We start from the raw sequence: 268,331 nt of genomic DNA, 5'->3' as shown, positions 1-268,331 counted from the left end.
GCTAGAATTACAGGTGGTTGTGCTGGGAACTGAATTTAGGTTCTCTGCAAAAGCAGTTCTTGCTCTTAACCATTGAGCCATCTCTCCAACCCTCTCCCTTTTACCACATTTGTGTGTGTGTGTGTGTGCGCGCGCGCGCACAGCAGTCACAAGACAATTTGAGGAGTCAGTTCTCTCCTGGGTATGGACAGGTTTACAGTCTTGGTAGCAAGCACCTTTACCTGCTGAGCCATCTTCTGGCCCCTTAAGAACTAAACATGTAATGTTAAATTAATGGTCTAGGAGGAAGGACCCTTTCCACAGACAGGCCTGGGTCACGTGGCTGGAGCTGGGGCCTGGGAGGCAGTAGCTCAGCAGCCTTCACTCCTTGTGCTCTGCTGCTGTGGGACTGACCACGGGACTGTGCTTTTTATTGTTCGGTTTAGAATAGATGGGATTGCCTCTTTAGAAGAGTGCAGGAAAGGTTGCTAGCATAACAGGGGCTGACAGCGGTAAGGGCTTGCTGTGGTGTCCTCTTGAGGTTGGAGTGGCAGTAGTGGCTATATTTAATAAGATTAGGCTGCAGCTTGCATGTCCTAATCGGGGACTGTATGATCTGGACCCAGCCAGCACATGACATGAGAGCCTGGACTAGCCACGTTTCTGTCGTCCTGTCTAGCTGCTGCTGGAACAAGTTTGAGAAAGGTCTCCGTTTTTTGGCTTCCTGCTTTTTGAGAATTTGTTATTGAGTAACACCTGGGCTCATGGTTCTGCCCCTCTGAGCCAGATAGGTGTGTCTTCTTCCTCTAAAGTGGGGACACTATCTAGAATTAAAGAAAATAGGAAGTTCAAGGGCTTAGCCTAGCATGGTATGCTTTAGTAACTCAGTACATGGCTGCTATTACTATGATTATACTGAGTATATGTTTAAAGATCACAGCAAACATGGCTGCCAGTGGAGGAAGCAGCTGGAGCATCTGGCTGGTGCAGAGCCCAGGGCGGGGATTGGAAGTCTCCCCAGAGAAACAGCATTCTACTTTGGCTCTTTAGGGAGAAAATTCTCATCCCCATGTTGGGTATTAATGGAGTGTGGTGTGATTGTTTCAGGCCTTTCTTCCCAGTTACCTATCAGGGCATAAAGGTCTTTTTCATCCAAAGTGCCTGGGATTAGTTTCTGGCTCAGTTAATGCTTGTTGAATTCATTAGTGTAAGTCTTATCAAGTTCCCGTTGGTCTTCTGTCCATGGTTTTCCATGTCCATGGATTCATCCAACCACAGATGTGAAATATTTTATTTTTGTGTCAGTACTGACCATGTGTGGATTTCCTTTTCCTGTGGGGCTCCTAAGGGTGTAGTGTAACAACTGTTATGCACAGCATTTTGTTGCATTAGACAGTGTGAGGAATGTGGAAAAACTTGAAGAATGTGGAGGATTGCACAGCTCATGAGCAAACCCCTCACTGTTTTGTTTAAGAGACCTGAGCACCTGTCTGAAGGTTTGGGTGCTCACTGGGTGTTCCAGAACCCATCTGCCACTACCGGGGATGCCGTGTCTGAGCAACAGTGACATCTGGTGGCTAGAGTCGGTTCTGACCACATTTACAAGCTCCCTAATGGAGCACATCAGACATTGAGAGGCCCAGCTGCTCGCTGACCGCAGTGGTCATGGAAACCATGCCCCTGTGTGTAGATGAGGGACTGAAGCCCAGAGTCCCGGGATTCACAGTTCAGGTTCTGTACCTATGTAAATCTGCAGCCCACTCCCTCATAGCTGCAAGGCCAAAACAAAGCCAAAGGATCATGGAGTTCTCCATCCTGGATTTAGGAGAAAAGGAAGAGCCCCAGCGATAATAGAGTGCCATGAGGCCTGTGAACCTGGGTAAGTTCAGGAAGGACCAGCACTGCACGTATGCCTGAGTCCCAGGCTCCAGGAGTCTGCTTTCCCCTCAGCCACCTGCCTGGGGCAGAGACAAAAGAGGAACGTTATCGTAAGTGGGTCAAGCTGAGGCCATCGTCGCTCTCCAGTATTCTGGGCTGTTTCCGGTGTAACTGGATGACTAAAAGTTCATCTTCAGCAGAGGCTACTGTCTACCTTGCTGGCACCCGCTTCAGATTTACATTTCTGTCAGTAACTCCTCCAGCTTCCACCATCTCCCCACGCTCTGAAACTTAGCTGTGTCCTTCCTCCTGTTCTTTAGTGGGCCAGTCACCAAGCCCTGCCAGCTTGTCTCACATCTGTCCCTCCACTCCCTGTTGCCTCCACTTTTAACGTAGGCCGAGAATCTGTCACTGCCCCCTTGTGCTAGTGAAGATTTGTAACACGAATCTCAAAAGGCCTTATTAATAAAAACAAACCCGGAGCCGGGTATTGGGGTGAACGCTGAAAGATCAGAGAAACAGAACGAGCCATGTCCAACCTCACCTTGCCAATTCCTCAGCTGATCCTGTTTCCTCAGACTGGAAGCCTCTGAGTCCTCATCCAAATGGATCTCAGCTGAACTGCTGTTAAAATCCTAAAAGCTTAACCAGGCTCTAGTTCCTGGTCCTCATGCCTTATATACCCTTCTACTTCCTGCCATCACTTCCTGGGATTAAAGGCATGTTGTGGTAGTATTGTGTTCCCCAAAATATTGTGTACCCTAATAAACTTATCTGGGGTCAGAGAACAGAACAGCCACTAAATACTTAGGATAGGCAGTAGTAGCACACACCTTTAATCCTAGCATTCCAGAGGCAGAAATCCATGTGTTCAAGGATACAGCCAAGCATGGTGACTCACGCCTTTAATCCCAGAAAGGGAGCCTTTAATCCCAGGGAGTGATGGCAGATAGCAGAAAGGTATATAAGGCGTGAGGACCAGAAACTACAAGCATTTGGCTGGTTAAGCTTTTAGGCTTTTAGCAGCAGTTCAGCTGAGATCAATTTGGATATGAGGCCTCAGAGGCTTCCAGTCTGAGGAAATAGGATCAGCTGAGGAGTTGGCCAGGTGAGGTTAGCTGTGGCTTGTTCTGTCTCTCTGATCTTCCAGTGTTCACCCCAATACTTGGCTCCGGGTTTGATTTTATTAATAAGACAGCATGTGTCACCATGCCTGGCTGTTTCCAGTGTGGCTTTGAACTCACAGAGATCTAGATGGATCTCTGCCTCCTGAATGCTAGGATTAAAGGCATGTGCTACCACTGCCTAAACCTATGTTTAATATAGTGGCTGTTCTGTTCTCTGACCCCCAGGTAAGTTTATTGGGTTGCACAATATATCAACCACAAAGATTTGTTTGTCTCAGCTCTCTAAGGGGGAGGCTGAAGAGATCCACGCACAAACTGTGTTCACTGTGGAAATGCAAGTCAGATGTTAGTAAGTGTGTAAGGCACTGGAGGCCTAGGCAGCAGAACAAACAATTACCAAGATCAGGTTGTCTCCATGTGTGGCTGGGGATGTGGCTCAGTGGTAAAGCATTTGTACAGTATATTTGAAGCCCTGGATTCAATGTCCAGCACCAGAAAGAAAAAAGCTACATAAAAACATTAAACAACAATGAAAACCCATGACATGAGCTGAGAATAAAATAGAGAAGTTTGGGAGGAAAATCGCAGTGTATTCCCAGTCCAGTCCAGTCCATTGTGCTGATGGCTAGGTGAAGGGCCAGGGTAGATCTCATCCAGCTGGGACGTCACTTGGAACCGGAGGTCACTGGGTCTTGTCAGAACACTGAGGAAGTCAACATGTGATGACTGAGCTCTCCATATACACAAACACATTTTAGACGTCACTCCATTGGTGGAATCAGATCTTCCTGTAACCAAAATGATGTACCACTAGAACAAATGTTCCAGGGTCTAGAGGAAGCTGGGGCCAGCAAAACTCGGGTCCATCACAGGTTGAAGAGGCAGACCTTCCATCAAAAGGCTTGAGTCTGAAGAAATTGAACTTTTTAATCCTCTGGGGCTCCTGAGTAAGAAGCTGAATAATCAGTAAGGCTTTAAAATCTGGGCCAAAAATGCCTCAAGGCTGTTGTCTCTGCTCCGAATCTGTGCTCACAACACCTCTGTGGTGGCTCTTTGGGCCCGATTAGGGTCTGCTCCTGGGAAAAGAGCTCTGGATAGAGTTTCCAACACCCAAATGTAAGCTTTTGGCTCAGTGTCCTGTTTACATGCTGTGACTCAGACCCGAGAGATACTCAGGCCAGGTGGTAGATTGGATTTTGGACCTCCGAAGCTGAGGTGGAGCTGGATGGGTGGGTGCCTTGGCTTTTAAGCTTCAGTGAAACTCCCATTATGAAGTAGGACAACCAGGTATGCAGTAGTATAGACAGTGGGTACTTCCCACACTACAAAGCTCTTCACAGCCGGTGTGATTCCCATAGCAACGGTAATACCGCTGCTGAAGAAAATGGAGGAAACTAGAGAGATGGCTCAGTGGTTAAGAGCAATGGCTGCTTTTCCCCAGGACCCAGGTTCAATTCTAAGCACCTAGATGGCAGCTCACAACTATCTATAATTCCAGTTCCAAGGGATCCAATGACCTCTTCTTGTCTCCTCCAGCACCAGACAAACAGTCACATAAAATAATTTAAAAAATAAAATGAAGTTTGTGACTTGGCTTGTATCAGAGTCACTTTTCTGTTCATTTTAGCTTCTCATTAAGCAGAATGACTTTATGCTTATTATTTGTAGGAGGAATATCATTTCAGTGAGGGAAGCCTACACAATGACCTTGTTATCTTCAAAAAGATAAATACACGTGAGCTGGGACGTTGGCTCAGTTGGCAAAGCGCTTGTCTTGCAAACCTGAGGACCTCAGTTCAGTCCCTTGAACCCTTGTAGAAAAAGGCAAGTGTGGTGCTTATGCTTCTGATCCCAGTGCGAGGGAGGCAGGCAGGCAGACAGCCTAGCCGGATTGGTGATCCTGGGCCCATCGAGAGGCCTTTCTGTTGCTATGGAAAGTGCTCTGACAAGCCAGTTATGAGGAAGAGTTGATCTTAGCTCACAGTTCCAGGTTCAGTCCATCACTGCAGAGCACTCAAGAGCAATGAAACGAATGCATTCTTCCCTACTGCCCAGCTTACTGTTTCTATCCTTCTACAATTCAAAACCCTAACCCAGGTGTCACCCACAATTAAACAAGACAGTAGCCCACAGGCCATAAATTACACAATCTCACTGAAACTCTCTTCCCAGGTGAGACTAGACTGTAACAACTGACAAAACTATCACATCCTGTCTCAAACAGGATGAATGGCTTCTGAGGATCAACCCCAAGGTTGGTGTCTGGACTCCACAGGCATGCACACACATAAGTTTGCTATGAGATTGTTTCTCCCAGAAATGTCAGAAGCTACACCCATGAAGTCTCACCAACATGGCTGCCTAAGCATGAACTGATCAAAATGATTTCAACAAACATGGTAACATGGAGAGGGAGAGGTTCACAAGGCCTCAACCCTGGACAAAGAACTACAGGCAACTGAGGAGTGCTGAGGCCAGGAGAAGGAGTGCTCCTCAGAGAAGAGCACAAATTGTTTGTCCAGTATCAAGTGGTCAGTCCTGAAAACATACATACAAGTGGCATTATTCAGACTGAACAGGTGGCATCACACACACCAATTAAAAAGAGGCCATAAATTTGAAAGGAAGCAGAGAAGGATATATGGAAAGGTTTGGAGGAAGGAAAAGGAAGAGGGAAAAGATTTACATCTCTCAAAAAATATTTTAAAAGGAGAAATGTTAAGTCATGTCTCAGTTTCAGATTATGAAGAGTCAATGGGAATATCAAATGTTTAAGATGTTCTGTTTTCTTTTTCTTTTTTTTAAGTATTTTTTTAATTAAAGTTTTTTTATTATGTATACAGTGTTCTGCCTGCATGTATACCTGCAGGCCAGAAGAGGGCACCAGATCTCATTGTAGATGGTTGTGAGCTACCATGAGGTTGCTGGGAATTGAACTCAGGACCTCTGAAAGAACAGCCAGTGCTCTTAACCTCTGAGCCATCTCTCCAGCCCCTGTTTTCTTTCTTGTGTTTAATATGAGTATTTTATGTTTCTGGAAGTATGTTACAAATAGTTGTGATTAAAGCATGCTACATAATCAAGCTGATGAGATGGTTCAGCAGGCAGAGGCACCTGCTGCCAGCCCTGATGACCTGGGTTCCACCAACTCCTACAAATCGTCCTTGGACCTCCACGCACACGCATGGCATAGGTGCCCCCCAACAAATAAATAAAATGTAATTTTAAAAGTTAAAACAATCAAGCAGTATTCTACAAATACTGGTTAGCGAAACGGGATGTCGGGGCTGGGATAACAAAGTGAAGATGGATTCACATTCTCTTGTCTTCTTAAATGATAGAGCATCAAGTTTATAAACTACAGGAAATTTTCAGACTAAAGAAAAATAAATGTTCCTGGTCTTGTGAGAATGGGTTAATAGCATCCTTATTGAAAGCAATCCTTAGGAGCTGCAGAGATGACTCTGGTTAAGAGCACTTGCTGCTCTCACAGAGGATCTGCATTTGATTTCTAGCACCCATGTGGCGGCTCACAACTGTCTGTGGCTCAGGTTCCTGAGGATCTGATGCTCTCTCTGGCCTCCATAGGCACATGGCATACACAAGGGGCACACACAAACATGCAAGAAAATACTCATACATATAAAATGATTCGGTGAAAAACAATCCTTTAGCACAAAATGTTTTACACACGCACACACACACTGTGGTGCTGGGGATGGACCAGGGCCTCATACATGATAGGCAAGCATCTAGTACATCTACATCTCCAGCCCTTTCTCTCTTAGAACAGGTTTCCCTGTGTGTGTAGCTCAGGCTTGGAACTCATTACAGAGCCCAGACTGGACTTGAATTTGTGATCCTCCTACCTGTTCCTCCAAAGTGCTGGGTTTGCAGACAAATGCATCCATGCCCAGCTTGAAACTTTCTAATACATACCCTAGGAGGCCAGCTTGAAATTCTGTATCTTCTGATGCAGTGTATTCTCATCTTAATGGAAACCTGACTTGCTTCTGGGGACAGTGCTGTTCAGAACCCTTTAAGTGCATCTGGCTCCTATATCCCCATACCACAGTTTCCCTCATGATTATGAGGCGAATGAATGATACATGCATGCTTCGTAGACCCTGCTGCTTTGAGGTGCTGTCTACTGAACCCATTCTGCCTCTTGGCTGTCCTGCAGGTTTCCAGGTCTCAACCTCAGCTCAACACACAGGCAACTGAAGAGCAAACAAAAGTCCTCTTGGTGTGTGCTTTCTGGTCACCTCAGCACATCTGCACTAGGAAAATGACAGAGGCACCACGGCCAGGAAAAGTTGGTGTGTAGTGGGTGTGGTTCCCTTGGAAGTTTACATTTACCAAAATGTATGCTAAAGAAGTTTTGTGGAAGGCTGGAAATATGGCTTAGCAGCTAAGAAGAATTCCTGCTCTTCCAGGGGACCCAATGTCTTCTGGCCTCCATGGGCACATGCACACAGGTTGCAAATACACACACACACACACACACACACACACACACACACACACACACACTGACAACGCAGCTTTATGAATGAGATGCTGCACACCTGTGTACACTACTGCACTTCCAAGGGGTGGGCAGGGAGGTGCGGTGCTGTGAGGGCCAGTCCTGCACCTTCACGGGTAATGACGTGGACTCACTTTACATGGTTGGGAAACAAAAAGAAAAACAGCTTCAATACAGCTGACGGCTTTCATGTTGCAAAGGCTTGTGAGCATATCTGGAGGCCTCCCTTGGATTATCTTTCCTGTGTTTTTGCTTCCCTTCATGGCTCTGAAATATAGCAATGTCAAACTGGGAAGTGCACTGTCAAAAATAATTTTTTTATTTTGTTTTTTTCGAGACAGGGTTTCTCTGTGTAGCTTTGCATCTTTCCTGGAACTCACTCTGTAGACCAGGCTGGCCTCGAACTCACAGAGATCCTCTGCCTCCCGAGTGCTGGGATTAAAGGCGTGCGCCACCACCGCCCAGCTGTCAAAAATAATTTTTAAAAAGTGTTTTCTTAAAAAACAAAAGCAAGCCGGGCGGTGGTGGCGCACGCCTTTAATCCCAGCACTCGGGAGGCAAAGCCAGGCGGATCTCTGTGAGTTCGAGGCCAGCCTGGGCTACCAAGTGAGTTCCAGGAGAGGCGCAAAGCTACACAGAGAAACCCTGTCTCGAAAAAACAAACAAACAAACAAAAAACAAAAAAAAACACCAAAACCAAATTTCATTATTTTTAAAACTTCTAAAGATGCAAAATAAAATACAATAAAATGCACTAGAATTCTTCCATACAGATATAATCCCTTGTGTGTTGTTTCATGTATGAGTTTTCTTAGTGATGCGTGTGTGTGTGTGTGTGTGTGTGTGTGTGTGTGTGTGTTTGTGTGGGTGCATATGTGCATGGGAAAGACACAGTTTGTCCTCGGTGTTTATCCTCAACTGCTCTCCACCTTTAGTTAAGATAGGATTTCCAGTGAACTTGAAGCTTAGAGATTTGGCTAGACTGACTAGGGACATGTTGTTGTCATCCGTGATGTATCCCATAATCACTTATAATATTCCTTTAGTTTTGTCCTGTGCACCATTTGAAAAAAGGGATTTTTTAGATTATTAATGTTTGGCCTGCTGCAATCATCATCATAACACAACCTTCCCACCTTGTTTCATATTTTCCAAGGATACTATGGGTAACTATGTTACATTGCATGATAAATCATCCACTTTCCAAAACCCTTGCAAGCCAGTAGGATATGCATCCTTGTGTGGAACTTTTTAAGAGACACTGCACACCCGTGGTGGTGCAGCACTCAGTGGGGGCAGGAGGATCCAAAGTTCAACGTCATCCTAGGTTACAGAGTGAGTTTGAGGCCAGCCTGAGATGCATGAGACCTTGCCTTTAAAAATAAAAAATGAAATAAAATTAAAATAAATCCTTAAATAAAACACACTCCGGAAGAGTGAAGGCTTCAGGGGCGCGGTGCCCTCTTCCGTCCAGCTGGTGGGTGCGGTTTGGTAGGTCTACCCCACCCGCAGCACCGTCCACTCAGTCCTTTAGGGGCTCTCCCGGCCCCCGTAGACGCAGGCGACCTGATTGGTTTCCCTGGTGACGGTTGCCGGGGCAGCGCGTGCCGGCGTCGGGAAGGGCGGAGGAAGCGCCAGCCGGCGGCCCTGAGGACAGATCTTGAAGCAGGGCCGCGGTAAGTGTTGGGGGGGCTGCAGAGGCCAGGAGCTTGGCGGGGACCGAACCGGTGGCCGAGAGTGGGAACCGAACCGGGAGCCGAGAGTGGGGGACCGAATCAGGGGACGAGAGTGGAGAACCGAACCGGGGGCTGAGAGTGGGGAACCGAACCGGGGCTGAGAGTGGGGAACCGAACTGGGGGGCGGGACGAGAATGGGGAACCGAATGGGGGACGAGAGTGGGGACCGAACCTAAGTAAGATCCTGGCCGCAGACGCACCAAGTTGCGGACTCCATGTGGGAAGGGCTAGTGAGGCAGAGGACCGACCCTCGTCCTGTGTGGGAAAGACCAAGGCGCAGTTCTTCTGCAGCTACCACTCAGCATGTGGCCTCAGGCCTCACCCCACCCCACCCCTGCATAGGCGCTGCTGCCCTGCCTGGGCTCCAGAGGCCTCAGGCTATTACTGGGCATTTATTACTATGGGGGGGGGGCGGTAAGTGGGGGGTAGGGTTGAACACAAGAAGGAAAGTGGCGGGATGGTGGGAAGTGCTACTCAGGTCTGCAGTTTCTGGACCCTGCCCAGGCACTTAACAGAACGTCTTTTCCTAATCCCTTTGGTCTTTTGAGTAGCGAGGGATTCACTCTGTAGCCTCAGCTGGTCTAAAACTTACTAGAAACCCCATGTTAGCCCCAAATTGACAACCATACTCACGTATGAAGCCAGACTGGACTAAATACGAAGATCTTGTCTTAAAAAGGAAAACAGAATAAAGATTGTAAGGAATTATGGTTGTCTGTGGTTATCTAAGTATTTGTTACAATTACAAAGTATAATTATCTATAAAAGGCCAAATTCTTTTACTTTTTCTGGAAATATTAGTTAAGCACCTACCATGTCCCAAACACTGTTAGGTCCTGTAACATGACCATGAACAAGGTGGATGAAAATGGCGTGTCCTGGGGCTGGAGAGAAGGCTCAGAGGTTACGAACCCTGGGTGCTCTTCCAGAGGTCCTGAGTTCAATTCCCAGCAACCACATGGTGGCTCACAACCATCTGTAATGAGATATGGTGCCCTCTCCTGGTGTGCAGCCATACATGCAGGCAGAACGTTGTATACATAATAAATAAATAAATCCCGTGTCCTGCTAGCCATAGCAGCACATACCTGTAACTCTAGCATCTGAGAGGTTAACGCAGATGGTTTGCCATGAGTGCCATGAGTGCCATGAGTTTGAGGCAAGCCTGGTCTACACAGCAAGTGCCAGCACCAGCCACTGCAGGACCCCATCTCAAACAACTAAAAACAAATGTGCGTCCTCTGTAGTTTACATACTAGTGGGAGAAAACAGACAATTGGTGTGTAAAGTGTGCAACATGTCAGGTGACCTGGGAAGTGAGACCTGGCTTAGAAGCAGGATGGTAGTTCATACTCATTAACAACCTGACGAAATTCAGAACCATCTAGGAAATACGCCCTGAGTGTGTCTGTGAGGGGAGACCCACCATCCCATGGAGACCCCGACTGAATAAAAGGTAGCAGTTTGAAAGGGGAGTGCAGTAACCACTTTCCGCTCTCTGTCCTGATAGTCGCTGCCCTTCCCCGCCATGGTTGCCTGTGCCCTCAAAACTGTGAGCCGAACTAAATCATTCTTCCCTAAGTGGCTTCTGTCACAGATTAGACACAGCAATGAGAAAGGTGATTAATACACAGTTGGGAGGGGGCTGGAGAGATGGCTCAGAGGTTAAGAGCACTGGCTGCTCCTCCAGAGGTCCAGAGTTCAATTCCCAGCACCCACATGGTGGCTCACAACCATCTGTGATGAGATCTGGTGCCCTCTTCTGGCCTGCAGACATACGTGCAGATGTTGGGAAAGGGATGCAGGTCACTAGGGAGGCCACCCCAGAGGAGAGGCCCATTGGATCCAGAGATGCCCAGAAAGGAGCCAGAGAACACGTGGAGAAAAGAGTATAGAGGAAACAGCAAGTGGTCACTAACCCTAGTGACCACATGGGAGGGGAGGGGAGCAGAGCACACTGGGCCTGGCTTCATGCTGGAATGGACATGTTCCGCTGGACAGTAGAAGGCCACCCCGGCTAATGTGTTAAGAACAGACTGTGGGGCTGGAGAGATGGCTCAGCAGTTAAGAGCACTGACTGTTCTTCCAGAGGTCCTGAGTTCAATTCCCAGCAACCACATGGTGACTCACAACCACCTGTAATGAGATCTGGTGCCCTCTCTGGCCTGCAGGGACACATGCAGGCAGAGCACTGTATACATAATAAATAAATCTTTAAAAAAAAAAAAAAAAAAAGAACAGACTGTGGTAGAGGGGTGAGGTAAGAGCAGATAAAGGCCTGAGTTATGAAACTATGGTAGTAGCCCGTTAGCTGATGGTTGTTGGTCTAGGCCCTAGGCTCTAGGGGTTGAGGTAGAGAAAGTAGAAAGAGGTTTACCAGAGGAGACTCCGGAAGTCCCGACACAGAGATGTCTGTACACGCATGCTTGTGGGACCATCACCACCAGCTGAAAAATGGAAGCAGCTGAGAAATGGAAGCAGCATCAGTGTCCATCAACAGAAAAGGGATGAAGAAGATGTCCATAAGGCAACTTTATGAAACCGTGGCATTTGCAGGAAATTATTGTGTTAAACAAAATAAGCTAAGCTTAGGCAGATGAATATCGCATTTCCTGTCATATATGATTCCAGACTGTAATATCTATGTCTGGGGTGCTGCCGTGAAAGTAGAAATGATCATGAGCCTGGAAAGGGATCTAAAGGTACAGAGGAAAGAGGGTGATAGGAGATGTAGGGCACAGAAGGGACTGCTGGGGGAGGAAGGGGGGGCTCAGAGGATCAGCAGGAAGGAGGCAAGTAGCCCCAGTGAAGCCCATTGTGATCACGACTAGTTAAGATCCATTTTGGCTCACAGAGCTGAAGTACAAGGTTGAGGCGCCACATGATGGCCTTGTTGCCAGAGTCTAAAGTGATTGAAGACATGGCATGGTGAAAGACAGAGAGTATGTTTGCGTACACGCATGAGTGTGTGAATATGTGTGTGTGAGTCTGTGTGTACGTCTGTGCATGCATAGCAGTTTCTTAGAAAGGCAAACAAAATTTTATTACAGAACCAGCATTTCACTTCAGGTATATACCAAGAGAAATGAAAGCACGCCCACAGGATTGTCTCGGTGTGGACGTTCATAGCAGTTTGATTCTGGGATAAACTGGAAACTATTCAGACTTCCAAGTGGCAGGTAGAACTATAGGCCAGTGTGGCGTCTAGACATTAAAATGCTACACAGTAGCGAAAAGGAACGGCCTGAAACATGAAGCAGTGGGAGCGAATATCTGAAAGGTGGCACGGGGCAAAAAGAAAAAAGATCTAGTCACAAAATCCTAACCACCGTGTGACTCTGGCCCTGTGAAATTCTGCAAAAGGCAGAACAAGTCAGCAGAGCAGAGGGGTGGGGACTGCCAGGGTGTGTGAGAGCAAGGGGCACGCGGGAGCTCTGGGTGTGACGGAGATGCCTTTTGGGGTAGTCGTGGCCTAGCTGAGGGTCATATCTGTCGAAAAGCAGAATAGCAGCTATGGTGTGGGGGATTGATTGTGGTGGCGTAGGGATAAGTGGGAAACTGAGGGTGCCCTGGGCCCCTGCAGTAATTAACTGGCAATAGACAGCCAAGCAGGAGAAAAGGCCAGGTGAGTTATTTGACATGCCCGCGTGCGGCACGTGCTGCTGGCTCTGAGTAGCAGATGAGCATCCAGGGCAGAGGGAACCAGGGAATATAGACGTTTTGGGAGAGATGGATGGTCCCAGGAGATAGAAGTTGTCTCCTAGATTCTGTTTGGAATTGGGAGGAGGCTGATACAGACAACATCTTGGGACAAACTCCTACTTTGATATTGATAGTGAAATTTCAGAGAGGAAACAGAAAACAGGGGTGCCTTTGTTGGTGTGTTACACCCTAAGGTAGATAAGGTTTTGTGTCAGTTTGAGCCCTTCCCTTGCCTGTGGAAAGGGAAGAACAGACATGGAGCGAGGATGCATGCCAGGCAGACTGACTTTAAGGGGCTTGTCTTCTGAGCACCAGCAGTGGGTCACCTCAGCAGCACAAGTAGAGAGATTTGATGTATGTGCTTTAATGTATGTGAATTACACCTCAGACAAGTTGTTTGTGTATTTATTTATTTTGGCTTTTGACACACAGGGACCATATAGCCCAGGCTGGCCTTAAACTAATTCTCCTACTGAGATCCAAAGTCTGGGATTGTAGACATGTGCCTACATGGGATGGGATAGTAGATCTATCCCTCAACTTTGAAAGAAGAAATGATAGCTGGGGCCGATTTTCCAGAGATGGGGATCTAGCTGTTCTGAGGGTGGGCCCAGACACCTTCAGTTTTGGCAGCTCCTGTGAGATGCTAATGTGCATCCAGAGTTGAGAGGTGCTGACAGAAGGGCCAGGCAGTCTCTGCTCAGCCCTGGCTGTCGGTGATTGAGGTGAAGGATTCTGAGTGTCTTCTTGGACTCACTGATGGCTCTATGAGAACCTGGGCCTCAGATGGCACACATCGCCACAGGCTAGCTGTGCAGTCACCTTCCGGCTTTCTCTGTCTTCAGGGCAGGATGGCGGCTGAGGAAAGCTCAGCAGACACTCTGCGACTCCAGTTCAAGGCCATGCAGGAGCTGCAGCACAGAAGGTTACAGAAACAGATGGAGAAAAAGAAGGAGAAAGAGCTGAGCTGTAAAAGCAAAGTTGACCAGGAGGGGCTTGTGGAGATCCCAGACAGCCTCAGCCTCCTCGACACAGAGGAGCAGAACCTGAAAAATATCTTTGAGAAGAGGTAAGGACCTCCTCAGCAGCATGCAGGAAGGTGGAGAGGGAGGGGACGGAGGGGAGGGAGGGGAAGGTGGGGAGGGGGATGAAGTGGTTGCAGATTTAGACAGCTGTCTCAACTGGGCAAGCGGAGGGAGGGGAAGGTGGGGAGGGGGATGAAGTGGTTGCAGATTTAGACAGCTGTCTCAACTGGGCAAGCGTCTGTAAGCTCACAGTGGTTTGGCACAGAGAGCTGAGGCCTCTTGTAGCCGACAGGGCTCTGCTTTCTGGATGCGAGCTGCTGGGCCGTGTGTGTGAGCCAGATGGAGGACTGTAGACTCCTCAAGTGTGGTTTATTGGTCGGGAGTTTCTTTCGGAGTCACTTTGCTAAAATCCATGTTTCTAAGGAAAGGGATGGAATTAATAGTTTGTAGGTCATCCTGGTTCTGCCTTCCACCTCTGCCAGCACTCCCCCGACACACCCTGAGAGACAGCAGCATGTAAACACCACTGTTGTGAGGCTGTGCAGATTCCTTACCTTTTTTTTTTTTTTTAAATCACCAGTAGGAAGGTTGAAAGATGTCCAGAATCTTCTTAGTGCTCTGGACTTGACAGTACCGTGGGCACACACAGGTCCACGCAGGCTGATGTGGCACCCCCTGCTAGCCTTGTACCAAAGACCAAAGCCACTGATGAGTTGTCTCGCTTCTAGTTTTGCTCAGAATCTATTTTTGCTGGCTTCAAACTGTACACATACAAATGCACCCATACACGTGGACACACACGCTCACAAACACACACAATGAGGTATAACCCATATGAAGAAATAAGCAACGCTGTCCAAGCCTTCCTACATGGTGCATCCACACTTAATTCCTTTTCAGTCTTATTTTGTGCAGACAACTTTTTAGTGCCCCCTAGTGCCCAACTGTGGTACTACAAGCCTAGCAAGAAGCAGGACCCTGGGCCCTAGTTAGTGCCTATGAGGAGCAGTTGATCCACCTTTCCCATACAGGGTGCTGGAAGACGAAATCCAGCAGCTTCGTAGTGAACTCAGGGAGACAGTGGATGAGAACGGGCGGCTGTATAAACTGCTGAAGGAGAGGGACTTTGAGATCAAACACCTCAAGAAGAAGATAGAAGAGGACAGGTTTGCCTTCACAGGTAACTCCTCCACGGCTGTGCAGTCCAGGAGGGTGGGATCAGTTGTCTTGCAGGCTCCAGAGAGCAGTGCAAGGGTCAGGTGGTCACAGTGGTCTATGGAGTTGCTGGCAGGTCTGTTTCTCCTTGGTGCTTGGCTTGGACGTTACCAGCAACTGCTATATGCTGCAGAAGTCTGGGACCCAAACACCCTCAACAGGTGCATGCGCCCTTCAGCAGCTGCTCTGCTGATCCTAGCCCTGTAGGTCTGGGCTACACTTTGTTTCTGTTGGTGAAGATTTTGGCACCAGAGCTGTGAGGGACTGGTCCTGCAGGTCTTGGGGTAACCTTGGCCCTGTGAGTGTGTGCTAGGCACAGGCTCTGCAATGATGCCTCTGACCTTAGCCGTGTGAATTGTTGAGGACTCTGGTCCTGATGACACAGTGCTCCTGTAGACCACATCACACTTCCCAGATAGCTGTTAACAGAAAGCTAGTGCCATCTACCGTAGGGAGCAGCACAGCTGACCCTGCCCTTTCCAGAGTCCCTCCCTGTCTCCCTGAACAGTTCTGACAAAGGTCCCATCAGGAGGACCACAGCATCCTGAAGGCCATGGGTGGCTGGATGCACCTACTCCTTCCATTCTTTGGCTTTTCCTGTTCAGAACAGAAAATACAGAAGTCAAGGCTCTGGTTTGTGAGGACAGACACTCAACTTTGCTTCCTGTTGCTCAGGGGCTGGAAGGTGGGGGTGGGGGGGACTGTGGTTAAACCAGTGAGCTCCAGGCAGAGCAGGAGATCCATGTCCACCAACAGGGCCTGGGGTGGTCCCTCCTCCCCAGCCTGTCCTGTGGCTCCATCTCCACCATCTGCCAGTGCAGACTTGGCAGCTTCGACCGACTCTTCCTGAGACTGCTCAGCTCCACTCTCCATGCTGAGATCATCATTCAGCCCTTGCTTTGGAGAGAGAAGTCTGGCTGGTCCTTGTTTGTCTGTTTTGTTTTGTTTTTTTCCCTTCCCTCCCTTCCTCCCTTTTGTTTCTCCTGTCTCCCTCCCCTCATCTCCTCTCCCCTCTTTTCTTCCCATCACATCTCTGTGTCGTTCAGGCTGTCCTGGTGTAGCTAGAGTTTTCCTGCCTGGCCCACAGTCAGGACAAATCTCTCTCACCCGCCAGTCCCACAGCCACTCAGACCCAACCAAGTAAACACAGAGACTTATATTAGTTACAAACTGTATGGCCATGGCAGGCTTCTTGCTAACTGTTCTTATATCTTAAATTAATCCATTTCCATTAATCTATACCTTGCCACATGGCTCGTGGCTTACCGGGATCTTCCAATGCGGCTTGTCATGGTGGCGGCTGGCAGTGTCTCTCTCTCAGCCTTCCACTTCCCAGCTTTATTCTCCTCCTTGTCCCACCTATACTTCCTGCCTAGCCAATGGCCAATCAGTGATTTATTTACTGACCAATCAGCAACACACTTGACATACAGACCATCCCACAGCATCCTGGAACTTGGCCTTCCTCAGCCTCCTAAATGCTTGAATTAGTCGTGCACCACCAGGTATAGCCCCATTTCCTGTTTGCCTTAGAACTACACCAAGCACAGCATGCACTACAGTTAGAATTCCTTCATCCACTTGCCGAAGACTATAGAAACTAGTACCATCTAGGTCCCTTTGTGTCCTGCTTGAGTATTACAGCTTTGTGTTTTGTTTTGTTTTTCCAGACAAGGTCTCATGTAGCACAGGTATATATTCCCTATTTCTCTGTGTAGCTGAAGCAGGCCTTGAACTCTTGACCCTTTTGTTTCCACCTCCCAAGTGCAGGGCTCGCAGACATGAGCCGCCAGCCACTCCGATGTGTACCGTACCACCTGTATGGAAGAGCCCGTGGTCAGTGCTGAGACTTCCACTGTAGCCATCACATATTTTCAAGACTGTCTTCACTCAACCCCTGTGCGGCCATGTCTGTCCCCAGGGTTGCAGCTTCAGGGATGAGGCTATCCTGGAGGAAGGACTCGGGAAGGCAGGGAAAGGATTTTTGCCGTTCTCACGGGCTCTCTCCCTGCTCCTCTGGCTTCCTTGGACAGTTTTCTGGTAGCTAAAAGCAGATTTTTTTGTTGTTGTTTTTGAGTCCCATGAGGAAATTAGCTCCCAGGGAGACCATCCCTGGATCATTCCTGTTTCGTCTCTGGAAGTTATCAGTTGTTTCTCTCCAGAACCCTCCTCCATGGACTATTCCATGAGAAACATGGGTGTTCATACTATATCTTACCCCCAAACTTAGCTGAAATGGAGTTTCTTTTTTTTTTTTTTTTTTTTTTTTTTTTTGGTTTTTTCGAGACAGGGTTTCTCTGTGTAGCTTTGCGCCTTTCCTGGAACTCGCTTTGGAGACCAGGCTGGCCTCGAACTCACAGAGATCCGCCTGCCTCTGCCTCCCGAGTGCTGGGATTAAAGGCGTGCGCCACCACCGCCCGGCGAAATGGAGTTTCTTTACCTGCTGAAGGCCATGGCTTTCTAGACACCATGCTTGACTCTCTGAACAGCTGTGTAGATTTGAGGTGCAGGTTGTATTTTTAATGAACTTGCCATTTCTTTCATTTTAGGGGCAACTGGGATGGCTGGAGATCTAGTTGCTACCAAAATCGTTGAACTGTCCAAGAAGAACCGGGGGTTGATGGCTGAGTCCGAGAGCGCGAAGGCCAGAGTAAAGCAGCTGACTAAGCGCATCCAGGAGCTGGAGCGTGAAGTAAGGGCCTAGGCTGCTCTTCCTCGGGAGGGGGCTCTAGAGAGAGGCCACACTTGGAGGTCACAGGGCACAGGGTTTGCAGTGAGTTTCCCAGTTCCTGCCACATCCAGAGAGACGGGGTACGACAGGCAGCCAGGGGACACTGGCTGTTGAGAAGAAGCCTGGCATGGTCTGGCTAGAGAGATGGACACAGAGCTTCCCTGTGAGACCTGAAGCTGCTACCATGCCCCTAACTGTGCCTGTCCCCCATCCACCAACTGGCCACAGTGGTGGACCTGTTGCCAGGTTTCCTGAGAATTGAATGATGTGGCATTTCTAAACTGCTTAGAACGGAGCCTGGCATGTAGAAAGCGCTAGATAAACATGTGCTCAGTCAGCTCCCAGAAACCCCTGCGCATCTGTAGCTACAGCCAGGAGTAAGGACCCTGCTGTCCCTCCCCCAGCTAGCCACAAGCCCGCTGCTCCGGCAGGGCCTCAGCCAGTTGTTCTGGGTCCTCAGGAGTTGGGGGGGGGGGGGTCCTTGGGCTGAGCGAGCCTTTGCAGCCTTTCCTGAGTCTGAAATCTAGTCCCAGGCCCTGCATGACCCACCCTGGTCCTCACACTTGGCACTGAACAAGATTTTCTTCATCCTGGGATGTATTTCTAGAGAACTGGCTCAGAGAATGGTGCTAGAGAGGAAGCTGAGAGTTCCACATCTGGATCCTCAGGCAGCAGGAAGAGAGAGCAACACTGGGCCTGGCTTGAGCTTCTGAAACCTCAAAGCCACCCCCAGTGACACTCGGGGCCATTCCTGCCGATTGTGCCACTTCCTGTTAGTGTAGGGGGGCCATTTTCATTCAAACCGCCACAGAGAGTGTGGCTGTGCTGTGGTTATTATTAAGGTCTTAGTAGGTCCTTGGGCTGCTCTAGGGAGCAGGGCTGACCACCAGTCGGCCGCTCCCATCACATTCTTGCCACAGTGAGCCACAGTGAGCCAAGGGCCAGACACCAGGACGGTGGCCACACACCGCAGCAGCAGGTGCTTCAGCTGGCTGTGCAGCTGCTGAGCACAACCAACTATTAATACCAGGTCTGCTTTTCCAGCTGCAGATGGCACCAGCCAGGCCACCGGCCAAGGGGACCACTGACACAGAGGACAAGCCACTGAGGACCCAGACGGGAGACAGAGCCTTGGTACGAGTTCTCCTCTGTGCTGGGTCTGTAGGTAGCTGTCACCTGGGCCTCCCCTCCTGAGAGGTTCTTGGGTACCCTGCCATGGTCTCCTACCCATTGCTCAGCCAAGGGCTCTTCTCTACCACTGTGGCCACCTCAGAGCAGCCCAAGGAAACAGCTCTGTCTACGCCCTGTGGCCAGGATGCCTGGCAGAGGCAAGGGAAGGCCCATCTTGAGCTAGTTTCCATGGGGTTAGGAGAACTGGTAGAGCTGGGGCCTCCAAGACCTGCGGACACAAGACCAGGGGAGAAGGCTGATCTGCCTACTGCCTGCTCCCAGGCCGCCATCTCCTCCATCATGTCCTCACAGGGAGAGACCCACAAAGCCTTACCCAGCAGACAAGCTTGCTCCCAGCTCCTCAGAGAATCCTGTTTTTTTTCCCCTCTAATTTGTACGCATGTATATGTGTTTATGTGTGTAGGAATGCGTGGGCGTGTGTACATGTGCGTTTATACATGTGGAGGCCAGAGGACAACCTCAGGGGTCTTCCTCAGAAATGGCATTCACTCCTGTGAGACAGGGTCTCTCACCAGTTTTACGCGCTGGCTGGCTGAGCTGTGCAGCAGGATTGGAGGGTCCTCCTGTCTCTGCCTCCCAGCACTGGTGTTGCAATGCCAGCTTCCCACGTGGGGCTAGGGACTGACCTCAGGTCCTCACACTTGCAGTTTACCAGGTGAGCCCCGTTCTTTGTAAGGCACCGCAGCTTTGGGGCCTGTGCACACTGCAGCCTTGGGCCCCTGTGCACACTGCAGCCTTGGGCCCCTGTGCACACTGCAGCCTTGGGCCCCTGTGCACACTGCAGCCTTGGGGCCTGTGCACACTGAAGCCTTGGGCCTGTGCACACTGCAGCCTTGGGCCTGTGCACACTGAAGCCTTGGGCCTGTGCACACTGCAGCCTTGGGGCCTGTGCACACTGAAGCCTTGGGCCTGTGCACACTGCAGCCTTGGGCCCCAGTGCACACTGCAGCCTTGGCCCCTGTGCACACTGAAGCCTTGGGCCTGTGCACACTGAAGCCTTGGGCCTGTGCACACTGCAGCCTTGGGCCCCAGTGCACACTGCAGCCTTGGGGCCTGTGCACACTGCAGCCTTGGGCCCCTGTGCACACTGCAGCCTTGGGGCCTGTGCACACTGAAGCCTTGGGCCTGTGCACACTGCAGCCTTGACCCCTGTGCACACTGCAGCCTTGGGCCTGTGCACACTGAAGCCTTGGGCCTGTGCACACTGCAGCCTTGGGCCCCAGTGCACACTGCAGCCTTGGCCCCTGTGCACACTGCAGCCTTGGGCCTGTGCACACTGAAGCCTTGGGCCTGTGCACACTGCAGCCTTGGGCCCCAGTGCACACTGCAGCCTTGGCCCCTGTACACACTGAAGCCTTGAACCTGTGCACACTCCAGCATTGGGGCCCCTGTGCAGCTCTGCAGCCTTGGGGCCCTGTGCACACTGCAGCCTTGGGCCTGTGCACACTGAAGCCTTGGGGGCCCTTGTGCAGCTCTACAGATTTATAGATTCACTCCCCAGACCCATTTTTTAGCTAGTGAACATGCCAGAAAATGTAGCCCGCCCATGTGCCAGGTGGTGGCGGCGCACGCCTTTAATCCCAGCACTGAGGAGACAGAGGCAGGCAGATCTCAGTGAGTTCAAGGCTAACCTGATCTACAGAGTGAGCTCCAGGATAGCCAGAGCTACACAGAGTAACCCTGTCTCAAAAAAAAAAAAAAAAAAAAAAAAAAAAAGTAGGCCATGTGAATGTAGCTCCATGAAAAGGTAAGCTTGCCAAGGATGTAGAGACCAAGTCAGACTAAACTGCATCTGAGTCTCCAGAATGTCCCAGCAGCCATGCCAGGGGCTTCTCAGGAAGCCAGACCAGCCGTGGCAGAGGGGGCCAAGCCCCAGGACTCCTGGTTCAATGCTCCTTTTCCTGCCTCATGTCCCCTCTTGTCCATGCCTCAGGATCAGGCCACCACTTGCTGATCTTGAGAGAAATTCAGTCCTGGGTGTGCAGTGATGGACCCCATGGGGTGTAGGGATGAGTGTGTAAACCGGTGTCGTTGCTGGGGGGGCAACCACAGTGCTCTTTGTAGAGGGGGACAGTGTTCTTCACAACCCTTCCAGCCAAGGAACACGCCAAGCTGTCCTTGACTCATCCAGGTCATCGAGGTCCCTTGACTTGAGTTACCCTTGGTAACATTATTGTGTCCCTTGTTAGCCTGAGAGGATTATCTGCCTTGTCATACAGTGATTCAAACCTGGCCTCTGTCCACAGAGGGTCTAAAAGGAAAAGGAGCAGCCATGTAGAGAGGGTGTGATGGGCCTTCAGAAACAGGCCAGGCCTGAGCTGGCAACAGGAGGTTACCCTCCATCAGTGGGCTAGCGGGTGGTAAAGGTTCCATGCTCTGGCAAAGTGGGTGGTGAAGGCCTTCCAGGAGGAACAGTGCCTTTAAGGCATAGAGGCCAGGCACCAGAACATTCTGCACAGCTGGCTCACCTGGATGCCAATTGGATAGCATTTGGTTTGAGCCCAGAGCCCACACACAGGAAAACGACATGCACCAGCATAAAATGGGTTAGGGGGCACCCAGGGAGGGGCTCTTGAGTGGCCACTGGAGCAGGGGTCTCAGATGGATTCTGTAGCCAACCTCAGGAGCCTGAGTCTCTGATAGAAGAGTATGCTAGGCTACAGATCTCATCTTCTCCAGGCTAGGAACTCTCCCTGTTGTCTTCTGCTCAGAGACAGAACAAAACCATGTCTGGATCATTGGACCCCAAGGGACAGCAGCACTATAGAGGCCTGCTTCTCACTGCACATTCTGGCCCTAGACCCCTCTGAAATACATTCCAGAGTGCCTTCCACTCTGCAAGAAGTGTCAGAAGATTGTGCTGTGAGCAGTCAGCAATGCCTGTTCCCAGAGCACTGTGGCTGTTCCTTCCAAAGAAACAGCCTGCTCTGGGGGCCAGGCCAAAGCCCAAGGTGACTGGGAGGGAGAATGGGCCCAGCTCCCTGGATGCCATCTGGTTCTAGTCCTTTTGTCAGCTGCCCACCCAAGCCAAGAGGCCTTGGCACACCTCCCACATGCCTCCCACACACCTGAGGCTAGCATGAAGCACTTCTGTGTGGTGAGGAGCTGAGGCCTGGAGTGGGCATCACAGCCTGGCTCTAGCTCCAGATGTGTCCTATGTATTCTGCTCATGCTCTGAACAGCCTTCCAAGATGCTGCCAGATCTCAGAGGTACAGGGATGCTCATGCATTCCTGCAGTGCCCAAAACAGGACTGTCAAGGCCCTAAGGTTCATGGCATGAAGCCCTGAGTACCAGGAGGAGGTGTTGCTTCTCAGCTAGGACGAATTTAAAGATAAGGATTAACAGAGAGAAGAAAAAGGGAGTGGCAGCCAGCCACAAGGGCAGAAAATGTGTATTTTTTTCAAGGACCTGTTTGCACGTTGTGGAATTCTCCACTCTGCAAATATTGTTCACATTGGTTTCTCACTTTTATCCTGGCAGTGGCGATGAATGCAGTCAGGACTACTGGACCCCATGGCCACTGGTTTTCAGTAGGCTGTCGCAAGTTCCATGGAAATCCGTAGACTTGGTCTGCTTGGCCTCTCTTTCACGCTAACATTTACAGGAGTTTCCGTTGGTGCCTGCTAAAGAAAGCGGCCAGCTGTTGTAGCCACCGTGCTTCCCCCAAACCCAGGGCCCTGGTCCACCCGGCAGGAGCAGGGGTTTCAGCATGGCCTGATGGGTACTTAGTTTGCTAACCAGCCTCACTGTTGCCATGACAACAGCATAGCACCATTGACAGCAGGAGCTCAGATTGGGAGACATGGCCAGGACAGCAGGAGGACCAGGGTTCTAATCCCACCATGCTATCCCCATCCCTGTGCATACCAGGGCAGCTTTGCTTCTCTCTAGACTTGATTTTCATCACTAACAGAAGGAATTTGAATGGCTTGATCGTGGAGGTCCCATGTATATATCTACTGAGACAGAGATAGGCAGCATATATATATTTTTAAATTATATTTATTAATTTATTTATTTTTATGTGTGTTGGTGTTTATCCTGCATTTATATCTGTGTAAGGGTGTAGGATCCCCTGGAACTTGAGTTACAGACAGTTGTGAACTGCCATGTGGGTACTGGGCATTGAACCCTGGTCCTTTGGAAGAGCAGTCAGTGTTCTTAACCACTGAGCCATCTCTCCAGCACTGACAGGCGGTATTTTAATCATTTGTTTCCAACATTTTCCTCAACATCATATCATCATCGTTGTCGTCGTCGTCGTCGTCGTCGTCATCTTGGAGACAGGGTCTCACTGTGTAGCCCTGGCTGTCCTAGAACTTTTTATGTAGACCAGGCTGGCCTTGAACTCACAGAGATCCACCTGACTCTGCCTCTCAAGTGCTGGGATGAAAGGTGTGCACCACCACACCCAGTTCAGACATTATTTTTTGAAGAGAAAAGATAAAAGCAGACGTCCCTGAGTTCCAGCATATGTCTCTCAGGGTTGGTGTTTCAAGCTGTATTTCCATTAGAGCAAACACACTCTGCTGGCAGAGTCATGGCCTGTGCTGACAGCTCTAACTCCAGAAGAAGAGGCCTTGAGTTGGGGAGTCATAACGTGCCTGCCGAACTGGTGTGGCTTTCTGAAGATGGAAGGAGATGCTCTTAGCACGAGCCTGTCTCTGGGCATAGCAGAGAGTGGCCATAACACGGAGCAAAGAGCTCAGCCCTGAAGCTGAGCTCCAGGATTCAGTCCATGCTCCTGCCTGTACTAACCAGGTAGTTGAGGCCCCTAATGCTTACCTCCTACCTCAACTTTGCATCTCAAAGGGCTGGGGATTTCCTGAGGACTTGCCCAGTGCCTGGAACATACACAAACAGTAGCCCTGATTGTCATTAGTATGGAGGTGACAAGTAACTGCTTTCTCTCTGTCCTTCCCAACCAGCCGGAGACCCCAGAAGTGAAAGCTCTACAGGACAGGCTTGCAGCCACCAACCTGAAGATGAGTGACCTACGCAACCAGATCCAGTCTACAAAGCAGGAACTCCGTGTGGCCCAGAAGGTCTTCCAGAGTCAGGGTGTGGGACTTCTTATGTGGCCAGAAAAATCCTGATGGCCCATTCTTCCAAAGCCAGGGTGCTCACTCCTGCTTGTGCCCTGTCTGGGGACAGAGTGGCTGGCTACTTGGGGGCTTCCCACTACCCTGGGGGCTACCCCAGGACTGAGATTAGCTCTGCCCATGGGGTAGAGGCCTGGGAGCCTTCCCTGAACCTCCCCCCAACCCTGCCCTGTGCCCTGGTAGACCCTAGATTTCCACTCAGTATGCTGCCTTGCCTGTGACTCAAAAGGCTGCCTGGCCCTCCTGCCGCTCTCTGTGACCTGCAGTATAGAAAATGAACAGGGAATTTGTGCCCTAAAAGCTCTTTTCAAAGGAAAATGCTCAGGTGTAGCGTGTGGGCCCCAAGGGCCAGCTGGTCTGATCTGTTGATATTGACATAGTAAATTCTCTGGCATGTGTCCTCCTTGCTGGAACCACTCAGACTGGCCAAGAGTTCCAAAACAGTGTTCTGTTGTGGAGACAAGGGCCAGAGACGCAGCCTGCTGGATGGGGATCAGCTTGGTGACATACGGAGGGTATTAGTTCTACCTCAAAGCCTTGAGGTAGGCCTAGCGTCATACAACTTTGGTGGCCATGATGTCAGGTGTTCCTTAAGCACATCAGCCTCATTTGATTCTTCTGTGTTTCCAAGAGACACTTGACAGTGGCTGTCACAAAGGGCCAGGCCCTGTGGCAGTGCGTTTCCTGAGCCAACCAGAATTCTGTGATAACAGGCGACAGGTGCAAGGAAGCAGGCAATGATGGGCCCTGCGGACAGGACAGTGCTGGAGTGTCACAGAGAAAGGCAGAGCTGACCTGGGCCTTTGACAGCAGAGCTTTGAGGTGTGAAGAAGGCCATGCAGATGAAGCAGGCCTTCAGGAAGCCCACCCCACCTCTGAGTCCCATGCAGTGAGTGGCAAGAAGGGCCTGGGCAGCCCCTCCTGTCCACACTGAGCACCTTGCTTTGTTTCAGGTTCTGGCCAATGAAGTTGGGGACGATGTAAACATCCAGCAGCTCCTGGCCTCGCCAGGGACCTGGAGGGGGAGGGCTCAGCAAATTCTCGTTTTACAGAGTAAGGTGAGTGAATCACCAGATGTCTCCTGGCCCTGAACGGAAGGCCTAAAATGCCCCCCAAAACACCGCCCTGACCCTCATTAGAATCTGGAGCACACACCACCACCCCAGGCCTGTGGGTCCCAGAACATGCCCTTGCAGAGCCCAGGGCTCTGCCTTTTCCTCCCGAGCCCGATTTTCATTTGTTAGTGCATGCGTACCACTTACATAATCCTTTCCACATGCCTGGCCCTGGCACTAACCATCAGCCTTGAGTTTGATTTCCTTCTCTGCAGGCATGTTTTTCCCAAGTTCGTGTAAATTTGCGTGACTGCTGTAATGGTAGGCTTTTTCCAGTTTCATTCCAGAGGCTCACAGTCCTTTGAAAGTTTTTGGTAACCAATAAAACAGCCTGGTCTCCCTTTTGTTTCCTAAGTATTTTGGCACACACCAAAGGAAGTTAAAAGCAGCAGCTCCAGAGCTGACTGTCTTGAGTTCAGATGCCAGTACTCCCTCACCAACTGTGGACTGGCACACAAATGACTGCCTCTGCCTCAGTTTCCACATCTGTATAATGGGGATAACAGCAGCATCTGCTCCCCCAACCCTTGGGCTATTGGCAGAAATGACTGTCAGCACGTGGGGGGTGGAGGTCCTCAGCACAGTGCCATCTTGGAGGGAGCACTGGACAGTGGTTAGCTAAGGCTTACTACCCCCCCCCCTCATTTTGCCTTTAGACTGAGAAGCTCGTGGAAGGTGTGTGATTCCCTCAGTTCCTCGAGCATGCCGCCTGCATTCCCGGGCACCGGGCCCACACCCTCCCGGCTTTTTCCTTAGTATCTTTTGTGAAATCTGTGAAGCCAAAACTTTGGGGTCGTAGAGGCATGAGTTTGAATTTCCTCACCTTTAAGTACCCAGCACCTACCAGCTCAAAAAATCCACTACCACTATTATTAAGCTGAATGTTAAATGTTTTCACTGTCATTTTATACATTTTAATGTCCTTATCTACCTCCACACCACCTTGAACATGCATGACCTCATCTGATTCTTGGGGTAAGAAACACACACTAGAGAGAAGACTGCCTCTGGCCTGGTGCTGGGAAAGCTTAGATTCTCACCCTGTAAAATGTATCAGAGGCCTCAGGGTAAGACCTAAAACTCTGAAAATGCTCTAGGAAGAACAGACGAAGCCCAGGCCTGAGTGGGATGTGATAGCTGGAGACAGAGAGGCAAGAACTGATGGGGCAGTCTCTGCCAGTTGATGCTCTGAAGATTAATATTCAGAATATATAAAGAACTCAAAAACTTTAACAGAAGAACAAGTAACTCAGTTTTTAAAATGTAACATGATTTCCACATACACTCTGAAGAAATGCAAGTGGTTAGCAAGTGTGTGTGTGTGTGTGTGTGTGTGTGTGTGTGTGTGTGTTTGTGTGTGTGCACACGTACAGAAGCCAGAGTAGACATGAGGTGTTTCTCTCCACTGTACTGACAAGTGTCTCCTCCTAGACCCAGCGCTGAAGGACTCAGCTAGTCTGGCTAGCCGGCCTGTCCCAGGGCTCCCCTGTCTCTGTGTCTCAGGGCTGGGATTACAGGCAGGGACTCTCTCCACTGAGCCATCTCCCCAGCCCCCACCAATACATGTTTTAAATAGTCGACATCCTGAGCCTTAGGGAAATACAAGTCAAAACTGCATTAAGATTCCATCTCTTCTAGTTAGGAGCACAGTCATGAAGAAGACAACATCTGCTGGTGAGGCGTGGGAAAGAGGACATTAGACACACTGGGCACTGCACGTGGTGTAGCCACAAAACTGACGGTAGAGCCACGGTATGATCTGGCTCTTCCACTCCTGGATACATACTCAGAGGTCCCAGAGACACCTGCTTACTGTGTGGTCTCAGTCTGGGTACCCATCAGTACATAAAGTACAGGCTCGGTGCACGAAAGGAGGATGCAGCATGTATAAACTGGCATCTTAGCCAGAGATAAAAAACAAAAGTATGATATTTGCAGAAAAATGAATAGGATTTGAGGTCATTATGTTAAGTAAAACAAGCCACACTCAGAGAAACAAATATTTCATGTTTTCTCTCATAGAGCATTTTTTAAAAATGACCTGAAAGATGGACAATAAAGAGAAGAAAACCAGGGGAGGGAAGAGAGTGGATATGATTCAAACAAGGTCACAAATGTAAGGAAGTGTCACAGAGAAACCCACTGTTTCATACAATTACTATGAGTTTTGAGATTTATGTTAAAAGTGAATATTTGATTTAAGAAACAAAATCACCTGTGGCTTTTGTTAAAATGTGGCTTCCAGGCCTTTCCTGCCCCCGGAGCCCTGCATTTCGGTCTGGAGTGAACTCCAAGACTCGTCATTCCAGGAGAACTGGGGGGCCTTGCTAGGCTCAGGTGGGTGTTGGGGTGCACTATGCAGAATGCACTCTTGGGGCAGAGGGTCCAGTAGCCTGGGCACAGTCACAAGGAAAAGACTCTTCTCGTTGACCCAGAACCCTCTCTGTCTAAACTAAACCCCTTGGGCAGCTTCCCCATTTGCAGATCTTCCCAGCCCGGGCCGTCCTGGGCCACACCCAGGAAGAGTGGCTCCGTTTCCAGTCCGGCAGAATGGCTGTGGACCGGTAGGACAGCCAGCTTTACTGTCCTCAGGTCCGAGAGCTCGAGAAGCAGCTGGGACAGCGGCAGAACAAGACTGCAGGCTCCTCCAGCTCAGAGCTGCCTGTCAGTTCAGACCCACGGAAGCTGACCGCACAAGAGAAAAACCTCCTGCGGATCCGCAGCCTGGAGAAGGACAAGCAGGAAAGCTGGGAGGTGAGGCGGGCCCAGCCACGGGCTCCAGCACACAGGGGTGGGAGATCATAGCACCTACCAGGATGTGGCCGTCTCTTACAGGCCACAGACACTGGACTCTGGGCCAGCTCTGTAAATGGGCCTCACTTCCCGTTGTCAGCCAAGCTTGAGCTGCTTGAGTGGGGCCTCACTCTGGGTCCATTCAGTGAATGGCAGGTGGTGGGACCAATGGCAATTTGAGGGGAGCTATATGTAAAACTTCCTGTAAAGGAACTGTGTCATGCAGGGCTGCAGAGTGTCACAGTCATTGTCCCTGTTGGGGTAAAATGCCTGGCAAAAGCAGTGTGAGGGAAGAAGGGTTGGTTTCAGCTTGCTGCTTGGGGTGAATCCTTCCTGTCAGGGCAGGGAAGGCATGGTGGCCAGAATCGGAAGCAGGGGAGGTGAGTTGCTACTGTGTGGCTGCCTTCTTCCTTTCCCCCCCTTTTTACTGAGTCTGGGACCCCACCTGTGGGATGTACTACCCACATTCAGGGTGGGTCTTTTCTCCTCTGCAGACATCCTCACAGGCATGCCCAGAGCGTGTCTTTAAGGTGATTCCAAATCCAGACACCTTGACAGTGATGATGAGCCCTCACATTGCATCACACCCCCAATTGTGGAATATGGTGGGGCCTGAAGGAAGCCCTACCAAACTCTGAACAGGGTGGGTGGGCCAATGCTTCACCGCTGACTGGCACACAGAGGCTTCCAACAGTGAGGCCTTCCATACCCTCTCGCTGGGAAACTTCATCTGCCTGTGCCAGGGATGTCAGGGTCATCATAGGCTCCTCCAGCCTTCTGCACTGTCAGGATGAAGAGGGAAACAGGCCATCTGTAGGGTTGGGCACAGCTGAGTCCTGTTGAACCTTGAATGCCAGCATAATCACCAAGGCACTTTTAATTTGTGAAGAGACATGGTCCCCTGACCTTCAGACGGGTAACATGGTTTAGGGGAAGGAGGTGGGATAGAAGGTATGATAACCTATCTTAGTTAGGATTTCTATTGCTGTGAAGAGACACCATGACCATGGCAACTCTTATAAAGGAAAGCATTTATTTAGGCCTGGCTTACAGTTCAGAGGTTCAGTCCATTATCAGCACAGTAGGAAGCATGGTGGCATGCAGGCAGACATGGTACTGGAGAAGGAGCTCAGAGTTACACTTTTGATCCACAGACAGCAGGAAGTGACCGTGATACACTGGCCAGGCTTGAGCTTCTGAGACCTCAAAGCCCACCCCCTAGTGACACACCTCCCACAAGGCCACACCTCCTCCCACAAGGCCACACCTCCTAACAGTGCCACTCCCTATGGCCAAACACTCAAACACATGGGTCTATGGGGGCCACATCTATTCAAACCAACACAGAGGCAGAGTGACAGTCCTGAGATGTGACAAGGACTAACACCAAGGTAGGAGACTAACAGTGACAGGCTGGACACATGGGATGTGGAGGGTGACTCTGGGGGCCCAGAGACTGATGGACAGGAAAGGGAGATGTGGGAAGAATTTAAAGGACTTGCAGCCTGTGTGTAAGGAAGAGGGGCTGAGATTAGGATGCTGGTGTGACCTGCTCCTAGCTGTGGTGCACGCTCTCCATAGGAAGATGTTTAGAAAGAACACCTGAGTCACAGTGGCCGTGGGAGGAGACAGGTCTAGGCCCATGTCCTCCTCTATCCAGGTGGTCCCAAGAGCCTGTGGAGCAACAGGTGAACAGTGTCCCATGCCTGCCCAGAGCTGGGTATGCCACCACGTCCTACCATTCTTCTTGTCTATGATCTTTAGCTAGGCTGACGTCTTTGCAGCGGTGACGAATCCAAGAAGCCGTTTAGTACCCCGCCCACCCCAGCGACGCTCTGTGAAGGACGGAGCTAACCTCACCTCTGCCCCTCTGTGAGCACACACCGGACTTTTACTCTCCAGGAGCTCCCCCTTCTTCTCAGCGGCCACCTGTTTAGGGAGTCCTCCTCTGACTGCACTCTGCTCCATGTCCGCTCCCCCACATCTCAGTCTGTCCTGTGCTTGGGTGTCACTCCCTAGGAACAGACGCTCTGCTTCACTTCTGCTTTGCCCAGCACCCGTCACACCCATCACACATAGTAGGCCCACAGGAAATGTGAGAACGAGGAATGAGTGGCTCTGAAAATGTGTGAAGCATGTGAACATCCAGTTTATAGTAGACAGAGCCAGGAGCAGAATGCAGAGGGGATTCTTCCCATCTCCACACTAGGGACGTCATCACAGAAGCCCTGCTAGCTGTGGGCCACTACTGATGGGTTTAAATGGGAAGAGGCCAGCAGTCACACAAACAGCCAAGTAAAGTGGGTGTGAGTCATGTTGGTTAAGAAATGGGTTTGGGATTGGAGAGATGGCTCAGAGGTTAAGAGCACTGTTTGCTCTTCCAAAGGTCCTGAGTTCAATTCCCAGCAACCACATGGTGGCTCACAACCATCTGTAATGAGATCTGGCGCCCTCTTCTGGCCTTCAGGGATATGTGCAGACAGAACACTGTATACATAATAAATAAATGAATCTTTAAAAAAAACAAAAAGAAATGGGTTTGATAGGCAGTGTGGCTAGTTCTAGTTATTTGCTATGTGCATGTGTGAGCATGTGTGCATGCATGTGCATGTGTGTGCACATGTAGAGACCAGAAGACAATTGCAGGAGTCATTTTCCACTCCTGTGTAGGTCCCAGAGATCAAGCTCAGGTTTTCATCTTCTGAGCCATCTTGCCGGTCCTAATGTTCATTTTATAAAACCAGAGAGGAGGTGTGCTGCCATCCCTTACAGCTGTCTGCTGTGTGCCTGTCAGGAAGGGGGTGGGTCTGCCTGAGGTCAGGACCCCAGCTCCTTCACTTGTTCCTGTGGCCTTTAACAGCTGCTCCCAACCACAGTCTCCCCAGTGAGTGGCATCTGGGTTGCCCTGAGCTGTGGCAGAGGCTAGCCTCGGCTCTTTCTCTAATTACAGAGGCTGGCCAGTGAGCGGGACACTCTCCAGACAGAGCTGGAGGAGCTGAGAAGGAAGTTTGAGGGCATGCGGTCTCGCAACAAGGTGCTGTCCAGTGAGGTGAAGACCCTCAGGAGCCAGATGGTGACCCTGGTGGAGAAGGGCAGGCATGATGATGAGCTGATTGATGCCCTCATGGTATGCAGGCAGCGGGTGGTGAGAGCAGAGCCACCCCAGATGGGCTTCCTGCAGGGAAGCCACGCCCCTGGGATGCAGCAGCCCAGAGAGCCCGAGGGAGATGGCTGTGACCCTGGTACCCTTGGCCTTGGGACCCCGGAAGAGATGGGACTCTGTAATGGGGATGAGATAGGGTGCACTCATCTCTAGGAACAGAGGACTGCAGGGCAAGCCTGCCTCTGTGGCACCTCACTGACAGTCCTATGCCTGGGGTATTCTGAGTCTCCATTTTCTCCTGGGGTGACAATGGCTGCCCTCTCCTGTCCTGTGTCACACTGTCCTTCCTCTTTGTCCCAAAGCAAGGAGCCTCTGTCCTTAGAGTCTGTTTGGGGACATGTCCTAGGGACCAGGCCTCAAGTCAAGTGCTGACAGACTCCTCGCGAGGAGTGCTCAGTCTTCTGGTACCTGAAGAACCACTTCTCCCATATGACCTTCTTGGCCCCAGTCTCCCAGGAGGGAATCTGAGGCCAGAAAGCATCAGAGTTGAGCCTTGAATCCCCAGGGAGGATATTCCTGGTTCTCAGTGGGATAGCTGGTGTCTCCCACGAGGGTGGTCTTGACCTAGAGAAAGTCCGATGGCTCTGGGGAGGGAAGCCTACTGTCCCCATCCTGTCCTTCCCTGCTCAAAGTATCCCGAGCCTGCCTCTACCTACCCCCTGGCTTGGCCCTCAGGACCAGCTAAAGCAGCTGCAGGACATTCTGGGCAGCCTGAGTGTGCAGGAGGAGTCGAGGCGCACATCCCAGCACCACCTGGACCAGAAGGTCAACAGTGAGGCCCAACGGAGCAACAGCCTTGTGGCCCAGCTGCGGGCCATGGTGGCTGAACGTGAGGCCAAGGTGCGGCAGTTGGAGCTGGAGATTGGGCAACTCAGTGTGCAGGTGAGCAGGGTGCCACCCGGGCTGGCCCGTCGGTGTCCAGGTAGCGCCTTCTACCTCTTTACACTCACGTCAGCACTGGCCACGCTGCACCATCCTGGGTCCGTGTGGACCACTTGCTTCTAGCAGCCTTCTGTCTAATTCTGCACACACTTTTCCTTCCTAAAACACAAGCCCTTCCTAAAACACAGGCCACACCACCCTGAACATGTATAATCTTGTCTAAAACACCAACCTGATCGTGTCCTTGCTCAGCTTATAGCCACCCCTGGCTTCCTGTAACCCTCAACTTCATCAGGGTCAAGAGGATCCAGACTCCTACCAGCTTATCCTTTCCCACCTGCAGCTGTGGCCCTCACCTTGGTCCATGTGGTAGCTGTCGTTCCAGCCAGTGTTCACACTGCAGTCAGTACGATGGCCACACTTCTTTTTAATTAAAAATCTTTTCAATCTTTGGCAATGTCATACATGTATAAAAGGTATTTGGGTGGTTTTCACAATCTCTGTTGCCCTCCCCCACCCCTCCCACCCCCACTCTGACTCCCACCCTGACCAACTCCTTATTCCCAACAGGTCCTCCTGCTTTCATGTCTCCCGTGTGTGTGTGTGTGTGTGTGTGTGTGTGTGTGTGTGTGTGTGTGACCACTGAGTTAATGGGGGAACGTGAGATTAGTAACTGGAGCAAGAGCAACTCTCCAGTGGCTACACCACTGGAGAAAATAAGCCCTCCCACCCCCAGCAACCACTGGCTGTCGGTAGTCCCTGAGAAGGGTGTGGTCTTACGGGACAGGCCCCATTTTGTGCAGGTCTTGTGCAGGTCACCATAGCTCCTGAGTCCGTGAGCGCAACAGCCAAGTCATGTCTATGGGACGGTGTTTCATAGCTCTCTTCCCATCCTCCTTATGTTCCTCGTGGTCCTCCTGTCCTGTGCTTCAGTGTTCCCTGAGCCTTGGAGAGGGGAGCCTCAGTCACTTGTTCTCAGCACTTGGACCAGCTGTAAGTCTGTAATCATCACGCACCACGAGCAGCTGCTTCTCTGACCACGGCTGAAGCCCGCACTGATCTATGGGTATCACACGCTCAGAAGGCAGTTTGATACCGCGCCCACTTAGCAAAAGAGCAGTAAATGATTCCTGCCTATGGTCCGTGACCTCCCTAGCAGTGGGCTTCTGCCCATGTCTGCAGTATCAGGCATGAATTCCATCCTTGGGGCAGGCTTCAAATCCAACCAAAAATCTACTGGTGACCCCAGGAGAGTCATGCCGCTGTGGCGCCAGTGGGCACGTCCTGCCAGGCAGGCTGGTATTGTATCACAGCTAGGTATGACCTTTGATGACTCTTCTCCCCCAGCAACCGCCACATCACCTCCTGGCACAATGAAAGCTAGCCAGCAGAGTGGACACTCCAGCTTCCTTCCAGCCTGATTTCTCTGTGTCCTACAACCACAGTGTGTAGTGACTTCAGTAGACTTACCATCTAGTGATGGTGGACAGCTAAGAGCAATGTTGACAGCCTGTGTTATTTTGGAGGCCTGTGAGGCCTCCCTGATTAACAGCTTGGAGGGAGGTGTCCCCTGCCTGGCATTGCAATTTTTATCTAGAACCTGTGGATTCTAGTAGCAGTATTGTCCACCCATGCAGGGTGCCTCTTTTACTCTTTTTTTTTTTTTTTAAATTGTCTATTTTAACTGGCTTGCAAAATAGTATTTTCCATGTGGCTTTTTCATACATCCTTGGTTCCAGTTACATCACCACCATCCTGTGCCCCATTCCTGCTTATACCACATTTCATTCAGATCTCAAGCACATGTTCCAGCTCTTACCCCCACTTGTCCTGTGTCTTCCTGTCACCCCTCCCCTTTCTGCACTCTTGGCACTCAGCTCCTGGAATGGCCCCACACATACCTTTCTTCATCCTCTCCTATTGCCTCATCCTGGCTAGCTGCCCCTTAGGATGCAAGGTCCATAAGCTCCTCCAGGAAGCCCTGGGCTCCCTGCTGGGTCTTGAGCCTCTCTTAGCTCCCCAGGTCTCCTCAAGCTAATCTCTCCTCACACTGTGTGCTCATGTTTTCCCCTGAACTTCCTTCAAAGGACACAGGCTACTGGGCCTTGGTGCCTGATGTGGGACCATGCTAAACTCCAGTAGATGACTGTCTGGGTCTGACCTGGGAGCCTGCCCAGGGCTGCTCATAGGTGCCTTCAGCTCTTAGGGGTCCCTCCTATTGGGTTGCCGCTGGGAGAGAGGAGTTGGTGGCTTCTGGGAAAGGAGGAGTCAGGATCAGCCCCATAGGTCTCCCGGTGTGAGCGAAACCCCTTTAGACCTACTAGATGACGGAGGGGTGTCACAGAGCAGCCCTGCCCCATGTTTCCTTCTAGGGCCCCAGGTCCAGTCACAGCTGCCAGAGCTCTGACCGCTCTCAGCTCAGACTGGCCCAGATTGTCTAGTCTGCTGTGTCCAGAGTAGCCTGGCGCTGCAGGCTTGGCTAAGCGAGAGCTCTGGGCATGAGGCACGTCGGGGACATTGCCTTGCAGTCCTCAGTCCTGGTGTACTGGGGAGGAATGCATGCAGCACTCTAGCATCATCACCTCCAGTCCTGTTCCTGGTACCCGAAAAAGGACAGAGTCTATCTCAAGGTCGCCAGCCAGCTGGGAGCCAAGCCCCACTCACCAGATGCAATTGCAAATTCCAGTTTTCTCAGAATTCCTGGGGACATGCCATGCCAAGCTGTTAGAAGCCACACTCACTGCTGTCCTTTGGTGGTAGCCCAACCTCCTGCTGAGGATCTTCTGGTACACACAAGAGGAAGAGGCCAAAAGAGGGAGGAGTCTGGGAAGCCCCACTTCCACACAGCCACTGGCCCTCCAGGCATCTGAAGTCCAGGTGTGAGGACTGAGAATGGCCCTGACCTCTAGACTAGTGTATGGGGCCACCTGACCAGAACAGACGTCAGCTCTGACCTCTGTGGCTCTGGCCCACACTGTCCTCATCCCTCCCTGTGACCCTGGCCTGCACTGGTCTCACTCTGGAGCCCCCATCTGAACAGAGTCATTGTGAGAGGTCATTGTTATGCAGGCAGGGCCTTCACTGCCCAGGCTAGCATTCACCCTGAAGAGAACCTCCTTTCATACCCCTGAAGCTGGGAACCAGCCAAGGCACCCCCCTGCCTTCCCCGGGCCCTGCACCAAAGCCCTGACATCCAACCCCACATCTGTTCCCTGCAGTATCTTCACAGTAAAGGAGGGGGTGAGGGGGCAAGCCCCACCCATGCCAGGTTCCCTGAGGACCAGACCCCGATAACCAACTCTCCGGCCTCGGCAGGCGATCATGTCGGCAGGCTAGGATCCTCTCGGTAAGGAAAACACAGGATGGAGGGATTGTGTGCGACTGCGTATTATTCAGAGAAATGGTGTCTCCCTGCTTCCTCTTATGGAAAGCCCCGGAGTGCAATTTTGTTTTGTTTTATTTATTTTGAGACAGAATTATATAGCCCTGGCTGGCCTGGAACTCAATATGTAAATCAGGCTGGCCTTGAACTCACAGAAGTTTTTGTTTTTGACACAGGGTCTCAAGTATCCCAGGCAGGCCTTGAACTTGAGATGTAGCCAAGAATGACTCTGAACGAACTCCTGATCCTCCTGTCTCTGCCTCCCCACTGCTAGGGTTACAGATGTGTGCCACACGACCCAGTTTATGCAATACTGAGGACCAAAGTAGGGTCTTGTGCACTTTAGACAGTTGAACCACACCAACACACACACACACACACACACACACACACACACACACACACACACACATACACACACACACACACACACCCCCCACAAACATGTACACACCACAAACATCCACATACCACATACATATACATACACACACACCACAGCACACACATATACACCACAAACACACCCCACGTACCATACACAATACACACCACACACACATACACATATGACAATGTTTGGCTGCCCTGCTGCTTTCCCATCTGAAACCCTCTCCTATTCTACTGGTTCCTCATTTCAGGAAGGAGCCGTCAGCTCTGGGTTTCATCACTTCAAGAACTTGCTGGTGGCCCTTGTCTAGCCTCCCGCACCAGCCTCAGAGCACACTTATTCCTACATCTCTCAGATTCACTGCTGTTGGATTGCTTGGGGACTCTGTTTTATCTTGAACAAGGAAGGGCAGCCAATCCACAGGGAAACCGTGGGGCCCACACGGCCTCCTCCACCAGCTCCCTCAATCCCTGTCCACTGTGAGGTCCAGCAGTGCCCACTCTTTCCCTGCTGATGTCCCCTTCTGCCTTCACACAGCTCTGTGACCAGCCTGGGCCACACACTGGTGGAATCTGCTCTCACGAGGCCATCCCTGCCTAGTCCCCACGGGACCTCACCCAGGTAGGAGTATAGAATCCCTTAGCTCGGGAAGCTTACCACCTTTCCTTGCTCAGCATCCTCAGCTCATTAAAGGATGGAGGATTGAGGCCAGGCAAAGCCAAGCATTCATCAAGGGTTACATAAGGCCAGAGAGGCCTGAGGCGGGGCCACCTGTTAGAGTAAACAGCTTCAGAGCAGGACCTTGGCCCTGACAGCCTTCTGGGCCTCTCTCCTGCTGCTAGGGAGTCAGCACAAGGTGCCTGCCTGGCCTGGCCCCGCCCTCCACAGCCTTCTCTATGGGGAGCACCTCACATTGTGTGGGTCCCCACCCTAAGTCACTGATAGCGCCTCAGCTCTCCAGCCCCCTCTTTGTGGATAAAACCGGGCTCAAGGCTTCAATGTACCCTTTGTTCTTTTTGTGGGCTCATAGACAAAGAATGGTTTGTCCTGCTTCTGAGTCCTACCCACTGTCCACTGGAGACTCCCGCTGTCAGCAGACCCCACCCCTTCATGTAGGTCAGCTCAGGATCCAGGCAAGGCCTCAAGTGGGCCCACTCTCTCTTGAGGTTTATCATGTGGCTATAAAGCAAGTTGGTCTGTCTCTGGGCCACTGTCTCCCATGAAGTACCTGTGACACTTCAGATCAGACATTAACTATTACAGGGACCATCAGCCAAGGCAAGCCACTTGACACTGGCAGGGAACCAGGCCCCAGAAGCCATCTCCTGGGCCCCTGGGCCTCCATAGGGATTGATAGAGGTACCAATGCCACTAACAGCATAGTGGGCCAAGTGACCTAGCCGAACCAGGGATGGTGGCTGGGTTTCCCCCCACTCTGGCCATCCCAGAACCTCTGAATGTCACAGTCCCTCCTGCCGTTGTATGAGGATATTTATGTCTTCAAACATAACATGACCTCTGCCCTCTGCCCTCCACTCTGCCCCCAGGTTCTTGGACTCCCCAGAACAGAAAGGCTGGCAGGCACAAGCCGCAGAAATGAAGGCCCTCTGGCAAGCTGCCGAGGTGGAGCGAGACCGCCTCAATGAATTTGTCACCGTCCTGCAGAAGCGGTAACACATGGCACCCTGCCAGCTCTCTTAGGCCTGTGTGGGTCGGGACTGGGCTCTCTCAACCCACATGCCCCTCCAGGGCCCACAAGTCTGGGTTCTGACATCACTGTAGAACTTATTCTCGGGGACAACCCTGTTTTCGGGGCACCCAGAGGATCTGTCCCATGGTAACTTTGGGGGACTGGCTCTGTAGTAAACAGTCAGACTTAATTCAGGGGGTGATTAAGCTCTGTGATGTGTGGCCATTCTATCAGAGCTGCCAGAGGGTCTCATGGGAAAAAGTTACAGCTTAGCCTGATGCTGGCAGTTGCTAGGAACAGGAGGGTGACAGGTGAGAAGCTGAGGTTTCTAAGAGGCAAAAAGGGAGTGTGCAGCTGAGGTGCAGCAGGTCTAGCTGCCTCCAGAGGGTTGCTGACAGACTCCACTCAATCAATCAGTGCCCCTGCTCAAATGGCCTGTCTGGCAATAACTGAAGGTACCCAGGCCAGCACATGGGCCAGCCATGTGACTTCCTAAAAAATATAAAGGACATCACCAAGCTCCTGTCCTCACAGCAGTATCATGTATCAGTCAGGGCTCTTTGATGACAGATAATAGAAACCAGTTCTGCCTGAGCTCAGTGGAAAGGAGACCTGGAAAGTACTGGAAAATGCAGAAGAGCAGAGCAGAAGGGCCTAAGTAGGTGCAGGGGTCTCGATAGCATGTTTTCTGGGAGGTCTAGCTCCTTGTCCACTCTCAAGAGAGGGCAGCCAGATTGGTGGTACCTCCAGGTACTCATAGAATTTGGGGAGGGGCTTGCTTCGAAGGGAGCCAGGGTGGCCAGCACAGAAGCAGTGATGAGCTACATGCAGGTTCTCAGGGACTGAGAACATCTGCTGTCTCTATGATTGCATTCAGTGGCTAGTACTAATGGCTGTTGAAAGGCAGCTGTGTCCTCCGTCTGGGGCTTTGGCCCCCATGTCACCAAGTTATGTCTGTGATTGGAGGGTGACCTGGTTTACTGTAGCTGCAGAACAAGCCATCCTGACTCTGGGGCTTCAGGTGCAATGGTTGGTCCTCTGTACCTCACTGGAAACTGCTCACATGATGGCAGCTGGGGCACTCCCATGGCCTCTCTCGTCACAAGTGGAGCAGGGTGACTCATGCCCCTCCCCATTGCCTTTTCCTCCACCTGAAGTGGCCTTTCCCAGGGCCATCCCACACATGGCTGGGCCTAGAGTGAGACAAGCAGTCGCTGTGAGTCACATGTACCTCTGTTGGAGCCCCCCCCCCCCCGTGTTCACTCTGTTGCCCTGTGTCATTTGGGGGCTCTGTGAGACTGTCCCCAGGCTCGTCAGCCGAGATACGTTATCTTCACTTCCTGAGCATCATCCCAGAGCCTGAGAACTTCCCCAGCACTTAGCCCTGGCCTTCTTCCACCGAGTTTGTCTCCCCTGCGCCCTGTCCTTGCTTAGTTCCCAACCTCTGTTGTCCTGAGGAAGTTCCTGTGCTCAGCTGGGATCCCCTCACCCCAGGGTACAGTCTGGAAGGGTCCTGACTGGCACACGCTGTGGAAACCTGGGTGAGCCAACCTTACCTGTTAAATTCCTTCTCTCTTCAGGCTTGGACCCAGCATTTGAGAAATGAGTTATCTCTTAGATTTTTATCCATTTCTCTCCTTTTAAAAGAGTTTTGGTTTTTATCTATTTAATTGTGTGTGCATGTACATGTGCAGGAGTGTGTGTGTGTGTGTGTGTGTGTGTGTGTGTGTGTGTGTGCAGGTGAGAGCATCTGTGCCAGCACAGGCATGTAGAAGGTTAGAGGCGGCTTTCCTTCCACCATGTAGATTTGGGGACCTGATTGAGGTTGTAAGGTTTGGCAACCTGTGCCTTTACCTGCTGGGCCATCTCAATGGCCCCGTTTCTCTCCTTCTTTACAGTGAGAGGGGAGGAACTTCCCCCATGCAAAAGTTGCTAAACACGTCTCTCTCTCTCTCTCTCTCTCTCTCTCTCTCTCTCTCTCTCTCTCTCTCTCTCTCTGTGTGTGTGTGTGTGTGTGTGTGTGTGTGTGTGTGTGTGTGTGTGTGTGTGTTGGTGTTGGTGTTGTTGTTTTTCTGAGGCAAGGTTTCTCTGTGTAGTCCTGGCTATCCTGGAACTCCGTGTGTAGACCAAGCTGGCCTCGAACTCACAGAGATCCGCCTGCCTCTGCCTCCCGAGTGCTGGGATCAAACACATGTGCCACCATTGCCCGTCTGACATGCCTCTTTTTAAAACAACGTAGTTGGTTTTGGTGTTGTATTTTGTTTTGTGATAACAGCTCAGATATAGCCCAGGCTGGCCTTGAACTCGTGACCCACCTGCCTCTGCCTCATTCCTCCTGCCCCACACCATTGGGTATTTGCTGTGTCCCCACTTTTCCTATTTGCTATGATTGGTCTCTGTGCTTTTCCTCACTTCCTGCCCCTCATGCAGGATTAGCTGAGTTTTATCCCTTTCTTCACTCTGGCCCAGGACTGTGACGTAACACAAGCCTCCCTCGACAGTCACCTCTGGTTTTCACTCCGCCTCTCACAACCTGATGTTTCTCTCCTGCAAGTGAGTGTTCGAGCCTGAGTTCATGGCCTCTTGCCTCTCAGGAGTACACACTCTAGTCAGTGTAGCCATGGAAATGTTGGCTCTCCGAGTCTTTGTTTTTAAAATATTTTATGGTGCCTTTCTCTTGAATGAGAATATAAGAGAAATTTAAGGCATAGGATTCTAAACAGATGGACTACCATGAAACCTATTTCAGTAACTGTATTTTGTTGCTGCTGGTGGTGTTTAAAATCTGGTTTTGGTTGGTTGGGTTTTTTTTTTTTTTTCTTTTGGCCCAGGCTGGCCTCAGATTCACTACACAGGGGAGACCGATCTTGAACTCCTGGTCTCCCCGCCCCCCAGTGGCATTCCTTCTTGCTTGCCTTTTGTTGTTGTTGTTGTTTTTAATAATATTAAGCTTACTTAGTTCTTTCAAAGTTGTTCCATTATTGTTTATAGTTTTTCAGTGTGTGTGTGTGTGTATGAGGGGGCTGTCATTTGTCTGGGGACAGGGTGTGTTGCATTAACTTCTAATCCCAGAGCTGGTAAGGATGTCTGAGGCTTGCTGGCAGGCAGCTGAGTCTAGTTGCTCACTTTCAGACCAGTGAGAAACTCTGTCTTGAAAAAGAGGTGGTGCCTAAGGATGGACAAGGCTGACCCCTGGGCCCTACACGGGTGTGCACATGCACACATATGCACACAAACCCTACACACAAATGCACATGCGCTCTGGGAAACTCACACCATGCTTTGCCATTTTTCCACGATACCAGCTATCTATTTAAGTCTGAGTGTAAGTGGAACCCACAGTTAACAGAACACGCACATTCCTGTAAAATCGGAGTGGAAAGGAAAGCCCCTCTGTCCTCACGTGATTCAGCCTCATTCCTGTTTCCACTCCATGAGCAGAGTGACAGGAGCCTTGGATTTGTTTGTTTTTAAATTGTTAATTTGTTATAAATATTTAAATTGCACCATACATTATGCATAATCTCTGCTTATTCCATTGACTAATACCCCATGGATCTTCTCTCCTCCTCAAGGTGGATTCTTTTCACAGTTGCAGAGTTAATCACATGACTTCCCTAATTTATTTAACATTCCTCTATTTGAGTTACTGGTTTCTAGTTTGCAAATACTTCCTTGTGTTAAGATGTTTATTTCTGTCCTTGTTTTACTTTGACATTTTTGTTTTGTCTGTCTGTTTTTGAGACAGGGCCTCACTATGCGGTCCTGGATAGCCTAGAGTTCGTGATGTAGACCATGCTGGCCTCAGATTCATAGAGATCCTTCTCCCTGCCTGAGTGCAGTAGTTAAAGGTGTGTGCCACCAAACCCAGAGGTGGCATTTTGTTTTGCTTTGCTATGGTGCTGGAGATGAACCCAGGGCCTTGAACTTGGTGGGCAGCTACACCCCAGCCTCTAGGAACGTTCAAGATTGTGAATAGGGGGTGACTTTTACCTGTGTGTCTTCATCCTCCACCGCATGCTCACAGCCTTCCAGACAGTCCTGATGTTGGTGGTGCTGAGTCGCCTAACGCCAGACGGTTGTGTTTTGGCTCCGACTGTAGCCATCCCAGTGGGTTTGAAGTTGTATCTCAGTGTGGTTCTGGTTTCCCCAGTAATGACAGGTACTGAATGTTTCGTGTGCTAATGGTAATTAATATATCTTCTTGGAGGCATAGGATTTTTTGCCTGCTTTTTAATGGGGTTGTTTGTCTTGAATCCTGCTGCTGTTAAATTGAAGGCATTCCTTTCTTTCCCTGGAATTCTTGTACTGTTTGAAGACAGCAAGTCTGTAGTGACTTATCATTGAATCACAAGAAACTAACTCATTTGAGCTTGCTAGATGGCTCAGCAATAACAGCTCAGGGTTTTCCCATCCTACACACACACACACACACACACACACACACACACACACACACACGGCCCAGTACTTTGCTGTTCCCCAGTGGATCTGCCAACCCCGGGAACAGTGTGGGCCCTCATATGGAATCCTCACTGGGGATATTGGTACAGCCACAGACAGTCCCTGTTCACAAAGTAGCTCTTCCTATCACGTAATGCCTCCACCTTCCTTACATGCCTCAGTTTCTTAATGGAGTCTACCCCATTCTTACGTGGGCTTGTGTCACAAGAAAGTCCTGTGAAGGCCACTCTAGATGACTGTAGAGGCCGGAAGTGCTGTGGACAGGAGGGCATACATGTCCTTCTCCCCACATAGGCTCAGTAGGAAGTATGTGAGTCCTCATGGGTAGGTTTTTAGGGAGGCTGAGTTTGGAGCATGGTGTTTCAGCCCCAAACACCATCACTACTCAGATGTGCTGGCTGTAGCCACCTTCTGGTGCCAGCAGGCCGTCTGGGTGACATCCCCACAGGGCAGGGCTTTGGTCTTACTGCAAGCCTCTACTGACATAGATAGGGACCAGAACGATCTTGCTACTACTGCTAACAGCATCCAAACTAAGCTGTGCATCATTTTCAGATCTTGACCCTTACTCACCCTATCCTGTTGTCCAGGACCTCAGTTCTAGCGTGTGCGGATAGGAACAGACAGGACCTCAGTTCTAGCGTGTGCAGATAGGAACAGACAGGACCTCAGTTCTAGCGTGTGCAGATAGGAACAGGGAGGACCTCAGTCCTAGCGTGTGCGGATAGGAACAGACAGGACCTCAGTCCTAGCGTGTGCGGATAGGAACAGATAGGACCTCAGTTCTAGTGTGTGCAGATATGAACAGGGAGGACCTCAGTTCTAGTGTGTGCAGATAGGAACAGGGAGGACCTCAGTTCTAGTGTGTGCGGATAGGAACAGGGAGGACCTCAGTTCTAGTGTGTGCAGATATGAACAGACAGGACCTCAGTTCTAGCGTGTGTGGATAGGAACAGGCAGGACCTCAGTTCTAGCGTGTGCATAGGAACAGGCAGGACCTCAGTCCTAGCGTGTGCATAGGAACAGGCAGGACCTCAGTCCTAGCGTGTGCATAGGAACAGGCAGGACCTCAGTCCTAGCGTGTGCATAGGAACAGGCAGGACCTCAGTCCTAGCGTGTGCATAGGAACAGGCAGGCCTGCTGGTGCCGCTGGTTAGAGACTTGACTCTTGTCATTGTGTTGTCTGTGTTCTCATGGCACTGTCCTGGCTTCACCAACCCCATGACCTGTAGAATAGCCGTGTTTGTGTGGGTGGTTACAGTAGGGATGCTCGGCAGAGCCAATGGAGATGGCTTAGGTCTGTATCAGGCAATGCAGCACCTACTAACCACAGGGACCTTTCCAAAACCCTTGTGTTGCTGGTGTGCCTGAGGAGCTGGGGAGCCCGTTTTAATCTCACTGACTTTATGGCTACTTGTGGGCACTAGGCACAGCCACCGTCCCGGGCAGGGCAGCTCAGCTCAGCTCAACCATGCTGGGGCGTGAGCACAGCCCCACTCCTCCATCCATCATCTCCTTTGGCCTCTGAGCTACTGTGTATCATGCCTTTGAAGATAAACATCAAGAAACATGCTCCTCGTGGCTGCCTGCTGCTTATGGCAGCCTAGTATAGTGTTCGGTCAGGTTGCCCTTCCAATTCTTTGTTGTCTCCTCACCGATGCAGGAAGATCTTGCAGTTCCCTGCTGTCCACTGTGGACTTCCGGCCGCAGCTCTCATCTGCCGCTATTTCTGTAACCTTTTGCTCAGGTTAGATCTCAGAGATTCTTGACCTTCTGAGTTTTTATTGCCACAGAAATTCAAAGTGCTTTATGGAGCCACAGCAAGGCCCACAGAGCAAGCTTCCATGTGAAATAATCATAGCAGGGTCTTCAAGGGCCTTCAGTTTGCAGCAGGCAAAGAAAGCAATGTAAGAAGCATATGACACTCACTAAGTCCAGGGAAACAGGGAAGTAAGGATATGTCATTGCTTCTGTGTCTGAAGAGCCATCCAAATATGCCCCATAGAAGGCAGGATACGGTGTCTCTTCCTGTAAATACTTTGTAGTGAGTGCGTCATGGGCCCTAAAACCAGATTACTCTTGGTAATCATTCAGCCCATAAAAGCAGAGAAATTTTCCTACCTGGAGCCATTCAAGGGAGCTGTGGGGCTGAATCAGGCCAGAGCAATTCAGAGTCAGCTTTGAGGATGGAGTGAAGCCAGCAGGAGGCAGGGAGGTGGCTCTGGGTGGGCTTGGGAGGGGATTCTCCCCCACCAGGGATTCTAGATAGGAGCCTGGGTCAGCTGACGCTTGGATTTCAACCTGTGGTGCCTGGAGTCTGCTGGCTTCAGATGCACAGAGCCATGAGACACTGACTTTGTGTTGTCTTCAAGCACTTTTGTGCTAATTTTGCTTATTAACTTGTGCTGTGTTGTGGTGGGTGTGTTACTGTAGCAATAGAAACAGATAAACTGCCTAGTATCGCCTCGGCTGAGAGGAGGAGAGGCGACTGTGTGTGACAGGAGGCAGTGAAATTAAATGAAATCCTCATTCAGCAGCATAGGAAGCTGAGACCTGCTCCTGAGCGTCTGTATGCTGTGGCAGAAAACTCTAGAAGCAGCAGCAAAATTCTAGATGCACCAGAGAGGTGGATGCTCTGAGGGCAGGAGTTGGGAGCAAAGGGGTGGGACACCTGCCAGGTTTGCGTCCTAAGCCTCAGAGAGTTTGAAATGCCTGTTCTGGTGTTACTGCCATGAGCATCAAGACAAGGGAGGTGAGCCACCACCTCTACAATGTGTCCACCGCTGGGGGATCCTAGAATCGCACAGGGCAGCACCTGCCTGCAGGGTGTGAAGCTTTGTCTCTTGGTCAGGGTGGAGGAGAGCAGCGGCAAGCTGCTGGAAGCCGAGCAGAGGCTGCAGGAGGAGCGGCAGCGTGCTGTCCTGCTGGAGCAGCACCTGGAGAAGATGCGCCTGGAGCCCTCCAGGACCTCGGTGTCGCAGAAAGCTGCTAAGAGCAAGCCAGGTAGGAGCCCGGTGGGTGCCACAGCCTTAGGAGCAGGCAGGCTCCTGTGCTCTTCATCAGTGAGTGTTGGGAGCTCTGCCTTCCCCTGCTGTGGGGGGCTTCTTGTCCCATGTCCTGTCCTGGCTCCCAGAGACTCGGGGCCCAATGGGAGCCATCTAGGAGCCTTAGCTTGAAATGGCAGTACCCCTGCATGCCCTTGGCCACTACTCCGTATACCACCTTCCAGAGCCTTTGCTTGGCCCTTGACTGAGCCTAATGGAGCCCTGATCAAAGCTGATCTCAGGCAGAATTGGTCTGCTGGGCCAACCACAGTGGAGAGCGTGACACTAAGGCTTCTGTAAGAAGGACTCGGGTGGATTTTCCATGGCTGGGAGGCCTGAGTCCCTTTCTTGGGTGCCACGTCTCCTTGCATAGGCAGCTTCTGTCTTACAGTACAAGATATCTGAAGAGCCCATGTGGCTCCTGCCGCTCACTGGCCCATTGGGGAGCACAGCTCTCCTACCCTCCCACCTGCCCTGGAGGGCTGGTGGGCACAGGTGAGGGGAAGGGAGGAGGTCGAGTGCACAGGGACTAGTACGTACCAAACAGCAGTGGAAACCCACTCCGCTCAGCTGGAAGGAACAGCAAGGAGACCGGAGATGAGCGGCAGTGGGGTGACAGGAGGAGTCACAGGGGTTCTCAGTGACCAGTCACACAGGCACTGAAGACAAAGAATCATCTGTCCTTCCAGTGCTAGGGAAGCCAGCTCAGAGACATCCATGGTTTACCCAAGGCCACACAGCAGGGGTGAAGCCCAGTTCTGCTAAGGCTGGGGATTTCCTGAGGCCTTTTTAGCTCAGGATATTTTGATCCCCTGACATGTCACCCAAGTTCACAAATGGCTTTGTTGTCTTTCTCTGAGCACTCTGGCCACTGAGCCTAGTCACCCATAGCTTCCTAATATAAAGCAGCTAGCCTGAATGGAAACCAGTAGAGGGATTGGAGGAGAGGGGTGTGTCAGAAATGTAACAGCCTAGGCTTGGGCTCAGACCTGAGGCCAGCACTAAGGTCCCACTGTCTACTCTTGGTGCAAGCAAGTGACAGAAATGTGGATAGCCAGGCGAGTACCACCTTGGCACAGGCAGGCAGAGCCAGGGCTGCGGCAGAGGGCAGAGCCAGGTTTGGGGGTGTGGAGAGCCATCAGGGAGGCCTTCTAGAGAGAGGCAGCTCTATCCTGTACCCTGTAGGAGATGTGATGTCTCCACTCTCCATAAGCTGGAAAACTGGAAGTGGGCATGGCAGGGAGGGAGAGCTTGTACAATTCTGGCCTCACTACACAAGGTGGCTGCTGCCTCTCCACAGGGCCACCTGCCTCCGGCGGCAAGCACAACCCAACTGGGAGCGCCAAGAAAGACTCGTCCTCCACTCAGCTCTCCGATATGCCCATGGAATCCCAGATAGAGGAGCTGACCGCCAGGTGCTTCCTGCCCAGCCTTCCAGAAAGGGTAGAGACGCCCATAAGGAGGCTTCATGGGCAGAGGGACCATGTCCCTCTCCCTTGCATCCAAGATCTCTACTTGTCCAGAAGGATGGTTTTGCTAGGACTAGGCTTGGGGGGCTCCACAGTTCCCTGATGACCCCAGGGTCCCAAGAGAACCTGTATCAATACTGGGCTGTGCCCCCACTTTCCCCAGCAGTTACCCGCTAAAGAGGAACTGAGGGGGCAAGGGTGTATCCCAGTTAGTAGAGGGCTGGCACAGCATTCACAAAGCCCTGGGTTCAGTCCCCAGTGTTGTGTACATAGGGCATGGTCATACACACCTGTAATCCCAACACTTTAGCAATGGTAGGGGCAGAATCATCAGTTCAAGCTTACCCCTGGCTACTTACTGAGCTTGAGTCCAGCCTTGGATACATATGAGCTTATCTAAAAAAAAGCAGGGGGGGGGGTGAGAAAAACAAAACAGGATAATGAGGGGTGGATAGGAATCTATGTGGTTGAGGCTACTTGGAGCTTCTGGGTCAGTACTGTGGGTGGGCCCAGAAAAAGATCCATTTGGTGTATGTCTCCTGGGGGTCCAGAGAGGAAGGGGCAAATGGAAGGGACTCCTAAGCCTGCATGCCAGCCTTTTCTCCAGGCCCTGGGCCCCAGAACATCCGCTGGCTCTGTGCATTCAACCCCATCTCCCTCTGTCCAGGCTGGCCATCCAGATGGAAGAGAACGGAATCCTGAGAGATGCCCTGGGCAGTGCCCTGCGTGGGAAGGAGGAGGACTTCCGCATGTACCACCAGACCCTGGGCCAGGTGAAGGGGGTCTTCTTGCAGGCCCTGCGGCAGCAGAAAGCCAGCAAGCAGTAGGACAGGGCTGCTCCCTCAGCTCCTGGAGGGCAGGGCCTTAGAAGACTGACCCCACTGGTGTAGGCTCCGCCCACGAGAGGCTCCGCCCACGAGAGGCTCCGCCCACGAGACTCCTCTCTGAAGCCACTTGGAATACCAGCTGAGCTCAGATCTGCTCAGCAGGCAGGCTGAGGCTGAGGATGCCCAGGCCAAGGAGGAGGCTGGCCAGCCCCAGCAGAGTGTTTCTTTCAGCAGATCCTGTCCCTGGGTTGCTGTAGGCTCTCCACACATAGATGAGCCACTTGGCGCTTCTAATGGAGGCGTCAACCTGGAACCATTCAGACCTCCCCATAATCCCTCACTTGGGGCCTTGTATCCACTTGGCCACCCCTCCGCTGTGCCCAGCCTCTCTGTGGACTTATGCCCAGGGCAAAGCCTTGCGCTTGGCATAACAAGGCTACTTTCACAGTCACTAAAGCTCTGGTTGAGTATGTTCCTGCCTCTGCTGGGGGGAACCTGGTCTCCAGTAGGTAGGGCTTTACAGTTGTAGTCACAGACTTTCAAATAGAAGCTGAGCCCATCAGTCATTCTGGTGGTCCTGACTCTGAAGCCAGGGTCCCCAGCTGAGTGAATGCCCAGAGCTCTGGCTTGCCCCAAGGTTGCACAGCTCCACCCCTAATGACTCCCGAGGTACAAGTGCTAGAGTCAAAAGGCGATCCAGGCAGAGCTGGATTGTAGGGTGGACAGGTGAGGCAGTGGGTCTTGATACATGAATAGGGGTGCTAGAGGAGGGATCCAGGACACCCTCATCTCAGTGACTGTAACTATCTCATGGTCACCCATAGCCATACCACAGCCACAGCCACAACAACCGCACGTGTTCATATACAGGCACACAAGCAGCTCCACGCAGAGGCACTGAGAAGGGGTAGACACACTCCCTCCCATGAAACACAACCATTATATAGCTTGTACAAGACACACTGTGGCAATGTCCTCCCTGGAAAGCCTGCGTTTCCTGAGACCCTGTGTGCTCAGCTCATTCTCAAGGGTCTGTGGAAAAATCCATGCTGCCCAGTGCACCCTGGACCTCCTGGATAACAGGACTCGGATCTCACAGCAAGATGCAGCTGACTGAGGCCATTAGGATGAAGTGGTGATTTGGATACAGTCCTGAGAGTCTCGGGGAGGAAGTGTGTCCCCAGCTCCTTATGACAAGCAGTGGGCAGAGAAGAGAGTCGACAGGAAAGCTTTGCTGGGAGGAGACGTGTCAATAAGAAGAGGGGGAGTCATGGTCACCTTCTTCAGGCACTAGGGAGCCCTGAGAGGAACCTGGGCATGGGGATGTGGGTGCCATGCCTAAGCAGAACTTCTGGGAGTGAGCAGGCAAGGACCAGCCAGCCTCCCTCAGAGGCATGCAGGTAGGACTGGACCCTGTCTGGCTACTACAGCAGTCTGTTGTGACCCCTAGCCTGGGCTGAGCTGAAGGAAGGAGTCCTGGCTTGTGCAGACTGAGCCTTAGCTGGGAGCCAGGCAGGTCTGCATCCCACCCGACAACCTCCATGTCTTCATCTGTGAAATGGAACAGTAGCTAGAAACCTTGTTCAGAGGGCCATTCATAGGATAAGACAGCCAGCTGATGACTCTGTGCAAGGACGAGTGTCCGTGGACTGGTCTCACCCCATGCCTATGGAAGAGTGGGAGGGGGCAAATCCTGCCACCAGGTGCTACAGTGAGTCCCGTTTGTACCCTGTGGGGTGAGCTAGCATCTTACAGGTTGGACTGCGTGGGCAGTCCTAAAATATGCAAGCTCCTGCAGGCACTGGATTTAAAGGCCAGTGTGTATAGTTTATAAAAGCTCCAGGCAACCTTGAACAATTTGCTTGGGGCTTTGTGCCAGGTCCCATCCCCCACCTCTGCTGGCTGAGGTGGACCAGATTCCCAGTGTCCCTCACTGTAGCTCCTTCAGCACTCACTGAGGTAGAACTTAAGTGTGTGTAGAGCAGCAGCTAGCACACAGCAAGCACTCAGCTAAGGCTCACTCTTTGCAGTCTCCCTGTTCCGTCAATACACACTTCCTGAGCAGCATCCTCAGGTGCTGAGGTGAGGCAGATGAGCTCCCTGGGTACCAAGAATTCCCAGGCCAGATGGGGTGACAGGCTCCAGTAGGTTTCTGTACACAACATCAAGTAGTCATTGACTTGCTAGGCCTGGGAAGGGCCTGGGGTGAAATGGACCCGGTCAGAGGGATGTAGGGAAGAGGTTGTGATGGGGCAGGTAGAGAGAGGGCTGTAGACAGGTGGCCTCCCCAACCCCAGCAGAGCTTTTAGGTAGAAGGCCCGGGGGGAGCAGACAGAAGCACTGAGGGAAGGTGGGGTTGTCAAGGGATGAAGGACTTGGGTCTTGAGGGCTCGCTCAACTAGGTCAGGTAGGGAGGAGGGCAGCTTGGTCTGTCTCCATTAGTACCTCCCTGGGTACAACCTGTCCCTGTGGCTCCTGAGGATGATCACTCCATCCCTCAGCAGGTGGGCCAGGTAAGAAGGGAGGGCGCAGGTGCCTTGGAAGAGTAAAGAGCAAAGAAGCTGGTGACCGTAGGGGAGGGCCCTGGCCACCCCCAGGAGGTGCCATGGGTCTGAAGCCCAGGTTCCTGCTCTGATGGGCACATCCAGTTCGTCATGGAAGTGGTTGGGCCACTGTCCCTATGGGGCCCTCTGGGACATAGTGGCTGAACAAGGCTGTAAGCTTGGTCTGGCTGACCCAACAACCTCCACTGTCCAGGACAGGGTGGTCTCCAGTGGAGTGCCCAAAAGCACCCTGTCTCACATCCTCGAGTCCCAGTAAGCCAACAGCTGGCCCTCAGCATAGGGCAGTTTCCTGTCACCCCCTCCACATGCCAGTGAGCCTTGCCACATGCAGTCTTTCCTGCCATCCCGGAGCCTCCATATATATACACGGCTCACATCACGCTCACATGCCACACAGCGTGTGTATAACTGTATCACACCAGATGCCACCCAGCACACATGATCATGCACATCCAGGACACTTGGCCTACACTTTTACCTTAAGAAGCAGCACACAAAAGGCTGAGTTGAAGAGTCTCTGAGGTTTGGTAAAATCGGGGTCCCTCTCCATAACTTTCCCAGGGACCCTTGAGGCATCAGGAAGTAGCTCTCCGTCCTGTGGGTCTCAGCCCAGTGAGCTTCCTGTCCATTGTTTGTTGGGCCAGTGTCCCACCCTACAGCCCCTGGCACAGGTGGAGGGACTCACCTAGTCTCCACCCCTTTGCCTTCCCACAAGCCACACCCCTACATGCTGCAGTGTCAGGGTCACCAGGAGTGGGCCTCTGCAGGATGGGCCCTGCTTCCGCATCTGGCTATGTAGCACCTCTATGGGCAATGAGTTGTGCACATGGATGGAGCCACTGGATCCCCAGGGGCACAGAGAGCCCATGCATAGTGTACTCACTTAAATAAAAATTGGAGACCCAAAGCAGTGGCTTCAATCCTCCAGCACTCTTGGCCTCTCCTGAGGGCACCATGTTGTGTGACACTTCCTGGGGAGATGTCTACTCATTCCAGATAGGGAACGGACCAAAGTGAGGGCACCACCAAAGTCCAACTTGGTGAACCAATGCGTTCTATTGGGGTTGTGTCTAGTAGTGTGGGTGAGGGGTCACTTAGAGGAGCAGGAATGACTCACAGACAGCTGCATCGCCAAACCCCACCCCAGCATGGTGACAGCTCACGGAAGCTGCAAACCTGGAGCACACTGCACAGCCTACAGGCAGCTGGCAGGTTGGAGTGTCCCTCCCAGGCATCCTGGTGGTTTTGAGGGTGTCTCAGCAGTCCTTGCTATTTTCATAAGTTGGGGAGGGAGGGACCTAGTGTTGTCTGGTCAGCTTCAAGGACTTGCTGAAGCTTCTGAGTTGTTTGCTTCCTCGGTGTAAGGAGCCTCCCTGAAGGATGGGATGTTTCATCTCACAGGAGACCGCTATACAACACACCAAGCGCATGGCCCACCCAGGGTGGTCTCACCTGTCTGGGGTGGATGGACTGAGTTCTCGCCATGATGCAGTCTCTTCCAGAAGTTTCTGGAGGTGATCCTAACCACTGTCCACCTTATTCCTCAGTTTTCCCTTCCACCTGCTGGCAGTGGTCCTTGTGGATTGTGGGGACATTAAAAAGAATTTCTCTGCATGCATCCTGGCTATTATTTACTATCCCTGATAACCACTGATTGTGCCACAACATGCTACCCTGGTGTCACCCACGCCTGCCCAGACAGCCAGAGCCTGGCCCAACCCCTCCTGTCCCTTTGGAGCTCTCATCCCCTAGCATCAGGACCACAGTCACATCCCCAGGTAGCCCCTCCACTGCAGCCAGAGCCATGGCTTCTGAGTTGGGCTCAGGAGAGGGTGTGTGGAACCTCCCAGCAGTGTCCTCTGGGTCCATGTGTCTGCAGTCATGGGAGGAAGCTTGTGACCTAACTTCCCAGAGTTTATACAGGACCCTGCTGGGTGGAGACACATCTTTCTCCCTGTCTATCCTCAGCTGAGCTGAGGATGGGAGGTGGACAGTCCTGTGACAATAATCACAAAGCTCCCCGATCTTTCCTCAAGCCCTAGTGCACAAGAGCAGGCCTATGTAGACAGGACCCACACATCTAGCTCCCCCAATGTGGGGATCTCATCCCAGGGGAAGACTCAAGACTGGGTGGGCTTCTCTAGGGGCCCTGCCCAGCAGGCACTTCAGTTACCTAGGGATGTTACATTAGGGTTTCTCACCGGCCATTAAGAGGACACTATCCATTCCAGGTGACCCTGATGGCACTCATCCACCCAACAACTTAGTGTGAGCACAAGGCTGGGGTACTGGAGCCTCTCAGCACTGTGGTCCTTGCCAGTTCCAATTCTATCAGAAAAGCCAGCCCTCCCCCTCCCCCCAAGCACCAATGCCTATCTATCGCAGGGTCTTGTCAGGATGAAGACACACAGTGGGGACTAGATGGGCCTGCCCTGGACAATCTAGAGGTCACAGGTAGGGGTGACATCGGAGTTCACAGTTTGCAGGATTGTACACACAATGTACAGGTGCCGGGGACTGTAGTGGGGGCAGGGCAGACTACTACTGCAGAGAGCCTGGAGAGCTTCCTGGAAGAAGAGGTCCTGGCACAGAGCACAAAGAGATACACAGGCTTTCCTGGCCTGAGGAGAAGGAGGTCAGGTGAGGTTCAGGTGCCCCATCTGAGCCTATACCTCCAAAAACCCCTTCCCTCTCCCATTAGCCGTCCCATCCTCCCCGCCGCTCCCTGCAGCTCCCTGTGGCCAACAGTACTGCAGCACTCGGCTCTGCTCCACAAACGGTCTGCTCCACTCCAGGAAGGCCACCTCCTCCTCCCCCTTCCCCCTCTTGCTGTCACCACTCACCGCTCTAGCCTCCAGGGGGTGGGGACCCCAGAGCTGGACACACCCCACTGTGGCCCCACAGCTCAGCCAGCCGGACAGACTCACAGTCGGACGCAGGACCCCGGAGCCCCGAGGTGGGCAGTGTGCCAGGGTCCCTCACAGCTTCTTCAAGGTCAGTGCGAGCTGGGTGTGCAGCCCTTCTGGGGCCCTTGAGGCCTGTGGGTCCCACCCCAGAGCCTTTCTCCTAGACCGAGAGCCCCAAGGTGGGCTTCGCTCCAGGTGCACCTGTGTGGGTTCAGGGCACCCTGGGTCCACGGTTAGCACAGGTCCAGGGGTCCGTCAGGAGGGGCCCCAGGCTGGGGGCCAGCTGCCTGCTGAGGCCTCACTGGGGACACTCCCCACCGGCCATGGGGAGCTAAAATTGGAAAGTGGCGAGTGGGAGGCAGCTGACACAGCTATTTTGTGCTCTCCCTTCATCCGCTCCGGTTTCACTCTCCTGCTCCACTAACCTGATCCTATGCTTCCCTCCCCCACCCTACTGATGAAGAGGTGTCTCAGCCCTCAAGCCACAGTGCAGAGGCTGGCCAGGAGGGTCAGGGCCCGAGGCGAGCAGGGCTGGAAGTGGTCTGGTCTGAGCCAGGACTCGGGAGGGGCTCACCGAGAGCACCTGCCCTTTAGAGAAGCTGGCTGGACAGCTTCACTGGGTCCCTGCCCCTTTCTGGCCCACACCCTGTGTCTGTATAACAAGTTGTGGGCTCTCAGAGCCCTGATTGCAGGGCCAAGGAAGATCATGGGTTGGGGAGATGGAGTGACTCTAGCCGTCTCCAAAAGGGCATTACATTGTGTTCCTCTTTCACTCAGTTCCAGGTCTGAACCTGCACAAGCACTGGGCAGAAGGTTGAAGAGGGTGGGAGGGGCTTAGGGAGTGGCCCAGGCCCCAGGGATGGCCCAGCAGGGTAGCAGGAGGACTAGACTCATCCTGGGCACCCGATACCGGTCAGTACCTTGGACAGCAGCCAGCACCCTCCCAGTTCCTGCCTGACCCTGCCTGGCCTAGCTCGGGCTTCTCCAGGTTCTCAAATAGCACAGCCTCCAGCCAGCAGCCAGCAAGACTACACAGCACTTCAGGAGGGACAGTGGGTGAACACAGGCAGAGATCCGGGATAAGACAAACTACCGGTCGGGGGCTTGGTGGAGGAATGGGGTCAGGCAGAGCCTGGAGCTGAGGCTGGAGGTCTGGTGCGAGGGGAAGTCACAGGATCTCAGGAAGAAGGGACTTTGTGGGTAGGGCTTTGCTGGGGCTAAGGGAGGCTCACTGAGAGATGAGAAAACTGGCTGGTGGACTAGAGACAGGGGCTCCCCGCTGGGAAAGACCCCCAAGGTCGGGGAGGAGCAGTTTTGGACAAGTCCATCAGAGAGGTATGAAGGAGAGGAAGGTGGTGGGCTGTGTAAGGTCTGGACTTTGGGGAACCTTCAAAGGAAACAGAATCAGCAGCTGCAAAGGAAGGAAGGAGATGCTTGGGTGGGAGAGTGACTGACATAAGGTCCCCCAGGGATAAGAGGGGCAGAGTCTCCTCAGAGGGCTCCACCACCCCAGAGAGTTCACGAGGTGAGGCTAGGCAAGGCTGGGGGCTGGGGACCCTCACCCATGCTTTCCCCCAGTCCTGTCCAGGCCATGGGCATCAAGACAGCACTGCCTGCAGCTGAGCTCGGCCTCTACTCCCTGGTGCTGAGCGGGTCCCTGGCTTATGCTGGCCGAGGTCTCCTGGAGGCATCGCAAGGTAATAATAGTTGGGTCCTGGGACAGGGGCTTAAAAAGCCTCAGAGTTCTGACCAACAGGACCAGAAACTTGGAGGCTGCAGACCCTGAGTATTCTCTAGGTCCTGGGTTTGGACATAGTCCTGAACACCATTTCAGGTACACACACACACACACACACACACACACACACACACACACACACATACAGAGAGAGAGAGAGAGAGAGAGAGAGAGAGACAGAGACAGAGACAGAGACAGACAGAGAGAGTCCAGGGGAGAAGAGAGGATAGAGAGAGTGTCTGACCTAGACCCAGACATGCAGAACACCCAGTCCTGGGCCCTGAGAGCTCACATCCCTCTCAGCCACTGCTTTCTGCCCAAGAGCCCTGCAGCTCTGAGGCACTCTCCCCTCTCCTCTGGGTGGGATGACTGGGGAAGGCACATGGCGAGGCCTCTACTCAGAGGTCACACTTTGTTCTCAGATGGGGCCCACAGGAAGGCCTTCCGGGAGTCTGTGCGACCTGGCTGGGAGTACCTGGGCCGGAAGATGGTAGGTTTCCCACGCCTCTCAGATACCCGGACACATCCCACCCCATGTCTTTCCCCAGTCTCTATTCTAGTTCCCATGCCTCACAGCAAGGAGGGCTCTGCCTCAAACTTCAAACTTCAGGAACTTCAGGCTCATTTAGGAAATGGGTCCTCTAGGACAAAATGCTCAAGTTGGCCCTCTGGTACCTGCCTTCCAGAACAAGGCAACGGGGGTAGAATATCAGCAGTGTGCCAAGTGCAGAGGGACAAAGCTTTGAGGAGCAGGCCCCTCCTCCATTCCTGTGTTCCCGGGCACCTCCCTCAGGGTGAGGTGTCTGTCCTCAGAACCTGGGGCAGGAGCTCCTTACCCTCCCCTCCCCACTGCCCTCCTGTACCTCATTTCCTCCTGCTCGGGTTATCCAGGATGTGGCTGACTTCGAGTGGGTGATGTGGTTCACCAACTTCCGAAACATCATTGTCTTTGCCCTCTCGGGACACGTGCTGTTTGCCAAACTCTGCACAATGGCGGCCCCCCAGGTGAGCAGGGTCTGGGGTACTCAGCCTCTTCCTGCTTGCCTCTCCTTAGCCCCCCCAGAGACTGTGGGAAATCCACCCCAAGGTCCAGGGAGGTTAACTGAGGCCTGCTCGTGTCCACAGCTCCGCTCCTGGATGTATGCTGTGTATGGCGTCCTGGCTGTGGTGGACACAATGGGCCCATGGTACCTGTTGCTACTTCTCGGCCACTGTGTGGGCCTCTATGTGGCCTCACTCTTGGGCCAGCCCTGGCTGTGCCTTGCCCTTGGTCTGGCCAGCCTGGCCTCCTTCAAGATGGACCCCCTGATCTCTTGGCAGGTACATGGGATGGAGGGGATAGGATAAGGCCCCAAGGACCTTGTCTCTTGAGTATTCCCAAGCATTTCCTCGATTTCTCCACCTGTCTTGAGTAAAGCGGCTGCTTGCACCACAGTCTGACCCTTGCTCTGTTGTGTTGCTGAGCTAAAGCCGGTCTTACCTGGCAGGATCAGGCCCAGCTCCTACAGGAGGCTGGTAAGGGGCTCTCCCCAGAAGCATGGGCCCACTATTGAGCCAGAGGCTTGCTGTCTTCTTCCAGAGTGGGTTTGTAACAGGCACCTTTGATCTTCAAGACGTTCTGTTCCACGGGGGCAGCGGCTTCACGGTGCTTCGTTGCACCAGCTTCGCGCTGGAGAGCTGTGCCCACCCTGACCGCCGCTACTCCCTTGCTGACCTGCTCAAGTACAATTTCTACCTGCCCTTCTTCTTCTTTGGGCCCATCATGACCTTCGACCGCTTCCATGCTCAGGTAAGGGAACGCCATGGACTCACAGAGCACTCACGGCTGGGTCTCCTTTTCCTGACAAGGGCTCCTGTCTCAGACATAACTCCCCAAGCGTGAGCACCCCATCCTCAGGCCATTTGTGGCCCCTCTCTCAGACAGGGCTCTACCCCTCCAGGTGAGCCAGGAACCAGTGAGGCCAGAGGGGGAACTATGGCGCATCCAGGCCCAGGCAGGACTCAGCGCGGCAGCCATCGTGGCTGTGGACATCTTCTTCCACTTCTTCTATATCCTCACCATTCCCAGCGACCTTAAGTTTGCCAGCCGCCTCCCAGACAGTGCTCTTGGTGGGTCCCCCTATGGGATGGAGGCAGGGCCACCAGAAATACTCCCAAGCGTGTAGCACCCAGGGATACCAAGGCTTTGAAATGTGAAGGACTCACATTTGCTGCATCCCATAAAGCCCTTAATCTCCCAAGCTGCAGGTGCCACTTGAGGGGTGTGGCTGGTTTCAGGGTCAGTGGGGCCTGGCACTCACCTCCAGGGAGGTGCGGGTCTGTCTCTATGGGGGTAGGTGTGGGACAGAAACAAGCCTCTCTGTCCACGGAGGAGGTGAGGCTCAGGACATGGGGTGGCCAGTGCACGGGTCCCCAGAGTGATGTCATCTGTCCCCAGCTGGCCTGGCCTACTCAAACCTGGTGTATGACTGGGTGAAGGCAGCGGTCCTCTTTGGTGTTGTCAACACTGTGGCACGCCTGGACCACCTGGACCCTCCTCAGCCTCCTAAGTGCATCACTGCGCTCTATGTCTTCGGGGAAACGTGAGTGAAGACACCGGCTCCCATCTTTCCTTAGCTTGTCCCCCACGCCCCCAGCTCTGCATCTGGCAAATTCTTGCTCATATGCTCTCCCCACAGGCACTTCGACCGTGGCATCAATGACTGGCTTTGCAAGTGAGTTGGAGAATGGTACCAGCCTTCCTGCTAGGTAGTCAAACTGGCTGGGGCCATTGATTGTTTTAGAGATTGGCTCTGGACCAGAGGAAGCAGGAGGCAGTGAGGAGGCTGTACCAGCTGCCTGGGTGGCAGACAGAGAGCTTTGGACTTTGTGCGGGCCCCAGAAATGGTGGGAGCAGAGATATAACTGGCTGCTCGGTAGGAGGTCATGTTTAGTGGGAGTATCTAGGGAGTCCCAAATTCCTGCCTGCGACCTGGGAAGCTGGTCAGGACATTTCACACAGAAATGTCTAGTTGACATCCTTGTGGAGATTTGGGGAAGTGTTTAGGCCTGAGAGTCTGGAGTCAAGAGAAGCCTGGAGGAACGATGGTCTTCCATCCACTGAGCATTATGAGTTGGGCAAAGGGCCTCCTGGACTAGGTCTCAGAGAGCCTGGGTCCTAAGGAGGGGAGTGAGGTGAGGACAGGGGTAGCAACATTGGGCCCTCAGGGACTCTGGCAGGGACTGAAGAAGATCCAGAAAAAGACTTGAAAAGACATAGTCAGCAGAAGAGGACGTGGCTATGTAAAACCCTGGAAGCCAAAGGAGAGTGTGCAGGCATGGAGGCTCCCACGTGGGTGCTGCCACAAGCCAAGGAGGGCTAGTTCTGGCAGTGGGAGGCTTCCACCTGCAGGCAGGGAGAAGAGCCGAGGACTTGCAAGGGGAATGTGTACAGGGTCCTGGGGCAGCCTGGGCCTGCATGGGAAACCAGAAGATCAGCTTCAGGGAGGAGTGGGACCGGGCATTGAGGGTGCTGCAGGACAGAAGTTTCTTTAGACTGGAGCCTGGGCAGGACTCTGGGAAAACATGTTTGAACTCAGGCTTATACGAGGTCAGAGAAAGAGAAAAGTATGGACTCTGAAGTGTGAAACAGTTGTGTCTGAAGACCCGAAGGGCCAGCCTGGCAGGCACAGCTCATGAGGGGAGGGGTATGAAGTCAGGCAGGAGACAGACACATGGCTGCACAGTGTCTTCATTCCATAAAGAGCTTCCTTTATTATTGGGAGGGCGAATCGTGGGCTGACGGGATCTGAGCCACAGTTTAAAACAAGATTTATTATTTTATGTATACGTGGGTGGGCCTGAATACGTGTATGTGCACCACACACCGGTAGGTGTCTACAGAGGCCAGAAGAGGGCACTGGATCTCCTGGAACTGAAGTCACGGGTAGTTGTGAGCCGCCTGCTGTGGGTGAGGGGAAGTGAACCCGGTCCTCTGGAGGCGCAGTACACACTCTCAACTGCTGAGACATTCCTCCAGCCCCATGAGCTGCACTCTTAAAGCATTTGTAGAGAATGGAGCGGGGGTAAAAGGCAAAAGCAGGACTAGGAAGCTCCTGAGCAGTAGAGGAGCCCCTGAAGGACAGCAGCGGTGACACAGCGGGTGAGCGGGGCTCAAGGGTCAAGGGTCAAGGCCCAGCAGAGCTGACAGAACCTGTGGCTTGTGATGTTGGGGATGAGGGGAATCCAGAAACTTGACTACAACCTACAGCCTGACACCTGCCAGGTGACGAGCCTTCGCTGAGTTGGGGCTGGGAGCTGGCATGAGTAGGGACAGGAAAAGGAGCCTCCGGAGAGAGACAGGAGCAGATGAGTGAAGAGACCGAGCCTTGGGTCATGCACAGACCGTTCTGAAAATCTCGGGTCTGGATGAGACAGAACTAGGAACTAGACAAACCCAGCTGCAGATATGAAGGTCCAAGTCCACCCCTCCACAGTTTGGAGCTGGGCAGAGGAGGTACAGGTGATTCCCAGAGGTTGATGTACCACATGCCACTCTGCTGTGTGTCCTCTGTCTGTCCCCACACTCCTCCAGGCCCCCTCTCCCATCTTTTCTGCAGATATGTGTATGACCACATTGGTGGGGATCATTCCGCTGTGATCCCAGAGCTGGCTGCCTCCGTGGCCACGTTTGTTGTCACCACTCTGTGGCTTGGGCCTTGTGACATCGTCTACCTGTGGTCTGTCCTTAACTGCTTTGGCCTCAATTTTGAGCTCTGGGTGCAGAAGCTGGCAGAGTGCGGGCCGCTGGCGCAAATCGAGGTGGGTAGGAAGGTCCAGGGCTGGGAGTGGCTGGGATCAGCTAGGTCAAGGAGGTGGCGGCCCTGCTGCTTCCTGGAGTCATCCAGGCATGCTTGGTTCCCTGGTCCAGAACTTTCTCCCTAAACCTCTCCTGTTCGCCAGGGCAGTTTCACCTAGTGGGAAACTGGGTCCCCTGGCTTCTGAGTGGGCAAGGCTTGGCTGCATTATTCAGCTCTTACTGCTCCCCTGGGCCTTAGTGACAATGACTGACCATGTCCCTCTCTCTTCGTGTCGACACATTCTTGGACAGCAGGCCCGGCTATCAGAGCAGATGTCTCGGAGAGTCCGGGCCCTCTGCGGGGCTGTAAACTTCTGGGCTATCATCATGTACAATCTTGTGAGTCTCAACAGCCTTGAGTTCACAGAGCTGGTGGCCCGACGCCTCATACTTACAGGTAAGGGACAGGGCGAGAGGATACGGCATGTGCCCAATCTCACACGAGGACAGGAACCTCTGGTCTACCCAACACGCACACAACACCCTAGCACCCAAGGGACCCAGCAGGGGTTTGGGATAGGATGCAGAGTCTTCTGGATGGGAGGCTTCAGGGGGCGTGGCTCCTCCTCCAACAGGCTTCCCCCAGACCACACTGGCCATCTTGTTTGTTACCTACTGTGGTGTCCAGCTGGTAAAGGAGCGTGAGCGAACCTTGGCTTTGGAGGAAGAGCAGAGGAAGGACAAAGAGAAGCTGGAGTAGGGGTTGAGGGCAGAGAACTGGGCTCTGCTCAGCTGTGTCTGGGCCCCAGGCCCAGGTCATGGGGCCTGACCAATAGAATAAAAGACTTTTCTACCATGGTATTCTACTGGCTTCTTGTCTACTCTAAGCTGATGGTTCCAGGCTTTGGGGGAAGGGCCATTCACAGGACATGATGGGGTGTCCTGTGAGGGCAGGGCCACCCACGTTGACAGCCCAACACTGGTATAGTCAAGCCCTTAATCTTCAGCCCTCTAGACACTGGCTCTTTGTGGTGGCTAATTCTAGACCCTGGGTTAGATGCTCAGAAGGCAGTTTATTGCCCCTGAGCTTCCTAAGGGAGGTCTGGGTTAACACCAGAAGGTGCCAACAACAGACACTCCCATATGGTGGGCACAGACACTGAGTCCCTTAGGAGACGTAATGGGCACACACAGCCAACATGGGCAGAGCCAGAACACAGCCTGGGATGCCTGCCTAGCTTTTCAGTCCTTGAGGAGACATGGAGAAATCTCTTCCGTCACTTTCCTGACTGAAGTAGCCTCTCTGGCTCATACTGGCCTCTCCCAGCTCCTCTCTGGATCCCACAAGGCATTTGTTGTGAGGCCACAGGACAGGAAGGAGGCTCAGTTAGGGCCTTGCACTGGTCACATCTTGGTCAGGCGAAGCACATTGAGGCGTACAGGGAGGAAAGTGGCACCGGCTGCATAGGCGATCTCCCGCAGGACCCCCTCCCACTTCTTCTCGTCCTCATTGAATCTGAGGGGAAGGGAAAGTGGGTACAAGGGTGGGAGCTTTATCAACTGAGGCCAGGCAGGGACCCTGCAAGGAGGGGTAGCTGGTGCCCTAGGCCTACCTCCAAGAATATCTGTTTCTAAACAATTTTCATGTGCTTAAAAATGGGATCCTCGCTGGGCGGTGGTGGCGCACGCCTTTAATCCCAGCACTCGGGAGGCACAGCCAGGCAGATCTCTGTGAGTTCGAGGCCAGCCTGGTCTACAAAGAGAGATCCAGGACAGGCACCAAAACTACACAGAGAAACCCTGTCTCAAAAAACAAAACAAAACAGTGGGATCCCCACGACAGACACCACAAGAAGACACCTGGCAGTGTAAAGCAGCCCCCTCCCAAGAAAAGCCATCGCAAGGTCCCCACATTCCTCAAAGTTCACTGCCCTCTGGGAAGACTTCCAGTCCCCAAATTCAAGTCTCTCCTCCTGAAGCTTCTGTACACTGAAGAAGTCCCTGAGATGATGGCCTTCTTCCCCACACCAGGAAGGGGTGTGGAAAAAAAACAGCCCTTGGAGCCTGGATCCAGCTACCTCCCACTCCTAAACAAAGCATCCCAGGAAATGGGGAGGACAGACTCTGGGTCTGTGCCTGAAGCTTAGGATTGGCTCCTGCCTGTGACCTACTGGTGCTCCACAGCAGGGCAGGCCACATGTCACTCTCCTCCAAGGGCTTGTGAGAAGCCAGGGTGGAACAGCTGTGTTTGCTGACCCTGCCTTGGGACACTCAGGATCCTCCTCAGATCCTGAGGCTGGGCTCACCTCCATATGTCATTGAGTTCTGTGGGGACCAGCTCTCCAGACTCAGTCTCCAGAGTGGCAAAGCCACCCAGGGCATAGAGAGTGCCAGCTAGGCTGACCAGGCTGAGCGAGCTGCGCTCCTGTGGGAAGGCCTCAAAAGAGGACCACCTAGGGACAGGAGAGAGGAGAGTTATCCAGGGTTTCAGCAGCCACTGTTCCCACCTTCCTAGCATCCATCACCCCGGGAAATCCGAATTCCAGGCTGCAGACCTTCAACCGCCTACAATGCTTGGTCATCCCAGCCGTGCCCCCATTCACTCTGACCTTTACTTCCCTCCCCTTCCCAGTCCCCCTCCTCCCCTTCCCCATCACTTTGCCATTCCATTTAACCTGCATAGTGAATGGATAGCCCCACTATATATATATACATATATATGTATACACACACATATATATGTATACACACACACACACACACACACACACATATATATATATATCCCTATACCTGTGAACTCAGTCCCTAGTGTTGCTGGACTCAGGCCCAGGCTGTGGTTGCCTGCCACTGATGGCCCTGTTCCTTGGAATGCCCTCCATTCTTCTCCTCTAAGACATCCTGGTGGTTCTCCTGGTGTCTGCTCCCTGGCTTTCTCCCGCACACCCCCAGGTACCCTGAATCTACATTTTCTGAACGGAGCTTCAACTTGCTGCCTATCCCCCAGGGTTCCCCCAACAACTGGCCTCTTAGACTTACTCGAAAGCATCCATTTCACCCTCTTTCCCGTCCAACACCCTCCCCACCACTGAGCTCAGTGACTGTTGGAAATGCAGCTCCTCTGCCTGCCCCATTCCTCAGAAGCCACGCTCGCTCCACTGCCTTTCCTTGGCCCTTTCCCTAACACATTCCCAGCCCGAGGAGTCTATTACCCCTTGTCACAGCTGCAACCAGACCCCTGTCTCTGAGAAATTTTCTAATCTGCTGTCCTGTGGCAGCCGGTGAGCCATGGAGCTTAAACTCCTAGGAGACACTTCACTGGTCTTACTCTGTCACCTATCCCACCCCAGAACCCTCCCACATCCCTTCATCCACCAACCTCCATTCTCCTGAGCATGGCTTTTCCTCTAGGAGGCCCACCTTTTGGTGTTGGGTACCCACTAACCGCCATCTTTGCTAGATGGGTCCAGATGGCTTCTCTCTCCTGAACTCCTGACTTAATGCTGCAACCTCAGAGCCAGCCCATTTCCTGGTAGCAATCCCCAATTGAGGAAACTGTTACCCCCGCCCCACCCACCGCTCACCCTAGGAGCCCTTCTGTAGACTCTCCTGCAGGGAAGCCTCAGAGGAGAGGGACTAGTTCTATGCCAATGTCCCAAATCAACATGAGGACCTGGGTCTATGACCCTCAGCAGGGCAGAGAGGGCTGACTCAGGAGAGCAGCTGCAGAGGAGCGGGGGCGGGGAAAGGGACCTACTTGTTGTCTGCAATGCTGTACACCTCCGTGGAGCTGGTAAGCCCTGTGTCTGTCACCCCTGCAGCCACAAAGATGCGGCCATCATGGACGGTGGCCCCGAAGAGTGAGCGGGCTGTCTGCATGGGCGCCAGCTCCTTCCACTCAAACTTCTTGGGGTCATAGACACACATCGTGCTTAAACATTTCCTGTGGGCCGACAGGGTGAATGGAGAGAGAGAGAGAGAGAGGCGGTGACAACTGCCTGTCCCCTCAGCCACACAGAGGCTCCACTCCACCAGTCTGAACCTCACCTGTCCTTGCCTTTGCCGCCAATGACGTAGACCAGGTCCATGTGGGAAAGCACCGCGTGACCATATACTGCATAGGGCAGTGAGTCCGATTCACCCCACTTGAATGACCTGGAGGGACAGGAGGGACTGGAGCATGGCTCAAGGCTACATCAAGTCTGGTTCTCGGCACCCACACTCACAACACACGTTAGAATGCATTCAGTGCATCCCTGGGCCCCCTCCCCTGCTGTCTTGGGCCTTTGCACCAGCCTACCCGCCCCTCTGCTCACGGATTTATTTTCAGGTCTCCACCCAATGGTTGTGCACTTGTGCAGGCCTCCTGGCTGCTCCAGTGATCCTAGCCCTCCCCAGGGCCCTGCCCCACACCACCCTGTCCCCAAGGCAGCCTCACCCGGCCCACTTACAGCCTGTCATAGCACAGGACTGAGTCCAGGCTGTCCTCACTGTCCTTGAGCTCCCGGCCACCGACCACGTAGATGGCGTTGAGAGCCTCCCCCAGGCCGAAGAGGCAGCGTGGTGAGGGAAGTGGCGGCATCCCCAGCCACTCAGAGTCCAAATGGTCAAACTGTGGGCAGATAGCATCCTTGGGTCAGCCACACCAACCTCCTGTACTAACCTCCTGGCCCAGCTCAGCCAAATCCCATGGAGAGGAGTTTTTCCCTCTAAGATGGGGTCCTCCCGTGGCCTTGACTCTTTGGTGACCCTCTGCTCCAGGCTTCCCACCCCTTAAAATCCACAAGCTTTCCACCCCACCTTCTGCATCTGCCTAACCCTGTGGTTACAGGCACAAGGACCCCGAATTGTGTGAATGGACACTTGATATTATTTAATGGACCAGGGAGAATAGTGAGTGTCCTATGTACAGAGGCCCAGAGAGAAGACGCTTCACACCGTAGCCAGCCTGGGGGAGCTGGCCCTCTCCTGTTCCAACTGTGAGGACTGTGGAGGCCTGACAAGGCTCGAGACCACAGGGTCCCACAGCCACACCACTGGGCCAGGCTTTCCCCTCACCCAGACTTACACAGCTCTTTGGAAACTGCCTCTAACTCTCCCCCCTTTAAATAAGTGGCTGCCAGTCAAAGGTCGTATATCCAAAGAGAGCGCTCAAGTAGACACACGCCCCTCCCACACTCCAAGGCCGCCTCCTAGTATCCAGACCCAGCACTAGTCCAGGGCTGGCCAATCACCTGCAGAAAGTAAGCACTCATAGGGTCCTCCTTGTTGTCCTCATTGTAGAAGAGGCCACCGGCCACGAAGACCTGGTTCTCCTTGGTCACCAGGCTGACGTGGTTCTTGGGGATCTGGGTGGACAGAGATGCACAGTAGCATTCGTTGGCAGCTGGGTCGTAGGCCACTGCACCCTCCTCGCTGATCATGAAGATGAGGTCTTGCAGGAACATGCCGAAGCGTAGGGTATCGTTGAGGATCCCAGGCAGTACGCGTTCCTCATCGTCCTCAGCCTTGGCGTCTGCTGCACCCTGGTTGGCCTCCTTGGCCTGGACGGCTTTCTCTCCCTTCTCCTTCTTCTTCTTGCGTAGTGTAGTGAGGCGGCCCTCATGTGCATCCTTCACCATCTGCACCTTGCGCAACAGCTCGGGCTGGGCGCGCACAAGTGGATGGCGCTCCACGCGGCTCTCCAGGAAGGCGCGAGGCAGCAGGCGGCAGCGAATGCTCTCAAAGACGGTAGGCAGTGCGCGCTGACGCTCCGCCTGGGCCTCGGCATCGCCGCTGCCGGCCCAGCGCATCACCGCCTCGAACACTGCCTCCTCCTTTTCCACATTGAGGCCGTCGCTGGAGATGATGGCGATCAGTTCGTCAGCGGAGAGCCCCAGGAAGTCGCTGTCGCGCGCCACCAGCGGGAAGCGCGAGCAGATGAAGTCGCGCGCTGCCACCGCCAGGCGCGCGCAGTCTAGTAGGAGGCCGAGGCGGAAGACAGCCAGGCAATTGGCCAAGCACAGGCGCTTCTGAAGGAACGACACGCAAATGGTGAAGATGGACGGGATCTGGAATCGGTGCGCCGCGGCGAAGAGGTCCTGCACGCTTGCCTCGTCCAGCGCGATCTCCGATGTGTACAGGTAGTGCAGCACCTGGGACACCACGTCGGGCGACACCTCCTCCAGGCGCAGCTCTCGCGCGCCATCGGGCTCTGCCAGAAAGCGCGCGCGAAAGTAGGGGCTGCAGGCGGCCAGTACCAGGCGGTGGCACGGGAACTCGCGCTCGCCCACGCGCACCACGCAGTCCAGGAACTTGCCGTGGTCCAGCATGTCCTTGAGGCCGTCCTGAAGGAGCGTCTGCTGGTACAGCCGCTGCTCCTCAGCCTGCTCCAAGCCCAGCGTCATAGTGCGGCTCCCTAGAACGCAGCAAGCCTGTGTGTCAGGGCCCGCTCTGCACACCTCTGTTGTCCTATGGGGTCAGGCACTGACTGCGCAGCTGTCTGTGCTGGGCTATATATAGAGGATGCCCGGACCCTGTAAGAGGAGCCACTTGGCCTCCTGCACATGACGCACAGGGGACAGCTGGGCAGAGGCCCTCTCCCTGAGCAGCCTTGACTCAGCGCTGGGGCTCATGGGGTGAGGGTGGGGTCTGGGCCCTTCCAGAACTGGAAGTCTCTCGGCCCTATTTGCCACCAGAACCCAGGGAAGCCTTGCCTCTGGGTTCCTTAGTATAGACTATGCATGAAGGGAACTCTGGCCCCGGGCTGAAGTCCACAGAGCAGGGAGCCCCTCTTCCAGGACTCTTCCTTCCTCCCTGCCTTCCAGGCTTATGTGCTCACAGCTGTCCTCACAGAGCGTATCTCACGTGACTACTCCTGGTTACAGTACCTTTGAGTTTCCTGCTCGGTGAATGTGTCCTTGGCAATCACTGTTTAGAAACCTTGGCGCCCACTTTCAAAATGCGAAGGGGTTTCCTCTCTGCCCCAGCTCAGAGACTTTCCCTTTCCTTAAAGAAACCCCTTAAGTCAATAAGGGTAGGTGTTTCTCCATTGAGCCTCAGTTTCCCCTCCCATTCAACGAGGGAGACGCGCTAGAATCTGAGGGCCTCCGCTCAGCTCTGCTGAGGGCCAGAGACCCTGGGGCAGCATGCGCCAAGGAGCACTCAGAGGTGTGGGGCCGCTGGAAAACCAGTTTCCTAGGATGCTACTGTTCTGGGTGTTTAGACCTTCAAATTCTTAGTATTCTAGGGAATGACATTCAGAATTGTAGTCTAAATAGTGGCATTTCTCACAGTCTGTATAGTGCTCAGGGACTTTGCCTGTCTGTCTGTCTGTGCCCATTGTCCTTCGTCCACTTTAGGTTTATGGTGTTCCTGCCTGGCCTTGGGCCCTTGCAAGCCTGTTTGTGATTTGAGGAGTTGGGTTGAGACTAGGCATAGCCAATCTCAATGCCCACCTTGCTCTGGACTCCCGTCCACCTCCCAACCCACACACATGGGCTTTCGCCTCTAAATTAACGCATTCCCCGAGCTCCAAAGGCTGCAGCTGTGGGTTAAATTTAGCCCTGGGACACTAGTAGGAGGTGTAACGGAGCACTCCCCCACCGTGCCTCTGAGTCACTTGTTTTTAACCTTGAGCTTGTGGGGGGATAGGAGAAAAGACGGTGGGGGGGGGGGGGACTGAGTCACCTCCCCTTTTATGATTCCAGAACCATCACTGTCTGTCCCTCGTGAGTAGCACAGTCACTCAGTCCTATAGGGTCACATACTTGGTCAGGCTCCAGAGGTGGGCTGCCCACCTTTCTGCAACTCCAAGGGCTGTCTTAGGGCAGGCCGGGAGGGTTTTCATCCCAGCTCTGGACAGCGGGACATTTCTAGACAACGTTGCAGTCATTTGCTGGGTTGCACAGCTGCCACACGGCTGAGCCAGAGCAGACATACCCATCTCTGACGACTTGAAGAACCCTCCCCAAGTGAATAAAAATGTGATCACAGTCTCACTTTCCAAAGTCCTGAATAGAGGACACTGACTGAAAAATTAATTTATAGCCACCAGATGACTTAATGCCATATTTTGGTTTATGACGGATTCTACGGTGCTGACTCCCTGCCAGGCTTCCCAGGAAAACATTGAAGTGTGGCTCATCGGCCATCCAGAGCCTGTTGTGTACTGTAGTTTACACAGTTTGTGGGTGGTTGAGTCAGTTGTGAACACCATCCCTACAGAGCCTACATCTGTTGAGGTGGGCATATCATGGAGGGAGCCAAAGATGATCGTGAGTGCTGCAGAGACAGGTGGCGGACACAGCAAAATTAAGTGTAGTTCCGCCCTGCCTCCGACAGCAGATGACGGCCAGGCCTGGTGGTTCCTGGCCCTACAGAGCAACAAGGCAGTGCAGGAAGGCTCATTGCTGCCACAGACTGCACCCACAAGCCTCCACAAGTCCACACAGGGACCGCCACAGGGAGACAAAGCAGGAGCCCCACTACCAGCAAGAATCCAAGAAAGGTGTCCTGAGCCTGAAACTCATTCTCCCGTTCAGAGACACAAGACTGGCCTAGGGGATCCTCCGTCCCCAGGTAGCACTGGCAGGAGCGAGATTTAAAGATCTTCACGGCCTCTCATGATTACACTGTGCTCTGAACCTGAATTCACAAAAGCAGACCAGGGCCAGACTAGGGGAGCTTCGAGGAGAATACTTGTTCCTGGACTGGGAAGAGGTAATTCAAGAAAGACAAGGGGCACTAACTAAACTTGAACAATCTGATTGCTTATTGCAACGAAAGATCTGAGAGAGTGAGACAGCGAACGAGAGAGAGAGAGAGAGAGAGAGAGAGAGAGAGAGAGAGAGAGAGAGAGAGAGAGAGAGAGAGAGAGCGCATCAGACCAAGGATTAAGAATATCACAACTTGAATGCCAAAAGAATCAATGGGCGCCAACACGCAGGAAAATATTAAACGCTAGAATTATCTGGAAGGATTTGAAAGCAACAATCACAAAATTAAAAATCAATCAATTTAAAAATTCCTTTAAATTTCTCAAAGCAGAAAAATCTCAGTAAGAAATAGAAGTGATACAGAAAAATCAAGTGGGAATTACAGACCTGAAAAAAAACAACAAAGCAAAAGCTTCCTGCGTGGCCTTGACAAAAGTGAGAGACTAGCCGGGCGGTGGTGGCGCACACCTTTAATCCCAGCACTCGGGAGGCAGGGGCAGGCGGATCTCTGAGTTTGAGGCCAGCCTGGTCTACAGAGAGAGTTCTAGGACAGCCAGGGCTGCACAGAGAAACCCTGTCTTGGAAAAAAAAAAAATCCCCAAAACCAAACAAACAAAAAAGTGAGAGAATAAATCACTGCAGAGGAGGACCTAGAACCTCCCCCTACCAGGCAACGGGGAGGTGTTACAGTGAGTGTACATAGTTACACAGAGGGTCTCGGGCCATGGGGCACAAACAGAGCCAAAAACTGCGTTGTATCCTAACCAGAGAGAGAAGGAGAGAGAGAGGAGGAAGTGAGACAGGTCAAAGGTTAAGTCCAGTAACAATGGCTGAAAACCCCCCAAATTTAGTTAAGACACACCAGGAGAGGAGAGGGGCCTCAAGGGCAAAGGTGTCTGAGGACCAGAGCTTGATAACTAGAACCCACACGGTGGAAAGATAACTGGGTCCCACATGAACACAGTGGACACTCCCATACACCACACCACACCACACCATATCACACCACACCACACACTCACCATACCACACCACACACCATATACACACCATACACACACTCACCATACCACACATACTACACCACACACACACCACTACACACACACAACCACACACACCACACTACACACATACACCACACTGCACACACACACACCACTATACACACATCACACCACACTACACACCACGCACACACCACATACACACCACACATACACACACACCACACACACATCATACACACACACGCCATACCACACATACCACAAAAAAGCTAAGCAAGCTACAGACAGGATAGATGCAGAGAAATTCATGCTTAAATGTATCATACTTAAAATTTTTAAAATCAAAGAGAAAGAAAAATACATGTATGATCTATGAAGGGTGAAGGGCAGCTACTTGGGTGACAGTGTCTTCTCATTAGAAGTTATGGCAAAAAACCAAAAAAAAAAAAAAAAAAAAAGCCAGGCAGTGGTGGCGCACGCCTTTAATCCCAGCACTCAGGAGGCAGAGGCAGGCGGATCTCTGTGAGTTCGAGGCCAGCCTGGGCCACAGAGTGAGTTCCAGGGAAGGCAAAAAAGATACACAGAGAAACCCTGTCTCGAAAAACCAAACAAACAAAAAAAAAAAGAATCTGTAATCCACGTGCCTACCAGATTGGGGGGGACGGGGACAGGAGGATCTCCAGAGGGGCAGCTAGCCTGGCAGTGCATCAGAAAAACCTTTTGTAAACCTTGAAACCTTGTTTCCCAAACAAGGAAGAAGGTAAAGACTGACACCCAAGGCTGTCCTCTGACCTCCTCAGGCACAATGACATACTCACACCTGTGGTGATGTATTGTGTATCAAATGAAGCTTGCCTGGGGATCAGAGGACAGAGAAAGCCACTAGATTAAACATAGAGGTCAGGCAGTGGTGGCACACACCTTTAATCCCAGTACTTGGGAGCCACACGCCTTTAATCCTACCTGGGCAGAGAAAGGTATATAAGATGTGAGGAGATAGGAACTAAAGTCTTTTCGGCTGGACCCCTTTCGGCTGAGGACTCAGAGACGTTCAGTCAGAGGATTTGTGGAATTGGCGAAGTGAGACGTGACAGTGGCTTGTTCCTTTGTCTCTCTGATCTTTCAGTATTTACCCCAATATGTGGCTCCAGGAAAGGCGCAAAACTACACAGAGAAACCCTGTCTCAAAAAAACCAGAAAAAAAAACCCAGCAGGTTGAGCAAGCCATGGGAGCAAGCCAGTAAGCAGCTCCCCTCCATAGCCTATGTATGCATCAGCTCCTGCCTCCAGGTTCCTGCCCTGTTTGAGTTCCTGTTCTGACTTCCTCCCCGACTTGCTCTTTGGTCATGGTGTTTAGTCACAGCAATAGAAACCCTAAATAAGACAACGTCTCAGTGGGTAAAATGCAGAACCCATGTGAAGCTGGGTACAGTACATGAGCCTGAAATCCCAGCAGCTCCATGGAAAGATGGGAAATAGTGATAGAAGAACACTTGGAAGTTTAGAGGCCAGTTAGCCTAGCCTACAAAGTGGATAAACAAGAAATCCTGCTCCCACCCCCCAAAACTGTGAGAATTGACACTGGAGGCCATCCTCTGACCGCTACATGTTCATGTCAGCTTACACACACACACACACACACACACACACACACACACACACACACACACACACACACACCATTTTAAAAGCTGTATTCATTTTGAGACAAGGTCTATGTTGTAGACTGGCCTCAAACTTCTGGGCTCAATCATTCCTCTGCCTCAGCTCTCAGGTGTCCCACTGCCCTTGGCCGAGTAGACTGCCTGGCAACCTGGCCCCAGGAGACCAAGGCAAGATGCAGGAGCAGGTATTGCTGCCTGCTATATTTCTAGAACTCTCTTCATTTCAGCTGCTCACCAGGGTCCTCTTTCCACATCACCCTGAAGTAGGGCTTGGCCATGGAATCTTAGGTAATGACATGTCATCTCTGAACAGCAGCATGCTGTTCCCACCCTAGCTCGTCCTTCTGGAGACCCAGGTCAATATGACTGTGCCACAGATCAAAGTAACCTGTCCTTCTGAGGCACCAAAGCCTCTCCGACAGACTTCACAGGGTCATAGGTGTTGTGTCACTGAAGTGTGGGTGGCTTGTCACCACAGTGGGATCCAGCCTCACCTGACTTACTATACACAGCTAAAAGGCCATGTCATAGCAAAGGAAGGCTGGAGAGTACTGCTAAGCTAGAGTGCATGTCTTATTCTTGTTGAATAACCAGACATGCATAGACAGGGCACAGCCTTCCCAGCTGTGGAGGCCCATAAAGATTTCCTAGTGAGATCTGAGCTTGCTTTACCCAGCGGAGCTACATTAGAGGATTGCTTGACCATGTGCATGGTTACTAGGTGATTGGAAGGGTCTACACTTGGCTAACCCAGGGGGAGGTCTTTTGCTCCACCCCTTGGCATTCCTATAAAAGGCCCTTTAGAAGGGACAGAAGGGGCCAGGAGATAAGGATCCAGGCCCTCCCAAAGCTATCCTGTGTTTCTGTTTCTCTCCCCTCTATCCTTCTATCTAAATCTCTTATCCCTCTCTTCTCAAGAGTACCCTGAGGTAAAATGTGGGAGCTGGTCTCCCAGCTGGCCCCCCACACCCAGCTAGGCTTCAGGAAGAGATAAGGCAGAGGAGCCTGGGCCCAGACCCTGGGGGAATGAAATGTTCTAGGCACTCTGCTGTCTGACACCCACAGCCTATAGCTCAAGGCCCTGTGTGAAAGTGGCACACTCAAGGACAGAGTACAGAGGTGCGAGAAAAGAACATAACAGGATCCTCCTAAGAAGCCCACTTACAGCGGAGTGGTGGTAGCCCATGCCTTTAATCCCAGTACTCAGGAGGCAGAGGCAGGCGGATCTCTTGAGTTCAAGGTTAGCCTGGTCTACAGAGTGAGTTCCAGGACAGCCAGGGCTACATGGGGATATTCTGTCTCGAAAAACCAAACAATAACAAAAGAAGCAGCCCCCTCACATCACAGCTTGTTTTGAATCTTAGGCCTTTTTGAGACAGGGTGTCAATTCCATAGGGCAGGCTGGCCTGGAACTCACCATGTGGCCAAAGGTGGCTTTGAACTCCTAACCCTCTTACTTCTGCCTCCCAAGTGCGGGTGTTACAGGCATGTTCTACCACATCCAGCTCTTAAGAGTGTCTTGAGCACAACCTGTTTCTTCTGAAGGAGACAGCAACCCCAAGGAATCTGCCTAGACAGCCAACTCACCCCCAGCCTCCCACACCAGGCCTCCAGGTCTCTCTGTGGCACTCTGCACCTGTGGGCAGGGTGACAGATGACAGTTGTGGAGGCCCAGAATTCCAAGCAGAGCATGAGTAGCAGGAAATACCTGTGAGGTCCCTGGCTCTCAGAGATCCTGGGGTCTGAAAGCATCAGAGGACTGAGCTGGGGGATGCGAGGGGCAGGCCCTGCTGACCCCAGGGCTGAGGCCCTGGAGTCTCATGGATGCTGCCTTGGGGGTTACTTCAGCAGGTCCCAGAACTTCAGGTCTTTTAGGCCCTTCTGTGTCTGACCCAGAGGCAGTGTAGGGCCCATCTCATCCAAACCTTTAGGGGAAAGGTGGGCCCCATGGATGCCCTAAATGCCCATGGGGGTTGTGTGCTGAGATTCTGGGACATATAAAGAAGAGGCTGGGCGGAAGGCCAGGAGCGGTACTAAGTTTATTCCCCATCACTCATCTCCCTTGAATGACTACTGTCCCCACCCTGGGACCATGGGGGTGTCTATGCAACCAGACATGGAGGCTCCACACACCTGTGTCTGGCTTTCTTGCCACCACCTAGACCACTGAGGGGCTATGGAAGTGGTCATTCCTGGGTTCAGGGCCCACCAGGCCTCCACAGAGACTCCCTAACAACTGTTCCAAGACCAGAGCAGCCTGCTTCATTTCAGAGGAGCAGGCCCAGGACTAGACCTACCAAGTCCAGCTGGGCAGGACCCCAGCAAGTCTTCCCAGAGGTGAGGGTCCCAAGGCCAGTCTCTTGGGTGGGCCTGGGAAGTTGCCACCATGCTCCAGTTCCCACATGCCAACATTCAGCGACTTGACCATCTTTTTTAAAATAAAGTGTAAAAGCTGGCAAGGCAAGAACCCCAATTCTACGGCATGGAGAAGCACAAGGGAGCTCCATGTAGCACCAGACACACCTCGGCCTCGGAGAAGGGGCTGTGCCCACCTTCCACATAGCAACCATCCCAGCCAGTGCCCAGAACCCGTCTGGCCCCTGGGGGTGGGGGTATGTAAGGGTATGGGAAACCCACCTCCTGGGACAGAGTTTCATCTCCAGCCCCTACCCTTCAGACTGCTGCTTACTGAAGAATGGCCAGATAGACCAGGGTCCTGGCCCCATGAAGGCCACCAGGGCCAGCAAGTGACAAGCGGGGGACCCCTTGAGGTGGTCAACTTCTCTTTTCCTTTTTTTTTTTTTTTTTTTTAATGTGAGCCAGCTCTGGAGAGCCGCCAGGCACTGGGGCCAAAGGTTAGAAACAAGAGGCAGGGAAAGGGTCCCTGAGGACATTGTGGAAGCCCAGCGATTAAGGGTACCAGGGGAAGAACAGCTACAGAGAAGGAGCTGGAAGCCCAACCTTGGGCTGTGAGGCAGGAGTCTGCACCCAAATGGGAAGCCTTCCTTTCTCAGCCAGGGTCCCACCTGTCCCCCGTGGACACAGAGGGACCTGAGGCTATGCTTGAGCCTGACTCTGCAGGCTGGGAGAGGTTGCCTACACCAGAGAAACTGGTCACTCAGTCCTCCTTAGCCCAGAGGACAGCCGAGTCAGCAGGGCGCCTTGGGCCTGCCCACACCTGTACAGAATAAAGTGCTTCGTTTATTGATGATTAAAATGTCCCCAGCCCTCTGTCCCAGCTCCATGGGCCTCTGAGGTCAGAGGGGTTTGGTACCCTCTGCCTGGACCCTTGAGCGCAGGCCTCTTCCCAGTGTGGCATGCTGGGAAGATAGTGATGGGAAGGGAATAAGGTGCAGAGTGTAACAAACAGAAGCTTATGAACAGTGGGAGACCAGAATAGGAAACATAGCTTATGGAAACTTTCTCCCATTTAAACGCAGGAATAAGGACATTTAACGACGACAGAGAAGTCACCTATTAGTGCCTGCCTCCCAAGGGCAAGCACTGGGCACTGGCTGAGCTCCCCGGCTGGGCGGACACACCAGGCAGTGCAGAGTGCAGGGGACCAGGTGCCAGCCAGAGGCGGGTAGTGGCCTGGCCCCACAAGAGGAGGCCTCATGTAGGCCTCTGGGGGGCAGACACAGATGCATGTGTCTCCTGGTGGGGGAGGCCAGCCAGGCAGGCTGGTAAGGGACAGGGGTGCCCTGTGGACAGCTCCTTGTCCCTGACCCACAGATAGCACCGTGAAACCCTGAACTACTTGCCTGAGGCTCCTGTGAGACCCACCCCTGGGATATCATTCTCCTGCAGGACCCCTGGGACCTGGGGTTGAGGAGTCAGCTTCTCCACCCCCTGAAGGCTTGGTCCCCAGCACCTGGAGAAATTCTCTCCAGGATTTGGGGCTCTTTAAAAGTCCTGCGCAGGCTGAGGATCCCTGAACCTGCCTGGCAGGGATGTGAATAGGAAAAGAAACCCATGGGGGCCAGCCCCTCCCGCCCCACTCTACATCACACAGAGGGGGTCTGCAGCCCTCACACCCTACCATTCCCCTACCCTGCCATGCCTCCCTGGGCATAGGCCTGCTGGGGGGCAGGTCCACAACTCCTTCAACAGGGGTATACTCGAGTTCTCCCCAAACCTTCCCATCCTAGAGAGTAAATTAGGGGAACAGGGAAGCTGGGATGAGCAGGTGAGGCTGACCCAGGCCCTGCCTGGCTCATGGCCATGTCTGCAGCCCAGAGTCCCCCCTGCCCTGTATCTGTTGCCTCCAGCATCCCTCACCTGGAGGGGTGTAGCCAACCAGTCCTTTTGTGTTCCCTTACTCCCAAAGGTAAGGAGCAAAACCTGCAAGGAGCTGCAGAAGGGAGCTCCCAGCATGTACCAGGACCCAGTGCCAGGGGCACCCAGCTGCAGCACAGGCCCCAGCCTGTGTTTCTGCTGTCCCTGGCCAGGAAGGCCTGTGCTGGGCGTCAGTTGGTGTCCAGCCTGGGAGCTGCAGTGGGGAAGAGTGGGGCTGTGGGCTGCAGGTGTGGGGTGGGCAGGGTGGCAGGGTCGCTGGGCAGCGGGTGGCTGACACGGAAGCATTTCTCCTTGTGTGCCTTCAGCATGTTAGAGAAGCGGAAGCGTTGGCCACACACGTCACACGGGTAGGGCTTCTCTCCTGTGTGTGTGCGTCGGTGCCGCTTCATGTTGGGGCGGCTGGTGAAACTCTTGCCACAGATCTCACAGATATATGGCTTCTCCCCTGAAATTGGAGAGGTGGCAGGGGTGTTATGGCCAGCCCTAGCTCCCACCCTACCCCATCCCGCCCTACCCAACTCAGGGACAAGGGGGCCCAGAAGTGAACTGAGCCCCGGGTGGAGGGCGCGCACCTGTGTGGGTCTTCATATGCTCATCGAAGTACTGCTTCATGTTGAAGTCCTTGCCACACCACTGGCACATGAACTGCTTGTGGCCAATGTGGATGCTCATGTGTGACCGCAGCTGGTACTTATACTGGAAGCGTTCATTGCAGTTCTGTGGGGAAGAGAAGAGCTGCAGACATCCTCATCTTGCCTCACCCAACCTGAAACTCATGTGCATGTGTGTCCACAGATAGATGTTCCCCTGTGGTCAACCTCTGGTGTTTCCTCAGGCATCCTCCACCCTAGCTGTTTTTGACAGGGTCTCTCTCTGGCCTAGACTTTGTTCCGGCTGTGCTGACTGGCCAGTGAGCTCCAGGCACTCACTTGTCTCTGCCTCCCCAGCACTGGATTATAAGCATGCTCCTCCATGCCCAGCTTTAATTTAATAATAATAACGAAACAAAAACAAAACAAAACAAATACCTGGATTGGAGCTCAGGTTCTCAGGCCTCCATAGTAAGCATTTTCCTGACCGGCTGTCTCCCCAGCCTGCCCTTTGGTTGGCTGGTTCATGCACCGCCACCCCAACTCATTGTATGACGGAGGCTGATCTTGAACTCCTGTTTATGCAGCCTCCGCCTCTCCAGTGCTGGGATTACAGGCACGTGCCACCAATCCAGACCTGCTGCTCCCTCTGACCTCCCTATCCCTGAAGATGGGGGTGGGTGGAGGTGGGACCACCAGGGGACCCCGCAGCCAGCAGGAAGCAGAGCTTACCTCACAGCGGAACGGCTTCTCTCCCGAGTGCTGCAGCGAGTGCACCTTGAGCGACATGCTGCGCTTGAAGGACTTCCCACAGGTCTCACAGGTGAAGGGCATGTCCTTGGTGTGGGCTGCAGGTGGGTGCCAGCCGTCACTTCTCCAGGGTACCTACCTGAACCCCCACTTCCAGACCTGCCTTCTGGTAGCCCTGCACCCCACAGTTTCCTGGGGGTGGTACTGAACTCAACGGCACACCCAGGGTGAAGGCCTCATCCTTGGGACCAGTGACACAGAAGGCCAATGAAGAAAACATCTGGAGACAGCCCTCCCTGCTCAGAGATCACCAACCTGTTACCCAGCATGCTCCTGGCCAAGACCTAGACCCCAGGGTCCCAGTCCCATCCAGTTTACACTGTCCGGTGAAGAAATGTCTGCCAGGCCATTGTCTATTTGATCAATCCTTCCTAGTGCTTGGAGCCCAGTTGAGAAAAGGTAACCACAGGGAACTCTAGATGCTCAGTCAGGTCCACCTGGAAGGTGTGCAACCTCGCCTGAGCATGGGGTGGCTATCACACTTGGGGAGGCCTCCTTACTGTGTCCAGGGGGAGGTTGAACGCAAAAGAAGCCTGAAGCCCTGTGAAGGGCCAAAAGATGAGAAAGCATGAGAGGCTAGTGCCTGCCACACTGAGACAGGACTGTGCCAGCCCACGTGGAACTGTGTAATTCAGGAAAAGCTGTTCTTTTCCCTGGGTGGACAGAACCCCATGCCAGGATCCACAGCCTGGCCAGCAGTGTGCCAGCTCACTTGGGCATCCTGACGCGCTGGGCAAACTGCCTATCTGTGCGCTGCTTCCCCATCCCCTCACAATACCACCACACCCTCCTGTCACCCGGATGCAGTTCTGACACAGCCAGCAGCCGGCCCATCCTCTGCCTACACCTGCACTGGCAGGGACTCACCAACCATGTGCTTGCGCACATGTGCCATGGTGTAAAACTTCTTCTCACAGATCTCACAGGAGAATTTCTTCTCTGCGTAGCCATGCACTATCTTGTTGTGCTCATGCAGGGACCAGAGCTTCTTGAAGGCTTTGCCGCAGGTTACGCACTATGGGAAAAGGAAGAGAGCTTTGGGTGTGGCCTGGGACAACTTCCACCTCTACAGGGCCTCAGTTTCCCCACCCAAAGAGAGCTGGTGAGATGGCTGGATCTGAGGTCCCGAAGCTGGGTTGACTCCTCCCATACCTACCCACATGGCTGCTGGGTACCACTTCCAGGACCCCCTCTTAGGCAAGAGGCTGTAGACCATGTCAGGCAGGGCAGCTGCGCTGGTTGGTGGAGGGGCCTTTCAGGTTCTCGTCAGTGGGGGCTCTAGGGGATGCAGAGGGCACTAGGACTTCCTCAGGCAGTGGAGGGTGGGTGGACTGAGAGTGGTTCTCCTGGACCCTTGTGCTGCTCATCCCAGCAGGAGCCCCAGAGGCAAGAGGCCATGGGCTTGGCAGGAAGGAGTATAGGCTTTGCCACTTGGGGTGGCTTAAGGTGCAGCAGGAATAGCTGAGAAACAGCCCGGGGGCAGGAAGCAGGTGCACAGAGTGGGGGATGGGCAGGTCACCGGGTCACACCTTCCCCACTGGCATCACAATTAGCAATTAGTGCAGGTAATTAACACCTGCCTACCTGTGGCCATTGTTTGTTCTTTGCCCGGGCCAGGCTCATGTGTGTATGCAGGCACATGTGGGGGTGTGCTCAGACAGATACAGACTGGCCCAAGCCTGGCAGCCATCCTAGCACCGCCCCCCTAAACACACACACACACACACACACACACACACACACACACACACACACACGTTCTTTCCAAGTTCCTCATCCAGTCTTTCTTCTCCAGGTACCTGGCGCCTACAGAGTTGAGTGTGGCCAGTGAAGGGTGGTGCCCTCTCCAGGCATGCCCCTTCCCTTTTGTGCATACTTTGTGTAGTGTACAACCTATGTAGCTGCATAGGCAGCTCTGGGCCTTAGAGATTTGTTAGAAGACACACTCCTCCCCAGCTCCTACTTTCCCCTGATCACATGCATCCAGATAATTCTCCACTCTTCCCAAACACCCTTGCTGCCTTGCCCCTCAGTTGCTGTCCCAGTCCTCTGTTCATGACTCTACGGGCCAGAACAGAGGCCAGCTCCACCTGCCTCCTCCTCCTAGAGCCAGTCTGGGGACTACCTGGGCAGCATATCTCACCTGGATGTTGCGCTCGCAGTCTGTCTGCCGATGTAGCTGCAGCTCACTCTCCAACAGGAAACGCTTCCCGCACTGGCCACAGATCTGCATGCGGCTGTGGGTCACATTCATATGCTTCTCCAGGTACCAGCGGTTGTTGAAGACCCGAGGGCACTTCTGGCATGGATGCTGCTGTTTCTCTTCCAGTTTCACCTTGGCCCCCAGCCCATCCGCTGCCTGGGATGCAGGAACAGCTCCAGAGGCCTTGGGCCTCTTCCCACCTCTACGCCCGGCCTCCTCTGGCTCAGGGGTGGCTCGGCGCTGAGTGCTTTGTCCCCGGGACCGTGTGGACATTCGGCCGTGCAGTGGGGGGTCCACCTGGCTGCCCTGACACCCCGCAGGACCCTCTGGGTCCTGCCTGCCCTCAGCCTCCCCCTCCTCCTCTGAACTCTCTGCATCCTGCTCACTGGGCCCATCCTCTTCATCTTCATCTTCCTGCTCACTGGGCCCTTCCTCGTCTTCCTCCTCTCCCTGGCTGCCTCCCTCTTCTTCCTCCTCTTCCTCCTCCTCCTCCTCCTCTCCCCCTCCACTCCCTCTCCCTTCCTCCCCCTCTTCTTCTAAGCGTTCCTGCATCCCATCCTCCTGGCCCAGCACCACAGTGGCCCCAGAGCCTGGCTTGCCCTCAGGCCCAGTGGACACATGCAGCGTTTGGTTATTGAGGTTTACTTCCACAATGATTTGTGACTGCTCCTGGCGCCCATAGGTGCCCGAGGCACCCAATTCTGGCTCCAGCCCCTCTCCACTTTCTAGCTTGCACAGGCTACTCGGGGCCTCGGCCTCCTCGGGTGCCCCAGCCTCCTCAGGTGCCCCTTCCTTTTCCTCCTTGAAGAAGAGTGTCTGTGCCGGCCCAGGAGCAGCAGAGTCCCCGGCTGTCCCTGCCCCGTCCTCCACACGCACAGAGTAGGGGTCAGGGCCCTCTCGGGCATAGATCTTGGGTATGCCTGGGGTGTCTGCCTCCTGCTTGATGTCACAGTAGTAGGGTGGTGGAGGCACCGGGGCACAGCTGGTAGCCGGCTGTGCCAGGGCCACAGGGCCCGAGGGCGCCAGGGACCGAGCGTCCAGCAGCTCCTGGCAGGAGGCAGCGATGTCAGCCATCTGCAGCAGCGAGGCCGCGCTGAGCACCTCGTGCACGTTGGCTGCGTTCACCAGCAGCTTGGACGTGTATATGAAGTTCAGGATCTGCTGCAGACCACTGGGTGCCAGCGCCTCAAGGGACAGCTCCACCCGCTGCAGCTGCTTGTTCTGTGTGAAGAGCGAGTGGAAGAACTGGCTGTAGGCAGCCAGCACGCCCTTGTGTGCGGGGAACACGCTGCGCTGGGGCACCAGCACTAGGTCCACGTCACACAGGTCCGGCTGGAAGAGGCGCTGCTCGTTCAGGCGGCCCATCAAGCAGGCGAAGTGCAGGGCCACGTCCTCCACCAGCGAGAACTCTGCCGCCGGGGAGTCTGTAGTCTTCTCAACCAGCAACTGCGGGGCCAGGACACAGGAAGGTGAGAACCAGCCACTGCACTCCCACAGTGTGTGGGGGATACATGGCACCAACAGCTGCTTCTAAGGCTAGTGTCCTGGGACCTGTGCCCAGGTGGCCACTCCAGGCCTCCTTCCGGAGCTCTTGTGTGCACACATAGGGTGGTCACACAGAGAAGGGAGGGGCAGGGGCCGTGTGAACCACTTGTCTAGATAGGTGGGGAACCTGGAGCTCCTTGGGATGTGGGGCTTTCTGAGAAGCCCAAGCATAGCAGGACGAGGAGTCACCCCAGGATCCTTAGTCATTGTGCCTCTACTGGGTTTCCATCTATTCCTCCATGCGTCCCGACCGTCCCACCACACCGACAGAAAAGAGCTTGCCCAATGGTGAGCAGCTGGGAATCAGAAGACCCAGCGTCTGCTACAGCACCCAGGCTACATCTAGGGATCACTTAGATGGTGGGCAGTAAAGACAACAGGCTAAAAAACGTCCAGGCCTGGTCCACCATACCTCCCAGCCCTGGCCACAGCAGCTCCTAGGACCTAGGGCCCTCGGGGGAGGATGGGTTGTGTTCTCCGTTTACCACACTCCCAACAGGAGACTTCAGTGTGGCTGGGGTGATGCGCAGGCCTACAAGCTCCAAGATGGCCCTGTCTTGGAGGCCACACCTCCTGGAGAGCCCTAGGAACCTCAGAGACCACTAGACCAGACTGCCAGAGAACTCCCAGAAGTTGGGTGCCTGGGGCTCGGCCGACACTGGCCAGTCCAGCCCCACACAGGCCAGCACTGGCTGCTTCTCAGGCTCTGCCTGGCAGATAAAAGCTTCCCGTGTCTGAGTGCCGATTTGCCCCACTGGGGGACATAAGCCCACCACCTCTTCCTCAGAGGTCAAGGGTGAAGCTGCCCCGTCAGCCATCTAAGGGAGAAGCTGTGTGTCCGATGCAGGTGAACCCCGGGGAGCCCTTCCAGAGAGCAGCCTAGGGCATACCTACTCTTCGCCCTCAGCTCCACCAACAGCAGACGTCACCTCCCTCGAGTCCCCTCCGCCACCCAAGAGCCACCCACGTTTGACTACCTCAGAACTGCTGGCCCATCGGGCTGGGACGTGGCATGGAGCCCCGCCCGTCCCTCTCCTCTGACTCACTCTGATTCATCCTCTGGGACCAATTCCTGCTGCACAGATGGAGAAACTGAGGCCCAGAGAGGCATTGTGCTCTGGAGCTGTGGCCATCCTGCCCTGCTTGGGTACCCCTCCTTCTGGCTGGGACACTCCAAGTGGTTAGATGGCTTAGTGAGCTCTGAAAGTGAGGTGGGGTGGAGGTGTGGGGTCTGCAAACATCCAAGTATCCAAACATGGTCACCACACACCCCTCCGCAGTCACTGCGCCTGCAGGTGACCAGGGTCCGCACTACTGAGGGGATGGACGGTGGCAGGGAAAGACCTGCATACCACATACCCCACGCCTGGGGCCCCTCTTCTTCCTTTACACCCTTCCTTCCCCACCCCGCCAGGGCCCACCTGCTTGGAAAGGGCCACCTGAGCCTGGCAGGAACCCATGTGTTTCTAAATCCACTTCCTAGCCTAACACGGCCAGCCGAGCGGCAGGGCCCAGCTGTGGGCCGAGTCCCTCCTCACCAGTGCCCACCAGCTGTGGGTCTCTGGCCAGATGCTTCTGCTCCCTGAAGCTGAGGCGGCCTCTCTCCACCTGGTTATGCCGGCTCCAGCAGCAGCCCTCCCCCCAGGGGACACCTGCAGAGGCCACCCAGCTTTTGACTCCTGAGGGCCATCTGGTGAAACCTGGGGAGAGTCAAGCCATCGGTCCGCCCTGGGCAGCTTGGGAGAGCCCAAGCCGAGCAGGGGTACGGGCTCGTGACTTCTGGATGCCTTCTTTGGAATGGCCTGGCTCAGAGACAGCAGGGGACCGGCCCAAGGTCACACAGGAATTTCCACTCCAGCTGTGGGCGCCCCCCGCCCTTGGTGCGAGCCGTCCCAATCTCCGGCAGGGCGGCTGCAGCGCCCACGTGGCCCAAGGCCTGGGCGGGAATCCGACTCCCTCTTTCCCCCCCCCATTACCAGCCTCGGGGCGGCGCCGTCCGGGCGCAGAGAAGCGCCCCCCTCCGCCCGCGTGCAGCAAGACCTCGGCCTTTCGCGCCTGCACCCCCACCCCAGGAATTTCACCCCTAGCCGTGCCACCGCGCCACCGCGCCGCACTCCGGGCCTGCGGACACCCAGCCGATAGGGTCGAGGACCCCCGGGGGAGGGGCCAGGTCGCTCCAGCCCCTGAACCGGGTCCCGCGGGACAGTGAGCTCCGAAAGGCGGCGCTCGCAGGTGGGCGGATAAGCGGGGGGACAGGCAGGGCCCTGCGTACCATGGTGCCGCGGCGCTGGGAGCTCACAGGGCCCCGCAGGATCGCGCTGCCCCCGGCGGCCGGGGCCGGGCCGCCCCATGAAGCGCCGCGCTGGGGGCCGCCCCCGCGACCATGGCCCCGGGGGCGCGGCCGGGCGGGCGGGCGGGCGGGCGGAGGCGCAGGGCCGCGGCGAGTCCCGGCCGAGCAGCTGCGGCCCGGGAGCCTCGGGCGCGGCGGGCGGGGGGCGCGGGGCGCCGATTGGAGCCCGCGCGTCAGCTGGGGCCGCCGTCTGGACGCTTAAAGGGCCAGGCCGCCCTGCGTGCGGGCTAGGGGCGCGGATGCGCGGTGTGCGCGCCGTCCCGATGCGGCTGCCCTGCAGAGGGCCTCGGGGTCCCCGGGCCGGGCCGGCAGCTGACGTGGGAGCGTTTGAACCGCACGACCCCACCCTCCCGCGCTGAGCCCCTCTCTGCGGGGAAGTTCGGCCGGAGTCTAACCCGTGTGTCCTCCCGCTGCTCCACGGGGGCGGGGCCAGGGTAGGCGTGAGGTCACTGAGCTGGGCGCGCCGGCCCCCGACCCACCTGCTCCCTTGAGCCGGGAGACGCTGAGGGCCCGAGCTCCGCACCCCAGCCACGGTCACCACCCGCCCCCCGTGGTCCCGGCTGCTCCGACTTGGGGGTGAGTCTGGGGTCCCCAGCTGCTCCGGCCTCCCATACGTTTTGCTCTGAGCCTCTGGGACCTACCTGATGGCCTTTGGCTGCGTAGGGCCTCTGAGCCACCTCCGCAGCCGAAGCGAGGGAAGCCTACTCGGGACAGCCGGGTGGGGGCCCAGAGGCCGGCCCAGGCCCGGCCGAGTGGCCTCTCGGCGCAGCCTCCACTGGGGAGATGCAGCCCGGCTTGCGGAATGCTGCTCTGGCACCGGCTCCGTGGGGGCAGGGGGCTGGCTGTGCTGGCAGGCGGCTGCGAAGGAACGCTGCCAGGCTGAGCGGCGGCAGGGCGGGACCACGGGCTACCACCGTGGTCTCTCCTTCGGACGCCCCGCACCCCTACCCAGCGGCCGCGGTTCAGCCTAGTCACTGCCAGCACCGCTCCAGCCTGACCACTCCAGCCACAACAGTCTCCCTGGGCATACGCCTTCCTCACGGTGGGCAGGGGCTGTCTGTGGCTCTACCTCTAGAGCCAGACAGGTGCCACCAAACAGCTGAGGGTCTGTCCCCTAAGAATGAGGATCTCCCACACTGGGCTGGCTGCCCCTGAGCCAGGGAAGCAGAGTCAGGTGGGATGAAAAGAGGTGGAGACAGAGGGAAGGCCCCTTCCTCCGTCTGAGCAGGACATGCCCTGTAGCTGGGGGAGCAAGCTGCTTGCAGCCCTGAATCTGAAGAAGGCACAGATGCCTGACTGAGCTCCCGGGGCAGGCTAAAGCTGTGAAACGGCCGGTTACCAGGATGCCTGCTTCCTGTCACTTCCAGCCACCGGTTCTCTTCTGAGTGGTTCGCTACACTGACCTGGGAGGTGGGAAGGGCAGGGCATCTACCCACTGAGTGGACAAGGACAGAGTCCCACAGGAAACCTAGACATGCAAACAGAACCCTGTGCCAGGAGGCTGGAAGCTGGGCAGAGTGGCCAGCTTAACCACAGGCAGAACGCTGGCCCTTTGGGGGATGCCCTTGGCTAAAGTATAGGGTGACCCACCCCCATCCCCCAGCTGTCCTACTTGAGTTCCCAGAGCAAGAGCCTGAGCTCTGACCCAAGGCTCCAGGACACACTGGCCTTATCACTGGCAACACCTGCAAAGGCCAGGAGGTCCCTTGTGTTTGTTGGCTACAGAATTGGGTGGTCAGGGGGTGGGATACAGCCAAGATTCCTGTTGAGTGCAAGTGTCCAGCTGGAGGGGAGGCCTGGATGGAGTGAGGCCTGAGAGGGGCACTCCACCTCCTGGAGGGCAAGGTAAGAGCAGAGAGATCCTAGACCACAACCTCACGCTCCACTGGTGAGTAGGGCCGAAGCACTCAGGATAGAGGCCTGTGACCTCTGAAGCTGGGTGACTCCAGTCCAAACTTCACTTCTGAGAGCAAAGAGACAGCCCCAAACTGCTCGGGGTTCCCTGCGCTTGGCTGGGAAAGCTAAGCAAACCAGGTAGCATGGAAATGCAGGTTGGGTAGTACCTGGGGTGGTGCGGGCTGAAGGGAGGACGACAGCGGCCTGGTGGTACAGTATGGGGCCTCCTCCACCTGCCCAGCACTAATGGGCCACAGCTGCGCCAGTGTGGGAGCCTAATGCAAACCAGCAGGCTCCCTTTCCCACACCAACTCCAGGGCCTTAGAGAGCCTCCCTGGTAGCTTCTAGAAAGCTGCTAGAGACCTTAGTCCTGCACAACCCTGGGAAGCTAGTTAGTGTCTTGCAAAAGCCCCAACCCCCAGTTACAACAGCCATGTCAAGGGCTGTTCATCACAGCTGCTCACAGAGGCCCTCACAGTCCTGAGGAGCTGAGTGTAGGTTCTGTAGTATAGGTCCTGCAGGTCCTGAGCCCTAAGTGCTCCCTGGACATGGCCTGCAAGGAGGCAGACTCCTTTCCAGACCAGTGTAGAAGGGTTGAACCACCTATTGACACCTGCTTGCCCAGTCACATGCATCCTCTGGGTTCAACAACTGGGAAACAATGGTTCTCAGAATCTGTCGCTCTCATGTGGGCAGCAGAGATCAAGGGCCAGGGCTCAGTGGACACAGGCAGAGTCCTGGCCCTTTCCACTTTCTGCCTTGGTGTCCTCAAAGCTCCTTAGCCCAGGCTGTGGAGTTGGGTCTTAGTGCATGCGTGGGGTGTGGTGTTGAGGAAAATAGCAGTAACACGGAGCGGTTCTAAGACAGGAAGCAGCCATGGCAAGGGTGGCCGAGGCCTCAGAAGAATGCAGTCTGTGGGTGATTCCAGGGTGCTGAGCTCTCCCTCACCTCCAGGTTCCTGAAGGACTACAGCAACCAATAATCTGTCTCAGCCAAAACATTCTGACCTGTCCCAACTTGTTAAGATTAAAATTTATGGCCGTTTTACCTACACATATGTCTATGTGAGGGTGTCAGATCTTGGGGTTAGTAGACAGTAGTTAGCTACCATGTGGGTGCTGGGAATTGAACTGGATCCTCTGGAAGAGCAGCCAGTGCTCTTAACCACTGAGCCCCATCCAGTTTGCACACCCCAGCTGCTACACACACACCTCAGAAGGACATTGGGGGCCCAATACCTGGCTAATTCAGAAAGTTGAGACCAAAGCCTCTGGCAATGCCCCAGTACTGCCCAACTCACCACACAGGTTCTTACCAGATGAGAATAAAGTTCTTAGAACTACGTAAAGACCACAAGGGACTTCCCTAATACTCTCCCCCTACCTTTTGAGGGTGTGGAATAGGGTCTCATGTAGCCTAGGTTGACCTTCCCACTCATGGATCCTCCTGTCTCCATCTTCCAGGTGCTTGGATTATATAAGTTTGTGAGGCCAAACCCAGCTAATTTTAGATTTTACTTAATGTATTTTCTGAGACAGTCTTACTCCTCCCTCCCCCCCCCCCCCGCCCCCACCAGGGTTTCTCTGTGTAGTTTTGGTGCCTGTCCTGGATCTTTGTAAACCAGGCTGGCCTCAAACTCAGAGATCCGCCTGGCTCTGCCTCTCGAGTGCTGGGATTAAAGGCGTGTGCCATCACTGCTGCCGCCGCCGCCGCCCGGCCATTGAGACAGCCCTGGCTAGCCTTGAACTCAGAGCCTGGCTCTGAATACTGGGTTTTAAGATGTGTACCACCACACGTGGCACTTTCTTTAAATTTTAAAGGAAAGCACCCAGATTTGACAATTTGTAATTTCTTAACTTGGAAAGACAACTATTTAGAAAACTGAGTATCTGCAAACAAGCAGTCAGGTTCCAGGGCTCACTTACTTGCCTGGCAGATCCTCATCTTTATGGTCAAATGTCACTGTGGTCTCCCAGAGGAGGTGGATGACGATGGACACTGCAGTCAGGTGACTTGCTCCTAGGCAGAGAACCATGGAGGCTGGTGCTGCACCCCACCTGAGAGGGCACTGTTTCTGTCTGCCAGATTTTCCCTGGCTCCACTCCTGCACCACTAACCTGCCATGGACAAGTCTCTTCATCTGCTGTATCAGAAACTGACTATGGAGTCTGAGCAAGCAAAGACCAGTCAACACAGACTCAAAGTTAGCGTGTATGTTCATTTCTACAAGACCCTTTTCAAGTTGTAGGGAAATTTAATTGATGTATATACAAATCAGACACTGCTAGTATGTACAAAAGTATTTTCTACATTTTTGACAATATCAACTATGCCATTTGCAGTAAACAGGATGTTACAAAACTGTCCAATAAAGCATTTTCTATTAAGCACATTACACAACGTAATTCAATTTTATTAAAAAAATAACTTCAAAATACAGAATGATCCTGGTTAGGAAAGAAAGCCATTTCTGTCGTTCACTTGAGTATGAACAGCCAGGCCGACACTGCTGACGGCGAGAGCCTGCCCGACAGGTCAGGCCCTGTCCATGGTGGCAGGAGGTGGCATGCCCTGCCTCTTCCTATGCCAACCCCCAGAACCTGCCAATGCCTGTAACTCCTCTGGCCACTGGACTTCAGATATTTATCTCTGTTCTAGTTTGATCTAGTCCCGGGAACCTTTAAAACAGAAGGAAGGCAGCGGCTCTGAAGAAAGATGAAGGCTCAAAGGATCCCTGTTGGTTGAAGATGGCTAGGCCTGGGGCAGGGATGTGGGCACCCTCAAAAGAGCCCAGACAGGCCCCAGCTGACAGTCTGCAAGAAAGCCACTCCTTCTCAGAGTCTTCATGAGGAGTGAGACCACAGCCCCGAGACCCTGAGCAGTCAACCCCACCAAGGCTGACCATGAGTTACAAAACTGATAGTCAGTGACACATGGGCACTGTTTTAGGCTGAGAAATTTGGGATAATTTGTTACACAGCTACAAAACAACAATATGTTGCCCAATAGTGACTTTTCCTTACTAATTCCATTTGGCAGTTTGTTTGGGCTCTGCCTGCATTCTTCTCACCAACTAGTAGATTTAAACATCCTTCTTTGTAGGAAACTTTTAGGAAAAAAACCTTCTATAAACCACAGGTTTAATCTTCACCAGCCAAGCAATGACTTCTGATGTTATCCTGTTTTCTAATGAACTTATATTTACTGGTATGCTGAACAATGGCTGGCCACCAAAATGCTACTTATGTACCTCATAAGGGTGACAGCATTATTTTTGGGGTACAAGAGCATCCTTACATGCTAAGCACATGCTACACTGAGCCACATGGCCCTGGAAGACCATTTTCATACATCAGTGCCTCCCTCCATCGGGCCAGGGCTGTAAGGTCCTCTAGCAGCTAAAGGCTTTTCCTCTTCCCAAATACACCAGCAGCAGGGCCTGGGACTGGATGGTATAGACTTTGACACCGTATACAGAAATTCTTTCTGTGAACAGGATTAAACCGGCACTAAGGTGATTAAGTACACTTGGGGAAAGAATGCAAACTAAAGAGTGAAACAAAGAAACAAACCCCAACTGATTTTTGCAGGTTGTTTTTGGAGGAACCACGCAAAGCTACAAGAACATCTTTCTGTGCAGCAGCCCGGGCTCCTTCTGCCCCCAGCTCTTGTCCTGGGTTGTCTCCGGTCAGGCAGGGCTTCACGGAGCCAGTAGAGGTCTCAACACAAACAGGGAAGAGGTTGGCTGTTGCCACAGTGTGAGAGTAGAGCTTTGCCAAAGTGTCTCTGGGATGTGTTAATTAAAGACAGTGGAGTTGCTTCTGAAGTCCACTCTTCAGTTGGCTCTTCCAGCACACATGTGCAAAACAAGATGGCCAACCTTGCAGGCTCTGTTCCAAGACACCTGCACCACATATCCGTTTGGAAGAAGCCCTACACTCATAGTGAACCCAGCTCAGAAGAAATAATTTTTGGTGCCAGTGAATTAAAAAAAAAAAGAAAGGAAAAAAAGCCATGATTCTATCTTCTGGCATCAGGACATGTATATGAAGTAAGGTATAAGAGAACCAAAGGCACCAAGCACCAAAGCGAGAGCTGGAATAGCAACACGATGACCATCTGAGCTTCTGGCAGTCTCTGTGGAAAGGCAAGCATGGCGGCATGCGCCACCATCCTGCACACCTGGCCACAGTCAGTATGGATGTGGACGGCCTAGTTTGACAACACACACAAGACTATAACCAGCACAGGGACGTGGGGACATGTAGCTTGTGACAGCTCTCCACAATTCTGTTTGGCAGCATGGATGCTAAAACCTGAAAACACTGTTGACAAACCTGAATTCTATGGTGAGCTACAGAAAAACTCTATCTAAACACTGCAAATTATACTTACATCAATTTCACCATTTCTTGATTCAAGAAAATGAAAATTCCATAGTTGTCTATTGTAAAGTGGGGCATAAAAATATTTCTAGTTGACACCTGTACTTGAAGTGACAGGAACTATCCACTGTTGGATCTGAGTTCTAATACTGAAACACAACAGACTGTCGTCCAGTTTCTTAAGCTTTAAGTTACCAATTATTTACAGTTAAGATACAATCTGTGTACAAAGATCCCTCAGCTGTATCTGCTGCTCTCACTGGGGCTCCGGTGATGAGAGTAACTTCTGTCACTTTCACTGTCCGAGCCATACGATCGACCGCTCCTGCATAACAGAACAAAACAACACAACACAAAAGCCTTTAACTTCTATTATTTGGATTCTAACTATGGCAACACTATGGGCTTTTCAAAGATGTTTAAAATGGCAAATGGTAGCAAAATCAAGGTTAAGATAACAAAGAAACCTCACAATAGTGAGGTTTTATTTTTAAATTTACTTGGAATCCATTCATAAAAATTGAGCGAACTACTTTTTTACTACACCTCAGTGAACATGGATTAGACTGAAGCGGGAAGGGGTTAAAGGTATAGAGTCTCACTACAGAAGTGGGTGTGGGTTTGCATGTGAACAAAACCATTAGGATCCTAGCCAATGGGCTTGGTTATGGTCATCACTCAGTTCATGTAAGAGTATTTTCTGAGAGCTAGTCAACATGTCATGGTAGGCATCATCCCACCACAAATGAGCAAACCATCTAAGGGCTCAAGGACAGCGTGGGACAGTGGACAGGCAGGTCAGTGCACTGACAACCCAAGGTACACTCAGGAAGGAATGCACTTCAGAATTAGCAGTGGGATGGAGGTGGGGGTCTCCCAGGGCAATGGGCTGCAGTGGAGACCTACTGGGAAGCAGGGGATTGGGGGTGGGTGTTACATGATCACTTTAAGACACGAAAAAAAAACCCAGAAATGATGGAGATGGCACTTGTGTCTCTGGGCAGAAGGTTCTAGAACATTATAGGATGTTGGAACTGGAGCTGGTAAATGGAAGGGTTCATGTACAAGAGTGCTAAGGCACCTGGACTTGTGAAGACAGCTGGCATCCCCTGAAACAGTTCAAGCAAGAGATTGGTCACATGCACTGTCTGTAGAAAGGTTTCTGGAGTTGAAATAGATGAGGGAGGGTGACAGCAGCCACCAGCAAGGGACAATACAGAAGTTGTTATAAAGTTTTACATCTTATTAAATAAATGATACAATATAGACCTTAACCGTGCTGCTGAAACAAATAATTATGATTAATTTAATAAAATGACAAATTGGCCGTTCTAGTAAATTAGCCTGACTTTCAGAAGTGAGCCATAATTTGGTCTTCTTACTCCTTCCAAAAGAAATATTTGGTCAAAGCTATATGAGTGTTTGAAAACCCACTTTAGTTTCAACTATAAAATAATAACTAACAACTATTCACTGGCAACTATTAGTGCCAAAGCCATATTTAACAGCTGCCTGCAGGCCAATGGAATTCAAGAAGAGATGTGTTGACAGTCCACTGGCACCAAGTGCCCAGTCACTTGTAGTGTTCTAAATCGGGACCCACCTGGACCGCCTGTTATAACTTCTACCTCGATGGTAACTGTCACTCCTCTGGCTGCGGCTGTGGCTGCGACTCCGGCTGTAGTAGCTATCATAAGTGTAGGATCTGCTTAAACAGAAACAACACGCATTGTATTTCCTCATTCAAATATGGAAAGTCTCCTTTTTAGGGCTGTCAGATGGTGCTAGCTCACATGGGCACTCTATGGAGGTGTGAGGACAGTTGCATAAGAAGTTCTAGCAACATCCAGCAATTGCCCCCAATTGGACTTACCATGTTAAAGAGAAAAATGCTAATTTCTTTTCTGCATTGAAAAACATCACAAAATTAACACTGAGTTAGTTTGTCTGAGTCTGGATCTTATTATGCAAGTATATTCAACAAGCACCTGCCATTACAATTTGACACTGTTGCACAATGGACCACAGATAGATCTCATTTTTAAAGGGGGTGATTTCAAACGATAAACATGCATTTAAGTTATTTGATTGAAAAATCCAACATTTAGGCTGGGGAGGTAAGCTTCATGGCAGAGGACGTGTTGTGTACTGCACCTAGGCCCTGGGGTCAAGCCCCAGCACTACACACCAGCCCTTCCACTCCAGCACACTGGGGCCTCCCACTGCCACTTACCTGGAGCGACTGTGAGGGTCATAGGAGCTGCTCCTGGACCTGCTCCTGCTGGATGTCCTAGGATGAACCACAGGAGGGACTGTCACCTTGTGCATTAGGGCACAGGTCACATTAACAATCTAGACATTTTTGCCCATCAAAGTGAAAATACAGTGAAATGTTTTAACTCTTTATTTTGTTTTTATCACAAGTATATTGGATTTTCTTTTTAAAAACCTTTGTATTTCATAAAGCTTTATGTAGTTCTCTGGGGGAGACTCTCAGCTGGGTGGGAAGAGAAAAGGGCCATTTTCATGAGTGGCCACAGCAGAAAGGGCCAAAGGGAAAAGCACCTGGGAAGAAAAAATGCACGCCCTGCCCTCTAGCACACACTTTCCTCTTGGTTTCCTCACTATAACCCCATTTTAACCCCTAAGTAGGTCAAGAGGTGACTGTGCTTCTGACCCTCAGGAGGATCTATGTATGAAGGAGGTAGGAGTGACATGGCCTTTCCATACTTCCGTTTCTCTGCCTCATTCTGAATAAGGAACATCCAGAAGAGTTCAGCGCTCCAAGAGCTGGATAAGAAACAGATCAGGCCGGGCGGTGGTGGCGCATGCCTTTAATCCCAGCACTCGGGAGGCAGAGGCAGGCGGATCTCTGTGAGTTCGAGGCCAGCCTGGGCTACCAAGTGAGTCCCAGGAAAGGCGCAAAGCTACACAGAGAAACCCTGTCTCGAAAAACCAAAAAAAAAAAAAAAAAAAAAAAAGAAAACAGATCAGTGTGGTATTTGACAAGGACAGATCTACAGCTGTCCTGCTCTGTCCCAGAAGGGGTCCACTGCAAGTGACAGGGCACCACACAGCCAGACTACAGCTTACCTATGGCTATGGAAACTTCCATAGGAACTGCTCCGGCTTCGGGTTCGGCCTCTGCTGTACCAGCCTCTGCTCCGGCTTCTAGAGTAGCTTCTTGATCTACAATGGAAATGAGTGAGAAAGAATGTGTGTACTCCCCACAGTTAGGATGGACAGTGGGGCAGGAAGGAAGCACACAACCAGGATAAGGTCTCTCTCAAACTCTGCACAGTGACAGCCATGAACTTGCAAAGAAGTAGTCCAGAAGAAGCCACCATGGCTTAAGCAAACAATGAAATAAAGAAAAGCCACAAAAGACTGCAATAAGTATGCTTACATGCTCATGAGTGTAACTACTTACTGGTTTCCTGTCACCATGACACCCCCTCCCTGCCCTTTTTTTAGCTGTCACTCTCATTCTTTGTATTCTTCAGTCTATCTTGATGACAAATGCTGGATGAAACTTGAACAAAAATTTGAACATGCTCACAAAACTTGATAAACTTAGACAAAGTTGCCTTGGACAGCAACTTTGCATCCATGGCATGTACCTTCCACATGTGTAAAAGGGTAGTTAGATCAACAATCCCTAAGCCCTGCAGATTCTGCTCTAAGAATTCTTTGCAAAGGCGCGGCAACCTAGGCAAAAAAGCCAGCCACTTTACACCTTTGAAAATGGAGGACTTGTCACTGGTCACGGCAAGAGAGCTTTCACTGTCCAAGTGATAACACTACAGATAATGATGGTCTTTTCAACTCAGCCCAAATTTCTTCTCCTGAAATGCCCACTTCCTATCTATGTCCTCTAGCTGTAGTTTTGGTCACATGGAATAATGCTTCTTATTCCCCTGTCAGATATTTGGAAACAATGATCACATTTATGTTCTTCTGAGCTAAATGACATTGGGGGTGGAGTGGGGGGGGGGGGTGAAATTTCTTACCGGTAAGATGATGTGGAACTTCTAGATCGACTTCTTGAGTGACTATAGGAGACAGACCTTGTTCTGTGTCGAGATTTGGTTTCAGATTTACTTCGAGATCTGTGTGGACTCCTGGACTGGCTATTACCATCCCGACTAGGTGTCTGCTCATCACTGGAACTCTCTTGATTCCGTGGCCTCCGGTTTAGGCGTGCTGTCTTTCTTACTTCATCAAAGAGAGACCCGGGCCGAACTTTATTTTTGCTTTTGATTTCTATTCTCAAGCCTTGTGGTTTCACTTCAGGCACAGGAGCCAATGGCTTCACATCCAGCGCACTGGATGTGGTTGCAGTAGGCACTGCCAGATTCCCTACACCCTGCAACGGCTTCCACTTCTCTGTGAGGTTCATCTGGCTCTTCTCAGCCCCCTCCTTCTTTCCAGCAATTTCAACATGACTGGCCAAGCTGGCAGAACTGTCCTGTTTCCCACCTTCACTTGAGGTTTTACTTTCAGACACAATGCTTTCTTGTTTCCCTCCTGCTCTGGGCTGTGCCATGTGCTCAACCTGCTCTGGAATAATGCTCACCTCTGGGCTGTCCAGCCTGTGGCTTGCTAATGGGGACACTCCCTCTCCCTTTGCAGGGGAACTCCTATCCGGGGTGCAAATGTCCATGTTGTCATCTGTCTGAAGCACGTCCTCCCCTCCACCTGGGACATGCTCTTCAACGTGCTGGGTGCTAGGGGAAGAGCTGGTAGCATTTTCCTCCACTTTCGGAGGTGCAGGGCAAGAGCTGGGACCCCGATCACCCTCTGCAAGTGGGCCATGCTCTGAAGTGCCCTTCTGAGGGTTACTGGGACAGCTGCCCTCACCACAGGCTTTCTCTACTTTTGGAATACTGTCGTTTACAGTTTCACACTTCTCGGAGACATACTTTTTTTCTCTTGGCTCCTGCGTAAGTTGCTTTCCATTCATCTCCTCCTCCTCTTCGTCACCAAACTCTAGTGGAGGCTGCCAGTGAAAGGCTTGCTTCCGTTTCGGAGCCTTGTGCTTTTTGTCTTTTTTGGCTTTCAGTTTTTCTCTCACCTTTTTTGTGTGATCCCCTTGAAGACTATCCTTTGGGCATTTTTGCTTCTGGGGCTCCGCTCTAACGTTTCCCAAGTTGGAGCAGGAGCCCTCTGACTCAGAAGCTGAAGACTGTGGTCTCCTAGACTTCCAGGCACCATTACTGTCAGGCAGAGAAGTGTCTGCTGAAGGCTTTGCTGGGGGTTTGGCTTTGAAGTGACTCTGACCAACTTCTGACTCGGAGTCTGAAGAGGCTTCACCCTCTTCCTTATCAGAACATCTCCCAGGATCACTTTTCCTGTTCTTAGTCACGTCTTGTTCTGAGTTCGACTCAGAGTCCCATTTACTCCCAGCACAATTCTTCCCTTTAGACTTACTGCCGTCTCTAGAGTGACCAGAAAGACTCTCTTTTAAAGTTCTCTTTTCCCATTCAGGCTTGGATTGCCCTTCCTCTCTGCTTTTCCCCTGCCTATCACTCAATACTTCTGTTTTCCCCTGCTTCTCCTTCTCTGGGGCTGAGTGCACTGCTTGAGCATGGGACTGTTCACTGTCTGAGGAGGAATCTAAAGATGATCTGCTTTCACTATACTTTCTGTGACATGGAGACTTCTCTCTGCCTCTGACATATTTACTGTGAAGTATCTTTTTTGAGCTGCTGCGGTGTTTATTTGAGGTGACACTTTTTTTCCCACTGGATCTAAATGTCCTCGCGGCTCGTCTTCCATCATCACTGCTAACGGAAGTGTATGAAGATGACCTACTGCGCTGGGAACCATCACTATACTTATTCTGTGAGTGAGACCTAGATGACAGAGACCTAGACCGCGAGCGTGAAGTAGGTTGACTTCGTGACCTTGACCTTGTGTATGACCTAGAGGATGACCTGCTCCTAGAGGACTTGCCCCCTGACCTTCCTGAGCTCCCAGAGCTTCTATCACTGTACTTTGAATAAGCACTCCCATCACTTTCTGAATTTTTTTCTCTTTTGTGATAGGATGATGAACTCCCAGTCTCTTTAATATTTGTTAAACTGTATGTGCTTTGGACAGGCAGCAGGTGGGTTGTTTTAGCCTTCATCTCCTGAATCCGCTCGTAAGAGGGCTTCCAGGGCTTTTGTCCAGGCTTCCACCTAGAAGGGGGAGGGCTGTCACTCAATGGTATTACAGGAATATTTTCTGCTGCCACTGGCTGTACTAGCACATTTCCATTCTGTGGCATTGATGATCTTAAAGGTTCTGTCTTAACTGGCTTATTTTCACTCAAATGAGCAGGTTTTTTTGGTGATTTTGATGATGTTCTTCGGTGCCCTGACCTGGAACTAGATCTGGACTTTGATCTATTGTGAGAACGTGATGAGGACTTTGACAGAGCCCTTGATCTCGAGCTCCCTCTAGAATCCGATCGTGAATGAGACTTGGATCTGTAGGAGTCTCTGCTGGAGTGGGTTGAAGAGCTCCGGTCGTCCTTGTCTGATTTAGACCAGTCCCGCTTTGATGAGAGATGCGAGGAGGAGGAGGAGGAGGAGGAGGAGGCACGAGATCTCCTTTCTCTATCACAAGAGGACTTCATTCGGTGGGTGGAAGATCTTGAGGGTTCCAAGTCAGGTGGCATAACTACTCTTCTCTTCTTTGTCTGTCTGTGTCTTCTGCAATGCTTCTGCTTTTTAGCTTTTTTTTTATGCTTAAACTTCTTTTCCTTTCTGCGTTTCTTGTGGTGGCCATCAGAGTGTCTTGCTGTACTAAGATCAGAATAGTATCCATTATAGGACCATGATCTGGATCTCTGGGACAAGCTTCTTTCATCCCATCGGCTTGAACAGGGGTCACTTAGCCTGTAAGTGGGAGGCATAATGTGCACGCAGTTATTTGCAAACACTTTCTGCGTCTTACAACACACTTCTTACTAACAACAGAGTACCTAACTCCATACTTTAACATGAACCAGAGCGATGACAACTATTATTAGACTCACAAAAGATTCTTCTTGTTTTTAGTTGAATCAAAGACTCTGAATGTTTGTGAAGAACACATCAACTAACCAGAGTCCTAGGGAGACACGACTCCCATATGATCTGCTCACAGCCTTCTCCCTCCAAGAGCAATTTCTGAGAGTGAAACCAGGTTCCCAAGCAACCTCACTGAGGAGTTTCTACAGACACAGAGTTGCAACTTGGACGACTTGTCTCTGTGGTGCTGGGCATCACTCAGGTGATGCATGCTAAGCAAGCACTCTACCACAGAGCTAGAAACCCAGCCTTGACTCAACTTCAAGAGTCTTCTTAAAAATGTCTTCTTTTAAAAAAATCCATGTGCACATGTATGCTTGTGTGCACATGTGGAGGGCACCTCAGGTGCCACTCTTAGGAACACTAATTCCTTTGAGAGAGTCTCTCATCAATACAGCAGACTGCTATCCAGCAAGCCCCAAGGATCCTCCTGTCTACACCTCCCCAGCACTGGAATATAAAGTACTTACTGTTACACTTTGCTTTTTACACATATTTTGGTGTCCTCATGCTTGCAAGGCAAGCATTTTAGCAACTAGGCTATCTTCCTAATCCCTTTGCTTTTGGTGAGACAGGTTCCTGTTATGTGGCCTAGGATGGCCGGGAACTCACTATGTGGCCCAGGCTGGCCTTAACCTCCCAAACACTGGGATTATAGTGCCATCAGGCCTGGCTAAAAAGCTGGGCTATTTATTTATTTATTTATTTATTTAATTTTTCACTTTTTAAAAATTTGATGTGCACTGGTATTTTGTTTGCATGTATGTCTGTGTGAGGGTGTCAGATCTCCTGAAACTGGAGTTACAGGCAGTTGTGAGCTGCCACATGGTTGCTGGAAACTGAACCTAGGTACTCGGTGCTCTTAACCACTGAGTCATCTCTCCAGCCCATTTTTCTTTTTTAAAATGTTATTTCTTTTTGAGATGTCTTAGTATACAGCCCCAGCTGGCCTGCGATGCACCATGTAGACCAGGCCTGAACACACAAAGATGCATGTGCCTGCCTCTCTTCCCCAAATACTCAGACTAAAGGCAAGCATCACTACGCCCAGCTTCATTAACTAAGTAAGTCACATGAACACAGAAATGTCCTTAGTGGGAACCTATTTAAATGCTGAAATGACAACTACATTCTCTCCACTTCACTGTGGTAATTAACACTTTGTCCTAAGCTCCTATTAATTACAACAGAAATCAAACACAATGACACGAAAACTGACAAAAGCTTTATGATCTTAAGAGGCAAAGATACAGCTCACAAGTGAAAGTCCTCAGCACCACGTCTATGCTATTTCTACACAGCAGCTGTCCACCTTTTCCTTGTTCTTTCAATTCAAAACCATTTTCTTAAGATGCCTTCAGAGAAACCAGAATTCTCCCATGAAGAATTACTTTCCCACTAGCTATTCTGGAGCCAGACCCCTTTGGGAAACTATGGGGCACCACTGTTTTCCAACAGTCCTTGGAGTCAGAGATTAACTCACATGTGGTGCAGGCTCTGTTAACCAATCCACGCACCTGTGACTAAGGTATCTGTCAAGTCAGACACCTACTAGTAATGTCTAAGACTGAACACTTCTACAATTGAGAGTCCATTCAAACTTTCAGCAAAGAGAAGCTGCACCTGACTGAAGAACCCCTTGGTCTCAGGTGGCAGCAACGTGCTCCCACTAGCTTCTCCTTTGGCCATCTTGACACAGATGTCAGACAGTGACTCTCCAGCATTTAGCGCTCTGCGTCCAGGCTGTGCTTACACTCCAGGTACTTACTTGTCTCCTTTGCTCCACTTCTCTCCACTTGGCGGCCTATACGCTCTCAGTCTCTGCATCTCCTCCTTCCAGTGAGGAGGAGTTTCACTGCTATCATCATCTTCAGACTCGGAACGGGATCTTGACCTTGGAGGTGTGTGATAGCGCTTAAACACAGAGAGGGCAGTGAGTGACTGTGGTGATATTTTTTTGTGCTCTAACAAATAAAGCTTGCCTGGGGATCAGAGGATAGAGCCAGCCACTATATTAAACATAGAGGTCAGGCAGTGGTAGCACATGCCTTTAATCCTAGCATTCGGGAGGCAGAGATTCATCCAGATCTCTGCGAGTTCAAGGCCACACTGGGAACAGAGCACATGCCTTTAATCCCAGCACTAGTTAACCATAGAGGTTTGGAGGTCTGTACAGACAGATGGGAAGTGATAGAGCTGGGCGCAAACAGGAAGTGATGTAGCTGGATGGAGAGAGGAAGTGAGAAGGCAGGGCACAGAAAGGATATAGGTGTTGAGTATACAGGAAGTAGCTCTTTTGGGCTGAGGATTTCCCAGCAGTAAGAACTTGTGGCTGGCTTGTTCTATCCCTCTGATCTTTCAGCCCTCACCCCAATATCTGGCTCCGGATTTTTTTTTATTAATAAGACTGTTTAGCAATTCATGTTACAACTGTAACTGTAAGACAGAGTCAGCAAAAGTCTAACCTAGGCACCGATTTATATCAACTGGATAGTGTGAAGGTGTTTCAGGTACAAGACATTTACCTGAGATCCTATATAACAGCTTCCTGCAGTCCTAACACACTCCAGTCTCCATTACTCAAGAGACTACAATTTCTCAATATGCTATTTCATGTATTATTACATCACCGAATAATTAAATTCATCCACAGCTGTAAATGTATGCAATGGCAATACCTTCCCAAACTATGGGAAATAAAAACAATTTCTTAAATAGGAAGAATAGTCTTTTTTTTGTACATAGGGTTTCTCTGTTGTAGCCCTGGTTGTCCTGGAACTCGCTCTGTAGACCAGGCTGGCCTCCATCTCAGAGATCCACCTGCCTCTGCCTCCCAAGTGCTGGAATTAAAGGCGTCTGCCACCAATGCCTAACAGGAGAAATATTCTACCTAAAACTAAACCTCAGATTTTTAAAATAAATTTTAAAAAATTACTATTTAGGTAAGCATTTTGAAAGGAGAACGTTCTAACATACGTACAATTGTGCCTCTTCCTTTAATTTTCCGTCCAGACTTTGATACAGATGGTTTCTGATCAGTTACAACAGGTGCAACATCTGGAATGTTCCTGAAAAAGTTGTGATAACCATTAAAAATGAGCAAATGCCAGAATGTCTTCCCAATGTTCCAAGGCAGAACTATAGTCTTTAACCATACAAGGTTTCATAATTCATGACATGAGAATTACATGAAATTCACATCCATCTACATATTTCTGAGCTCACTCAGCTATGAGGTGCACCACACATCATCAGATACAGTCACGACTAGCACTTCAAGTGCTACATACATGACCCTGAAAACATGAAGTGTGTGAACTCTCATTGCAGACTACAAGATCAACAGCTCTAACAACTCTTCTAACAGAGAATACTAACTTGAGCTCTAGACAGGAGTTATCCTGCCCCAGAAGAATTCCATCAGTAAATATGTAATTTGAAAAATAAATATTTGATTTATTACTTTGATTTTTTTTTAAAATAAAAGATCTATGGAGGAAGCCAACCATGCCAACACATGCCTGTAATCCCAGCATGTGGTGGACTTCAATGCCAGCCTAAGCTATACAGCAAAACCCTGTCTCAAAAGGAAATAAGCAAAGCAAAGCAAACAAGAAACTGTGAAGGGCTAGGGGTACAGCACTGCCTGACTTCTCAGCTTCCTAAACTACTCACAGGAACTTCCGACTTACACCAGGCTGCTGTGGATATCGTTCTGTATAAATAAAACACTGACTGGCCAGTGGCCAGGCAGGAAGTATAAGTGGGACAAGGAGAGAGGAGAATTCTGGGAAGTGGAAGGCTGAGTCAGAGACACTGCCAGCCACCACGATGACAAACAGCATGTGAAGATGCTGGTAAGCCACGAGCCACGTGGCAAGGTATAGATTTATAGAAATGGATTAATTTAAGCTGTAAGAACAGTTAGCAAGAAGCCTGCCACGGCCATACAGTTTGTAACCAATATAAGTCTCTGTGTTTACTTGGTTGGGTCTGAGCGGCTGTGGGGCAGGCAGGTGACAGAGATTTGTTCTGACTGTGGGCCAGGCAGGAAAACTCTAGCTACACCAGGCACTGCAGCATCTTTGTTCACGTAACATATTTTTCTCTCCTCCCTCTCCTTCCCCACCTCCCTCTTTTGAGACTAGACCTTGTCATGTTGCTCAGGATGAACATCACTCCTGAGGTCAAATAATCTTCCCCAATTGTCCCTGCCCCCCACAGGCTGCAGCACTCAGGAAAGCAGGCCCTGCACCTAGCCTGGGCAGCACAACAGAGCCAACCCTCTTAGTGGAGGTATGGGTAAGCCAGCCCTGAGTTGTGAGTATGAAAGAGCTGTCCCCATGTCTCATCTGTCTTGTGGTGGCATGGGTAGGGGAAAGATGCCCCCTACCCCCTGCCCATCAACACCTAAAGCAGGTGGGGGAGCTGACCCTGAAGTAACAAGAGTAGGAGAGCTGTCCCTGCCTCCCACCAGCTGCAGCACTCAGGAGAGCAGGCCCTGCACCTCACCTGGGCAGCACAATAGAGCCAGCCCTGTTCACAGAGGTGTAGGCAAGCCATCCCCAAAGTTGTAAGCGTGGGAGAGCTGTCTCTACTACTTGTCTGTCAGGTGATGGTATGGGTAGGGGAGAGATGCCCTTGTGCTCCCCCAGCCCCTTACCGTCTGCAACAGCCACAGCCAAGCAAGATGACCCTCCCCTCTTGCCAGCTACAGCACTCAGGAAAGCAGGCCCTGCTCCTCACCTAGGTAGCACAGCAGAGCTGGCCCTGTTGCTGCAGGTATGGGTGACCCAGGCGCATTGATGCAAGGGAGAGCCGTTCCCTTTACTCATCTGATATTTGGCAGCATGGGTGGAAGAGAGATGCCCACCCCCACCCCCAATCAATGCCTGAGACAGGTGGAGGAGTGGGCCCTGGAATCCTAAGAGCAGAAGGGTTGTCCCAGCCCCTTGTCAGCTGCAGCACTCAGCAGAGTGGACCCTGAACCTCACCTGGGCAACATAGTAGAGCTGGCCCTGATGGTGTAGGTGGGGAAGAGCTGACCCTGAGAGTGTGAAAGCAGGAGAACTGTCCCCACCCCTCGCTCATTGCTACAAGGGTGAATTAGCCAAGGGCAATGCTGGAGCTCACCTTGGTGGTGAGGACAGGGGAGAACTGGCAGGCTGGCCAACCCTGCAGCTGCCCAGGCCCAGAAGTAGGGTTATGACTTGGCCTACGCCAATATCTACCCCATCTATGATGTGCTGGAGCATGTGAAGGGGCCTGGCACGCAGACCCAAAGCTGCAGGATCTGCACAACACAGGGCAACAACAGAATATTCAAGAGGAGTCTCGATGAGGGCCCAGCATTGATAGTGTACTAGAAAACAGAGGCCTCAAACCAGACCAATGACTCTCTGCAATGAACACTTGCAAGTAAAGATATATGGACAAAGAGGTTTACTGCGTGACTCACTGTGTCAAATAGCAGCTTCCATGATGAAATTTTAAATTTTTTCTTTTCTCTTAAATTTTGTTTTATTTCGGGGGAAGGGTTGCAGAGGTAGAGGGCAGATTTGAAGGGACAGGGAAATGAATGTGATCAAGATGCATGATGTGAAAGACACATTGAATAAAAAAAAAAAAAAGAAAAAAAATAAAATATTTTCATTTGTTTAAAAAAAAAAATCTTCCCCATGGCTAGGCCACATGCATATGCCATCATGCTCATGTTCTTTTAATACTTCTGAATTTAAATCTAATACATGAAGTATATTAAATAGTATTTTCTGAGACTAAACCTAAAGCCACAATACAGGGAAATTAACTACAGTAATATTATGATACTAAATTTCCTCTCCAGTCACTATGTAATTAACTTTGCACTATTAAAAGTGAAACAGATTTCACCACTCAGTTGGATCCACAGGGCTCAATCAACCTGATAATCCATCCTGAACAAAAGGCCAATCAGCAAGACCAGGAGTATAACCTTCCAAGACCTCTAAATAAGCACTGACCCTCCCTGCCAGGCACGGCAGCATATACATACCTATAACCCTAATACTCTGGGGGGAATAAAGCACAAGGATCAGAAGTTCAAGGCCAGCCTGCAACACATAGCAAGATCCATAAGCAGACAAAAGCCACCTAAGCAAAACAACAAAACACACCTTCTTCAATGAATAACTGTCCACTTCCTTTACCTGTTTATGTACTCAAGTGTGGATTCCGAAAAGGAGTCATGGTGAGTGAGTGTAAGGTAGCAATGAAATAATGGATTTATCCATCAAAGAAACAAAAAAATACAGTGTAATAGCTAATCATCACTGTCACCTTGACTAGACATCCAATCACCTACAAGACTGGGCATCCTAACTATCCCATGTGCAAGGGCTAGGGCAGATTAAAGGAGCTGGCAGGAGAAAGCCAGCTGAATGCCAGCACTCCCTTCCCTCTGCTTCTTGTCCACTGTGCTGTGAGTGGCTCCATGGTACCCCTCTGCAGTGATGGACTTAACTCCCTGAAACCATGAGCAAGGTGTTTCTCTGAGTGGGCACAGCAGGGAGAAGAGTAATACGTTCATCAGCCTACTTACGGCTCAGGCTCCACTGTGACAGCAGGCATATCTCTTCTAAGTAAAAATCGGTTCTCGGGAACTGGAGGAATTTCTTCTGGACGGACAACTGGCTTTTCTCTTTTAGCATGTGAGTCACCTGATCTTTTTTCATTCACATCACTTTTCTCAGAATAACTAAAATATAAATCAAGCCACCAATTTAGATGCTAGTATTCACAAAATAAAGACACATAAAACAATGAAATTTACACTCACCCTGAAGTGTTGACTTTTACAATATATAAAAACATCAACACAGTAAAAAACCAGAGCAAAGAAAATTTTTATAAAAAAAAAAAAAAAAACCCTGAAATTTTGAAATGGAAGTTGTCAATTCTGCTAATGTTTCCTTTGTCTGTTGGTTTTTGGTTTTTTTTATTTTGTTTTTTGAGACAAGGTTTCTCTGTGGGTAGCCCTGGCTATCCTGGAACTCACTCTGTAGACCAGGCTGGCTTCGAACTCACAGATTCGCTGCCTCTGCTTCCTGAGTGCTGAGATAAAAGGTGTGCACCACCACCTGGCAATGTTTCCTTTTTTTAAATTGTATTTATTTACTTATTTGTGTGTGCTAGTGCGCCATGATGTGGATTGAGACAACAACTTGTAGGAGATGGCTCCCTCTTTAAACCATGTGTGTCCCAGGGGTCAAATTCAGGTCGGCAGGCTTGGTGAGAAGCCACTGAGCCATCTCAATTGCCCATGCTTTAGGGAGAATCAAGTTTTCTTCAGGGTGTGCACCCTGGTATACTGCCTGTGCCCCAGTGTGCAGCCTATACCCCTTACATATCTAGGCCATATCAAATGGACTCAGCGGGTTACTGAGAGAAAAAAAACAGAAAAAAAAGAGAGGGAGACAGTGGGAAATTTAAAGAGGGATTAGGAAGTAGATGATGAAATTAATGTATGAAATTCTCAGAGAATATATTGTATTAAGAAAAAGAATTTTCAGGCATTAGGACTGGCAAGATGGTTCAATGAATAGAGGATCTTGTCACCAAGGCTCATGTCTTGAATTTAATCTCTTGGGACCCATCTGGTAGAGAGAAACCACTCCTCCAAGCAGTCTTCGGACCTCCACATGTGCATCTATCATATACACACATCTCTGGATACACAAAATACAACTTTAACATATAACTTCACCTGAAACCCCCACCAATCTTTGCTGAGGCGTCTAGACCACTCCTAGATTGTTGCAGGCATCAGTTTAAACCCAAAGGCTCCTCTGTCCGTGAAGTAAGTAAGAACGCTGAACTTGCGGGTGGTCACTGTGCCTCCGTCGCAGGCTGTGTGCTGGGTCGGACACTCAACTCACACTTACCCTTCAGGGCTAACTGTGCGCTTCCTCCTTGGCTCCTCTGAACTGCTCATTTCCTTCCGTCTCTTTTTAGTATGTCTGACTTTTGGCCTCCTCTTATGTCTCCTCCTTCTGATTCTCTCTTGTTCAACTTCACTTTCTGAGGATGATTCTGAAGAGGAAGAGGAATTGGAAGAAGAATCCGAGTCTTCTGAATGTGTTGGTTTCTTCCTTTTTTTCTCAAAAACTTTTAATAGATATTAACAAAAACATTAGTACTTGAGTCCAGTGCACACCATCCAGAGTGAAAAACATGACTGCTGATTATCATATAACTACTTCATGCATAGCAGACTAAGACTAAGACATAATTAAACTTTTCCCCGGTTACATGTATGATAGAGTTGTCTGCAAACTTGAAAAATACCAAAGCCCTTACAACCATGAAGTCCATATTCTGAATAAGTGTGGCAAGTGACGAAAGCTAAGACAGAAAATAAACAATGTAAAGGGAACAGAGATGCAGGTAGCTTAAGCTTACATTTGAACAGAGACCTATAGGACAGGGAGGGGTCCTGTCCTATAGATATCTTAACAAAGAATGTTCTAGACTCCCAAGGGCAGGCACAAAGTCCCTTAGTGTCAGAATAAAGGTCGGTGTGGCTGGCGGAGGACAATGCATAAGGAAAAAGAAAACAACAGAGACCACGGGCCTCTGTGCTAAGGATGCCACTGTAGGTGTGTCTAGGCAGACGGACGTGTTTACGAAATGTGGCTGAAGAGGGTCACTGTGGTAGCTGCTAAAGACAAACCAAAGTAAAACAAGGAAACCAGCAAGGACTCTCCTGCTGATAAATGGTCATGGGAACACAAGGAGACAGAGGCAAGGTAGGTAGCATGAGGGTACTGCAATAACACAGGCATGGGCTGGCTTGGATATGCCAGCAGCCAGGTAGAAGCTGACAGTATCTGCTGGTGGATGGGATAAGGCATGGCACAGAAGCACCAACGCTACCACCATCCACACAGAAATGAGAAGGGATCTTAGAAATTGAGAAGGTAGCTTCAAGTTGCCATACGCTTTACCCTCTATCCCAGACTCCTCCACCCTTCAAAAGCTCTTACCATCTTTCGTCACCTTTGTGGCAAGCACACCACAGTCAATAACTCGGACATCTGCATAAGGTCTGCTTGCAGCATCTGTTTTCAGATTTTCAATCTGTTCAATTACTTCAAAACCGGAAATAACCAGTCCAAAGACAACATGAACCCTGTCATAATATAAATTCAAGAAATAAATGAGTCTGATAGTTACATTATGAACAGTAATTGGGACAATGCCACAAAAAAAACATATCCACAGAATTGAAAACAAACCAAAGTTTTACGAACCAGCCATAAGGGAGTGACAACCTGAAATCTACTTCATTACAGGAAACAGCAACCGTTCATGTGAAGAAAAAATAGGACTGTTTCTGTAGTGGCTCCTAGCCTTTCTAGGGTTAAGAATCTGGTAACAGAGTATACTTCATACTAAGAAACCACCTCAACAGAGACAATCAAAACCACATGGCTGGGAAGCCTACCCATGGGCACAAGTGAAAGACCTCTTTAGTAACAGGAGAGATGGGCTCTCAAAACTACTGTCCTCTGTGCCCCTTCAGGAAGAATTTAGCTATGAAAGACCAAGCCCTGATCAACCAGTCTTTCAGGCTTATCACCCAAATAACTCCCCAATATTTTAATAACTTGATGCTTACCCATCCAGGTGTGGAGCAGGCTTTGTAGTTCTGTACAATAAACATCAACACAAAGATGGTATCAAAAATGACGTATTCAGATGAAGAAAGCAGAAGGTTTAAACATAGCATGTAGTGAACAAAGAAGTAAAGATAAAAAGACAGAAAAATGTTAAGCATAATATATATCCAACCTTAAAGACCCCCAAACACCAATAATAGCCACTTTACTGATTAAAAAAAAACAAGATTGCAATGAATTATAAAACCAACTCTATTAGAATATATGAGATAGGTTTCATTTGCGCTATAAAAAAATGTACAGAGTACACACTGAAATTAAATTTACTCTCAAATCAAAAACAATAATGGCAACAGAAACAAACATTAAAAAAAAATTTCCCAGCAGAATTAAACGAGGAGGAAGGCCCTGCCCCACACAAAGGAGTGATGAACACTGGCCACACACCCACTGGCTCTTCTATTTGTTTCTCAAGACTGAGACAATCTGCACATACTTTAAGGCAGGCAGTGGAGAAGCCTCAGGAGTCCTATCTACAGAACTACCTGCCCCTTCTTCTTTCACTCAGGCCTCGCCACTCACACTCTTGAAAATGCAACAGGGAGGGGCTTTCAAACTGCAGATGCTCCTTACAGCAAAGTAAGAAATGAGAGGGGCATTACTGACATCTTCAATTTCCATGGCCCAGAAAACACCCCGCTAGCTGCTCTGTGAATGTCCCACTGTCATTGTTGGGAACTCTGTGGGGTATACTTGGTTAAGATATTTTGAATCCAAGCTGGTTTTCCCGTAACATTTTCATAGATCTTTGTATGTGAATTGTAATGCAAAAATTCAAAAGTGGATAGCTTGATCAGCATTAGACCACCAGAACCTTAACTAGTAAAGATAAAAAAACAGATGAGCTATCAGGCCATATTAAAGCAGTCACTTGTGTAAGAAAAACTCATATGCATTTCTATGTACGTTTTAAAGCCATTCTAAGACACGTGAACAGAACACAATCTAACCTTTACAACAATGCCAAAAACCATTACTGTACAAGAGACTGCAATGCTTATACTTACTTTAAGAGTATCCAGTTCTGTTAGAGGAGTATAGATAGAATTTAACTTTAAAAATTTTAATGTCAACTTAAGTTTCAGAACTTTAAATGAATTTTGAGTTTTAAAGTCACAAGTCTCAAATATTTCTTAGAAAACTGAGCAGAAATTAAAGACAGTATAATTGTAAAATAAAAATAAAAACAGTTAACGAAAAAAGGGAAAGAAATGAAGAAAATCTAACAAACTGGTAAGCCACAAACATTGAAACTATGAAACAATCACCCAGAAGCCATGGCAGACAACAACTGTGAAACAAGATGCTTCCTCTATTGTAGAACTTTATCAAAACAGAAACTAACACACAAGCTAGACAGAAACCCCTCCTAAGAAGGTGTAAGGGTGCTTCCAGAAAGATACAACTGCTCTGCCATGCAGAAGATGAAGGCACATGGTTGATTACTGATTAGATACACTCCTCCTTTCTTGGGCCTCACTCTCGGGAATCTAGTATTGAGAAGAGCCTACAGATTTTTCTAGCACACCAAGTCCAATTCAACCGCCACCTCATCTAATACTGTATAAGACATGTAGGGCAAACTCTTGAAGCAAATTCCAAATACCTGAAGCAACACATACTCAGACTAACTGAGGATGGAACAGTGATCTTAGGACATTCAAGCTTGGGATAGATAACTTGTCTCATTTTGAGAATGAACCCAGGTCCCTCACATGTGCTAGGAACATGCTCAACCACTGAACTACATGGTCAGGCCCTAGTTCTGTGTTTAATTCAAATGAAAACTGGTCGATAAACAAACCCAGTCCTTAGTGTACACATGAACAGAGGAAAGGGTCATCTCTGCCTCTGAGGACAACTTTCAGTCTGCTCAGGTTTCAAACCAATGTGAATCATTTAATTTCCTGGCACCTACAATTCAGGACACAGAAATATCAGCTTGCACCTTAACTGGGATAGAATATATAGTAAGAACATGAACAGTATTTCACAAAAAAAGGAACTCTCTGGATCTGAGCCTACAAATTCCAGGAGGACTCACTGTAAGGCACGCTCACTGACACTGTGTTGATAGTACACATGATAAACAGTCAACAGACCACAGGGTAACAGAAGGGCAGGAGGGACCATGTGCTCAGCCAAGTCTATTAAAGCAGACAGAGAAACCCCACCCACCAACTCTTTACTACATCCAGTGTTCTCAATGGTGTCACTTGTGCCAGTGATATACACACAGTAAATGAAGACTCAGAAGACCAGAGCTGAGCAGAGATGTGTAAGTTTATACACACTTATTAAAGCAAAGGAGAAACAAAGACAAAAAAAACCATGTCAGACTATAAAGCTTCAGTGCTCACATGTTTCTGTTTTCTCCTATCACTTAGAGACACAGTCACTCCAGCCCCTGAATCTACTTAAAACAGTTACTGCAAGGGTTCATTTAAATCACAAACCCTAGAAACTGAAGAGTATTGCTATTGTTCCAAAGAATAAACTACACTTATGCCATCATCAGACCAGCTTTTGGACCTTACTACCTTCTAAATCCTAATGTAAAACACCGCCCAGTGCACACAAGAGCCACTGAAATGAACTGTACTTCTTAATTAACCATAAGCAACAAACACCCTTGTTTTACATACACTGCTGCTACACAGAACAAGCAGAAAGCTTTTTTTTTCCTTAAAATGTTTCAACACACATAACAATAGGATTAAAGAAACAAAGGCAAAGAAAAAGAGAGAGAGCCTTAGAGTAATGAGATATTACCTTTGGAGCGCACGGTGTAACACTCTTTCTGTAAATTTTACACAAAAATGGCAAGAAATAAATTGTAATACACTTTTAAGACAAGACTGAATCTATGTTCTAATATCAATATAACTTTGAAATTAAATTTTATAGTTTTATGCAAAGCAAGAAAGCTTTTTAAAATGGAGGGCTCTAAATTTTCTTTCATAAGATATTTATGAAGAGATGAATATTGTTTTAGAAAAGCCTTGTGGAGATCTTCTCAGACTGATGGTATTTTAACACAGGGGATGGTAACAGCTAACAAAACATTAAAGCTCCATTTATAATCCCAGAGACTAGCTATGCCATCTTTCTCAAAAAGGTAATGCATCTTGAATATGAACACAGATATACAAATCCAAATACTAGAAGTAGGAACTTCTAGTAGAAAGCAATGATCCTCCCTCCCCCTACAAATACCAAGTTCAAATCATTCAAAACAGAACTTAAAGAACTTAACTATTTCAATTCATTTTCACGCTTCTGCCTTTCAAACCCATTTTTGGTTATATATCACAACATAACAGAACTGACATATTGTAAATATCAACGTAAGTGGAAAATGATTTGGGCAGAGTCTAGACTATGCTCACTGCTTGTTGCACGTACTCAAGCTGTTAAGTCATTGGACAGATTTAATAAAAATAGTCATAAGGGCACAATTAGAACTTTAGGATCTCCTCTGAGGCTCAAAAGGCAACAGAGGTGACAGCCTTAGAGCATAAACTCAAATCCTGGCCACAGGACTTACGTCTAATCTGATTTTTCCCTTTATGAGAATTATTTTTTAAGAATATACACTGATGAATTTTAACTAATAAAACCTAAAAAAAAAAAAAAAAAAAAAAAAACTATGACTACATAAACCAAAAACCTAACTATAACACAAACAAAAATTTGCCAGGAATTTAGGTGTATTAAGTAAAATGTTTAAAAGTAAATTAGAATCTCTCATATACATGAGATGATACATGCATTAGTGTCACACACAAAAAAAAGTTTTAAATCATGCAGTTTTTCTTTTCAGTAAAACAGAAAGGTACTCCAGGCCTAAAGTAAGAGGGCACTTAAAAACAACTATTCTAATGTCATCTTTGACATACAACTCGTTCCTTCACAGCCTAAAACTACAGCTGTCACAAAGAGCGGAGCTTGTGTTCAGGCAGTGGGCAACTCACAATGCTCTGTGTCCCCACGGTCACTCAGACAGAAGAACCTTCTGAAACTCAGCTCTAATACAAAGGAAATACACAGAAATGGTAACTAGACACAACATCTCTTCCTGACTGCTAACATGTATGTCGCACAAGCACTCAGTAAATCTAAGCCCGAGTGTTAGAAACGACATCTGATATTCAGAGAAAGTGGCTTTGAGTTCAAATATCACAAACTCCTTCCCTCTTAAAAAAATTTCTGAAGTTAGCATATGAAGTTATTACTTCCCCTAAAAACAAAACCAAACCCAAAGCAGCAACAAAAAAAGTGGACTGTCTGAGGTCATGACATTTCCTACCATTTCTTCTCACACAAATTTATGAATGTGTGGGTGGGACATTGCTCTCCCAAATTTACTTCTGCTCACCAAAGTGTCAACACAGATTTATAAAACCATTATACAAAAAACAGCTGCTTCTTTCCTCTCCTTGTTTCCGACCTTACAACAAGTGTTCCTCTCTCATTAGATGAGGAGCCATTTGTAAGTCTGATTCTTAGATATAAAACAATCCTAGATCACGTGCCCCTGCCTTATTTATGACCTCTGGAGTAAGCTGGGGATTAGAGATGTGGCTCAGTGGTCAAGAGCACTTACTGCTCCTCCAGGACCAGAGTTCATTTGCTAGCACCACAGGGCGGCTCACAACCAGCTATGTAATCCAGTCTCAGGAGACATGGTGCCCTCTTAGGGCCTCCAGAGGCATTGTGTCCATGTGGTACACTGACACACAGGCAGGCAGAACAGCCACACACATGAAAATGGGGAGGAAAGAGAAGAACTTCATATATATATATATATATATATATATATATATATATATATATATAAAAAAATCAACAGGCTGGGTGTGGAGGTACATGTCTTTAATGCCAGCACATGGAAGCAGAGGCAAGTGGGTCTCTGAGTTGCAGCCAACCTCAGTTTAGAGGACTGCTTGTCCAGCATTTACAAAATCTTAAGTCTGATCACCAGCACTGAGAAAAAGAAAAAAACAAATTTTGTTTAAAGGTCAAGTTGAGCTTTTCTTTTCATAAAAATTAGCATGACCAGAAATAGTGGCCAGTGACAGTCTATTCACCAAAGCTTTGAAGCCATAAAAGGCCTACACTGGGGCTGGAGAGATGGTTCAACATAAGAGCACTGAATTCCCAGCACCCACAAGGTGGCTCACAATTCCAGTCCCAGAGGATCCAATGCCCTCTTCTGGCCTCTGAGGGCATTGCATGCACATGGTACACAGACATGCAGGGAAAACACTCATGTGCACAAAACACTTAAAAAAAAAAAAAAAAAAAAAAGGTTTGCCCTGATAATTATTTTAGTAGCAGCTGAGGGAGTGAATGCTGCAGCTCCTGGTTTAGACAAGATGAGTCCTAAGTCTTTTTGAGGTGCTTTTCTGACTGATGAAAATTAGGTAGCTATAGAACAATTTCTTTTAAAGAATGCTTGCACACAAATCATTCCATATATTCAGAAATTTAAGGTCTTTCTATAAGACATGTTCTTTCTTCCATGACATTTTTGTACCAAAGTGTTTATAATTTATCTTTTTTTTTTTTTTTTTTTTTTTTTTGGTTTTTTGAGACAGGGTTTCTCTGTGTAGCTTTGCGCCTTAATTAGGGCTATTTGGGGCTAGGTAGATGGCTCAGTGGGTACTTACTGTGTAAGCATGAGTGACCCTGGTTCTGATAGCCAGCACCCACATAATAGCTGGTAAGAGCATGTACCTGTAATGCTGGAACTGGGAAGGGCAGAGGAAGGAGGGTTACTGGAGTTCTCCAGCCAGCTAGTCTAGGAGAATCTGGAGAGTTCCAGCTCCAGTGAGAAACTGTCTCAAAAAAAAAAAAAAAAAAAAAAATAAGGGAGAAGGGTTGACAAAGAAAGATACCTAATGTCAACCTTTTTTTAAAATTTATTTGCATTGGTGTTTTGCCTTCATGAATGTCTGTGTGAGGGTGTCAGATCTTGGAGTTACAGACAGTTGTTAGCTGCCATGTGGGTATGGGAATTGAACCCAGGTCCTCTGGAAGAGCAGTCAGTGCTCTTAACCACTGAGCCATCTCTCCAGCCCGATGTCAACTTCTAACTTCTGCTCTCAAGTACACTTGAGAACATGCACGCATGCACACACATAAACACATAAGTTTTTATAAATAACAAAAAGTAAAAAAATTAACTCAGGGTACAGAAAACAGAACTAAAACCAAGATTTCTTTGTGTGTGTGTGTGTGTGTGTGTGTGTGTGTGTGTGTGTGTGGCTTTTTGAGACAGATTTCTTGTGCTGTGTGTCCTAGGATAACTCGGAACTCACTCTGTACTCAAATCCACAGCTGTTCTTCTTCCACAGCCACCTGAGTGCAGGGAATCACAGGTATGAGCCACACCAGGCTTCCTGATAGCTGGGTACATATTCTATCCCACGAAAGTAGTAATAACAAAAGTTATAAACTGACCTTTCTAATCATTGTTTGATAATGCTTTCCTAGCTTCTCAATGACTATAGGCAATATAAATTAGCACCAGAATTATCACTAGCAATGACAGCTAAACCAAGTCTCCCCAATTGTCATTTTCTTTTGCAGCAGAATGTTCCTGACTCTGATACTTAACCACAGTGACTCAGAACACAGTGCTTATGACCCTGGAGCATGCCGTCCGTCAGCAGCTTTCTTCTCCTGTCTTAACATTTTCTTCCAGAATGTGAGAGAAGACTCTAGAGCAGCCTAGACTGGGCATGTCTTTTTTTCCTTATTTTTAGCATTCATTCTCTATACAACATTAAACTTGTCCCACATGATCTCTAATTCTACAGCTTTTACCTGACTCGTTCACTGTTTCACCTGTTTTCTGCAGTGCTGGTGACTGAACCTACAGCCTTGCACATACAAGGCAAGCTCTCTATCCCTGAACTACACTTTCTGCCCTAGAGCATTTATTGTTTTATTATTATTTTTTGTTTTGTTTTTTTTTAAATACTTGACCTAAAAAATGAACAGAAAATGACAAAATGAGTAAACACTAACAGGGGTTGACTTGGTGAGTGTGGTTCCAAGATTCTAAATTCATTTAAAAAAAAAATGTTTCAATATGAACTCTTATTTCCTTAGAACTTTATGAAGATGGGGCCACAAACCATTTCCTTCCCATTTCTTGAGCACTACTACTCCCAAAAAATGTCTTTTCTTCTTCTATATAAGCTCCCCAAACAGAAGCACCAGTTCATACAGCAGTTAATACAAGCAGCTAATAGTTAAATTATAAACAGCTGTAAAGAAAACCTCATCTTCACTATGTATGATCATAAAATATGTATCTGCTATATTCTCTCTCTTCACACACACACACACACACACACACACACACACAGAGAGAGAGAGAGAGAGAGAGTGTGTGTTTTAGCCACTAAAAACAATACATGTAAAATTATATTGGTGAAAACAGCGTACACCTTAGGAAGGGAAGTTGCTAAATGTGTGAGCATCAAGACAATAGTTAGTGCACAGAGCACAATAATCCCCGAGGGCTTCCACATGCCACACTAACAGCACCAAATTTACTCCTTGGGAACTGAAAAAGATTTGTGGGACACAAATTGAGTACCATTTTGTGCAGATGTTTTACAAGTCCTTGCAGACCAATGAAACAATCTGTAAGACACATCTGAAGCCCCCCTTGCTTTCTGTTTCAGAACTGCTACTCAAGGTGCCACAGGAGATGTGTGGTCAGAGGACAAAGCCCAGAGCTGTTCCAGGAAAGCCACTGAGTAGGTCTATCTATGATTATACACACAACTAAAGACACTACATTATTCTTTTTACTATTTCCAGCTCCAAAAGGACATTGGCTTGCAAGATACAGAGTTTCAAAGACTTCTCCTTTATTGGCTACCATCTCTTCCAGGATATTTTGTTCAGAAATGTAAACATTAGTTTGATTTTTATCTTGTGACCTGTGGAAACTGGAATTTTCAGCCAGCATAAAGCAGCACATAGGCACACAAGTCACTTAAAGAAAAAATTAGAACAAACTTTGTGTGGGTACAAAATGTTCAATTACCTCCAAGACTGTGAACTCCTCTCCACAAGGAAGTTTCAAATAAATTTCACCAAACTAAAGATAGAATTTTTTTTCACGCATCCAGTGATTTTAGTGCTATCTATAGTTAATTATGAAAACAAGCTTAAATTTTTTATTTCTAATTTATTGATTTAAATTTTTCATTTGGCGTTCCTCTTCAAACAGCAGTCCAATGCAAAATTAGGCCACACAGAAAGCAGTAATGCCTTTACTAAATGTTTCTAGAGATTTAAGTAGCTATTAAAATGATAAGGTAATAGGAGAGCAACAGAGGTCTGTATAAATAAGCTAACTATATGCAATAAAGGGAAGAAATTGCTACTACCTGATGAGGCAAATTTTAAATGTAATGATATAAAAAAGAAACTTTAGAGCCCTCAGATGGCACCATCCTGACAAATGAATTGTTAGTTTTTCATGTTCACAGTTCAGATAAGCTTAAAAATGGAAACAAAGAGGCCTTAGAGCAAACAGCTTTGACAAGGAGTTACTACAAAAAAGTTTTTGAAAATCTACCTCTTTACTTTGCACTGCCCCCACCCCCAAAACAAAGGGTAAGACTAGGAAAAGTACTCCAGTGAAAAAAGGTGTAACTAACCATCTGTGGAATCAAAACAGGGCACATAAGTGACTGTTTCAGGTTTCCTTCCCCTGTAACTCCAGCACGATCACCTTCTACTAGCTTTCCATTTTTAGGACATCTTTAGGAACAGAATGCCCCTTATCTGAACTTCTTCAGATCATGTTGGGAATCTTTCAAACTTAAAATGTGAGTTTTTTATATGAATAATTGACTCCTTTAAAGACAGAGAAGCGCTATTCATATTTATCCATTCAGAAAGATGTAAAAGAAAACGTGATAAACCATGAATAAGATTTCTCCAACATACACAGAACAACAGAGATTATTATCAAAACTATTAAGCTGCATGCTGGGCAATTACCTTTCGTATTTTATATGATGAGATAATAAAAAAAATAGGTTTAGATAAGAATGTAATTAAAAGTATGCCAAAGGTTTTACTAAGAATTTTTACATGAGAATCTAGTCTTTGGTTGTGCATGCATATACAAACAAGAAAAAAACATTATACATGACATCTGTATGTGTATGTAGGCACACATGTGGAGATTAGAAGACAACTTTGCAGAGTTGGTTTTCTCCTTCTACCTCTATGTGGGTTCTGGGAATCAAACTCAGGTTGTTGGGCTTATGTGTCAAGTGCTCTACCAACACTGAACCACAGCGCCAACCCAAAAGTTATTTGGCTCTTTGAAAAGAAAATTTAGTACTTTAAAGTTTGTTGAGTAATATTTACAAATTTTGGGAAAATGACAGCCAATGTTGAGTTAATAATTTTACTATACCTCCTTTTAGAGAATAATGTTACCTCTCTCAAAACAAGCTCATAGTAAGAGAGAAAACAAAAACAAAACCTCACATGATGATTTACCCATTTTATGCCTAGGGGTCCATCATAGACAAATTTTTTTTTCTCCTTTTCTTTTCTTCCCCCCCCCCCTTTTTTTTTTTTTTTTTTGAGACAAGGTCTCACTATGAAGCTCTATAGCTCTAGCTGTCCTGGAACTCAATCTGTAGACCAGGATGGCCCCAAACTCAGAGATCTACCTGCCTCTGCCTTCCAAGTTCTAGGATTAAAGGCATGCGCCGCCACATCCCGCTAGGCTACATCATGAACAATTTTTGCATGTTCATCATGAGTTCCTATTCCAATCTAGATTTCTAAACTGAGCCTTCAAATGAGGAAAAGGCTACAGTCAAATTCCTTCCTCATGATGGCAGCATATTCTGGAAACAGTATGTGCCTTCAGGTTACATTTTTCGGTTCCATTCTTCAAATCCAGGATATGTGCTGAGCGTTGAAGAAGCCATTAGAGATTACAGTTACTACGTAACATCAGAAACACAGAGCCAAACCAAAGCTGTCAAGTGTTTGAGCAGTAAAATGAGGTTAGCTATCGCATCTTTCTCATGAACAGCGCTTCTCTGTAGGAAAAGCTCATCTCTGCATTATGCCTACTCACATGAAAAACTGGGAACCATTGGTATGTTTCCCTCGGTTTGCCATTGACAAAAGGAACGCTCTGTCATGTTTGAGAATAAAGTTTTCATCTGTTTGAAGAAAACACAAATTTGTTAGTCTCCAATTATAAGCAGCTTTTAAAGTCATGTTCAAGTACTAAATTGAAAGCAAAGGATGAAATTCCTCTTCTGGTAGGTAAGATATTTGGCAATATTTAGAAAAAAAAAATTAACTAATCAAGTAACAAAAGCACAAAAAGGCCGAAAAGATACTAATTAAAGCCTTGAGGAAAAGAACAGGTATTTAACACTGTGCAAACAGCCTTAGAACAGTCACTTCCAGCAGTAACACACTTGGCTAAATGATATATAAACTATTGACTCTCAGGGAAGACCAGTCAAAAAATTTTTAGAAAAATATCTACAGTTCAATGTATTTCCTTCAAGTTTCCAATTAGCCTGACACATAAACTATACGTAGGTGAGTTTAATAAGCCTAATCTTAAATGCTTAGCATTTGTAAGGTAAATTTATTATTCTACTGAAGTCAAGCTGGTCTATGAAAACAAAAATATTACATATATTAAGTTTTAGGAAAATATCAAATTAAATTAAGTATCAAAAGGATCACAAAATTACCTATGGAAGAAAGTTGTATGAAACTAACATTTTAAAAGGCAAAATACAATCTTAGGATACAAAAGCATCTGCCACAGGGAATAGCCACATTAATGCGGCCCACAACATTAAGTGTAAGTTGCTACATGCCATTAGAACAAGCTAGAAAGGGGGGAAAAAATCTGCCATGACCATCACTTACAGATGGCTTTAATTCAGTAGACTATCTTTAAAATTGGACAGCCATATCACTCTGGATGCGCCTGATCTCCTCTAGTATCAGAAATTAAGCAGGGTCAGGCCTGGTTAAGTATTTGCAAGAAACATCTTTAAAACAAATTTCCTTTTACATTCATACAAACAAATCTTTCTTTAGAACAAACAGAAACATAAAACTGTAAAGAAATGATTACCTTGGGGACAGGCTTCTGAAAAAAGAGTAGTGATCCATTTTCCCCAAAGGAAATATAAAAGACCATTACACACTGAAGCTTTGATAGCATCACAGTCCAGCAATGCTGGAGCCCACTGTAAATCCCTGCAACTGACTTTTCTAAGGCTTTTTGGGGAAGTGCAATAGTTAGACTTATGAAATGTTACTACTGTAGGAGTAAAATACAACCGTAAAGTTCTAGTACACAAAAGAAAACATACAAACCTTTGAGAAAGGAAAAAAATACCAACTTTTATTCAAAGAAATTGCTTGGTTTTGGGGGGGAAACCACAACTAGATTCTTTTTTCCCTGATGTAGAACTAATAACCAATTGTAAAGAAACAAAGGCACAGATGCATGTATGAAATCACATAGATTTTCCAAGTCTTCAAACAATACAGACATCCAGCCACCACCTGACCAGACTGTCCGTGGATTTATTAGGAGGGCACAAGGGAGCAGAGTGGAGTTTGTGTTACTGAGCTTCGTTCTCTTACCTTTTCATTTTGCAAAAGACCACATTCTCTATAAACAAAAGAATATGTTGACAGTTTTAGGCAGGAAGATAGGAGTTTTCATGTATATAGTTGCCTAACCTCCATGCTGAAAGTCATGTTTAACCTTAAAGTTAGCCTTAATTAATCTTGTCAATTAAAAGTTATATATTACAATATAATTTATCCCCAAACTCATGCAAATAAAGTATTTTCATGCAGCATTAGTTTCATGCAAAACGTGAACTACAAGTAAACCTCTTCTCATTAAAGTATGCGACCAAACTTGCTTTATATCAGAACTGAAACAAAAAAACCACAAAATACCAGGCCTTACCTTTAAAGTATCCACCATAAATTGATTCTCCACCTTTTCCATTACCTGAAAACAATGAGCCATAATGAGAATTTGAAATATTCAACACGTGAAAATTAGTATCTTTTAAACATCTACTAGTGTATGCACACATGTGTATGTGTGCAACAGTGTAAACGTGGAGGTCAGAGGACAACCTGCAAGAGTTAGTACTCTTCTTCCACCATGTGAGTCCCAGGGATTGAACTCAGGTCATCAGGCTTGATCACAAGTACCTTTACCTGCTGAGTACCTTGCCAGCTCCTTTTGCTTTAGATTTAAGACACAGCCTCACTAGTGTAAGTCAGTGTGACCTTAAACTCAAAATCCCTAACCTCTACCTCCCAAGTGTTATAATTATAGGTGTACGCCACCACATCCACCTCCATTACAATTATTATTATTATTAACATCATCATCATCATTATTGCAGTACTTCAGATTGAAACCAGGGCCTGGTACATACCAAGCAAGTGCTCTACCATTCAGCTACCTTCCCAGCCCAATTAATTATTTTTGATGGCTTCAATATCCTGAAGGAAATCTTGAACCTTTTACCTGCTACAAAAAAAACCCCCATGATTCTAGGTGCATTCAATTAATTTAATCTTTAAAATATCATGATAAGTACTATCAGAAAAATGATCTCTATGACCCATTTATTTCAAGTAGTAGCCACACTAAGAAATTTCTAGAATAGCTGTAACTGGACAGTACTGTGGTGTTCACTGGAAGGTAATCTATGAGATAGTTATAATGTCACTAAAATAAACTACATACAATACATCATAGTCTTTTACTTTTTCACAAGTTCTCGATCTGTAACATCTGTTCATCCAACAATGATGCACTGAGGATACAATATTCACATCATTCTGTGACATAATATTCACCATTAAAAGCAATAATGAGATTCTTTAAAAAGTGACAGATGGATTTATTAGGAATATAACTTTTAACTCTACCTTCACTGAAGTCCCCACCCTGAATCATAAAGTTTTTAACCACACGGTGGAATGTAGAACCTTTGTAACATAACTTCTTCCCAGTTGTTTTCCCAAGGCCTTTCTCCCCTGGGGGGGGAAAAAAAAAAGTTTAGCTACAAACCATCATTCTATGGGAATAACCAACAAGCTAATCTGCAGTCAAATCCCTCCCATGTGCTGATACCGTGAGAGATGTAAGACACAATGTATGTAGCATACATACATAACGTACAAACCAAAATAAGTAACATAAAGCAGTTTATGTATTAAACTGATCCAGAAACAATTCTATGTGCTACAGGAGATAAGAATGGAGATGAATGAAATAAATTAGTTCAAACATTGTGTCTCTTTGTGTTCAAATAAAGGTTTTAAAATTGAAGTTTGCTATTTCTAATGTTTAACATTTTTTTTTCTGCTTGGCTAGGGTATGTACAATGATACATAATAAAAAGCAACATGTTTTATAATTTAAAAAATTGAAATTTAGATAAAATTTTTCCAAGATAAAATTAATTTTGAAGATGTCCTATTTGACAAACTAATACATAAAAATTGTACTACATGAAATAGAATCTTATCGTTTTAAAGATGATTTATTTTTCCTCCTGTCCTCTTAGTTACTTCATTTCATATGAAGTAATAATAACATTTTAGCTATAAAACTCACTTCACAGACAATTACGTTTTTATGAAAGTTCCCCCACCTTAAAGCAGATACAGATACAAGTAGCTAGGCATTCTTACTGAAAACAGGTTAAAAACTTCACTGACCTGAGCATAGGCATAGGAAGTTTTTGCATGTTTTTGGACATATGTCTGAGAAGAGCTGAAACATAATTCGACCAACTGAAACAAAATATATGAGGGAAAAAGAACAGTGAACAAGTTAATACAAATATTCATGTAAGAACTGGGAGGTACCCTAATAATACTAAGTTTCTTCTTTGTTTTTTAGAGATCTAACACAGTGAGTTTTAGTTAAAACTCATGGCTCTAGCACAAAAATTGTAGATTTGAAGTATTTTTTTTAACAGAGCCTTCTTGTATATTAGACTCCTTTAATACAGAACTAACAACCCTTTTAAAAATTATTTGTTTTGTTTTGCTAGGCTAAAGATCAAGCCCATGGCCTCACACATGCACAGCAAGCACTCTAGTGTTGAGCCGCACTGCTGTGGGATGTTCTGTATGGCAAATGTGTTGCTAATTAGTCAATAAATAAAACACTGATTGGCCATTGGCTAGGCAGGAAGTATAGGCGGGACAAGGAGGCGAATAAAGCTGGGAAGTGGAAGGCTGAGTCAGAGAGACACTGCCAGCTGCCACAATGACAAACAGCATGTGAAGATGCCGGTAAGCCACGAGCCATGTGGCAAGGTATAGATTAATAGAAATGGGTTAATTCATGATAGAAGAAGTAGATAACAAGAAGCCTGCCATGGCCATACAGTTTGTAACCAATATAAGTCTCTGTGTTTACTTGGTTGGGTCTGAGGCTGTGGGACTGGCAGGTGAGAGAGATTTGTCCTGACTGTGGGCCAGGCAGGAAAACTCTAGCTACACTGCACACACTCCCAGCTCCAAGTATTCTAACTAATAGCTGTGTGACCCATTAGGCCCTGTCAGTAAATTAGTACCTCCCTCCATAACAGTCTATTTTGCTCAGCACAGTTAGAAGGAAAGTTCTTCCATGCTGTCTTTGGAGCTTTCTTCCCTTGGCTGTTTGGAGCCAATCACCTAAACTGTACCCACAGTCAACGCTCATGTTCCACTCCCTGAGAGCCAGGGGAGAAAAGGTTGCTCAGAAGAACCAATGCTGTCTACAATAAACAATAAAAAGAAACACACTACGCTCTAAAAACTGTTCACAAATTCTGGTCTCATTATTATTATTATTATTATTATTATTATTATTTTGGTTTTTCGAGACAGGGTTTCTCTGTGCAACAGTCCTGGCTATCCTGGAACTCCCTTTGTAGACCAGGCTGGCCTCGAACTCACAGAGATCCACCTGCCTCTGCCTCCTGAGTGCTGGGATTAAAGGTGTGCGCCAACGACGCCCAGCTCCATATTCTTTTGAACTGTTTTAAATTACTAAGCTGTTGTTAATGGGTTATACTTGTTAATGAGCATATATAAATCAAAATTCAGACATTCCTTTAAGACACAATATCCAAGCACACATTCCATTAGCCCTCAGGTCAGTGAAGTGAGATCTTCCTGAAAAGTGCAAATCCTGTTTTAGTATTATCATAAAATATAGTTTTGAACCATGAAGTGGTAGTGCATGCCTTTAATCCCAGCACTCAGGAGGCAGAGATAGGTGGATCTCTGAGTTCAAGGGCAGCCTGGTCTACAGAGTGAATCCCAGGACAAGTAGGGCTACACAGAGAAACCCTGTCTTGAAAAACAAAAACAAACAAGAAACCAGTTCTGACTATATAGACCTGTTCAAAGAGTCTCAGTAAAAAGATTTTTGAAGTTTATTACATTTCCTTTTATTTATTGGGGGGAATGGTATGCATGTATTACAGAGCATGTGTTGAGGTCAGAAGACAACTTGCAAGAATGAGTTTTCTCCTTCCACTATGTAGGTTCCAGGGATCAAACTCAGAGGATCAGATTTAGCAGCAAGTACCTTTTCCTGCTGAACCATCTCTCTGGCCCCCAAGAAATGGAGTTTTAGTTCATAATTCTCTCCTAATCCCATCTCCTCCCTCATTCTACAAAGTCTTTTCCCTTATGGACATTTTATTTAAAGAAGCAGTATAAATCAAAATGAACTGTACATCAAATATAAGTCATGTTTAGAATAGACACAAACTGAGTCCTACTTTTTTTTATTAACAGTTTTAATGTATTTCTAGCTATCCCAATCTGTCCTTTACTGCACTAGATACCTGTCACGGACAATGTCAGAGGCCAGCTGCGACCTGTAGAAGGGTTCTTGGGGAGAGGAGTGAGGAATGAGGAAGTATTAGATAGAAATAGAGACGGAGACAATGAGAAAGACAGAGACATAGGATAGCTCCAGGAGGACCCTGGGTCAATACCCAGTCACCTGGACTTTATTCATGATGGGCTTTTTCTATATCAGCAAGGGGAGAGGCAAAAGACCTCCCCCTTTCAAGGTCGAGGTATAAAGTACCTGGTAATCACGCCCTTGGCCAAATCATCCCATTATGTATCCCTGCTGGGCAAAGCAAGCTCAGACTTTCAGACCTTGAGTAAGACCTCACTAGGGAGCCTCTGTGGGCCCCCACAGGACAACCAGAGGGATCATTATTGACCATCCATCATGTGAGGAAACTTCCCTGTGTCAACACTCTAAAACTAAACTCTGACAAAGTCAAAGTTTAAAACAATTTCAAAACTTTAGCTGATTCTTGAAGAAAAAGATACAAGCTCTGCAAGTCAGAACGTACTTAGATCTTTGGAATCATTGTACAATGTTTGCCTGTAGGATAAAATAAACAAAAACCAATAGGGTGTGGTGGCAGGAGTCTTTCATCCCAGCACTCTAGGCAGGAGAGATCCCAGGGGGTTTTGAGGCCAGCCTAATCTACAAACTAAGTTCCAGGACATCCAGAGCTGTTACATGGAAAAACTCTGTCTTGAAAACAAAACACAACATAAAACTACAGAGAGATCCTGTCTAAAAGAAGACCTGGGTTCAACTTCCAGCACCCACATCAGGAGGTTCACAACCACCTAAACTCCAGATCTAGGAGATTCCAGTGTAGTACTCACTCAGAAGGCAGAGACAGGTGGATCTCTGTGAGTTGGAGGCCAGTTTGATGGTCTACATAAGTAAGTTCTATGACAGCCAGAGCAACAGTTTCTCTGTGTATCCCTGGCTGTCCTGGAACTCCCTCTGTAGACCAGGCTGGCCTCAAGTGCTGGTATTAAGGGTGTGTGCCACTACACTGGCTTCAACCCAGGCTTTCTTAAGATCACAGAAACATCTAAATCAAGTGGATTTTTTTGTTTGTTTTTCTTCTTTGTCTTCCCCCTAAAACTCACAAGGCTTTAAATCAGTGGCTCTCAATCTTCCTAAATGACCCTTTGATATAGTTCCTCATGCTGTGGTGACCCTCAGCCATAAAATTATTTTGTTGGTACTTCATAACTGCAATTTTGCTACTATTATGAGTCATAATGTAAATATCTGTGCTTTCTGATGGTATTAGGAGACCCCTGTGTGAAAGGGTTGTTTGATCCCAAAGGTGTCACCACCCACAGGTTGAGAACCCCCACTTTAAAATGAAAGCTGGTCAAAGTTTCTCCTTTACAGGTGACTAAGTTATTTATCTCCTAGTAGCACAATAAATTTGAAAATGTGAAGTCTAACATTCAGAGATGTAGGCCTAACTATCATAACCTAACCTGATGTAGAACATATTTCTACTGGACTTAATCTCAGGAGGCAAGGGGTAGTGGAAAGTCTTTGTGTTCTCTATAGCACATTAGGATTGGGGAAGAGACAAAAAAATAAAGCTGCTATGACTTTAATTTGGTGCAAGGTCAAAAAACACTGCCATATCCAACTAGAGATGGCTCAGCAGTTGAGAATACTGGCTGCTCTTACAGAAGACCCACCTGGTAGCTCACAGTAACTCCAGTTCCAAGGGATCTTATGCCCTTTCTGGCCTCCAACGTGCTGGGATTAAAGATGCACATAGACATACAGGCAGGCAGGCAAAACACCCATACACATAAAATATAAATAAAAAACAAAGCAAAATGCTATCTACAGAAAATTTTTTTAAAATATCCTAGAGCAGTGATTTTTCAACCTATGGGTCACAATCAACCCCTTTGGAGGTCGCCTATCAGGTATTTGCATTACAATTCACAACAGTAGCAAAATTACAGTTAGGAAGTAGCAACGAAATAATGTTCTGGTTGGGGGGTCACCACAGCATGAGGAACTGTATTAAAGGGTTGCAGCATTAGGAAGGTTGAGAACTACTGTCCTACAGCAAGGGCTGGGGTGATGGCTCAATAGACAAAGCATCTGCATCACAAGTGTGAAGATCTAAGCTTGAATTCCCAGAGCCCATGTAAAATGCCAGATGCAAACCCATACACAAGTACACACGTGTACACGTACATACACATACACATACACACATACACACACACACACACACACACACACACACACACACACACACACCCTAGGATAAACAGATTAACCCATCAGGTTCCTAATGTATGACAGCACATTAAGCACATGCTTTACCATTGAAATATATGTCTAGCCTTCCATTTTGAATGAAATACGGACAAACTCTTTAGAAGAATTTCTGCCTATAAAGAGGTATAACTTGGCCAGGCAGTGGTGGTGAACACCTTTAATCCCAGCACTCAGGAGGCAGAAGCAGGGGAATCTCTATGAGTTCAAGGCCAGAACTGAGTTCCAGGACAACCAGAGCTACACAGAGAAATCCTGTCTGGGGGTGGTGGTGGGGGGTGGTGGTGGTGATGGTGTCATAATGTGAGTTAATTCACCTATACAGAAATTGACGACTCTAGAAAACAAACAAGAAAATATTAACCTGAACTAAGCTCATTTGTGAAACAAACTGTAGGCTTTCAACAAATAGCTTAATGGAATTGTATTATTTTATAGAAAACAAGTAATATTTGATACTCTCAGTTTCTAAAGATGTAGTCTCTGAAGAAAAGCAATATGCTCCAGTAGTTTGTTTTCAGTGACAGGCATAAGCTCTGGTCATGGAACACATCAAAAAGAAAAAAAAATGGCTCAGGGCAGTTGAGAAGGAAGGGGTTGGGCATGTAGCTTAGTGGTAGAGCACTGGTTAGTGCTGCAGGCTGCAGGCATATATCATAAGAACTCAGCTGGTTATGGCAAAGTCACTACCTGGAGGAATCAGGGAATTCCTCCAGAGGAAGCCAAATCCCAAGGAGTTTTTGGTGTTACTTGGCTTGTTATATATCAGCTCTATTCTGATAGAGCTGTGTGCCTTCATAGTTTTCCCAACTGATTTTTCCTAAGAAGGGCTAACAATGTGGACTGATCACTCTCTAGACAAACACATTCCAGGCATTTGGAGAACAGCCTCAGGAAAGGCTTTCTCTGGAATCAGATATCTCCCCTAGCTATTTTCAAGGACTAAAGGAGACACCACCCAGGTGGTCACCCAACTTCTGAGGACTAACAGTGATAACCACCCACAGGCGAATCTCCTGACTTAAGGTAAATTCCACAAGGAGACACTGCCTAGGAGAGGTAGACGTTAAGTAATAGCTTTACACAGTTTAGCTCGGACCCTCCCTTTTATATACCGTGACTTCCAGGGCAGAGGAGAGAAGAGAGAAGAGAATGGAAGAACTAGATAGGTAAGAACTTGAGAGGAACAAACTGAGATGGGGAAGAACTAGATTGAAGGGCGAGAAGAGAGGACTAGAGGAACGAGATGAAAGATGAGGAAGAGCCAGATGGGGAAGAACAAGATGAGGAAGAGCCAGATGAGAGAGAAGGAGACGGGAGAGGAGCTGATAGGAGAAAGAACTAGATAGATGAGAACCTAGAAGGGACAGAACTAGATGAAGGAATTAAGATAGAACCTAGAGGGGACAGTAGATAAATATAGAGAGAAATCAGGCAAGAACGGAGCTAGACATGAGAGCAAAATAGAAGCTGTGCAGAGAGAACTATCACAGAATAATAAAGTGTATGAACTAAGGAGTTTAGTGTACATAGATTCATTTCTTTTCATCAAAGATTAATTATCAGCTGGTTGTAGATTCTTCCCGGACCCTGGGAGGGGACTATCTAGGGGCTGGACCCCCGAAGTCCCCGAAAGGTTAGCATGCCTGATGCCCTAGGTTTGATTGCCAGTATCAAAAGTAAAAGATAAAGAAAGAAGTAAACTTCATCCCCTCAAGTTTCTATAAACACACACACACACACACACACACACACACACACAAACTGCAAACAATAAAAAAACTTCATTCATTAGCCTTCAGGACTGGCCACTAGGTCTCCATTAAGTTGTCAGGCTGGCCTCAAGGTTCCAACTTAATTGTAGCTCAAGAGGACCTTAAATTTACAAACTTCCAGTCTAGGCCAAATGCCTAAGAAATCTAAAGGAGGAGCTGTTGAGAAGTTTCAGCAAGGCAAAGTGCTTGTGAGAAAACTCCGAGGAAACAAGAGTCTTGTGGCCTTGGTTTCTTCAAAAACAGGGAATTGTTCTTGGAATGTGTTTTCGTGACCTTCTCAGGTGTAACAGACAGGAGTGAGTTCACTTTAGATTACTGACTACAAATGGCTATTATTTGTTTCTATGCCTTTATGGAAAAACATGTTTTGCCATGAGCAGCTTGAGATTGTGATTAATCAGGTGACACTTCTTAACCCTCAGAGTATAAACTGTCTGATGCTTTGAATAAAATTGGCCACAGCATGAGACTTGCGTCCACCTCATTTTTAGGCTCCACTCTTCCAGGTTCATGCTTCCATTAGAGAGGTAAACAACACATTTTCAGTCAGGAGGGAAAGATGAGCTACGACTACAGACTATGGCAACTAATGCCTATGCACACAAATCTGACAAATTAGATAAGTGCATCAGTTTCTTAAAAGCTACAAACCACCACTACATCAGTAAGTAATAGACATGTAGATGAATATTCCTCTATCAAAGAAATTAAAATATTCATTAAGAGCCTTAATAACAACAAAAGAACAATCACAGAATTATTTCCAATAGGAACAATTCACTGAATTCATACAGAAAAACTACTATATAATGTAAAGGTTTCCCCCCTTTAAATCTGTATTTGCATTCATTCCATAGTTTTATAATTCAAAAGTTAATCTGTTTTGCATTTGTACTGATGGTAATTGAAAATACACACTACGTTGTATTCAACTCTTAGCAGTGTATCTTGATTTCTATACCGCCTCTGCTTATCAAAGTAAATCAGATACTGCATCTGTGATGCTGAGAATTGAACTTGGAGCTTACATATGATAGGCAAGCACTCTCCCACTCAACTATATTCCTGTATGATTCTTAATTCATCTTTGCTCAGTAGTTAATCCATGCTCCAGATAACAGGGGTTTTACTAGTTTTTAAGAATTAAAAACAAGCTGGGCAGTGGTGGCACATGCCTTTAATTCCAGCAGAGGCAGTCAGATTAAGCATTTTCCTTTCAAGATTCATATCTGTGGTGCTGGGGATCAAAGCCAGGTCCTTGGTCATTCTAGGAAAATACTCTACTTCCGAGTTATGTTCCTAAGTAACTAATTATTGCTTTCCCAATATGCTCACACCTTAGGTTTGCAAAGATGTGTGAAAAAATCTCCACAGTAAGTTTGGTAAATGCTGAATGTACTGCAGAAATAGTTAAGGGTTGAAATGTTAAATGGGAGAGACAAAATTCTTAAGATCACTTCATTCCTTTGTTCAGGGCTCTCCTTACTCTCTTCCCTCCACTCCAGCCACACTGGGCTCTCTGCATTCCCTCGGAAACTGTTGTCCACAACCAAGCGGTTCTCAAATACACCCACATGGTTCGGCTTCTCATCTACTTAACTGTCTTCACAAAAAGGACTTTTCTCACCACCTCACTGAACAGCACTGGAAGGAATGTGTTTTTAACCCTTTGTTAACTGCCTGTGGTCTTCCAACAGGATGTAAACATAAAAGTGGCAGCTGTTTTAGTCACTGCTGTACCTGCAGAGCCTAGGACAAGCTCTCCTAAGACATAAAATGTGTTAAAATTCCTGCAGTTTACAACTCTTGAGCCTAGCCCACGTGGTGGCACACGTCTTAATCCCAGTGCTTGGGAGGCAGCTTCGAGGCCAGCCTGGTCTATACAGTGAGTTCCAGGACAGTCAAGGCTATACAGAGAAACCCTGTCTCGAAATACAAAACAAAATAAGGACCTCTGCGCCTGAAACAAGTATTTCAGGAAAATAAATGTATGTTTATACATGTGTATGTATGTTTATGCTGTATACGTGCACGCGCACGCATGTATGTCCAAGTCTCCCTGTGTGTCTGTGTATTAATGAATGGCTGCACACTATGGAATCCCTAAGACAAAACAACACAGCTGCGGCGTATCCACGATGCAATTCCGGGGTTACGGAACGCACACAAGCCGTTCTGTCGCCTAAGCCCTTTGCCCAGCAGTCCTCGGGGGAGACGGGAGGGCAGTTGACCAGCTCGTGACGAGCCAGGCTGGACTCGGAGGAGCGCGCTCCGCTGGCCGGCCCGCCCGCTCCTCCCCACGCCCGGCCCGAGGCGCGCTCCACCGCCCCCGGCAGGCCCCGGCTCACCCGGTTCCCGGTTGATCTCGATGTCGAAGTGGCACTGCGGCCGGTCCTGGGCGCCCATCGCGAGCGCGGCGGCGGCGGGAGCTGCGGACAGGGAGGAGGGCGCTGAGGGCGGGCGGGCGGGGGAGCGGGGCGGGGCCCGGTGACAGGGGCGCGGCCGCCAGGAGGCCGCCCGCCGCCCGCCGCCCGCCCCGGCCGCGGGCTCCCGCACTCCCGTGGAGCTCCTCACCTGGCCGCACAGCTCCGGGTCGGCGCAGGAGAACGCCCTGCCGGCGAGCCCAACGTCACCAACGGAAGGCCACCTCCGCCCGGCCGGGGCCAGCAGCCCAGTGCCACGCCAAAGCTCGCGAGACTGGAGGCAAATGTCGCGAGAGTCCAATCTCGCGGAGGGACGGCCCTTGTGCCCCGCCCCTCAGTATCAGCGGTCCAATCCCAAGTCCGCAGCGCTGTGCGAGCTGTCAACCACGGCTGGCGCAGCATCGCGAGAGTTCCTGGTTGTCTGACCAGTGAATGAACGGGCAAGTGAAGCCGAGGTTTCCAGAGCCGACGTGGCCTTTTGGCTTCTTCTCTTTCTCGGGGTTGATACGAGTTTCCATAAATTTCCTTACGCTGTTTGTGTCGAGTTTAAAGACTCTTGGGTGCCGGGGGTGGTGACGCACACTAATCCCAGCACTCAGGAGGCAGAGGCAGGCGGGTCTCTGAGTTTGAGGCCGGCCTGGGCTACAGAGTGAGTTCCAGGACAGTCAGAGCTACACAGAGAAACCCTGTCTCGAAAAACCAAAAAAACAAAAAAAAAAAAGTCAGGGAACCGGATGTGCCTCACTTGCGCCTGCCAGGCTGAGACCAGAGGCTGCCCGCCAGCTTGAGGCCACCCTGGATTACTGAGACTTTCTCAAAAAACAAACAATGAAACCAAACAAAAAGCAACAACAAAGTCCCAAGCAAAACACAAACCATGGTGTTGCACACCTCGTAAGTGAAGTTCAAAGTCACCCTGAGCTACATAACAAATACGTCCGAATTTGAGGAAACCAGAAGGTGGCTGTAGCGATGGCGGCGCAGCACTGGTTGCAGAGGAACTGGGTTCAATCCCAAGACCCACATGGTGGCATACAACCATCCGTAACCCCAGCTCCAGGTCTCATCGCTATTAGGTACAACATTTTGGACTCACCAAAATAGGATAAATAATGGAGTATTTTCTCTGAATGTGTCAAATGTTTGTGGACTGGACATTGTTAATATAATTATTGACTATATATTATATATAGTTATTGTACTTTTGTTTATAGTTTTTCTTTTATTAGTTATAACCTTTTATTATTTTAGATGAAAAAGGGGAAATGTGGTGAAATATTGTGTACCCTAATTAAGCTTGCCTAAGGATCAGAGAACAGAACAAGCCACTAGATTAAACATGGAAACTAGGCAGTGGTGGTACACACCTTTAATCCTAATACTCGAAGGCAGAGATCTGTCTGGATCTCTGTGGGTTCAAAGCCACCCTGGACTATATGAGATTGATTTAGTCTAAAAGAGAAACAGAGCCAGGCAGTAGTGGCACACACCTTTAATCCTAATACTTGGGAGTGACACTCCTTTAATCCTAGCACTTGGGATCTCATGGCTTTGCTACCAGTATTTGGGAAGCACACATGCCATTATTCCAGCACTAGGAAGGAAGTGAAATGGCTGGGTAGAGAAAGGTATATAAGGCCTGAGGAGACAGGAACTAGAGCCTTTTGGCTGAGACCTTTTTGGCTGAGGACTCAGAGGCTTGCAGTCTGAGGATTCGTGTAGATAGGATCTTGTCTCCATTTTGGCCTGAGGATTTCAGTAATAGTAAGTTTCTCTAGTGGCTTGTTCCTTTGTCTCTCTGATCTTTCAGCATTTACCCCAATATCTGGGTCTGGGCTTTTCATTATAAGACCACTGAGGATGGTCTTATTGTGTCCTTGTTTTACTTCATGTTTCAGCAGTCTTGTTGGTGAGATTTATGGGTGTAGCTTCTGACATTACTAGGGTACAATCTCACAACAAACTCCCAGATCCTCTCTCTTACAGTCTTTCTGCCCCCTTGGGCAAACATTCCCTGAGCATTAGATGTGGGAGTTGTTTTGTAGATGTAGCTGTTGGGATTGGACTCCACATCTTGATTGGTTGTAGTTTTCTGCAATAGTCTCTGTTTATTGTAAAGAGAAGAAGCCTCCTTGATGAGGGGTAAGAACTACATTTATCAGGGCTAGCCCCTGAAGAAAAATGTCTCCTCTGCCCAAGTTTGTATTTTGGTGGCCAGTCGACCCAGCTTTTTGTTGTTTTTGTTTCTTTCCCTAGAAGCTGGGGATGTAGCTCAGTGGTGCAGGACCTACTTAGAGCGTGTGAGGTTCTAGGTTCCATCGACAGCATGGAAGGGAGAAGGGAAGCAAGGGGGAGGGAGAGTAGAGGACAGAGAAGGGGAGGGAAGAGAAAACCAATGTATCAACTTCAAGTTCATGAAAACTTTCTCCTGTTTTCATCTGGGAACTTAAGTTTCTCCTTTTATGTTTAAATCCAGTCTTCAGAAAACCATTAAAAATTGTGATAAGGATGCTGAAGTGTAGCTCTTCAAGGTTGACAGCTTCTGGTGGAGGTGGGGGTGGGGAAGGGCTCAGTCTTCTCTAAGGGGCTGTCCACTGGGAGTTTGACCATGCCCAGTGAGTATATGGACAACACAAAACAGAACTTGTTTTTTCCTTCTGCTGTTTTGGGGAAGGTCACAATGGTTGGGGGCAGACCTGGGAGGACTGGAGTGAATGTGATCAGAGTGCATTATGTGAAATTTCCAAATAATCAATACAGAATTACATAATAAATCAATCAATCCAGTCTTCCTGTGTTACATAGGATGGGATTAGAACCTTGGAGGCCGGCCTGTGTTCCATAGCCATTTGTTGTAGACTTTTGTTTTTTGTTTTTTTGAGACAGGCTTTCTCTGTGCAGTTTTGGTGCCTATCCTGGATCTGCTCTGTAGACTAGGCTGACCTTGAACTCACAGAGATCCTCCTGGCTCTGCCTCCCGAGTGCTGGGATTAAAGGCATGTGCCACCACCGCCCGGCCATACTTTTGTTTTTTATTTATGGCTAATACTATTTTTTCAACCCATAATTACTTGGATTTATGACCACATATGATTATCAGTGCCATACTGCCATTTTTATAAAATTGTTGTTTTATAAAATTGTAAAGCCTGCATTATATTATCCTTACCATTTTTAAGTGCAGTTCAGTGGTATGAAGTACATTCACCTTATGGCACAGCCATCACCATCAACTGACTCAGAAGGTTCATCTGGCAGAACTGTAACCATGGCCCTTCACAAACTCATTTCCCTCTCCCCTTCACCCTATTCTGCACAATACCTCTACTTTGTCAGTTTAGTGACTGTTAGCACCTCCTGTTTGTAGAATCATGTTGTGCAGGTCTGTTTTGGTTATCAACTTGACTGTATCTGGAACCAACTAGAATCCAAGCCGCTGGGCACTCCTGTGAGGGATTCTTCTCATTGGATTATTTGAAAGAGGAAGATTCACCCTAACTGCGAGCCACACTTTTCTTTTTCTGGATAAAAGGACCTGGAAGGAGACTCTGACCACTCACACTGTCACTACTAAGTTCATCTGTCCTTTGCTGGTTGATATGAAAACCAGCTTCTTTGTGATTCCAACACAGACTGATGACAGCAGTTCTCCAAGGATCTTCCAGGCCTCCAGGGTAAGCTGGGGATTGCTGAGATAGCCAGCCTCTTGGGGTGAGCAACTAATAGATTTTCAGTCTTTTCAGTAAGAGAGTGAGCCAGTAGGCCCCAGTCTTCCATGGCCTTTGCTTCAGTTTCTGCCCCGATTTCTGCCCTCACTCCCCTTCATGATGGACTATGACAGAATGTTTAAGCCAAATAAACTCTTTCCTCCACAAGCTGCTTTTCATCATGGTGTTGTATCACAGCAACAGAAAGCAAACTGATACATTTGGTGTCTATCCTTTATGGCTGGCTTCATAACTTAAAGGTGAAATACCTTTAAATTGCATCCATGTTGTATATCAAGCTTTTAAGTGGAAGGAGTCAAGAGTGATAGAAGTGAATATGGTCAAAATGCATTATATATATGCATGAATGTCATCGTTCTCTGTGAGTTTGAGGCCAGCCTGGTCTACGGAAGGAATTCCAGGACAGCCAGGACTACACAGAGAAACCCTGTATTGAAAAACCAAAAAGAAAAAGGTGCATGTCTTTAACTCTAGCACTTGGGAAGCAGAGGTGGGTGGATCTGAGAGAGTTCCAGGACAGCAAATGCTACAGATTGAAACCCTGTCTAGCAAAACAAAGAAAGAAAGAAAATATTGTTAAACCTATTTGTATATGCTAACAAAAACATTTCTCCTTGTTCAGGGTCTCATGTGGCCCAGGCTAACTTTGATCCGGGGCCTCTACTTCCCAGGTATGCCTAGTGCTGGTTATTCAACTTTTTTGCCTCTCAGCTCTGAATGCACCCTTTGCTTGATTCTCTGTAATGTGTAATTCAGCCTTAAGCAGGGATACTTGCTTCAACCTCTCTCCCTGAAAAGAAACTTTGGTATTTTTTATAACCTAGGAGAAGAAAAGAGGTGGAAGAAAGGCGAGACCAGGGCTGTGTGATGGCGTTAGCTGATTACAAAGACATTGGGGTACTGAAGAGAAGTGTACATCATTGTTGTGGGGTATTTGTACACTGTGTGAAGATATATTGATGTGACTGGTTCAATAAAGAGCTGAACAGCCAATAGCTAGGCAGGAGATACAGGCAGGACTTCTGGGCAGAGAGGAAGGAAGCCGATGAATCTACTTGTCCAAGAGACACCAGGAGACACAGAAGAAGCAGGATGGGCAGTACGTGACAGAACGTAGATTAATAGAAATAGGTTAATTTAAGTTATAAGAGCTAGTAAAAAAAAAAAAAAAAAAAAACAAGCCTAGGCTAAGGCCAACCTTTCATAATAAGTCACTCTGTTGTTATTTGAAAGCTGGCTGGTGGGACAGAAAGACTCGTTACACGTCATTTATTATTACTTGATATCAGAGTTAAATTAAGAAGCACTGTTGATTCTGGTGATGTGGCATTGCTGTCACGTACCTCAGTTTAGTTTTCCAGTGGGGTCTGCTTTATTACTAAAATATTTACACTTAGAATATAGTACAGTTAGCAGCAACTTTCTTCTCAGTCTAGAAAGAGCCACAGACTTCTCACCCAAGTGGCTCAGTTACTAACAATTCTGTCTCTGTTTCATAGGAGATGGGTTCCATTCCGTCATTCCGCATCAACAGCCTCCTATAAGATTATTCCACTGCCTTTGTAAGGCTGCCTGTGTTGGCATCTGCGATGGTAGCTAAATAAATGAGATTTCTATGCAACACATGCTGGTACCTATGAGTGAAAAACAAGAATTAGAGGCTTGGTTCTTTTGTTTGTTTGTTTGTTTGGGTTTTTTTTGTTTGTTTGTTTGTTTTTTGTTTTTTTTGTTTTTTTGAGACAGGTTTTGGTGCCTGTCCTGGATCTCGCTCTGTAGCCCAGGCTGGCCTCGAACTCACAGAGATCCGCCTGGCTCCGCCTCCCGAGTGCTGGGATTAAAGGCGTGCACCACCACCACCACCACCCAGTTTAGAGGCTTGTTTTTACTCACCTTGCAAACTAGAAGAAAACCTGCCCAGTGTGGTGGAATGCTGTTCCCTTGACTGAATGACACAGGTCACCAACCTTTTTTTTTACTTTTTGATTCACCTGCCTCTGCCTTCCCAAGTGCATCAACACACCTCACTTCACCAACCTTCTTGTTTAACTTAGACTCTCACCCATTCTCACTTATCACTCACACATATGTCCTCTAGATCAAGCAACCATGACTTTTTTGCTTGGACTACAATAGTAGTTTCCTCACTCCACGGTTTATGATGAAGCCCTGCTTTATTCCCCAGAGTTGGAATGGTCACAGCACAGTTTACATCAAGATCCTGTCGTAACTGTTCTAACTCCTCTAAAGATGCCATCTCATTCCTACATGGTCTTAATGTAATGGGGTCTCCAGTTACTTTGTGTTCTCCTATGGCTTTCCCTTTGTTAAGTTCTGAACACAGGGCCTCCTTGATGTGGCCTGAGGGTATTCAGCACCTTTATCCTGCCTTACTTATCTCTGGGGCTCAAGGCTTCACTCAATGCTACCTTATTAGAGACTCTCTGCCCCCTACCATAACTTACCCTACTTGATTTCTGCGGGGTTGGAAATTGAACCCTGAATTTCCTGTTCATGACAGGCAAGGTGCTCTTTCACACCCCACCCCCCAAATGCTTTTTATCCCATTCAAAGCATTATTATATAATCTCATTGTATTTGTTCCCTCTGGATTCTGTGTATGAGTGTTTTGCCTGCATGTATGTATGGGCACTACACACATGCCTGGTGCCCGGCGTTACAGATGGTTGTGAGCCACCATTACTGGGAATTGAACTTGGGTCTTCCACAAGAGCTACAAGTGCTCTTAAACTCCGAGCCAACTCTCCCTCCCTCCCTCTGAATTCTAGACTCCAGAATGTCAGCTCCACAAGAGATGTGGAATCTTTTGTGCTTTTTATTCCCAAGTACATCAAACACTGAGTCCTAGTCCATAGTACACCCAGCACTCGGGAGGCAGAAGCAGGTGGGTCTCTGAGTTCAAAGCCAGCCTGGCTTATAGAGCAAATTCACAGGGAAACCTTGGGGAGAGACAGGAGCCCTTTCTTTTTCTTTTTTTTCTTTTTTTTTTTGGTTTTTCGAGACAGGGTTTCTCTGTGTAGCTTTGCGCCTTTCCTGGGACTCACTTGGTAGCCCAGGCTGGCCTCGAACTCACAGAGATCCGCCTGCCTCTGCCTCCCGAGTGCTGGGATTAAAGGTGTGCGCCACCACCGCCCAGCTAGGAGCCCTTTCTTATGATCAAGGCATGCATAATGGCTTGCCATTCAGAAAGAATCATCAGACTTGGGAAGTGCAACCTTCACAATGTGAAAAAACAGGATAGGAGATTTGTAAAGAATCAATGTACTAAAGAAAAATGTGCGGCAGGCATTTTCTAAAAATGAGAAAGTGTTTACTATAAACTGTAAAAAAGCAAACCACCAAATGCTGGAGTCAAACATAAACACCTCAGAATGGAAATTCTGCTATTCCACTGAGGTACTTGGAGAAGGATTGTAGGTGACTAAGTGTTGGACCAAATTTAGAAAAGGGTCTCAAATTCTGTTTCTTCTCATTCTGATATCCCATAGAGAGCACATTAATTCTATCCAGAATTAACCTTTGGTTTAACATGGAAATCTCTTTGTTGGTTGTGCATATCTCTCACAGACTGACTGCTAGTTAATCAAATGCCCTGACTTACTTACTGGGAATGGACATAAAAGCCACGAATAAAGAGATTGTGGCTCTTATCTGAGCCTAGCTTTCAGATGGTTCGCTGTCATCAGCTGACAGGGTTCTACCACAAACTATATGGTCTTGAGTAGTAAGTAAATAACCTATAGAGGGCAGGGGGCACAGAGTCTTGCTATGTAATCTTAGCTGGCCTTAAACTTGTGGCCATCCTCGGGCTGCAGCCCGACAAGTGCTGGGATTACAGGCATGCAGCGCCACTCAGGCGAAGTAACTTCTCATGTAGCTCCCTTTTCTCATCGGCGACCCATCACCCAGACTGCCGCACGTCCCCAGTGGCACTTACTGGACGCACTCGTTCGCTCGGCCCTTGTTCTGATACTCCACGATACAGCGGATCAGCTGGTCATTCTCCTCCAGGAGCTGAAAGGAGGGCGAAAGCGCAGGGTACCATCAGGTGCCCCCCGCCCCCGCCAGCAGGCGCCGATCTGACCCGGCCCCCATCCCTCCCCACCACGGCCCGGAAGCTGCAGGAAACTCCTGCACCGGGACGCTCACCCGCTGGATGGTCTCCTGGTTGACCTTGGCCTTGCCGCGAAGCCAGTCAGGGGCGAAGATGACCGACATGCTGTGAGTAAGTTCGGAATCCCGAGCCGGGAGCTGCACCGTCGCGTGCTACTGACGCGAAGTCTACGCCGCGGGGTCCGTCCCCGCCCTAAGGAGGCGGGGCGAAGACGACCATTGGAAGCGCGGCGGGGCGGGGCGGGGCGGGGCGGGGCGGGGCTTGTGATTGGACGGACACGAGCTCGCGGACCGGCTCTTGCGGAGTCTGTAACGCTCCTCTAGGGACAGGACTTGGCGACGATTGACAGCTACGGGCTGACCCGCCTCTCCCGCAGCCCGGCTCCCTGTACCTTCCTGAAGAAACCAGTTCCAGAGCAGTGAGAACTGTGGGTGTTGCCTCCAGCCAGCTCAAACCAGAAAGCACGGATAATAGATTTCCTGTTAGCCTGGAAAATACTTTAATATGCCTAGATTCTTTCCAGACAATAAGAAATTGAGTATCAGGAGCTAGTGGTTAAGAAACTTAACTACTCTTACAGAGGACAAGAGTTTGATTCCAAGTATTTATGTCGAGTGGCTCACAACCACCTGTATGTAACTTCAGCTCCAGGAGATCTAACGCTCTCTTCTGGCCTGCCTGGGCACCCACATACACGTGCACATGAGTAAAAATTTGTTATGAAATCATACTAGCTACACAGAGAAACTCTGTCTCGAAAAACCAGAGAGAGAGAGAGAGAGAGAGAGAGAGAGAGAGAGAGAGAGAGAGAGAGAGAAGAAAAGAAATCGTACTAATTGCTTGTTGCAACCCTAAAAAGAATTAGTATTTTCTCCATTTTACAGATCAGAATATAGATGCATTTCCCTGAATTCTATTGGTCAAATGACCGCCAGACTCTAACGCTCTCTTCTGGCCTGCCTGGGCACCCACATACACGTGCACATGAGTAAAAATTTGTTATGAAATCATACTAGCTACACAGAGAAACTCTGTCTCGAAAAACCAAAGAGAGAGAGAGAGAGAGAGAGAGAGAGAGAGAGAGAGAGAGAGAGAAGAAAAGAAATCGTACTAATTGCTTGTTGCAACCCTAAAAAGAACTAGTATTTTCTCCATTTTACAGATCAGAATATAGATGCATTTCCCTGAATTCTATTGGTCAAATGACTGCCAGACTCTGAGCCTGGGCAATGTGGCTTTAGAACTTCATTTAACAGGGAGCTCTTGAGGGACTTCCTAGAGCTTCGTTTCCCTGCCCTAGAACAGGTTTCCCCTACCCCCTTTCAGGCTAGTAAGACAGCAGCTTCCACCTCATTTCCCAGCATGAGGCTTCAGCGAGAGAGGTTGGGGTGACCTGCCTGAGTGGGGTCAGGACTCAGAGCTCCTTGCTTCTCAAGTTCCGACATCAGGTTCTCTCCCCACAGGAACCTCCTAGAGATTCTGCAGAAGACAGGATGGGCAGAAGCAGAGCCATCAAGAGCAGGATGGAGACCTCGCTTTATGCCACTCTGCCTTTAACAATTCTGATTTTTAGACAGTGGAGGAATGGCGTTAGCAGGAGATGGTGTTGAGGGGGGCAAGTGCAGGGGATGGATAGTGACCCAGCCATTGAGGAAAGACAAGCCCTCCAGGGCAGGAGATATCTCAGCGTGAAGATGTGCAGATTACAGAGATGATAGGGCTCAGCTCTGAATTTGGCATCTGCTGGATGACATCAAGGACCTGGCTGAGGGCTGGAGAGATGACTCAGCAATTAAGAGAACTGGCTGCTCTTCCAGAGGACCTGAGTTCAATTCCCAGGACCCACATGGCCACTCACAACTGTCTGTAACTCCAGTTCCAGGGATCTCCTCACACAGACAAATGTGCAGGCAAAACACCAATGCACACAAAATAAAAAGAAAAAAACAAAAACAAAACAAAACAAAAGAATTGACTGCCAGGCATGGTGGCACACCCCTTTAATCCCAGCACTGAGGAGGCAGAGGCAGGTGGATCCCTGTAAGTTTGAGGCCAGCCTGGTCTGCAGAGTGAGTTCCAGGACAGCCTCCAAAGCTACACAGAGAAACCCTGTCTTGAAAAAAAGAAAGGAAAAAAAAAAAAAAAAAGGACCTGGCTGAGGTTGGCAATGTGTGTAGTACAGATCCACGTGGCGGTAGAACTTACAGCCCAGAAGGAGATGGATAGTAGGTGGGACAGAAGGATGACTGTGCAAGGGTGTCAGTATGTCAGAAAGAGTGTGATAGATATGATCACCTGGGACTCCCAACTTATGTGGAAGGAAGTTAAAATGAAAAAGAATTAATGAAAAGGGCAAAGTAGAGGGACATGGACTAGAAATTTCTAGTTTGGGAGGGAGGCAGAAGAGGAGAGGACAGAGATCAAATGTCTAAAGTTATAAATAACTACTTGTGGAAGTTGTCTGTGGAGATGTAGAGATTGTGGGGGTGAAGAGCTGAAGAGGCTTGGAATGGAAAGCCTCTGAAGATGACAGTGGTTGTGAGCAGTCAGTGACTGGAGATGAGGGCTGGGATAATAGGTATCACATCTTACCTGTTTCCCATTCCATTCTACGGTAGTGCCAGAGGCTCACCAGGTGTACCAAAAGAAGGTGAAGGAACATTCTATCCAAATCACTCAAGTCTCAAATACTAATATCCCAAGGCTCCATCCACATTTGAAAAGATCTTATTTTGTTTATTTGATTTTGATCTTAAGATAGTGTCTCAGATAGCCTGGGCTGGCTTCAAACTCACCAGGAATGATTGTGAGCTTGACTCTCCAGAGTGCTGGAACTGCAGGTGTTCATGTGCTGGGGTAGAGCCCAAGGCTTCACTCATGAAAGCTAGGCACACACTTTCCCACATGAGCCACACTCTAGCTTGGATTTTTCTGTCTTGTTTTGTTTTGTTTTGTTTTGTTTTTGCTTTTCTAGACAAGGTTTCTCTGTGTAACAGAGTGACTGTCCTGAACTTGCTGTCTTCCAAGTGCTTATTTATTTATGTGTATGAATGCTTTGCCTGCATATGTGTATGTGCACCGCATGCCTGTCTGGTGCCTGTGAATGTCAGGAAAGGGTATTGAATCCTTTGGAACTGGAGTTACAGAAAGTTGTGTGTTGTGGAATATTACTTTAACTATGTTGCATTTGTTTAACAATGTAAAGATGTGTTACATTTGTTTATGCTGCATTTATTTATGTAAAGATGTGTTGCTGTTTTACCTTACCTGCCTAAGGCACCTGATTGGTCTAATAAAAAGCTGAATGGCCAATAGCTAGGCAGTAGAGAAATAGGGTGGGCTGGTGGGCAGAGAGAATAAGTAGGAGGAGGAATTTAGACTCGAGAGAGGGAGAGGAGAGAGAATGATGGAGAAAGAGAGGGAGATGCCCAGGGCTAGCCAGCCAGGCAGCCTCCATCCAGAGAGAGACAGAGTAGGACATACAGAATGAAAGAAAGTTAAAAAGCCCCAAGGCAAAACGTAGATGAAGAGAAACAGGTTAAAATAAGTTATAAGAGCTAGTGGGACAAATATAAGATAAGGCCCAGCACTTATAACTAATAAGTCTCCGTGTCATGTTTTGGGAGCTGGTTGGTGGCCCAAAAGGAAGGCTGCTACAGTGGGTAGCGGGAGTCAAGCCCCAGGTCCTCTGCAAGAGTAATAAGTGCTCTAAACTCCTGAGCCAACTCTCTAGCCCCACTGTTTGTTTTTTTTTTTTTTTAAGTAGGGACTCAAACTGTAGTCAAGCTGGCCTAGAATTCACTATTTCACTCAGGCTAGCCTCAAATTCATGGCAATGCTCCTGCACCAGCCACCTGAATACAGATAATACAGGTGTGAGCCACTACACTGGCTAAATCCAGAATTTTATAGGTCTAGCATCAGAGTTTCTCTAGACAGAGCAAACAGTGGACATGGTGTCAGTCTCCTTTATCTACTAGTTTTTCTCTGTGAATGTTATGACCCAGCCTTGCTGGGGCTTGTTACAGACCAGCCCTGACTCAGTGTGGGAGGGACTATGGCAGGACTTGAATACCAGGAATGCCCAGAGGCTATCTTAGACTATCACAAGTCTTCCTCTGTTCATTTTGTAATTTGTCTGTGGTTACATAAGCCCGGTTTCCATTTCCACCCACAAGAAAAATGCCTTTTAGAAGTCTTCACTCAGCTCAGCTCTCTCCATGGACCTGCAACCTGTCTATCCAGCTGCTGTGTTTGCACCTGTACTAGGCTTCCCCATAATGACAGAACTGCTAAGGCTGTTTCTGTCTATATGAGGATTTATTAGGAGAATGTGCTCACGTGGTGATGGAGGCTGAGAACCAGGGGAGCCACTTGTGGGGTTCACTGACTTGCACTTGGTCTCAGAATCAGGAAAGCTAACTCTGGGAATGTGGCTCAGTGGACAGAGCTCTTGTCTAGCAGGAAGGAAGCCCTAGGCTAGAGCTCCAGGGCCACACGGACTGGTTCTGGAGGCACACTTCTGTAATCCCAGCACACAGGAAATGGAGGCAGGAGGATCAAGTTCAGTCACAGTCGGATATATAGTGAGTTCAAGGTCAGTTTGACATACATAAGGCCCCTTCTCAAAAAATAAAAATGAAGTATCAGTAAAGCTGATGGTGAAACTTAGTGAGAAGCCGAGGTCCTGAGAACCAGGAAGTGGGGAGTCACTGATTCACATTCTAAGACCAAATGGCAGGAGAGCTTGGAGTTCTGATGCGTAGGGCATAAGATAGGGCTGATCCGGGGTTTTGTAGTTCAAGCATTCTACAGGGCTACATCCTCAGCCACACAGTACTGCGCACAAGCAAAAGTCTCTGAAGCACACCAGCTCTCCTTTGCCCAACCTGCTGCTACATGGGGGAAGCTTTCCCTGAGCCCCAAGTTCAAGCCGAATGCTCTTGTAAATTCTCTTTAGAATCCATACTTCTTTGAAGCATGACTCCTGTTTAGACTCTGCTTTCCTGCCTGGTGCTCAACCCTACCCTCTATTCTACATGGTCTCTGGAGTAAGGAGTTCCTTGATGTGTTCACACTGACTGGCACCCACTGCGGTGCTCAGCATGTGTCAAAACAGCAGGGGCCTAACTTTGCTACCCTATCCCCCCTCCAGCCTCACAGCGAGGGTGTGTCGCTTGGGGATCGGACTTTGGCACCTCCTCCAGGCTGGCAGGAGGGACGTGCTCTTCGGATCCTCTATCTCGGGCCTCTAGCCCATCTGCGTAGCCAGCAAGAACCCACGCCCAGGGAGTGTCACTCCAGTCACGCGGGGCCTGGACGTCTCTGGAGAACAGTCCTGTCCGCTCCGGGCCAGGCATCGAGGGGACATCGGAGCCTCTTCACACCGCTCCAGGTGAGATTCCCGCGTGGGCGGCTGTGGGGGAAGCAAGCGGGTGCCAGCCCTTTAAGATTCACGCAATTCCGAAGTCTGAACAACAGGACTGCGGAGACGCACCACGATTGGTCTGTTTGGGTGTGAGCGTCGCTTAGCAGCAGCGAATGAGAGTTCAAGGTGTGCGCAAGCGCACTGCATCCTACCTCCTGCAACCCGGCCGCCGGTGACCTGCACCCGGCCGCCGGGTGGGCTGCGGTGGCCGAGGCGGAGGTCGGCCGCGGGGCGAGGTGAGGCTGGCGGGCCAAGAGGGCGTGGAGAGGCGGGGTCGGGGTTCAGGCCACCTGGGACTCCCCGAGGCCGGGCCCCCTGCACCGCGCCTACCTGCTGGGATGCGCAGCCCACTGAACCTGCGGCCCGGGGCGGGGCTGGGGCGTGTCTCGGGAGGGGCGGGGTGGCGATTCCCTTTTGGTAAACTGAGCTCTAGTCCTGGCTCTTGCTTCTTTTGATAGCAAACTTTCCTTAGCCTGCTGGTCTTGCAGGACTTGGTTTCTTCAAGGCCTGGTCACCCCTGCACCGACTTTCCTGGACTTGGATACCCCAGGACAAAGGACCTACAGAGCAGGACGGGCGTCTAGCTTGCACAAAGCCAAAGCCACGGAAGGAAGAGAGCTGCCACTGATGAAAGGAGTTGGTGCAGTTTGTGGTTTTGTGAGGCAGGGTCCCACGTAACCCGAGTTTGGCCTTGAGCTTGGGATCCTCCTGCCTCCAGCTCCCAAGCTCTGGGATCACAGGTGTGTGACTTCCGTGCCCAACTTAGTTAGTGTGATTGGTGATAAGGTCAGAAAAACAAAAGCAACACAGAACAGCACCAATGGGTAGGGGAAATGTCTGTAACAGTCTACAGAAAGTTTCTCCAGGTGAAGAGCACTTTAGGGAAATGAAAGTGGGGACAGTTTTAAGCGGTTTGACACTGATAAGCAGGATTCAGTTGCACAGTAGCTTCCTCAGGAAGACGGTTGTACCAATTAATGTAGACACTACTTAATGTTTTACAGACAACAGAGAGGACATCTTGAGATCCCATAAAGAATTTCAGATCAGCCGGGCGGTGGTGGCGCACGCCTTTAATCCCAGCACTCGGGAGGCAGAGCCAGGCGGATCTCTGTGAGTTCGAGGCCAGCCTGGGCTACTAAGTGAGTCCCAGGAAAGGCGCAAAGCTACACAGAGAAACCCTGTCTCGAAAAACAAAAAAACAAAAACAAACAAAAAAAAAAACAAAAACAAAAAAAAAAGAATTTCAGATCAAGCCAAGGGTGGCGTACACCTTTAATTCCAGCATGTGGGAGGCAGAGAGAAGCGATCTCTGTGTGTTTGAGACCAGCCTGGTCTACAGAGCGAGTTGCAGGACAGCCAGGACTACACAGTGAAACCCTGTCTCTAAAAGCCAAAACAAAAAAACCACAAAGCAAAACAACAACAAAAGGGATTTCAGATCAACTATGCCCAAAATGTGCTTGGCCAGGCAAGACAGCTGACTTTAGAGCATAATACAGTAAGGACAGGTGGTTTTGTTTTGTTTTAGAGACAGGGTCTCACTGTGTAGCCCTGGCTAGTCTTGAGATCTGCTTGCCTCTTCCTCTCAAGTGCTGGGATTAAAGGCATGCGCTGCTGAGCTACTGAGCTGTATCTCCAGCAGCTCACCCACCTACTTTGTTTTCTTTTAGACAAAGTGTCATGTAGCCTAAACTGGCCTTGAACATGCCACTTAGCTGGGGGTGACTTTGAACTCCTGACCTTCCTGCCTAAGCTCCCCAAGTACTGGTATGATTATAAACCACCAGCTTCCTAAGGGGCAGATATAACAGGTGTCACCTTGGGCCTCCTTTGCTACCAAGTCTCTGGATTTTTTTTTTTTTCTTTCAACTAGAGTCTCACTATATCCTCAGCTGCCTTGGGATTGCAGGTTTTAGCCCCACGCCCGGCTTCTGGTTAGCTGTTTGCAGTACTGCTCTGGAGAAGGAAGTCTTTAGAGAAACAGTAGCTGTGATCCTAAAGGTTTGGTTTGGAGGTCCTCGTGCCGTGGAAAGAATGCAGGAGTCTGGGATTGAAGCCTAGTTTTACCTCCCAATCCATAGGAGAAGCAGTTTCTTCTCCTGTGTAGTGGACCAGAGGAAGCTCTGAGTGCTTGCTAGCATTATCCATACGAAGGTCCCAGTCCCTCTGCATCCTCGGGAGGTTGGGCTCAGTCTATCATATGTGGTGGCTTACTGTTTGTGAATAATATGTGCATATTCTCTTGTATGCTTCAGATAATATATTCATTAATTATAACATCTTGTGCTTTATATGTGGTTGCTACATGGCATTGTTTAGGACATGATAAACCTATACATGTTCAATACAGATGCAGTTTTTTCTTTTTTTTTTTTAATATTTTCCATCTGAGGTTGGATGAATCTTCAGGTGCACTACCCACGAATACAGAGGGTGGGTTGGATTGCTTCTCAGCCTTTGGGCTGAGATCAAGTGTAGAAGGACAGCTGTGATGTTAGCCACGTCCTATCCAGTTCAGCTTCCTTCAGTTTTCAGCTCCCTTAAAGATGGTGTGGTTGATCTCTGTGTCCTTCTCTACGCCATCCTCAGCAACTTGGAGCCTAGAGGATCTCAAGTTAGGTAATCACATCTCAGATCGTGTGGCTGAGAGTGAATCCATCCAGGGTTCCCTGCTCCCTTAGCATGCTTTCCTCAGGAGTACTGTGCCTGTGGTGGGTGCTTATACTTGACTAAGTGTTTATGTGCTGAATTTGGCTCATTTTGCTAGTTGACATTTCGTTTTTTGCCCTCCCCCACGCCTGCATGTTAGGGGGATTTGAGGGAAGCTGTAGCATAAAATGACAATCACAGAGTGGCTCCTGGTATAGGCACAAAGTCTATGGAAAGAGCAAGGATAATCTGGTGTCTGGTGTTTGACAGTTACCAACACGGTAAAGGGAGTTTAGGGAGTTCTGGAGGTGGATTGAGATATGCCATATAAACCTGCGGTTGTGGCCCACATCTTTAATCCCAGCACTCAGGAGGCAGAGGCCACACTGGTCTACAGAGTAAATTCCAGGATAGCCAGGGCTACACAGAGAAACCCTGTCTCGAGAGAAAAAAAATGTGTTATATAAAACATGAACAGGGACCTTTTGATTATCACCCATGCTTCTATTCACACAGAACGCCGTCCGTAGAAACCTTCCTTGTTATTTCTCCAAGAGAATTACTGTGTGAGAATGCTCAAATATGGTTCAGAAGTGTGGCAGATGCGCTGCAGACCCACATTTCTTGTTTCCGTGAACAGAAAACTCGGTTCCTCATCCATCTGCTCAGCAGTTCTTTTAAAAAATATTTATATTGTTTGATTGATTGGTTTTTTGAGATAGGGTTGCTCTGTGTAGCCCTGGCTGTCTTGGATCTCACTCTGTAGCCTAGGGTGGCCTCTAACTGAAAGATCCGCCTGCCTCTGCCTCCTGAGTGCTGGGATTAAAGGCGTGCGCCACCACGCCTGGCTTATTGCTACCTTCTTTATCTAATAGCATGTTGTGGTGTGAGTCTCCTGTGGCGTGTTTAGCTGTCCATCTGTGGCCATGTTCAGTTCTAGTTTTTGGTTAGTGAAAACAAAGATGTAAGGAGCAGCTGTACACAGACCTGTGTGGTCATCCTTAGCCTGTTCTGGGATGAGTTCCAGGAGTGGTAGTGTACTGCCCATATTTTATTCTGAATGTGGGTAATTTGTCTTTTCTTTTTCTAACTTAGTCACATTGGTTTCTACTCTATTCTGTCCTACCTTCTGCCTGGACTTTTAAAAATATATTTTTATTTTATTTTATTTTTTGAGACAGTGTCTTACTGTGTACCAGTGGCTGTCTTGAAACTTGCTATGTAGACCAGGATGGCCTTGAACTCGTGGAGATGCCCTTGCCCCCAGTGATGAGATTAAAGGTATGAGCCACCATGCCCATCATGTTTTTTAGTTTATAATATTTCTGTGTTTATCTTTATATAGTTTTTCCATTAGTTGAGCTATGAGCAGGCTTTTACCCATGAGTTTTGTGTGTGTGTGTGTGTGTGTGTGTGTGTGTATGTATGTGTGTGTGTATTTAGAGAGAGAGAAATTGTCACAGTCTCCTGATAAAAGCATTTTATTATTTCAAGTTAAATGTAGAAACTTTCCTGTGGCTCTTCACCCTTTCACCCTTGCATATTTATGGGTGTCCTTTTTTTTTTTTTTTTTTTTTTTTTTGGTTTTTCGAGACAGGGTTTCTCTGTGTAGCTTTGCGCCGTTCCTGGATCTCGCTTTGTAGACCAGGCTAGCCTCGAACTCACAAAGATCCGCCTGGCTCTGCCTCCCAAGTGCTGGGATTAAAGGCATGCGCCACCACCGCCCGGCTATGTGTGTCCTTTTTAAATAATTTTTTTTTTTTGTTTTTATGTTCATTGGTGTTTTGTTTGCATGTATGTCTGTGTGAGAGTGTTAGATCCCTTGGAACTGGAGTTATAGACAATTATGAGTTGCCATGTGGGTGCTGGGAATTGAACCTGGGTCCTCTGGAAAAGCAGCCAGTGCTCTTAACCACTGAGCCATCTTTCCAGCCCCAATTATGATTGTCTTGTATGTTTCCTTTGCATACAGGAGAACCATACCAGACACAGCCATCAGGCCTGCTTTACAAAGCTCAGTGGGAGAATGGCCTTTTATGTTTCCCATGGTTTTATTCTTTTATTTCCTTCTGCTCCAAAGTTCCTGCTTTTACAATTTCCATCTTGCTAAGTGAACTTTCTTTAGCAGTTTATGATAGTGGCACATTTTTTAGGTATTCCTTTAAGCATGCTCTGATTTTTCCCTTCGTTCTTTTCATTTTAGATTATTAATTGTGTGTGTGTGTGTGTGTGTGTCTGTGTGGTGTGTGTGTGTGTGTGTGTGTAGGTATGTGCACATGAGGACAGTACCTGAAGAAACCAGAAGAGGGCTTCTATCACCTGGAACTGGAGTTATAATGGTTGTGAGCCACCATGTGGGTGCTGGGAATTGAACCTGGGTCCTCTGTAAGAGCAGCCCGTGCTCTAAACACAAGCCATTTCTCCAGCCTCCAGACTAGTCTTTAGTGCAAGGCTTTCCTAGCTTTCGAGGCTGCACCACTCCTGATTCTGAGTCAAGGAAGCAGGTTTTGTTGCAGTGATGGGGTGTGTTACCTGTGCCCGCTCCTCATTGGCTGCTCTTAGTGCTGGTTCCTCCAGCACTAGGGCTGAGACCTGAGGCACAGAAGGGTCCCGTGACCCTCCCATTTGCTCTCTTGCCTCCTTTTAGAACCTCTGTGATTGTTCTATAGCTGAGGTCCAGGGTTTTTTGCACTTAGTAGGACCTGGGAAAGCCGTACTCTGCACTTCCAGGAACAGAGCAGCCACATCTCTTGATCTCCCATTTTTCTCTTCTGAGTTTTGGAGGCAGGGTCTCACTTTGTATCCCAAGCTGGCTTTGAACTCAGGGTCCTCCTCCTTCAGCCACTGGAGAGCAGGGACAACAGGCCTCCAGGCATGCCCTCTTATTCAGTATAGATTGCCTCATGATAGCTCATGGCCCCAAGCTCACAAACATAAATCCCCACAAAGGTCAGCCCTCCCTTTATTACAAACTCTTTCCATCTCTTGAAGCATGTAGTTCTTTGCTTGCCGTGCTGGAGGTTAGCCCCAGGGACCTTGTGCTTACAACATGAATGTGCTACCACTGAGCTACGTCTTCCCACCCCAGGGTGCATGTTATTAAAGGAAAATGATGTTAAAAGCACTGTCTCCATTTTTTAAATTCTTCCTCAGCTGGTGTTAAGTCCCTCAGCCCTCAGGCAGCTGCCATTTCCGTCGCGCGCAGACAGAGGTGACATACTCACAGTGCCACCTTTATTCAAGATATTTAGAAGGAGTCTAAGGTTTCCGTTCTTGGCAGCTCTCATATACCTGGACAGAGCTGAAGTCAGAACTTTTGTTTGCCTTATTGAGGAAAAGCAGGTTTGGTCAGTAAAGTCTTATGGGTGAAGTTGAGGTCTTCTGGGTCCTTCTGAGAGCGGCCACACTGGTTCTCAGGATTATTGTCCCCTGGAAATGGCACCTATTTCCTCCATGCAGCCTTAGCAGGCAATTAACATATGGTAGTTTTTGTTTTTCGTTTTTTGTATTTTTCTCATTTTTCAAGACAGGTTTTCCCTGTGTAGCCATGGTATGGCTGCCCTAGAACTCGCTCTGTAGACAAGTGTGGCCTCAAACTCACAGAGATCCGCCTGCCTCTGCCTCCCGAGTGCTGGGATTAAAGGTGTGTGTCACCACTGTCTGGCTGGTAGATGTTTTACACTGGGGTGCCTAGGGCTTGTCTTAACTCTTCTGGCATAGTTTTGATTTGTTTTTTCATTTTATTTTTTTCCTTCATGCCAGGTAAGGCCATACTGACCATATGAGGCCCTTGTTTGGAATTAGTGTTTTGAACCCCAGGCCTGTTCTGTTCTCAGACTGATCCTGTGTTCTTCCTCTGTTTCAGTTAGGACATTGTAAAAATGTTTTTAAAACTCAATATTGCAAACACAAAAGTGTAAGCAGGTAGTACTGTTTGACCTCCATGCCCAGTGCCCTTCCTCACTGGGGCTGGTCTCAGGGTTAGCCATGTAAGGCTATAAAGCCTACAGTGCCCTCTGGTGGTTGGCCTGGCTTTGCAGGTGCTGCAGGATATTTGAGGCATGGCTTTTGTTCTTAACAACCTACTGTAGGGGAAGTGCAAAACCAGGGAGATGAGAAAAGTGGATATGTTTAACAGAGGGTGGAAGTCAGACCAGCCTGCAAGGTTTGGGGATATAATGGGGTTGAGAACTCCCTTGGTTTGGGTGTGGGGTGTGTGTGTGTGGGGGGAGGGGGTTTGTATGTGAGAGAGAGAGGAAGAGGGAAAGAGAGAGAGAGAATGAGAGAGAGAGAGAGAGAGAGAGAGAGAGAGAGAGAGAGGGGGGGGGGGCAGAGGCAGAGGCAGAGATTCCCTGCCCCTGAGAAGGGCACAGGTGAATAGAAGCCAGGAGTGGTGTTGGAGTAAGGTGTCTCCCTGGGGCAGTACCACTGGCGTACCACTAATGCCCATCTACAGGGTGCAAAGAGGGACGTGTAGCATAGAAAGACCAGCTGAAGCTGTTTGGCCACCTGGCCAGTCCTGGATGCAGGGCTGAATCCTATGCAGCTGTGCAGGCTGTGTCCTGTACAGATGTCCAGGAGAGTCCACAGGCAGACCTCCCCCTGCTGTGCTGTGTGAAAGGTTTCTGTCTATCCTGAGAGGTTCCTTTTCCTAATTTGCCAAAGACACCACAAGGCCCAGATCTATTTCCTTTTGTTTTTTAATATGTTCTCATAGCATGACCAAATATTCAATATCTTGCCGTGATGGGATTCGCTTCCTGATTCCCTTCAGCCATCTGTAGGGACTCATCGGTTTGAAGACCAGCTTGGTGTCATACAGCAGAAATTCGAGGATGTGCTCTCTTAGCTCCCAGCTACCTCTGCTTCTCTCTGTCCCCACCACTGCAGGGGCCAGACCCCCACTCCCCTCCACCACTGCAGGGCCCAGACCCCTGCTCTCCTCTATCACTGCAGGGCTCAGACCCCCGCTCCCCTCCACCACTGCAGGGCCCAGATCCCGCTCTCCTCCATTTTCTTGTGTGGCAATTGGACTACTTAGTATCTATCACCTTTCTGGGTGACCTGACACACACACACACACACACACACACACACACACACACACACACACACTGCCACTTGTGTCAGGCACTTCCTGCCCTTTAAGGCCTTGAACTCTGCAGCCTGTTGGCTGCCTTTGCTGCTCTTGCTCCTGAGTCCTGCTGGCCCCACCTCCTCTGCCATCCCTTTGTGTTTGGAGCAAGATGGAGAGAGTCACAGTGACAAATGGTTCGCAGTTCCGCAGTGGGGTCTCTGGCGTCTTCACCGGCCTCCCTGACAGGACGACCTTGCTTTCCTCAGGTTCCTCATGACTTCTCTCGCGGACCATGCCCATGATCTTTTTTGCCAGCGTAGTACGGGTGAGGGATGGACTGCCCCTCTCGGCCTCCACTGACTTTTACCACGCCCAGGAGTTTCTGGAATGCAGGAGGCAGCTCAAGGCCTTAGCCCGGAGGCTGGCTCAGTATCCAGGCCGAGGTTCTGCAGAAAGCCGTGACTTCCATATCTAGTAAGTAACACACACACTTTTCCAGACATCAGCAAAGTTGGGGTAATTTTACCCACATGCTAGGGTAACACTGCTGAAGGCAGCGTGGGTCAAAGGTAAAGGTACGGTCTCGGCAATCAGGTGGTGTATGCTTACAACAGAATCAGGGAAGGAGTGGGTGTCCATCCTCGGGGCCCCTGTGCAGCACTGTTGACCCATTTGTTGTTGGTAGAGCACCCTCGAATGTGGGGAGACCTGGCTCCCCTGCAGTGGGAACCCCTTTAGTCACTCTTTACTTGGGTACACCAGAAGGAGGGAAAGGATGAGAGTGGAGGAGCCCAGACACAGGAATTCCCCAAGCCATAGCCTTAGACTGTAGCTGAGGGTGGCCTTGAACTTCTGACTCTCCTGCTTCCACTTCTGGCTGCTGGATTTACAGGCATGTGACAGGCATGTGCTGCCACACTTGGTTTGTGCAAGCACTCCTACCAACCAAGCCTCATCCCAGACCAGTTTTCCCTTTTGCTATTCCGTGATAGGAACGGGAATGAAAGTGAGTGAGGGTATGTCTCTCCTTTCAAAGAACTTAAAATCTCATGAGAGAACAAGAGAAATGGATTATTGAGTTAATAAAACAGGGAAAGCCCATGGTGGGTACCAGTGATGATGATGCTGGAGGCTGTGAATACTTTGGCTTTCCTTTGCTTCCAGTGGCTTATGAAACACGTGGCAGGATCAGGCAGGTCAGGCCGGGTCACGTGCTTTACAGAGGAGGAATTGAGGTCAAGGGACTTAAGGAAGCTTCAGCTGGTGATGGTGGAGCCAGGATTTGAAGGCAGCCAGTTGGGCCCCAGGTCCGCCACTCACGTGCTCGGTCCTTCTTGTGTTGAGGGGCAAGGCAGGCTTTTAAATAGCAAAGTGCCTTGTTACAGAATTTACACCTGCGATTTCACTAGTTAGGTCTTTGCTTACCAAGTCCCTTCTCTTCCCCTTTCATAATACATACAACTGGCCAGAGAAATTGGCGTCACTTTAGGGCCGTTTGGTCTCAGAATGATAAAAGCAGAAAGCAAGTGCCAGCTTGGCCTGAGGGAAGACTGAAGGGTAGTACCAGGCAAGAAGGGCGGTGGATGGAGACCTGGATGCCACCTTGTGGAGGCCGCCGCCACCGCCTCCTCCTCCTCCTCCTTGCACCATCTACTTGAGTCCTGAGAAGCTATGTGTGTCTCCAACATCATAATCCAATCCGGGTTAGCTTGGTGACTTTTAAAAAACAGGATTGTAAATGCTCCACCTTTGCTTTTTCTCATTTTGCTTGCCTTTGTGGTGCAGGACCCCAACACCTGTGCACGCAAGGCCAAGGCTCTCCTCGTGAGTCACCGCCAACTCACATTATTTATCCTTGTCACAGAGGAAGCTTAGTCACTTTTTTTTTTTTTTTTTTTTTTTGGTTTTTCAAAACAGGGTTTCTCTGTGTAGACCTGGCTGTCCTAGAACTCAGAGATCCACCTGCCTCTGCCTTCTGAGTGCTGGGATTAAAGGCGTGCGCCACCACTGCCCAGCAGTCATTTCTTTTTAAAATTGACTTATTATCGTGTGGTGTGTACACATAAATGTGGTTATTCAGATATCGTAGCCTGCACAGGGAGGTCCGTCTCCCACTGCGTTAAGGTCAGGCCTCCCTTGTTGTTCCAGGCTAGCTGGCCTGCAAGCCGCTAAGCAGTTCTGTCTCCAGCTCCCATTTTGCCCTGGGAGTGCTTGGATTACAGACGCACACCTCCACATCCAGCTTTTAAATTCTGGGGATGTAACTCGGTCGTCAGTCTCGGCAGCAAGCACCATTATTTGCTGAGCCATCTTGTCAGCCTTAGTCTTTTCTTAATTTTTTTTAAAATTTAGATTTATTTATTTACTTTTATGTGTCTAAGTGCTTTGCCTGTATGTATATGTGTACACCAAGTCTGCCTGTAATCCCAGCACTCAGGAGGCTGAGGCAGGAGGCTCATCAGTTAAAGGCCAGCCTGGGCTACATAATTTGAAGCCAGCCTGAGCTACATAGAGAGATCTGTCTTTAAAGCAGAGCGGAGACAACAGCACAGAGGGGAATTAATCTGTTTCCTGACAGCTCAGACATCACCTTCTCTTTCAGTTTTTCGTCATCGCGGGACGTGGCCTGCATGGCTATCTGCTCACACCAGTGCCCAGCAGCCATGGCCTTCTGCTTCCTGGAGACTCTGTGGTGGGACTTCACGGCTTCCTATGGCACCACGTGCATTGGCCTGGCCTCCCGGCCCTACGCTTTTCTCGAGTTCGGTTTGTGGCTGTCTTCTTGCTTTTCTTTTCTCGTATGATGTTACATGTGTGGAAACTGAAGTTTAGGTTTGTCTTTAACCATCAAGGAAAACCGAGGGAGGTTCAGCCACATGCCCTTGATTTCATAGCAGTTAAGGTGGTCATGAAGCTTACGGTTGCTTTCTGTGTCTTCAGAGCCCGTAGGGAGGTGGAGGAAGGAAGCTGGAGTCAGCAAACCATAGCCTGTGTAGTTCAGAGGTATGTTGTAGAAATCAGGGCTGTTATCTGTGGATGATAGATACCCATAGATATCTGTCTGTGGATGCTTTGCCCAAGCAGGATGTGTCCAGCAGCCTGAAGTGTTACTGTCTTACACTTGGAGAAAGCTCTGCTGACACCAGTCCTGGGCAGAGCCGCTCAGGAAGTTCCTCCATGGTGAGTAAGTCCAGAAGGTGGAGGAAGTGTTTCCAACTTCTATGGTGATTTCACATTCCTGCAATATTTTTTTCTGCATTTTTTTCTCTTCTTTTTTTTTTTTTTTTTTTTCTTTTTCTCTTTTTTTTTTTTTTTTTTTTTTCCCTAAGGTCCTGCTCATTATGATAGGAAGCAATGCATTTTTTTCAAAACATCCTGCTGTGATGGTTTGGAAATGAGAAATTTTGGTCCTTCCTTCAGCAGGTTGACAAGGCCTGCTCTGGCAGAAGACATTTTTGTTCCAGCTCAGCCAGAAGGGCCTGTGTGGTTCCCAAGTCTACAGAACACAGCCTGGGGGTCACAGTGCGCGTTTAGTTTCTGCCAAGCATGATTCCTTTTGAGTCTAGGGCAGCAGTTCTCAGTGTGTGTTGAAACCCTTTCGGGGACCTAAGAGCCTTTTCACAGAGGTCACTTAAGACCATCAGAGAACACAGATATTAGCTGGGCGGTGGTGGCGCACGCCTTTAATCCCAGCATTCGGCAGGCAGAGCCAGGCAGATCTCTGAGTTCGAGGCCAGTCTGGTTTACAGAGCGAGATCCAGGACAGGCACCAAAACTACACAGAGAAACCCTGTCTCGAAAAAACAAAACAAAACAAAAAACCCCAAACAAACGAACAGACAAAAAAACACAGATATTTACATTACAATCCATAACAGCAGCAAAATTACAGTTAGGAAGTAGCAACAAAATAACTTTGTGACTGGGGGCCACCACTACATGAGAAACTGAATTAAAGGGTCGTAGGAAGGTTGAGAACCACTGGTCTAGGGAGTCAGAGAGGTGGGTGTTGGCTATTCAGTCTCTGAGGTGGACTTGAGCAGGGATCTGGAAGTGTTTGGTACAGGCAGTCAGGTGTGAGGCCAGCACTTAGGCCATCTGGCTATGCCTGCCAGAATCCTCACCTTCCCTCGGTGACCTCCTGCCTGGCCATTGGGTGTGGTCAGATTTTTCTTTTGTGACCTTCAGCTTACAAATAACAACACAGAGACTTTCTATTAATTATGAAAACTTGTTCTTAGCTTAGGCTTTTTTCTTTTTCTTTTTTTTGGTTTTTCGAGACAGGGTTTCTCTGTGTAGCTTTGTGCCTTTCCTAGAACTCACTTGGTAGCCCAGGCTGGCCTCGAACTCACAGAGATCCGCCTGGCTCTGCTTCCCGAGTGCTGGGATTAAAGGCGTGCACCACCACCGCCCGGCTAGCTTAGGCTTTTTTCTAATTAGCTCTTATAACTTAAATAACCTGTTTATATTAATCTACGTTCTATCACGTGGCTTGGTTACCTTTCCTCCGTCCTGTATGTCCGACTTGTTCTGCAACCCAGTCGCTTCTCCTGCTTGCCTAGATTTATCCCTCTGACTTTCTCTCTGCTAGAAATCCTACCTATCCTCTCCTGCCGAGCTGTTGGCCATTCAGCTCTTTATGACACCAGTCACAGTGATACATCTTCACACGGTATACAAATATCCCACAATTGGGAATGGATGGGAGCAGCACCCCCTGGCTGTCACTCTTGGGTAGGGACGCCCTGCTGTGCAGACCTTACTGTGGCAGACCTGAGGAGCTCTGGGAGGCTGTGAAGCTGCTGTCTGTGGACCCTCTGCTTGCTGTCAGGAGTGTGGTGGCTGTCGCCAGGCAGACCACATCTGTGGCTCCCTTGGCATCAGTTAATTTGGAGAGGAATGGCGCTGCATTCTTTGCCCCGAATCTCTGTATGTGCCTTCCTTGCCCAGCAGTGAGCTGGATCTGCCAGGAGACCTTCCCTAGCACCACCGTGATTCCTTAGTGTTTGGGAGTAGGAGTCAGAACAGTGGTATTAGAATTGTGTGTGATTGGGCCTCCAAATGCATGCACAGTTCTACTTCAAAAATTTGTTAGGCCAGGCATGGTGATACACACCTGGAATCCTGGCAGTTGGGCCCGTTAGGCATTCAAGGCCATCCTTGGCTACACAGCAAGTTTGAGGCCAGCCTGGACTGTATGACCCCTTAGCTTAAAAAAAAAACAAAACAAATAAAACCATGTCATGATTTGTTGAAATGGGTTAATAGTAATACAACTAAAAGAATCAAAACCAATACTCCTCTCCTAGTTTGTTGTCTGTTGCTGTGATAAACACTATGACCAAGAGCACCTTGAGAAGAAAAGAGTTATTTGGCCATATATATATATGATATAGCAATATCACAAAGGGAAGTCAGGCAGAGACGTAAGGAGGGAACCTGGAGTGGGAACTGAAACAGAGGCCTCAGAGGAACCCTGCTTACAGGCTCGCCCCTCATGGCTTGTTCAGTCTGCTTTCTTGTACAGCTCAGGCCTGTCTCCCCAGGGGTGGCTCTGCCCTCTCACATCATAGGTCAACCTCATGGAGGCGATTTCTCATCTGGAAAGGTCCCTCTTCCCAGATGGCTCTAGCTTGTGCCAAGTTGGCAAACACAACCTGCACACCTCCAAACATGGCATCCCAGCTTGTACATCGGATCGAGGTCGTATTTATTTGTGATTTTTTTTTTTCAAAAAGCTTTTGATATGAGACCATTAGGGATAGTCCTTCCCCCTGCCAGGCTTGGCCCAGTGCCTCCTGCCAGGTCTGGGTCCCTGAGATTGGTCTTCCTGAGGCCATACTTAATTATTCTGCTTTGAAAAAATGGATCAGACTAGTGTTAATGCGGAGCAGTCATCTGACCTTCCGTAACTGACTCAGTTTGGAATCTGGCTGACTTACTAGTTGCTTAGCAACAGGCGCTTCGCCTCCCACACGCTGTCTTGGAGCACCCGTTCTGATGATGCTCAACATGGGCTTCTTTCTGCAGACAGTGTCATTCAGAAAACAAAGTGGCATTTTAACCACACGAGTTCCTCCCAGATGAAGAGTGGCTTAGAAAAGATTCAGGAGGAGCTTGAGTTCCAGCCTCCAGCAGTTCTGTCCCTGGAGGGCACAGATGTGACAAATGGCATGCTGAACGGCCACACCCCAGTGTACTCTGAGCCTGGTAAGTGAAGATGAAGGGATGTATGTCAAATAGAACTTTTTTCCCCCACTGGAAAAATGGGCTTGTTTGGTGGTGGCATATCAGATATGTTGGGGAGAATATATGGACCCTATATCTGCATGGTTGTTATAAAAACAAAACAAAAACCTTACTGTTGTGATAGCAGCTTGCTTCAAGGAAGCAGTCTGATGACATGCTGGAGTTTCCAGACTGACTTGGCAGGTTGTTCATCAAGGTGACGTTCACAAGTTTACACGTTATGAGAACTGGTGTGTTGGAAGCACCTCGTGGGACTGCATGGATTCTCCTTGGCTTACCACATTATTGAGACACTGGAAGCCTGCGCTGGGAAGCCCCAGCCCTCTTGTTGGAAAAGGGAAATAGGGGAAGTATTCTGCCCTGGGGGCCAGTGGAATGGCTCTGTGTGTAAAGGCTTGCCTCTAAGCCTAAGCACCTGGGTTTGCTCCCTGGGGACCACATGGTAGTAGGACAGTCCCTTCAGTTGTCCTCTGACCTCTGAACTCAAGCGATGGCGCATCCCCTGGAAGATCTGTCTACATTGTAACAATCTAATTTTAAAGACTTCTGTAGTAAACTCCAGGCTTGAAGTTTTAAGTGGCATATTAAATATGTTTGGTTTCGGCTTAATGTGTTTAAACCAGTAAGTTCACAGGTTGGCTCACCTGCCAGTCAGCAAGCTGCTCTTGTTTGTGTTGGGAGGATTTGAAGAAGGCTGGGTAACTGAGCCCAAGCTTCTCCCTTGCCATGCATGAACACAGGGACCCCTTTGTAATGTATGTTTTGTTTTTTTAAACACTTAGAAAAGAGGAGCAAATCCCAAAAGCGCCAAGTTACCCATCTGTCTAGGACATTTTACTGCCTCACCTAATTGTCCCAAGGCTAGAGTCCTCACAGGTAGCATGTTCTGTTCTAACGGGAACTCGAATTGCTCCATGCGAACTAACACACTAACATTAGCATTAGCTGGGCTGTGGCTTCCAGGGGACGTGCGCGCGCGCGCGCGCGCGGGGAAATGTCAGGACCAGAAAGGGTACTGAGGAAGGAGCACAGCAGGAGAGCAGGCTGGCAGCATCTGTGAACCAGACTTGGTTTTAATGGTGACCTTCGGAGAGAGCAAGTCTGTGCTCCCATTATCGTCCCGGCTACAGTTGCAGCCCAGACAGTCAGATTGTTCTAGATTGACTACCTCCTCTTCCTGTGCATTTTAGAGTTTAAGGACTTGTCTTCTGTGAATTTCTCTGGATGCCCACGTGACACTGAACATTGTCCTTGTTGGGAAAAGAGTGGAGCAGTTTACAAACTGAGACTGAGGCAGGTGGTGGGGTGCTCTAGAGACTTGAGGGTCCCTGCCCCCAGCATCTCAGCCTGACCGGTTGGCATGCAGTATCGGGTGACTCTGTGTTGGGACATCCCACTGGCACTTGCCTGTCCTGGTGACAGTTACAGGTGTCTCTGGACACCTCCCTCTGGGAGCACATCACCCCTGGTTAAAATAAAAAAACTACTAAGTGCTTACAAATTTGTGTTTGACACAAAAAGGGCTTTTTTCCCCGGAAGAGGTTCACCTCCGTTTCTGAGATCCATTCTGGCGTTCATTCCTGGCTTGCCCCGCTGACTTCCGTTGCTTTTTAGATGTGTGCTTGTGGTTCTGCGTTTAGCATCGTGAGTCTGTTAGCAGAGGTATAGTTGGTGTCCTGTTCCCTTCTGTCACAGAGACGCAATTCTCACAAGACACTCTTTTCTTTTCATTGTGAAGCTCCGAATGTCCGGATGGAGCCGGTGACAGCCCTGGGTGTCCTCTCCCTTGTCCTCAACATCATGTGTGCTGCCCTGAACCTCATCCGTGGAGTTCACCTCGCAGAGCACTCTTTACAGGTGACCCCTCTACAGGTCCCTTTTTTTTTTTTTTTGGTGGTCTTGGAGATTGAATCCAGGACCTTATGAATGCTTCAGCATGCGCCTTTTGCCCTGGAGCTGTATCCCCAACCCTTCTTTACAGTCCGGATGGAAAGACGGACACAGAAGCTGTCATGGGAGACAGATTGTCATGGGGTTAGGATTTTTGTTTGTTGTTTTTGATTTTTTGAGACAGGGTTTTTCTGTGTAGTTTTGGAGCCTGTCCTGGAACTCGCTCTATAGACCAGGCTGGCCTCGAACTCACAGAGATCTGCCAGCCTCTGCCTCCTGAGTGCTGTGATTAAAGGTGTGCGCCACCACTGCCCAGTGCTTTTTTCCTTTTTTTGAGACAGGGTTTCTTTGTGTAACAGCTCTGGCTGTTCCAGAACTCATTCTATATACCAGGCTGGTCTCGAACTCACAGAGATCTGCCTGCCTCTGCCTCTCAAGTGCGGGGATCAAAGGTGTGCGCCATCACCACTGCCCGGCACAATTAGATTTTCTGAATGTTAAAAATTCAAATAAAATGTTTTAGAAATTTTAATCCATAAGCTGGATATGGTGATGCACCCCCATAATACCAGCACTGGAGAGGTAGAGGCAGGAAGATCAGAAGTTCACATCCCATCTTCAGCTACATAAGAGTTCTGGGCCAGCTTATGGTAGAGTATAAAAATAAAAGAATCTGAAACAAAAAATTGCTCTTTGTAGTAAGTTGAACAAATCTGGAAGGATCCTTTTGTGGTTATCTTTGGGAGTTCTGGGATGTTGCTAAGAAGTAGGTAGCTTGCTGTAAGGACTTTGGGCTGCCTCTGAGCCCTTAGGAACCAAGGATCCACTATCAACAGGATGCAGGTTGGGTTTTCACACTGCCAGGCTCTGGGTAAAGATGTTCCCACCGAGTGGTGTGTGGCCCACAGGAGCCTCTTCTCTTGTGGGAGACCCACATCCCTGAGATGAAGTGAGCATTCCTTTTGTTGGCCACTGGTGGTGAAACAACTTTCTGTTTCAATGCTTTCTTCAAATATTTCTTAAAAAATATTTTTGGAAATATTTCAAACACTTGACAAAGGAATCGAACTATTATTTGTGTAAGCAGGTAGTTGTTATTTTTAAAGATAGAACCATAGTTTTTTTTTTCTTTATAGATTTTTGTCTCATTGTTTTCTTTGGGCATTTTTTAATCTTACTGGCCTTTTGATTATATATTATGGTTTCTGATCTTGTGTTTTTATGGATTTTGGGGTTTGTGTGTATTTACTGTGCTTTTAAATTTTCTTTTTCTTTATTTTTTTATTTTATTATTATTATTTTTGCCTTTTTTTTTAAGAGAGAAAGAAAGCATGGAGTTGGTTGGGTGGGGAGGTGGGGAGAGTCTGGGAGGGGGTGGGGGAGAGGAAACCGAGACCAGAATATACCATGTGAATTTTCAATTAAAAAGAAAAGATAGCCAGCCAGTGGTGGCACATGCCTTTAATCCCAGCACTTGGGAGGCAGAGCCAGGCGGATCTCTGTGAGTTCAAGGCTAGCCTGGGCTACAGAGCGAGATCCAGGACAGGCACCAAAGCTACACAGAGAAACCCTGTCTCCAAAAACCAAAAAAGGAAAAGATAAAGCCATAGTGCTCCTAGGAGTGTTACCTGTTGACTAGAGAGGAAGGGTGGTGTTTGGTGGGTATTGAACCAGGAGGCTGATGTGGACGGAGCCCCTGGAAGAGCAGCATCAGCCTGTTTTAGAGCTGTAGCTGTGAAACTCCTTAGGCCGGTTACCACATCTCATTCTTGACCACTGTGTGGTGTGACTCAGGCATCTGTCAGCTGTTTGTAGTAGGATTGGTGCCTGGCTGGCAAGGTGGTTAAGATAGACCCTGCCTTGAGGTTCTCGTGGCCTCGTGCAGGGACAGCACTGAGGAGGCGACCGTGCCCGGGTTCTAGAAGCTTAGCATTAACAGCTGAGAAAGGTTCTGAAGGGTGAAGGTATGGGGAGCTCACTGCATGTGGAGGATGTATCATGGAGGCCTGGGACAGGAGTAGAAACAGTTTGTCTAACTGTTGAGAAAGGTCACATCCAACCCTGGATCTGGCTAGGCATCAGTCACACCATTGAAGTGGGAATAACAAACTTCATACCACAGTGGTTCCTTTCAGTCAAACCTTCTTCTTTGTGCCCCGGATCTGTTTCAGGTTGCCCAGGAAGAAGTTGGAAACATCCTGGCCTTCTTTATTCCTTCTGTGGCCTGCATGGTCCAGGTGGGTGCAGTCCCTGACTGGGTGCTTTTGGAGACTGCAAGCAGGTGCCTGAGGAAACAGTGACACCCAGTGTGGCCGTGACTCCGGAGAAATCACAGTAGGGATGCATGGCTTTCTCTCATAGCTTGCTCAGCTGTCATGGTCTCTGAGGAGGACTTCACAAGGAGGCCACTCAGTCTTGGGAGGGCCTTCCTGCTTGTTCTGCCCCCTATACTGCATCTCTTGTCTTCTCTGCATCCCCAGTGTGGACATCTGCCTGTGTGTCTCCAACATTCCCCCTCCTGTGACACCTGTTTTGTTCTCTTTGAATCTCCTCCTGTTCATCCGGTGATCAGCAGCCGCCGGTCCCAGCTTTGCTGTAGCGAATTCAGTTAATAAGTAAACACATACAGGTATCAGTTAATAGGTGAATGCATACAGGTGTCAGTTAATAGGTGAATGTATGTAACTGTTTGTGGCTGCATCTGACTTGAGGCTGTCTGCTGCTTTCTGATTGAATGTGATGTGGTCTCATTTCAGTGTTATCTGTACCTGTTCTACAGTCCAGCAAGGACTCTGAAGGTGGTGCTGATGCTGGCCTTCATCTGCCTGGGCAATGTGTACCTGCATGGGTTGAGGAACACCTGGCAGATCCTCTTCCACATCGGAGTGGCTTGTCTGTCTTCATATCAGATCCTGACCAGACAGCTGCAGGAGAGGCAGTCTGACTATGGAGTGTGAGGACAGCATCATGCAGTGATGCCTTTGATTTCCCCCGCCCCGGAAGGCCAGTCTGTTTCCACTCCTGCTTCTCAACTTCACCTCAAATCTCCATCCTTGAAGCTCACAGATTCTGGCAGGTGCAGCGGAGGACCCAGGGCTGCTGGTTGCAGTCTTGGTCTGCGTGGAACATTTGTGCAGAACTGCCAGCCGAGCACAGGACAGGGCGGCCGAAGCTGGAGCTTGCTCAGAGAGCATCTCTGACGGTCAGAGTGACCATGTTTTGGTCTCCCGAATGGAATGATACTGCAAACTGCTAGATTCTGTAGTTTTAGTCATTGGTGGGTATCTGCTGAAGTCCGTTTGCAGCTTCAGTGTGACTCCAGCTGTGCTCAGTGTCAGTTCAGGGTGAATACGCTTCATACGTATAAGCTAGGTAAATTTTGTTTACATTTTTGATAACTTGGGTTCGATATACTTTTGGAATATTTAAATATATTTTGGATATAAATTGAAGCTCATTTAGAACAAAGGCAAACTTAGACTGAGGAAATGCTAAGGAAATCCGAGTTTATTTAATTTACAGAGACCTTTTATGGTGATGGGACTGTTATGGTGGGATACAGATGTGGTTTATATCTATTTTCAGGGTCCAGCCGAAGATCTCTAAATTAATAACCAATATTACTGGGTCATAAGCACATGGGCATGAGCAGACGTGAGAGCTTGAGGGTCCTTTCCATGGGGCAGAGAGGAGTGGGAAGTGCTGGGGTTCAGAGGTCCTTGACAGAATTAGGGAGAGGCTTCCGTCATCAGGCGGCATTGCTGGAGATGTGGTCTTGCGAACCTCCTGGAGAGGCCTCCCCTGAGCATCTCATTTAGACCAAGGGCCTCACTGTTCTGTGGACAGGCATTAAGTAGGCATTAGCACAGTAAGGCTTTGTGTGACTGACTTGCGCGTTGCAAAGCTGCTGAGATGTGCTTCTGAATCAGAGCCCCTGTGTCTCCAGTGTGGGTGTCTGGTGGCACTCAGGATGCCATGTTGGGGTTCACCCCTCTGACTTCTTCTTGGAATAGTGCACCCACAGCTTGTGGGCTGACCTGTATGGCTCCATAATTGGTAATCCTGTATTGATAGTTTTTTAAAGGAGAAAGCCATCCCCAAAGTTACTGAGGAGTGGAGGGTTAGAGCTCTTTTGTTCGGCTGTCCCTAGTACCATGTGTTGGTGAGCCACCAGGTGTCATTTTAGGAGAGAGCGTCCGTGACTCAGAACTGGGTTGGGAAAGTATTGCCATTGTGATTTTGTTTCCTTAGAGAATTTTCTGTTTTTAGTCAAATCTATAATGTCTGGGTTTGAATTCATAATGGGAACATCCTTGGGCGTGAATTTCAACCTTGTGTCTTTGTTGATTTCACACCTATGTGATTTTGTATATACTGTGCAGGCAAATGCTCACTCTTCTGAGGGAGAATTTTGAAGTGGCCAAAGAGGAAACCAGAGGGAGGAGAAAATTCTTTTAATTCAAAGCACACACTCAAAAATTTCTTTTAAGTAAGTTAAAAAAGATCAGCCTAAAAATGGATTGTTTCCTCGTAAGCCTGTGTGGTATTGTGTTGCCTGTGTCTGGAGACCACACACACTCAAGGGTCTGAGCCTGTGGTTGTCAGGTTCACAGGTGGTAACGCAGCAGTCCCCGAGGGTGAGCCCTTGCTAGAGACGCTTCACAGATGCTAGTGAGGGTGTTATCCACACTTGGTTGACACAGCTTGTGAGTTATCATCTAGACAGGGTTCCAGACTGTCATAAATGGAAGGAAAGGTGTCCTCGAGGGAAACAGAAAACAGAGAACCTTTAGCCGGAATCTAGCCGAGAAGCCTCACCTCCCTAGAGGAAGCGACTGGGGACAGGAAAGGAGCTCCAGGAACCCAGGCTTTGGGCTAACTTGTTCAGGCCTAAATGGTGGTAGCCCCATGGGATTTTTGGTGCCAGGAAGCTGGTCCCATGGCAGGAGTGCTCCTCGGTCCGCCGTGCACTGGCTGCTGCTCTGGCATCTTCAGGTGAGTGGTTAGGCAGTGCTGCCCAGCTGGCCCACGTGAAACGGTGTAGACACAGCCTCGGGCTCTCCGGGCCAGATGCTCACAGACTTGGGCTTCTGCTGATATCTGGATGGGAGTGGCCCAGCAGAAAGCATATGATTTGGGTTACTTTTCCCTCAGTAATCCTTACCTTGACGGGGACTGTACCTGACTTTCCTTTTTCTAGGTGGAGACAGCTGGACTATCTAGGGTCGAGTTTCCTCTCAGTCCCAGATGCCTCACTGACTCATGGCTGTGGTTCTTGCTGTCCATGAACCCTGTTGACATGCATTGTGGGCTTTTTCCTTGACCCCCCTTTCTTTCCTAGCTGCCGTGAATTCCCTCTCCCCTGCCTGCTTCCACTCTGCCTCCTACATTCCTGTCTCCAGATAGAGGTACAGGCTGGAGTCTGTGGAGAGACGGGAATCATGATGGAAAGGGAGCTGGCTTTGCAGTCTCACCCTCTGCCCCACTGTGGCTCAGCACTCAGGAGAAACAACTCTTTGGCTGTCATCCCTGATGGGGCTAGGGCAATAGCAGCAGACCCATGAATGTGGCTGTTTGGAGCATAGGAAACAGGGTACGAGGGCCGAACTTCTGTTCACACCTATGCTGTGCTGATCCTTGAGGGAGCCGCCTGCTCACTGTAATACCAACACAGCTCCTTCAATCTCTTCTACATGTTTGACAATGAGTGACACACGAGAGAGGCTGAACATGTCCAGGAGAGCACACATGAGAGAGGCCGGGCATGTCCAGGAGAGCACACACGAGAGAGGCCGGGCATGTCCAAGAGAGCACACACACATGAGAGAGGCCAGGCATGGTCAGGAGAGTGCGCGCGCGCGCGCGCGCGCGCGCGCGTGCGCGCGCACACACACACACACACACACACACACACACACACACACACACACACACACGAGAGAGGCCGGGCATGTCCAGGAGAGCACACACACAAGAGAGAGGTTGGGCATGTCCAGGAGTGCACACACACACGAGAGAGGCCGGGCATGTCCAGGAGAGCACACACGAGAGAGGCCGGGCATGTCCAGGAGTGCACACACACCAGAGAGGCCGGGCATGTCCAGGAGAGCACACACGAGAGAGGCCGGGCATGTCCAGGAGAGCACACACACATGAGAGAGGCCGGGCATGTCCAGGAGTGCACACACACGAGAGAGGCCGGGCATGGTCAGGAGAGCACACACGAGAGAGGCCGGACATGTCCAGGAGAGCACACACACCAGAGAGGCCGGGCATGGTCAGGAGAGCACACACACATGAGAGAGGCCGGGCATGTCCAGGAGAGCACACACGAGAGAGGCTGAACATGTCCAGGAGAGCACACATGAGAGAGGCCGGGCATGGTCAGGAGAACACACACGAGAGAGGCCGGCATGTCCAGGATGCTCGGGTCTGGGGCCATTCTGCCTGTGTGCTGTGAGAGCCAAGAATGGTGAAGGAAGGAAGAGAAACCAGGTGTGCCCTGGAGAGATGAAGTAAGGGAAGGGTCTCACAAGTCAGCCCACCCAGTGGCCTGGAGACTGCTGCTCAGTCCTGGTCACAGTGGAAGTCCCTGCCTGCTGTCCTCAGAGTCTTCACCTGTAAGAGGACAGGAACACCAGTTTACAATCCCTGTATGCACCTGTGAGAAAAGCATGTGCACTTGCAAGTGGCCACAGGGTGGATTGTCATAGAGAAAGAGAAGGGTTGCAAGATTGCTGGGTGTGTGCAGCAGGCAGCAGACCTCACCTATGTTCAAGCATTCACAAGGTGACATTTTCTGCTGCTGCAGATTAAGGCTCCATGCCTTCATTCCAGAAAGGAAGTGGCTCCTTTCTCCCTGGACCTGCCTCTGGGTTTTTGTGCATGGATCGTTATCATCACTAGACCCGCTTTAGGATCCAGGAATCTAGTCTGTAGACTGGATCAGGCTTCAGTGTCTGTCTCCAGTCTCAACAAGGAGAGACCCTCTCTGCTCACTCACCCACCCAGAAGCAATGCTGTCACTCTTGTGTCTCTGGGGACAGCTCTGGAAGAGGGCTTACTCTTCACATGTGGTAATAGTGGGCTAGGGGAATGCCTGCCCATGGGAAGTGATGGGCAGGGCTGTGGCCCACAATTGCCTTAAATTAAACCCATTCTTTCTTTCCCTTTGACCCATGTCTGCTGCACTATGTGTAACCTTTAACCCTTAACATTGATATGATCCTTAATTGCTTCAGAAATGTTATCTAATGAATACTTTGTATGACTCGGCCCCCTAGGATTTGATTTGGCTTAGTGGGTTTTTCTAAGAACATAAACAATTGAGGCTAATTTAGGCAAAACCATTTATTTCACATACTCATCCCCTGGGTTTGGTGCCCATATTATAAGCTACTTTTCAACTGATAACAAAGATCTATTTTGAGTACATGATGGGCACATTTTAACTTTCACATACTGGTAAACTGAGACTTGTGACAATGTACTGATGTTGTACAGCTGTTTATATACCGTGTATATTAAAAAGACATGAGGTGGCTTCAGAATTGTGTGGAGAATAGATCTAAAGTGTTTACCAATGTGTGTGTGTGTGTGTGTGTGTGTGTGTGTGTGTGTGTGTGTGAGCAGTTCTGAATCGGGGGCTATCTTATTGGTCTGAGATGGTCTGTGAACCATCTCACAGGTGGGAGAAGCGACATCTGGTCTGAACAGGTCTGAGGACTTCAGAACAGGTCTCTAACCAAAGTAGCAGGGGTGGACTGCTCTATGGGCTGGGCAGCCTGCAGGCTCTGGAGCTTCACCCTGCTGTGTCTGTGAGTGGCCACCAGGAGGCGCAGCAGCCAGCCACATCACCTCATCCCAACTTGGGGACACTATCCTTTGTCACTGCTGCTTTGGAACAAAATCCCCAGGAAGGGGTTTGATGCAGCCTCTTTGGACCAGCCTCACGAGCTGTTAGGAGTGTGTGTTCCCAGCATCCCTCCTTTGTCTGTCCTGAGTCCCAGCCATTGGAAGCCAAAGCCACTTTCCAAAATACACATTTTAGTTGCTGGATTTTGGGATTTGAAGGTAGACAAGTCCTGTTGCTCAGGTGTAGAAGTTGAGCCCTGGTCTAGAGAGCCAGTCAGAGAACATCCTAAAGATCTGTCGCCTGGCCTGGAAAGGGAGGGCTGTCCCCATCTGGTAGTACTCAAAAATAATAGCAGCCTTGGACCGTGAAGATGCTTCTTCTGTGCCAGGAGGACTGGGGGAGAGGTTGGACTGATGAGTCTCTGCCTTTTCCTGGAGTCCTACCCTTGCAGGGGGCCTGATTACAGCTGCCAACCATGCTTGCCCAGCACCAGAGGAGGAAAGACTAAGGAGAAGGGCCTGGCAGAGCTGTGAACCAGGTCTCATAGACAGAGGGTCAGATGGACAGACAAGGCAAAGTGTGTGGAGTTTGCTGAGCACCAAAGAGAAGACCTTCTGATGTGAGGAGGAAGATACTTAAAGTCATAGGCACAGCTATGAAAAAGATTGGCAGGTTTGGGGCTGGAGAGACAGTTCAGCAGTTCGGGGCACCGGCTGCTCTCCCAGAGGACCTGGGTTTGGTTACCAGCACTCACATGGCAGCTCACAGCTGGCTCTAACTCCAGTTCCAGGGGACCTGATGCCTTCTGGCCTCTGCGGGCACCAGGCGTGCATGCGGTGCACAAATATACATGCACAGAAAATCCCCAAGATATGAAAATAAGTAAGTACACATTTTAAAAAAGAGTTTGATGACAAGAGATCCTGGAAAAAGTGAAAAGAATGCGAGGGCTTGGTCACAGAGCTGGAAGTGGTAAGGATTGGCATAGGAGCAATTTGTGTGGATCAGCAAGAAATTGCAACCCTGATTTAAAAAACAAAAAACAAAAAACTGAAGACAAGGTCTGAAAGGCTCATGAGTAAGCAACAGAAGAGATGACCGTTAGAACCGTGGGCACACATTAAAATAACAGGGAGACACCACCTTATGGGTAGGCCTGGGCTGTGACTGAGTCCGTAGAGAGAATGACTGACTAGTACTTATGAGGCCCCAGGTTCAATCCTCAACACCACATAAGCCAGGTATGGTGGCTCAAGACTGTGGTCCCAGCACTCAGAAATGGGAGGCAGGAGGATCAGAAGTTCAAGGTAATCCTTGGTATACAGGGGGTTCAAGGCCAAAACAATGGAAAGAGTGTCCATGGCTGCTTCTGGGACCAGGGAGGAGCCAAAGCGAAAGCTAGCAGCTGGAGTGGTAAGGGTGTGTTTCTGGGGGCCATGAGGGATGGGGAAAGTGGGAGCAGAATGAATGGGAGAAGAAGAGTTGGGCACCAGTCTGAGCCCCCAGGGACTGTCCTCCCCAGATCCAGGCTGCCTGAGGTAGTTTCCTGGCTGAGGCTTTCCCACAGGAGGCACTCTGCTGAAAGGCTCTCATGAGGACGAGGAACAGCTGCAGGGGGACAGAGGTGCCCCAAAGCCAGCCTTCCCTCCCACCCCAGAAATAGCCTGAGCCCAGAGTGTGCGCCTGGGGAAGTGAAGCCAGGGTGGTGGGGGTTTGGTGAAGCAGACCGGGACCACCCTGGCCCTGGGGGCTTGTTCCAGGCGCATTTCCAAGGCCCCAGGGATCCGCACAAGGGCCAGAGGCAAGGAACGTGGGGCCATTCAGAGTGAACTTTCTCACGGGACCGTCCAGCAGACCTCACAAAGGCCGGGAGCTCACTGTCCTGGAGGTGTGCAAGCCGAGGGGCTGGGTGCAAGTGGACCTCAGAACACGCTGTCCCCATCTCACAGGCATTGTCCTGTCTCATTGCTGGTATCTGAGAGGACGTCTGTTTGTCTCCCAGAGTGCTGCCTGTTGTGTCCATCCTCGGGTGAACCAGACGCCAGCCACAGGAAACAACCCATGCCAGCTCCCGTTTGAAGAGTAAATATTAGTCTTTTCAAGAGCTGCCCGTTCTCTGTCACTTGGCACAGAGGACGTTGAGTTGGGCAGCAGGGGTGGGGTGGGGGGACCTCTTGGTCTACATATGCTATGGAGTCTGTGGCTCTCAGTTGCTAATGCAAGGGAGGGCTTCAGAAAGAGCAACATCCTTTTTCTAGGAGCTGCACCCGAGTGCCTGTGAAGAAGACCACTCCGAGACCCCAAGCCCTACCCCCGCCTCTTCCCCCAGACATGCATGGTTCAGGCTGCTTCTACTGAGGAAGGGGACTGGAAAGTCTGACTTGATCTTGAGGTATCTGGGCCCCTGTTCTGAATTAGTGACCATGAAACACACTGCTTACCAGGAGGGGAAGAGCCTGCCCATTTCTTGCATTAGGGAAGGCCTTGGGAGTACCCTACCTGGCCACAAAGTCCTGACTCTGGCTTCCCCACCTGCTTCTTTCCTCTGTGACCATCCTCATTTATCTCCACTGTTATCACTCCTGGGATGGTCCTAGCCTCACCTCCACCCTCAGTGTCTTAGATTTGCACTGGGTGAGTGCGGAGCAAATGGAATGGTTGTTCTTCATGGCAACGGCTGTATTTGGAATTACCTAGAAGACATGCCATTGGGTATGCCTGTGAGGACATTTCCAGAAAGGCTTAACTAAGATGGGGAGTCCACCCTGAATGTGGGTGTCTCCATCCCATGGGCTGATGTCTCAGGCTGAGTAAAAAGGAGAAAGCGTATTGAACACTGGTATTCACCTCTCTCTGCTTTCTGACTGGGGACACCTGCTTTGACTCCTGCTGCACTGAACGCTTCCTCCTGTGACCTCCCCGCCATGATGGACTGTATCCCCTCATGCTATGAGCCAACATACCATCTTCCCTAGGTTGCTCTTGATCTGTTATGGCAACAAGGAAACAGTTAATAAGAAACTCTGCCGAGCTGGGCGGTGGTGGTGCACACCTTTAATCCCAACACTTGGGAGGCAGAGCCAGGCGGATCTCTGTGAGTTTGAGGCCAACCTGGGCTATACAGAATGAGTTCCAGGAAAGGTGCAGAGAAACCCTGTCTTGAAAAACGGGGCAGGGGAGGGGGGAGGAGAAACTGCAGAATGAATGTGAAAGGACAATGCGAAAGCATCAGAGAGCTGGGATTCGAACCCCTGACTCCTGCAAGCCGCTGCTCTCTTCTGTCCCGGGGAGAGCTGGAGAAAAGGCCTTCCATCCCCAGAGGAGGTACTGTAGAACAGCTGGGCAGGGAAGGGATGAGAACTGATAAAAGAGGAGTGTGGCACCCACTGGCCACTGACACAGGAGCCCTGTTTCAGTGCCACCCCCAATTCCTAGGCAGCCTTCAGGGACACATGAAGCTACAAATCGAATAGAAGAGGATTTGAGTGAAGGTGAGGGAAGCCAGGGCAAGAACTCAGGCAGGAACCTGGAGGCAGGAACTGAAACAGAGACCACGGGGAATGATGCTTACTGGCTTGTTCCCTGTGTCTGTGCAGCAAGCCTCTGTGTATAACCCAGGCCTACCTGCCCAGGGTGGCACTGCCCACAGTGGGCTAGACCCTCCCGCATCAGTTAACAATCAAGGAAACGCCCCACAGGCATGCCTGTAGGCCAGTCTGACGGAGGCAGTTCCTCAATTGAGGTTCTCTCCTCCCAGGTGTCTCTAGTTTGTGTCAAGTTGAATCCCTTCTCTTGATATTCACGATTCTTCCTGTCCTGTGTGGAGGCTGGGGCATTGACAAGATGGCCTCATGACCTATCTTCCTCATCCTTGGGGATCTGCAGAAGGTAAGTCCTAGATGAATTATGTTTCCCGATAAGGCATATCCTTCGTTCCCACGGATGGGCTTCTGAAGGTAGGGCACCTGGGGCATTGACAGGCATCCTACAGACAGTGGCTGAGAAGAAAAGCCAACACACTGAGAAGAGCAGTGGGAACACCGGGCTCTACGCTGACAAGAGCCCTGGGTTAGCCCTGGGGCTGTCACAGCTCTCTGGCATCACCCTGGTGAAGTCCTTTGTGGAAAACAGAGGACAGCCTGGAGCTCTTCAGTGTTTCCCCCACTGTGGCATCCTGGAGCTCAGGGATGCTGGGACTCCTGGGATTGAGACAAGGACTAGGGGGACAATGAGGGAGGAGGTTGCTGAGAGTATGGGATCTAAGCAGGTAAACAAAACAGCAGCTCAGGAATCAAAGTAAGTAATAGTTTAATGGAGTATTTTAAAATATCAAAATTAATGCAAAAATATAAGATGAACAATATATCAAGACAGAATCAGGATTGCTGGCTGGCTTGACTCTTCTTATGTCTCCAGGTAGGGCACACCCAAACGATCCCATCTTTGATAATATATAGAATATCTGAGGCATGGCTATGGGATTTGGAGAGCTGGGTTCAATACCATCCTCTACAGTGACTTCCCTTCTCTGGATTTTGGCTGTCCCATCTGTCTTGTGTGGAGGCTGGGGCATTGCCAAGATGGCCTCCTGACGCATCCCCTCTGGCCTGCTGAGGTTACTCTGTCCCTTTTCCTGGGAGTCTGTGTCTTCAGGGTCATAGACTCCGGGGCTATTAATATCTTGGCCATCCTGGCTGGAGCAGGGTGTTTAATGACTGCCAGCTGTGGTTCCACTCCTTCCCCTCCCCCAGAGAGAGAAGAGCCGTTCCTGTTCCCACATGGGGGGGAGGGAAGCTCGCCACTGCTCATTTAAACAAGACCTTGCATGGCAGCTAGGATGGAGGGGCTGAGTCACAGTCCTCACCCCACTGTGCCCAGAACACCCCGTGGGAGTGCCTGGGGACTTACCCTTCCACTCACTGTTTCTTCCAAGGGGCTGCCTTGGTCTTCCCACCTTCTGTCCCTTTAGGCCATATTTCCAATAGTCTTAGAGGGTCTCTCCTCAGACACCCTGCAGACATTACAGTCAACATGTTCCACACCAGGACATTGTCTCCCCACTGATCTCCTCACTTTCCTGTTGATGGCCTAGCATCCTTTCCAGACATACACCCTGGGTCCTTCTCCGCATCAACCACCTACCATCTCTCGACCTCATCTGATAGACCTTCTCTTTGTCTCTACTGGCAAGCACCCCAACATCGACTGGGCTGGATTCAGGTGTCCCTGACACCTAAACACGTTTCCTTGGGATCCTACGGCCTCTCGTAGCCCTCAGACACCTCAGTGACGGTCTGCTAGCAGGTAAACCAGCCTCCTTGGACAGGCTGTGTCCCAGAGTGGGAAGACTACCAGCAATCAGGCCTTTCCCAGAGAGCAGATGGAGTCTCTTTGGGTTCAGATGGTATGGCTCCCTGTCCTTACCCACCTGAATTAACTGGCCTTTGCCCTTGGAGACTGTGGGTAGGCTTCAGTTTTAAGGAGCCACCAGAGTATGGGTTTCATTAGGTTCTTTTGGGTCAAGGCAGGACTCACATGAGCCAGTGGTTTGATCTTAGGGGATGTGTGGAGCTGGCCTGGGTATGATCCTCACCACACCCTCTGTCTCATTCTTGGGAGCTCAGAACAGAGGCCTGTTTCTGTGTCAGTTGCCTGCCTGTGAGAGACCTTGACTCTATTAAGCCGGAAGGTGGACAAAGTTGGTAAAGTCTTCGAAGTGTCCACCAGATGGTGCTAGAGATGAGTTGGCCTGGTTTGACAGGTCCCTAGCAGGACCAGAGAGCGACCTGGGTATTGGCAGAGGAAGAAGGGACTGGGATAGCCTTGCCTGGAGTCACCCCTGCCCCACGGCTGTCATCAACCCAGGATATCGGCACAAGTTTTCTTAGCTCCTCAACCAAGGCTTCCAGCCTCTCTTTATCCCAGAACACCCTCCCCTGAGCATCTCACCTTTGAGCAGTGTCCCAACTCTGCCCTTCCTGTCTTGAACACACCTTGAGTCTTACTTTTATTCACTCTTTATCCTCTTGGATGGTACCTGCTCCCCTCTCAGGGCTCCATGATTTACCCCACAAGACACTGGGGAGATTTAGGGCCCATTCATTTAGGCATGGGGTCCCTTCTGGCCTTCACATAGCTCAGGAGGCATTTCTGATATGTCCTGGGATGGCACTGAGTGGCAGCAGCCTTTGAAGGGGCCTTGCAGGTATATCTGAGCCTCTGCTAGCCCATCCCGGCCTCTCTGCACCAGCCTAGCATCCATGTCTGGCTTGTCCAGCAAGACAACACCACATGTTTACAAAGTGGAACCACAGAGATGCGTTTACAGACCCTCAGGAGCTACGTCTCTCTGACCAGCTGAGGTCATCTGCTTTGCCACACTGCTATGTCTAAACCTTTCTGTTAGTTACACAGCCTCCCCTCACTGACTTTTGCTGGGACATCTGCCCTGATCTAATCCTCTTGGTTGGCTCTAGGCAACAGCGACCTGGTTATTGGATTCTCTGTTTGCTGTGTTTTCAGGAATGAGTGTGAAACCTTGCTGTTTCTGACTGTTCTATTGGCTGTTTTGAGTTGCTCCGATGCAGAATCAGTCTCCTTCCAGCTGGATTTAGGGGGTGAGGGTCACAAGGGAACCGTTACAACCTCTTCACACCCAGGTGTGAGTCAAAGGCTCTGGGGGATAAGCCCTCTCATGGAAATGTAGGGCTCCTGTCCAAAGTTAGAAGGGTGGTAACTCCATCTCTCATTGGAAAAGGGGGTGACACTTGCTTAGAGGAAGCAGGAGACCCACACCAGCCAGGGGAACTAAGCCTGTTAGAGCCAATATTTATTGTAATACAAGGTGCAGTTCTGAGGGGACCTGCTGACACCAGCTTGGGTTAGAAGCTGCGTAGCTGCGAGGGTAGAGGGAGGCATAAGATGCCTTGACACCCCCTCCTCCTCCCCCGTCTTTAATGTCAATGACACACTCTGCCACTCTCTAAGGAGGCACAGCAACTGGGGGATGAGGGTAATATTTCTGGTAATACAACTCCAAGAGAATCCAGCAGGTCACAATATGTAAAAAGGTAGTCTTTAAAGCCGGGCGGTGGTGGTGCACGCCTTTAATCCCAGCACTCTGGAGGCAGAGCCAGGTGGATCTCTGTGAGTTCGAGGCCAGCCTGGTCTACAGAGCAAGATCGAGGACAGGCACCAAAACTACACAGAGAAACCCCTGTCTCAAAAAAAAAGGGTAGTCTTTATGTTGGCATTAGTGACAGGAAAAGATACTTGTTCTCTCTGAGACTCAGTTTCCTATTTGTGACCTCAGGATCAAGGGGCCTGCGTGTTCATGTCTCTGACCCTTGCTGTGGTTAATTGGCATGTAGATGAGCACCCAGGGTGGGCAGCTCACTATTGCTTTGGTTGTGCATAAGGCTGGTGTGACTGGTCCTATAGACAAAGCCCCCCGGTGAGCACTGGCTGGGGCTGTCTGCTCCCTTCCCAAAGGTAGGTCCCTGAGTTCCCAGGTCTGAGAATAGACCGACACTGGGACAGTTCCTTCCTGAGCAAGGATCACAACACAGCCGTGGTCCCCCAAACTGAAACTCCAGGTCACAACCATATCTGCCTGAGGTAGAGGAACTCACCCACGGGAGGAGCTGGCAGATAAAAGCAGGACACTCGGGGAGGGGACTGCATCCTCAGAGAGGAGTCTCACTGGCAACGCTTGACCCAAAGCGACTTGAGGGCCACAGTGGAATTCTAGGCACGAACAGGGCAGAACCATTTTGCCCTCGAGTCTCAAAGCTTTGAGGACCGGCGGTTGCTCTCCAGGAGGCGTATGCTGATTTTGTGCGCATGACTGGCAGAGGAGCCTTTGGAGGCGGAGCCTGATGCTGGTTCCTCTCCACATCTTCCAGGGTTGGACCTCCTTGCTCTCCAGCTTCCATGGACCCGGTCCTGGCTGCAGCAAAGGAATGTGTCCAGACCAAAGGTTGGAGCTGCTGCAGACCTCTGCTCCCGGGGCCGGCCTGGGGAGGGTGCGAAGGGGCCTGGCGGCCTCTGGCGGTCAGACTAGGGAGACCTCGGCTTGGAAGCTGGAGGAGCGGCGCGCGCTGGGGCTGACGCGGGTCAGCATGGACACCTGCGTGCTGCACGTGGCGCCGTTGCTGCCTCCCCACGGGTGCTGGGATTTGGAGCTCCAGCCCAGGACGCCCTGCAGGTGCCAACGCCGCCACTTCCGGCGCAGCTCCGCCTGCACCTAGGGCGGAAAGGGTGGTTAGGCCCCATAGGGCAGCCTTGTTAAGCTAGCCCTTAACAAGGTGGGATGAAGATGGGCACTAAATGTAGTACAGGGAGGCCGAGGGGTGCTGCCTGGAGAGTGTACCCCGATTCTTCATCCAGGCACCCACTTGAGCGCAGTTTTATGGCTGCAACTGCACCTTCCCTTGATGACTTACCCCATTTCAGCCCACACGCGCCTAGCTGGAAGTAGCCTGCACCTCGGATGCACACAGGAGCCTGGCTCCTAACCCCACCCAGGGGATGTTAGTGAAGGCTGTGTCCCCACAGTATATCTTAAAGTGAGGCCCTAGGCAACTAGGGTGCTACAGGCTCATGAGAACTACTCTTGAGAGAGGCAGGCTTTAATCTATCCTTGCTCTCAATGATCCCAACAAGGTTTGTACACCCTGAGCCTGGGAGTTCTGGTCCCGGGCCACCAACATCTGGGAGGTGCTTACCTCGCCATTGAGGAAACAATAGAGGATGGCCACCACAAAACCCTGAGAAGGAAGGGGACAGGAGAGGTGAGGCAAGACCCCAGGCACTCCCAGCCCCACCCAACCCATCCCTGGTTCCCCACAGCCCCTTTAGTCCCCTGATTAAGGGAGACACTGAACGTTTAACCAGCGTTTAACCAGCACTTATGACAAGGGAAAAACTGGAACCCCCGTCCAGGGCCCACGACAGCCCCAGATGAGTTCCCTAACCCCACATTCATACCTGGAAAGACCCCACAACAAGTTCGAAGACCATTTTCACCTCGGCCTTGAAGTTGTCAGGGAAGAAGGCAAACATGACGTAGTGGACTCCAAACAGGGGGATCAGCAGAAGCGTGGACTTGGCCAGCCTCCTGGGGACGGGAGAGGCAGCTGTGGGCATGTGGAGATGGGTGTGGTCCACCAGATGGCCAGACTGTGTGAGGATGGACAATGGTTCCTCTACCCCCATGTTTTGCCCACATCTATTCCTGTCCCCTGTCTGTCAATGTTCCTGCTTTCTTGTCCCTTACCTCCTTGCCTGGGGGAAGCACATGAGAGAATTAAGCTCCCTCCATGCTCTTTCTTCTGGAGGAAGCCCACTGAGGATGTAGTTGTAAGAGGCAAGATTTCCCAGTCTCCCTCTTCCTGGTCAGTCTCCCCTGCCTGAAGAGTGAGGGTAAATGCATGCCCAACACAGCCATATCAGAGGTGCTGTCTCCTCGCGAGTGCTTTGGGTATATCCACGGACACTAGCTCCTTTTGGGAACGAGAACTCTGAGGAATGAAGTCTTCGCAGCCCAAAGGCTGATCCCATGTGCCCCGGGTGCAGGAGGGTGACGAGCACTCAGCTTTATGCCTGGTCATCAGGCATAAGGGCAGACTTGCGGCCCCTGTTCCTCTGCTGTGACCCTGTCTCTGGGAGTTGCCTATTTCCCTGATCCTGCATCCCTCCTCCACTCATCACATCAGTACAGAGTCCTGCTCCCAAGAACTAGCTTGTTTTTCTGCCACCCCGGTGCCAGCAGGGCCAGCACTCCCTCTAGGCACTCATCTGTCCCTCCACTGTGTACACTCAACTGACCTGACAGCTGGTCCAGGAAGTGAGGGCCATGTTTTCCTGAGTCCTGGCAGAGAATAGGTCCAGGGGGATGTGGGTGGGATGGGGTGCCCCTGTCTCTCTTGCCTTAGTCCTGGGATCCCACCCCAAGCTCTGTGCAGATGCACCCTGGTCCTTCCCCTCCTTATTGGGCCTGGCTCCCAGCCACACCTCTTTGGCCATGAACCCATCCCACATTCGGAGGCTGACAGATGGAGGCTTTCTTTAAATTGAAGAGTGGGAACTGACAGCCCCTCCTTAGGAATTGCCAGCTCCAGCTCCCCCTTCTGTCTGTGACAGCTGTTCCTTTCCCTCTCTCCCATACAGACCTGGCCACGGTCAGTTTGGGTTCTGTCCCCAATATTAACCCATCGCAGCTGGACTTTTGGAAAACAAGGCTGCTGAGGTAAAGGACACCAGTGTGTGCAGGACGGCAGTGGGCAAGCCCCACAAGTTTCCTTCTGGAAAGGAGAGCGATGTTCTGCCCACACAGCCTGCTGGGTACAGAATGCTGTCACACCAGGAATGGGAGGAAGCCTCAGTCTCAAGCCTGACAGTTGCAGTGTTCTAGAATAGAATACCAAATCCAGCAGCTCGTGACTCTAGCAGGGAGTCTTCCAACCACCGCTGAGATTCCCCTAACAGAGGCCAGTCTAAGGACACCTAGGATCCCAGGATTGGATGGCCCTAGTGGGACTTCCAGGCTTATCTGGCCTGCATGGTGGTCCTCCGTTCTTCATTGCTACAGTAAAATGAAGGTCTTATGGGCCTCTGCATAGGTGCCCTGGTCATGTTTTGTGTTTCCTTCCCTTCCTGTAAGCTCCGATTCCCATAGGAACTTGTTGATCTCCCCAGTGCCCAGCACAGGGAATGGACTTCCTCTTTCCAAACAATGAACTCAATATCTGTCCCATGGACACTGTGGCTCCCTGTGATGGTTAACACCAACTGTCAACGTAACAGAATTTAGAATCATGGAGGAGACAAACCTCTGGGCGTGTCTGAGAGGGGCTTTCTAGATGGAGTTGAGGTGGGAAGACTCACTCTGACTATGGGTGGCACCATTCCATGGCTGGGGTCCCAGATGGAATAAAAAGGGGAAAGTGAGCTGAGCACCAGCATTCACCTCTCTGTTTCAAGACTGTGGATGCCATGTGACCAGCTGCCTCACACTCTGTAGCCATATCTCTGCCATGGACTGCACCCTTGAACTATGAGCAAAAATAGACCTTTCCTTCCTGGAATTGCTTGTCAGGTACTTTGTTACAGACACAAGGAAAGTAAACACCTCTTCTCTTCCTGCCCATAGACCCCAAACCTTGGAGGATGAGGAGGTGTGCATGTGTCTTTTGTTCAAAGTGGGGAGCATTTTACAGGGGACTCTGAGTGTGACATGGGCTGATGCATGGAGACCTCTTGGCTGGTGCCTGGTATGAAATCTCAAAGTACGATTATTATCAATGGGGAGTACGGACCATGGCTGCCTCATAGTGGAATGGGAGCTCCATGGAGCATCACCTGCTGGACATCTATTGTATCCCCCTCCTCTACCAGGTACAGGTCAGGGACCGAGCACAGCTCAGTGTGAAGAAGGCACAGGTTTTTCATCCCCATCAAGCCCCCTGGGGGGCAGTAGGTTTGGACTTCAAGGACACGGGGTGAGTATGAAAATGGCAGATGTGGGGTGCAGAGGGGGGGGCTGCCTGGTGACAGGCAGTGGATGCTGCTGAGCCTGGCCATGGATAAGAGCGATGTCTGGTTTTAGGTAATTCTAGAGGTGTGGGGTGAGGTGTAGCAGATAATCCGAGGATCCAGGATGGAAGTTTGGAGCTGGCGTGCTGTGTCCACACTTACGAGTATGGGCTTCTGTCATTCTTCCCAATGTCGGGAGGCCGTAGTTTCTGAACCAGGATTCGGATGATGCAAATAAACAAGATGAAGTTCACCTATTGAGTGAGGGACCCCAATGTTGGTCACTTAGAGCAGGCTAGGGGTGGGTTGCCTTCCCCAGTGTTCTGCCACCCATCCATAGTACCTCTTAGCAGCTCCTCCCTTTGGAGAAAGTCATCTGAGGACTCTCCTGAGGACCTGGCCTCCAACTTACCTGCTCTAGAGGGAGAGCTGGAAGCATGGGAAAGTGATGGAAACCTGAGGTTCCTTCCTGACCTAAACATTCATTTCCTATGTGTTCTGTGGTTAGTTGTATACTCTGGGATCAGTGGGGAGAGGAGGGCTTACCAAGATGGAGGTGAGGATGGGGGCCTTTATGATCCACCACAATGAGGAGTGGATGGTGTCCCAGCACCTGAAGAGAGAGAGCACAGAGGTGTGGGAGGAGAAGTCCTCAGCTTGAAAGTCAGCCATCCCCCAGAGTCTGCTACCCCCACATCTCCCTCCAGCCTCTTGCTTTGGACTTGGTGCTGTGGTCTGTCTGGGCAAGTATCATCATTCCTAGGGACTCTGCCCCCAAATGACAGCAGCCAGAAGGAGAGGATGGGACAACAGCTCACCCAAAATCTTCAAAATGGATCCTGACAATGGTCCATACCATGATGAATACACTGGGCACCCCTGTGAGGGCCAAAGAAGAACGGAAGAGAAGGAAATGGGCAGAGAACACAGGGAGAGGGTTTGGAGAAGGAACCAGAGAGAGGGAGGGACAGAAAAGGGTAGGCGTTTAGGTCTGCTACCTACAGTGGCACAGGTTGTTCACTGTGTAAAGACCCTCCAAGAGTTACTGAGGCTGTATGTCTGAGGGTCTGTGACCACTTAGACAGTTTTTTTTTTTCTGATTTTAAGCCCTTATAGATTAGCAGTTGCCCTTCATGTCAGGATCAGAAGTGGGAAATGGATGTTTTTGTTCAGGCTCTGTGCCATAGGGTAGCTGTGGGAGGCTACGAGGTGGGCTACCCCAAGGTCACACATTCTGGGACATTCATCACTATTGGTGGAGCACTTCATAAGCAGGCTAGGGTTGCACCCTCCCACCACCCAGTGAGCTTTCCCAGCCTGGCCCCCTCCCTGGTACCATACCCCAGCCGATGAGTATGTACCCCCAGAAGTACTTCCGTTCGGAGAAGAAGGAGACGGCCAGCAGGGTGTGTAGGTAGAGGCCCTCCACCAGCAGCCAGAAGAAGTTGGCCATGATGCAATACTGGAAGAAGACCACAGCTGCCTTGCAGCCGACCTGCGGGGAGCGAAGGGAGGTTCAGGGATGGTGGGTTCCTCGCTGCCCAACCTCTGGTTGTGGGAACAGACACACTTCATCACTGTCAGCTCCCAATCAGGCTCTTGAGACGTACACAGTGGGTTTTCCTGTGATCTTGACTTTATATGCTTGGGCACTTTGGGCCAAGCTGGTAATTCAAATTATCCATCTGTCAATGTATCTTCTGTACTGGCTAAAGATCCCAGTGACTCTGGGCATGTCCAGTCCTCAGCCTTCAGCTGGCTGCATGTGGCTGAGAATAGCCATGGATGCAGTCCAACACAAAATGGTAAACTTGTTTAAAATGTTAGGAGATTTTTTTTTTCTGGTCATATTTTTGGTAACTGGATTTCAAGATTCTCCAGCATGAGCTTGATCAGTAACAACATGGTGTCACAGTGTCAGAAAGTTGGACAAAAGGTGTAGATACACTTCTTGTCTGTCTGTACACCTGTTCATTTACCCGTCCACTGGAAACCTGTCATTTGTGTATGCACATTATGCATGCTTGGGTGGATTTTCAGTCAGTCTCACACTGTAACCAGGCTGACCTAGAACTCACTATGTATCCCTGGCTGCCTTCCAGTTCACAGCTAGCATACCTCAGTCTTCTTCATACTGGGATTATAGGTGTGAGCCACCATGCCTGGCCATTTATCCATTTATTGACCTCCCAACTCATGACAACTTAGCCATCTATTCATCTACCATCCAGACATCCATCCATCAACTGTTTATCTGCTAAACAACCCACCCACTCACCTAGCCGGCTCCCCACCCACTCACCTGTCTCCCCACCCACTCACCTAGCCGGCTCCCCACCCACTCACCTGTCTCCCCACCCACTCACCTAGCTGTCTCCCCACCCACTCACCTAGCCGGCTCCCCACCCACTCACCTAGCCGGCTCCCCACCCACTCACCTAGCCGGCTCCTCATCCACTCACCTGTCTCCCCACCCACTCACCTGTCTCCCCACCCACTCACCTGTCTCCCCACCCACTCACCCGTCTCCCCACCCACTCACCTAGCCGTCTCCCCACCCACTCACCTGTCTCCTCACCCACTCACCTAGCCATCTCTCTGTCCACTCCCTTCAGCTGTCTCTCCACTCACTGAGCTGGCTCTCCATTGTTAACCACTCCACCCGTATGGTACCCTTTGTTTTTGAGCCGGCCCAGGACTCGCGCTGCCCCATCCATATAACCACTTACCAGCTCCCGCTAACGGCCCATCTTCTTTCCTCTCTCCTTCGTTCTCTGCCCACTCAGCCCTCCATACACCTCTTTACTCTCCTCGGCGCCAGCCCATTGCCCCTGCTCCCTGTCCCCCAGTGAGGATTGGGGGAGATGGAACCCTGAGGGCAATTTCTTGCTGGAGACTTACTTCAGGAGCTCCCTGACCATAAGGTGTGAGCTGAGGCGTTGGAGGAGTCCCAGAGACAGTGTAGTGGACGCTGACAGGAGGGTAGAACAGGGTACTGGCTAGCTTTCTGTCAAAATGACACAAGCTGTCTGTTCATCGGGAAGAGGGAACCTCAACTGATAAAGTGTCCCCACCGGTGTGAGTAAGGCTGTGGGGCATGGTGTTGATTGATGATGGATGTGGGAGGGCGCAGCTCCCAATGGGTGTGGTACCATCCCTGGGCAGGTGGTCAAGGGACTATAGGAAGGCATGCTGAGCAAGCCATGAGGAGCAAACAGTAAGCAGTGCTCCTCCATGGCCTCTGCATCAGCTCCTGCCTTCCCTTCATGATGGACTACCAGCTGTAAGAGGAAGTAAGCCCTTTCCTCCCCAAGTTGCTTTTGGTCATGGTGTTTATCACAGCATAGAAACCTGACTTAAGAGAGGAAGGGAGGCAGAAGTAAGGGAAAGAAGGGCAGGGAAGATCTTCCTTCTGGGAGCCATCAGAACTGGTAGAAAAATGGCCCAGGCAGGTAGGGACAACAGGAGATCCAGAGAGACATGGAGCAGGGTGATCAAGGGACTCTGGGTAGCTTAGTTGACACGATGGGAATGAAGGACTCCTGGGCCTCTGTCTTCTCTCAAAACCCTTCACTCATTTCACAGCTTCAAGCACCCTCCCAGAGCAGCCCTTTAATTTCCATCCCCCTACACACAGAGCCTGGGTCGCCTGCCTTCTCTTTCAGGCCCTTGGCTGTGTGGCATCCTCCTGGAGCAGCCCCCCTCTCCTCCCTATGACTGGAAAGTCCTTTCCTGGGTCACAGTCTAGTCTCTCCAGCTGCAGGCCCGCCTTACAGGACTACTCCACAGAACCACTCACGATCCCAGACTGAACAAACAGGAGAAAGTGAGCTGAGCATCGGCGTTCCTCTCTCTCTGCTTCCTGACTACAGATGCCATGTGACCAGCACCCACACTCCTGCCTCCATGCCTTCCCTGCCGTGTTGCACTGCGCCTTCACACTCTGAGCCAAACCAACCTTTCTTTCCTTACATTGCATCTGTCAGGCATTTTGTCATAGCAACGAAAAAATAACAAATACAGAGGCATACTCTCCAGTGCCTGGCAATGAATTCCTCAGAGGTTCCCTGAGTCTCTGACCCCAGGAAAGCCTAAGACTGGGCTGATGAAGGCAGTCAGCAAGAGCAGGCAGAGAAGGACAGCAATGTGGGGACCAGCACCTCGGCTGTAGAGAGCAGAGGGTTGACCTGGGAGCAATATGGGGGAGGGGGGCTTGCAGAGATGGGGAAACTGAGGCAGGGAGTTGTCTGAGGTCAGAACAGAAACTAGTGATGAGGCAGGATGGGGGCCTGATATGAGGTGTGGGGGCCCTGGGCTCTGACTATGAGGTGTGGGGGCCCTGGGCCTGACTATGAGGTGCCCATGTGCATTTCTTATTAACAGAGGCAGATGGCCCAGCAACCAACTGGTTGCTGCTGCTGAGAGGGGAGAGGGATTTGAGGTGTGGTCAGGGTGTGTGTGGTTCTGTCCTTAAGGAGAGAGGAGGAGAAAGAGAGAAGAAGGAGCAGAGAAGAAAAGAAAGAGGAGGAAGATGAGAAGCGTAAGGAGGATGTGCAGCAGGGGTGTGGGGAGTAGGTGGGTCCTCACCCAGCCTTCAGAGCAGTGGTCCATCTCTCCTCTGTTGAAGAGGGCCAGGTCCTTGATGAAGACAGCAGTGGCCCTCAGGATGAAGGACATAAAGAGATGCATGTGGATGTAGTTTCGGGTACAGTGCAGCTTCCTGCAAGGGGCAGATACATCTAGAATGTGGAAGGGACCTTGGACTACCCCACCCTGATTGGCATGGTGCCATGCTTTAGGCAAGGTGATGGGAAGATATGTGGCCTCCATGTTACAGGCCTTGCCTCCAAGGTGACAACCCCTAATCCCCAAACTCCTGGGCATCAAGAGTATTTTGGCTGGCCCTCCCTCAGGTGCCCAGTATACAGGAAAGGGGACAAGACTGCTCTAGAGGTCACACCTTGGCCACTTGCTGTTGAGGCTGGGATGGCTGGCCTGGCAGGGGCAGGGACTGTGAGTTGTCTGAGGGTGGGACGCGGCAATGGAGGGCCATACTGGGGCTCCACCAAAAAGAGACACATTTCATGTTGGCTGCTGGGGCTGTGCCTCACCTGAACAGGCTCAAGACAGCCATGGCAACCAGGAGGCTGACAAGGGACAGGCTGTAGCCGATGGTGTAGCCAGTCTTCACGGCACTGTAGAACTCGGTCTGCTGCTGCTGGGGGGAGGTAGGCAAGGATCTTGGGTAGGAGTCGGGGGAGCTCAGCTTGGGACTGTTGATGGGGGATGAGCTGGCTATATGCTCTCCTGGGGCCCCTGCCTCACATAAGGAAGATGTGCTCAGGGCTCCCAAGAGCAGCTGAGTGGTGCCCACTAAGCTCTGGTTTTCATAGACACATGGACACTGTGCCCAGAGGTGACAGGGGTAAATGGGTCCTACTTTCTGCTGTGCACGATGGATATCAGTGTGGCAAAGAGTGGAACTTCCAACTCCCACTTGCCAATCATTTTTTTTAAATAGAATTTTGAGAGTCTCCCTCTATAGAACAGGCTAGCCTCAGACTCATGATCTTTTTGCCCAGCCTCTCAAGTGCTGGGATTGCAGATGTAGAGATGTAAACCAGCTTGAGGGTTAGCCCAGGCTAGCCTCAAACTCATGATCTTTTTGCCCCAGCCTCTCGAGTGCTGGGATTGCAGATGTAGAGATGTAAACCAGCTTGAGGGTTAGCCCAGGCTAGCCTCAAACTCATGATCTTTTTGCCCCAGCCTTCCAAGTGCTGGGATTACAGATATAGAGGCAAACCAGCATGGGGTTCTATTTCAGTTTCGGACGCTCTGAGGACAGCTCCCCTTGGGTGTGATCCTCATGGAAGACCTGTGTGTACCCTGTTGGGGGAGTCGGGACAGGCCTCGGGAGTGCAAGCTTGAGGAAAGTGGACCTCGGTGTACAGAGGCACAAGACTCCCTCACCTCATCCAGACTCGATGCGCTGTCATCCAGTCCACAGGCAACGTAGTAGGAGCCTGACTCCAGTTGTGACCAGCCTTCTTCAGTGCAGCTACGGCTGATGTTATGTCCTGGAAGCAGGTGACAGAGGGAGAGATGCAGAGTCTAGAGCCAGGAGGCAGGGCAGAAGACACAGAACTCGCTCTCCCCATGCTCTGGTGCTGCCAGGCTCCAGCTCCCAGACCCAGGCCCTTGGGGTTCCCCTAAGGTGAGAAGCTCCTGCAGAGAAGCTGCCTGATGACAAGCTCAGAACAGACGTTACTGTGACTCCATTTTACAAAACAGAATTTGGCTCCTTTTTTTAGTGCAAACACAGAGGCAGGAAGACTCTGGTGTGTGTACATAGTCACCTCCTGTGCAGCACCAACTGGAAGGCACAGACTGATGAGTGATTTAGTCATGCAAACAGAAAAGTATCATGCTCTACACTTACAGAGCACATTAAGAACATGTGGACCCATGGAGATATTAAGACCATATCAGAAGAACCAGGCAAGAAATTGTCAAACACACCAGACCAATGAAGGGTTCAAGAAACTCCCTCATCTGAACCCCATAAAGAGCAGGACACCTAATGCTAGGCTCGCCCCACCAACCTGTTATCTGAACACGCAGTGTGTGTGCCAAGGGACAGAGAATGCTTCATTGTCCCTGAGGCTGCAACTGAACCTTTTCCCCACTGCTTGGCATGGTCCACTTGAATTTCTATCCACCTGTCCATTCATCTACTTGTCTGTCTGTCTATCCATCTGTACCTAGTCCTATGTCTTGCCTCAATGGTCCTGTACAGACTGGGTACTCTGTCTGGGCTCTCACCTCCAGTAGCCCGCCAACTGGGATCTTAGTAACTTATCTAACCACCTGGGTTTGTTTTCCATCTCTGTCGGCTCTGCCTTTAACGTTGGGGTTGCAGATGTACCCCACATGTCTGTGTTTACAAGGGTGCCGGAGATCTGAACTCATAAGGGTCTTCATGCTTGCACAGCAGGAGTTTTCCCATGGAGTTATACCTCCAGTCTTCCAGTCCTCCTCCTACCCAGCCAGAGCAGACTTCCTTCTAACCCTCTGGTTTTTATCTTCCGTAAGAACCAAGACTCTTTGTAGGGGGCACACTTTCCTCACTCCTGTTACCCTAAAGGACAGGAGTGGGGTTGGCATCACCCTTTATCCACACTTGCAAATGCCCCCCTTGGGGTTGAAGGCCAACTGATCTCACCCCTTCATCCACACTTTCTCTTGTATATCCAGTCACTAGCCATAGTCTCCCATTCCCTCCCTCAGCTTCAGAACTGGGTCCACTGAGTACTGCTGCACAGACTTCACAAAGTCTTCACAAGCTCAAATCTTCATGTGCACTCTGAGGTGAGGTCTGCGGCTAAGGAAGGGCTAGCTTGTTCACATCCCCTCAGGTCCTCATCTGAGCAGAGCATCACTTGCGTCCCCACATCCTCCTCCCTCCCAGAACCTCTGCCCATTTACTGTACATTTGCTTATTGTTTCACTTAAAGGTGTCTCCAGCTAGCACCATGACTCCCAGAGGGCAGGCAGGTGACAGTCTCCAAAGTCCCTTCCCACTGTGTAGCCCGGAGCTCAGAGTGACAGGAGGTATCTCATCTACTGGCTGAATGTGGGCTGGAGGTCTTAAGGGGGCCCCTTCCCTTTTTGTCTAACATGTGAATGTTTGATCAAATAGAACATGACAAGGTATGTAAGCAAAGCTGTGTGGCAGTTTCCTAGGGCCCCAAAGGTCATCTGTTCCAGGCTGTGACAGACTGAGTCATAACCAAGACAACAAGAACATGGGAGGCATAACTCAATCAGACCTGCCAGTCAATCAGTTATCAATTGCTGAGCAAATATTTAATGAGCCCTTCCCACACGCTTATCTCCATGTGAAGAGCAAATCAAATCCCACAAGTCCTCTCAATGCCATCCTTGGTCGTGAAGCCCCCAGGATCCGCTAGACCCTTGGACAGCTTTCTCACTTAAATGGCAAAGCCCCCAAGCTGACACCATTCACAACATGTGGCCCAGCTTCTGGCCTTCAGCCCACAGCTCGTACCATGAATAGGAGAGAAGAGCTGGAAGATGAGTGGGCAGTCCAGCACCACCACCTGGCCCAGAGGAGTGGATGGCCAGCAGGTGAGGTTGTCCCACATCTTGCTGCAGCCTGTTGGGTGAAAGCAGAGGACACGTGTCAACAAATGGGCACAGTGACCACTCTCTTCCTCCTCCTTTCCTTAGAGGGGCTCTGTCTGAGTGGAGGCTGTGCCTGCCCAGGCTGCAGAGGTCCTGTTCTGATGGAAAGAAAAGAGGACCCTCTCTCCATATGGGATGGAGCTTCCCTACATGGCATCAAATATTTATTTTAGACAGGATCTTGTATAGCCCAGGCTGGCCCCGAGGAAGACCTTGAACGTCTGGTCCTCCTGTCTTACCTCTTGAATGTTGCTGGAATGACAGGTGTGTGCCACCATGTCCAGTTCATACGATGCTGAGGATAAAACCTGGGGCTTGTGCACGCTAACTGCCAACGGCAGAGCTACATCTCCATGTGACAGACGAGCACCAGAGATGCCAGGCAGGTAGCTAGCTGGTTCTGCCCAATGGCAAACTGTCTCTCATTCTGGATGAGTTACTGGACACGTGTACAGGTGTCAATCTTTTTGAATGACAAGAGCTAAGGCTTTGGCATCCAAATACTCAGAACAGCGGCTTTAACTCTGTGGAGTGTTCTGGGAAAGCAGTCCCTGAGAAAAGGGAGCAAAACCTGTTTTCATTTTGTTCTGAACTTTAATGGGAGTTGGTCAAAGTGTGAGAAGGTCATGTCACCTACTGCAGTGCTTGCCTGTGGTATCTGAGTCAGTGACGAGCACAGCTGTATACTCCAATCCACGTTTATAGCTCTCTCGTTCCCAGAGCTTATATTTATAGGCACAACCTTCAGACTGTCACCTTTATCTTTTACTGCTATCATGCCTGCACATGCATACGGCATTTGATTATAAATCACTCCTTTCTGTTTTTTTCTTTTATAGAGAGTCGTATATGTTTCTAGCAGCACAATGAGTGGCCTTCATTTTTATGGTTTGTAAGAAAACAGACATTTAGATTTCAAAACCTTATATTACCAAATTACCAGCAGCAGTTTCAAGCAATTCAGCCCCACAGTTTGAGTCTGCCTTCTCAACACAAACAAGGCTATCAATCCACATTCAGAAAAGCAAGATCCATCTCAAGAGGCTCTGTTAGAAAACATCATTGTTTAAAAACACAAGTATGCATCTTCTGAATTAAAGGCAGCACTGGAGATGTTTCCGTAAGATGCTGGGTACCGGGAAGCATACTGACAGCACTTCTTCACAGAGCTTGCAAAGCATTGCAGGCTGGCTGGTGAGGATGCTGAGGGGCGTTTCCAGGGCTCTACAAAACTGGGTGTCCCTGAGGTAAGACGACTCCTCTGGACCCCTCTCCTGAAGGAGGCTGCCTCTTGCAATGCTGCCAGCCCCACCGGTTTGCTCAGGAAACCCAACCCCAGAGTCAAAGTCAATGCCAGCTGGGCCAAGCCCAGACCAGCCCAGGTCCGAAGGTTCACAAGTTCTCAAGAAGGGGGCCTGGGAAGAGGAGGTGGAGGGATGCATCCACTTGGGGAAAAAGCCTCCAGACTCTCAGTGCTGTGGTCATGTGGCAGCCAAGGAGGGGACTGGGGTGCGCGGGGACGGGGGGCAGGACCCCTGGTGCTGTAGCAGTGTGGCTGGCACCTGCAGCCAAGGCTAAGGAAGGCACCCAGAGTGCATCCTCTCTTCCTGTGGTCCTGCCACTTTATCATGCCCCTCATCTATCCCGAGACCCATGGTTTGCTTTGGCTGATGGTCCGTCTTCTGCTCCTAGGAGGACATAGAGCAGCCCCTCAGGCTGGGAAAATCTGCTCATGATTTATGACCTGTTTCAATTAACATCAGCCAGCTCTAGGTTTGTAATGTCCCAACATTGTTTCAGTCTCTAAATAAGCAGCTTATATAACCGGTCCATTTCACAGATGAGGAAATGGAGGCAAGGTGGCAGGATGAGGTGTGGCCGAGCCTGGGGCTTGCCTATTCACACATTCCTCTCCTGGTTTACAGGGCTTGGTAGCATTTCTCTGGGAAATTGGCTGCTGCCGGACTTTATGTACCCTTGCTGACAGTACTGGGCACACCCTGTTTTGCAGGCCAGCTATTGTGTCTGGGTCTCTGCCAGACCTCGAGCTTTCAGAGTTGCCAGTCAGAGCTGAAGAGTGGGGGGCAGGGGTTCAGCTTCACCAGAGGTGGGACAGAAGTGAAGGGCACTGGGCTGTGCCCTGTGGGGACTCTGCATTTCGCCTCAAAGAAGTGCAGCATGGCCAAGGCCATGCTGTGAACTGGACCCAGATCAGCAAGAAGACCCTGAGGAAGAGAGGCCTGTAGGTGTGCGGGGTGGGAAGCTCCTTGCAGGGGGCACCTCAGGGGTGGGTGGCTTGCTGGGGCAGCTGTGCTGGGAAGCATGGAGGAATGACAGTCATGGAATGCTTGGTCTGTAGAAATGACTGTGTCTGGGAGATTTCCCCATGTGCCCATGCAGGGCTAAGACCCCAATAGGAAAACCAAGAGGCTGAGATGATGGATAGAGAGGCAGGCAGGCACAAAGCCCCCAGGAAGTCAATTTTATATAATTTCCTATACATAATGACACACACTTACATGTACTTCCAGACACACTGACCCCAGACACACATGCAAACATACATGAATGGTCATGAGAAGGCCACCAAGTGAGCAGATATAGAGAGACACAATGCACAAACTGACCCCACACAGATGCACTCACACACGGACTCTCGGAAGCAGGCAGAGTGGTATACTGGAGGACCAAGCATAGCCTCAGACAGACGGGAGCCAGGGGTGCCCACTTGTGCCCACTTGTGCCTATGTGAACATGTACAGAGCCTCAACAGCAGTCAGGGCAGACCCGAAATCTGCACATCTATGCCTGCCTTCTTCAGGATCCCAGTCTTGTTGCTGTGTACAGGGCGTTGGCACTCCACAGGCACCCTGTGCCAGCAGTGACCTCACTGGGCTCATGAGGGTGGCCAGTCCCCTCTGGGGACAGGTCTGGAGAGGAGCTGCAGTGGAGCCCAGGGCCTGGAGTCAGGGCTTCTTGGGTTTGCCCCATGCTCTTGAGGCCTGCTGAGACCAGTCTGTAGCTTGGCAGCATAGGGTGGGGCATATAGACAGTAGGCAGGTCTAAGTCTAGTCACCCACTGACCCAGGCCTCAGTCTCAGGGTCACAGGAGTCAGGGGGCCATTCTGCCATAAAGTATGGCTCAGGCCAGGCCCATCTGTGAGACTACATACCCACACACACCCATGAGCACAGGAGGCCTTTGCACCAGGGTTAAGGAGAGACCCCAAAAGGTTATATAACAGCCTCAGAATGGTGTCGGCAGCCAGGAGCCAGCAAGCTGGACAGGTGCTCCCTGCTCCCATTATGTAACCATAAACATAGCCTGGAGAGATGACCCAGGATGGAGGCCCAGCTGCCTTTCCGCCTTCCATTCTCTCAGGTCCTCTGCTTCCCTAGACCTTCCCACCTTTTCAAATTTGCTCAACCCTGGGTGACCAAGCCAAGTAGACAGAGCTCTCCTTTGTCCTGACGGCCTCTGCAGGGTCTGGCCAGTTGGTCTCATCTACTCTCTGGGAAAGTCAGGAGTCAAGGAAGTTATTTGGGAGTGCTCCCATGGGCGGTGGGATAGGGAGGGGACGGAGAGGCAATGGACCCACTTGGCTCATCACGGGAGGTCTCTACCATTGAGTGCCCTAGATCTCCCACCTCAGGTGGCCCAGCAGCCATGGCTGGACCCTTGAAGGCAGAACTGTCTGTACTTTCACATCCATGGTTTACCGTGTTGTTCCCAGATAAGAACTGGGAGCTCCCCAGATTTGGGCGGGGTCAAGAAAGCATGGAGGCCTTACGGCCTTCTTCTGTGTGACTTCTCAGACCCAGAGCTCTGTGGTGTGATCCCTACCCTCGGTCCCCATCTGACTGATGGTTATGGAAGGCGCATGCTTTGGACGGGCTGGTGACACAGGGGAACTTGGGACTCCTGTTTCCATCAGACTCACCCGTGGTTTCGTTCTCCAGCTGGGCCTCCTCCAGGCATTGCTGGCGCTGTATTTCAATCATCTGCAGGTACTCACACTCCTGCTGTGGGCTGGCTGCCCGGCTGCCCTGAGGACAATGCAGACAGAGATGTCAGCCTCATCCACAGACTTGAGGAGCAGGCGGCTAGGCAGGGCCAGCAAAGGCTGAACTAGCTCTCAACCTGAGGATATGAGTTCCACACTGAATGTCCATTGTGGCCAAGGTCTTCACCATAGCCTCAGACTGAACCCCCAACCCAATCTCAGTCTATAACCCATCTTAGTCCAAGACTGAACTCATCCTAGGCCCAGATGAGCCCTCACCCCAGCTCCACTTTGTACCCTACAACAGCCCCAGACTGTACCCCTGCCTCAGCTCTAGACAGTCTTCTCACTGACACCCAGATTCTGCCTTGAGGATCCTCTCAGGCCTCTTGGCTCACAAGCAATGCTGCTGCTCTAAGGATTCTGACTCTGGGGGAAGTACAACCCTAGGTGGGGGTCAAAGATCCTTTCCCCAGAATCTTGAGCTGATCACTAAGCCCTGCCACTCTGTCCCTGCCTCAGTCTCCCCTGCACGGGTGGTGCCATTCTAGTGATTCCCTGGTATAGGATGTTGGACACCAGCCTGGAGCTCCTGGGACCAAACCTGGGCAGAACAAAGGAGTCTGGCTGCAGCATCTCCTTCATATACGTAGCCTCTGCTCATTCTTGCTCATGAAGATGGGACAGGATACTGACCCCTCTTACCCAGTCCTCACCATCTCCTTTGCCACAGAAAAAGGTAGAACAGATTCCACAAGGACTAGGGAGGCTTAAGCAAGTAAGTGAGGCCCCACAAGAAGTCCCCAGACCCCACCAGCCTCCTGAGTCTCTAGGAAGTCAGAGGGGATGAAGAAGCCCTTGCTTCTCTCCTGCCCTCCAGCATGCCTGGGCCCAGGAGCAGGGTTGGGTGGGCAGGGAGCATGGCAACACACGGCACTGTGGTAGACATGAGTCTGAGGGTGGAAAGTGTCAGGTGTTGAGGGTTTGTGGGTGTGCAGAAGCTGAAGGCCTCTGTGAGTGAGCAATAGCACTATGGCAGCTTCTGTCTGCCTCTGACTTTAGGAAGTGGCCACCGTTCTGGGCAGTCCTCTGTTTCCACATCTCTGCCTGGGTTGGAGAGTATCACAGTCTCCACCAGGGCCCTAGGCAAAGCTCTGGGGGAAGACCTCACAGTTAGAGATTCCGAGTCTCCCTTCATTACTCTTACCCTGGACTCAGTCTCTGCATGGAAAATGAACATCAGTCCCAACCCCTACCCCGGACTCGGCCTTGCTGATGGAAGCTTGTGGAAACAATGTAGACATGGGCACTTCTCTTTATTTCCTCCCTCCAAGGGGACCTCCTGGCTTGCAGCATCAAAGTACATAGAACTCGACCAGTGGTCTAAGTGGGTCAACACCAGTGACTGCTCTGCGCCCAGACAGCAGGGTGCTCTCCACTACCATCAAGAGAAGGGTCTAAAATGAACCAAGCTAGTGGGAACTCACGAACTTTAGACCAACAGCTGTGGAGCCCACATGGGACTGGACTAGGCCTTCTGCATACAGGAGACAGTTGTGTAGCTTGGTCTGTTTAAGGGGCCTCTGGCAGTAGGATCAGGATCTATCCCTAGTTCATGAGCTGGCTTTTTGGAGTCCATTACCTATGGTGGGATACCTTGCACAGCCTTGATGCAGGGTGGAGGGTCTTGGACCTGCCTCAACTAATGTACCAGGTTTTGTTGACTCCTCATGGGAGGCCTTAGCTTTTCAGAGGAGGGGATGGAGGATGGGTTGGAGAGGGAAGGCTGGGGGCGGGGGTTGGGGAGCGGGAGGAGGGATGAGGGGGGATTTGTAGTTGGTATGTAAAATGAATAAAAATTTTCTTAATAAAAAAAAAAGAGGTCTAAGCTGAGGCTTGGCCATGACATCCCTTCTACCCCAATAGGTCTTTCACTCCCGGGAAATTTCATTTCCCAGGTCACCAGTGGTCCAACTAGCACTGTGTCTGTCCTGGCCCAGGTCCATAGGAAGACCTCCTCCTTCACCTATTCCTGTCACCCAGACCTCACTTGTCTAGGACTGGAAGTCACGTACTGAACAAAGGTACCCAGCCAACTGGGGTCCAGACAAGGTGCTAAGTTCTTTTCAACTTGGCAAATGGAAATTAGCACGGGACTGTCATGGAACACCGCAGAATCATTTAAAGAAAAGGCAATTTGAAGGAGACCCAGCACCTGTGTGTCCTCTTAGGGATCATATGCTTCACCTCTTTCAGCTAGAATGCTTGTAGTGATATGGCTTAGGGGATCCATGACTGGCTCATCCTCAGGTGTAGAGAGTAGTGGGGTAGTCATGGGTCTCCTGGAGGTGACCTCTGAAAGTGGAAGTTGGGACTGGCCAGCCAACTGTTTTACCTTGCTCATCTGGGAGCACGCACCTCCTCACTAGGTACCCTCCCAGACCCAGCCTATCAACAGCTAGATACCTTCAGATTTGGGGCTTCATCCCCAACTCTCGGGGTTCCCCTCACATTTTCACCTTCTGTCACACTGTGCTGTGATATGAAGACAGGGTGGCCATGTGGATACCTGCTGTTTCTGTGTATAAGCCCACCCACAAGCTTTCCTCTCCTCTGGTGCCAGGTTCTCATTAGAGACTCTCCTCTCCCCAATCACTGCTCCTGGTGAACCCTCTTGCAGGGGATTGGTGTGACCAAGACTTAAGGCAATCAGCATTCCCAGACTCAGCGCCTGGCACCTGGCCCAAGCCATGCTCCTCTGAGCCAGAAGGCATTCACTCCTGGGACTTTGGATTAAACTAGGAGGCAAGTGGGTTTAATTCTCCCCACTGGATTGGGAAAACCTCAAAGGACCAGAGGCTGGGCTACTGTAGTAATCTTGTTGACAAACAGAACATGAAGATGAAGGCCACTGAGGGGGCGGCAGGATGGAGACAGAGAAAACCCAGAGCTGCTTGACAGTGAAGGCAATGTCTGAAACCAGATCTTCCCACAACACGAGCCAACGACCTTGTTTATAGTTTAAGCTAGTTAATTTTTTTTTTTTTAAAATCTCAGGAACCCAAAGTGTCCGTTTTTATGGTCTGAGGACAGAACAATGGCTGTTCCTCACTTTTGGAGTCTTCTTAAGCCAGAGTAATGATCACACAGATTGCCAAGTGGTATTCCATATGTGTGTGTGTGTGTGTGTGTGTGTGTGCATGTGTGCACACGTGCACGGGCATAAATGTGTAAATGTGCACATAGAGACCAGAGATAACCTAAGGTGCTGTTTCTCAGGCACTCTCCACCTTATTTTTTGAAACAGGGGCTCTCATTGGCCTAGAATGTGCCAAACAGACTGGGCTGGCGGGCTTGCAAGGCCCAGGAATCCACCTGTCTCGGATTCCCCAGCACTGAGAATTCAGGTTCCTGCTAACCACCTGGTTTTGTGTTCCTTCATTCCTTCCTTCCCCCTATTTCTTCCTTTATTTTTAGCATGGGTTCCAGGATCTAACTCTGGTATTTGTGCTTGCAAGGCAAACAGGTTACCAACAACCATCTCCCCATTTTGAATCACTATGGGACACCTAGTTCTTGGCCACTTCTGCCTGATACTCTTTAATAAAATTCTGGCTGACACCATGCAACTATCCCTCCAGAAGTACTGCCTCAGAACATGGTTTTGAGTCAGAGAGAGGAGAGGGGCATGGATCCAGGAGTCCCCAGGGTAATTTGGAATCCTGGATAGCTGTGAACCATGAAGAGGTATGGTATCCAGCAGTTAAACTATCTTTGCCAAAATTTAGTTGATTAAAACACCCCTGTCCGGAAGAATGTAGAGGAAATAGTGACCCAAAGAGGGACCTGAGGTCACCCAGTAAGTCACATCCTCAGATAGGACCCAAGTCTTTGACCCTAATTTGTGTAGCATCAATCCTTTGCTGGAGATTTGCCTTTGGCCATCTGGTCAACCATGGCCCTTGGGAGGACAGAGCTAGGGCAGCTCCCTGTGGCCCTTATCGTGGAGGAATTCAGGCAGACCTTGGACTTCCTCTCCCATTTGTTTCCTTTTTCTAAACATCCTCATTATCCTTCTGGACTTCAGATATACAGTGGACATTGAAAAATTCCCTGGGCAAATACAGCCAAGTTTGCTGATCACTGGACAAGCTCCAGGGTGAGATCCTGGTGGACAGTGGGTATCAGGGTGGGGCACAGAGTTTATACAGAATGAGGAAAGAGTTAGACAATCTGGGGTGGACTCAGCATCCCAGGGTACACACAGACTGGGAGACATGAACTTCTCACCATGTTCAAGGTTGCAGGAAGTCTTGTGTAGCTACTGTGAGGAGTTCTAGGGACATCTTGTGAGGAGTCATAGAAAGGAGGCAGGGATAGACTTGGGAAGGGCCTCGAATGCCAGTTTTGAAGTATGAGCTTTGACTTCTAGGCTACTGGAGACCCTCAAAGATGTGGTCCAAAAGGATGAGAGTAGGGGAAACACACTTTGCAAAGACCTGTCACATTATAGGTGGTTGGATACAGGGGAACAGGCCACCTCTGCAGGGAGTATGAGGTGGACTGAGTCAGGAAAAGTGTGCTGTCTGCAAAACTGTAAGCACTAGGAGTCACTATGAATGACTTGTGCTGTTGTGTCCTGTTACAGAATTTGGGACCATCAGGCAAGGTAGGGAATCGGCAGTAGTTGGTAGGACACTGGGTGGTCCTATTTGATATCTTCCTTATTGCATTGGCCCCATACAGAAAGCATCACACATACTGAGATTTGTTTAAGTCCCCCCATCCCTGAACCCGGATCACATGATGATAGGCATACATGGAAACCGATGACCCGGGAAAGGAAAAGCTCTGTAGAGCACTGAAGATTTCATCTTATTGGTGAGGGCATGAGAACCCCCAACAGGAAGGTGTAGTAAGTTGACCTGTGTGGTTGCCACACCAACACACACACACACACACACACACACACACACACACACACACACACACGCCGTCTCTTATTTGTTTTTGACAAGGGCTGGCTGTGCAGTCAGAGCTCAGCTCTACCTTGTAATTCTCTTGCCTCAGCCTCTCCAGTGCTAAGATTACAGATGTGACACCATGCCCAGCTCTGTCTAACACACACACACACACATGCATGCACACACGCGCACACACACACCACACACACACACACAACACACACACACACACAGAGAAAGAGAGAGAGAGAGAGAGAGGGCTCTCATAGTTGCTGGAATCTCAGCAGAGACATCCAGTCTGCTCTATCCCCAAGCACTTGTTGGGAAGTTTCCTCTGGGGCAGGAAGCCTCTCACAGGGTACATATTCAATGTAACCCCCCTGTTGTGCTGGACACCCCCGGGGAAGAGGACCCAGGATCTGTGGGTGCTGCTAGAACTAATAACACCAACCACCCAAGGAGCCTGAGGCTGTAAGTCTTCAATTTAGAGATGCCAGCCTGTGGACTCTTCCCCTCCTCCAATGCCCTGTTATGCAGGAAGAACTTGTTTTGAAGGTGGCTAGGAGGAGGTGCTTCCTGAGAGATGTAGATCTTAGTACCTTGAACCACATAAGACAGAATGCATAGAGAGAGGCTTCCCCAGGCAGGAAGCTTCCTTGCCAAGACACCTCACTCTCACCCCAAATGCCTGCCAGCTGGCTGTCTAACCCCATCAGTCAGACAGAAGAGCCACTGCCATAAGACAACCCTCTGAGAATGTCACTGTTCACCTTGTGGTGCTTAAGTGTGGTTGGAGAATATTTAAATATTGGATATGAGGGAGACTAACATGCATATCGTGTTAGGTGTGACCAGAATACCATAGTTATACAGGAAAATGGTCTTTTATTTTAGAGATGCATTTGGATCCAGGGTTTCAATATTCCCCTAATTGACTTTAAATGTACTTTAGCCAAAATAAATAAGTGATGTAAAAATTAAACATTGAAGTTACCCAATGTCAAACGTAGGGAATCTGTATGTCCATTATACTATCCTTTTACAAAGATTTTTACATTTTTTATGTGTATGTGTGTCTGTATCTTAGCATATGTGTCTTCATCACATACTTGTAGGTGCCCAAGGAGGCCACAAGAGGGTATTGGATGCCATGGAACTGGAGTTACGTGTGGTTGTTGAGTGTACCAATATGGGTCCTCTGCAAAGCAGTATGTTGCTCTTAGCCACTGAGCCATTCCTCCAGTCCCTATTATGCTATCCTTATTTACTTATTTATTGGAGACAAGTTCTCACTGAGGAGCCCAGGCTGGTCTTGAACTCAGCCCTCCTGCCTCAGCCTCTTGAGTGCTGGAATTACAGACATGAGCCACTACTCAAAGCTTTAACATAATATTCTTTCTATTTGTTTATGTTTGAAACATTTTACAGTAAAAGGAAAAAACCTATTCATGTAATGGAGAGATTAAGCTCTTTTCTTCAGAAGCAACTGCTGAGAAGCAGGAGAGAATTTCTATATTTTGTGGCTCTCCTGCGTACAATGCTGGGAATCCAAATGGGAGGGCAAAGTCTGAGAGGCTGAGAAAAGGCCAAGGCTCACTTTAGTCCCCAGCCTCCAACCCTCACCTGTGAACCAAGCGGCCACAGTGAAGGGATTGGTAATGGCAGGAGGGTGGCCGGGTAGAGGCCCTGCGCCAGTATAGTGACACAAGTTGGATTGTCGTCAAGGCTTCCCTCACTGTGAGATGTCCTGCCAACTACTGCCCAGCCTCCTCTAAGGAGGCCTTGTCTTCAGAGACCTGAAGACACCTCATGAGGACACCCCACCCACTCCATGGATCTTGCCTGCCCTGGCTGGACAAACGTCCAAGCTTGGGGACCAAGGAGCAGGGATGACCTGTCACATGGGCCACACAACATCTTCATTACCTTTTCTTCCTTCAGAGTTCACACAGGTCCTGTCTGGACACCTATACCTGTCTCACTTGGACCTGGGGTTCAGAAAATATCAGGCCCCAGCTAGAAAGTGGGGCTAGCTCCAGCCCCGCCTAGCCATCTCAATTCTCCTTCACACTGGGCCAAGGGTTCCTTTGTCCCTTCAGAGATGAGGAAATCAGGTCCTTCTATGGAGATTAAAGATGTTTCCCAAGCCAACTAGACATGGCTGTGGGGGTAAGGCAGGGTCTAAGGCTCTTGTCCTAAGCTGTGACCCTCATGCAAGCTACAGAAGCCTCAGAAGAGGTTAGGTCTCCAGACTCTACGGTGGGGAGGCATAAACCTCTAGAGAGTTCTGTCTTTCAGCATGGCCCTGGGATTCCTGAGCAAGGATAACTGAGGTTGTCTCTCTATTCCAGAAGGTAGCCTGGCCCAGTAGCCACCATATTTCCTAAAGTTCACAGTATGGTCTGCTGAGGCCAGAGGCCTGGGCAGTAGTGGGAAGACCCTAGAAAGGCTGATTGTAGTGGCCAGGAAGGACTCCTCTGGTGAGGCGTGACCTTCAGGAGCAGGTGGCTTCCACCTGTCTGGGGAACACTCACGAGGAGCTGGCCTTGCCTTTCACCCAAGCCATCCCAGTTCTAATGGAAACCGGGGACTGGGGTTCTCTCTGCCTCTGGGGCCTGGCTAGTAAAGGCTGTTTTTCACAGTTTGCAGTTGAAGTTGGCCAGTGGAGCCAAATTTAAGGGCATTGCCCTGCTTCTTCCAAGGAGGTCTCCCTGTTTGTCTGTCACAGCAACCCTGTCCCTCAGTCCTAAGAGGCTGTTCCCCACATCCATTCGAGGTCGCTGGTTATGCCGTGCTCCTACAGTGAAGACTCTTGCAAAGTAAGGCCTCAGATTGTCTCCAGTCTGAGTGTTCCCACTAGCCTGGCACTGGGCATCTGTCTGCTGCCCAGGGGGGCAGGAGCTATGGAAGGCCTTGGGACATACTTCACTTCCTCCTCTGGGACATTGGAGGTTTTCTTTCCTTTCCTTTCCTTTTTTTTTTTTTTTTTTTTTTTTTTTTTGGCTTCCCTGTTCAAAGATTTCCCTTCCCAGGCCAAGGCAGGGCCCCATAAACAGAGAGATAAGGCTCTGTGCCTTCAATGTGAACTCTGCAGCTGCCATTTTATGGCTCTGATAACGTGTCCCCCCCCACAAGTCCGGCTGGAGCAGGAACACTGGGTGTCCATTCCAGGAGAGAGCAAGTAAGGACAGCAAGGCAGGAACTGGGACCCTTCTCCATGCCAGGCTAAGTCCCTTCCCCTCGTTTTGTGGGCCAGGCCACAAGAGGACAGTGAGTCTAACTCCATAGGAGGAGCAGAACAGCTCAGGCAGGGAGGCTGGTGGAACTGAAGGATGGGCAGAGTGGGAGATCAGAAGCAATCAGGAGGAGCCAGAGTTGGGAAGATGGGAAGAAAGGTATCGGAGGGGCCAGGCTCAGGCTATGTCTAGATGGAGGGCATCTGGAGACCTCCAGTGGTCCAAAGAGTCCTGGCTTATCCAAAATAAATGAGAGTAGCTGGGACCCAGAGTTGGGAGCACTGGAGAGTAGCCGGAAGACTGTGACACTGAGGGCCACTGTGAGTCACACTGTGAGTCCCATGGAGCCTGGAGTGTGAGGAGGTGGGACTGTGAAGTAGAGGGAGGGGCAACACCTGTCACTTCTCAGAGGGCTGCTCCTTCACCAGGGGAAGAGCTTTCCCAGGTTAGGGCGTGCCAGACACCAGCTAGGTGGGAACAGATCCATGATGGTAAGGGAGGTAATCATGAGACAGAACCCCCTAGGTGACAAAGATTCCCCACCCTCCTCCAGGCAGCCTGCTGTTTCCAGACCAGAATCCACTTGGGAAAAGACTATCTTGAAGCAACAGCCCCACAGGCGGGAGGCAAAGGGAGGAAGACGATCACCTCTATCCAAGTACGTCTGACAAGGACAGGTGTGGCTCCTGTGGCCTCATTTTGCCCTTCTGTAAAATGGGCAGACTGAGTCTTGAGGTCTTCCTTACTCTCAGAGGAGGTGACCCAGCATCTGCCCCACGGTCCTGGTGAGCCATCCACAGCCACAGGATCACACCCACACACATATCGGTGTGGTGAGGAAGCAGAAGTCGAAGGCAGAGCAAGGTCCCTTGCTTTTCCCAGCACACCTGTCCCTGCCACCAACTCTGACCTTTCTCTGCTCACCACCATCCTATAGTTAGAGGAGATAGAGCACAGGAAGGCGAGTCCTGTCACCCATAAGCTTTCCAAGGACCCCTTCCCAGGCCATAGGTATAAACGCTGCATCTGCTGCTGGCCGGTCTTCATCCCACAAGTTCACAAAATGCCTAGAGACGCTTTCAGAACCTCATAGTCTCCTTCCCACCTCACAGTCTACCAAACCTCCCATCTCACCTGATCCTGCTACCCACGGCTCTCCTCCCCCATGTACCCCGACAGGCACTCCTCGAAAAGCAAGTCTGGGGCTCCCTCTCGCCCTCAGTCTCTCCACTGCTGCCTGGGATCGCCTCGAGGTGAGCGCTCTAGCTGCGCTAGGAGGGCCCCGGTGCCATCGAGCTCCCACGCCTCTGGGCTAGATACGGCCCCGGATGGAGAGAGAAGATGAGAACCGCGCTCCCGCTGCCCCCCATGGCCGGATGGCCCCAGATCCACCGCCCCCGCAGCTCCCTCTTCCCGGGGATCTGGGTGGAGGGGCGCATACTCACCGCTGGTCCGAGGGCGCAGGCGAAGGCTCCTGCCAGCACGCAGAGCCAGCGGGCAGGCGGTGCGCTCGAAGGGCGCATGGTCCGCCCTGAGCCCGCCGCAGGCGGCCGGGGCAGCTGCGGGGTCTGGGGCGGGTGCAGCGCGGCAGAGTGGCGCGGGCCGGCGGCCCGGGCGCTAAGAGGAGTAGCTCAGGGCCCGGGAAGGGCGGCGGGGGCTCGTCTGACGGGCGGCGGGGATACCCAATGGCGCGGCGGAGGCGGGGCCTCGGCGCAGGTAGGGGGCGGAGCCTGGGCGCCCCGGGGCGTGAGCGCGGAGTCCCGCTAGTGGTGTGCGTCGTCGGGAGCTGCCGCTAGCGAGCCTCGTCCTAGCGGCTCCGTTGCGGGACTCCGCCCAGCGTTCCCCGCGCCCGCACCTTCTCTCCCAGCCCAGGCCGCACCCTCGGTCCCCGGCAGCGTGCTCCTATGGTCGTCTGTTCCAGAGGGTGGGGGTGGAGGGGAGCGGCCGCCTCCCTGGTTCCCACGCCGGCGCGCGGCCCAGATTCCTGGACGAGAAGGACCGCAGCTTTCCGGGGCTTCAGGCTGGGTTCCAACGGGGTCTGGTGGATCACGCTGCTGCAGCGGTCTGTGACAAGGGACAAGCCGAGGGGAGCTCAGCCGGAGTCGGGGAGCCCTGACTCGGGGTTCCTCCAGGCCGCTCTAGGGCCAGGCAGGGCGTCGTGGCCCTTCACAGGGCGCACTCAGACGGTGGACTCGTCTCGGCCCGCGCAGATCGCGAGGGACGCTAAGTCAACGTTCCAGCGCCCCGGCGTGGGGGACAGAAGCTTGTACCTGTTCGCGGGCCCAGACTGCCCACAGACCCTTCCTCCCGGAGTCTGAGGTCCCCAGGAACTAGGACCAGGGTGCCAGTGTCCCGCGCTGAATCTCCAAGATTGCGCAGGCCATCAGCGGGTGATGTGAGGCTGCGCTCCCTCCTACGCTTGTCTTTAGGACTCGGTTATTCGGTGCTAGCGTGGAGCGCGGGGTCACCGTCTCGTCTCTGAGCTCCCTGCGCGCGGCTTATGAGGGAACCAGATGGCTGCCTGGTCTCCTTGCTGAGAGCTCGGGTGGTCACAGTGAGAAGGTGTTGTGGGGGGCTGATGGCGCGAGGGGATAGAAGGAGGGAGGAGGGGCGGAGTTGGGTGCAGAGACGGAGAGAGCCGCGTGTCCCTGAGCGCGAAGTGGGGTGTGCAATCCGCTCGAAGGAGGTCCGTCTCCAGGCGCTTTCTGGCCAGCAGGGGCGCGGGAATGTCCCGAGGACGCTCTGGCCTTCCCAACCTGCAACGTGGGAAACTAGGGCTGTGGGCGTGGCCTTGAGGTCGGTTACAGAAAAGTCTGGAAGCGACCCCTGCCTGGCCTTCCTCGGTTTCTTCAGGCTGGGTGGAGCTTTCCACTCTCCCTCCTTCCCCTCCTCTACATCAGTCCACCGCACCTCCCTTGCTGTCTCCCCCTACTTTATTAGTCTGTGATTCCGAGCCAGGTCTCTTTTACACACCAGGGCATGGAGGTAAGAGGACACAGGAGGCGCTTCCTGCAGTTTCTGCTTCCTTATAGAGAACGGGCTAGCCGGACACAGGCCTTCCTCCAGATGCTGGGATGTCAAAGGAGCGAGCTGTTCAGTTCCTTCCAACGCTTCAGCATGGGCACTGTGAGCTCAGGAATTGGGTTTACCTCTCTTTGTGGCCCTCGGTACCCTCCTCTCAGGTACCTTAGGCCCCTCATGGGGCAGCGGGGTCTTACCAGCTCTTGAGGTGGTGTCCTCAAGTCCTAGATGTGAATGTTAAACCTGTGGGCTTTGGCTCTCACCCCTGCCCGCCCCCGCATGTCACCGAGGCAGTTGCAGAATGCTGATGTCCTGTCAGCAAATGGGGCACGGGCACATGCCTGTGATGCCAGCTCTCGGGAGGACTGCAGTGGATTTCAGGCCAGTCTGGGCAAAATGTTGCAGTACTTCACATTTTGGGCCTGTTAGCATTTTCTTGCTCTCTGTGGACAGGATCTTGAAGGGGCTTTAGGGTGCATGGAGGGGAGTGGGGACTGGAGGGTGGGAGGGAGCCAGACCCCTGTGACCCTCACTGGGTAGTTGAGGCAAGTGGGTGGAAGGGAGAGGCACCAGTGGTGATGGCTGCCCTGCCCACACTGACTCCTCTTTGGCTGGAGGTTGGAGGGCTGGTGCCAGGCTGCAGCTGAGAGGGCAGGCGGGATCCTGCCTGGTGTCTTCCCAGCCCACCCCTGGAAGAGGAAAATGGCTGGGGATAGTTTTCCTTCCAATTCTCTGCCGTGAAAGCCACTCTTGGTTCTTTCTGGATTGTTCCCTGGGGGATCCATCCTTCATTACCATTGAAGGACACAGACACATTCAGAAGTAAAAGGTGCAGCAAAACAGCAAACAGGCCTTTAACACTCAACTTAGGCTACACCCACCACGTGCCAACCCCTGGCTCTCAAACCCTGTGTCCTGAGACATTGGGAAGTCAACCATGGGCTTACCCTTGGGGAGCCCTGTGGAATCTGAGGAGGGCACCTGCTGTTAACCTAGGCCATAGGAAAGGCTTCACAAGAAAGGGAAGTCAGAGGCAGAGGTGGAGGCAGATGGGCTTCCTGAGGCTGAGGGAGCAGGCACTTGTGGTGGTAGGTGTAGTTACCTTCCTTCCCCACATGTCCTGAGAAGGAGTCCCTGCATGGATGTCTTTGCTTCACTCATCTACATTGGAACAGTTGCACAAGAGCCTGAACCGTGGTCTGTTCCCATTCCTGAACCTCTTCTTGCTAGGTGGATCTGTTCTGAATCCCTGCAACCTGTTTCCAGAGTTTGGCTCAGCCCCTCACCTCCCTTCTAGTTGCCAGAATCACAGGGGTGCAGCAGATTCAGGGGGTGGGGGAGAAGGGAGACAGTCACTTGCCATTCCCTGTGACAACAAGCTCGGCAGAGAGAATCTACAGTTACTCATCTGAGCCTGTCTGGCTTCCAGCCCGATGCATCCCTGTGGCGTGTGCCGCCCTCGCCTCCTCCGGGCCTGCAGCCACCTCCCGGGATGCTTTAGTCTCAGTGCCTTGTGTTGTGGCTGATGAATTGATGGTAAGGAGGTTCTGGTGAATGGTAAGGGCAGCGGTGAAACATGGAGTGTCCCTGACCTGCGTGGTGGGAGCTAAGTCAAGGCCTGGGCAGCCACTGCGCCAGGCTCCCCAGCAGATCCACCCACATTGCCATCTGGATGAAGACAACCTTCCCTTCCCCGAGCTTCCGGGCAGCTGTTCCCGCCTCTCCAGTGCACCCCTTCTTTGGAGGCTAGACCTTTCTGAGTGCCAGAGCATTTCAACTCCATGTGTATCTTGGAGGAGGGTGGGGAGAGTTGAGCAGATGTTTGAAGGGTGTTCCTTGTGTGTCTTCTGTAACAGCATGGATATCCATCCATCCATTCATTCATTCACTCATCTCTCTCTCATGTATCATGTCTGGCTCTGTGATGAGGCAAGGCTTGTCGCTGATGGAAACATGGGTTGTGTCTTCTGAGGACCCTAGCGTTGCTTGAGCAGAGGATAGGGGGTCTTGAAGAGGCCCTGCAACCCCACCTGGGAGCAAAGCTCATGGAGCTTGGGGTCGGGGAAGCCTTGAATTAACTGGTGAGTGCGGCAGTGAAGCCCGGGGCCCAGTTCTGAGAGAGTCACCCTTGATCCTGAAGGCTGGGCTCTGGGGAGGGCTGGCGCCATCATGTGTATCACCTCAGGTGGTCCAGGGAGCAATACTGAGATGGATGTTGGAGAAGTTTATTGAATACAGGGTTCCTTGTGGATGGTAAAGGGGAGGAAAGCAGGGTGAGATCTTCAGGCTGTGCTACAGAGATGAAACTTGAAGACTTCCTCTCCATCCACCTCCCTTCCCCCCCCCCCACAGGGTCTCATGTAGCCCAGGCTGGCCTTGAACTTGCTACATAGCTGAGGATGCCTTTTGACTTCTGATCCTTTTCATCCATGTCCTGAGTGCTGTTGTTATGGGCAGGCCTGGATTATGTGTGCTGATCTTATGGGCAGGCCTGGATTATGAGTGCTGGTCTTATGGGCAGGCCTGGATTATGAGTGCTGTTGTTATGGGCAGGCCTGGATTATGTGTGCTGGTCTTATGGGCAGGCCTGGATTATGAGTGGTGGGAACTGAACCCAGAGCATTGAGCATGCTGGGTAAGCACACTACTCACTAAGCCCTACAGGTTCTTCCTTGAGGAAGGCCCAAGCGATGTGCCTGTATGTCCACAGAGAGAAAACTGAGTCATGGAAAGTGGAGGCAGGAAGTAGGAGAGCTTCAGTTCTGCTCCAAAGGACTGAGGAAGAGGCCCTGGGCCTATGTGAACAGAGGGACGGCTTGAGAACTTCTTTCTCCAAACTCAGGAGTTAGCAGTTCCTCTCCAGACTCCTTCACCATGAACCTCAGCAGGGGTCTGTTGTACAGGTGACCTTGGGCAGAGATTCTGGAAGGGGGTGGGACAAAACACACATGGAGTTTCAGCAACATAATTGTTGCCAGAGATTACTGAGTGTTAAACATGTAGCTGTCCACTGGGGAAATGAAAACTCCCATGTAATTCCTAAACAATCAGGAGGAGGGGGAAGAGGAGAGAGGATGAGGAGGAAGAAGAGGATGGGAGGGGAGGAGGAAGGGGGAGAAGAGGAGGGAAAGAGGTAGAACAAAGCAGGTGAGGAGATAAAGAAGTGGAGTGACCCAACAGTCCAATGGAAGACGGTTATTGGAGGGTTAAACCAACACTACGTCACCTGTAGAAGCATCATATCAGAGACTAGGGATAGTTTTGAGTTTTAATCAGCATAAACAATGTGAATAAATGAGAATTTAAGATGGAAAGCAATTTTAAAAAGCACAAAGAAGACTCTATTAGATGGGGATCTGAGGGAACACAACCAATAAAATGTGAATATATTTTATAAGAGGTGATTTATTAGAATATCTTACACTGTAGGGGCTGGGCAACCTAACAATGATGGTCTGCAAGCTTCAGAGGTTAAGAACTGTAGTTTCTCATTCCAGAGGCTGAATGTCTCAGCAGTCCCAGTCCAGTGATGAAAGTCCAAAAGCTCCCTGGAGAGTCACTACTGTTGAGAACAGGTTGGAAGGCCAAAGAAGCTGGAATCTGATGTCAGTAGAGGAGGGAGACAACACAGCAGACACACTTGCTCAGGGACACTGCCTGCTCCTCAGAACTCGGAGCTGCCTGTTCCAAGATGCCTGTTTTGAGATAGGTTCCCTCTCTCCTGATGCCAGTCCTTCCTAGAAATGCCCTCACAAACATATCCAGAGGTGTGTCTCCTAGGTGACTGACAATCAAAATTAACCAACAAAAGAAATATTCATATCGTTAGAATATTCTATCTGGTAGTCTATCAAGTAGGTATATTGACCATAAACATCTAATAAATAGCATCAAAATATATAAAATGGCTGTACAAACTGTCAATCTATAATTATGGTGGAAAGACCTGGAAATCTTCACTCAGCAGACTATTCAGCAAACCAGAATAAGTGAACCAAAGTCACATCCATAGGTCAAGTTATATCTATCTAAAATACATTGTTGGGCAACTAAGACAGGAGGCAGAAATAATATGCATCAGTTACTAAAGAAGAGTTTAAACCTCAATGTAGCTAGAGTTTTCCTGCCCGGCCCAGTCAGGACAAATCTCTCTCACCTGCCAGTCCCACAGCCACTCAGACCCAACCAAGTAAACACAGAGTCTTATATTGCTTACAAACTGTATGGCCGTGGCAGGCTTCTTGCTAACTGTTCTTATATCTTAAATTAATCCATTTCTATAAATCTATACCTTGCCACGTGGCTCGTAGCTTACTGGCGTCTTCACATGCAGCTTGTCATGGCAGCGGCTGGCAGTGTCTCCTCCCACCTTCCTGTTCTCTCAGTTCTCCTCTCTGTTAATCCTGCCTATACTTCCTGCCTGGCCACTGGCCAATTAGTGTTTTATTTATTGACCAATCAGAGCATTTGACATACAGACCATCCCACAGCACTCCCCCCCCTTTTTTTTTTTGAAAAAAAGGAAGGTTTTAACTTTTACACATCTCCAAAGTCAGCTTGGTATATTTGGGAATTTGGGTGTAGCTTCTCTTACTACTTCCTGCTGGAGGGGGGCGCTGTATCTTATGGGGACACAAAGAAAATTTTAGGATTATGGAGTAGTCTGTGAGGGTGTATCGTCTGAGCTAGTTGCCTTGAAACGGTTCTGGATGTTGGATCATCTGGGCCTTGGTGTTATCGGGTGGTCTTGGCTGGTCAAACCTGATGTATCTTAATCTGGAACAAATCCATAGCCTCTGGCTTTCTATGGAAACAAAAGCAGAGTCTCCTTTCCAAAGCAACATATCCTTACATCCAAATTTTGAAGTCAAGGTACCTTTAAAATATACATTTTGGCATAACTCAACAGCTTTTACAATCAAATGTTTTTCTTCAGTTACGAATATCAAAGAGAACATAATCCAGATTCTCTGTGTGGTAGCCATCTTTACATGGCTTATTTTTTATATTACCTTGAGCCTATTGCTTTAAACTGCAGCCTTCTAAGCCTGAAACGGAGCTGGTGCTGTGGCTGCTGGCTCCGCCCACTTCAGCTTCCTAACATGGCGGTGGTATGTTTTCTGCCAGCTCTGGGAGCCATCAACTCTCAGAAATAGTGGGTCTATGCTTCTATCAAAGCAGCGTGTAGCCCAGAAACCTCTTTTTGTTTTGTACTAGCAAAGGCTAAATCCACCACACAGCTTAATGTGCCACTTGCAGAGGCCTCATTCCCGCCATACTGCAGGTTGAGCATGCATGCCAGGAACCCACCATAGTAGATAGTAGCTCAAACACGCAGGCTGCCGCTACTTGAAAGAGACAACTAGGAACTGTTTTTAGCTCTGTTGTAGAATCTTTTTACTCAGGTTTTAGGTGGAAACTCTTGCCAACATGTTGGGTGCCATTTGTAGCTGGAGTTTTCTCCAGTCCTGCCTGGTCCACAGTCAGGACAAATCTCTCTCACCTGCCAGTCCCACAGCTGCTCAGACCCAACCAAGTAAACACAGAGACTTATATTGCTTACAAACTGTATGGCCGTGGCAGGCTTCTTGCTAACTGTTCTTAAATTAATCCATTTCTATAAATCTATGCCTTGCCACATGGCTCGTGGCTTATCGGCATCTTCACATGCTACTTGTCATGGTGGCGGCTGGCAGTGTCTCCTCCCACCTTCCTGTTCTCTCAGTTCTCCTCTCTGTTAGTCCCGCCTATACTTCCTGCCTGGCCACTGGCCAATCAGTGTTTTATTTATTGACCAATCAGAGCATTTGACATACAGACCATCCCACAGCACCTCAACATAATACTAACTAACTCTTACAGACACATAAATATGTAGCAAGGTATAAAAAGTGTCCTGGTGTTGTGGAATATTTACTTAACTATGCAAAGATGTGTTACATTTATTTATCTATGTGAAGATGTATTGCTGTTTACCTTGCCTGCCTAAAGCACTTGATTGGTCTAATAAACAGCTGAATGACCAATAGTGAGGGAGGAGGTATCAGTGGGACTTCTGGGCAGGGAGAATATGTAGGAGAAAGAATTTAGGCTTGGGGGAAGAAAGAAAAAGAGACACCAAGGAGACGCCAGGGGCCAGCCAGCCAGACACAGAGAAAGCAGGAAAGTAGGACATATAGAATGAAAGAAAGGTAAAAAGCCCTGAGGCAAAATGTAGATGAAGAGAAACAGGTTAAATTAAGTTATATGAGCTAGTGGGACAAGCCAAAGGTAAGGCCAAGCATTCATAATAAGTCTCTGTGTCTTTATTTGGGAGCTGGTTGGTGGCCCAAAGAAAATTCCAACTACATCCCAGAACAGTAAACATCCAAGTCATGTGAAGAATGGATGCATTAGGTTTCAATTGCTGGGTAAGACATGACAAGAATGCAGCAGCTTGCAATGATACCCACTGATTCTTGTAGATGTAACCAACCGTCTTATTAAATAAGAAACACAGAGCCAATTCAGAGAAGAAAGCCAAGAGGTCAGAACTAAGAGCCTTACCCTTCCTGCTTCAGCCAAGAGAGCTCTCCAAAGAGGGGCCGCTTCCTGTGTGTTTGTCTTTATATAGTCTAGCTGTTCTGCCTTCTCATTGGTTGTAAACCCAAACACATGACTGCCTCTGTAGAGACTTCTAGGTCTTCTATGGTTGGTATTGAGATTAAAGGCATGTGTCTCCAAAGCTGGCTGTATCCTTGAACACACAGAGCTCTATCTAGCTCTGTCTACCAAGTGCTGGGATTAAAGGTGCATGCCATTACCGCCACACTCTTGCTATGGCTCTAATAGCTCTGACCCTTGGGCAACTTTATTTATTAATATACAATTAAAATCACATTTCAGTACAAGTAAAATACCACCACAGATTCTCCTAAATTGTCTGTAGTCAGAGGTCCACATGCTGGGTCATCTGCTGAAACCAGCCAAGGTGTCAGCCAGAGTTGTTCTACAGAACTGGGGTCTTCTCCCAAGTTCATCCAAGCTGTTGGCAGAACTCCATTATCTGCTACTATATGACTCTCTCTTTTAAAAAGATCTATTTTATTATTAATTATGTGTAGTTGTGTATGTGTGTGTGGGTATGTGCACATGAGTACAGGTGTCCATGGAGGTCAGAAGGGCCAGATTCCCCTGAATCTGGAGTTACAGGCAGTTGTAAGTTGCCTGAGGTGGGTGCTGGGAACTAACCTCTATCTTTCATAGGAGCAGTATGTGCTCTTAACCACTGACCCATCCCTCCAGCCCTTGACTCCCTTTATTTGATGGCCACTGGTTGGGTTCATTATGAGGTCCTAGGGACTGACCTCAGGTCCTAGCCCCATGACCTGCTCCATAGATGTTTACTTCACTGTTGGGTTGCTCTTTGAGTCAAGGTCTCTATAGCTCAGGCTGGCCTTAAACTCCTAATCATTCTGTCTGAACTTAGTGCTGGATTGCAGATGTAGTCCATAATGTTTGCTTTTTTTTTTTTTAAACCAGGCTAGCAAGAGAACTACTACAGCTTTAAATCTCTCTGCCTCTCACCCTAGGACCTCTGTAAACATCTCACTTGGGGCTGGAGATGTAGCTTAATTGGGAAAGTGCCTGACTAGCATGCATGATGCCCACCATGTAAGCCTGGTGTGGCAGGGCAGGCCTGCAATCCCCGCACGTGGCAGGTGGAAGCAAGAGAATCAGGGACTTCAAGATAAATAGGAAATTCATGGCCGGCCTGGGTTTCATGAGACCCCCATTTCTGCCCTCCCTCCCCCCAAAATCAACAAAACCAAGAAAATCTCACCTGATGAGGTCAGGACACCCATGCCCAAAGGGAGAAGATCACACAGGGCAGGGTGTGGTGGGCAGGAATCTTGGTGTCACCTGAGAACCCGGCCAGCCGCAGCAAGAATAGTTGAGTTCACAACTAAAAACACTGGAAACAGATAAGAAACGACAAATTAAACACAAAGAAAGAGGGAAGGAATTAGTAAAGATCAAACAGAAAGCGATGAAAAACAGGGAAAATATCAAATGAACGCACTTTCCTCTTGAACAGAGACGGTTATCGAGTCTGACGACAGTAAGAGCCAAAGCCAACGAGCACAGGGCATAGTTCCAGGAGGAGAGGGTGTGTTAACAGAATGCTGCTGTTATTCAAATGTCTAGGTGAAATGGACAGGTTTTTAAAGACAGGGTTTCTCTGTGTAGCTCTGGCTGTCCCAGAACTCACAAAGATCTGCCTGCCTCTGCTTCCTGAGTACTGGAATTAAAGGCATGTGCCACCACCGGCTGCACAGATAATTCTTATCAAAACAAATTCCAGAGCAGCAAAGAGCCTGCAGCATTTCCTGACATATTCTGCAAGGCACTATAACTATAATGTTTATATCAAAGCAGGAAGCCAGGGATGGAGCAGGCCTCCAGTCCCAGTACTTGGGAAGCTATGGCAGGAAGGTGGCCAATTTAAAGCTAGTCTAGGCTATATAGCAAGACTGTCTCAAACAGAAAGAAAAAGTTTAGTCCCATCCACACAAGCCTTACAGCCCGAGTTTAATTCCCAAAAAACCTGCAGTGGAGGAGAGAACTGACTCCCAAAAGTTGTTTTCTATGTGCCTTGGCATTCACTGGCCTGTGCCCCACCCTCAACACACACACATACACAGGCACACAGGTACACACACACACATACACACACACACACACACACACACACACACACACACACACAGATCAATAAAGTTGAGGAAGACATCAACCTTGATTTCTAGCCTCTGTGCTCATGCTCATACATGTGTATGTGCACACATGAAGACACACATGTGTCACCAGCTGTGGAACAAGGGTTTACAAAACCAGCCCTAGAAAGGTTCAGATTCATGCTGACTAAGTAAGTGGCCATTTGTGTACTTCCGTACTGAGGTGGGCTCTGAGATGGGCCAGACCTGTGGTTTGAAGACTGGCAGACAGCAAAACCCTTGGATATGATGGGAAAGCCCATCTCCTGTCCCTTTGTCCTCAACCCCAGCCACGGGAGCTTCCTAATGGCCTCTAGGGTCCTATGGCCCTACTGTGGCCACAGTGAACTTTTCTGTCTTCCTGTCTCATGATCTGACTTCCCTCGGATCTCAGTGCTCTGCCCTGGGGGTATGGGGCCACCCTTGACAGAGACAAGGCTACTGGACCCAAGGGGTGGGCTGCTCAGTCCTCAGGATGACAATGGTCTACAGTCTACATCTGTGGAACCTTGGGCCTGGCATAGCCAAAGCCCTCAGTCTCCCTCCCGTCTTTCCTTCATGTGGGGGGAGTACTGCTCCACAGAATGAATTTGAGAACAGGGCTTGTTGTCATTTTCTAGAGTTCAAATTGATTTTGACTTCATCTTCTCATTACATTACAAAAAACCCCAACTTCAGCCTTCTTGGTCCTTGGGTGGTTTGTACTGGGGAAGGCAGATCCTTCCATGGCTGGTGCCAAGACCTGTGTTAGCCCAGCAGCAAGGTCCTAGCAGGGGCAGAGGCTGGCACTCTGGGCCTGAGAACCATGGGGAGGTTGAGAGCTAGTGTCCTGTGTACCCTGCTGCTGACTTCCTGAGGCAGAGGCAGGAAGCAGGTCCAGCACTGCTCAAGGGAGGCACTCTGGGGATCACAGAGAAGTCCCCCACCACTCTTGGGTTCCTAGGCTTGGCACTCTAAAACAAATGCCTGGGCAGGAAATGTCCTGAGCCACTTCCGCCTTTTTTCCAGCCAGTCGTCCGCCGTGGTAGCAGACTGTCTATCCAAGAGAGGAACCATCACCTGCGGTTGCCGAGCTGGGCCCTGTGAGCCACCGTCCCCGATTCCCCCTAGGCTGTTCTGAAGGGGTACTACCCTCAGCAAGGGGAGAGCAGATTCAGGGGGCCTGGAGTGGTGGGGCTCAGAGGACTCACACCGGAGCTTCCTGGCAACCTATCTGTTGGATGGGGCTACCTGTCCGGGGCTAGGAGCCAGGCCTGGAGATGGTGGGAGGCAGGGAAAGAGAGATGAGGAAGTGGTGACGGGGAGGAAGAGGGTGAACATAGGATGGAAACGGGAGGGAAAAGAAGGAACAGGCATCAGGGAGGGAGGAGGAAGCTGGGTGCTGAGGCAAGGGAGCAAGGGGATGACTTCTCTGTCCCCTCCTTTCCACTCTGTCCTGCCCAGGTTGCCTTTATCCCCCTTATCTGCATCTCTACTTTCCATGAACCTTTGGCTTCTCCCTGGTGCCCCAGTTTGCAATCGCAATACTGGGTTGAGTATTCATATTGGGGTGTGTGTGTGTGTGTGTGTGTGTGTGTGTACATATTTAGCATTCATTGTCCCTGCCTGGCATGACAGCATGCACAGAGCAAAGTGCATGCGCATGTATGTGTATGTGTGTATATGTGTATGTGTGTGTATGTGTATGTGTGTGTATGTGTGTGTGTGTGTATGTGTGTGTGTGTGTGTGTGTGTGTGTGTGTGTTCAGAACCAAGGCTGCAGTAGTCACTTCAGGCAACATGAGACTTCAAGCAACTTAAGTGAGCCAGAAACACCTCATATTCATGACACATTTGATTTTGAAGTAATGTTTGGTCACTGTGATGTTGGACACATAACTTTCAATCCCCTGCAGTCCACTCTGTGACCTATGTTGGGCCAAGGCTCAGCATTTAAGGAGCTCTGCTCTGAAGAATGAGAACTGGTGAGCAGTTGGCACCAAGCTGCGCCAACGCTGTGATTCCTTCATAACTCTCCATCTATAGTCAGCATTTCATTTTTAATTCTCCTTCTCTGCTTTACAATGCTTTTTAAAAGTTGGCTTGTTTGTTTAAATAAGTCTCACACATTAGACAGAGCCCTGCCTCTTTCTGATGATGCCTCTTACAAATTCTCTTCATCTTATGCACCAACTGCCGGTGGTCAGAAGTTGGCTGACTTCCTCTCTCTGCTGTTGTTTAACATCTTTCTTGTTTGTTGTTATAGTTTTCAAGACAGGGTCTCTCTGTGTAGCCCTGGCTGTCCTGGAACTCACTCTGTAGACCAGGCTGGCCTCAAACTCACAGAGATCTGCCTGCCTCTGCCTTGGTGTGCAGCTGTAACATCTTTCTTTCAGACTAATTCTCTTAAAACACCAGTGATGCCTTGACTCTCAGAGGATTGCAGACCCTGAGTGTTCGGGTCCTGACTTCTCCTTTTCTCCTCTCTGTCTTCTGTCCCCCTCCAGCCACTCAGGCCTCCTGCTGTTCTGAGAACCTTTTCCTGGAATCCCTCCTAGTTTGAAAGTCCCAGGGATTCCCCTGTTCCCCTCTCTCCCCTCCATGTTTGAAGCCACAAACTGCTCCTTCTCCCGCCCCAGTTCCTAAGCCCCCTCCTATTCAGATACCCCACCCCCTGCTCGTACCAGCTTCAAAGATGCCATCTAATTACTTGTGATCCCTAACCAGAACATCTGTCATTTCATCCCATTCCCGGAACATAAGCTTCAAGAGGGCAGGAATTCAAGGCTATAACCTGAGTTCCTGGATTGCTGGATTAACCTGGGCTAGTCACGTCTATGGAATAAACCCTGAATCCTCGTAGGAACCTTTGTCTGCAGGTCTCTAAAGTTGCCCCAGTTCAGGGGACCCCTCCTGCCCAGCCCTGCCTTCTGGTCTTCAGTGTTCTTTCTTACCTGGGTCCTGAGATCGGGGAATGGGGAGGGACATCATACTCTCACCCTAACTTAGCTCTCACAGGTCCTTCTGGGAGGATACCGCCTGCTTCAGGGGAGAATGCCCTGTGAGGTTCTGAGCAGGGATCCCTGTCAGCCACACCCCTAGGAAGACTGAGGGGCTTCCACTGGGGATGACAGGCCCAGAGTGGCTGTCAGTAAGGGTGAAGAAGCATGGAAACGGTCGGCTTGGGAGTTTTTTCTCAGCTTTTCTCTCTCTGACTGGCCGTGACCAAGCCTCTCTCATGATTGTAGGCTAATCCCCAGGTCCAATCCCAGGCCTCCACCCAGCTACCCAGGACTCTGAGTTCACTTCTGACCCCAGCCTGATCCTTGACCTGATTACAGGCTCCAATTCAAATGGACCCCTGACCCTGACAGTGATCCTTTCAGTCCACATCGACCCGTGATCCCAGACCCACACCTGACTATGATCCCTCTCCCCACCCTGACCTCTGACTCCCATACTCTGACTGCAGCCCAGCCCACAGGCCTGATATGGGACCTGAGAGGTTCAGCTTGTTCCTGGCAGGAGGTAGCTGAGTCTGAACCCACCTTGCCTAGAGGGAGCTAATGCCTCCAGACAGAAAGTCCTCAGGGCACCTAGGGGCAGTTCTTACTGCTTTTTCTCTAGCTGTCCGTCCTGCCTCTGTGGCTCCAACCAAGCGGGCACTGCCTACCTGGTAATGGCCCTGTGGGCCAGATGCCAGGGGAGGGAGAAACTAGCCAGACCAGCCCGCACCTCTGTTTGCACAGGTCTTGGTAAAAATAGCCTCATCTACGCACACCTCTGTCGTTTCCTCCCTGACCTGGATGGTGCCCCAGGCCCAAGACACTTGCCAGCTGTTCCTTCCCTGAGGCTTGTTTTAGCCTGGGACAGAACAGGGCTCAGAGGGGCAGGCAGTGGCCTCTCCCAGGGTTGATCAGAACCACTCTACCAAGACCTTGGTCTCAGGTGTCTAGTTCTCAGAAAGTTAATTCCTGTTTTTTCGGCCGCTCTCTTTGTGGCCCTTCTTCATACTAACCCTAGAAACTCATGGTGATGACTGGTTCAGGTGACATCCAAGGGGTAGTATGCCCAGGAGCACCCTGAGACAGGAACACCCTGAGACAGGAGCACCCTGGGTCCTCAGCACCCCAGCAGGAGTCTCCCTGCTGGCTCAGTAATAAAGAAACAAGGTTCTTCCTTTACATAAGGTGCTTGTTGGTGTCTACCACATGCAGACATGTGGCTGAAACCACATTCCAGCAAGTGCACCATCTAAATCTACCCTGTGTGTCCTCCAGGGACATGAGTCCCCCAGGCAAACAGACAGTGGCCAGACTGTGGGTATTAGGCTGACTTCTCACAATGGACATGTGGACACTAACATCCCCTGCTAGGCTTAAGTTTTTTCATTTTCTTCTTCTGTGTGTGTGTTCAGATCTTTACATGTGTGGTTGCACATGGGGGTGGGGGCATGTGGAGGTCCTAGGTGGGTGTTGTAAAGGTTCTTTTACTGTATTCTTTGAGGCAGGTTTCTCAAACAAACCTGGTCCCTGATACAGCTCACTGCCTTGCTCAGGAGACATGCTGTCTGCCTTCCAAGGCTAGGATTACAGGCAGGCTGCTATGCCCACTAGGGATTTACATGACTTCTGGGGATCAGAACTCAGGTTTTTTGTTTGTTTGTTTACAAATCAGGCACTTGAACTGCTGAGCCACCTCCCCAGCCTGACCCCTGTGCTCCTTAACTGACTCGGGGTGACAGGTGGGCTGTTTTTGTCATTGTTCCTCAACGTGTAGAAGCCGCACCTTGATCTGCTCTTTCATGGTTACATGGGTTTCCCCTATGCAGCTCACAGCTGTGGCCAACCTCTTCCTATGAGTGTGTGTGTGTGTGTGTGCACACGCGCACATGGAGGCCAGCGTTCAATCTCAGTGTCGTTCTTCAGGAGCTTCCCACCTCTCTTTTTTTTCTGACGGGCTCCGTCACTACTGATTTAGCCAGGCTGGCTGTGTAGCAAGCCCCGAGGAGCGGCCTGTGTCCGTCTTTCCGTCACTAGGGTCCCCAGTGCTTAGCACCACACTTGGCTTTTTTTCTCTGGGTTCTGGGGCTCAAACTGAGGTCTTTATTCTTGTGCAATGAGCACTTTCCTGATGGAGGCGTCTCCCTGGTCCAGCAGCACTCTTTTCGGGGTTATGTTGGATGGGGCCCACCCTATACTCTCCTTTGAGTCTGATCACCTCACTAAGGACTGTTTCCACCACATCCTGGGGTCCTGGAGGCTCAAGCAAGACTCCAACATATGAATTTTTGGAGAGTACGTTCCAACCCACAATAGTTGTCTGATTTAGCAATTGACCCTAAGATTGAATCGTTGTAATAAATCATGGTTGTCTGCCTCTGTGGACCTCGGTGTCTTGGCCAGCAGTGTCAGCTGGGGACCTCCCTTACCCCACTCTGCAGGTGGATGGCAGTGTGGTGGTCCTCTGCAGGCCTGGCTGGGGGGAGGATCCATTCCTAAGGTGTCTCACTCATGTGGCTGTCGAGAAGGTCTCGGTTCCCACACCACAGTGTGGGAGGAGGCATCACAGGGTGTGAATGCCAGGAGACTCTTGTCCCCATGGCCCAAGTGGGCCACCGCTACTTCTGCTTTCCAGTCAGGAAGAAGAGGTCAAGGAAAAGAAGAGGACATACCTTTTCCTAGGAACAAGATGGCTTAAAAGTTCACAGTGACCTCTTTTCATGTCTCACTTGCTGTGAGCACTCACAATGGCTGTGTGTGTGCTGAAACACAGCTGGGAAACGCAGCCTTCGTAAGGGACTTCAGATCTCTTGCCTGAGGGAGTCATAGGCCCTGCTGGCAAAGCTACTGCGGTTTCACTAAATAGATGCAATTGCCCATCAAATCGCCTTCCAATCACCTACCTATGCTCACGCCTATGCTCACGCCCGTGGGTTGGTGTTCTGATCACCTATGCTCACACCCCTGGGTTGTGAGCTTTGGTCAGAGAAACTTGGTTCCAATGGGCAGCAGTTCCTGGAGGGACACATAACTGGTCAAACTGCTGAGAATTAGTGACTAGTGACTGCTAGGCCATAAACAGGATAGACATGTTTATCACCCCTTCGAGGCTCAGGAAACACTGGAGACAGGTGGAGAGAGTGTAAGAGCTGGAGGGAGGGTGGGGTTTTGTGGAACACTGTCTTCTGGCTTGGCATAGATGTTGTACTTTTTTTTTTTTTTTTTTTTTGAGACAGGGTTTCTCTGTGTAACAGCCCTGGCTGTCCTGGAACTCACACTTTAGACCAGGCTGGTCATAGACTCACAGAGATCCACCTGCCTCTGCCTCCTGAGTGTTGGAATTGAAGGTATGTGCCACCACTGCCTGACACTGTTGTACTTTTGAAGTCATAAGGTTGTGACTATCTAAACAAGATTGGGCCTGTCAACATTCCCTCTTGGATTAAGACTGGGCTCTTAAGGCCCTGCTCCTGCCTGAGGAGTTATAGGCAATTAATGGTTGCTGGGAAAGATGTTTTCTTTAGCAGAATAGCCACTGGTAAGTTGCCCACACTCTGTTTGGGTTTCTCTGAGGGCAGAAGTTGGGACAAAGGACTAGAGTCCTTTACTTGGTGATGGGCATTAGAGGATTGGAGGAGTAAGCATGGAGAGCACTGTGGAGTCTCTGCCTGGGGGAGGCAAGCAAGGGCTTTGGAAACCTCAGATCCAGGGCTCCCATCTAGAAACATTCTCTGCACTTTCTGGTCACAGCCTCCTTCTGCCAGACGACTCCATGAGATGGATAAATGGAGAACATCATGTAATCTTGCAACAGGACCCCAAAAGAATGTACACGTGTCCCATACTCTGTGGCTGTCACAGCAGGAGGGCCTCAAAGTATCCGCTGTGCCATTGAAGATCAAGGGTCAGACTGGCTGCCACCTGGCATCTCTGATATAGAGTTGACCAGTTCTTCTCCACTGCACAGGGATCCAGATGTGCCAGCTACTGCCTTTTTGGAGCAGGTACCATAAATTTACTTTATTGGGTGCCAAAGGTCAACTCTGCACCATTTGCCAGCCTGAAGGACAACCAACATGGTTGCTCTCAAAACTGTCACTTCTGAGCTCCCCTGGGAGACTGAGGGCTGCTGTGTGGTCCCTCCAGACCTAATCTAGAGGGAGGGCACAGCTGGTACCTACCAAGCTCTCCCTTCTACTACCCCACGCCAGCAGCCCTTATCCTGCTCAACTGAATGCTGGGCAGAGAGGAAATATACAAAAATTGAAACCATACATAAACGTGTGTTTGTGTGTGTGTGTGTGTGTGTGTGTGTGTGTGTGTGTGTGCGTGCGAATACAAAGTGGAATAAAGTCTTTTTCTAGGCTGTCCACCTAGACTTACCCCAAACCCTAGCCGCCTCTGAGTGAGTGAGGATGTGTTTCCTTCCCTTTCCAGGAAGGGGTTGTCTGTCCATGGAGAAGTTTGACCTCTTCACAGCCTTAGATCTTCTGAAGCCTAGGGATTCATGTTAGAGTTTATCTATTACCTCTGCTGTCCAGAATCAAGCTTAGGGGTTCACACACGTCGGCACGTGCCCTATCACTGAGCTGCATCTCCAGCCCAGCATATTTTAAATGCACAACACATCAAACATAAAGGATAACAATGAGTTGAAAGATAGCTATCAAAACAAGTTGAAACATAGCTACCGAAAACATTAAAAACCGGAGCTGGAGAGTTAGTTCAGCAGTTAAAAGCACTGGATGCTCTTGCAGAGGACTCCCATTCAATTCCTAGTAACTACATGGTAGCTCATTTGCAATTCTGGTTCTGGGGGATCTGATGCCTTCTTCTGGCCTCCATGGGTACTGGAAAACAAAGTGGTGCATAGACATGCATGCAGGCAAAACACTCATATGTAAAATATAAAAGGGTTTTTTTTTTTTTTTTTTTTTTGGTTTTTTTTTCGAGACAGGGTTTCTCCGTGTAGCTTTGCACCTTTCCTGGAACTCACTTGGTAGCCCAGGCTGCCCTCGAACTCACAGAGATCTGCCTGGCTCTGCCTCCTGAGTGCTGGGATTAAAGGCGTGTGCCACCACCGCCCAGCCTAAATATGAGTCTACCAGGTTGATCTCAGTCTGCGGGGAAGGCTTTGCCCTGGAGGAGATGGGAATGGGGGGCGGGCTGGGGGGAAGGTGAGGGGGGCAGGAGGGGGGAGAACAAGGGAATCCGTGGCTGATATGTAGAACTGAATTGTATTGCAAAATAAAAATTAAAAAAAAAGTTTTTTAAACTAAAAAATAATTAAAATTAAAATTTGGTCATAGCGAGTGCTTGGGGAGTCCCACACCCCAAAGTGGCTTCTTAAGAAGCCGTGGAACCAAGGTGGGGACCAAATTTAAGTCTGGGCTAAGCCCATGAGCACAGGGGGCAGCTCACATAGTCACTTCATCTGAAACTGCAAACCTAGGGTGGAGCCGCCCTGAGCCTGGGCAAGGGCTATTGGTGCATTTGGGTTCGAATCCTGCACAGCTTCAGCAGAGTCTGAAGAGACAGGGTAGGGACTGGCTCCAACTCAGGGTAAGGCCCACAACGGGTGGAGTTCCACAACTCATAGAGAAAGCTGCAAAACCAGGCGGAGGCCCTCAATGACAAAAGACAGTATTTGGATCACAAAGGAAGACTTGAAGATAGAGCCTCAGGCCTGAAATACAAATCTCATGGGAGGAAATGACTCCTCAGCCTTATATGAAGATTGTAAAAACCACTACTGAAAGGAGAAAAGAACTTGAATTTAAAAATACAGAGTAAAAAAGAAAACTCAACCAACTAACTTCAGATACGCAGGTCTCAGAACAGAATAAAAACAGCATGAGTAGCCAAGACCTGTGCCCTCCATCGACAACAATGTCCTAGCACGGAGGTTTGAATAGGAATGGCCACCATAGACTTAGGTGTTTGAATGCTTGGCCCATAGGAAGTGGCACTATTAGGAGGTGTGGCCTTACTGGAGGAAGTGTGTCACTGTGGGGGGTGGGCTTTCAAGTCTCATATGCTCAAACTATGCCCCGTGTAGGACACAGTTTATTTCCTGTTGCCTTAGGATCAAGATGTAGAACTCTCAGCAACCTCTCCAGCACCATGTCTGCCTGCATGCTAACTTGCTTCCTGCCATGATGATAATGGACTAAACCTCCGAAACTGTAAGCCAGCCTCAATTAAGTATTTTCCTTTATATAAAAGTTTCCGTGGTCATGGTGTTTCTTCACAGCAATAGAAACCCTAACTAAGACACCTAATAACCACACCTAGTGAAAATGACCTGGAAAACTGTCAGACAAAGAATTCAAAGACTGATTACAAGTATGGTCAGGGAACTCAAAGAAGACATAAATACACTTTAAGAAAATGAAAAAGAAAAGAGTAATGAAATAAGGCTATCAATCCAAGATATGAAAATAGAATTCAACAAAGATATAGACTTTAAGAAAATCTAAACTGGTTAGGTGAGAGTGAGAAACCCAGTGGGAGGGCTGAGAACAGAGCCAAGCTGTGGGGTTGAGCTGAACAACAGAGCTGCAGGGGCAGCTGGGAGGTCTCTGCCTGTTGGTCCCTTGACATGCACAGTGTGAGGTCAGATGGTGGGCCACGGGACCATTCCCATCGCAGAGGCAGGTGTGCGTCTTTTCATAAGGCACAGGTGAGGCACTGCCATCCTGATGGTTTGGTGTGCTGGGCAAACCCTCAGGCTGTCTTCCTGATATGGTTTTTAAGCTGTTACTGTGCTCATAATGTTCACTTTGATTGATTTATAAGTGAAACCCCGGGGGCTGGGGCTGCAGCCCAGCAGGCAGAGCACTTACCCAGCATGCTTGCAGCTCTGGGTTTGATCTTAGCCCTGCACGAACCCGGCACCATAGTGCATGCTTCTAATCCCAGCTCTGGATAGGTGGGGCAGGAAGGTCAGGCACTAGATGTTATCCTTGGATGCATATTGAGTTCAAGGCCAGCCTGGGCTATATGAAACTCTGCCTATAAAACCAAATAAATGGAGGCTGATATGAAATAACAGCTCAGTGCTTAAAAGCATTTGCTGCTCTGGACCTGGGTTCAGTTCCTAGCACCCACATGGCAGCTCACAACTGTATAAACTGGTGACATGACTGCTTTATGGAATTAAGTGGAGGGTGTTTATTATAGATATGAGAGAGAGAACATCCAGAGGCATCTGGAAGAGTCTAGAGCAGAGAGAGAAAGTAGTAGACTAAACATGGCTAGTTGACTGGACTTGGCCATAGGAGAAGTAGGAGCAGAGCCTAGAGATGAGAGAGGGAGGGAGAAAGAGGAGAGAGGGAGATAGAGATAGATAGATAGATAGATAGATAGATAGATAGATAGAATGATAGATAGATAGATAGAATGATAGATAGATAGATGATAGATAGATAGATAGATAGATAGATAGATAGATAGATAGATAGATAGACAGAATGATAGAGAATAGCCAAAATAGCAGGGTTATAAGGAGAATGCAGCGTTCAGGGGAGGGAAGCCCATGAGCTGGAGAAGTTTAAGGTAAGGGAGGCCCAGGATGCTAGGCATGGGCTTTGAGGTACTCAACAGGTACTTGTGACACTGAGGGGTCTGGAGGCCAGCATGTGCTTTGGTATGCTAATAGGCACCACAGAGAACCATAACAGTGCCTGCTGTGGTGTGCTAGTGGAGGTTGCCACTTCTGAGGTTGGTCCTCACCTTGCACCTTGAAGCAGGGTCACTTGTTAACTAGCTGGGTACTCCAATCTAGCTGACCCACAAGCTTCTAGGAATTCTCCTGTCTCCACTTTCCAGTTCTCTGTGGGAGCCCTGAGACCATAGATAGGTGCAACCTCATCCGGCTTCATGTGGTTCTGAGGCTGTAGACGCAGGTCCTCATGCGTGTGCGGCAAGTGCCTTTACTCACCAAGCTACCTCCCCAGATGCCTGCAGTGCCTAGTCCTTATTGAAATGTTTATGTAATTCTGGTCTGGCAAGCTTTAACCTACACCTTGGACTCATTGTTTTAGGCATGAGAATTCCCTTTGGAAGACTGCACAGAGTGGCTGTGTCGTTTCATATGCAGGTCGAGGAAACCAGGTTTTCTGTTCATGGACTGCCATCATCTTGAAGGCTGATCCCAGGGGAGACTCCCCAGCTCCCTGGTCTATGCATGGTGTTTGCATGTCTCGAGGCCAAGAAAGCCCTCAGACAGAAGTGAAGGTACTCGCAGTAAAAAGTTGCAGGGATGTTTTGATAGGGGTGGTGGGTGCGTAGGAGATCTGGGTCGGGGCACACCCACATCACTTGCCAATAATCCCTTCTTGTGTTCCCATGCTGGTGCTTTTTGAGGGGTCCACAAGTACATCTTTGTGGGTAGGTCAAGGTGCAGGACTTAGCCCTGAACACAGGTAGTTCACTCAGTGAAGAAAGAAAACTGAGGCAAACGGCTATGAGCAGCATCTGAAGGGGCTGGAGTGCTGAGGAGCGAGCGTGAGAGAAGGGAGCCAGCCTCTGACAGGACGGAGGCACGAGGAACGATTGTGAGGATGTCCCATAGGCGGCACAGGAGGAGGGCGGCACTGTGGCTGGACAAGCGAGGTAGGACACAATGGGAAGGAGGCCACGGTCGGGCATGGAGACAAGAGCGGAGGCTTCAGCTTGGGCTGCTGGCTAGGCCCCAGCTCTGCTCCACTGAAGCCTGGGGCATTTCCTCCTGTGGAGGCCACTGGAAGAGCCAGTCCAGCCAGCAGTCTTGGCTCTGGGGCATCTTACTGAGAAGTCACCAGCAGCTGGGCACTCCAGCAAGAAGCCATTGATGTCACTTATTCAAGTGGGATTAGCCACCCCCAGGCTTGGAGTCCTGGTGTAACAAAACCTAAGGGTTGGTAAAATCATCAGATATAAAAACCTAATTGTGCACACCTTTAATCTCAGCACTCAGGAGGCAGAGGCAGGCAGAGTTCAAGGCCAGCCTGGTCTACAGAACTAGTTTCAGGACAGGCAGGGCTACACAGAAAAACCCTGTCTGGAAAGATAAAAACAAAACCCCAAAACAAAACCAACCAACCAAACAAACAAACAAAAACCACCACCAACAACAAAAAACTTAATTGCCGCATTTGTCCTGAGCCTGGCTCATCCCACTCAGTGCCTGGCTTTGTTTAATTCTGCTGGAGAGTGTGGAAGCTGCGGACAGGCTTAGTGGGACCCTGGGCGAGCCCAGGTCGTGGGGGTGTTTTGCCCTGATAGTGCAGAAATCTGATTCTCACCATGGTTGTACCCAGCTATGTGCTAGGCAACCACTCACGTTCACTATCAAGTGCACCGCGAGGGTCAGGAGGAAAGGTGACATGGGAGGACAGAGCGACTGCTAACGGACGGCTGCTTAGTCTCCATTGCCCTAGTGCATCCTGGGAGGAGGAGGAGCGGACTGCTGGGCTACAGTGCAGACACAGGAAGGAGACCCTGGTCAGCTTTACTGTGGCTCTAGCTTATGAGATGCTTATTCATGTAGGTGGTTGTGCGCATGCGTGTGGCATGTGGGATGTGTGTGTGTGTGTGTGTGTGTGCGCGTGCGCGCGCGCGCATGTGGTATGTGTGTGTGCATGTGTTGTGTGTGTGCATGTGGTATGTGTGTGTGCATGTGTTGTGTGTGCATGTGTTGTATGTGCATGTGTTGTGTGTGTGTTGTGTTGTATGTGCATGTGTTGTGTGTGTGTGTGTCTGTGTGAATGTAGTATATTCTCCTTGAGGATAGGCGTTGACATCAGGTGTCTATCACTCTGTGCTTTGTTTTTGGGAACAGATCTCTCTCACTGAACCTAGAACTTGATGATTTGGTGGGGGTGGCTAGCCAGCAAGCTTCAGGAGTCCTCTGGTGCTGTGGGGTGTCTTTCTGTATGCTGTGAATATGTGTTGCTCCCACTGGCTAATAAATAAAGTTGTTTTGGCCTATGGCAAGGCAGCTTAGAGGCAGGCGGGAAATCCAAGCAGAGAGACAGGAAGAAGAAAGAGAGAGAGACGCGAGCCAGCCGCCCAAGGAGCAACATGTAATGGGACCCAGGTAAAGCCACGGAACATGTGATGATACATGATGAATAGAAATGGGTTAATTTAAATTATAAGAGCTAGCTTGTAAGAAGCCTGAGCCATAGGCCACATAATTTACAATTAATACTGAGCTTCTGAATTATTATTTTATAAGCGGCTGAGGCAGGATCGGGCTACACTTTGGTTCAGCATCCCCAGGGTTGGGATTATAGCTGCATGCTGCTTCACTCAGCCTGGTGCTCACACCTACACACCAAGCACACTTTCCCGACTGAGCCATCTCCCCACACTCCTAGGTAGCTCCTGGCCACTGTCTTCACTCTGCTCCTTGGTCTTCCACTCTCTTCAGCTCACTCCAGGCTCAGCCCCAAGTCCCTCCTGATCCCTTGCACTGCGTCGGCTCTCACAGCCTCTGAGTCTCCTCACTGCCCAGCTTCCAACACTCTTTAACCAGAGAGGGCTCTCTTACACTCATCATGGCGTGTGCCACGCTTTTGTCCCCCACCTTCAGGAGCTGCCATTAACTGATGACCACGGCTCCTCCGACACCCACTCCACACCTCTTGGAGAATCAACAGAGCCTCTTAAAGGCAGAGCAGTGTGAGGAGACTTCCTGGCTCCGGTGCCAGCTCTGTCACCTGTTGGCCATCTGACCTTGGTGAGGGGCTTAACTTCTCTGCACTCAGGTTTCCTGTGTATAAAATAGGGGTGAATCTGGGTGCAGTGGCTCATATTTGCAATCTCAGCATTTGGGAGTTAGAGACAGGAAAATCTGGAGTTCAAAGTCAGCCTAGGCAACTTAGTGAATTTAAGGCCAGTCTATGCTATATGAGACCCTGTCTCTGAGGGGGAGGGGGGAAAGGGGGAGGGGAGGAGGAGGAGGAGGGGGAGGAGGAGGAGGAGGAGGAGGAGGAGGAGGGGGAGGAGGAGGAGGAGGAGGAGGAGGAGGGGGAGGAGGAGGAGGAGGAGGAGGAGGGGGAAAGTGCAATAACAGTCTCCAAATCCTTGTGACTGAAGATTAAATGAGATAGATGTGGAGAGTGCTCGGCTCAGTGATTGGGTGCTTACCATGGTGTTTCTTTCCCGAAGATTGATCAGGAAAGGCTGAGAGACCAATTCACCTTTCTGGTAATTGCTCAGTAACACACAGCAGTGTCTGTTTGACATTCCCCTGCCTGCACCCTGCCTCTGCCACCTCGGCCCAATATTTTGGCATCTAACAGCCACCCTTAACTATTTCCAGTGACCCAAAGTTCCATCAAAACTCCCCAGTACAACCCTACATTGTTTGTCCACGATTGTATAACAAATCAAATGACCTCAACCTTTGCTGCCTAAAACAACCATCCATTCTGAACCAGTTCCCATGGCTTGGGAGTCCATCCCAGCTCCACAGGCTTTTTCTCTACTCCTTGGCAGAGAGTTGAGGTGTCTACCAAGCTCGGTCTTGCCTGAAGCTCACCTGGGGAAGGGTCGGCTCAGGGGTCCCACAGCTGTAGACAGTTAAGTTCTGTGTGGCTGGAGGACTCGGGGCCTCATTTTCGTGCCAGCTGCAGGCTGACAGCTGGGGCTGCTGAGCTCCTTGCTATGCGGGGTTCCTCAATATGGCTGCATGCTTCCTCACTGCCAGGGAAGGCCGCAGATGCTTTAGCAAGAGGACACCAGCATTGCATGACAAACACACAGTCACGTTTGCACAAGCTCATTTACCTCCTCGCCTTTCTGTATTCTGTTTGTTAAAATCAAGGGGCAGACACTGCCCAAGCTCAGGAGAACGGACCATATGAGGGGTCAGCTCACACTGAAGGGGGTGGGCCACACGAGGTAGCAATACTAGGACGCAGGGATGGTGGGGTGTCCTGTCTGCCACAGGCCCCAGCTCTCTATTTCTGCCTGAGAGGCTGTCTGTGTTCCAAGATCTCCTCCTCTTCCTCCTCTTATCTCTCCTCTCATTTTCTTCCTTCTTCTCTTCTTTCTTCCTCCTCTTCCTCCTGTTTCTTCTTCCCCTTCTTTCCTTCCTCTTCCTCTCCTCCTCTCCTCCATCTCCCTCTCCCTCCTTGTCCTCCTCATCTTCATCCTCTTTTTTGTTTTTTGGTTTTTTTTTGTGTGTGTGTTTTGGAAACACTGCCTTACGACGTAGCCTGGCTTAGACTATAATTTTCCATCCTCCTGGTTCAGCCTCCCAAATTCTGGGATTACATGTCCAGCATTCAGGTTCCATTTTGCATGCCTCCCATGCTTCTGGAGACTTGTTGCACCCCAGTCCTGTGTTGGGCTCTAGGGTAACTAAAATGAACAGCATAGTCCAGTCCACCGAGTCTCACCTCCAAAGAGCTTCTGGGCAGCACCCATGGTTCTTAGCTTGTCTGTATAACACGGTGCCTTGTTCTGTTGTCCCGACAATAGCACTGTTTGTATAAACACTTCTGTCTCGATGGGATCCCAGCCTCCACAGTGCCAGGGTAAGTCTGGGTCAAGGTCGACACTTGCTTTGAGTCTAGGCATGAGAACAGAGCTCTGACTACTTGCTGGGTCCGAACTGGACTGTTTCTTTTTTAAGCTCATCAGTGAGAAATGATCAATTTGCGTTCAGAAGCAGGTACAGGGCCTTCCAGAAGCCACTGTGAATCCAAGTGACCAGGCCCTGGTTCTCTCTGTGATATGATGCTTGTCCTGGGCACAGGAAGCAACAGCTGACAGCAGGGTTTGATTTTCCCACTTAAAGGCAGGGATTGCCATTTGCAGCGGCTCAGCCCCACTTCTCTTTTGGCCCAGAGGGGGGCATCCTGTTCTCTTGGTCTAGGCTTCTTCTGGCTAGGCTGTGTCTGGACCTGATTACCACTTGCCTGAAGTGGGATGATGGGACAGACAGATCTAGCATGAGGCAGCACTATTTTCCTGAAGGAAGGGAGGGGAAGCAGGCTAGAACTTCCTTGCCGTGTGACAGTTAGTGCAAAGTGACAGAAGAATGATCTGCAGGCAGGGGACAGAGCCAAGCAGGTGTTAGGTCTGGACTCTGCTGGGCTCATTCATGGGTTCATTGTATTGAAGGGGAAATCACGTCTGGAAGAGGCAAGGGGAGCTCGGGAAGGTCACATGGTAAACCAGGGTAGATGGTCCTCACAGTCTGGTTCTTTCTTGTGCTGTTGTATCACCATCTCAAGGCTCTGCAATGTATAATTTCTGGTTTTATGTCATCCTTGGGAAGTGAGATGAAGCTGAAAGATCTGGGGTAGGGGCAGGACTTAGTTCAGTAGCCTTCTGGAGTTGCTAGGTTTCTAAGCTTGAGGGCAGGTTGGGACTTTAGGTATCTAGAGGAGAGTGGGTTAGCCTTCCATTCCTGCCTATAGATGCAAAGGATAGTGTGGAATGATGCATGGGAACTACAAGGTGATATTCTAGTTAAAAACAAGAGGCAGCCAGTCCCTAAGATAGGTCTGGGTCAGAGCCTGGGCTCTGGGAGCTCTGTTAAGCTAGGCTCAGCCTCTTGTCTTCCATGGGTCAGTTAAACAAAGTACCGGTTAAAAAGCTAAGAGAGATTTATTCTATGTCGCCATATTGGGAAGATCTTCAAATCTTGAGGAGATTCCAAAGCCAGACTGTAGCTAGAGTTTTCCTGCCTGGCCCACAGTCAGGACAAATCTCTGTCACCCGCCAGTCCCACAGCAGCTCAGACCTGACCAAGTAAACACAGAGACTTATATTGGTTACAAACTGTATGGCTGTGGCAGGCTTCTTGCTAACTGTTCTTACAGCTTAAATTAATCCATTTCCATAAATCTATACCTTGCCACATGGCTCGTGGCTTACGGGGATCTTCACATGCGGCTTGTCATGGTGGCAGCTGGCAGTGTCTCCCCCATCCAGCTTCCTGTTCTCTCAATTCTCCTCTCTGTTAGTCCCGCCTATACTTCCTGCCTGGCCACTGGCCAATCAGTGATTTATTTATTGACCAATCAAAAACACATTTGACATACAGACCATCCCACAGCACCAGACAATACTTAGAGCATGACTGGGCTAGCATGTGGGTTTCCTTCTCCACTTCTGATGGTCTCTCCAGATGTACAGGGATCCAGGACACACCTACAAAGCCCTGTCTTCCTAAGAAGGTACTCCCTGTTGAAGCCAGAGGGTGTTCTTGGTAGCCAATGTCTGGCTAATAGGGACTATTGCTTAAGTTATAGCTAGACTTAAACCCCACACCATGCTGTGGCCCTGGAGGAGGGCTGGACTTCCTGTGAGATGGTGAGGGTCCCCATGGCACCTGGGATCCCACAATGTGGCATAACATCTGGCAGACATGTTGGGGCAGAGGCAGATCCTAACCTCTTGGGCTGTGAGCTGAGGCCCAGGTTATCTGCCCTGGACAATGGACACCCATATTTGGCCCTGCTGAGCAGTGCCCTGGCTTGTCACATGCACAGGAACACAATGCTTGCAATTGCGTAATGGGCTTTGCTTGGAGCCTGAGGGAGCTGGCTGGAAGTAACAGGTATGATTCAGGTGTGTCATGGGATGAGGGCTGTGCCTTGCTGCCAAGGGCCCATCTGGGAGGAAGGAGAGGGAGGCCCACTCTCCCAGGAGCCTTCTCCCAAGGTCAGAATGCTCCTCACTGCCAGGGAGGCGTCAACAGCCTCTTTGTACTCCACAATGGGAGAGAGGATGATGCCTGGGGGGATGGCCGCCCAGGACGCCTGTAATAGGTTCCTTGTGGAAACAGGGTGACAAGGTTTGTTCAGGAACAGAGAGGCCCAGCTTTGTTCTGAGAGTTGGGGTGCAGGTTAGTGGACCAGATCCCTGGGAGTGTTGAATTCCCGAGTTTGAAGCAGTTCAGAGTTCATAGCACTATTCCTAATAACCAGCCAGATCTAGGAGCAGGTGGAAGATTTTATTCAAGGACCAGGCAGGGGAGAACTGGAGCTCACATTTGAAAGACCTTCTGCCCAGCAGGCTTGGTGCTGGGTTTTCACTGGGGCTGGATCATGGCATCTGTGCTGTGGGCTGTGTAGGCATCTCCAGGGGCTGCCCCACCCCTTTTTTTAAACTTTTATCTGCATTTATTTTATGCTGAATTTTTTCCCCTGCCATAAGTTTTTGTTTCTTCAGTTTCTTCTGGGATATCCTTTTCTTTTGCGCAACCTCCTCTTCTGGCTTTGGAACAATTTGTTCCTTTTCAGTGAGGATCATCTCGATGTGGTAGGGGAAGCTCATGTACAGGTGAATCCGGCCATGAGCTCTGTAAGTCTGTCGGTGCACCTTAGGTCTTTGTTCACCTGGACGTGCTCAATGACTGGAGAATCTGCATCTAAACCCTTCAGTTCAGCATCACTCTCTGAATTTTTAAGCGAGTGCAGCAAAAATTCAGCACTCTTTTTAGGCCACCGGCCTGTGTCCAGCCCCACTGTTTGGCCTGGGCGCACCTACCGACTCCACCGTTATACCCCGGAAAGGCACACATTGCTTCTTTAAAGTGACATCTTTCAGATATTTGGTGGCTTTTCAGATATGCATACTCTTGGTGGCCTAGGCAGTTTCACGGGTGTTCTTAAAGTGAACCCGAAGATTTGAACCTCTTGATCTGCATGATTTTGTAGGGTTTTCTGGGTCAAGAGAGTAGTGAACCATCTTCACAGGTCACCCCAGGCCACTAACAGGAAGAGCCAGGGGCTTCTGCCTTTTTTGTTTTTCCTGATTTGATCATAGTTGTATCTGTCATGGCGCCTCTGATGTTACTGTAGATGGCAGAGTCACAGCCTGGACCCTGGCAGCCCAAACACACCAGGCTCAACCACCTTCCTCAACAGGCCGGTTAGACAGATGACAGTGAACGCAGAGAAAGGAGATTTGTGTGGTCACACTGAGAAGGGAACAAGTGCAGGTGCCGTGGATGCCCCCACAAGTCCGTCTTTGGGGTCCTGACAGGAGGTCCAGGTTTGGACAGGAGACAAAAGGTGAGCATAGCTCAGACCAGGTCAAATGTGTTCCCACCAGCCACTGACCCACCATTGTTCCAGTTCCAGTTTGCAAGACGACAGAACTATGTCAGATCTCTTCCTGCGAGACGCGCCCTCCTCTGGCTGGCACTGGGCTCCTGTTATGCCCGTGTCACAAGTCCCCCGACAAGACCACCAAGGAGCTGACTTCCCATGCAAAAACAAAAGATTTCTTTATTCAAACCCGGGCAGGGACTTAATCTGACAGTTACAGCAAGTGAAGGAGGAAGCCCGGAGCACTTATTACAAGGGGTTTGTATAGGAAAAAGTTTACATGCAGTGGGTTACATATCTTAGTGTCTTAGTGTGGTGGTATTGTGTTCCCCAAAATATTGTGCACCCTAATAAACTTATCTGGGGTCAGAGAACAGAACAGCCACTAGATACAGAAGCCAGAAAATGGTGGCACTCACACCTTTAATCCTAGCCTTCTGGAGGCATGGATCTCTGTGAGTTCAAGGCCACACTGGAAACAGCCAGGCATGGTGACTCACGCCTTTAATCCTAAGAAGTGAGCCTTTAATCCCAGGAAGTGAGGTCAGAAAGCAAAAAGGTATTTAAGGCATGAAGACCAGAAACTAGAAGCTTTTGGCTGGTTAAGCTTTCAGGCTTTGGAGCAGCAGTTCAGCTGAGATCCATTTGTATAAGAATTCAGAGGCTTCCAGTCTGAGGAAACAGGATCAGCTGAGAAATTGGCAAGGTGAGGTGGCTGTGGCCTGTTCTGCTTCTCTGATCTTCCAGGGTTCACCCCAATACCTGGCTCTGGGTTTGTTTTTAATTAATAAGAACTTTTAAGATTCCTGCTACATCTTAGGATTGGACGAGGGAGCTAGGGGTGAGGTAGTTCTTTGAAGTTATTGGCTGAACTATAAGCATGAAATTTCTAATAGCTGACAGGATGCAGGGCATCTATAGAGACATCATTTTTTTTTTTTTAAACTCCTGTATCCCGTTTTACTGGGTCATTTAGATTTATTGTTCCAGCCCTATTTCCATGTGAGGTCAGTCTCCAGTCAGCTCTGAGTTTAGTCTCAGATCAGCTCTGAGTCAGTCACCTGTCAACAGATACCTCAAGATGGGGGCTGACTCTCCAGAGGACTGCTGACTTTTCCCCTTCAGCTCCCAGGCCTGAGATTCTTGGGAAAACTATAACTTCTTGGGATCTATTGTTTCCAAAGTCTGATAGCCAAAGGCAGGGGCACATGTATCTTTCCTTCAGTTATCTTTGCTTCAGCCAGGACAGTAACACCGTGCCAGTGTGTGTGTGTGTGTGTGTGTGTGTGTGTGTGTGTGTGTGTGTGTGTGAGAGAGAGAGAGAGAGAGAGAGAGAGAGAGAGAGAGAGATCATTATAATATTATAAAAGAGAGACTATAAAGAGCCCAAAGTCATTGAGAGTGTCAACATGGCTTTGGAACCAGATGGAGTCAGTCTAGAGCTCCGTCTGGTGTTAGGGAGTTATGGTCTCAGTGGTCTACAGTTGGGAGCACCTGCCTTCCAGTATCTACACTTTAACTTTGCAAGCCAGAAGCCCACAGACAAGACAATGGGAACCTGACATCCCTTTGACTACCATGTAAAACATTTGGAATATATTCTTAGCAGGAAAGCTAGCTGTCACCAACCCAAAAGCTTAGAATGTCACCAGACCGCATCTGAAACCTGGGGCAGATTTCCCACTGTGCTGTGTAGCTCACCTACTTCGTGTCTGCTCTGACATAATTGCCAAAATGCCTTGATTTGCAACTTTCTTTTGTTCTGTGACTAGAAAAGCTAATGTGATCCATTCTATGCTGGACCATGTCATTTTGGATAACCCTAGGCTGCATTCCCAGGCTTCAGTCACTAATTTTTGGCTCAGAACAAACTGGACTGCTGTGTGGATGCTGGAACCAAAACCAGGTTCTCTGCCAGAGCAGCCAGTGCTTTTAACTGCTAAGCCAACTCTCCAGGGCCTTATTGAACTCAGATCTGGTGGCAAGTTCTTATATCTGAGTCATCTCTCTGGCCCTGGGACTCTGGACACACATATTCTCTCTCTCTCTCTCTCTCTCTCTCTCTCTCTCTCTCTCTCTCTCTCTCTCTCTCTCTCCCTCCCTCCCCTCCCTCCCTCCCTCCCTCCCTCTCCCTCCCTCCCTCCCTCCCTCTCCCTCCCTCCCCCTCCCTCTCTCTCTCTCTCTCTCTCTCTCTCTCTCTCTCTCTCTCTCTCTCTCAGCAGCTGGTCCCGGTCCCTGTATTTGGATGTAGCATGAGGCCTGTATGAGTTTATCTAATTAGCTTTCTACAGGGTCTTAGCACACCACCCTGGGAAAAACAGAGCCCTGACTTTTTATAGAGAAATGTATGTAGTTTTAGTTGATTTTGGTTTGGCATTACAAGAAAAGTTCAGTTAGCTCATGATTTTGTTGCTTGGAGGAGCCAAACAGCCTGGGACTGGCATCTGGTATAACATGGAGGGAGGCGATGCGGGAACAGCAGCGTGTAGGAGGGTCCATGGCTGTGAGTGGCCTTCCTTTGTATAAACTCAGTCTTGTGAGAGCTATCCAGGCCCAAGAGTACTTTTTCAGTCCCTTAGAGACAGTGCTTTGGTGACCCCATCACCCTCCCCTGTGCCCTACCTCTTAAAGCCCTCCACCTCTCAGCACTGCTATGTGGAGGGTCACACGAGTCTTTAGGGGCACAGGCAAACCACATCCCCACCCGAGCCATGGATGGTGTGACCTTTGGCCCACTCCTAACCAAAGGAAGGTTTGGTAGTGTGACTTGCGTGAGAGTGTCCTCCAGAGGCGCCTGTATTTAACCACTTGGTCCCCGCTTGGGATTTGAAGAATGACTCCCATAGGCTTATACGTTTGCACACTTGGGCCCCAGTCAGTGCAAGTTTTGGGGAAGGATTAGGAGGTGTGGCCTTGTTGTAGGGGGTATGTCACTGGGGATGGGCTTTGAGAGTTTAAAAGCCTATGTCATGCCCAGTCTCTCTCTCTCTCTCTCTCTCTCTCTCTCTCTCTCTCTCTCTCTCTCTCTCCCTCTCCCTCTCTCTCTCTCTCTCTCTCTCTCTCTCTCTCTCTCTCTCTCTCTCCCCCCTCTCCTTCTCCCTCTCCCTCTCCTCCCTCCCTCTCCCTCTCCTCTCCCTCTCCCTCTCCCTCTCCTCTCCCTCTCCCTCTCCTCTTTCTGCCTGCTGCTTGAGGATCAGGATGTGATGTTCTCAGCTAACTCTCCAGCACCATACCTGTCTGATTTACATCATGATGACAATGGACTAGCCCACTGAAACTGTGAGCAAGCCCCCAATTAAATGCTTTCTTTATAAGAGTTGCCATGGTCATGGTATCTCTTCACCTCAATAGAACAGTGACTAGACAGTAAATGTAGTTTGGGGGACCTTAAGTGTGGCCCTGCTAGAGGAAGTATGTCACTGGGTAAAGGTGTTGTAGAATATTATTTTAAGATGTGTTACATTCATTTATGCTATGGAACATTTACTTAATGATGCAAATATATGTTGCATTCTTTTATGTGGCATTTGTTAACTCTGTGAAGCTGTTTACTTTGCCTGCCTAAAACACCTGGTTGGTCTAATAAAGAGCTGAATGGCCAATAGCAAGGCAGGAGAAAGGATGGTGGAGCTGGAATGCAGAGAGAATAAATAGAAGGAGAAAAAGAGAGAGAAAAAGGATCATGGAGCAAGAAGAACAAGGAGAGGAGGACACTAGGGGCCAGCCACACAGCCACACAGCCACCCAGCCACCCAGCCACCCACAGAATAAGAGTGAAAGTAAGATTACAGAAGTAAGAAAAAGAAAAAGCCCACAGGCAAAAGGTAGACAGGATAATGTAAGTTGAGAAAAGCTGGCAAGAAACAAGTTAAGCTAAGGCTGGGCATTTATAACTAAGAATAAGCCTCCGTGTATGTGCTTTATTTGGGAGCTGGGTGATGGGCCCCCAGAAGAGCTAAGAGAGCCCAGAGAGTAAAAAATAACCAACTACAGAAAGGATTTCTGAGCTAAAAGATTCCTGTCATTTCCAATGGCTTTCTCTCTGCTTCATGCTTCTGGTGAAGGATGTGAGCTCTCAGTATCCTGCTCCAGCTGCTGTGCCTGCTGATGACCGCCACATCATCTCATCATCATGAATCCTTACCCCTCTGGAACCATAAGCTGAAACAAACACTTCCTTTATAAGTTGCCTCGGTCATGGTGTTTTATCACAGCAATAATAAAGTAATTACTACAGGTACCAACTCACACTGCTTTGCTCAGAGCAAGAGTTTGAACTCAGCTCCCCATTGACAGCAGAGCAGACCAGTTTTCTCTGTCTCTCTCTTTCTCTTCCCTTTGTCTCTCTTCATGCTAGGAATTGAACCCAGGACCTTGCAATGTGAAATAGGCATCCTACACTGAACTACATCCTTCCCCCACTGGTAATATTTTCTTGCTACAGGGTAGGGATGAAGCTCACTCTTCACTGGGCTTGATGATGCATACAGTGATGACATACTTTACTTGCTCTCCTTCTCACGGCCTCATTCAGCCTCATTGCTGCTGGGCGCAAGTGGGCATTCCATTCTCAGTGAGGCCTCACTGTCACCAGAGGTGGAAGAGAGACAATGGTGACTACTCCCATCTTGCAATGCCTTTTAGAGATTCAATGATGCTGGCTGGGGCTGGAGGTTCAGTGCCCCTCTGCACCCAGCTGACATCAGAAGAGGAAGTGAAACTTCCTGGTATCAAATCTCTCTTTGCACCATCTCATTAGGTCTTGTGGCTGCATGGTAGCTGAGGTTCAGTTCCCTACTCAATGCTACTACCTTTTAGGGAAGTTGGAGTGCTGCCTGCTTCTGCCAGGCAGAGAAGGGACTGTTAGCTCCGTGTTCAATCTTATAATGTCACCTAACATGATGACCCAATTGTGCCTGACTTCTGTGAAAGGAGAGGGTGGGTAGAGCACCCCCCTCTGTCCTAGGTGGTTCTGTAGAAACTGCCACGGGCAGGTTGTGTTTGGCTGGAGTAAGGAGAGTATTGCTAAAGTTTTCTATTGTTAGGCTCTTTACCCCCTGCTCCTTTGGCCGCAGAGAACAGGCTTTTCTTAGAATTGTCTGTCTGTGCCTGTTAAGAGCTCTGGGTTGGAAATTTCTGTAGTGCTCTGTCCAGAAGATCTGAGAAGCAATGAGAGACACCAGAGGACTTACTGTGGGGTATGTTCAAGTTCACCTTTCAGGGTCTTCCTAGTCTTGCATTCTGTTCAGGTTTTCCATCATTAAAGAGAAGACTGCAGGGCTGGAGAGATGGCTCAGCATTTCAGAGCACTGGCTGCTTTTCCAGGGGACCTGGGTTCAGTTCCCAGCATCCATATGGTGGCTCACAATTGTCTATAACTCCAGTCCCTTCTTCTGGCTTCCATGGGTACCAGGCATACGTGTGGTACACAGACATACATGCAGGCAAAACACTCATGCACATAAATAAAATTAATTTTAAAAAAAGACAGAGGAGGAGATGACAGCTCCACCCAGGTGGAATTAGAAAGCTGCACAGTTGTTTTCACGTGAAGCAGCTTTCTCAGCCCTGGTTAGAGAAGCTCCTCAGTGCAGAGACTCAGAACCGGTCCAAGAGGATGGTGAAGCCCTCCAAGGCTCAACACACACTGTGGAAGGGGGGGCAGAAGGAATGTGAGTGTTGGAGGACAGGGAGGAAGCCTGTGAACTGTTGTGTTCTGGACCTGACACACAAGCAGCTGCGGTTAACTGTACAAGAACAAGCCAACAAGACCGGTCACCATTCTGACAGGCAGCGCTGACTGGACTGAGTGGGTTACCAGAATGAATGAATGAAAAGTAAATAGGAGGAATAAAAAAAGAGGATGAAGGTAGGAGGGGGCATGCTGGCGGTTCCTGGGGGAAAATTGGAGGAGGAAGTTGCAGGTGGATATGGTCAAGCTACATGACCACCATTCCAGGTTCAATCACTGGATGGAGGGATCCACAAAGCTGTGGTTCATCATGGTGAAAAGATACAGGCTACGATCAGGAATAGGAAGAGATGTACAGAGCAGAGTTCAGGGAAAGCCATGCGGGAGTGGGGCGTGGGGGCTCTCGCTGTTCTCATTCAGGAGAGTCAGGTGGACAGTGCTCACTTCTAACGACTTGTGCTAATGCCACAACCTCACCACAGTGTGGCTGCTAGCATTGGCCACCAACTTTTGTTTCTGTTACTCAACCAGCTGATACCATGTGACCCAAGGCTCCCCGAGTCAGTCACTTGGGGAGCCAGACAACATGGTGATCGAAAGATCCTAGGGTGAACAAAGACACTCAGGCAGAACCTTTCAAAGTCTCAAAGGGAATCTTCCGGAAGCCAGAGGCAAAGGGCCAGCTCCCTCTTTGGGCAAGGCTGACCCTGGCTTGCTGTGCTGCTCCTTCTATGTCAACTTGACAAGCTAGAGTCATTTGGGAGCAGGGAACCTCGCCTGAGAAAATGCCTCCACCAGATTGGCTTGTGGACAAGCCTGTAGTTGATTGTGATGATTGATGTGGGAGGCCCAGCTTATTATGGGTGGTGCCATGCCTAAGCTGGTGGACCTGGGTGCTGTAAGAAAGCAGGCTGAGCAAGCCATGGGGAGCAGGCCAGTAAATAATCATCTCCTGCCTCCAGGTTCCTGCCATGCTTGAGTTCCTGCTCTGGCTTCTCTGGATGATTGACTACAAGCTATAAGATGAAATTAAACCTTTCCTCCCCAGCTGCTTATGGTCACGGTGTTTAACACAGCAATGGAAACACTGACTGAGACATTTTCCTGGTGTCTATGGCATCCCCTGTGTTATTTGTTTGTCTGTACACCAGGACAATCTCAAGTCATACCTAATATAGTTTGTGTCCAACTCACCAACAAACACAACAAAGCGAACAACAGACTTGGATGAAGGAACAGCACCACAAATGCACTCAATGAGGAAGCGGGTGTCATTTTACCTTGTGCATTTGCCAAATGTCTTCGGTCTTGCCTGACTTTGTTGTCTGATCTGGTGCTGACATGTGTCTACTTAGCTGTTGGCATCAGTACCATGTGGGAAAGGAGCCGTGACACCGGACCTGGCTGATGTGCATAGCACATGTGTGTACTGTTGTCTTGGTTAAGGTTTCTATCGCTGTGATAAAGCACCATAACCAAAGGCAACTTGGGGAGGAAAAGATTTGGCTTGGTTTGGTTTTTCCCCATACAGTTCCATTATCACTGTTTGTCTTCCAGGGAAGAGGCAGGAACTCAAGGCAGGGACCTGGAGGCAGCAGCTGAAGCAGGAACATGGTTCCCAGCTTGCGACCCATGGCTTGTTCAGCTTGTTTTCTTATCCCCAGGACCAGCTGCCTAGAGGTGACACTGCTCAAAGTTGGCTGGGCCCTCCCACATCCATCTTTACTCAAGAAAACGCCCCTACAGACTTGTCTACAGGTAATCTGGTGGAGGCATTTTCTCAATTGAAATTCCTCTTCCAAATAACCCTGGCTTGTGTCAGGTTGACAGAAAACAAAACATACAAAATCAACCCCCCCCCCAAAAAAAAAAAAACCAAACAAATCTAACCAGGACAATTAGATATATTCCATTCATATCTACCATGTGTATTGATTATACCTAGTGGTCCTGCTGGCTTTCTTGGTTCCATGGAGAGCTCAGCATGACCACAGGGAGACTGAGAAGTCATTACGAGTAGTATGGGGAGATGACCTGGCTTAGCCAGGGCAGAGACCCCAGTGGATAGAAACAGCCATCATACTGCCATCATAGTGGCAGATGTACCATGGACACCACAGCAGAGGTCTCAAGTCCTCTTGAACACCTCACAAAGGACTCGTCAGCCTTCACTGACTGCCGGTTTCACAATGACGCATTGCTTCCTTGAGCATTTGCAGTCAGCCATCCAACCCAAGACAAAAAATCAACACTGCGGCACACTCTCCTGGTGGGTTAGTTTTGCTTTACAGATTTTACCTTGGTCCTATTCAGAGTAACAACTTATACATGTTTATTGTTCTACTTTTCCTGGGGAAACATAGTGGACTGGACCCTCTCACATCAATTAGCAATTAAGAAAATGTCTCATAGACGTGCCCACAGGCCAACCTGATGGAGGCAATTTCAAAATTGAGAGTCCTTCTTTCAAGTATGTCTAGGTTTGTGTCCAGGCAACAAAAACTAATTATGACACAGTTCAAGAGCACAGCCCTTCATGGTGGGGAAGGCATGGCGGCCGGACTATGAGGTAGCTGGTCAGTCATATTGTGCCCACACTCAGTGGGGGCGAGAATGGTGTATACGGCCCTCAGCTTGTATCCTCTTCAGCCGTCAGAGTCCCAGCCCGGGGAACGGTACCACTCACCGTTAGTGTGAATCTTCCCGGCTCATCCTAATCAGGATAATTCCTCACAGGCATGCACAGAACCTAGCATGTCTAGATAATTCAACATGGTCGTGCCCAGAAGCCTGTCTCCAGGCTGATTCTAGAGCCTGTCAAGTTGCTAGCTAGTGCTAACTGCCATCAGCCCTTCCTAGGGTAGTGGAGGGTTGTGGAGTATGAATTACTTCTGAGTTGTCTTGAGGATGGGTTTTTGGTCCCTCTGTGACAGTTGACAGGATATGTGAGAGCTGGGATAACTGGAAGGGACTCTGCTGTGGATTTTCCAGGGAAGAGGCAGCCTGGGCATGGTAGTGTAGAGCCTGGGGGACTGATGCACCCATCCTGCAGGGGGATCAGGCCAGGCCATCCACAGATACAACCCTGATCCTGAACCTTGTGCGTGTTCAGCCCTCACATCTGGCTTAAAATTGCTTAATTCAATTCATCTCTTGAAGGTGGAAACTGATGAGCTGTGTGCAATTTTAAATCTCTATCAATCTTGTCAACTTTGGCCTGGAGGACAGGCCCACCTCCCGTTTGTGTGGGTGACAGATGAAAAAGTAGGTGGTTGGCCGAGTTGTACAGAGGCACTATCCAAGTGACAACCTGCAGGCCGTGCCCCAAGGGTGCCATTTGTATAGGGTCCTTTGCAATAGGTACCACAGGGATAAGTAGAGGGTAAAGAATTTTGAGATGAAAACCAAGTGGAACTATGCATCCCCAGTGTGGCACTGTCCTAAGTGTGAGGGGAGCACGGGAAATATGACTATAAGCATGCTGGCGGGATCTAGTGGGTCATGTTCCTCTTTAGAGGATCTCTCCCACCTTATTCCAAGTCGGAGAATTGGCATGGAAGAGCCAGAGGTGACAACATCACGAAGGGGCTGTCTCTTCAGCACCCTGAGATAGTCACTCTTCATTATTAACTGGACTGGATTTGGAATCACCTAGAAGACACGTCCTATGGAGGTGTTTAGCTGAGGAAGGAAGACTTAGCCTGTATGTGATATGCACCATCCCTGGGTTAGGACCTGGGTAAAAAGCAGAAGCCGGCAGGATACCAGCATCTACCCATTTGCTTCCTGACTATGGGAACAGGATGGCCATGGCCTCACAGCCCGGCCTTCATGACTTCCCCACCACCATAGGCTTCACACCCAAACCGTGAGCCCAAACAAACCCATCTTTCCTTAAGCCTTTGCCAGGTTTTTGTCACAGCGGTGAGAAAAGTTGTTAATACAGGCTCTGTATCTCAAGTCCCTCTCTCCCAGCTTCCTCCTCAGCGCTCAACCATCCTGCATTTCATCCCATCTCCTACACAAGAGCTGGTGGGCTTGGTGAGCAGCTGCTGCACACTGATGTACCAGTGACATGTACAACCCTTTGCAAACATTGATCTCAAGTGTCTTCTCTTTGAAGGGGACACCATCCTGAGCTCTCTGGGGACAAGGTTTCCAGAGAGGGTTGGGGAACTTAAGGCATTCTCTTAGTGTGTCTGTCCTGTGGTGGTCCTGGGTTCTGAGTGGTTGTCCCTAGTGATTCTGTGTGGTTGTCCCCAGTGGAAGTCCTGCACTGTGTGGTGGAGTCCCCACCAGGTGGCAGTGGCATCTTGTTCATAAGTCCCCAAGAAGCCACTCAGCTGGTTCATCTGAGCTTAGAGAAGCCAGGCTCTACCGCCACCAGGAGGTGTCAATCACTGCTTTGTGCTGAGTGGCTCTGGGCCTGGGGCAAGGCGTTGGCTTTGTGGATTTCCTCCTGTATAATGTAGTTGTGTCTGGTGGATCTCCAAATACAAAACTAGTTGAGTTGCCACTGTAGCGTGTGGTGATACCTTGTGTATGCTCTAGCAAATAAAGCTTGCCTGAAGATCAGAGGGCAAAGCCAGCCACTAGTCAGCCATAGAGGCCAGGCAGTGGTGGCTCACACCTTTAATCCCAGCATTTGGGATCTCATGCCTTTGCTCCCAGTACTTGGGAGGCACACACGCCTTTAATACCAGCATTAGGGAGGTTGAGATAGGAATGGTATGGCTGAGCAGATAAAGGAATATAAGGCAGGAGACAGGAGTCAGTCCTTTTCGGCTGAGGATTGGTGAGGTGAGAGGTGGCTGTGGCTTGTTCCTTTGTCTCTCTGATCTTTCAGCATTTACCCCAATATCTGGCTCCAGGTTTTATTACGACCAATTAGGATTCATGCTACATCAGCAGCCAAGCTGTCTGGCACTGTTGGGACTCATACTGTGTTTTTCTTTGTATTTCTTTAAAATTAAGATTTTGTTAAGAACTTACAAATGAAAAATGTCACATGGTAAGATTAGCCAGGTCCAAAGTCTATACATCTCAATAGCTTTCTCTAAAGTTAGAGTAGCCATGTTGGAGGTATGGAGCTTCATGTCACAGTTTACATGTCAACTTTCAATTGTATTCTTACTTATCCACCACCAGGAAATGAATATTCCAGTACAGAGTTAAAACTAGAAAAACATTAACTCTATATCTCATTTCATGACTGAAGTACCAGTTAGTTACAGTCAATCTTTCATCACCTAATATTTCTCCTTTCTACATTATGCTGTACCCATGTTCACATATATACACACATTATTGTTCATATACTTACATGTATATATTATTATATTCATAGATATGTTATGTGTATATTATGTTTATATACATACATGTATAAATTGCATATTCAGATTCATACTTTATTGAGGGGTTGTTGTGGTTTAGATTTATTCTAAAGATTTTAAAAGTGTGTGTGGGTTTGTGCATGTGGGTGCAATGTCTGAATAGTCCAGAAGAGGATGTTGGATAGCTCAGAACTGGAGTTACTGGTGGTTGTGAGCCACCCAGTGTGGATGCTGGGAACCGAACTTGGGTCCTCTGCAAGGGCAGTGTGCATTATTAACCACTGAGCCATCTTTCCAGCTGTCTAGGCTTGTGCTAAGGATTTGGAAGACAGTTCAGTCAGTAAAGTGCTTGATACAGGAGCGTGGTGGAACGAAATGAGGACACAATCTCTCCAAGGAGAAGGCTTTCAATGTAGACGTGAGGGAGAGCACAGCCAGAGGCATCTGGAAGAGTCCAGAGCAGGGAGAAAAAGTAGTAGACTGGACTGGGCCATGGTGGGGGGGGGGGCGCGTGAGAGCAGAAGACCAAAAGAGAGAGAGAGGTAAGAGGACCAAGAGAAAGATGACCAAGAGTGGAGGACCATGAGAAAGATGACCAAGAGTGGAGGATCATGAGTGAAGGACTGAGAATGGAGTACCAAGAGCAGAGGACCATGAGAATCAAGAGAGCAAAACAGAATGCATGGCTGAAATGGAAGGGTTATATTGGAATGAGAAGCTGGGGGAAGTGAAGCCCATGAGCAGGAGATGTTTAGGGTACATGGGGTGAGAAGAGCTAAGGAGTTACAGGAACTGAGTGAGCCTGGAGGCAGCATGCACTTTGGTATGCTAATAGCCACCACAGTTATCCATTTGTCCCAGCTTTCTTTTGGACTCAACAATGAAAACTCTAGTTTGACCTCCAGAACCCACATAAGAATCTGGGTGTGATGGTGCACGCTTATAATCCCAGGGCTGGGGCCCGGCAGGTCAACAAAAGACTGTCTCATAAAAAAGGCAGCGGCTCCTGGGGAACAGCAACTGCCATGTCCTGCACAGCTTGGTCCTGGAAACCTTCCTGGGGTAAGGAGTGAATGAAGAAAGGACAGACACACAGACACATGTCCAGAGAAGCTGGGATCAGGTGGGCTCTGCCTGCTGTGATGGAACAGCACCAACTACAGAATACTGTAGAATAGGCCAGGACCTCAGTGCATTCATTCCGCACGGCATGAGGAGGAGGGGTTAATGGTCTCTGAGGTCTCTGTAAGGGAACAGTCTCAGGCTGCAGTCATCCTGGGAGGGGAAGCTGCACTTGCTAGTTTTTGCACACATTGGTCAAATGTTAGTGAACACTTGCACTTGGACTAAAGGAGGACTCTGTCATGCCCCTGAGCCCCACCCAAGAGAAAGGCTCTGCCGTTTTCCCACGAGTCTGAGGCACTGGTGCCCTTGACATGGCTGTGCCCATTCACTCAGGTCTTCATCCACTCTTTGCACATTCACTCAGGGCTTCCTCTGCTCCCCACAAGCACCTGAGTATGACCTCCGGCCTCCACATGGGTGCACACACACATACACGAGCACCACTATTCCACATGGGTGCACACACACATACACGAGCACCACTATTCCACATGGGTGCACACACACATACACGAGCACCACTATTCCACATGGGTGCACACACACATACACGAGCACCACTATTCCACATGGGTGCACACACACATACACGAGCACCACTATTCCACATGGGTGCACACACACATACACGAGCACCACTATTCCACATGGGTGCACACACACATACACGAGCACCACTATTCCAGATGGGGAAACGGAGCCACAGAGAATTTCAGAACCGTGTTCAACATCGTTCAGCTAAGCAGAGCTGGGATTTGAACCAGGTGGGCTGGCTTCAGGGCTGCTCTCTTCTAAGCATTTGTGGCATCAATGTGAGTTACACATTGTCTTTAGGCCCCTTTTCTGAGGACAAGACTACAAACTCAAAAGAATCACGAGGGCCGATTCTTCTTCCTCAGCGCCCCCCAAAACAGCCTGTCACCTTTCCAGAGTCCCTGATGTAGGGACTTAATGTCTACAGGCAGGCCTCTGTGAGGCTTTACTGTCTTGCTCCTGGGAGAACTGGCTCCCACCACCCCTGCAGGGTACCTCTATTCCAGACACAGGGGATGCCTGCTGCCTGGTTTCCTGGGATGTGTGAGGACTGAATGCTGAGGGAGAGGACTGTTTCTTTGAAGTCCTAAAAAAATTACAAAGCCAACCTATGCGTACAGAAACCACACAGTGGGCTATTGGGTAAAGGCACTGGCCACCGAGCCTGACACAAGTTCAGTCTCCAGATGCATGTGGTGAAGAGAACCAACCCTGGTAAGTTGTCCCCCATTTCTCTGTGTGGGCCGTGGCTCACTTGTGTCCCACTCACAATAAGTAAATGTAAAAAGAAGAGACCTTGAAACTTTTTTTTTGAGACAGGTTTTTACTGTGTAACTCAGACTGACTCAGACTTTTTTTTTTTTTTTTTTTTTTTTTTTTTTTTTTGGTTTTTCGAGACAGGGTTTCTCTGTGTAGCTTTGCGCCTTTCCTGGAACTCACTTGGTAGCCCAGGCTGGCCTCGAACTCACAGAGATCCGCCTGGCTCTGCCTCCCGAGTGCTGGGATTAAAGGCGTGCACCACCACCGCCCGGCTGACTCAGACTTTTAAGATCCTCCTGCCTCAGATTCCTACCTGCTGGGATAATAGACATGCACCCGGCATCTGCTCCTGGAAATTCTGCTAAACCTCAGCCTTAGCTTTATCATTTCTTTGTTTCCCCCCACACCCTCCCCTCCTTCCCTCTCTCCCATTTCCCTCCCTCCTTCCCTCCTTCTCTCCCTTCCTCATTCTCTCCCTCCCTGCTTCTTTCAGACAGTCTAATGTAGCCCAAGATGGCCTTGAACTTTCTACATAGCTAAGGATGAACCCCTGATCCTCCACTCAGCTTCAGCTCTTGGATGCTGGGATGACAAACGAGCTGTCACACCTGATTTCACTCCATGCCAGGGATCAAACCCAGGTGTTCCGTGTGTGCTAGGCAAGTATTCTACCAACTGAGCCCCACCCAGTCCCCTTGTCAGCTTTTTGAGGAATCCTTGAGAAGCCAAGCTTGTTCCTTTGCCGGCCCCACCCATGACATGCCCAGTGGAAGGATCACTGCAGCGAACCTACTAGAAGCTTGCCTCGCAATGAAGAGGCATTCTGGAAGGGACTCTGGAGCTGCCACTTTGGCCTTGGCTGGCTCACTCTTAAATTAAAACATCTATTTGTCTCAGCCACTAACTGGGGTTTTCTTTTACTTATGGCCATACCCTGAAAGTACAGGTTGGGGATTCTGAGTACAGACTCAGTGCTTGCCTAGCACACATGGAGCACCTGGGTTTGATCCCCAGTACCAAGTAAAACTAGGGATGGTGATACAAACCATAGTCCCAGTGCTTGGGAGGTAGACTAGGAAGGATCAGAAATTTAAGGTCATCCTTGGCTACATAGCAAGTTTGAGGCCAGCCTAGGCTTCATGAGATACTGGCAAAATAAAACAAAAATTATGCAAAAGCCAGGTCAAGTTTTGACTCCTGGTCTTGTCCAGATTCTCCCCAGGGTTTCTCAGCTGTTGAAGCTGAGGAATAACTCAGATATAGGAGGAAATGTCCCGAACATGTTCCAGCATGTTCCCCAGCTGCCCACGACATGGTTCTGTGACGTATCCAACACTTGTCCTTCTCTTTCGGTCCCAGCTCATGTTTCCATGGCCACTGGGGCATCGCTGTCACAGCTGTCAGATTGCAAAGGATGGGGGAACCTGGACCATTCACAGCTTCCTCCCCCATCATCTGCCAGTGAATTGGCTTCCCAGAAGGGGGCTGTCATGGTGTCAGCTCCACCTGTCGGTGCCAAGTGTGGGCGTTGGAGAATCCCAGTCTGTCGTCCAAATGCTGGTGATCAGAACTGAGGTGAGGCCTAGACGCTGGAGCTGGGAAGCTTCCTGTGCACCAGCCAGCTCACTTCTGTAAATTGTGCTGCGATGTTCCTGTGTCCTCATAAGGGAGCAGCTACTGAGTTAACTTGGAACTCACAGCCTGGGCTGTGCAGACATTGGTCAAGGGACTGCAGAGACCTAAACATGCCATTACCTCCAAGGTACCCTGAGCTTGTGAGGCAAGGGAGCCCGGGGGGGGGGGGGGGAGTAATTCTGGCAAGTGTTTTTCCTCTGCCATCAGGCTAAAAATGTACCAATTTGTCTAAAACATGGGTCTTAGTCACGAAAGAAAGTGAAGGAGTGATGGAGAGAAGCGTCCCACACTTGGCAAACTTGCGATGAATTTGCACTTCCTGATTCAAAGTCACTGACATTTTTGGAAAATCCAAATTTAATCAAGGCATTTTAAAAGATCCGAACTGAATCAGAGAGACTCGAGGCCCATTAGCATAAATCTCAACTAGAAGGAATGTATTTTTCTGGGAAGATCGCTCTCACTGGAGGCAGTCTGAGCATGGGGCTGGGGAAGGGCTAGTTTGAAGTCACGTCACTAAGGTTGAACTTGGAAAGAACAGTGATACTCTGGCTGCCACATTCACCCCAACACAGAGCTCACAGTCTGGGGAACAGAGTGGGTTTTGAGGCATGGTGTGAGCCTTAAGGACTGTGAGAGCAAAGCAAATCTTATTTAAAAAAGCCAAGTGAGCGGCATACTAAAGCTTTTCTCTGAAGTCTGTGGCTGCCTGGGCCCTGCTATGTTTGCCCGGCTGCAATTCTTCTCTCTGGACTTGGCTGACACTCAGTGCTGTCCCCAATGCTCTGAGTCCAGTCAGACCCTGTGGCCTTTGCTGTGTGCTGAAGCTGTGGAAGACAGTGTTCACTGTTAGGTGTTAGGCTTGGGAAGGGAGAGGATGGGGGTGGAGTGAAGAGCTCCTGGTTCAGCATCCTTCAGCTAAGAGCTACGTGAAAGTCAACCTCCACCAGCGTCACAGGGGCTGAAGGAAGGCACTTCAAGGCTTCAGGCCACCCAGACAAAGGGAACATCTGCTCTTTTAAAAAGTGATGCCTCTGTATGTATGTGTCTCTGTATGTGCATTTTTTGTATACTGTGGGTGCACATGTGCCATGGTATGCATGTGGGGTCAGAGCACGGCCTCCGATTTGGGTCCTCATCTTCCATCTTATTGACGCTGCTGCGTGGACCAGGCAAGCTGGCCTGACTCTCCGACTCCCATCCTGCTGTAAGGATGCTGTGATTACAGATGTGTGTGACCATGTCTGGCTTTATGTAGGTTCTAGGACTCTGGATTCAGGTCCTCACACTTTTGGAGTAAGCCTGTTATCCACTGACCCATCTCCCCAGCCCTCCAGGTATATACTCTTAAAGATTACCAAGGGAGGTGGTGTCCTGAACCCCTGAAAGAAGCTGCTTAGTGAACACGTGACCTGTGCCACATGGCTGCAGTCCCCAGTAGTAGTAGTGGTGAGGACTTGCAGTTCATGAGAGCTACAAGCAGGGAAGGCTGCCGGAGCTGGGCCTGCCTGTCAACCCTACACAGCACCTGAGCGTCTATTCTAACAGCTGGGAGCTTCCACCCTGCACAGTAGGGGCCAGGCTGTCCAGGCCCTGACTGCCCTCACTGACTTATGGCTTCCCAGTCCCTCAACTTATTATCAGAGATGCTTTCTGTGTTTGAGGAGTCCCCGGAGAGCTGGAGGCTGACAGAGGGAAGGGGTCTGAGGATGTCCCTGGGGTCAAGGCTAGAACTGAGATCTGGTTTCTCTGTTACCCACACCTGCCGTCAGCCTGGGCTAGAAGCCACCCTTCTCCCCTCCTGCCCCTCCTTCCCCTTACCTGCTCTCTGTATGTATGTGTGTGTCTATTTAGCAGTCCTCGAGATTGAACCCAGGACCTTGTGCATGCTAGGTTGGTGGTCTGTCACTGAAGCTATAGTCCCAGCCATCTTTTTTTTTTTTTTTTTTAATTTTGAGACAGAGTCACAGGTTGCCCTTGGACTTTCTGGCTTCTCATGCCCAGATGTCTGGGATCACAGGTCTGTCCATCAGCCTGGTTAGTAGCCTGTAAACCCTCAGAGATGGGTCTTGTGGGCTTGTCTAACATGCCCAGGGCCTGTAGAGAGGAAAACCAAGTGGGATTTAAGAGGGATGTTTCGTTAACTCACAGTCCCTAAGAAGGCTTATTTCCAAAAAGTCTACTTTGTAGAGAGTTTATGCCTTTTTATACCTGTGTGCACATGCACACACATGCACGAACACATACATACACTTGCACAAACAATGCACATACACATGTACACACACACACACATACACACACACAGTGCACTCTGAAGTGCACACACATGCACACACACGCACACACACACAAACTCTGAGATGGTTGATGCTCCTAACCCAGAACCTTCACCTACAGTTGTGATCACAGCTGCCCTAAGCTGGGCTTCTGCCAGGCATTTTGTGACAAATTTATCAAAGCCACAGGAGCTGAATCTTTGTAAATGACTCTGGCATCTGACATCGTTCACTGTTTGCCACCTACCTGCTGGGGCAATTAGTGTCTATAGAGTGGAGAGGACGTCCATCCACGTCATTGAATCCCGGCTCTTCTGTTGTTGGATCTCACAGACTCCTGATGGGATTGGAAGTGGTGGAGGCTTTTTAACTTGTGAAGACCTCACAGCTGGGTTGTGTGGTGCGTCTGAGATGAGGCAGCAGAGAGAGGGAAGCCAGGACTCAGTTCGATGTCTTCCTCTCTCCCTTTACTTTGTAGGGACCCCTGTCCCATAGCCTGGGGTCTCTACCCTGCCCTAGGTAATCCCCTCTGGATACCTAAAAGTGTTCATCACTAATGCCATAGATGCTTCTTAATTTGACATTAATTTCCATTGACAGTGAAGCCTGCCATGTGTTCTCGTGATGGTTAACGCCATCTTGACAGGCTCCAGAGTCACTGAAGAGAAGAGCTTCCGGACTTGCCTGTGAGGGATTATCTTGGTTAGGTTTTGAAGTGGGAATCCTCACCTACAAGTGAACAGCACTGCTTCTGTGCTGGGGTCCTGGGTTGCAGGGAAGAGGAAGGAGAAGAAAGGAGCCAAACATCAGGTATCTCAGGTCTCTGCTTCCCCAGTGTAGGTGCCTCAAACCGTGAGCCAAATGGCCCTTCCTTCCCTACGATGCCTTTGTCAGGGTATCCTCTCACAGCAACAGAAAAAGCACTGAATATAGTCCTCTAGCCCAGCATGGTGGGACCCGAAGAATTAATTATCGAAGACACACTGGAAGAGCTGTGATCCAGCATCCCTGAAGCAGCAGCTAGTCTGTACCAGACACCAAGGTTTCCGGGCATTTTCCCACCCGTGCACCAGTGAAGGGTTTTGTAGCTTCCAAAGACCTGGTTCCTCTCATTTCTGGGCGCTGCTTATTTTGGGTTAAACGCATTGTCACAGACTGATCCCAAGATGTCAGTTCCCACTTCCTAATCCCACAGCTACAGGAGCAGGAAGGATCAAAGAGCTTTCGTAGAATTTTCATTGTGTCTTATTGTCCCAGATATCTATGTGTCCCTGTCGCTATAACTAAGAGACTGCCATGCACTGACTGGCTCAGCTTGAGATCACAGCTCCCACCTTGAGCACCTAGGCTAAAAGGGGGGCAGATTGTAGAAGAAATGACCAGTATGTCATCAGGGGAAGAGTGAGGGGACCACGGGAAGCCAGGCCAACAAAGTTCCACCTCATCAAGGAAGGGATGAGAAATGACACTGGAGACACAGGTCCTCAGGTTTATGTCTAGACTCCAGGGAGAAGACCCATATCCTTGAACAGTTTGTCACCAGAACCATGACCCAAGGACTTGCTTGTTCTGAGATAACAGCAGAGAGTGGACCAAACTGAGATCTCATATTTATATTATCATCTTTAGTGTTTTCCATATAAAATATAGAATTTGCTGTTTAAATGCCCCCTTTTTTTGGAGGGGGGTTCAGGGTACAGGGCCCAGACTGGCCTTGAACTTACTATGTAGCTGAGGGTGGCTGTGAACACCTGATCTTCCTGCCTCTACCTGCTCAGCACTGGGCTTGTGTATGGGCACGTACTACCACACTTGGGTTGTATTAGTGCTGATTCTCAAGGGTCTCCAGAATTCAGTGTGGAATAAGCATCGCTCTGTATGCCATGGCATCTTGATTTGACCACAAAGGGCTGACTCACGCCTGGCTGGGGAGCCAGCTCCTGCTCTCACCTATGAACAGCCCCAGTTTGTCCACACGGGCAAGCTGCTCCTCAGAGGCAAGGAAAGGCCTTTGGGGAGCTGCTTCCTCTCAGTGACTCTGAGGCCTCACACAGGCTTATGTGCTCCTGCTAATCCCCAGCCAGGGCTCAGTGTGGGCACTGTTGACACCAGATAACGTCAGTCTGGCTGATACAGTGACCAGTGGGCAAACACAGGTGGCAGAATCCCCGACTTCCTGAGCATCCACTATCAGAGACGCATTGAAGTTGAAACATGAAAAGACCTATGCCCTTGCCCTTTGCGTGTGCTGGGAGACGAGGTTATCCCTGATCCACACGGTAAACAGACACCTCTCATTTCCCCTTCAACCTGAACTGTGGGTTTTAATTGGGTACAAAACCTGCTTGGCATTTTCTTGTTTTCCTCATCTGTAGGATGCAAAGGCTAGTCCAGAGTTGCTTAGAATTCTGTGTGCACACAAATCACTGTTCACTCTGGTGTGTGTGTGTGTGTGCGCATGTGTGTGTGTGTGTGTGTGTGTGAGAGAGAGAGAGAGAGAGAGAGAGAGAGAGAGAGAGAGAGAGAGAGAGAGAGAGAGAGAGTTTCATGTATGGCACACATGTTGAGGTCAGAAGACAATCTTGGTGTTGGTCCTCAGGCACCTTCCACCTCTTCTTTGAAACAGGGTCTCTCACCGGCCTGGACTTCACCATGTAAGCCAGTTTAGTCAGCTCACAAGCTCCCAGAAGACTGCTGTCTCCCAGCTTGTGGAGTTGGAACTACCGGTGTGTCCCGGCTTCCTTTTCACTCAAACCCCCATCCCATCCCCATGTTTATAACGTAAGTGACTCAGTCATGACATGACTGACTCAGCCATCTTCTCAGGCCTAAAATGTGATTTTTTTTTTTGACTCATGGCCTGTGGCCCTCTGTTTCTTTCCTGTTGTGGGGTGTCACCGTGGGAGGTAGTGAATTGATGGATTGGTCAATTAACTGAATTGACCCTTTAGTCATTGGAAGATTGTGTTAGAATAGACCCGTCGGGTAAAGTCAAGTCATCACTCACTCAGGTCATTTATTCACTCACACATCATCTTCTGTTTTAGGGCCCAGGAAAAGCCCTGCCTGCTGCTTATCTCTTCCGTGATAGGGGTGCAGGAGTTGAGGAGGTGGGGCTCCACCTCAAGTGTATCTCCTGTGGATCCATGACTCCTTTTTGGAGGTGTGTCCTGTCTTCCTGCAACCCTGCGACCTGCCGCCTCATGCCTTCCAATGTCCCTTTCAATGCACCTTGGAGGGCTGTCTGGGTGAGGTGGCCCTGCAGTTTTTTCCATCTCCTTTGTGATGTGGCCTCATAAGGCTCCGGGGATCAGAATGGCATTCCACCTCCCACCATGCCAAGTCGTGACAGGTCTTCTGCCTGCTCCCTGTGCGGTATTTCTCCTGGCACAGCCTGAGGTCTTTCTCCATCTTTGCACTGCATTGTGGGTAGCTGAGGGAAGCTTTGTCCTCACAGGGGTAGCAAGAAGAGTGTTCATAAAAGAGCGTGTCCACCTCCCTCCGCCTTTAGTGGCCTTTCTTCAGGCTGCGAACATGCTTCCCTTCAGACAACCCTTAGTGAGTGCTCAGGAGCAGAGCTGTCTTCCTGATGCCAGCTCGATATTTTAAGCTCAGAAGCAGCAGCACTGCTAGGGACATTTAGATTTGAAAAGGAATGCGTGGTAGCCACACAAATCCCTCAGAGCTGTTGGGAGCTTGCAGCATCGAGAGACAATACGGGACTAAACGGGGTTTGTGTGGCTTAGTCTGGAGGTGGTGGCTGCTGACATTGTCCTGTGGGGGCATTGATGTGGGGCATTGATGTCAGGCTCTGGATGGTGCTGCTGCTGTCCTCTGGTCCACTGCCACCCTGTCATCAGCACTAAAAACACCATACTTCACGTAGCTGGGCTTAAGGAAGAAGCAAATTGGCTTAAAATTTGTCTCTCTTTTGTCTCTCTCATGAAGATGCCCTTCAGAATCCTCCTCCATCCTCCTGTCAGAGCTGGTCTGGACACCAGCTAAGGGCAGAGAATACCTTCTTTGGCATGATCACTGTCCCACACAACATTGGGACTCATCTAAGACGTTTTAGCTACACGCTCAACCCTCTTTCTTTGGGATTTGGAACTCTGAATTCTGGTTTTGGGCTTCTCACAGTCTTACACATGTGAGAATGTGCTGGACTGAGGGCACTCACTGCCCATCATTCTTCAGCTCCAGCATGGCTCCATGGGCCACTAGGAAAAGAAGCAATGTGAGCTGCCAGTGAAGGGTGCCGCACGGGATGGCTTTGACTGAAGTTGTCACAGAAGGAAATGACTTTGCAAACAGGTAAAGAAGAATGTTTTCAGTGTGCTCTTCTATCTCAGAGTGGGATTGGCTACCTGGACATTTTCTAGGCTTGTGTGGATACTGTACAGATATGGATGCTGATATCAGTGCAGATACAAATATAATTATTGATTGTGGTTCCTGAGGATGTCAGTTCAGCAATACAGGCCATCTGTCAGTGAAGGTTCTGAAGAGGGCTGGTGAGTGCCCAGTGCTGGGGCACACTGAAGGACCTCTACTCAGTAAGAACAATTGTGACTCGGGGGTTTGGAGCTGGGTCCTCATCCCCAGCTTAGACAGCAACCAGGTCTAGTTTCCAGGTCCTTGACTTCTCCAAAGGCCTTGAGGCTTGACACTCCTGCTTTGGTCCCCACCACCATTAGACAGACCCTCGGAAAGCCGACCACAGGTGCTGTAGCATTTTGCTCCAAAATACTTGGACTGGGCTATCAAGAGCAAGGACAGAACCTTCCCAACAAATGCCACCCAGGCCCTTAGTTGAAGTCCCACACATGTCCTTCATAGCTCCTCTGTTTTCTTGTGTTTATGTGTGTGTGTGCTTGTGTGTGCACACATGTGGAGGTGGTGGTTGGCCCTGGTTGCCTTCCTCAATTTCTCTCCATCTTGGCTTTTTTTTTTTTTTTTTTTTTGAGCTGGGGTCTCTCACTGAATCTAGAGCTCACTGATTGGCTAGGCTGGCCAGCCAATAAGCTGTAAGGATCCATCTGTGTGAGCCGACGCTGCCCTGTGCTCGGTGCTGGGGTTACAGATGGGTGCCTGGTTCTCACAATGGTGCTGGGGATTGAACTCAGGTCCTCAAGCTTGCGTGGCAGGCACTTTACCATCTCCTCAGCCCCTACGGCTATTTTTCTTTTTTTAGATCCCAGAACCCAGCCAGAGATTACAAATTGCCCTTAGCTATCGCGAAGCTTTAGTCTTACCAGTGACATGTGGTCTCCAGCCCCCTCCACTCTTCCTGATTCTGAATCTTCTGTTTTTCAGGACATTTACATTCAGTGCGTGTGTCTTCATGTTCACTTAGGTTAAATATTTCTGGGGGGGTGTCTAAGAATGACCCTGGAGATGCTGTATGCTCATTAGGGTTGAACAGTGTTAGGCTCTGTCCCACCACCTGGACACCACACTTCATACCTTGGTGAGGATAGTTTTTCCTTTGTTGCTCTTGGCAAACCTAGAGGGAAGGAAACTGCACCAGCTCATTTTCTGATTCTAAGTGACCCAACCTAAATCAGAATGGCCTCCACACAAATGGGGATTTATTGTCTCATGGAGCCAGCAGGTGATATTTTCTAGATTTAATTTGCTGAACCTCAGGTTGGATATCATGTCATCACATATAGATTTGGTCACTTCTGTTTCTCTCTTTATGTAGTCAAAGATGATCTCAACTGCTAACCCTCCTACCCCGTGCGTGCTTGGCAAATTGCCAGCTGAACCATGCGCCCGCCCCATTTCCTCAACCCTTTGCTGTTTCCCTTCTGTGGGATTTATTCACCAGAAGCAATTTTAGCTGAAGGCTTACTGACTTTAGAGTCAACCACACCACAAAGGGGGCACTCATCTTGAAGGACGGCTTTGCTTCCAAGGCCCAGGGATGACCTCACTGCTCCCTTCTGCTGCAGGTTGTCAAGGCCTGAGCTGCTTCTCCTGAAGCTGGAGTCCTCACATGTAGCCTTCTTCTCCCTCCGTCTTCCTTGAACTCTGCTGACGGGGAAGGACTGCATCAAAAGGCCTGCAGGAGCAGTGTCCTGGCCCAGACACCTGCTGAGCAGGAACCTGGGGCCGAGGACTGGGGTGTGTGCTACTTGCTTCTTCAGAGGACATGGAACCATCAGTCCCTTCCACTGGCACTTAGACACCGTGGCACTGGTGGGCAGCGGACGGAGATGGGTGTCAGGTCAGCTGTGTCCCTATCTTGCTGGTGCTGTTTTTGCCCATCTTCTGAGGCTTGCTATGCACATGCATTCCTGGTGCAGGCTCTGAGCTGTGTGCACACTGTCTCTATGGAGAAACAGAAGCACACAGAGGAAGACCAGCTGCCCCGAGGCCACACAGCCAGTTAGTGGCAAATGCAAAACCAAGTTGGTCCAGTCAAATCCATGCTCCAGGGGGTAGCATATTACTTTGAGTAATAAACACTTCAAATTTCAAAGGCCTTTTTAATTCAACCTCAGTTCTGCCAATGCAGCCCAAAGCGGCCATTAGACAATATGTAAATGATTGGACATGGCTTCATTCCAAAAGAACTGTTACAATAACAGCTGGCTGGATTTAGCTCCTGTGCTGGGACTGTCAGTCCTTGTCCTCAACCAATAGCAATAATGGTAGCATGGGGCATGCTTCCCAGGATGTCCCAGTGACCTCTCTGTCCTCACCCAAGTAGGTGTTTCCACAGATGAATAAGAAGTCTGCACAAACAGCAGTGGGGTATAGGGAAGGCAGAGGTTCTAGAAGCCAGGACAACTAGGACACCTCTGCTCTCCCCTGAAGAGACATGGTCTCCTGCTTAGAGGCTTTAGGGTGTGCTGACTCAAGGTGATCCTAAATAAAAGCTATTTAGAAGTTCATCAAGTTGCATGATGCTCTCTGGCATGAGCAGAAATGGATGCTCCTTCACCTTGGCTATGGGGTTAATGGCAGCCAGACAGCCCCTCAGTGCTGTCATGCCAGCTGAGGTGAATGTAAGGCTGGGGCAGGTGGGACTATCCACACTGGACACAAGTCGGTCACCCTAGCTTAAGGTAACAATACAAGTAAGTTAAGTACTTTGAGAAACTTGAAAAATGCAACTTATCAAAAAATATTTTGCGGAAGGAATAAATGTAGAGTAAGTTTTAAACATCTTGAAGGTTCAGAAGGGAGGGTCAGGAGAGGTTGTTTTGCTTGTTTTTACATCATTGCTTCACTTCACAGCAATAGAAACTCCAAGTGAGACACAATGTAGTATATAGTGTACACACACATACACATGCATGCACATGCACACACACATGCACACTCATATAGCACTGTGATTGATAATACCTAGAGACAGACCAATGCTGAGAGTTGCCGATGCACTTATGGGTCTAAGTAGGAGTGTCTGCGGCTGGTCTGTCTCCACTTTCTCATTTTAAATCAATTGTGCAATTACCAGATTTAACTGAGCTATCCAGAACACTTCCATGTTTCCAAGAGACCAGCTCTCCCCCTCTCACCTTAAGGTCGTTTATCTTTTGAAACCTAACAATAACCCCAGCACTTTTTCATGTTTCACATTCAGTTGCCACGGTCCCAAGAGAGAGCCTCCTTGATCCTGGGCCTTGTGAGCAGACACTGACCGAAGGCTCTTCTGTCGTGTTCTACCTATGGGAATGTCATGGTTGGCAGAGTACTGTCCTGGCAAATGTGTTCTAAGCTTTGGGATATCAAAATGTGTTACTAGCAAAGGGGATTTCAGATATGATGAAGGCCGAGGGCCTTGAGAGGAGGGGATTTCCCTGAAGTCTGGGTGGACCAGTCTAGTGGCAAAGTCTTCAGAATGGTAGAAGAGAAGGAGGTGACCTGAGGAAAGAGGACAGCATACGGTCGTGGTGGGAGAGCACTGGACTCACCCTTGATGGCTCTGATGACCACAGTGAGAGGTGCAGGCAGCCCTCAGCAGTTAGGGTGGCCTTCAGCCGACAACCCTCAACTCGTAAGAACCATATTCTCACGACACCACCTTCACTGTCTCCAGAAGGAGCCTGGCCCTGCCAGCACCCTGCTCTGAGTCTTCCGAGGCCCACATCAGGCAGCAGTGGCAGAGACCTAACAACACCATTTCAGTGGAGACGGATTCCTTCCCTTTTCATAACATTCTGGTTCACAGATGTCATAGAGAAGGTTCTAGAAGAGTTGCTCATGGAGCGGGATCAACGGTGTAGAAACTCTTGTGTGAAGACAAAAGAGTTACTAAGTGATTGGCACCCAAGAAAGCCCAGTGGACCCAGGGCAGGCAGAGCACCCAGCCTGCAAGCAACGTGGAGGCAGCTGCCGAGCCCCTGGGCACCCTGCTGGGCTGGTAGGTGGGCCTTGGTGGGGAAGCACAGAGACAGGCACAGGTCACCCAGTTGCAGAGCACACTCGTCAGCAAAGTCCCTTCTTGATGATCTGGAGACAAGTTTCGGAAGGGTAGTTTCGCTCATTCTTTAAACGAGATCATTGAGAATCAGCCGTGCACCAGGCACTAGCCTGTGGGGAGGAGACAGCACTCCCACTGCTCATAGTCTAGTCTGAGAGCGAAGTCATAGCAAGAGAACAAATTAACATTGGGATTTCTGTTAGGGTGTATCACAAAGACAACCAAAGCCACCCTCCCTGATGGGTCGGCAACCAGGGCTAAAACCGTGGTGGTTGGAGGAGTCGTGTTCTAGGCAGAAGGAGCAGCTGGTGCAAAGGACATGTGGTAGGAGTGGTTGGTGTGGCCATGCGGCAGTGGTGCGGTCAAGGGAAAGTGTGCGGGAAGCCTGTGGAAGAAGAGGTGAAGGAAGAGCCAGGAGTGACTTGGGGTCAGACTGCAGAGTTGCTCAGGGGCCAGATCAGGGGAACTGAGCAAATCATGTGTGTGTGTGGGGGGTGTTGTTGGAAACCCGTAATTAGTTAGAGATGTTGGTGACCTGGGCAAGGATGGGGGCAGACAGGCAGGTGAAGGGTGGGTGGGCTTTAGAACAGCGTCCATGTTCCTGCTGGAGAGAGGGAAATGAGAGCCTGCTTTTCACCAGCTGCAGTAGAACCTGGTCTGGGAAAGACAGACGTTTCCTGAAATACTGTTTGCTCAACTGGAAAATGTCAACACGGGCTTTCTCCACATGCATAGAAATTCATTTATTAATGAGGACCCAGGGCATGCAATCAGAACGTAGAACAAGGCTGTCTCCAGAGCATGAGAGTTGCTGTATTGAACTCATTTGCTCAGCAAAGTTAGGCCAGGAGTGTTTTCCTCTACGTGACAGGCAAGGAGACAAGCACAGAGAAGTTGAGCAGTTTGACTAAGGTCACTGCTGGGGTCTCTGACATCACAGCTCCCAAGGGGTAAAGCAGTGACTGGGGCCCAGGCTATCTAAGTACCAAGGCTGACTTTGCAATTGGCATCCCTGATGCCACCTCTTCTGGGACAGTGGTCAAGTATACAACTAACCTCACAGATGAGTTAAACAGATGTTTGCCACCTTTGCCCCTATTAAAGGTTTCATCTGAGCTATTAGTTCATGACAGAGAGCAATTTTATTTTCCAGAGGTTATGTTGCTTGTTACAGAGGGAACCATGTAACTGAAGTTTTCTCCGGTCCTGCCCAGCCCCACAGACCCTGCAGCTGCTTATAAAATAATCACTCAGAAGCTTATATTAATTAAAACTGCTTGGCCATTAGCTCAGGCTAACTACTGACTAGCTCTTACACTTAAACTCAGCCCATTTCTGTTAATCTATATGTTGCCATGTGTTCCATGGCTTTACCTGTGTGCCATTACATGCTGCTCCCTGGACGGCAGGCTGGTGTCTCCTCCTCAGTTCTGTTTTTCCTTCCCAGAATTCTCCTTGTCTGCCTATCCCACCTATACTTCCTGTCTGGCTACTGGCCAGTCAGCATTTTATTTATCAACCAATGAGAGCAACACATTCACAGCATACAGAGTGATATCACCCATCATTTTCCCTTTTCCTTCTATCTAAAAGGAAGGTTTTAACTTCAACATAGTAAAATTACATATAATAGAACAGTTATCAAGCAAGAATTACAGTTACAATATCTAGACTATTTGTATTTTGTAAAATTAAAGAAAATATTCTATCATCTATCCTATATTTGTGAGTTTAAAGTTTCATATCTAATTTTATCTTTTATCATAACCAAGGAAAATTATAACTATCTATTCTTCAAATACATCAAAGACCTCAGAAGAATATAATATTATCTAAGCAAACAGGAAGATCATTGTAAGCAACTTCCAAAAATCTAGAATGACAGAGACAGCTGTTTGCCTGGACAGTCATCCAAAGTTCTTCTGTAACATTAGGGCATCCATTCTTCAGCCAACAGGCCTAGAGTCTCTCAGTTGCTTCTCTCTGTGTCCTGTAGAATGTCTGGCAGTTTCCTCTGTGAAGCAGGAACCTGAAGGAACATCTCAACTTGCAAAGTTCAGTGGTCACCTTCCCATGGGTCCTGTATGTCCATTCACATTTTGCCAAGCAGTCCAGGCAAGAACAGTTTCTTGCCCAAATGGCTGTTTTTGCCAAGAAGAAGATAAACTCCATATGGAGTGTCTTTGACGCCAATCTTTCTCTTTGAAGTAAATTGGGGCTGCCAGAGACAGACATGTCTCACTGTCCATAAAGTTTAAGTTTTTAAAACATTTTAAATGCCATATTCTGTAGGTCTTTGAAGTGCTTGAAAATTACCTAACTAATTGAATTATATTTATATATACCTAGAAAACTTAACATGACTATAAGTTTGACTATCATAGAAGACATTATTAATCTGTATTTCTTAATTATCCATTATAATTTAAATGAGTTACATAAACATAATACCTTAAACAAGAGTAGAAATACATATATAGTATAACAAAATCAACTTCAAATTTGTATCAATAAACCAAAATCCATAACAATGTAAAACACTTTTAAACAAGTTGTTACTATTTATCCTATCCTATCTATATCCCCTTTTATTCTTTAGAAAGAGATTGCATTTTTAATCAACCTGCTTTAAATAAAAATAAACATTCATAAACAATTTTTTGGGAATTTGGGCATAGCTTCTCATACTACTTCCTGCCAGATAAGGGCACTGGTAATCTAATGGGGATCCTGAGAAAATTAAGAATTATGGTCAAGTCCTGACTGGAGTAGTCTGTGATGCTGTATTCTCTGAGCCAGTTGCCTTGAAGCTGTTTTTGGATGTTGGATCATCTGGGCCATGGTGTTATCGGAGACCTTTCAGGGGTCTGATGTATCTTAATCTGGAACAAATCCATAGCCTCTTGCTTCCTGTGGAAACAAAAGCAGAGCCTCCTTTCCAAAGCAACATATCCTTAGATCCAAATTTTGAAGTCAAGATACCTTAAAAAAATATATGTATATTTATGTATGCAAATATATATATATAGGCTTAATTTAGCAGCCTTTACAATGAAAATGTCTTTCTGCAGTTAAAAATATCAAGGACAACACAATCCAGATTCTCTGTGTAATATCCATCTTTACATGGCTTATTTTTTATACTACCTTTACTGTCTCTAGAGACTTTATTTTTTAAAACTATTTCTTTATATAACTGTCTATATTCATTTTCTTCTCTCTTCCAAGCCTATGTACATTTTTACTCACATTGTAAACCATTTAAAGTCTTGTTTCATCTGAATCTGCCTTATTGTGTATCTATTGCTTTAAACTGCAGCATTACTAGGACTGAAATGGCAGCTTTGGCTGCTGGCTCCGCCTACCTCAGCTTCCCAACAGGGTAGAACTATGTTTACTGCCAGCTCTGGGAACCATGCTGTCCGCTGACTCTAGGGGGAAAGTGGGTCTATGCTGCCATCCAACAGTGTGTAGCCCCAAACCCTTCCTTCCTTCCTTCCTTCCTTCCTTCCTTCCTTCCTTCCTTCCTTCCTTTTTTTCTTTCTCTTTTTCTTTTTGTCTGTATTGGCAAAGACTAAATCCACCACACAGTGTAATGTGCGGCTTAGCGATGCCTCTGTGTAATGTGGCGTAGGTCAAGCCCACAGGCCATGAACCCGCCATAGAGTAGCCCAAGCCCGAATGTTGTGGTGTCTCACTGCTTGCATGAGACATGAAGCAGGAACCTGTTTTTAGCTCCATTTAGAATTGCTTATTAAATATTCTTAGGTTTCAGGTGGAAACTTGAGCCATTGGGCGCCATTTGTATCTGAAGTTTTCTCCGGTCCTGCCCAGCCCCACAGACCCCGCAGCTGCTAATAAAATAATTACTCAGAAGCTTATATTAATTAAAACTGCTCGGCCATTAGCTCAGGCTAACTACTGACTAGCTCTTATACTTAAACTCGGCCCATTTCTGTTAATCTATATGTCACCACATATTCCGTGGCTTTACCTGTGTGCCATTACATGCTGCTCCCTGGACAGCAGGCTGGTGTCTCCTCTTCAGTTCTGTTTTTCCTTCCCAGAATTCTCCTTGTCTGCCTATCCCACCTATACTTCCTATCTGGCTACTGGCCAGTCAGCATTTTATTTATCAACTAATGAGAGCAACACATTCACAGCATACAGAGCAATGTCACCCATCAGAACCAAATACCTGGTAACACAAAAATGGAACAATTTCTGTGTGGCTCTGGTTTGAGGGTACGGCCCATCATGGTGGGAAGGCATGGTCACAAGACCGTGAGATGACTCCTCGCATTCATAAAACCACAAGGTGACATGTCACGTTGTGTCTGCAGCCAGAAAGCAGAGAACAGCTGGGAAGTGGGCTGGTGTCACCTCTGAAAGGCTCTGCAACCCTCCAGAGATAGTGTCACCACCTGGGGGCCAAGAGTTTAAACACACGAGCCTAAGGGGAACAGTTCACACCTAAACTACCCCCCAGCTATGCCAGGACTCCAATCCTCAAAGGACTTTCTAGCCCAAGCCATGGCCGTGAGCCCCTAGTGTAGCTTAAGTTTTCCTGCCTGGCCCACAGTCAGGATATATCTCTTTCACCTGCCAGTCCCACAGCCTCTCAGACCCAATCAAGTAAACACAGAGACTTATATTGCTTACAAACTGTATGGCCGTGGCAGGCTTCTTGCTAACTGTTCTTACAGCTTAAATTAATTCATTTCCATAAACCTATCCCTTGCCACATGGCTCGTGGCTTACCAGGATCTTCACATGCAGCTTGTCATGGTGGCGGCTGGCAGTGTCTCTCTGACTCAGCCTTCCACTTCCCAGCTTTATTCTCCTCCTTGCCCCGCCTATACTTCCTGCCTAGCCAACAGCCAATCAGTGTTTTATTGATTAATTAGCAACACATTTGCCATACATCCCACAGCACCCTAGTGTTGGAGAATATCACCTGGAGAATGTACTTACACCTGTGAATGGTGACACACAGCAGTGTGAGGGTGTCTGTTCACTGGTTGGTAGTGAGAGTGTGGGGACACTGGGAAGAGGCTAGGCCCCACTTTCCAGTTGTATCTTCTGTTTTGAGACATGGAATAAAAACCAAAAGCAGGATTCTCACTCTTTAAGGGTCAAGGAAGGGACTGTGAACAGCGAGAGCTGGGCGGGGGAAGGGAGACCGCATGAGGACCAACCAGCCTTCAGGTAGTTACCAGGGTGGAGAACAGAAGATGGAGAGCAGCATGTGGGTGGGGGTGGTGTAGAGAGCCCTGTGGATGGGGAAGGCCCGTGTTCAAGGGCACCAAGGTGAGACTCCAGTGGGACACAGTAGAAGGGGTGTGGCACTTGCAGACAGGCCCGGGCAGGGTGTACTGTGAGTTCTCAAGAGCTGAGTTGCTTCCTCTTGATGAAGCTCAGCAGGGTAAAGGTTCTAGAGAGCTTAGTGTGGCAAGGGATGGAGAGCCAGCGGCATCTCAAGGTGACGTTTGTACATGTTTTGGGGCTATTGCTCAGTTGTACTTGAAGGTGGCAGCATGGACCTGAGCAGGTGAAAGGTTGAGATGGCTGCTGCAGAGGTGGAGAAGGTGAGGTCAAGAGTCAGTCATCCGAGTGACTACCCACCATTACAGACTAGGAGGTAGAGGCACTGTGAGGTCAGTGGCTTGTCTTCTGGGACTGTTTCCTGTGCGGACAGCTGGGGAAAAGGTTAGTGAGGTTGTAGACAGAAAACCTAAGATGGTTGTAAAAGCGTAAGGTGGATGGGGCATGTTGTAGACTAAAAGGCAGCAACGGAACTAATTCAACATAGCAGACAGGTGGTGCTCAATGATGTCCATACAGTGAGTTGTGCTCCTCTCCCTCCTCCTCTCCCTCCTCCTCTCCCTCCTCCTTGCCCTCTTCTACCCTCCTTTTCTCTTTCTTGACCTTCTCTTTTTCCTCTTCTTCTTCCTCTTTCTCTTCCCCCTTTCCTCCTTCTCTTCCTTCTCTTCTCCCTCCTCATCCCCTCCCCTCAGCCTCTTTCCTTCATCCCCTCCCCTCAGCCCCTCCTCCTCATCCTCTCCCCTAACCCCCTCCTCCTTATCTCCTCCCCCTCAGCCCCTCTTCCTCAACCCCTCCTCCTTCTTCCCAAAATGTCCATAACAAGTTTGGCTTTCACAATAGACTCTACTCAGTAGAGGGAGAGGAAAAGACTCAAGCATCCATGTCTACTGATGGAACCAATGGCAGAGCTAGAATCCAAGATGCCACTGGGTCTTTCTGGGAGGCAGAAGATTTCCAGAGTGTAGTTTCCTCAGCAAATGGGAGGTCTGGGTGAGATGGGCCTCAGGCGTCCATGTTTGCAGGAGCATGAGCAGAGAATCGAGGTGGGGCCCTCTATCACGGGCAGGCAGGCGATGCCGTCTTTCTGGACACTCCGAATGCCCCCTTCTTTAGTGACACTCTTTCCCCTGGGAAGTGCAGTGTCCCTGTGACCTTGGATTCAGCTGGCATCCCCAGCCCGGAGCCACCAGAGTGTGGAGAAGATGCAGGCACACCTCATGCTTCTGCTCATCGGCTCCTTCCTGACTCCGATTGGTGCTTCCATCTTGGGGCGCTGTGTAGTGGCCAAGAGGCTCCACGATGGAGGCTTGGATTACTTTGAGGGCTACAGCCTTGAAAACTGTGAGTAGGACCTGTAGCCCCTCTCTCCTCACCTCCTGATCTCCATTCCCTACCCCGCCACCCCTGCCCTACACCCAGCATCTTCTCACATCTTATGCTGTTTCACCTCTTAGGGGTGTGCCTGGCTTATTTTGAGAGCAAGTTCAACCCCTCGGCTGTCTACGAGAACTCACAATGTGGCTACACTGGCTATGGCCTCTTTCAGATCCGAGACAATGAGTGGTGTGACCACGGCAAGAACCTCTGCAGAGTGTCCTGCACTGGTGGGTCCCTTCCTTCCCAGCCCTCGGGGCACTGGAGGCTGCAGAGCCTACACATTTGGAGAAGACAGGAGGAGGGAACTGGCCTGGGCTGTGTCTAAAGTTTGTCCCTGGGAGGTAGGGTCCCTGAGAGGTGGCTGTTGGGAAAGGACATGCTAGCCTGAGAAGGAACAAGGATAGGAACCAAGGCCAAGTGGGCCCAGAGGGTGCTGGGATGCTGGGATGTTGGGAGCAGGGGCAGGGAGCAGAGCCCAGGCAGCTTGAGTAGGAAAGGTTGCTCTTTCTGGACCTATATCACCCACGCTTCACCACGATTTCCGTAAGGGGATCCATACTGTCACCATGACAGTCAGAAGTGGTTGTAGGGAAGAGACAGGACTGGCCAGCACAAAGGGAATATATCTGCCCCTTTTAAAGGGACCTAAGAACCTGTGGCCACAAGGAAGTGGCTGGCCAGAAGCCACTACTGTGTTCTGTGAGTTTCTAGGGGCTTTATTAGGAACTTCCCTGGGCCCTTTGCGGGTATCAGTTTGTTTAATGCTCACAGTGGCCTCTCAGGAGTAGGCGTTGTTTCTATTTCTGTTTTATAAATGGGAAACTGGGACCCAGAAACAGTGAGTCTACACCCAGGCCACATGACTGGCGAGTGGAGCTAGGGGCAGACACAAATGAAGTGGCTCCTAAGTCAGGTGAGGTCTCCCCAATACCTGAGGTGTCTCCGCAGCACAGAGTCTAAGTGTTAGCCCCAGTGTCCCCAGGCTTCATGAAAGACAGCATTTCCCTCTGCCCTGATTAGTGAGGAGTGGCCCAGGGTCTTCAGCTTCTGGGGGACCTACATCACCCACCCACGCATTACTCTTCTCCCAGGCTGCACCAGGAGGCTCAGAAGCCTCTGTCACCTCTCTTCTGTCTTCTAAAGTCCCAGCTTGGAAGCCACAGGCCCTGGGCCACTGCTCACTCATCTGTGCCCCCTGCCTTTGACCTGTCTTGAATGGCGGCTGTGGTGGCGAGCAATGGCAAGTGAGGCGTGTGGTGGAGAGACACGCTGGCGTCCTCAAAAGGCACGGCCTCATTTCATTCCACTTCCTTTGCAGCTTTACTGAATCCAAACTTAAAGGATACAATTGAATGTGTCAAGAAAATTGTGAAAGGAAAACAAGGAATGGGGGCATGGTAAGTGGCATGTCCGCCGCAGCCGGTGCTGTGTGGTACCTTCTCCGGCTGGGACCAAATCCCAACGGAAGCAACTGAAGGCAGGAAGGGGTACAGCCTCATGGCAGAGCAGTCACGGAGGCAGGACTGTGAGCTGGCCAGGCACGTGGTAGCCACAGTCAGGAAGTAATGAGATGAATGCTGGTTCTCAGTTTTGTCTCCCATTTGGTCAACCCAGGGCCCTTAGTCCATGGGGTGGTGCTGCCCACATTCAGGGCCCTGCTCAGTGGACCCTCCCTGGAAGCCCTGTCATAGAGACACTCGGAGGTGTGTGCTTTAGGTGAATGATGATTCACCGCCATGGCTCACATTAATAACTCTGTGTGGTGTGTGTGTGATGTGTGTGTGGTGTATGTGTGTGGTGTATATGTGTGGTGTGGTCTGTGTGTGTGTGTGTGTGTGTGTGTGAGTGTGTGTGCCTGTGTGTGCCTGTGTGCGTGCAGTGCCTGTAGAGCGGAGAAGAGGGCACTGCATTCCCTGGAGCTGGAGTTACAGGCAGTTGGGAACTGTCTCTGGTTGCTTTAACTACTTGAGCCATCTCTCCGACACCTCCTTGCTCATTTTGAGTGTGTCCTTTATAATCTAGGGCTGGTCGGTGTTCAGAATCGCATCTGTGTGGCTTGTTGTCTTGGGTTTGTCATTTGTGCTTTGACTCTGTTGATGGCGTCTTCATCTTAGATGAGACCTTAGAATCAAATCCCTCTGTCTTCTCTCTTGCGGCTTGTGGGTCTACGTGAAACCCCCTTCTTAGAAACGTCTTTAAGAACCGAGGAGGAGGCTCAGTTGGTAAAGTACTCACCTTGAAAGCATGAGGACCCGAGTTTGATCCTCAGAACCTGTGTTTTAAAAAATGTTAAGTGTGGTGACATGCATCCGTTGTAATCCCAGCACTGGGGAGGTGGAGATGGGTAGGTCCCTGGGCCTCACTGCAGCCGGCTCCAGACCAATGGGAGACCCACTCTCAAAACACAAGGTGGACCATGCCTGAGGAACAACACCTGATATTATCCTCTGACTTCCGTGTACACACACACACAAATACATGCACCCCACACATATGTACATCAGCACACTCATGAAAACACAAGTGCACATGAATTTAAGGTATTTTATACCTGAGGCTCGAACTCCATTCGCGTTTTCTCAGTATCAGAACACTGCTGACGCCAAGGAAACCCTAGATACTTTTGCTAAATTAAAAAGAAAAATAGAATTTTTATGGTTTTATCCTTTTACGCTTAAAATTTGGATTCCTTTGTAATTGATTTTGTATGAAAGTGAGGTAGTTGCTGTGGATCTTTAATTTCTGCTAAGCCTACTCATTGTGGTCAACATCGTGAGTCCGTTTGTGCAATTTCACTGCTAACAGAGCAGATTGCACCCGATGGTGGAAATCTCCTTGTTAATGACAACTGGGGCTTTCTCATTACTTGGTGAGCTTGGCTGAGTCTCTGGGATAAACACTAATGAGCAGAAGTCATCTTTGTTGTGTGGCACTATGGAGCAGTAAGCTGGGCCGTGCTGGCTGAGGTGCCTTATTGTGCAGACTCCTGGTAAGGCAGGCTCTGTGTAAGCTGACATGCAGCCATGGATCTGCCACAGCTCAGACAGAGTCACCTTCCTGTGCTGTGTGAACAAGAGAGGAGAGAAGATCCTCCAGCCCTGGGGAACCCCTTCCCCACCATCTGCCCCTGGGCTTGGAAGAGCCTTGGGACTTCTGAGAATGTGGATGTGTGTATTTTCTGCTATGCCACAGCTACAAGGGGCCAGGGACCACTTAGGGACTACTATGGGTCCCCATCCTGAAGATGAGCAGAGCCCTGTAAGGCTGAGGAGCAGGACTATAGATGGGGTTAGGGACTTGGGTCCAGGTGTGGGCATTAGGGACTGGAACTAGGGGAAAGACCACTGGGGACATCGGGAGGAAAGGTTAAAGGATCAGTCAGATGCCCCAGGGAAAGTGAAGAGGGGAAGAAGCATCAGATGCTGTGGAATGAAGTAGGAACACAGACAGGTGGAAGGAGCCCAAGGCTGAGGATCCTGGACCCTGAGCTAGTCAAAGACCCCTGAAGCTCTCTGAGAGGAGTGACTAATAGTTCACACGGCTGTGGTGCCTCAGCTGGGTGGGGTTCCTGTGTGAGGCAGGGGCAGTGTGGGCATACAATGGAGGAAGCACCTGTATCCTCACCAGGGTGAATACCAAGAAGCACAGAAGCCCAAGGAAATGTGTCCACACTGAGGAGACACAGATGTCCCAGGGCCAGGCTGGTATGAACTGTGTGGCTCTGGGGACCCCAAGCACTGACTCTAAGGAGCCACTGCCGACCACTCTCTGGCTTTCCCTCTGCAGGCCCACCTGGTCCAGGAACTGCCATCTGTCAGACACCCTAGAAAGGTGGCTGGATGGTTGTGATCTGTAGCCACCTGGGTGTTCCTGCTGTGCTCACCAGCCATGTCTTGTGACTAAGGATGCTTTTCTGTTTGCTGCTCCGATCCATCCAGTTATCTCACCGCTTGACAGCTCCAGATGGAAAAGGACAAAAGTCCACTTCATCCAGGGGTACAAGGTGCAGAATAAACCAGCAAATTACTCAACCCGGGCCAGAGGTCTCTGCCAGCGTCGTTATATTGTATGCACCATGGCCATCATCATTACCACTTACATGACTTCTCATTTCTGATTCTCAAGGGACGAGTGTGAAGGCAGAGGTATTAGTGTTCAGTAGGGAAAGGAGGAAGAGACACAGTGGAAACTGAGAGGAGCCACAGAAGCGCGGATGAGAGGCTGGGCAAACAGTGCTTCTTTTCATAGCCAACTTGGCTGGACTTGGAATCGCCTGGGAGACACACCTCTGCATGTGCCCTCAAGGGGTTTCCAGGTTGGGTTAACTGAGGAAGGGAGACCCAAACTAAGTGTGGTGACATCATCCATGGTGGGTCCCAGGCTGAATAGGGGAAAAAGAGGAAGGAGCCAGAAGAGCCTGGGCATTCCCCTTCCTGGTCCACTGAGATGTGAAGAGTATACACCTCATGGTCCCATTATACGGTGGACATTATGCCAACAAATCCTTCTTCCCATAGGTGCTTTTTGTCAGGTATTTGGTCACAGTGATGAAAGTAATGGACAACCTTCCCGTTGCAACCCCAAGGGGAGTCCTCACTGGTACCAGGAGAGCATGAGACACACATACACTTCTACCCCTATTTCTATGGAAAGAACCAATGACAATCATTCTTCTTATAATGTTAAGTTTCTAAAGATTAGAAATAACACATATGCTAATATGAACAACAGCTACTCAGATTTTTAAAACTATAGAAATGTCAAGTCCTCCATGATTTCAGCACTACTGTTTACTATTTTAGCTACATCTCTGTGTTAGTCAGTATTCTATTGCTGTGAAGAGACACCCCCATGGCAACTCTTATAAAGTAAAACGTTTAATTGGGGCTGGGTTACAGTTTCAAAGGTTTAGTCCATTGTCATTATGGTGGGAAGCAGGCAGACATTGTAGCTGAGAGTTCTACATCTGGATCTGCAGGCAGCAGGAAGAGAGAGACACTAGGACTGGCCTGGACCTTTGAAACCCCAAAGCCCACCCCAGTGACACACTCCTTCCAACAAGGCCACACCTAACCCCTCTCAAGTAGTAGTGACACTCCCTGATGCCCAAGCATTCAAATCTTGGGGGGCCTATGGGGGTCATTGTTATTCAAGCCACCACAACCTCCTTCCCAAGGGTTTGTGTGTGTGTGTGTGTGTGTGTGTGTGTGTGTGTGTGTGTGTGTATTAGAGTTTTCTGTTTTCAACAATGCTATAGATAGTGTTCTGTGTTTCACTTTTATAGAAAGAAAACAAGTCAGATGGGTGTGGTAGCACCTAATAGTTCTAGTATCTGAAGGCTCGTAGAGAAAGATTGCTGTGACTTGGAAGCCATCTTGGCTCCGTAGTAAGATCTTGTCTCAAGAAACAAATGGGGGGTGGGATGGGGGGAGCCCAGTGCTGGAGAGATGGCTCAGAGGTTAAGAGCACTGACTGCTCTTCCAGAGGTCCTGAGTTCAATTCCCAGCAACCACGTGGTGGCTCACAACCACCTAATGAGATCTGGTGTCCTCTTATGGCATGCAGGCACACATGCAGATAGACTACTATATATAATAAATAAATAAAAATCTTTAAAAAAAAAAAAAAGAAAGAAAAGAAAAAGAAAGAAACAAACAAACAGGGCCAGGGCTATAGCTCAGTTTGTAAAGTACTTGCACAAAGCCTTGGGTTGAATCTGAACCACTGCATAAAACCAGACATGGTGGCTCAGAATGGTAGGTAGAGGCAAGAGAGTCAAAAGACAGGGTCAGCCTTTGTACATAAGGCCAGCCTGGTCTTTGTGAGACCCTGACTCAAACAAATGAAAACAAACACAGTAAAATACAATTCCCCATGTTTATAACAGTTTCATGCAGAAAGGAGTTTGTTTCTGAAGCATGGTGGCTTATTGAGTTCTTCTAGCAGGCAGTGGGTGTGGGGTCCTGGGCTTGTCTGCTGGAGATTTGGTTTTAGAGATATCTAAAGCCAGGTTACTGTAGGATCCAAGTTATTAGGAGCTTGGAAAACTCAGTCCTTCACCTTTCTACAAGAAGAAAGGCGGCTGGGCAGTGGTGGCGCACACCTTTATTCCCAGCACTCAGGAGGCAGAGGCAGGCAGATCTCTGTGAGTTCAAGGCCAGCCTGGTCTACAGAGCTAGGTTCAGGACAGGCTCCAAAACCTACATGGAGAAACCTTGTCTCGAGAAGGAGAAGGAGAAGGAGAAGGAGAAGGAGAAGGAGAAGGAGAAGGAGAAGGAGAAGGAGAAGGAGAAGGAGAAGGAGAAGGAAGGAGAGGCATTGGGGTTGAGGGGGCAGTGTCGACCTTCTCATGACATCACGGATGTTCCAGTGTGAAAGCCTCAGGCTGGTTGTCCCCTTTAAAACAGCATAGGTGGCACTGTGCCTGTTCTGGAACCCACCTTTTCCAGTTTAAAAATGACACAAACAGTACACATTACACGAAGAAAGCTGGGAATGCAGACAAGCAGGGTATTAAAAAGACACTCCCCCCCCCCCCCCCCCCCGCCCGTCACAGTAAACAGGTTTTCGTTGCTGTAGATCATGATGAGAGAGCCTGGTGACCATTAAACTTTTTGTGTCTCTTTCCTGACTTTGGGGGTACGTGCACACATGCCCATGTGGTTTTTTTTTTTTCCCCATGCATAAGCATTGGCCACTATTAAATATACAGTACGATATCATGCTTTTCTGGTTAACAATTTGTGGCCTAATATTTTCAGTCTACATCAGAAACCTCAGCCCTGTTTTTAATGATCTCCCCATGTCTCATTTGATAGACAAACTGCAATGTGCAGAATCCTTTACTGCTATCCATTTAACCTATAGATAAATGAAGCAGCTGAAGCAGGCCACCAAAAGGCAGGCAGCACACAGCCTGGCTTGTGTACACAAACGGCCGCTCATCCCCCTCCCCCCAGCACCCCCTACCCACCCACGGAGGGAAGCGAAGTCGGCAACTTCTGGGGCAAACTTCCAGTCAAGCTCAACGTTGATGGGTCAACCTGGTCCCATGCTGTTGCTTGGCTCCCCTTGTCCCTGGAGAAAAGGTTTATTGCATTTTCCACACAGCATGAACCATGCAGTGTCACTGATGTCGGTGACACTGGTTCCTGGGCTCAATAGAAGCCTTTGAGGCTGTGTGGGGATCTGAGCTGTGGACCTGGCACTGTTTCCAAGGCTGGGCTCAAGAGTGACAGGGCTCCTGATCCCAACCCAACGCTGCTGTAGACCTTGGTGACATTAGTGACAGCCTGAGATTGATCCTGACACTGTCATCTCAAGAGGAAGTCCAGCTGCTGCTTCCTTTCAGCCCATTACTTCCAAGGCTATTCTTCGTCCCTAATGGTCTCTGTGTCAACAAGGGTGTGAGACTCAAGGACAAAGCAAATGTTAGGGTATTGATGGTAACAGCGTTGCACACATCGACTCCTGGCATGGTGCCCCCAAGCTGTCCGATCACAGTGAGCACTGATTAGGCAGGTGCCCTGCCCTGGCTCACCACCATCAAAGCTGGATGTCACCATCATAGGGCTCTGTTATTATGATCTCTAGTGCCAGCCGTTACTATAGCAATCCTGATTTCACACTGCACGGGACTCTTCCCTCACCCACATCTCCAAACCTCTCAAAACCTTAGATGCTGGATATGAATTATAACCATCTTACAGGTGTTAAAACAGCTTTAGTCCAGTAATGGTGGACATGGCATCTCCTTAGAACTCATGCCCTTATACACCTCTCCCCAAACCCTGCAACTGTATCAGTGTTAATTCTCTCTTCTCTCTGTCTCTGTCTGTCTGTCTGTCTGTCTGTCTGTCTCTCTCTCTCTCTCTCTCTCTCTCTCTCTGTGTGCATGTGCATGCGCGTGTGTGCGTGTGCCTATGAGTACTTACGTGAGTGCACAGGCGTGCCTGCTCATGGCATGTGCGTGTGGAGGTTGGAGACAGCCTTGGGTA

The 268,331-nt window shown here is 49.6% G+C and overlaps 9 protein-coding genes, 4 long non-coding RNA genes and 1 pseudogene across 25 annotated transcripts; 7 read left to right on the top strand and 7 right to left on the bottom strand.

Moving 5' to 3' along the window:
• Nucleotides 1-9,080: 9,080 nt before the first annotated feature.
• Ccdc13 (coiled-coil domain containing 13) lies at nucleotides 9,081-47,528 on the top strand. 4 transcript variants are annotated; one of them, XM_059268946.1, is made up of 16 exons: nucleotides 9,081-9,188; nucleotides 13,796-14,019; nucleotides 15,007-15,155; nucleotides 17,740-17,882; nucleotides 18,966-19,055; nucleotides 24,043-24,159; nucleotides 25,170-25,274; nucleotides 27,924-28,085; nucleotides 31,075-31,173; nucleotides 31,963-32,169; nucleotides 35,388-35,515; nucleotides 36,480-36,563; nucleotides 37,490-37,612; nucleotides 44,948-45,099; nucleotides 46,441-46,583; nucleotides 47,277-47,528. In XM_059268946.1, exons 2-16 carry the CDS (start codon nucleotides 13,802-13,804, stop codon nucleotides 47,475-47,477), a joined length of 2,121 nt encoding a protein of 706 aa, XP_059124929.1. In that variant the 5' UTR covers nucleotides 9,081-9,188; nucleotides 13,796-13,801; the 3' UTR covers nucleotides 47,478-47,528. The 4 variants fall into 4 exon arrangements, with proteins under 4 accessions (XP_059124929.1, XP_059124927.1, XP_059124926.1 ...); XM_059268944.1 differs by having other exon boundaries at nucleotides 31,075-31,251; nucleotides 46,441-46,555; XM_059268943.1 differs by having other exon boundaries at nucleotides 31,075-31,251.
• A 6,969-nt stretch (nucleotides 47,529-54,497) lies between these two features.
• Nucleotides 54,498-60,267, top strand: Hhatl (hedgehog acyltransferase like). The gene is made up of 11 exons (XM_059267189.1): nucleotides 54,498-54,603; nucleotides 55,067-55,134; nucleotides 55,536-55,649; nucleotides 55,770-55,964; nucleotides 56,224-56,433; nucleotides 56,585-56,753; nucleotides 57,082-57,226; nucleotides 57,323-57,358; nucleotides 59,243-59,444; nucleotides 59,737-59,878; nucleotides 60,057-60,267. Exons 1-11 carry the CDS (start codon nucleotides 54,498-54,500, stop codon nucleotides 60,179-60,181), a joined length of 1,512 nt encoding a protein of 503 aa, XP_059123172.1. The 3' UTR covers nucleotides 60,182-60,267.
• A 64-nt stretch (nucleotides 60,268-60,331) lies between these two features.
• Klhl40 (kelch like family member 40) lies at nucleotides 60,332-65,807 on the bottom strand. The gene is made up of 6 exons (XM_059267187.1): nucleotides 64,656-65,807; nucleotides 63,873-64,033; nucleotides 63,469-63,576; nucleotides 63,179-63,364; nucleotides 61,728-61,874; nucleotides 60,332-60,937 (listed from the first exon to the last, which is right to left on the bottom strand). The coding sequence occupies exons 1-6, from the start codon at nucleotides 65,805-65,807 to the stop codon at nucleotides 60,826-60,828; spliced, it is 1,866 nt and encodes a 621-aa protein (XP_059123170.1). The 3' UTR covers nucleotides 60,332-60,825.
• Nucleotides 65,808-73,972: 8,165 nt separating this feature from the next.
• Nucleotides 73,973-82,605, bottom strand: Zbtb47 (zinc finger and BTB domain containing 47). The gene is made up of 6 exons (XM_059267186.1): nucleotides 82,511-82,605; nucleotides 78,634-80,139; nucleotides 77,358-77,505; nucleotides 76,413-76,528; nucleotides 75,663-75,807; nucleotides 73,973-75,535 (listed from the first exon to the last, which is right to left on the bottom strand). Exons 1-6 carry the CDS (start codon nucleotides 82,511-82,513, stop codon nucleotides 75,261-75,263), a joined length of 2,193 nt encoding a protein of 730 aa, XP_059123169.1. The 5' UTR covers nucleotides 82,514-82,605; the 3' UTR covers nucleotides 73,973-75,260.
• Nucleotides 82,606-86,718: 4,113 nt separating this feature from the next.
• Nucleotides 86,719-128,070, bottom strand: Nktr (natural killer cell triggering receptor). Of its 7 annotated transcripts, none has more exons than XM_059268936.1 (16): nucleotides 127,990-128,070; nucleotides 119,441-119,515; nucleotides 118,646-118,753; nucleotides 117,663-117,707; nucleotides 115,782-115,869; nucleotides 105,586-105,615; nucleotides 104,951-105,096; nucleotides 103,850-104,072; nucleotides 102,508-102,663; nucleotides 98,908-98,995; nucleotides 97,696-97,841; nucleotides 92,880-95,753; nucleotides 91,963-92,058; nucleotides 91,103-91,159; nucleotides 90,473-90,577; nucleotides 86,719-89,194 (listed from the first exon to the last, which is right to left on the bottom strand). In XM_059268936.1, exons 1-16 carry the CDS (start codon nucleotides 128,045-128,047, stop codon nucleotides 89,107-89,109), a joined length of 4,383 nt encoding a protein of 1,460 aa, XP_059124919.1. In that variant the 5' UTR covers nucleotides 128,048-128,070; the 3' UTR covers nucleotides 86,719-89,106. The 7 variants fall into 7 exon arrangements, with proteins under 7 accessions (XP_059124919.1, XP_059124920.1, XP_059124921.1 ...); XM_059268937.1 differs by having other exon boundaries at nucleotides 90,473-90,574; XM_059268938.1 differs by having other exon boundaries at nucleotides 103,850-103,997.
• A 142-nt stretch (nucleotides 128,071-128,212) lies between these two features.
• On the top strand, nucleotides 128,213-133,413 carry LOC131915557 (uncharacterized). Its single transcript, XR_009380361.1, has 2 exons — nucleotides 128,213-131,738; nucleotides 132,415-133,413. It is a non-coding gene; the product is annotated as an uncharacterized LOC131915557 (long non-coding RNA).
• Ss18l2 (SS18 like 2) lies at nucleotides 133,141-136,096 on the bottom strand. Its single transcript, XM_059268935.1, has 3 exons — nucleotides 135,960-136,096; nucleotides 135,748-135,824; nucleotides 133,141-133,426 (listed from the first exon to the last, which is right to left on the bottom strand). The coding sequence occupies exons 1-3, from the start codon at nucleotides 136,026-136,028 to the stop codon at nucleotides 133,339-133,341; spliced, it is 234 nt and encodes a 77-aa protein (XP_059124918.1). The 5' UTR covers nucleotides 136,029-136,096; the 3' UTR covers nucleotides 133,141-133,338.
• A 5,382-nt stretch (nucleotides 136,097-141,478) lies between these two features.
• Nucleotides 141,479-161,896, top strand: Sec22c (SEC22 homolog C, vesicle trafficking protein). Its single transcript, XM_059268934.1, has 8 exons — nucleotides 141,479-141,588; nucleotides 141,811-142,092; nucleotides 149,348-149,555; nucleotides 151,684-151,847; nucleotides 155,112-155,291; nucleotides 157,069-157,187; nucleotides 159,392-159,457; nucleotides 159,977-161,896. Exons 3-8 carry the CDS (start codon nucleotides 149,374-149,376, stop codon nucleotides 160,175-160,177), a joined length of 912 nt encoding a protein of 303 aa, XP_059124917.1. The 5' UTR covers nucleotides 141,479-141,588; nucleotides 141,811-142,092; nucleotides 149,348-149,373; the 3' UTR covers nucleotides 160,178-161,896.
• Nucleotides 161,897-166,934: 5,038 nt separating this feature from the next.
• On the top strand, nucleotides 166,935-175,696 carry LOC131915554 (uncharacterized). The gene is made up of 4 exons (XR_009380360.1): nucleotides 166,935-167,157; nucleotides 167,334-167,467; nucleotides 168,833-173,053; nucleotides 175,246-175,696. It is a non-coding gene; the product is annotated as an uncharacterized LOC131915554 (long non-coding RNA).
• On the bottom strand, nucleotides 169,367-198,589 carry Vipr1 (vasoactive intestinal peptide receptor 1). 2 transcript variants are annotated; one of them, XM_059268931.1, is made up of 13 exons: nucleotides 198,465-198,589; nucleotides 188,757-188,862; nucleotides 184,679-184,786; nucleotides 182,581-182,687; nucleotides 181,722-181,828; nucleotides 181,198-181,330; nucleotides 177,952-178,105; nucleotides 177,429-177,489; nucleotides 177,157-177,223; nucleotides 176,773-176,864; nucleotides 174,064-174,193; nucleotides 173,802-173,843; nucleotides 169,367-173,320 (listed from the first exon to the last, which is right to left on the bottom strand). In XM_059268931.1, the coding sequence occupies exons 1-13, from the start codon at nucleotides 198,540-198,542 to the stop codon at nucleotides 173,129-173,131; spliced, it is 1,377 nt and encodes a 458-aa protein (XP_059124914.1). In that variant the 5' UTR covers nucleotides 198,543-198,589; the 3' UTR covers nucleotides 169,367-173,128. The 2 variants fall into 2 exon arrangements, with proteins under 2 accessions (XP_059124914.1, XP_059124915.1); XM_059268932.1 differs by having other exon boundaries at nucleotides 181,722-181,825.
• A 4,728-nt stretch (nucleotides 198,590-203,317) lies between these two features.
• Nucleotides 203,318-214,835, bottom strand: LOC131915552 (uncharacterized). Its single transcript, XR_009380359.1, has 3 exons — nucleotides 214,450-214,835; nucleotides 207,863-207,994; nucleotides 203,318-204,844 (listed from the first exon to the last, which is right to left on the bottom strand). It is a non-coding gene; the product is annotated as an uncharacterized LOC131915552 (long non-coding RNA).
• A 206-nt stretch (nucleotides 214,836-215,041) lies between these two features.
• On the top strand, nucleotides 215,042-220,033 carry LOC131914555 (uncharacterized). The gene is made up of 4 exons (XR_009380165.1): nucleotides 215,042-215,124; nucleotides 215,528-215,781; nucleotides 217,863-217,962; nucleotides 219,823-220,033. It is a non-coding gene; the product is annotated as an uncharacterized LOC131914555 (long non-coding RNA).
• A 6,795-nt stretch (nucleotides 220,034-226,828) lies between these two features.
• On the bottom strand, nucleotides 226,829-228,762 carry LOC131915702 (large ribosomal subunit protein uL22-like; annotated as a pseudogene).
• A 24,638-nt stretch (nucleotides 228,763-253,400) lies between these two features.
• On the top strand, nucleotides 253,401-264,365 carry Lyzl4 (lysozyme like 4). 3 transcript variants are annotated; one of them, XM_059268929.1, is made up of 5 exons: nucleotides 253,401-253,572; nucleotides 260,098-260,298; nucleotides 260,412-260,561; nucleotides 261,653-261,731; nucleotides 264,121-264,365. In XM_059268929.1, the coding sequence occupies exons 2-5, from the start codon at nucleotides 260,160-260,162 to the stop codon at nucleotides 264,188-264,190; spliced, it is 438 nt and encodes a 145-aa protein (XP_059124912.1). In that variant the 5' UTR covers nucleotides 253,401-253,572; nucleotides 260,098-260,159; the 3' UTR covers nucleotides 264,191-264,365. The 3 variants fall into 3 exon arrangements, with proteins under 3 accessions (XP_059124912.1, XP_059124913.1, XP_059124911.1); XM_059268930.1 differs by having other exon boundaries at nucleotides 260,093-260,298; XM_059268928.1 differs by having other exon boundaries at nucleotides 260,071-260,298.
• The last annotated feature ends 3,966 nt before the right edge of the window (nucleotides 264,366-268,331 follow it).

The sequence above is a fragment of the Peromyscus eremicus genome, chromosome 7, assembly GCF_949786415.1.
Source record: "Peromyscus eremicus chromosome 7, PerEre_H2_v1, whole genome shotgun sequence".
NCBI classification, from domain to species: Eukaryota; Metazoa; Chordata; class Mammalia; order Rodentia; family Cricetidae; genus Peromyscus; species Peromyscus eremicus.
The sequence above is the reverse complement of the archived record's forward strand: the minus strand, read 5'-3'. Positions and strand labels throughout refer to the sequence as shown.

What these genes read in the sequence shown, in the direction of transcription:
- Ccdc13 (XM_059268943.1), top strand. Translation starts at nt 13,802, where the DNA reads ATGGCGGCTGAGGAAAGCTCAGCAGACACTCTGCGACTCCAGTTCAAG. An exon ending in ACAAGCAGGAAAGCTGGGAG is followed by an intron (nt 28,086 to 31,074) that starts GTGAGGCGGGCC and finishes CTCTAATTACAG; the next exon opens with AGGCTGGCCAGTGAGCGGGA. An exon ending in TGCCCAGCCTTCCAGAAAGG is followed by an intron (nt 46,584 to 47,276) that starts GTAGAGACGCCC and finishes CCCTCTGTCCAG; the next exon opens with GCTGGCCATCCAGATGGAAG.
- Ss18l2 (XM_059268935.1), bottom strand. Translation starts at nt 136,028, where the DNA reads ATGTCGGTCATCTTCGCCCCTGACTGGCTTCGCGGCAAGGCCAAGGTC. An exon ending in ACCAGGAGACCATCCAGCGG is followed by an intron (nt 135,825 to 135,959) that starts GTGAGCGTCCCG and finishes CCCTCCTTTCAG; the next exon opens with CTCCTGGAGGAGAATGACCA. An exon ending in CGAGCGAACGAGTGCGTCCA is followed by an intron (nt 133,427 to 135,747) that starts GTAAGTGCCACT and finishes TTTCACTCATAG; the next exon opens with GTACCAGCATGTGTTGCATA.
- Lyzl4 (XM_059268929.1), top strand. Translation starts at nt 260,160, where the DNA reads ATGCAGGCACACCTCATGCTTCTGCTCATCGGCTCCTTCCTGACTCCG. An exon ending in GGGCTACAGCCTTGAAAACT is followed by an intron (nt 260,299 to 260,411) that starts GTGAGTAGGACC and finishes TTCACCTCTTAG; the next exon opens with GGGTGTGCCTGGCTTATTTT. An exon ending in CTGCAGAGTGTCCTGCACTG is followed by an intron (nt 260,562 to 261,652) that starts GTGGGTCCCTTC and finishes CTTCCTTTGCAG; the next exon opens with CTTTACTGAATCCAAACTTA.
- Hhatl (XM_059267189.1), top strand. Translation starts at nt 54,498, where the DNA reads ATGGGCATCAAGACAGCACTGCCTGCAGCTGAGCTCGGCCTCTACTCC. An exon ending in CCTCCCAGACAGTGCTCTTG is followed by an intron (nt 56,754 to 57,081) that starts GTGGGTCCCCCT and finishes ATCTGTCCCCAG; the next exon opens with CTGGCCTGGCCTACTCAAAC. An exon ending in CCGACGCCTCATACTTACAG is followed by an intron (nt 59,879 to 60,056) that starts GTAAGGGACAGG and finishes CTCCTCCAACAG; the next exon opens with GCTTCCCCCAGACCACACTG.
- Sec22c (XM_059268934.1), top strand. Translation starts at nt 149,374, where the DNA reads ATGCCCATGATCTTTTTTGCCAGCGTAGTACGGGTGAGGGATGGACTG. An exon ending in AGCCGTGACTTCCATATCTA is followed by an intron (nt 149,556 to 151,683) that starts GTAAGTAACACA and finishes CTTCTCTTTCAG; the next exon opens with TTTTTCGTCATCGCGGGACG. An exon ending in TCGCAGAGCACTCTTTACAG is followed by an intron (nt 157,188 to 159,391) that starts GTGACCCCTCTA and finishes GATCTGTTTCAG; the next exon opens with GTTGCCCAGGAAGAAGTTGG.
- Vipr1 (XM_059268931.1), bottom strand. Translation starts at nt 198,542, where the DNA reads ATGCGCCCTTCGAGCGCACCGCCTGCCCGCTGGCTCTGCGTGCTGGCA. An exon ending in GCTGGAGAACGAAACCACGG is followed by an intron (nt 184,787 to 188,756) that starts GTGAGTCTGATG and finishes TTCACCCAACAG; the next exon opens with GCTGCAGCAAGATGTGGGAC. An exon ending in GCGCATCGAGTCTGGATGAG is followed by an intron (nt 181,829 to 182,580) that starts GTGAGGGAGTCT and finishes ACCTCCCCCCAG; the next exon opens with CAGCAGCAGACCGAGTTCTA.
- Klhl40 (XM_059267187.1), bottom strand. Translation starts at nt 65,807, where the DNA reads ATGACGCTGGGCTTGGAGCAGGCTGAGGAGCAGCGGCTGTACCAGCAG. An exon ending in TGAGTGCTTACTTTCTGCAG is followed by an intron (nt 64,034 to 64,655) that starts GTGATTGGCCAG and finishes ATCTGCCCACAG; the next exon opens with TTTGACCATTTGGACTCTGA. An exon ending in GAACTCAATGACATATGGAG is followed by an intron (nt 60,938 to 61,727) that starts GTGAGCCCAGCC and finishes CCTTCCCCTCAG; the next exon opens with ATTCAATGAGGACGAGAAGA.
- Nktr (XM_059268936.1), bottom strand. Translation starts at nt 128,047, where the DNA reads ATGGGCGCCCAGGACCGGCCGCAGTGCCACTTCGACATCGAGATCAAC. An exon ending in CCTGCTCCACACCTGGATGG is followed by an intron (nt 105,097 to 105,585) that starts GTAAGCATCAAG and finishes ATATTATGACAG; the next exon opens with GGTTCATGTTGTCTTTGGAC. An exon ending in GTCACAGTGGAGCCTGAGCC is followed by an intron (nt 98,996 to 102,507) that starts GTAAGTAGGCTG and finishes CAACTTTTTCAG; the next exon opens with GAACATTCCAGATGTTGCAC.
- Zbtb47 (XM_059267186.1), bottom strand. An exon ending in TGTGCGCAAGCACATGGTTG is followed by an intron (nt 76,529 to 77,357) that starts GTGAGTCCCTGC and finishes ACCCACCTGCAG; the next exon opens with CCCACACCAAGGACATGCCC. An exon ending in AGAAGCCGTTCCGCTGTGAG is followed by an intron (nt 75,808 to 76,412) that starts GTAAGCTCTGCT and finishes TCTTCCCCACAG; the next exon opens with AACTGCAATGAACGCTTCCA.